Source organism: Caretta caretta, chromosome 12 (assembly GCF_965140235.1).
Source record: "Caretta caretta isolate rCarCar2 chromosome 12, rCarCar1.hap1, whole genome shotgun sequence".
NCBI classification, from domain to species: domain Eukaryota; kingdom Metazoa; phylum Chordata; order Testudines; family Cheloniidae; genus Caretta; species Caretta caretta.
The window spans coordinates 38066758-38281259 of record NC_134217.1 but is presented as its reverse complement, the minus strand read 5'-3'; the positions used below and the strand labels follow the sequence as shown (position 1 = coordinate 38281259).

The window sequence follows — 214502 nt, the reverse complement described above, 5'->3', positions numbered from 1 at the left end:
TCAAAAAATCTGAATGATCCTGCAGTTTCTAGGGTATGGGCTTAAAGTATTTAGCTTATTAGCTGTGTCAGCATTTAGATGTAACAGTGACAGGTACTATGGAAAAACACTGGCAGACAGATTAGGCATTGGTGGAAGACAGCCCGGCCTCACGTTCTTGGAGGGTTTTTTATTTATTTTCAGTGAAAATATAATAATTCTACTTTTTTTCTGGAAGTGGAAAAACAATTACACAAGCATATTTTACAGTGGAACCTAATGAAAAGAATCATGCCTCCTTGGATTTAAACTCAGACTGATTTTTACAGTGTTCAAAACTGGTTTAATTTAAAAAAATATACTCTCAAAGTCAAAATGATCACTTTTTCCAATTACAGTTTGACGAGATTCTAACGGGGGCTCAATATCAGTGTGAAACACGTAGTTAATAGCAATCCTAATAATTACTAGTTGGTCCTTAGCACCAAAGGGACGCTTATAGAGCATTGGAGTATCGCCAATCCCAAGTTTTCAAAAATCATAAGTCAGGTCCCCCAAAATCATGAGACTGGCTTAGAAAAAGTGAGTTTCTAGCCCTCATGGTTGTAGAGAACAGCTCAAAACCTGACCTGAGTTCCCCCTAAAGAAACAGGAAGGCAAATGAAAAGAACCCCACATTTCTTATTTTTATTAAATCTCATAATTTTTAAGCAAGTCTAATAATTTGTTGAGGCCTGGGTCATGATTCCTGAACGGCTGGGGTTGGCAAACCACACCTCCTAACATTTCAAGTAGCTAATGTGGGTCATGGTGCCATTCAGGTTTGGCCCGTTCCCTCCTCATCTATGGAGGGGCAAACGAGGGCAAACCTGAGTAGTGTTGTGACCCCCATGTGCCAGATCACAACGTCACTTGGTTTGGGGGCCCTCCCAACTGGAGTGCCTGGGGCAAACTGCCCTTCTTTCCAGACCAGTGGTTTTGGAGCTCAAAGCTAGGGCTTCCATTACAGGGGAGTTTTTTTGGGGGGCCCCTTATTACTTTTTGGGGCTACCTGCCTTTTGTCTTACATCACACGACTGTTCAAATTAAAGTAAGCCACTTGACAGTCAGGGCCCCCCTGACTTTTCCCCCGTAATTTGGGTACTGGTCAAAGCGGGCTCACAGTGAGCTAGTGGGTGGGTGAACCCCTGGGTGCATTCGGGTGTGCTCAAAGTGACCCTCCCTCCCCCTAGCATGGGGTGCTGTTCTTTGCACAAGCCTCGGGCTGGCCTTGTACCTCTCCCTTTGGGACAGGAAGCAAAGCCTGTTCCTAGCACAGCTGCACCATGGCTTTGCCCAGCAAGGCAGCAAGCTGGTGTGAGAAGCCATCCAGCCCAGCAGATGGCATTCACAACAGCACTTGGCGAGCTCCTTCCTGTCCACCCCAGGCAGGAAATCACCCCTGACTGCCTGGGAAGTGATTGTGCTCAGCTGGGTCGCTCCCCACATGAGCTCTGCAGGAGCCCCCTGCACAGTGCATCCTGGCAGTGACCCAGGCTGAAAGCATGGGTAAGAAAAGCAAGAAGGAGAAGAAGGTGAAAGGGGCAGAGAAGACAGCTGCTAAGATGGAGAAAAAAGTCTCCAAGAGAGCTAAGAAGGAGGAGGTGAGTGGTGGTGCTGGGGCAGGTCAGGTAGCAGGGGATTGCTTCTCCCACCCAGCAGAGTGTACAGGCGGCTAGTGCAGCAAACACACACACACTGTGCCATAGCTCCTGGTCGTGACTAACTAAAAGACTTCCCTCCCCCATGGTGTTTTATTAGAGCTGCCTTCCCCTGAAGAGCTCACTCCTGCCAATCTCCTCCCGCCCCGGGTGTGTGTGTGTGAGACGCTTAACCCTTTGGCTTGCAGATGCAATATGTATTCATCGTCCCCATGGATTTCTCTGAGGAGACAGCAAGCAACACACACACAAGTGAAATTCAACACAGAACCGTCGCATTTATCCTCATTCTGTCTGGGCTCTTTTTCCTATAAGGTGAGCTTCAAACAAGCCATGCCTAAGGGAAAAGTTTCTCTTGAAAGCTAAAGGCCTCTCTTGTTCATGTAATCGCAGATGTCCTAGCGTGCATTCCTCCACACAGTGTCCTGTGTTTGGGAAAGCAAGCTGTGGACATTAAGCTGTCAGTGCACTTCTTGAAAACTCTTCTTGGAAGCTGTGGCTGCCACAGACTTGACAAATTTTGCTAATCTAGCCCTTAAAGTTAAATCTCAGTGGTAGCAATGCTGCAAAAAAGGGATGTTTTAAAAGACATTGCCAGGTTTAAAAAATGTATTGAGAAATGATGCGTTTTACTTAGTGATGTCACAAAAAGCAATGTGCATTCCTAAAGTCTGAAAGAATCCTGCAAATCTGAGGTCCCTAGTCCTGCAATTCACTGCACACAGACGGACAGCTGTGCCTATACTCTGCCTCACTGTTTTCTTGTGCCTGTGTGCAGGGTCAGCAGGCTGCAGGCATACAGTGAATTGCAGGATCTGGGCCGCCCGCTATGCTGTTTGTTTGCTATCTGCACTGCTCTCAGTCTAGACAATAAAAGAAGTTTAGTACATGCAGGTCCTCGTGGAGTGCTGCAAGGATTGAGCTGCAAATGCCATGGGGAGGTTTTTTTTTTTTTTTTTTTTTAATGTTTCAATTTGAATTGACTAACTGGAGGGAACTCAAAGAAGAGCAATAAATAAAAATAGTTGGGGTCAGAAAGGCTGAGTTACAGGGTCAGATAAAAAAACCCTAGATTTTATTTAGATTCTATTTATGAAAGAGCTTATCCAAGACCTAAATAAGTAAAACTTGGCTAAATCACAAGTAAGTAAGTGGCGTAACCCTCTACAAATATTTGCAGGGTGTAAACCCCAACCAGGGAGAGGAGCTATGGGCTCAGTCTTGCAAAGTACGGTGCACTCTCATCTGATCCAGTGAAAGATGTAAGCCTGTGTTTAAGGCTAAGCAAGTAGACACTCCTAATGAAGCCTGCTTAAAGTTAAACATGTGTTTAAGTGTTTCACTAGAGAGCTCTCCTTTTTCAAACAATGCAATTGGCTTATTTGGAAGAGAGAGATGCTGGTATTGAGAGGTACAGATGGTTTTGCCCATGTGGGTCTGGCCAGACTAAAGATTGGCCAGGTTGAAGATTTGACACGTTACCTGGTTTTTTATAATTTGTATAATTTCTCAAATGGCAATCTCAAATCTTGACCCAAAAGTCTTTTGCCTCATAGGCTCAAAACTTAGAATATTTATTCTGTAGTGGTAATGTTTCACTTGTATGAGCAATTGTCTTATTTGCCTGGTTGGTGGCAAAAACAAGAAAGGGATTGTATGAAATCTATTTTATTTATGGTTAAACATTTCTATTGCTCTTTGAATTTGTCAAATTGATTTTTTTATTTAAAAAAAAATTAAATTTGACCTGAGACAAATTTGACTCCCAGCCACCCTGCTGCTGCAGAATGAGAAAGTTTAAACTAATTGATTCCAGTGTCTTACCAAGGGATCGCAAGTATAGCAAAAAAAGAAAGCTGGACCAAGAAAGAATGAACAGTCCTAGTACTGTTAGGGCACATGGATGGTTATAACTTTCCAACTCTTATCTAAAGAGGAAGGGGGAGTGGGGAAGAGATTTTCTTTGACTCTTGCATAATTCGGGGACTTTGGTGTTGCATGCTCTGTTTTTTACTTTACAGAAACTGAAGGAGAATAAAAGATAACACATGAAGTTGTCTCTTCAGATGAAGTATAAATTTGAAATAGCAAACACATTTATCTTTCTACTTGCACAGGAGTCAGGCCTAGAAAGAACAACAGTGGATTTTAACATCTGTCCGATTATATCCGCACATCAGTTTCACAAATGCTGAAACAGCTGCCCTGTGCTAAGACTTGTGTTTCAACTACCAGTTGTGCTACAGAACTGCTTACCAGTAAAGGTGAAACACCTCTGTAGGGGTAGGAACTGTGCACTAGCCATGGCATTGTGGTACAACCTGCTTACAAATTCAGCAATATACAGCAGGGAAGACCAGCCTTTAGTGTAGGAGGAAAAAATATATAACCTTCATACCTCATAGTTTAATGAGGTGACTCTAATCAAATGTAAGGAAAATAGGAAAATCGAACTAGTGGCTAGGGTAGGTTTTCATGGTATGTGGATGACAGTATGTGCCAAAAAAATCATGCCCAACTGGCTGTTTACTTTCAGGAGGATCTTGAAGCCCTGATAGCAGAATTCCAGACATTAGATGCTAAAAAGACCCAGATAATTGAGACAGCCTGTCCCCCACCCTCACCAAGGTAAGAGATCACCGGGAACCTTGACTGTTGTTCTTCAGCAAGTGGTGGCATCAATGAAACTTAAGTTTAAGTTATATCCTGAGAGTGGAGGATGTAGTATCAGGCAAAAACACTTTTATGGAGGGATAAAAATGTATAGGGTATTCAGTCCTCAGAGCATCAAAGGGACCAGTAACACCTCTCTGCTAACAGCTGCTTTTTATCTTCCCTTCAGCCTGCTAAAAAGAGCCAAAGTGGGGAATCTTATCAAAGCTGGTGGTTAGATCTGAGGGCTTTGGGCGGTATAACATAGATTAATGAAGGGGAACCTTATGACTTGGGCTGGAAAGCTGAGGGCACGCTACCCTAAAATTGTTGGTAAAATTGTTATGAGAATGCCTTGTGAGATACAAGACACAGTGGGCTAATGGCCGGAGCACAGGACCGGTATCCTGGCACTGCAAGGTTCTAGACCTGTAGCTGCCACTGATTCAGTGCCTTGAACGACACTTGACCTTTCTGTATCTGTACCCCCTCTGTAAGGAGGAGGTAATGATACTTGCCTACCTCAGAAAGCAGTTGGGCGGATCAGTTAACAAGGAGCTTCTTTGAGGTCTGATCCCGTGAACTGCTAGATGCTGTCAACTCCTGTTACATACAGGTGTGGGAACCTGAAGCGAACAGCGGTATCTATGGAAGAATGGTGCAGATAACTTAAAATGAGACAGCCCAATTAGAGCCGTAGCTGCGTGTCATGACAAAGCTAATCTTTGCTCCTTATCCATCAGCATTAAAATTAAAATCATGTCAAAGGCCGTGGTAAATGACAATGTAATGTGAGTTCCTAAAATAGGAGAGGATTTCAGATTAGCCTTTCTGGAAGTTTCCAAAAAGTTAATTTCTTCAGAAAGTTTTTGGCTTGGAAATAAAAAAAAAAGATCAGGAACTTGTAGCTGTGTGGGTGATGGAGAGGCACTTTGGCCTAGAGGGGAGACGTGCTAGGGCTTGTTAAATTATGCATCCAGAACTGTAGCGAGTAGCCTCTGAGCTGAGTTACAAATGGTTCTGTTATGTGCTGATGTCTGCCCATCTCTCTTTCTGACACAGGCTGAACGCCTCCTTGTCTGCTCATCCCGAGAGAGACGAATTGATCCTTTTTGGAGGTGAATATTTCAATGGCCAAAAAGTAAAGTATTCTTCCGTTTATCTATCCTTCCCCTCCCTCCCCCATTGCCTTGACTGTAATTTGTACGGGTTTCATCTGGAGCAAAAATTCCAAGCGGAGGTCATCAAATATACATTTTTCTCAGAATAAGAGCAAAATAGCCTTTAATTCCATGCTAATACTGTCTCACACCTGAGCTGAGCTGTGTCGGCAGGATCAAGGAGCACTGGGGTCCATTAAGGGGTCAGAGTGATTGCATAAGCAACAATATAATATTGCAGGGCGTCATAATTTCTCTAGGCTTGATATGGACCATATTTACCCCTCATCTTTGGTTCCTGTTGTACTGTGTGTTCGCCCCGCTTGCCCCACCATGAAAGTGAGATGCTTCTGTTAGCCCAGAAGGGGTAAGCACTGGTGGTCCCTCAACAGTTCCTGCCTCCAAATCTTGAACTTACTTACCATATTCCTGGAGGTGGGAAGCTCCTTGTGCTTCCTGGAAGCTCAAGTCTGTTTATAGTCATCGGGCTTTGATTCAGTGCTACCCTAGCCTGCGTTGGCTGTTAACAAGCTCCACTCATGTCAGTCATTTCCCCTTGCTTTCAATCTGTCATAGCTGAGCACCACCTTTATAGTACTCATCAGAACGGCCAGACTGGGTGAGACCAATGGTCCATCTAGCCCAGTATCCTGTCGTCTGACAGTGGCTAGATGCTTCAGAGGGAATGAACAGAACAAGGCAATTATCGAATGATCCATCTCCTGTCATCAACTCCCAGCTTCTGGTAATCAGAGGTCCAGGGACACCCAGAGCATGGTTCTCTATCCCTGCCCATCCTGGCTAATAGCTATTGATGGACCTATCCTCTAGGAACTTATCTAGTTCTTTTTTGAACCCTCTTAAGTTTTGGGCTTCACAACATCCTCCAGCAATGAGTTCCACAGGTTGACTGTGTGTTATGTGAAGAAATACTTCCTTATCTTTGTTTTAAACCCGCTGCCTATTAATTTCATTGGATGACCCCTAGTTCTTGTGTTATGTGAAGGAGTAAATGACACTTTCTTATTTACTTTCTCGACACCAGTAAAGATTTTATAGATTCTATCATATCCCCTCTTAGTCTTCTCTTTTCCAAGCTGAAAAGTACCAGTCTTTTTAATCTCTCCTCATATGGAAGCTGTTCCAGACCCCTAATAATTTTTGTTGCCCTTCTCTGTACCTTTTCCAATTCTAATACATCTTTTCAGAGAGGGAGCGACCACATCTCCACACAGTATTCAAAGTGTGGGCATACCCGGGATTTATATAAAGGCATTAGGATATTTTTTGTCTTATTAGATATCCCTTTCCTAATGGTTCCTAACATTTGGTGAGCTTTTTTGACTGCTGCTGCACATTGAACGGATGTTTTCAGAGAATTATTCACAGTGACTCCAAGATCTCTTTTGTGAGCAGTAACAGCTAATTTAGATCCCATCATTTTGTATGGATAGTCGGGATTACGTTTTCCAGAGTGCATTACCATGCATTTATCAACATTGAATTTCATCTGTCGTTTTGTTGCCTCGTCACCCAGTTCTGTGAGATCCCTATGTAACTCTTCGCAGTCTGCTTTGGACTTAACTATTTTGAGTAATTCTGTATTGTCTGCAAATTTTGACACCTCACTGTTTACCCCTTTTTTCAGATCATTTATGAATATGTTGAACAGCAGTGGTCCCAGTATAGACCTCTGGGGGACCCCACTATTTACCTCTCTTCATTCTGAAAACTGACCATTTATTCCTCCCCTTTGTTTTCTATCTTTTAACTGGTTACAGATCCATGGGAGAACCTTCCCTCTTATTGCTGGACTGCTTACTTTGCATAAGAGCCTTTGCTGAGGCACCTTGTCAAAGGCTTGCTGAAAGTCCAAGTGGATATATCCACTGGATCACCCTTGTCCCCATGTTTGTTGACCCCCTTATCATGGGCAGCCTTAGGCTGTGCAGCTGTGTTGGGCTCCATCTTTCAGGAGCTTCACATCTCAAACATGCACCCAATCCACCAGCCAGGGAGCCATCCCTGATTTTCCCCACAGTGGTACCATTTTGCCCAGGCACCAGCAGGTTGTGCTGCAGACTGACTTCCCTAAATAGTATCCTTGACATAGAAAGCTGTTCCTCAGCCACATCTCCTGGCTTCTTGGCCCATGTAAGCTGTGTGTGGAGGCTTTTTGCTGTCTGAGGTGACTGCCAGCAGGGAAATGGTGGTTGGACCTTCTCACAAATGGGGTGGGAACAGGATGGTTCCGTCCGCGTATTTGCATAGGGCCCGGCAAGCCGCAAACCCAATCCTGCCTATGGCACTCTGATCCCCTAGCATGAGAGCAGAGTGATGCCATGGACCCAGCAGGCTGGCCTTGTCTTGTTCTTGCTTAGTAGAAAAGGACTGTTGCATTCTTTCAGCCTCTGGTAGAGGCAGGTTGAGAATTTGACATGCTTCTGTTGGGTAAAGTTAAATGGTGAGTTCTGGTGATACCATTTTCCTTTTCCCTCCCACAGACGTTCCTGTATAATGAGCTGTACATTTACAACATCCGGAAGAACAGCTGGAGTAAAGTAGATATCCCAAATCCTCCTCCCAGGCGCTGTGCACATCAGGTAAAGCACTTGGAACAGCACTTAGATGTTGTTTCAGAGGAACAGCCGTGTTAGTCTGTATTCGCAAAAAGAAAAGGAGGACTTGTGGCACCTTAGAGACTAACCAATTTATTTGAGCATGAGCTTTTGTGAGCTACAGCTCACTTCTGTAGCTCACGAAAGCTCATGCTCAAATAAATTGGTTAGTCTCTAAGGTGCCACAAGTCCTCCTTTTCTTGATGTTGTATTTCAAGATGCTATGGTAATAGACAGCTGTGTTTCCAAGGGGTTAGGACTTCTTAGTATCCTAGTCACAATGCGATGCCAACATTGTGATCAAGCTGTGGCTCATTGTGCTGAGAAATTAGAGGGATGATCCTTCACTGTGACTTAAATGAGTCAAAGTGTACCATAGAATCTCTATGATAATAAGAGTATAGCAGTAGAAATATGCTACTGACCACCTGACCGGCATGGTGATGGTGATTGTCACCTCTCTGGGGTGGAGACGCATGTCTCTCTCCCTCCTGACCAGGGGGTTTTAAGGCTGTACAGCTCCCTGCCTTTCACTGTGATATTCCCAGCAAGCCAGACTGCTGAAAATGGCCAGTATCTGCTCCTTGCTTTGTCTCCGAGGGCTAGGACCAGTGTATTGTTTGCAGTTTACAAGTTACCACACAGCTCCTTCTAATGCTACAGTAACAGCATTAGGAGGCCAAAGTCTTTCTAACCTTCCGCAAGAGTTGGGGCCCGCTTGGGCAGATAGTCCTGTGCATTCGCTGGATCAGGAAGAAGAGCCCCAAGTCAGTTTAAGATGAGGCTGTTTATTCAAAAATCCTTTTGGTCCCTTGGTCTCTGGAGAATCCAGTTGGAATGAGTACATGCATGCCTTCCCAGGACATGGTACTTCTCTGGGGGTTGCAATCTGGGTGATTTGCCTTCAGCACCACCCATGGTTTTGGTTCCTGGAGGAGCTGTGGCAGCCCTCCCCCATGGAGCAGGACACAGTCGAACATAAACCATGCAATTAATACAGTGGACCCCAAAGATACTTCAACTTAATTCAATAAAGTCTCCCAAGGATGTGGCAGGAAGCTGCCATATCTGTCCCAAACAATTTCCCCACATTCTGCAGAGGCAGCTGATGCCTGTGCAAAGGAAATTATTTTGCAGTTTCCGAGGTACTTCGACCAGCAGGCTTCTGTTGTTCCTTCGAGGATGTGCAGCCCTTCACCTCTGAGTTACCAGCTCAAGTTAGGTGAGGGAGCAGTTCGGTCTTTCTCTCCTCTGGCACATTTGCCAGTATGGTTGCTTGTCAGTGCCAGTTGTGGAGATGGTTTTTATTACGCAAACAGCGGTGCCCTGCGAATTAGGCTGAGTCCTCTCCCAACTCATTTCACACAGGCCAGCTGTATTAGCTGCCTTCTGTAGAGGGTGGATCTTGGTGCAGGAGGTAATCTGGCCCTGTAGGTTTAAAAAGTTGCCTTAGGAACACGGTATTTGTCAAACAGGATCAGAACATTGGTTCCTCAACCTGCAGTAACATACAGAGACAGTTGTCCAGTGACATGCATGCTCTGGGGTGGGGATCCAACTTTCATTTACCCTCGTGACAGCTAACCTAAACTCCAGACTTGCTCCACGTTGTCCATGTCTCTCCTCTGGTACTTTTACATTCTCCCAGTTAAGCGTGATGAGGCAGACTAAAGCCCCAATCCTCTGCTTGTGCTGCGTGAGTCACCCCTTCACAGACCCCCACTGATTTCAGTCGGGGGCTGCCGGTGTGGTGCACAGTGTGGAACTGGGGGCATAGCTGTGGGATGATTAGCATGGGTTAGGTTTTTTTTGTAGCGATTAGAAAAGTAATATCTTTTTTCTCTTCTAACGCAGCCTCCTCTGATGTTCTCTTCCCCCTATTGGCAAAGACAGAATCACCCTGACGCTCTGATACACCACGAGGGATCTTAGGGGAGGGGCTTTTCAATGAGTACTACTTGGTTTAAAGAACCCAAAGTTGCTTAATAAAACCTTGCACTTCTGTAGCGCCCTTCAGCTGGATCTCAAAGTGATTTTCAAGCTAGGTAAAGGGCCTGCAGTGTCACTGAAATGCATCCACTGTGATGGCGGGGCAGTTTTTTACATGCGCAGAGCAGTGTAGGACAGGAAATGAAAACAATATGGAATTCAGAGAGGAGCAGTGTTACTGCTCTGTGTGAAATGTGGCAGGACACCAGGTAAAATACCTGATTTTACCAAAACAAACAAACCCAAACAAACAAGGGATCTCTGATTGCCACAAGAGGTCAGGATCTTGGCTGTGTCTCATCTGAAAGACAGCAGCACAGTACCGCTGGCATCATGTTGGATCAGGTATTCTTATTTGTAGTATAGAATCACCTAGGAGCTCCAGTCATGGACCAGAGGCCTTTCGTGCTCGGTGCTATGCAAACACAGAAGAAAGATAATCCCTCTCCCAAAATGCTTAGAATCTGGGCATAAGAGAAGAGACAACAGATGGAGGCACACAGACCTAGGGGAGAGTACAAGGAAACCATGAGGCAATATTGGTCAGCATGACAGGCTGTGGTCTCAGCAGGCCAGCAGCTTGAACGATTGTCACATTTCTGTTAGGTTTCACAGCAGACTCAGCTACTGATTCGGAAGGAACAGCGCCACTTGCTGAATCAGCAACTCCATTTCCCGCAGTGCCTGGGTTCCTTATTCAAGTCTTCACCTCGTCCAACTTTGCAAAGCTTGTGAAATTCTTATTATTTAATATTTATATGACTGTAGGGCCCAAAGGCTCCAATCAGGATCAGGCCTCTTTGTGCTGGTTGTGGTACGAATATAGAGGTAGACTTGATCCTTGCGTCAAGAGTTTGTGATGAAATTACACCACCAGGTGAAAGAGCTGCAGGGAAACAGGATTCTAAAACATGGATTCATTTCCCATTTTGCACTGTGATGAGTACCTGAGCATTTTCTGCAGGCAGAAGTATCAAGGATGGGTGACCCTAGAAGGAAGATTCATATCAGTCTTCAGGTTTCTTGGAAGTTTCCTTTCACATATAATGGTCCTATCTGTAAATGCTCACTCCTAAGTGTGGCAATACTTACTACGGTGAGTTGTCCCAGCAACTTCAAATGGACTACTCATGATAGTAAGTACTACACCCAGGAGTAAGTGCTTGCAGGATTGGGCCCTTTGTTTTCCCAGAATCTTTGCACTGGACAGACAGCTTTTCGTAGCGAATTATATTTACACAACTTTAAAATCTCCTAAGAAAAATCTTAAAATAGATGATGTTGTTGTGAAACCTACAGGTACGGTATTGGAGCATTTAAGATTGTATATTCCAGATGGTAGATGTGACAAGTATTAACTCGGGAGTACATAAAATTGTTAATCAAACACAGGCAGGCAAAGCATTTACTTTTCCAAATGGGCTAGGATCTAAATTAATGCATCGTTCATGTGCGTGGTATTAATCCTAGTTACCAGCTGGTGCATTTTTGATAAACCACGAGATAACTCTGGGAAAGTAACTTCAAATAATACTTTTAAATAGGCATGGAATATGATGTCGTAGAACAAATGCATTAAATTGCCAGAAGCTAGGGTTTTCTTTTGTTGAAAGGAGATCCTTTTTGCTTATACAAGCACTGCTAATCCTGGCTGTTTGAAGTGACAGTGTCCAGCAGGTGGCTCTCTCAGAATTAAATCTTACTACCAGGCTGACTACCAGGGAATTGCAAGAGACAACTAACTGCTCATGTCATTTTTTGTTTTTTTTAATTACTTTTACATGGGAGAAAATTCAGCCCAGTTAACTGACTAATCTCTTGCCTTCCCTGCAACTTTGTTTGTAAAGCTGGTCCCTCATTAGCTAGCAGTTAAACAGAAGTGCGTCTCTGGATCGTCTGTGCATACCTGCAGCCTCGTTTGTTAGCTCTAGCCTCTGACACAGAATCTCCCCTTGGCATGACATCCTGCTGTTCCACCTTACAGCCAATAGGCTTTGGGTGAGAATGGCCACAAACAAATGCTACCAAGTATTTGTGAATCTGGGATCTTGGCTTTGCAATTGATTTGGAGCCATATCTTCAAAGTGGTGCACACAGTGACATACATGCTTTTGTACTTGCCCAACTTCTGTTTGCAAATACCAGATCCCCCGTGGAAATCATGTGTTTGCACAAGCACGGAGCCAGGTAGGTATCTACATTACAACATACTTGCCTGCAAATCCATGATGTTCATATGCATTATCTCTCAGCGAGTATAAATTAGGCTTATGCCCAAATCTTGGGAGACCCAGGGCAAGGAGTTGAGCCTGAGTCTCCCAAGTCATAGGCTGGTGCTCAGGCTGCTGGACCATCTTTCCTGTCATGGTGGTTCCTCTCATGAGGTCGCCTGCCCTTTTGTGGCACATTATCTACAAGTAAGAAGGCAGGAACTTCCCCTTTCTGTATGCCACTGTGTCTTCCCCAGCCAACCTGTGTGTTGCCTATGGGATGCATGGCGAGAGCTGAACGATTGGAGAGCTGCTACCAAACCCCAGTCTCTGGCACGATAGTCTAGAGAGCTTCCAATGTGAGCCAGATTAACAGACCTGGCAGCATGATGCTGCAGCGAAGGGTGCACCAGAAATCTACTGTAGACAATAAGCGATTTTTGAATTTCATCTCCAGATTTCTTGTCCTTCCATCCCTTAAGACCTACCGTAGCTAAGCGATGCCGCAACAGTTGCTGCTATTTGTCTGCAATGTCATGTTCCAGAAGCGGCTGCATGTTTGACTGACGAAATTCCTGAGCCCCTGATGTTTTAAAGGCAATATGACGTGTTCTTTCTCTTCTGGCAGGCTGCAGTGGTGCCCCAGGGGGGTGGACAGCTATGGGTATTCGGTGGAGAGTTTGCTTCTCCTGACGGAGAGCAGTTTTACCACTACAAGGATCTCTGGGTTCTGCATTTGGCCACCAAGACTTGGGAGCACATCAAGTAAGTGAGATGTTCTGAAATTAACCCTGTTGACTTCAGTGGGAGCTGCATTTGCTCAGGCCCCTGTGTGGCTGCATGATTTTCCAGCTGTCTTCAGGTCTACCTTTGTGGGCTCTGATTATTTCTCATGGTGCATGTGCTAGAAAAGGTGGAGATGCTCTGTGACTCCCATGGGGCCTGCATCCAGGAATCAACAGAAAATGAGAGACACGCTCTCAGTGGGCAAAACTGTAGCCCTTTGTTATCAAACAAGTTCTGCAGCACAGCTGGTTTTCTGCATTGTCGTTCTCTGCCATGACCAGCACTGTTGTGTGGCTTATTCTCCCCTCCCACTCTGGACAGAGACATCTATCCTATTTTAATGCAATTCCCTTTTATTGCTCCATCCATCTAGGCTCTTGGAGAGGCTTCGCCTTGGTTTTGAGTTTGCTTGGAGGGATGGTACAGCCCTGGGGGGAGCAGGCCTCCTTGCTTAGCCACATGACTACGCCAGAGGGGAACTGAAGGGAATCCACCCTACCTCTCTATTTTGAGTTTAAAAACATGTTTAAATACCTGGCCACAGAGCAAAGTTCTTGCATACAGTTAGCAATCACTGCCCCAGAGAGGCCCAGTGGTGGAATAGCTGAGGTCTTATGCATATGAGCACCTCCCTGCACTTTGGCTGCTAGCTTTTATTATTTATAAAATTAATATATATATATAAAGATGCGTTTACAAGAGAGGGTGAGGGTGGCTTTGAGGATAAGGTTATGGACTGAGGTAGAGCAGCTCTGGGTTCAGTCCTTGGCTCTACTACTGACCCTCTCTGTGACCCTGAGCAAGTCACTTAAATTTCTCTTTGTCTCAGTTCCCCATCTATAAAATGGGGATGATAGCCCTTACTGTGTCTGTCTTGTCTGCTTTGAGTGTGAGATCCTCAGGGCAAGGATTGTCTCTTACAATATCTTTGCACGTATAGTAGGACAGTGGTCAGGGAGTTAAGCCACAGGACTGGGAATCAGGAGACTGTTTATCTCCTGATTTTGCAGCTGACTTGCTGGGTGACCGTCCCTGTTTTACCTATCTGTAAAATGGGAGTAAGAATACTTCCCTGCTTCTCAAGAGGATGTCAGAGGCCTAAGTTGCTAGTATTAATGTCGCCCTTAGAAACCCTGGGATGGAAGGTGCGTGACATGCAGAGGCTGTCAATGACAATGCAAAGAAACAGTTATGGGGGATTCCCGGCATGGGCTTCGGACATTTGACCACTCGATCAGAATCCAAGTGATTCTCATTTTCAACAGCCCACTGGAGGCTGAGAGGGAGTTAGTCCTTGATCTACCTATCTTGCTCTTATGAGTTTGGAAAAATCTATGCACGTGTATTGCCCTGCAGGTGACACAGACACACACACACACACCCAAATCCACACACACACACCCACACACACACACACACCCCAAATCCAGGTGCTTCTGTGCGTTACTGTTCTGGTAGGATGAAATCAGTGGCAGCAGCCTGGGGTTCCTAAGTAACTTGTGTGGGCAGCCCCAGGACAACCCTGCAGTACCCAACAAGTGTATCTGACTCTGCCACAGGAGGTACCCAGCATGAGCTTCTGCACACTGCTGAGATGAATTTAAAGTTTGCATTTCATTAGGGGCCCAGTCCTGCCAGATGTACATGCCCTCAATTCTCATTGACTTCAGGAGGTCCTCAGCACCTTGCCGGGTCAGACCCTACTCTTGTATTTACTTTACCTTTGATGTTTAGCTTCACAATGATAAACCCACGTGCACTGCACATAGAATAGAATTTAGAATATCAGGGTTGGAAGGGACCTCAGGAGGTCATCTAGTCCAACCCCCTGCTCAAAGCAGGACCAATCCCCAACTAAATCATCCAATGGAAAGAGATCTTACTTTCAAACTTCCAGTGCATGGTTATCATCAACAAACATGGCAAGGGGGGAAATATAGTTTTTGCATAACGATAAATACATTTCCCTTGAAGTCAATGGAAGTTGAGGGCACTCAGCACTGTGTAGGATTGGGCCTGCATTGAAATACCAGCTTTCAGGGTTAATGAGCAGAAGTACTACGTACCTCTTCTTGCTGGGAGAGCGTAATACCTCCCCCATGAAAAACTGTCACATAAGAACAGAACAGCTGGTCAGACCATGGTCTGTCTTGCCCAGTTTCCTGTCTCTGTGGCCTGTACTCATGCTTCAGGGGGAGTGTACAGATCAGGGACATTAAGAGTGATCACCCCAAATGACCCCAAGTATGGGCTTGCATCCCTGACCATCATGGCTAATAGCCATTGATGGACCTGTCCTCCATGAACTTGCCCAGTTCTCTTTTGAACCCAGTTGTACTTTGGGCCATCGCACCATCCTATGGCAATGAGTTCCACAGGGTTAGCTGTGCGTTGTGTGAAAAAGTACTTCCTCTTGGTTGTTGCTTGTGGTGATGCCATGCTGCAGTTCACTTGATTGTGATTATGTTTTGTTGCCCTCAAATATATGATTATAATTAGAGATGTAACTATTTCATAATTAAACCAATGTTCCTGTTTCTATGCATGGGGCTAATCATTGCATCCTATTAACATTTAACAACCCTGAAACTTTTAACATTCAGGATACCTTTTCCCTGGGATCTTATGTCGTCATGGCCACATGGCTTGCAACCCTGTGTCCATTTGTTCCCTTGTTTTGCAGGCAATTTGCTTGCTGGAAGCCTGTCTTTCAGTTTGGTCTGCATTTCATGATAGCACATGTGCTATGCTCCTGATGTTAAAATAAAAACAAAGTGCATCTCTGCCTCCTCTTTGGGAAGAGGTCCAAGATCTGTGTTAATGAGAAATTTCGCAGAGGAGGCTGGGATGGGGGGGAAGATGTCTTTGTTTTAATGCTAACCTGACCAAGTGTGAAAATCAAGTTTCTGCTGTCTTTGTGTTGTTTCATGTGGCATCTTGATTACAGTCTGCAAGGGAAGTGGGGAAGCACGGACAAAGCAGATCAAATTTGCTGTATTACGTTTTTGTCGGAGGTGTGAAACATGTTGCACTTGCTTTCTTTGGAACTTTTGTCTGCTCTCTCAGGCCCCGATCCTGCATGTGTGTAGCTTTATTCATGAGAGTATTTCCGCTGACGTTTATGGGAAAGCTGCTGTGAATAAAGTTATACACCTGCTTAAGCGGTTGCCAGACGGAGGCCTAGATGCTGGCTACCTGTTGGGATTATTGTTCCCATGGGGATGGGTGATGCTGGGCATAACCAATCCATTGCTACTAGAAGCCGGTACCTGAATACCTGCTGGAGTGGCATGTCAAAAACCAGAATGAGTGTAGTGGTTGTGGAGTTGCTGGACCAGTGCGGCTACATTGGAGTCATGTTGCATTATCAACTCTCGTATTATGAGGCTTCAGTTAGCAGGTGCAACATCAGCTTAACACACCCACTGTATAGCCTGCATGGAGATGAATACATGCGGTGGGCAAATTTATCCAGTGAAACAGCAGAGCCCAGCGTATGGGAGATTACAAGTTCGCCTTCTGCCAGCACCTTGACACTGTTGATTTGATTAATCCGTGCCACTGGGATAGCAGGTGGCATTGCGAGAGCACTGCTGTGAAAAAGCATTGAGCAACAAACCACCCCTGTTCTGAACAGCTGTTTCTCCAGCCTTTCTGTGTATTCCTCTTAAAACAAAAACAAAGAAATGGCTGGAAAAATGGAAGACAATTTCCAAATGGTGCCAGAAATTGATTTATTGAGATTACCCTGCTGTGGGCTCTGAAATGTGGAGTGGTTTCAGGTGTCGCAAGTGCACACTGACGGTTCAGTCCATTGTGCGTGAGGTGCGTTCAGTATGTGTTGGACTGCATGGCTTCCTGGAACCATCTTGGAGCACCTGATTTCTACCCTTTCCATCCTTCTCAATAATAGTCTTTTATATAATGCCCCTGGGGCTCAAATATCCTGAGTTCAATTCCTGGCTATGTCACAAACTTCCTGTCTGACCCTGGGTGTCACTCAGTCTCCTTGTACTTCAGTTCCCCATCTGTAAAATGCAGATAATGCTGCTCTTTTTCTTTCACTTTCCCCTGTCCTGGCTTTGGGGCAGGGACTGTCTTTAGCACAATGGGGCCCTGAATTTGATTTAGGTCTTGCGAATAATAATAAGAGCTTGTGTGGGATTTGTGTTTAGAGTCCTAATAATTTCTTACATATATTTATTTCAAAGCTTCCTTGAAATTCCAAACTGGAATATTTACTTCTGAGTGAATAAAGTGTAATGATTACACAGACTTCATCTGTGACCATAGGCATGTCTCTCAATCTGTGAGTCGGTTTCCCATGTGGAAAATGTGGATAATATTACCTGTCTCCTGCTCTTTTTCTGTGTTGTCTATTTAGATTGCAAGCTTTTTGAGGTTCTCTCACTATGTGTAGGTACAGCACCTAGCACCGTGGGGCTCCAGTCTCTGCTCTTGGATTCTAGGTGCGACTGTAATACAAATCGTAACAAATAATCCCAAAGCCCTTCACTTACTACAATATACATGCCGCACTATTGAATGCAGCCACCTCTGGGGTGGAGAGTGATGCATGGTAAATTAGCCACCAGTGGCGAGGGAGATGAAATTTTAGCCAAGGTTACATGGTAACACCATTACCCTCTCTTCGGTGCCTCAGATTCCCCATCAGTAAGATGGGGATAATGATACTGATGTCATCTGCAATGCACTTTGAGATCTCTGGATGAAATGCGCTAGATAAGAGTCAGATGTTATAAGACTGTGACCCAGGTCCCGGGGGAGCCATACTGAGGTTACTTAATTTGGGCAAACGGCAAAGAATGGGGCAGACAATCGCCAAAGCTGGTGTCATTCCAGTATTTAGATCCACCAAGTTAGCCTCATAATAGCTTCTATAATACCTTACTGGTTGGTTACCCAGAAGCCAAAACACAGGTCCCTTGAAGTAACCCAGCCTTTGATCTCCACTCAAGTCATATATGATGAGGGTTACTGAAAATCTTATTAATCATATAAGAAAGTTCTACCAATCCCAAAGGATCGGACACATTACCTTCCAGGTTAATGAATATTCCAGATCTTACCCAAATACGCATTTACAGCCAATTCTTATTAACTAAACTAAAATTTATTAAAATAGAAAAGAGAGAGAGTATTGGTTAGAGATCACTATACATACCGTCTGTAAGCGAGGACTGGCCTGTCTCCCAAGATCTGTGAGAGTGAAGGATCATTCTTCAGGATAGGTTGTAGATCCTTGATGGTGCGTTGGAGAGGTTTTAGTTGGGGGCTGAAGGGCTGTGATGGCTAGTGGCGTTCTGTTACTTTCTTTGTTGGGCCTGTCCTATTGTAGGTGACTTCTGGGTACTCTTCTGGCTCTGTCAATCTGTTTCTTCACTTCAGCAGGTGGGTATTGTAGTTGTAAAAATGCTTGATAGAGATCTTGTAGGTGTTTGTCTCTGTCTGAGGGGTTGGAGCAAATGCGGTTGTATCTTAGAGCTTGGCTGTAGACAATGGATTGTGTGATGTGGTCTGGATGAAAGCTGGAGGCATGTAGGTAGGAATAGCAGTCAGTAGGTTTCCGGTATAGGGTGGTGTTTATGTGGCCATCGCTTATTAGCACTGTAGTGTCCAGGAAGTGGATCTCTTGTGTGGACTGTCCAGGCTGAGGTTGATGATGGGATGGAAATTGTTGAAATCATGGTGGAATTCCTCAAGGGCTTCTTTTCCATGGGTCCAGATGATGAAGATGTCATCAATGTAGCGTAAGTAGAGTAGGGGCATTAGGGGACGAGTGCTGAGGAAGCGTTGTTCTAAGTCAGCCATAAAAATGTTGGCATACTGTGGGGCCATGTGAGATGGTGAGCTTTGTAGTTGCAAAGAGTTCTTTTGGAATTAGTCCATAGTCCAAAATTGATATTCAGGGTGATCCAGGTGGGACTGGAGATCTCAGTCTTATGACTCAAGCTTCCCTTGCATAAAGCATCAAGCAGATCTGACATGAAAATGGATCAGGACCCAAGCCACCTTCATACAGTTCCAGGCCTTCTTTTGACAGCTTGGAGGCCTTAGGCGAACAATAGGCAATCATCAAGACTTTGAAGTAGACCTGTTTCCTAAACATCACCAGTAATTAGCTACGTGGATTAACAAAAGGCAATTGCCTGTTTTCCACCTTTCGCGGGTGATTTGCAATATGCTTCAAAGAGAGCTCAATACAGTGATATCCCTATATTTCCAGTTCATTAACTGAATACAGCACAGACAGGAACTGTTTGATTACATTGTTAACTTCTAACAATATATATGTAAACACACAAAAACACAAACATCTGCCAGTATGTCTCTAAAATTTGAATTTGGGTCATTTATCCTGCAGGATGTTTAACCTTTCTGGCATGTGTCACAAAGACATATCTGGGCATCTGGTACAGAGGCAGTGTAGGCAAGACTGTAGTCTTTTAAGTCCCCACTGAAAGAACCACTAGGTTTTGAATGTGTGAACCTGTGTAGGGTGAACAGTTGACATCATCCTGCTGGGATTTGAACTTATGCTTCTAGGAAATCTAGTTATTTCAGTCCTGGAGCTTAGGCCAGAAAGGATGGCTTAGTGATTTAAAACCTAACAGTTCGTGCTACTGGACCTTTAGCAACGTCACAGGAAGGTTGAGACGTGTGGTCTAATCTACACTCTGATCGTTTTGAAATAAGCAAAGACAGAGCCCCACTGCTTTGCGAAGGCTGAGGGATAAATGGAGCCCATGATCCTAATGCCATTGCTGTGTGTGTCACCACACAGATCAAAGCAGCAATATTCACTACCGGACACGTGACTAAGTATAATTATTGCAGCCATTTTTACTTGTTTGCATTTTGCACACACATTTTAAAATTCCAGCAGCTATTTTGAAACCACCTTGTTTGTTTGTTTGTGTTACAGCAGTGCCCAGAGGCCCCAATCCAGATATTATTTGTTGCCCACTCTACAGCAGAACAAAGTTTTAATCAGTTTGCACCTTTCCTTCCTGGAGAGAGCATTCATTTCTTGGCAGACAGCTCTCTATGTGTGGCCCAGTTCACACCCCAAAGTGAGCCAACGAACCCCCAAAAGCCGGGCTGGTATTTCCCTGTATGGCAATCTGTCTAAGCTGTGGCCCCCTTCACTAGAGCACCTGAGCGCTAACAAGCACTGTGATATGTCTCGGTCAGTTTTGTGAAATATGATGCTTTAAATATTTCAGGACAGCATTTTAGGAGCGATTGCTTAACACCCTTTACAAAGCAACCTGGAGCAGTCCCTAGTGGTGCAGCTGCTGCTGGAACGTGGTGTTTAGTTCAGGTGCCTGCAATCCAAGGATGTTGATACATTGGCAAAGGTTTAGAGAAGAGCCATGAGAATGATTAAAGGATTAGAGAAATGCCGTATAGTGGTAGACTCCAAGAGCTCCATTGTTTTAGCTTAACAAACAGCCTAATCAAGGGTTCACTTGATTAGTCTGTAAGTATATATGCAGGGAACAAATATTTAATAATGGGCTCTTCAATCTAGCAGAGAAAGGCCTAACATGATCCAATGGCTGGAAGTTTGAAGCTAGACAAATTCAGACTGGAAATAAGGTGTGCATTTTTAACAGTGAGAGTAATTAATCATTGGAACAATTTCCTAAGGGTCGTGGTGGATTCTCCATCACTGACCATTTTAAAATCAAGACTGGATGTTTTTTTTCTAAAAGATCTGCTCTAGGAATTTTTTGGGGGAAATTCTATGGCCTGTGTTATACAGCCGGTCAGACCAGATGATCACGATTCTGGCCTTGAGATCTATGAATCAGTCATTGTGGTTTAGGATGCATTTCAGTGTGGCATTGTCTGAATGACAGCTCTCCTTGCTTATGCGCCCCTCTGCGGGATTGCAGCCAGAAGGCCCAGTTCCCACAAGGATAGGTGGAAGGATGGTTTTGTGGTGAAAGTGCAGACTGGAAGCCAGGCTGTCTCTATCTCTCCACAGATGTCTTTTGTGAGCACAAGCAAGTCACTTGAGGGGCTGATTTTCAATAGAGTAAGCGCACAAATATGCACCTAATTTGTGTGTGCAAATGTTGTGATTTTGTGCATCAGTGTGGTAATTGCATGTGCAAATTATAAATTAGATACTTAACGGATTACTTGTGCATTCAATAGCTATGGATGTGAACACAGTTATGGTATTTGTGTGTGAAAATGAACAGGCCTTTTGTGCACATATTTGCAATATAAACCTTTGAAAATCAGGCCCTGAATGGCTGTGTCTCAATTTTCCCCTTATGTAAATTGAGGTAAATATCTCCTACCGCATAGGGTAGTTGTGAAACTAGGTTCATTAGTGTTTAAAATCTCTCTGAGATCTTCTGGATGGGAGGTATATAGACCTCCCAAGAAGTCATCGTCATTCGTCTAATAGAAACATGTTGTTCAAGATTTATCTGTCAGTTTCTGAGGGAAGGAGTAAGATTAGCCAGTGGTGTTCCTCTGAATTTGCGCTGGTGTAACTCAGTTAGAATCATATTCTCCTTGTCTAGATTAGGTCCTGTTCTGATAAAAGCATTGAGAATTTACAGCATTCTGATATCAGCGCCCATGAAACAAAGCATTAATCATAGACTTGCTCAGCCTGTCTCTGAAATGCGTTTCTGGGCCACGAATAGGGTACAATATTTTACATTATTGCCAGGGTTGCTTGACCAGATGATGAAGTTTCCTGTTTGGTGATGTGGGTCGTGTTAAACTTTCTGTCTCTACAGACAGGTACATTTTTAGGTGATTCTGAGCTTTTTCTTTTTAATCTTTCCAGGGTTTTATCTGAAAATAATGATTAAAATGGATAAAAACTGAAAGTTAATCATGAGCTAAGAGCTGAGTGGGATTTTCCTGCTCTTTATTTGTGTGTTGCCTTATTTAGATTATAAACTCTTCAGACAAGAGCCTTTTCTTACTATGATGCACTACGTTTTCTAGCAAAAAATTCCCAGTATGGGCTGTAGTTGTACCAGTGTCGACAAGACTTCCATAGCAACTGATGGTTTTAACGTTGCCCTGTCCAGACCTTCTCTGGGCAGGGCTAGATGACACAGTGGTTAAAACACCAGTGGCTCATCTACACAAGTGCTCTCACTTGGGAGGTGCTCTGGTGTTAGCAATGGTGGGAAACTTAGGTTAAAAAAAACCCATAGACTAGAGAGATCCCATATGTCAGTGAAGTTTATAGAACATTACTGGGCTTTATATAAATATGACTGGTCTAGGGCTTAGGGGGGTGTTTGTGCTTATTCAAAGTGCTATTTAACCCTGACAAAATATAAAAGATGGGTGAAATTTTCAATTTAAACCAATATATTTTGCTCCACTGGGGTTACATCTTGTTAAATAAAACTGAATCTTGCTGAGCATGGGAGAGATCTTAGCTCGGAGAGATCTCGACTCCTAAATGCAGAAATCCATGTGGGGACCAATTTATTTGAAAATCTCTCTGCAGTGCTGTTCTCCCTTGGGATCTACCTCTGATTTTACAGATTCCCTTTGCAATTTAAATGGAAGAGAATGGTTTGTTTTGTTTTTATTTCATCCCTCACTTTCTCCAGTGCCATGTTTTGAGGTTGAGGAGGTGGTATTTGGACCCACACATGAAGTTTCAGGATAAAAGTATTTTTTAAAATAAGGATTATATCTTGGGAGTATTTCTGTTTTAAATTAAATGTTATAGAGTAGACATTCATTTAAGGCTCATTCCAACAAGGTGTCTGCTAATTCCAGTAACCACATTTTAGCATCTGTTTTGCATTCTAAATTGCAACTTTTAGGGAGGGGATGAAAAATCTTCTGATCCAAAGCACAGTGAAGGTCAATGGGAGTCTTTCAGTTGACTTCACTGGGTTTTGGGTCAGGCCCCCAGCTGGTATATTAATTGTTTGGAAAACATGGAGTTGATCGCACAGTTGCGTGTGCTTGTTTATTAAGAACAGTCATGAAAATCAGTGAATAAGCTTTTTATCATTCAGAAATGGCAATCGGCTTCAGAGAGAACACTGACAGTAGAAACGTAGAATATCTATGGGACCAAAATTGCCTTGAAAGCAGGGTTTTATTTTATTGTAAACATTGATTTAAAACCCTCCTTTAAAAATAAATAAATAAATTGCACCATGCTCTGGGGAAATCTACTGGCAATTTCGTTATAAGAGAGAAAGAAAATAGTGATTTTTAATGCATGATCAAATGGAAGATGCCTTTAAGAACAAAAGCCTAGAAAACTGCACCTCCTCCTGCTAGAATAAAATACATGAGAGCAATTTTAATTCATTTCTTACCTACATGCTACTCCTCTGGTTGGGTTTTTTATTATGACTAGTGTGAGATTGTCATTGTGAGGGGAATTTGAGGCTAATTTGCTCTTGTCTGTGGAAATCTACCTTGGCTCTTTATAGCTATATAATGCCAATTAAAGGATAGCAATGGTAAATTGAGGCAGAGAGGATAAGTGACTTGCCCAAGGCCTCAGAGAGGAGTTAGTGTCAGAACCAGGACTAACATTCAGGAGTTTCTGGCTCCCAGTCCTTCACTCAGATCATTAGACCATGTTGTTTTCTCTGTCTTTATCTCAATCGTGGGAGTTAGCTGCTATTCATTAAACTCTCCTGGAAAATTAGCTGCTTGAGTCATAACTGAGAAGGCTTCTAGATCTTGGGTAGCACAGAGACTAGATGACTTAATCATGAGGAATGAAACGATTACTGCAAAATACCTATTATGCAAACACTGAACAGTGCAAGAACACACATTTTTGCAAGAAAATGTACATTTTATTAAGGTAGCGAAATTCTCCGTGCTCTCCTTGCCGTTAGAAGCTGAACGAGCTGAGCCAATTGTTGCCAATATCTTTAAATAAGAACGAACTCTGAAATCAGTAAAAGGAACCCTCACTGATCAGTGCAATCACTTGCTTTTCAGGGTAACAGGGGGGCCCTCGGGAAGAAGTGGACACCGAATGGTAGCCTGCAAGAGACAGTTAATCGTCTTTGGAGGATTCCACGAGAGTGCCAGGTTGGTTGCTCCAGGATTCATAGATTTTTTTTTTTTTAAGGTCAGATGCATCATGACTGGATGATCTCCTGAGGTCCCTTCCAACCCTGATATTCTCTGATTCGATGACAATCACCTAGTCTGACCTCCAGCATGACACAGGCCAGAGAATTTCCCCTATTCATTCCTGTATCAAGCCCAACGGTTTGTCATTGAGCTAGAACATATCTTTTAGATATCCAGTCCTGTTTTGAAGATACCATGTGATCGAGAGTCCATCGCATTCCGCGGTCAATTATTTGGTTGGTTAATTACCGTCACAGTTCAAGATTAAGACCGTATTTCCATTTGCCAAGCCTCAGCTCTCAGCTGCTGGATCTTGTTATGCCTTTGCCTGCTAGATTACAGAGCCCTTTACCGTCGGAAATCTTCTGCCCAAGCAGGTACTTATAGACCATGATCAACCTCCTCTTTGATCAGCTAGATAAATTAAATGAAGAATAGGGTGTTTTGAGTGTTGCACTCTTTTTTGTTGGTTCAGGTGATCTCAAAAAATAGTTAGATCTTTTGTTGCCCACCTTCTTTCTGGTTTAAATAGTTGGGATTCTACTATGTGCCTGGAGCTGCTGGGACTAGTTTGGAAGTAATGATTAATACAGAACAGAGAATCTGGAAGAAGTTTTTGCCACCTGCTAAAGTAGCTTTGTCAGCTGTACATTGATGCTGTGCACTTGTAATTTTTGCCCTTGCAAATTCAAATTTTACACTGTACGTCATGTCATAAATTCATCGGCTACAGAGGAAATGAACCTGCCTTGTGTGGCCCACAAGGGGCTAAATCTTCAGAGCATCCCCATTGTGTCCCTGAAGTAACATTTTACCCTGTACTAACTGGCAGTCTTTGTGTGCCCTAACTAGAGATTACGTGTATTACAACGATGTGTATGCCTTCAACCTGGATACTTTCACATGGACCAAGCTGTCTCCATCAGGGACTGGCCCTGTTCCAAGGTCTGGCTGCCAAATGGCTACCACTCCAGAGGGCAATATAATCGTCTATGGTGGCTACTCCAAACAGGTAAGAGGCTCCTCTTGGTGAACTGGGGCAGTCAGAGGAAGGATAGCCCACTGGCTAGGGCCCTAGCCTAGAACTTGGGAGACCTGGGTTAATTCCCTGCTCTGCCTGTGTAGCCTTGGGCGAGTCACTTAAACTCTGTGTGCGTGAGTTCCCCATCTGTAAAGTGGGGGTCATAGCGCTGCCCTGGGGTGTTCAGTCGAAATACATTAGAAATTGTGAGGTACTCAGATATTACACTAATGATGCTCAGATAAGGACCTACAATAGGTAGATAAAATATTGGAGATAAAATCTCCGAGCATATGCCAACCACTCACAGGCCTGAGTTCAGAAGAGACCTCCCCCACAGGCAGGTTATCCCATAATTGTCTACTGTAGGGTTTTTTCCACCTCCCTCTGAAGGGTGTGGTACTGGCCACTGTTGGAGACAGGACACTGGAGTGGCTGGGGTCTGACGGTCTGGCAGCTCCTGTGGTGTTTTCTGTAAATAAATGATGTGTTTTTCTGAGTCCAGGTTTGCTGGGCCTGGAGCCATAGGATTCCAGAACCAAAGTTTGCTGGCGGTGTCTAATAAATTCCAGTGTATTATCATTAAATAGAGTATCATCAGTGGCTGTTGGCCAGCTGGCCAGTGTCTGATAAATGGCCTTTTCCTACCTTGTACCGGTAACAACCAGCATCTGGGAGTTCACTGGCCCTCAACAGGTCATGTCTCAATCACACTGAAGGCCCCAGCTGCCAAAATTGGAGTTGGGGGAGTTAGTAGCAGGCCACAGGGCAGAACATAGGAGGCATCAATACCAATATTTCCCATGATTTTTCAGCTTGTGGCAGATGGGCTGTCCTTTCTTGATAATACCCTCCTGCCCCGTCATGCCACCCCAAAGCGAATATAAATGCTTAGTCTGTGCCCAAGAATGTCTTGCCCTCCTGAACCCAGATAGGAAAGTGTTTCTGCTCGGCCCCATTGCCACTAAGGCAGCTACATTCCAACACTCATGGCAATAAGGCAGTAGCTGCCAGCATGCATGTACTTTCTCACAATACTGAAGGGGTTAAGGGAGCACAGCTAGTCTGCAAACTCAGTCAGCCAAAAGGAGACCTTTGATCAGCACCAGGCTTCCTTTGCACGGCTTCTTGCCTTGTTAATCAAGGTAATTTATACAAGCCAGCCCTTTTGACCATATGTTCTCATTGACCAAGTGTCCCTGTCTCCATGCTGGGAGGCAGGAAGTAAACATTTCATTGGCAGCAGTAGCAAAAGGCTCCTGCAAACGCTTTTAATGTTTATAATGCAGACCGTAGCAGCAGGGTTTGGGTTTTATATCTCAGCAGAAAGGCATCTCTTCCAGCAGTGCAGTGTCGGGGGAGGAGGATGCACTGTTCTTCCGATCTGAATAAATGAACGAAGAAGAGAGGAAAAATATTCCATCTTTATATTTAGAAACATTTGTGCCTCCTCACGGCCCTGCGCTCATGGCTGTGTCTTCTTGGACACACATTTGTTTAAGTGGTAATAGCAATATGGCAGATTTTCCATCTGAATAGGCTTTGTCCTGCTCCTTGCTTTTCTTCCCCAATTGCTCTGAAGACTGGAGAGCAGAAAAACCTGCTTGTCAGATGTGGTTCTGCAGGCCACCGAAGGCAGCTGGGATTGGGTTGTGTGCTGCAGCCCATGGAAATTAAAGCTTGTGCGTTTTGTTTTGTTATCATTGGCTGCTGTACCAATCTGAGCTGCATTGCAATGTTCTCGGGATACTTTTCTTTTAGGAATTTGGGAAATGAATAGTGTTAGGAGCTGAGAGAGAATGTCTGGCTGAAATTCAACCTTCCTGGTTAAAGCCCAAACAGCTGGCCTTTGTGCAGGGCGCTAAGAGGGATTAGATTAGAGTGCAGTTCATCATGGACCCAAAGGACAGCTTTTAGACTAAAACAGTGGCAACTGCTGCTCTGTGAACTATCTGTGAGGTACTGGGCTGGTAAATCCAGAGGCCTCTCACGGCACACACGGCCCTGTTCATGACTGTCATGTCCCTTTCTGTATAGTCCAGATGGGAGCAGAGACTATCCCTCCACATTAAGTGATACCTGGGGCCTTGCATGTGTCCCCCACAGCGTGGGTAAACCCAAAGACCTGTTGTATCTTATCCGCAAAATGTGACCCAATGCACTGAACAGAATTAATTTGTGTGGCCTGTAGCTGCCAGCAGATGTCACAGTGACAATTCTCAGAGCTGTCCTGATCGTTTCATTTGCTAAGATGAGGTAAAATAACAGCGAATGGTTGTTTAGTACTTGATGTCTCTGCTGACAGCTGATTATGGAGTTGAGTCTCTCTAGATGTAGTGTGAAGTCAATCAGCAAACTGTGTATTGTTTAGAATAATTTGAGTACAGGCTCCCAGAGACAATGAGAGGGGTGCAGTTTTGGGCGGGGAAATGCTGTACTGAGAACCAGTGGCTTACTTGAAGCTGGACAAGCACTGAGCAAGACACGGTTCCTGCCTCAGCCACTGAGCAAGAGAGACTGCAGTGAAAAGAGCTATGAAAAAACTTAAGCTAGACAGAATGAGGCTCTGCAGCCTGCATGTGTGACAAGCCAGGTGACCAAATGAAGCTCCATTCACAAAGTCAGCAGGAGATTTTTCTTGGGGCCAAGGTCAGAGCTGGTGTAAATGGGTGCAATTTGCATGGAGTTCTCTGGGTCCAGTTCCAATGTGGAGGTTACATATCATGTTTAAAGAAAGCAAGTATCAATTGTAACAGCTTCTCCTTATTAGTGCTGTCTCCGAACAGCTCAGCCATGCGGCTTAGTCGGCATTGCTGGGGGGAAAATGATCTGACTCAAAACCAGGATGTTCACTGTTAAGGTTGGAGCTCCAGCCTTCCAGCGAAGTCACCTCATCTTTCATTTCCCCACGTTGATCAGGAACATTTCTCTCCCCAGAAGATCCTTTTCTCCCCTCAGCCCGTCCACTTGTCCCACCCAGCCTGCCACGTGAGCTGGAAGGGCAGGCATTGGAGGCAGGCAGCAAGGGAGGGGAGGGAATTTGGTCTATGCCGTGTGTTGCTGGTGTTAGCATTAGATGGCATTTGGGTTGGAGGGCCAGTAGTGTATATTCTGCAGGGCCCTGGGATAGTATAGGGCCTGTGGGTTTAAAGCTGCCCCTACTGTGCAGGGAGCTGACCACATAGCTTTAGCCTTGATGATGAATCCTGTTGCTGTTTTGATTCTAGCTGCAGCTTAAATGTTGTTTGCTGTGGTGTGTATATGATGCACAGCATCTGAAATGCACCTGTTGATTCACACGACCAGTCTGTCAGGTAGCTAACCAGTAAGTATTATGGGGACACTGAGATAAAGAGGATGAAGTGACTTGTCCGAGGCCACGTAGGAGGTCAGTGGCAGAGTCAGGACTCGAACCCAAGGCTCTTGACTCTTAGCCCGCTGCTCCAACCCTTTGGCTCCTTCACTCCTGTTCCAAGACGAGTGAAGTGCAGATTGCAAATGGCCAGCAGGTAAAAAGTGAAAACTAAATATGAATCTCAAAATTCTTTGAGCCTTACTAATCTACGATGTTCCCAGTGTTATTGATAACAATATACCTACTATCTTGCATATGTACTATAGATCTTCATGGTGTCCCTCTATTCAGGTGTATTCTAGCAAATGTTCTCTTTCATTTTCATGCAGGCTGAAAATAGCAGGGGCTACTTCTTTGGCTGCTGTCATCCTCATGCCTCGAAAAGTAACTTAAGGGGATCTTATCAGCTATTTCTGGTTATACAAAAAAAATCCCGTTGGATAATTTATATTCATTCTTCACCCACTGATATTAGTTTTAAGACATTCCCATTTTTTGGGCTTTCTTTTTTTTGTGTGTCAGAGAACGAGAGCTCTGCAGCTCCCGCATCTTGGGCTGTTTAAAGTAATGAGAGTGTGCTATTGCTAGGCAACCTTAGCAGAGTGTGCCTGACTAGAACTCTGAATGCAGCTGGGGGACATCAGGAAGCTATATTGCTACACCTCGCCTGTGAAAATTGGCTAGAAACCGCATTAGGGCACCTTGTGGGGGAGATTTTTTGAATGCACCAAAGTGTGCCATAGGGCATTTTAAGGGGTAGCTTTCTAATGCCTCTTTTTAAAAAGCAGATTTGGTTAGGCTCTTACTTGCTGAAATGCTTACAGGGATGAAATGTGATTGTCATCAGTTGCTGAGTCTCATGAATATCAAAAGGTTCTGTCCCACATCCTGGCCAAGACTCCTGTGGGTTGAACTTTCAACAATGGTCTTTGATTTTCCCCTTGAAATCAATTAAGACAGAGTTGAGTTTCAGTGAGTTCACTGTAGAGTGCCCTGAATTCTTATCCCGGCTGTAAACACTGTGACGAAGCCACTTAATCACTCTGTGCCTCAGTTTCCCCTTCTGTCAAAGGGAGATGAAACTCTTACATTAGGGCTGAGGTGACTATTCATTAGTGAAAGCTTGCAAAGAACTTAGAATTTGGAAAGGGCTCATATTTATGAATTGTAGATGCAAACAAGATAAGGTAGAGATCTAACACTCTGAGTTGTGCTTGCAAAACAAGGAATTGGATGTCAACATTATCTAATGGTGTGGGTGGGAAATTAGAGTGAGTGTGGAAGCCCCTTTAAAAATGTTGACCTCTGTGTGATAAGGAAGGTGCTTAATATTGCCAGGTCAGAGGGTAACTGTATGTTTCTCTTGAATGATAGTGCTTTGGAATCTTGCTTGGTCTCTGTGCATTTAAACAGCGATTTGAAATTGTGTATGTGTGAGAGAGAGGCATCTCTTTGAAAGCAAGGAATTGTAACTCCCACTCCACCTCATCGATTTTTTTTCAGTCCATGAAGCATTATCATGTTTCATACACAGTGTGTTTACTACAGGGAGCCACATGGTTTTCAGATGAGAAATAATGCAATTCTTCCTCATGGCCCTTATGATATTGGAGCAGACAGCACTCGGAACACGTAATTTCCCTCCGCCCCCCTCCCCCCGCACTGTTCAGATTGTTGTGCTTAACAGCTGTGCTGTTAGCAGATCTACACCCCTCATCGTTATGCGCCCCCTACACACACGCGCACACACTCTTGTGCTCCTATGTGAAAAAAACAGCCAGAATATAGCTTGGATTGTAGGGAAAACAACAACATGAATGCTTTATTGTAATTAGATGCTGATGTGGACACATACAGTGTTAATTGAATTGGTATTTGCAGGGTGTTTCCTTGAAGGGAACATTTTCTCTCTCTTTTTTTGGGGGGGTTTGTTTTTCCACTGGAAGCTCCTCCCAGGGAGATGGTTACTAGACTGTCCAAAGCAGGACGCTCCCAGCTTTCTGCATGCTGATACCTGCAGCACAGAGATCCTCTAATTGCACCCAAGAAATATACACCAAGTCAGAAATGTGCTATGTTGCTTGTTTTTGTTTTGTTTTTTCTGTCTTAATAAGAGCCGATGTGGACATAAAGAGCTCGTGCTGTTTCCCTCTTTCTCCCACGATACAAATGTCATCGATGTTTGTTCTTACAGAGTTTCTGCCCTAAGCATCCCAAAGCTCCTACCTGGCTCAGCTCAAGTTCTGCAGCAGGATTAATGACTACTGTGTTTGGGGCTGGATGCTTGTTGTATATAGAGCACTGCAGCCAACAGGGCACCACCCTGAAGGAGGAGAATACTTCCAGGGCAGTGTTTCCATTCAGTGCACCAACAAAATGCGGCACTTCTGGCAAATGATACAATTTCTGGTGTGCTGTCCGAGCACCAGGGCATGTGGTAGGCAAGAAGAGGTTTGGATGCCAAGTGTACACCTGTATTTCTTGGGAGACTTCTACTGTTGTGCTGAAATTCAAGGTAGGGGACACTAAGGCCTTCTGAATCCAGAGCATAGTGCATTTCTTGGACAGGAATTCTGAAACACCTGGGAGCGACCAATTTCTTTATTCTCATGCAGTTATTCAGGCACAGGGGATGTAGTAGCAGACAAAATACTTGCTGTTCAGCACCTGGAATCAAGGCTCAAATCTGTCTTGAGGATCTGCATGAGTTTGCGGACAGGAGCTTATGCCCCATAACCACCCTGGGTGGGATTTTTCAAATCACTAATTCTGCTCCCATTGACATCAGTGGTAAAACTCTCACCACAGAGTTCAGCCTGTGTTGAGTGCTTTGAAAATCCCAGCCCATGTGTAAATTGACACTGGCTGCTCTGAAAGAGGCCAGGGGCTAAGTTGGGGCTGGAGACTGATCTACTCCTCGCTGTTGGAGGGAGTGCCTCCTCTGGCCTTTGGGCCGAGGTTCAGCTGGCCACTGCTGTGAGACTGTAATGTGTGTGTAACAAAGCCGGATTGCAGTGCGCATTGCTGTCTTTCCGTTCACCCTTAGGGACACAAATACTCACCCATAGTTTAAAAAAATACAGACCCTGTTCAGAAATCAAGGCAGCAGTGCTGTTCCCACTGGAGTCAGTGGGAGCCGAATCATGATCAAAGGCGGTTAGCACTCTTCTGCATCCCAGGGACTCCTCTGAGCCTCTTCGGTGGGGTGGGATGGGATGCCATTTCCAACAAAAGTGCTCTTGGGAGTCTCTTGCGGTAGAGGGATAGGTGGCGAAATCCCAATATCCCAACAGTGGTGAGAATTCTGAGGACAGGAGCTAAAACAATGATTCTCTCACCCACATGCAAAATGCTTTTCTCTAATACTTCAGGGGAAGAACAGGGATGCATTGGGCTAAGATACCACAGTTCAAGCTGTCCTCTTGGTCTAGAGCCGATTGATGTCAATGGAAAGACTTTCATTCGTTTCAGTGGCATTCGCATCGGCCCCTTAGAGTCAAATTCCGCCTACGGGTACGTGTGAGGCTTCCACTGAATTCAGGGGGAGCTGGTGTGGATAGACCTGAGGGCAGAATTTGGCATTTTGGTTTTTAAAAACTGTCCTCCATCTTCCTTCAAACAACCTGCCAGAGCTCATCCCACTTCTCCCACCAGCTGCCCTGAATCTCTCCACACCATCCTTGCAGCCTCCCTGTGCACTCCATCTCCCATTTCAAACCTCATCTGGAAACATGTCCTGCCTCCCTTTCCTCTGTCTCTTCCTTTCTCTTTCCTCTCTCCCATTGGTTTAACATTTGACCCTATAACAATAATCATACTATAATATACTATTATGAATGTATTATTGTTGTTGTAACTGTCTCATTGAACTCACGTACGTACCTGTGTGAGGAACAAATATTTGATACTGGGCTTTTCAGTAGAAAGGGGTAGCATAATCCAATGGCTGGAAATTGAAGCTGGACAAATTCAGACTGGAAATAAGGTGTACTTTTTACAGTGAGGGTAATTAACCATTAGAACAATTTACCAAGGGTCGTGGTGGATTTTCCATCGCTGACAATTTTTAAATCAAGATTGGATGTTTTTCTAAAAGATCTGCTGTAAGAGTTATTTGGGGGAAGTTCTCTTTCCCATGTTCTACACAAAGTCAGACTACGATCACAGTGGTCCCTCCTGTCCTTGGGATTCTATGAATCTGAGTATGTTTTGTATGCAAGATGCAGTATGAGATGGAGTTGTGTTGTGCTCTCTGAGACGGGCCTGAGTCAACATCCTGTATCTGAACACTCCTGAATTTTAGACCAGATCATCCTGGCGTGGGCCCACTTCCCATTGCGCTCCATGGATCCAGTTTGCAGAATTAATCTGTTGCGTGCAGAATGTTGAATGCCACCACTGCTGGGGGGACGAGAAGTGGGAGCTCAAACTGAGGGATGGGTGGCTAATGACATTATTAAGAGACCTCCCACGGTGGCATTGCATACTGCTACCTTCAAATAACACATGGTGCTATGAGCACTGAAGTACAGGAATTCATAGGATAAGAAACAAAAGTGGGGGAGTAGAATGGCATTTAAAACCTTGCATCTAATTACATCTGCTGAGGCCTGGTCCTGCTCCCACTGTAGTTGGTGGGAGTTTTGCTGCTGTCTTCAGTGAGACCGGGATTGGGCCCCTTGTTTTATTCTGTTTAACAGAGAAAGCCAAAGGCTCCCAGGACCTCTGAACGCTTACAGTGACAAACGTAGTCAAGGTGCAGCACGCAGAAGGCTGTCCTCACATCAGGTCCTGTTATAACTGGCCGTGGCCATGTAGGGGATCTGAGTGATCATGTGGCAGCTGTAATTAAGCATGACCCGGGAGAGCAATAATGGAAGTTCAGGGGAACTTGAACCATAAAGTGATAATACTTTCAGCTTCTGCTGAGTCTTCTGACTCAGAATCCCAAAACACCTTACAAACGCTGGTGAATTTAGGGTCATGACACCCCTGTGCAATAGGTGTCATTGTCCCAATTTCACAGATGGGGACACTGAGGCACGGAGCTTGTAACTTGCCTGAGAGTCTCTCAGGAAGTCTGTGGAAATATTAGGGAATAGATCTTGGGTTTCTTGATGCCACAGTAATGCCCTTCCTTCTCTCTTTATAAAATTTGTCACTACCACTTAAAGCTACTTCCTTCTTGTTGTCTCTGTCTTGCATGACAAGTGCCTCCCTGGGAAGGAAGTCATTGAAGTCATTGAGCAAGTTAGTTAAAGGCTGGGATGCACGGATACTGGGCCTGATTGGCTACTGCCTTGGCCCTTGTGTTGTCAGTTGCAGCTGTGCAAACTGGGTGTAAAGTGCTACTGGTCTGGTGCAGATGACTGCCAGGTGCAAGGCCACGGAGAATCAGGTTTGCTGGGCCATTGCAGTGTGTTTCATTTTGTTTTTTATCCTTCTCCTCTTTGCAGAGAATTAAGAAAGATGTTGACAAAGGCACCCTGCACACTGACATGTTCCTGCTGAAGGCTGAAGGCGTGGGCAAGGAGGAAGGTGGATTGCCACACAGTGACTGTAAGAGGGAACAGGGCTGGGTTGTGGTTGATGCTGAGACACTTTAATACGCCAATCCTCTTTCCTTCTGCATGATAATTTAAAGAAAAAAAGAAAATTACCCAGAATGAAATTTCACCAATTATGAAAACCACCACGTCGCTAGATCTGCCTTGATGCTAAGCGGACCAGATGGACCGCTTCCCCGGGACAAGTTGATTTGAATTTCTCTTCTTTCCAGGAGCAGCTAGAGGATTTGTATCAGGATTCTTGCTTAAAAATGGAAAATACAAGTTGAATGGGAAGATGAGATGAATTGCTCCCCTTCCTTGGGTGATACGTGGGGCTTTTAGGGACAAACCTTTCCCCCACCCGTGCATGCAGGTAGCCTTGTAGAGGACAATGGAAAAGGAATTCTTATGCTGAATAGCCATGGGTGCCTCTGTTCCTGGAGCCCCAAAGCTGCAGTAGATTCCAAAACTGATGTGCCCCCTCTGTGTAAGGGATTGATCCTATGGCAGGCTTGCCCTCCCCTATGCCTGTTACCCCACATGCCAGTGGCATGGCAGTCCTTGCAGGGATGGGATCTCTGGCACAGAGAGGACGTGTGATCTTTGTGCAGGTTCCTCCAATGCTGCCCATCTCCAAGCAGTGGAACCAGACTGGGTCACTAATGTTCACAGACTTGCAGGACCGTAGGAGCAGTACAGGATTTACTCCTTTAAAGCACGTTGTTGACATACAGGACGGAAACAGAGTAACTTAGTCAGTGAAATAGCAAAGCTGGGATTGGAGCAGAGAAAGGGTCGAATGATGCTAGGGCTGCTGGTTTCCAGTTCAGCTGAGGAAGGGGAATGCAGTAGGGTGTGTCATTGCTACTCCTTGCTGCGGTGCCTCTGCGCACAACCCAAGCCAAATACTAATAAAGGTTTTGGAGCTGTGATTAGTACTAGCTGTGAAGTGTATGTAGGAAGTGTGAGATAGCCGGCCCAGTGGGTTTGGGTTAGGACGAGGGCTGAGTTTGAGATCTGGCTCAGATCTGAGTTTAGGACTGAATCCAAAGTTCTCCAGTGTTCTGTGACATACAGATTTGGTTCTGACTCAGCTCCAGGTAGCAATGTTTGCCTTCAGATCTGGCTCTGGATCCAGCCTCCATCACAATGGGGCAGGGAGGTCCATTGCTATGGTTCAAGCCTGCCTCTGGTTAGGCCACACTTTCAAGTTCTGGAGACCAAAATGTAAATGCTAGCTCTTGTCCTCATGCTGTTGGGTTTGGTGATTGCTCATCTGAGTTTTCATTTGTGCACGCAGTAAAACCCCTGTGCAGTTTTTCCCAGTTGTCATTCTCTGCCGACAGGGAGGCTTAGGCCTAGACTAGTTGAGGGGAAGGGAAGGGCTGTGTTCGAGTTAGAACTGGCATGCATGTGCTCCCAGGCTGCCCACCTCACAGGCTGCTGGGGTTCGGGGCAGCTCTGAGCCTCTGAAAAGTTTCGTTCAGGTCAAACCAAAATGTTGTTGGGATTTTTTTTCTGAAAACAAAATTTTGGAATGTCCGTTCCCCAGAACAGTATATGTACAGCTCTGAAAACCTGGCCCTCGCTTGTTTTCTTGTTGATACAGGATCTGTGTCCTGTGCATACAGGGTGAATGACTCATGTATCTAGTAGGTGTTTCCCATCTCTACCTACTATGATCTTTCCTGTTTAATATCCACTAGCCACTGTGTTTATAACCAAATGAGTAAGCTGGATAGCGTTGTCAGTTTGACAAGTCAAGGCTTAATTCTTCCTCTGCGCATCTTTCAGCAATTGTCAGCTTGCCGGTCCCAGTATGAACCCTGTTCTCTCCCCAAACACACAGATTAGGCATGTTACTCTTCAGTGACCCACGGCTGTATTCTGTTTTGCATGGCTACCAATGCCCACTCAATCCTATATAGGCTATGGCATTTGCGTCTTGCATTTCAGAGCTGGAATGGAGCTGCTAAAAATTTGGGTTAGAAAGGTTTGGAGGGGGAGGACTTGGAATGCAGGCTATTTTCCACCCTGGGGTACTGCTTTTAAGTGTGACCTGAAGTCTCTGTTGAGTGAGCCTGGTATTCTTTCCTGGAGGACTAGAGCACTTAAAAGGCAACATAGACTCTGGCAACATAGGCCCTGTCTGCTGGGAGAAGAGACCCGGGAAAGGTACCAGAATGAGGCATGCTTCCCAATCATCCCTAGAGACAGCTTTTTTTGTATTCCATGGCTAATCCCCTACTTGCTATGCACTCTGTGGGGTAAAGTTTGCATTGTGGCCGCTTATGGCATTCTAGGCCTGCAAATAAACAGAGGAATTAAGTCCGACCTTGCCAATGTATTACCTGTGCTATGAACAGAAATATGAGCTCCTCCCTTCGTTAAACACACACGTGCTTTTCATGATTTCCGTCTTCCTCCCGCCCCTCTCTGAAAAGCATATCTCAAAGATGGCTTTTTGTATTAAAGAGCAGATGTACAATTTTTATTTGCACACACAATTGCTTTCTAAGGGTAAAGAGTGGAAAATGGAACATATGGATTAGCTGGGTGATTAAACTGGCAAATGCAAATCGTTATGATTAACATTATTTAAAGAAATTGTTGAAGACGCTGTGAAATATCTAGGGAAACCAAAATAGGTCAATGAGATTCTTGCTGATATTGCTATAGAATGAAGGGCCTTTGACGTTTTGAAGCAGCTGGAATTTTCAGCCACCCACTGTGTGAATTGACTTTCTTTGTTTCCTTCTCTTTTTCCATTACCAGACAAGTGGGTATGGAATCGGCTTAGCCCATCAGGTGTGAAACCCACTCCCAGGTCTGGCTTCTCTGTGGCAATCGGCCCCAATAACCGCTCCCTTATCTTCGGAGGTGTGCATGATGAAGAAGAGGAAGAGTGCATTGAAGGAGACTTCTTCAGTGATATTTATTTCTATGATATGGGAAAGAACCGCTGGTTTCCTGGACAACTAAAGGTATTGGAAAAATATATACAATAAATCCTCCCTTTTTATCTTAGGCCATGGAATCTGAAGCTTCTCTGATTTATGACTTTGTTATGGTTTTAAATCTAATTCTGTTCAGAGTATAGCTACACATCACAACTTCTTTGCATATTTGTTACACTGAGAGAGCTATCTCATTATAGCATCCTTGTGGAAACAAAGCACTGTGGCTTTTATCTCAATGTAGCTAGTCAAGGTGAACTCCAGGATATAGAGAGATACGGTTGAGCTGGACTAGTTACATTGAGGTAAAAACCACAATGGTGGATTTCACAGTGAGATAGCTAACCTGATATAAAAACATGCCTCTTTTTGCAGTGAAAACATAGTGTTTAGCTGGCTGATGAAGGGGGAGATTGAATGTCAAACCTTCAGAGTTGTCGCCCCAGATTTTTGGCATTACTCCAACTGTTTTCAAGGAGTAAACGAGGCCAGATGACCTGACTCAACTTCCTTCCCCTGACCCCAGTGCTTCTTAGTCTGTTCTGAAAGAGGGAAAATCAGTCACTTAACAGGCAAAGCTTCATGAGAAAGTTTGCTTCTGATTTCCTGGCAAACTGTTTTCCAGCCCTTTGGTACAGCACTCTGAAAGACCTGGAGTTCTTCCCACTAATGTGCTGTAATTTAGCACTCAGTAACTGTGTTTTGATTTCTCACAGTGGTGGGTCAATGCCATTTTGCGCCAACCACAAACTAGTGAGGTCTCTGTGTGTATGTGTGAGTGAGTGTGCTATGTTTTTCCTGCCCCAGCATACACTTCTGTATTAATAGAAGCAACAATTGCACACCACAGATATTCCTGTTGGTCATTTCACAGCTAATAGAGCAGTCACTGTTTGGTTGAAGCATGTGCCCATCTTCTGAGAATTATGGCACCAACAAACCTTAACTGAATCCCCAAATTGCATTTAAGTGCATTGTGTTCACCACTGTATGGCATGTTAGCCATGCTGTACATCAGTGTTGTTCAGATTCACAGTTGTGTACAGTATTCTCTGACTGCTTTTCTAATGTGCTTCCTATCAATAGGGACCTAAATCTGAAAAGAAGAAACGTAGGCGAGGCAAAAAGGCTGAGGCAGAGGATGCTGGGGATGGAGAGGCAGAGGGCCAGTACTCTCAGGGTCCCGTGGAGATCGTCAAAGAAGTGGTGGCAGAGGATGGGACCGTCATGACGATCAAGCAGGTGGTCTCTGCCCCTGAAGTGGAGCTGGAGAGGTCCGAATCGGAAGACGAAGAGGAGGCCGGTGATGAAGCCTCCGGCCAGCAGGTGGAGCCATGCCCACGTTCAAACGCTATGCTGGCAGTGAAGCACGGAGTTCTCTACGTCTACGGGGGGATGTTCGAGGTGGGGGACCGCCAGTTCACCCTCAACGACCTCTATAGCATCGACCTCCACAAGATGGAGGAATGGAAGGTGCTGGTGGAGATGGATCCAAGTAAGTTACGGCCGCGGGTTAATCCTTTCCTTTGCATTTCAGGCAGTTAGAATACTCAGCGCGGGCATCCACTCGGCGTGCCCAGCCCTATAAGCACCATCTCCAGCAGGTACGGCACCTGCACCTCCCAAGAGGGCGACTGGGCAGGTGGGGTTTTCAGCAGCACCATGAAAAAATGGAATGGCTTTCTCCATAGCTGAAATTAACCCTTCGAATGCTGGCATTTTCCAGAGAGACAGTAGCTTGGGAGGGTACAAATCCATGGGCACCAAGGTACTTCACAGTTATTGCCATGCTGCATGCTTGGGCTGCTCAGGACTTTGTGGTGAGGGTAGGGAGAGAACTCAGATCCTCCTGCTTTGAAAACGCATGCCCATAATATTTAAACTGAAGGAGAATCCCTGTTAGCTGATATCAATATAAGTCCTTTGGTGCATGGGTATGTAGTTCTGATTCTATCCAGCAGAGGGCAGTGGTTTGCAAACACATACGTAATTGTGCGCACACACCAGTTAATTACAATATTTATACCACAGACAGTAGGTAGTGGTGATAGCCAGATGACTAACTGCATTTATCTTGCTCCTTTAATCCCACCTGCACTCTTGCCCCTTACTTCATCTCCAAAAAGACACATTCTAAAGTTCTAAACCTCTGAGCGGTTCTCAGATCGCTGCCATCTGCCGCCCACAGAACATTTCTTTCTCAGCCTCCCTCCCAAATATGTGCTGTTTAAGGGTGCCGGACGGACAAAACTCATTCCTGGACTAGCTGCTAGTTTAAGATCCAATATCCCATGAAGCATCAGAGCAAAAAAAGAAGGGGAATTGTGAATAATCTCACTGTCCAACATGATATACTTCACTTTAGTAGACAGCAGGATATCGCACCTTAAAATCACAGCATTATCATGTGCAAATAATGCTATTTTAGATCATGTTGTAGAGGTTTCTAAACTGTTTTATTGAAAGTTTTTTCTCTCCTCTCGTGGGCTGTACAGCTGGACTTCTGAAACTAGGGAGCTGATCTTTGGAGGGCTACAAACAATATCAGTTAAAAAGAAGTGTTCAAATTCTTGAAACCACTGTAGAAATAGTTCTTAAGTCAGATATTGTGGCATGAACAGAACGCATGGTGCTGTGTGCTATATGGATTCCATTGGCGTGGGTGTGGAATGGCTGTATTGCTCATGAGTGGAGAAGCCAGGAGTAAAACCTTTACCCCATAGCTCATCGTTCTGTCTAGGGTACTTATACCAGCCCATTGTATTAATGTAGATGGAATAAGTGGTCCTACGGTGTTAACGGAACCTAATCACTGTCCAACATTAAATGGCCTTAAACAAAGTTCAGGGTTTGCTATACAGAGACTTCAGCCTCCTTAGGACCATGGCAAACAAATCCTTTTAACCTCTTATTAAAGATACAGAAAAGACAGAAAAAGAGTTAAAGCTTTTAAAATGTAAAGTGTTCACTAAGGCTTTCATTTTAATAACATCCCTTGTTCCTTTTGCCTTTAGCTGGAGAGAGTTTTAAAAGGAAAAAAAAAACCCTTGTCTGACAGTCTCTTAGATGGGATCAAAGATAGTAATAACTGTCCGATGGGGGAAAAAGGGAAGTTAGTTGAGTGGAGCTGGAGCTGTTGCTGCTGTTAAAGTCTGATCCCGTTTCATCCCAGGTGGTGTTTGGGATTCAGCTATAGCCAGGAAAGGTGGTGTCACCTCGGTTTTTCTCTCTGGCCTGGTCTGGCGAGGCAGAAGGATTAGGAGAAGGAAGGTCCGGGGTCCTAGGAGACAGTGGGGGTAGCAGCCATAATAGTGAAGCTCCCTCCAGTAGTCAGTTTTTCTCCCAAAGTCTCCTTCTTCAAGGACCCCCAAAAGGAGTGGTGGGTGAAATAGCCCATACCCCTCATCATTTTGTCCACCAGTTAGGCCTCGTTTCCAAAATACCAATTTTGGTTCACTGATTTCCAGTCTTTCACTTCCCTTGTTCACCAGGCATGATCTTAACACAGCCCTTGTGGTCTTTTTGTTTGGACTAGTGCAGTTCTTCTGTCTCCCATTCATGCCTTTTCCCATCAACATCTCTCGTTAGAGGTGGTCGTGACATCTTACTGACTTTCACATACCATTTACGGTTGAACTCACAATTAGGGTCAATTTTTAGGCCCAGTTATCACAACAGGCTCCCAAGGCCATAATATGTGAGCGCTTCACGGTCTTTTAATATGTTGGTCCGCACAGCACCCGGGAGGCAGAGCAGGGCTACCATCTCCATTTTATAGGTGGGGTACCAAGGCACAGAGGGTACACCTCCACAGCGAAAAACCCCCATGGCAGCGAGTCTCCGAGCCCAGGTCTACAGAGTCAGGCCTCCGAGGCTTGCACTACGGTGCTAAAAATAGCTATTAGATGTTCTGCTTCACGGTTTGAAACCCACCCCTCTCCCCAGGCTTCAGAGCCCAGAGGTCCAGCCTGAACCAGAATGTTCACAAGTGTATTTTTAGCGCTGTAGCATGATCCCCGTGAGCCCGAGTCTGTAGACCCAGGCTATGGGACTCACTGCTATGGGGGTTTTTTGGCTGTGAAGATGTACCCTGAGGGTATGTCTACACTGCAATTACACATCCACTGCTGGCCCATGCCAGCTGACTCAGGCTAAGAGGCTCAGGCTAACAGGCTGTTTAATTGTGGTATAGAGGCTGCGACCCTCCCATCTCGCAGGGCCCTAGAGCCCAGATTCTAGCCTGAGCCTGGACATCTACACTGCAGTTAAACAGCCTGAGCCTGCGAGCCTGAGGTCAGCTGACACAGGCCAGCAGAGGGTTTTTAATTGCAGCGTGGACATACCCTGAGAGGCTAAGTGACTTGCCCAAGGTCACACAGGAAGACTGTGGTGGATCATGGACTGGAACCAAGTTTTCCCAAGTCCTAACTACTACATTATCCTTCCTCTCACTCATTGTGTATTCACATGCAGTCTTCAAACTAGCCATTTGTCATTCCTGTCTTTGGAGGGAAGTGAGTGGGGCGAGAGAGGAAACGGCATCCTCACTTCACAAATGAAGAAATTAAGTCAGTTCAGGTTAAGTGATTTGCCTAAGTCCACCGTGAAAGTCAGTGGCACACATAGGGTTTAGAATTCAAGGGTTCCTGACTCCCTCTCCTGTGCTCCGGCCACTATGCTGTGCACCAATCATGATGATGATAGAGCAGGTGTGTTTTTTCTCCCAGACAGGCAGACTGGAACAGCTCTGACATAAAATCCTGTTCTCAGCCACAGTCTGAGTTCATGCACATGGCATGGGTCTCGGCATCCAGTGTCCTGCCTGCTTTCAATCTCAACCTAGAGTTCACCTGCACAGCACCTGATACTTTAAGGACAGTCAGAGTTAGCCTTTTTCCAGCACTAATGGTAACTGGGGACAAATCTCACCTAAGCCTACAGTCTTTCAGTAATGGTCTATTTCGGGCCACACGGAAACAGGTGAATCATTGCAGAGCAGATTTCAGGCAGGGCCATATTCTTTAGATTGCTGGCAGCAGGCTCCCTTTACACGCAGCAGAACTAAATTTGGCATAGATTAATCCATACAAGAACCTTCCCTGGCCTCATGACCTCCAGTCGACTGGCCTTATTTATTGTGGGATCACAAATTCTTCCCTTAATCCCCTCTAAAGGAATCAGGTGACCCCCTGGCCCGGGAAAGGGACAAAGCCCAGAGGAGGAGGGGCTGGAGGGAGTTTCAGTTTGGGGCTGGCTGGGACATGGAGTGAAGTGCAGACGTGGTTGTCTGGCTCACTGGCCCCAAAATGGACCAGCTGAGGGGTCCGGTTCTCTGCACCTACAAGCTCTGTGTTAGACCATGTTCCTGTCGTCTAATAAACTTCTGTTTTATTGGCTGGCTGAGAGTCACGTCTGACTGTGGAGTTGGGGGGGCAGGACCCTCTGGCTTCCCCAGGAGCCCCGCCTGAGCGGACTCGCTGTGGGAAGCGCACGGAGGGGCAGAGGATGCTGAATGGTCCGAGGTCAGACCCAGGAAGGTGGAAGCTGTGTGAGCTGTGTGTCCTGCAGACAGTCTGCTCACAGAAAGGAGACTTCCCCAGAGTCCTGACTGGCTTCATGGGGAGCAGCTCCAGAGCATCGCCCAGGGACTCCCTGACAACTGGTTTACTGCCTCTCCTAATGGTACTGCATTGTGCCCTGAGTGTTTTTTGTGTAAAAGCAGATTTTGCCTGGGGTGAATGCAGGGAGGATAAAGAATTTGGGAAATCTTATGACCCAAGTGTGCTCGCTTCCTATTGGAAGTGGTACCCCACAGCCAGAAATAAAGGGGCTTCCACTTCAAGTGAGCTGTGAGGAGGTGATAAAATCATCAGTGGGGTCACTTTGAAGTCAGTAGAAAGGACAAGAATTGAGCACATTTCAGTATACAGATGTGGTGTAGAGGCTGTGACCCTCCCACCTCACAGGGAGTATACCTTTCAGATGTGTCACAATGACCAGCGTGAGCAGGGTATTCCACACCTGATTGTCTGACACCCTAGCCTAGACACCCCCCTCTCTTTCAGAGCTCATTGCTGCTTGCTTTCCCTGCCACTAACCATGGCATCTCCTGCGCACCACCAAAGGGATCTGGAAGTCCAGATTTTCAGGGTAGCTTTGCAAGCATGTTGTCTGTCGGTTATTCTCTAGGAGTGGGGCAGTGTCTGGCAGGCGATACTGACTGAGGCTTCTCTGCATGGTGTCTGGAAAGTCAATCCAGGTCTTTCCCCTAATGAATCCACCTACAGCATGTTCACTCCGAGCTTTCACTTAAATCCACCTCAGTACCCACGGCCCTCAGAGAGGCCAGAACCACTGATGATGCTTCCCTGTGCTCCCAGTCAAATGGATTCAGAAATGCTCCCGAGGGTAAAGCTTTAAAAGCCAGGTCCTTGGTTCTCACTGAATATCTTTGGCATGTGATTTTGAGGTGAGTTTAGAGAACAGGTTCTCTGGTAATGCTGTCTCTTCACCCCCCTCCCATTTTCACATCTGTATAACGAGATAATCTTCCCCCACCCCTCTCTCTCTCCTCTCCCTCAGTGGCCTTGTTGTGCAGCTCCATAGCTTCCTATGTTCGCTCAGTGCCTCTTTGTGCTGCTCTTGTGTGGACGAGGACGGGAAATAGGCTGTAGGAGGGAAACTGGGAGCATGGAAGCTGAGCCCTTGTATTCCCATCCCACGTGGCATTGCACAGTATTGTCAGCATTCTCATTTATTCATATGCATTTATTATTGGTGGAGCAGCCAGCATTGTTTGAGGTGCATTTGTGAAGGCAAGCCTCATGCCCTGAGGAGCTAAATGAGACTGTGGGGCAGGTGCCTATCATATTTCTTCTTATTATTTTTTATTACTTGTACTGTGGTAGCACTTAGAACTTCCAACCAGGATTGAGGCCCCATTATACTAGGTGCTGTACAGGCATAGCGGAAGACTGTCCATACTCTGAAGAAGTCATGGTTTAAATAGACAAGACGAACAAAGGGTGAGAGGGGAAACTGAGGCACAAATGGAAGAAATGACTCGCCCAAGGTCACACGACAGATGGCAGAGTGGGAATTGAACGTAGGTGTCCTCATTCTTGGTCAACCCAGGCTCTGAACCATGCTGTCTTCCATAGCTGTTATCTGTCATTTTTTTTCCCCTTTAGTGTTTATAAGCATGCATGCTTATAAACACTAAACAATAGTTCAGAACTTGGTCTCTCATGGTGGCTGAGCTGCAGAGTGGCTATGTGACGACTGCTCGGTTCAGAAAGATGGGGCACCTGTCTGACTATCTCATTTTCCCCGTAACAATTCCCGCCACCTTAAGAGGGCTTATTGTGTTTTGTTTTTTCATTGTATATGTTTGTTTTACTGTTGAAGAAACTCAAGAGTGGCTGGAAGAGTCTGACTCCGATGAGGAGGGGGATGATGTGGAAGGTGCAGAGGGAGGTGAAGAGGAGGAGGAGGACTCTGATGAAGAAAGTGAAGATGATGAAGGTAATTATGCTAAAAGGAGTGAGAAGAACACATGGATTGGTAGTTGTTTGGGGTGCTTTTAGCCCCACATCTGCAATTTTGGCTGCCTTGCTCCAGTTTGTGATGTTTTCTAGAGGTTTCAGCCTTGTATCTGATTTTATAAAGTGGCTTTAGAATTTGAAACTGTTGTGCTTTATTAGTAACCCAAGCCAGCTTTTAATGACAGCTTGAGCCCACTGGGATTTTCCAGCAATAAAAAGCTACAGGGAATTTAGGAACAGATAGTGGCTCAGTGCTTTTCACCTTCAGGGTACGTTTACAAGTGTCAGTCCTCACTAAACCCTCAGGGAGTGAGGTGGTGTCAGGGGTCAGAAATCCGCCGGCTTTGTTGTCCTGTGCTCAGACCACTAATTCCCACCTCTATCTCAGAAAAAGATGCAGGGAGTTTTGCAGGTCAGGGCTGAGGTTCATTGACACAGCTACGCGTGGGCTCAGGGTGGGGAGAGGGCATGTTTCAGATCTGAACGGAGGTATTGGAGATAGCATGTTTGCACTCCACATAAGTCTGTTTGCCTTTCCAACCAGCGCTATTAGTCTTTTAATTTAAAAAGGTAAAAATCCAGTGGCAAGTTGAGCTTTCCAAAAGAAGTCATATTTCCATAGGTACATTCTGTTCCATGTTTGCCTGTGTCCTGAGGAGAAAAACCATTTTCCCTAGCTATCGATAGTCTTTAAACTATTGCATTAAAATATGTTCGCTGCAGCATCGTCTCAACCGGCCTGGCACATGGGCAAGCAGATTGCTTTCATCAGCTGTTTGTGACCTCTCTCTTCCTTTCTGTTTCCCTCCCGTCATGCGCTAGAAGAGGAGCGGCACCCATCTGTTCAGCTTGATGAGAAATACACAGACTATCTGCCCAGGACTGAGCAATACTGGATTAAACTAGCCCGCCACAATATGGGCCCTGATGCAAAGGAGAAGAAGGTGGCGAAATTGGCACATGCGATGGCAAAGACTTTTTATGAAGATTCGGTCTAGATACGCGTGCTGCTGAGAATGAGCAGTGTGGGTGCAAACACCTCACTGGGACAATAGCCAGTTGAACCAGCCATCTAAACCTGATGTACCTCTTACCTGGTATGTACTGTAGGTTCCAAAGGCCCTTGGCTGCTACACACTAAAGTTGGCGTGCCTATCTGCTCACAGTATATTTCTGCCATTATCACCCTGTAAACGGGCCTTAGTAAACAGGATTGCTGGCCGGGAATGTGTTCTGCTGAGATTGGAATATACATTGTAATTTTGTTGACAGCTGTTTAAGTTGGCTGCAGACAGACTGCTTAATAGAATCAGAACATCACTTGAGGTTCCTAATGTCCTTCATCTGGCCAGGGGCTGGATATGATTTTTTCTCAGTGCTTTCATAATAAAGTTGTTTGGTTGAGTTATTTTGTGTTTTCCTTAATTAACCCTCCTAAAATTTAATTCCTTTGCTCTTCCCTTGCAAAAGAAATTTTGGGAGGCCCTCTTGGGATCCACCAGAATCCCCTTAATCACCCCACTGATATCATTGGTTTTTCTTACTGGGAAAACTGTCTATAGATCCAATTAAGGCTCAAAAGCAAAGCAGTTCCATTTAGGACCCCCGCAAGTTCACTCCTCTTCAGTTTTAACTAAGATCTCTTTCCTGGTGTGAGTCTCTTGTCCCCAAGTGCTCGGACAGTGTGAAGTGGAAAGCCTCCTGATGGCTAGACTGCTTAGTCACTAATAGTCCTGTTTCTGTACTGGGTTGGCAGTTCTCTTGGTGTCGACAAGAGCTGACCAGGTGGATTGAGGACAGAGGTGGGGCAGTTTTACAAGCCTACAGTTTCTTGGAGGGATCCTCTCTGGAAGGCACCCTCCCTTTCTTTCCTCCTGTTTCTGAGTACTGTTTTTATGGAGTCCTGCTGTGACCTGCAGCTCTTTATTGTGCAGCCTGTTTTCCTGCTGGGCTGCAGACTCACCTAGCCACGTTTAACTTTTTCTCAGCATCTATTTCCGGAAGAGATTTGAATCTCGAGGGACACTGGGTTATAAATAAAACATAGTATAGAACAGGGAGCTGTATTTTCCAGGGTCTCTCTCTTGCATATGCTCATTTCTAAGGACCTTTCTCCAGCTCTTGCATTTGCATCCATCTCTGAAGGTTTTATTTTAATTCAGAAATATCAACATAAAAATGCCCAGCATCCCTGGGAGGTTTTTTGAAGGGGGATCCTTCATCTACCTCTTGATGGGTGCCCTGTGTCATTCACACCACCACGACTTTGTAGCAAGGGGGCATTCTATCCAGGAAAGACCTGATGAGAGTAACTATGGAGATGATGCCATCCCTTAATTATCAGCAGTGTCTACCTCCCCGCAGAGGATTGAATACACAAGCAAATTCACATCTAGCATAAGCCTTTGGCTCCCCTGAATCTGGCCCTGCTGCCTCGGAAAACTGCCAGCTCTAGTAGCTCCACCCACATTTCGTCATGGGAGGGTAAAGGAAGCGGGGTTGAGCTATACGTCTTGGTGTAGTCCGCTCCTCAATACCCTAAAGCACAATCCAGGCCAGCTCAGCAGAAGGGGCATGTTGTATGCAGGCCCTCGTCAGTGGCTTGTCAGCTTGGAATGACATTAGCTCTTTGATATGTAATCGGTTGCTTGGTGGCATTACGACTTTATCTGCGAAAGCAACGTGTACCAGTGGTAGCTGCCTTGCAGGGTCACTTTTTTGGCTTAATGGTAGCCCTCCCCGTGGCGTGAGTGGAGGAGGCCTTGTTTGAAAACCAAAGGAGAGTTAGCCTGGCTCTTGCTTATGGTGCCAGAGGTACAGGCCCAAATCTTGAGGTAGCATGTGGGGTGGAAGCCAAAATTATACACTGGCGGAGATTATATGGCCTATGTTATGCAGGTGGGCAGGCTAGATATTCATAATTGTCCCTTCTAGTCTTAATGTCTATGAGTGAACCAAATGTGTCCCCAGAAGCTGTCCAACATACAGTTCCCATCACAGGAATGCCCCATGGAGGGAACAGTGGCTGGGCTCTAGGGTCCTGTTTGGAAGAGCTGCTCAAGCTTGGGTGAGAAACATCAACCACTGAGTGGAGGTGCGGAGTTCTCTGCTGACTCTCACAAGCAGCGGGACTTAGGTGGGTCTCATTCGGTTGCTCACCTTCAGCAGCACTGCACAGCTTAGACCCAGGTCCTCCACGGTATTTAGGCTCCTAACTTCCATTGATTTCACCTTTTGAGATGAAATACCTCTGAGAAGCTGAGCCTTAGAGCTGATCTGAAGTGAAAGCTCTGGACGTAGCCAGCTAAGGTGGGAATTAGGGCCAAGTTTAGGTCGACCTGTTTTCAAGCATGATGAAGTACGGCAATGAGAGTGGCTGACTGGCTTATGAGATGGGAGATGTGGGAGTAAATGCTAAGCCCAGAAGGGGAGAGTACTCAGCGGGCTGAGCCAGCTGTCAGTGGGAGGCTGATAGAGAGAGCCAGTGTTTTGATGCTGGGGCCTATCCACGACCCAAAATCCCCCAGCCTGCTGAGTAGTTAAGACAGAAGCATTTTACAGTGGCTACCATCTGCCAGTGGTGGCATCATGCCAGCCATCCCCATGTCTCTCCAGCTGGGAGGCCAAACGGAACGAGTGGTTGCCGGGAGTTCCAAGAAGGCCTCTGCTACTCTTCTGAGGGGAGAGAGCTACAAATGTCAGTGGCGGCCTGGGTACTGGTGGCTGCAGGGCCCATTGCCAAGGGTCTGCTCCCCCGCATCTTCTGAGCAGGCGTAAAAGCTGCACTTGGCACTGGGGAGAGGACCTTTGTACGCAGTGCTGTCGTCACATTAACCCCTTGCTCCTGCCTCCATGTTAGACACCACCCACTGCCGACGTCCTTGGTGTGGAAGCAGATCTGTAACTAGACATTTTAGTGGCCGGGGTGAGCATACATATTTTTGCCCCCTGCCATTTTGGGGGGGGGGGGGCATTTCTCCACCCCATTTTTCTGCCTTTGTGGCTTTGCACCCTGAGTGGCTGCCCTGCCCTGGTTATGGCCCCATGTGGAAGGATTAGTTCTGAGATGATAATCAGCCTCAAGCCGTACTTGTGACCTGGTTTGTATTGTTTTGTTTTATTTCTGAGCAACTTGCGAGATGGCCTGAATTTGTGGCTTTCAGTCGGGAATCGCATGTATTCCACAGCAATCCTCTTATTTATTCCTTTAAAAGCTTTTATGAAATCGATACCCAAGACACAGACAGACTCGCCGCTAGAAGGATAATGGAAAACATGATTACCCACTTAGCAGCATGTTGGGGCCAGGAACTGAAACGAGAATGTTGCAAAGTATTTCTAGCAAGGATTGGCTGATGGCAGCAGGAGCGATAGGCACAAGCTATGATCCCTTGACGCAGAATTGCTCCTTTTTCCAACAGGAGGAGGATGGGTGTAAAACAGGGTGCTCGAATTTTGCCCAACTAAAGGATACATTGGCAACTTTTCAGGTGCTACATCTAATTTGAAAAAAGTATAGAGCAGATTTTGCCCATCTTTAATTAGGTGCAACCTGTAGAGACTACAAAGGGCAGTGCTTCATTTACCCAGAGCAAGCGGAGCATTGTAAGCTATGGTGTGTAGACTCTGTGGGCTTCAGCTGCATGTTGCAATTGATAGTGGCTTGGCTTAAAACATCAGGTTACTTAATGTGCTGGGGGAATTGTGGTTGCTGTTGTCCTAACGGTTCCTGACTTGGCTGCTGTGGATGTTGGGGTGTGAAGTGCTCAAAACTCCCAAGACCCTCAGGCCAAAAATTCTTTGCTCTTCATCCATAGACTGTGAAGGAAGGTCATCATCACTGCCCCTGTTGGACACAGCAAGGGGAAGTGAGGCGCTTACAGTCAGTAGAAGTGCTGGAACTCGAACTCAGCTTGCCCGGCTGCCCAGCTGAACTGTGTTGCCTCCTGCTTTCTTGAAAGGGAAAATGTCTAACTGCACCCTCTGTGGGAGCCCTCCAGGGCAGCGACCATATTACAGCTGGCTTGGGCCAGCATATACCCCCCCATCAGGAGTGCGGGGCGGCACTGTGCTATCAGCCCAGAGGCAACCAGACTGCCTATGATGGTGGTGGGGGGCGGCAGTAAAAAAGGGAAGCACATTGGCAGCTGTATCAGGGAGGGTTCTTTCTCTCCTACATCATGCACTCCTTCCAGCCATATCCCTTTAAAAGGGAAGGGCCATGGTGATACCGCTGCCAGCAGGAGGGTGAGGGCCACCACCCCTGTGAGGTGTCTAGTAACTAACAGTGCTGTACACCCAGAGCCCTGGGAGCCTGGCTGTTCCAAGGGCAGGGGTGTGGGGAAAGTGATCCCTCTGCATCTCTTGTGCTCATCCACGTGAGAGTAACCAGGCCTGTTTTGCATGTCAAAATGTTGTACCCTGGGAAACTGTTACCTCTTGGGTTTGGGGAGGGGGACAGGGGCATGAGCATTTTGAATTACTCGCCTACGCCCTTGCTCCCCGAGACAGCCACTGTGCCCAGAGCGTTGCTGTCACCCACAGGGATAACAGAGGGCGTGCGGGCGTCTCAGTTACAGCAAAAAGCAATGACTCGACTCAACACTGTAAGGAGCCAGTGCCCCTGGTGCGGAGAAACCCTAGACTGTTTTGTGTATCGCTTCTGCGGGGATGTCACCAGGGAATGTGGCTCTCAGGAGAGTGGCATTAGGTTCCTTGAGGCTAATTAGAACAAAATGGAGATTAAATAAACAAGGTTCCATAAAACAAGCTGCCCATAGTATTTAATTGTTAAGATAAAAACATAGCTGATAAGGAAGCACCTTGCATGCAAAATTGCAGGGGAGAGGTGAAAACACAATGTTCGTGGATACCCAGGGAAGGAATCTACAAGCACTCGCTCCATTAAAAGTATCAGGCGGTGTGTTGTCTTGTCAGTGGGGTTATTAGTTCACAAGGCTTCATCTCACTACCATTTGGTCCGTTTTGTGTCCCATCCGTGGTCGTGCATAAAGATTCATAGAACCTGCAGTTTTGCAATGTTGCTGATTTTATTGTCAGAAAGTAGCAATTAAAAAATGGCAGGGTCTGGAAGCAGGGCTCCATTTCAGTGTTCCCTTCCGGATTTCGAAACAGATTGGATAGCATGCTTTTTTTTTTTTTTTTCTCCAAGTTTATTTTATTATTTTTGCATCTTTCTGTAGCCTTTGGTTCCTTAGCTGATGAGCAAAAAAATCAGATAAAAAAGGGAAGCCCATTAGCAGCTGTATCAGGGAGGGTTCTTTCTCTCTTTCTCATACTGCCTGGGTAAGACTGCTGAGAGAGCCTTATGCAGCAGAGTGTGCGACAGTGGTTTGAATTTTTCCTTTTTCCCCTTTATTCTTCTTCAAAGGATGAATCTGAAATGTAGTTGTGTGTGTTTGTGCCAAGCTAGCTTTTCACTGGAATGGAGGGGGTGGGGGTGTGAGATGGGAATGGCTCCCTCTTTATGCCTTTACGTTTTTTCTTATGGGAATAAATATATTGAGCAATTCTGTCCTGGGAGAGAAATATTCTGTAAAGGAGAGTTTGCTGAGATTCACTTAAAACAAAACCCACAATGAAGCTCAAATTAGAACCTGTGTGTGTGTGTGCGCACGTGTGTGCCAGCCAGCCGGAAGGAAAATCTAACCGTGTTGACGCATTTGGAATACTTGTGGGGAGCCCCTGGACCATGAGAATACCTTGCTGCTGCTGGTGTTAAAAGGGTGCTAACAAGTAGTTTAGGCCCCAAAATTTAGGCTTTGGGTTGTTTTTTTTTAAAAAAAAAAAAACCAAGCAGCTTTTGCAAAACTGGGCCTTAATCCTGCTATTGGTACCCCATGGCTAGAGCCTTAAACCACATGGAATCCCATGAAAAGGTCTGCTTCAACCACAGCTATTGGAGCAAGTATCTGTCCATATGGGCCTAACTGTGGGATCAGGACCCTGAAATGGACTGAAAAGCTTTAATGTGTTTTTATTATTTAAATGAAAGCTTTTAAAAAAAAATATAAACAGTCTCCTGCCAAGTTGGAATCCCAACCTCAGCTGCACAGATAATGAGCAACATATAGAAGGGTTGTGCCTTTTTTAGTGTGTATATGTTTTATGTGATTTTTATCTTGGCAGTGTCCCTTTAAATGTATTATGTTGCTCATTTTGCAAAAAGGCTAGAATTTAAACATTTACATTCAGGAAAGAATTTTTTTATTTTTATTTTTTGTAAATAATAAAGCTGCTTTCACCCCCCTCTCCAAAATAAAATAAAGAGAAAAGGCCAAGGCAATTCTTTTTCGCCACTGCATGTATGAGAAAGATAAGAATATATTCAGCATTCCCTTTCCTTTTTAGTCCACACACACAATAATTGCACTGTAACCAGAAAACAGTTGGCATGCACCAGGCGGGGGAAAATGGAGAATAAATGAAGATGCTGACTGAAAACTCACATTTACTTCAGGATTCAGACAAAAGGCAACAATGTAAAGATTAGTGGTTTCATGTCTAGTTGAAGGTTCACATGGGTTGTAGCCCACAACAACATAAGAGATTGTTCATCCTTATTAATTGAGATGCGAATCTCTTTGTGGGTGGGTGGTTAATCGGTAGAAATGAACAAGACTTGACATAAGAGCTTATTGGATACCAGCTGGGATAATGAAGTGCACTGGCTAATCCAGAAACAAACCAGCTCCGTGTGTACTGGCAGAAAGCTATGTTGTTCTGTGACTGGGTCCCTTCTGCAGCTTTGAACAACTGCCCAGTCATTTCTGATTCTCGCGGGTGTTCTTGGGAAAGGTCAGGTGCCAGCTTGAGAAACCTGGAGGCTGAAGTTTACCCCCAGGACAAGTATGGGTAACATGTGGCTCTCTCACACGCGTGCCGCCCAACCAACATGCCTCAGCCCTTCCTCAGGGGACCTCCTCTAACTATGAAGACCTCATTTGATCTTTATGGCACTGTGATGATGGTGTTTACAGACCCCGCACAGAGCCTAAGGAAGGGAAGGAGCTGTACTGGGCAGAAGGGCCCCACCCCTCAGCAGCTGCAGAGCATGTGTCAAATGGAGGACCTGCTCCAAGATGGACTTAACAGTCAGGCCCGAGGTGAGTGAAGGAGAGGCTGTCCAAAGAGAGGAAGCCAATTCGCAGCCTCTGGAGGCAAGGCAATCCAGAGGAGAAGTGTCTGGACTTTGGGTCAGACCCCAACCAGGAGGGTTCCCCATTCCCTGCTGAGGGAAAACAGCGGTCTTCCGAGCATCCAGTTAAAGCGAGAGCTGCTGGGACTGATTGGGATCTCTGTGCTAGGGGTGAGGGGGCTGCCACCACACCTCCAAGCCAAAGAGAGCAGGGAGGTGGGAAGCAGCCCACAGGAGGCCTGCCAGGTGCACCACAAAGAGGTGACCAAGAAACTCTCTCTCTGCCTTGGGCCCTGGGCTGGGACCTGTTGGAGAGGGAGGATCTGGGTCCCCCTACAGCCCTGCCCAGGACTTTGTGGGGGCAGAAGAACTATCGAGCCACAGCTTGCCCACTAATCCTGCTGACCCCTGAGTGAAACACACTACAGGCATGCCGGGTCCTTGGTCTCTCTGGTGCAGCTGCCAGTAGTGGTGGTTTACTGGGCCCGGTTGGAACTGGACTGAGATCCACCAATCTGTGTTGCATAGGCCCTCCAGCTGCCATCAGATAACCGCTTTCAGTCACAAATGGCCTGACCTGGATTTGAACTAGTGACCTAGCACTAAACACCTCACATCCCAGTACTCGCAGGTGCTATCCACTCCTCATTTTAAACTAGCAAAGGCACTGCCTGTATCTGCCTTGTCATCAGGCGCTCTTGGCACTGGAGAAATTAAGTGTGGTGAAAGTTTGATCGGATGACCATCTAAAGCCCTTCCTCATAAAACAGGGTCCATTTTAGATACCTGGTTTCCCCAAGTGGCTTTAGGTTCCAGAGGTCAGATAGTAGAGGTGTCAGCAGCAGGGCAGATATCAGTGTGAGGGAGTGGCAGTTAAACTAATCAAGCCATTAAGTCCAGCAGGGATGACAGAAGTATTTGATTTCTGTTCATGGATGAGCAGCAAGAGGTCTGCATGTCTCCAGCCGTGTGTGTCCCAGCTCGCCACCCATGTACTCTCCCTGCTGCTTGGCCGTGCCATGCACGATGACAGCAGAAGAGACGTGTATCTCATAGCACTAGCTGGGCAGGACCTGGTTTTCCTGTCCCACCCAAATTTAGAGAGAGTGAGAGTTTTTTTTTTTCGTTCCAGGATCATGAAAAAAAATTAATCTAGAAAATTTTCACAAAGCCCTAATCTGAACAAAAGTTTGGATAAGGTCAGTTGACATGTTTTGCTTCAGTCATTTCAAAAGTTTTCACTTTGAAAATGTCAAAATACGCCATTTTGACCACTCTGAAACCAAAATTTCTTCCAGTTGGAAGACTTTTCTGGCAAACAGTTTCAGTTTTGACAAATCGGCATTTTCTTATGGACAAAACAAAGTCTCAGTGGAGAATTCCCAACTAGCTCAATTCAACAGGTGTTTCCTTCCCTCTGTGTGGTGTTTCCTGCAGAGGGACATTGTTGGCATTTCCTGGCGCCAGGGGCTGGATTGCTCTGGTTCTCACCCACCTCATCTGGGCTGAATCTGGACATATTTTCCACGTGCAGGCTTTTGAGAAGTGACCTCCGTCCTGCCCGCACTGAGTACCATTGATGGGCCCTGCTAGTATGTGTCAAATGGAGAAAACCTTGAGCTGCCAGGCCTCTCAGCAAGAAGGGAAGGACAAGAACACAAAGGTTTTCACAAATGCAGGCCTCGGGCTGCAGAAGCTCATCAACTATTTTAGTTCATGTCAAGAAGCTCTGCTTATTATCAACCTGTTAGGTGGAGATGGGCCCAGTGGCTGCCCTGACCCCCATCTCTAGAGCAGAATGCCTCAGCGTTACAGCTAACCAAGAGAATTGCATTCTGAGATGCTGTCAGGATGCGGAGAGGCGGGGAGGCTGGCGTGCAACAGTGGAATTACTGGTGCCATCAATTCTGATTCGCTGGTGCCTTTCCAAAGCCTCAAACTGCTTTTCCCTATAGTCTCAGCAGGATCACTTTACCTGGCACCAACATGCAGCCACTTCTGGGGCAAGACACCGCTTCCTGTCTCTATCCTGCTGCATAATGGCTGCTAAGAAGAAAACCAGATCCGGTTAAAACAAGTCAATCTAGGGGGATCAGTGCTTTGATAAGCCACTGGTGCTTACACACCTGAAAATGGGGCCAAAGGATTTTTAATGACAAGTGATCGGGACCTTGGCTCTGTGTTTCATCCAAATTGGGAGATAAAAGTAATCAGGTAGATGCATCTGTATTGTGGATGCACTGTATAGAAATGTATTGATGGAGCTTATACACCCACGCTCTCTCTTGGATGTATGGAAGATGTGTAAGTGAGTGAGGCACACAGCATCATCCTCGCAGTCAGAGGCGTGTGTGTGTGTGAGAGACAGACAGATCGACAATCTTCATGGCAATGTAAACCACCCAGACCAGAACCTCTCAGAGTGATGGGTCCCCAACAGCTTCTGCCACATTGTAGGTGTCAGATTACACATCATGGCGAAGTCCTGCGGATCATTTCTCCTCGCAGTCCTTCCTTCCTTCCTGATCTCTCTCCGTCATCACCTTCCTACAAACCCTGCATGCTAAGGAAGGGCCTGATTTTTCATGCGGCACCATTTGACTTCATGCTGACAATCAGCCCCCGATAATGCCTTGGCAAGTGGCATCCTGGGGTCACGGGTGCTGGAGCGAGCGCTCAGTGCGTGATCAGGCATGCGCCTCCTGCCACCGAGGCTGCACTGCTGGAGCGCGCTTAGCTTCCCTGTAACTTAGGTCATTGACAGCAAGGCTTGCCCCCGCGGTCCCACATGTACCTCCATGATGCTCAGTACTCTTTCTGAATGTCTCAAGCACCACGTAAAGTTTATCTCCTCAGCTTGTCTGGATACCTTGCTGACTCACCTGTGCTTCCTTTCTCAGATCTGGATGAGATCTCTTCTTCCACCTGTGCTGTTAGCACTTCCTTTTCACAAGTGTTTATTGGCTGCAAACCAAATGCTGCTTTCTGGCCCCCTGACTTATCCTTGTGTCTGCTCTTTTTGGGCCACGCTGTGCATTCCAGTCCCGCTCCAACTCTGATATGTGCCTTCATTGCATGTCACATGGCTGTGGCGCAGGGATTTCACGCATCTGCTTTTGCGGCTGCGCTTAGGGATGGTACCTTTCTTGCAGTAAACCAGCATTAGCTGCGCGTCTCAGCATCTCTGTCCTTATGCCAAGTAATCTACTCCTTGTGTTTGATTTCAAGTGTCTCCAGACAGCATCCCCTCGACAACAACACAAGGCAAGAAACCAGAGCTAAAGGATAACACTGCAATGTCCGCTTCCTTGGAAGGCCAAACCTTCTGACTTCAGTGCTATGGAGCTCCTTAACTCAATGTCAGCTTGTCCTCGAGAAAGTGTAGCGTAGTCCTGCATTCCATACTATCTGCACAGCAGAAGTCCATTCAATACAGATCGAGGGTAGGACCTGGAAAAGAGTGAGTGTGTGCATGTGTATATTTGACATTGACAAAGAAGATCCTGTTCAGAGACTTGCAGGCCGGAAGGGACCATTGCGATCTCTCGTCTGGGTTATGCAGGAGGTCAGACCAGATGAACGTCCCCCAGAGCTTTTAACAAAACATCCAATCGTGATTTAAAAATTGCCCGTGGTGTTAAAACACTTGACAGATACAGGAAGTAACCAAGTATCCTCTAACACGGGTTCTCAAACTGGGGGTTGTGACCACTGAGGGGATCATGAGGTTATTACATGGGGGGTCATGAGCTGTCAGCCTCCACCCCAAACCCTGCTTCACCTCCAGCATTTAAATATGTTAAATATACTGTTAAATATAAAAAAAGGGTTTTAATTTATAAGGGTGGGTGGGGGCTGTCGCACCAGAGGCTTGCTGTGTGAAAGGGGGTCACCAGTACAACACACATGGAACCAGCCCTCAGGACATGAGGTTGGATTGGTTATAAATAGCTGCAACTTTCTCCTTAGGAAAATGAGAAGATCCCTAAGACTGAAAAGCAAAGTCAATTGTCTTCAGAATCGCACAGCTGCTTGCATGCATCTGTCTAGCTACACATTTGAGTATACATGTAAAACAGCGTGGAGAGAGAGTATATGTGGATGTGGTGTCTAGATACTATGGTGCTGCATGTCTTAGACATGCCGAAGAGAGAGAGAGGGCCGTGAACACAGTACTTATGAGGTACAATGAGTACAATGGGCTACTTGTCAATAATATTTTTGGCTCTGGGTGGATGTGAAAGCACAGAGCTAAGACAAATTGCTCAACTCACTTTGATTAATCAAGGGATCATTATTTTTAATCACATTGTTTGGGAACCAATTAATATTACTCTTCAGATGTCTTTCAGACCCACTGAATCTTAGTCCCATGGAAACTAGAACATAAGAACAGCCATAGTGGGTAAGACCAATGGTCCATCTAACTCAGCATCCTGTCTTCTGACAGTGGCCGAGGCCGGGTGCTTCAAAGGGAGAAACCAAGAGATGAAAGACAAATGGAGTTAGGTTGAATTTGGGGTAGCCGTATATCGATTCCTTGGAAGTCTGCAAGAAAAGCAGTAATAACTAGTCAGTCACCAGTGTGAGAAACCTAGTCATGAAACCACTAGTACTTTTATTTGATAATGATATGCATTTTTGTGCTGTTTTATACATATCTAAATATTGTACTGTGTTTGCATTTAAATATGTAACCTACTTCTGTAGGTATCTGTGTGTCATGCACTTACTGGAATGTACAAAAAAAGTTCTCTAGAATCTTTACAAAGAGTTGCAAACAGAATTACAAAACACATATCGCAGCATGTATGATTTCCTAGGGCTGCAATTACATTATGTCGTTATTTGGTTCACTTAAGGTCTGCAGCAACCGTTCAATATTAAAAAAGATGAATGGGGAAAAAAATGAAGATGGACCAAAAAGATGGACTGTTCCCCTGGAAACAAAATTATCAGAAAGGTTACTAGGCTTGCATTATCTGCCTTTCATTCCTTCCATCCCACACCCTCAACCCAGAAAGGAAAACAAACAAAAAAAGGAAAGAAAATGGTAAGAGAGAATGAGCGTGGCAGTTTAAGGAAAAGAACTGAATTTAACTGGCACATGCACTAATCTTTAGTTTATTTCTGGTTAAAAATATAGCAATCCAGTGCAGTGTAATAAAGAAATCTGCTAAAAAGGTAGCAGAGAAACAGATAAAATGTAAGCAAAGCAAAGCCAAGTCCACAAGTCAGGGTTGTGCCCAACACTCTGTATGTAAAATGATGAGACGGATTTGGTCACAGATAAAATCTAGAGGATTGTATACGGGCCATATCTGACCCTCAAGACCCCCTTCCCCCCTTTATCCAATGGATTTGCAGTGGGTGTAATTGTGGGTCAGATAGGGTTCCAATATGTACTGTATCAGAGAGAGGCAGTTAACTTTTTTGAAGTGCACAGCTGACTTATCCGGCAAGGACAGACTGCATGTGGTCTTGGGGATGGAGGTGGGCAGGGAAAACAGTTAAATTGTTTTTGGAATGTAACAGGACTTCAGGAATTTCCAAGCAACTGAGCTAAAACCATGCTCTTGTCATTGCGACCATAACAGCTCAGGACTGGGGTACTGCATCTTTAATGAATGTGTATTATCGGGGAGGAAAGGGTGGGGAAAAAATCAAGGCAGGCATAGACTCATAGAAGGGTAGGACAGGAAGGCACCTCAGTAGGCCACTTCCATTACGAAGATGTTAAAACAAACAAAATTAAGTGACTTATAGAAAAGAATACATCCTTAGAGGCTGCTGTTGCCAATGACATTTTTTTACAGGGACATGTCGGAAGCTGGAATATATATCCTGCATACAAAGTGCAAAAATACGACATGCTCAGAGCCCAAGCATGATGTCTGAAGCGGTCCATGGCAAGATGTAACAAGCATATCCAGCTGCTCTCCTCCGCTCCTGCAGCTGTTCCAGTGCTCCTCCCCAGATGTCCTTTGCTAGATCAGAATCAAATCTCCCACCGGACAGCTTCCTTGCATTCTCTGTAAGCGCTGGTGTGTTTGTGTAGGGGTGTTGCAGTTCAGGATGGGATAGCTGGTGATTGTTTTAGTATCACCACTCCTGGGGGTGTGTGTGGGTGTTTGGGGGGCGGAATTTGGGCTGTAATAAGCTACCAGGCAATTTATGGGGTGAGGAGGGGTGGAGGGAGGGCAGATTTGTAGCTAGGAGAAATCAGCTTTGAACGGAAAGAGGGTGGCTTTGGGCGGTTTTGCTCTGGCCGAGTGAGGACGGGAGGGTGCCAGCAGGTATGATATTTACACCTTGTAATTCCCACCACCACCACACCAGAACTGAGCAAAATGCTGATTGCTTCAGAATTTTTTTAAACTGTAACAAAAATGGGCCACTTTCCTTTCATCCTCTGTACTCAGGGGGGGTCTCTTCCCCTTCCCCAAGCACCTCTTTTTCTCCTCCTCATTCCTGCTTTTTTTTTTTTTTCTGGTAGCAGAGAAGGGAAGAAAAATGTGAGGGTTTTTTTTTTTGTGGCAGGGGGGTTAGAAGAGGATGGGTGAAAGGGGATTCCCCCCCCCATCAACTTCACAACAATGGGGTTGAGTGTTTACACCAGAGACTCATTCAACCCCCTTTGTGTCCCTGTTCCATCTGCCCACCCTCTTACCTCCATTTTGCCAGTTTTGTTCTTTATTTACTTTGGAGGGGAAAAAATAACTGACTCTTATTTTGCTGGGATCCTGTCTCATCCTTTCTGGTGCTGGGAGGGTCATAGAGTTGTTAGCATTCTGCCATGCCACACAGCATAGTGTTGTACAAGCAAAGAATTTTGGCTAAAATCCAAAAAACATTACCCAGGAAAAAAAGGCAAACTGTGAGTGAGACTCAATCATTTGTTGTTCTTCTGTGAAAAGACTTGGAAGTTGTCACAGGATGGTTCAAGTCATGATCTTTCCCTTTTTTTGATTTGTTTTTGTTTGGTTTTTTTCCCCCGTTCGTACACGTAACTCTTATTTTTTCAAACAAGACAGTCTCAATTAGATGAAAAAGTTAATAAACAAAATGGCGACGCCAATGTTCAGTAAGATCACCATGACTACCAGAATGGGAGCCGAGCCCTGGAACAGAGAAAGAGAAGGAAAGGAGTTACAAACCATCTCGAAATTTGGTGGTTAGCCAACTGTTGGTAGGAAGGGTCAGAATCTGTAATTATACCATAACCCGGCAAGGCATGGTTTGTTGAGGTGCAGAGCACCAGTAACTTCCACTGAAGCTATGGGCACCTCTATGCATGAGACAAAACAGGTTGAGGGAGGGGTAAGTAGTACTTAAGTAGCACCTTCCATCCAAGAATTTCAAAGCACTTTGCAACTGTTAGTGAATTTTGCTTCACTGTCACCTTTTTGAGGCCGGTACGGATTCTACACTGAGGAAACAGAGACACACAGCAGGTTTTGTGGCAGAGCCAGGAAATGACCCCAGATGTCCTGACTCCTAGGACTTTGTTTTAACCATAGGATCTCTACCTCACCTGGCTTTTGTCCGTGTACAATTCAGTGCAAAAGCAGCTTCTGAGACCTCAGAGGAGCTCGTTGTCATTGTCTTCGTGAAATAAACCAATTATGTTCAGTTAGGGGCAAGCGCTGTGCACCCCACGGGCCAAATGCAGCCCCCGGCAGTCCTATCCTTGTTACGGTGGAGTGAGGACAAAGCTGATGGACTAAAGATAGAGCACGACACACCTCATTCGGTTCTCAAAGGGGGGCATTGGAGCAATCCAGTGCATTGGTGCCAAGTTGTGACCATGATGGGAGGTTGACCGAGAAAGCGTATACCTGGTGGATCAATAAGTGAGGATAGCACCTGAGCTTGGATTCCCTCCTGTCATGTACACAGTGAGTCTTGCCTTAAGGGACCAGCTAAAACCAGGTGCCTATCTGAGGTGACGATGGGGAAAAAAGGGAAAAAAGATGGTGCAGAATGGTACTCACTACGCTTTGGGGCACTTTGGGGTGGTCTCTTCAGAGAGTCGGTTGTCTAATAAGTGTGAGCTCCCGTGCAGCGTGCAACACACCCTGGAGGTGGGCCAGCGCTGGGACATCAGTCTTCTGTGCTTGGCACGCTAGGCTGCTGCTCCCTCTTTGAATGCTAAGCCTCTGAGTGGGACTGCTGCTTGCCTCGACCAACATGGTTCGGAAGAATCCAAGTACTGGGGCAGGCTAGAATGCAAAACTGAATGGGAGGTGGCGGGCACTGGATGGAATAGCCGGCACCTTTGTCTCAGCTGCTGCAGTTGGGTAGCACAGGGAATGGGATACACAGTAGGACAGCCGGAGGCCCTGAATGGCCCCCACTCATAGTCATTTTTAATTATACAGATTTGTTTATTTCATGAAATGGCGCAATTAGTTCCCTGCTTCTCCCTCCTTCCCTCCCTTCTTCATTATAACAAGGCTCATCTGCCCATTCCGGTTGGAACAAGGCAGGGGTGGATGCCCTCATTAAGCCAGTCTTCATACCACAGTGTAGATCTATTTAAAAACCTCCTTGCGAGACAGAGATCATTTCTCCTCTGGAGCTGCTTGATTCATTTCACATCTGGGGAGGCGGGGGCCCAGGGGAAGGAGGACAGGGAGGATGGGGCTCTGCCTTTGAAAAGCTCAAGCTTGCTGGAAAGGCATATGCTGTTGCGTAGCAACGAGGTCAAAGGAAGCCAACCAAATGGAAGGATTTCTGAGGGAGCCTCCTGGCAGCCAGGTAGCTGCTCTGGACTGGTTTGTGCAAATCTCTTTGCCTGTAGCCAACCCTTTTGGGTGCCAAATTCCTTCTCTGCCTGCTGCCAAGTTGGAGCGAGGCTAAATACTGTGATGCAGATTGTTATTCACAGTACTAGCTCCATTTCAAAAGATTATTGGGTTTCACATGCTTTCCCCTTGGATCAATAGGATAATAGGTTGCTGATGGTTATCAGTTTGGTTGTTTCTGCTGGCAGGGTAGCACAGTGATGCAAAAACCCACTGGGTCTCAGCCACTCATCAGCCAGTGCAGGATGGCTCCCTAGTGCACGTTCTTTAGCCTTTGGTCCAGTCACCGTTTAAATGTCCCAAGTGACAGTGTTTCTGCCCCTTTTCCTATTCGTGTGCTCGATCTAGTAGATCAAATTAACCACATACAAGAGGCAAACTTACATGCCAGCCAGCCTGAATGCTGCTCAGGCAGATGGCATGTGGTACCCTCTCTGTGCTTCTGTCTCATTGCTGAACAGAGTTGTAGAACAGGACCAGATGTGGCTAGCCTAAGCATTTCTTAATTCTCTGGTCACTACAACTTTCCCCTCTTAAATGCGAGAAAATGTAACCCTGCAATCCTTCCTGAGAGCAAACTCCCATGGCAATCATGGAGTTCAATGGAAAGTCGACTGGAATTTTACCCGAGTAGAGGCTGCAGGATTAGGCCCTTAACGTGTGTGCTGGGATACCAAAGTCATGCCCGTGAGAGGTCTGTGAGCTTGTGGAACAGGTGAGCTGAGTTTAAAAATTACCTCTGCGTGTGCAGTTGTCTCTGGGGATTCCTTGCAAAGGGGGCAGCTGATGTCTGACATTCTTTCAGCCTACAGCTTCTCTTTGCTTTTCACATTTGCCCTTTCTCTACCCCTCCTGAGCTAACTCCAAAGAGGATTATGCATGTAGTGATCTCTCCGCTGGGAATGGCCCACCCATTGTAAAGGCGTTGGAATGTCTTAGCAGAGGGGCCAGATTTCTGATAATATGCTAGCTAGTCTAATAAAAAGTTTTGTGACCTTTCAGAGCTTTTGCTTCAACTCCAATTGTAAACTTTTAAATGCTGCTTATGCCTGGGCTTCTGATTCGACAGCATTGTGCTTGAACTTCCACTAAAGGTCTACGTATCCCCTTCCTGTCCCCTGCAGTCACAGGAAGCTGACTATCCTGGGATATGTGTCATCTTTTCCTGATTCCTCTTTGGTGCCCTGGAGGAAGATGAAACACTCTGAGGCAAGTGAGCCCTGGAGGAAATTCAGGCCTGTCCTCAAGCTGGCAACAGGTTGGTAAACTCCCGTGAACGTTTTAGAACCAGCAGATAAAGTGACTTCACTGTACTGTAGACCATGCTGGACCTTTAACAAGGGAAACCCATATTGAAACAAAAGAAAAAATCCCTTTTACTTTGAGGCCCTGTGATTTGAGATGCCACACACAGTTCTAGCCGTTCAGTGGCATTTTATTTAATTCTTGCCCCACTTTAGCTATCTGGTAACTGATCATTCGATTCAGAGAAAAGCCCAAATCAAAACCTGGGACTGACACGCCTGCAGACTTCGGGGGGGATGGGCCTTCAGAGCCTGAGCTGTTTTGCAGCTAGGGCTCACATGTCATTTGAGGGCAGAGTACTTTATCCCAGCGCCTACAAAGAGCCACTGCGAAGAACAGTAGAGAGAGATGTGCTGGTTCTAGGCAGTGACACCAGGAGCTGCAAGGGGTTGTTTATAATTTCCAGTCCCAATCCCTTGTAAAGTCAGGGCATAGTTTCAAAATTTCACTCCGCAGCCCAGCATCAATGCACAGATTTCCAGACTCTGCTCTACCACGAAGCAGCAGTGTAACTACATGCAGGGTGAATAGCTGGCTGACCACATCCTCAGAAGGGAATTATTATATGGATCCTCCTTTCACTCACTCGCCTTTCCACACTGGGGATGGTAAATTTCAGCAAGAAGATGAAGCAGCTGAGCAGCTCAGGGGCTGATTCGCTCTTATACGAAGGCCTCTTTACTTCTCCCTGGCAGTGTAAAGGGGCATGGAAGGAGGGGTAAATTATATTATTGCCAGAGAGGTGTAAATGGGCTTTAGTGACAATCAGGTCCTTAGCTTTTAAATTCATGACTTCCTGGGCACTGGGGATGTGGATCAAGAGTGATGCTCTGTAAGAAATAAAATGGACCCCTGCAATGAAATAATAATTAATCATAAATATTTTGGGAAGCTTTATGTTTTGAATGTAGTTTCCAATCTGTCTCTAGCATCAATGTAGTAATAATCTCGTCACTGTAGTATCTAAGCACCATAATTTCTGTCTCATTATCCTGTTTGTGTCTAACTGTTATACAGCAACCCAAGTGTCTTACTGGGAATATGGGGGGCCAGGGAGGTGTACCTCACAAATAAAACCACAGCATTGTTAATTAAAATATGAACAATCCATTGTTGTTTGTTATCACAGAGTCCGACCTTTGTTATCTCTGCCATGGAAACTGTAGTGTGGTTACCTAGGAATCCTTCTGGGATCTCTTTAGTGTAATTATCAAGGATGCTGCTCAGCAGAAAGCCTCAGCACTGGGAAAATGCTGAAAAATCAGCAGCTGGATGTCGTTGTTGCTGAATAGTAGCCCCCATGCAATCTATAGGAACATGTCACTGCTAAATAGTTAAAGAGCATTTACCAAGTAAAACATGGGGGTAAATTCTCATTGACACCTGTGCAAAGAGGGACCCCAGTAAGTGAGCACAGGAGTAACCAAGAAGAGAATCTGGCCCCCAATGTAGTTACATAAAAGAAGCAGTCACTTGGTGCCAGTGCACAATAAAATAGGGCATTACTGAAAAGCCATATAATACTGCAGCAGGGCGTAGTTAGATGGCAAGTGGATCCATTGTGGTTTATGGTCTCGGTAAGAAACACTGTCTGCCGTTCTATGGGATCTGTACTGATGCCCATCACCTTAGTGTCTGAGCACCTCCCAGACTAATAGCTTGGCATAGCAAGATCTCTTGCGTATTTCTTGGAGCCTCTGCATCATCTCTCTTGCCTGGTTACAGGAAGGGCTGTATGTGAAGGCTGGGGTATGGTGAATCGGTGTGCTTCTCCAGAAGTAATGGATGCCGTGTAAGTAGTAGACGCTGATAGTCAGAATGTAGAGATAATAGAAATTTGATCCTCAGTCCTCACTCAGAAAAAATTCCCGTGGACTTTCATCAGCCCTTAGGGATTAAGCCCTGGAGCCATGACCGCTATTTATTTGTGTGTGTGTGTGGGGGGGGGGACGGGACCCATCCTGCAAGGTGCTGAGTACCCTCAAGTCCCAATGAAGTCAGCACATCACAGGACAAGGGCCTTACATAATATGCATTTGTGTGTGTGTGTGAGAATACATTTTATTTACATAGTGCCTAGCTAAAGAAAACCAGCTTGGAGATTTTACAATAAAACAAGAACCGATTAAGGGGCTACATTTTCAAACACGCATTCCTAAATTGTACCTGTGAATTTTGTGTGTCTGTGTGTTTGCAGACGCAATGTAATTCCATCCTACTTATGAGGGTTATATGTATTAGTGCACCTGCACATTCTGCCAGCGTGACTTATGGGCCCACGTTATGAAGAGCTGTAGAGCTGGGTGTGAGTTGCAGGTTCTAGATCCAAATGCCAATGTTTCCGAAGTTTGGGGGTGATCCAGGATTTTAGTTGGCTGAATTATCAGGAGAGGGAGCCAGCCACAAAGCTGAGATCCAGATTTTGATCCTAATTATTGCGTAGTTGCAGTGGTGGTGGGGAGTATTCATAGTTCGGGGGTTGGGTGAGGCCCATCTTTAAATATTCACTTCAAAAAGACTAAAACACATACAGGATGACAATAAAAATGAGGCTAAATCCTTCAGCTACATCAAAGGCCTCCTGATATCAAAAGGGTTTTGAAAGGACAATGTCAAGTTGAACATAACACTTCTGTCTGAAAACTATTTACCTAGAGTTGTTAAAGTAATCCCTGAGATGGCTGTACATGAAAGAGATTAGAGGAAAAAATAGTATTTCCTTGCCACCCACCCACCCCCAAATGTGTTTGCTCTGTGCATTTGACATCACTTTATGCAGAGGCAGTTTATGGATAATTTTATGGACAATTCTCCATGCCCACTGACGAGAGAACAAGAAGTAATGAGCTTAATTTGCAGCAAGGAAGACTTAAGTTCGGTATTAGGAAAAACTTTCTAACTCTAAGGACAGTTAAGCAGTGAAAGAAGTTAAGTGTGGACTCCCCATCAATGGAGGTTTTTAAGAACAAGTTAGGCAGATGCGTCAGGGATGTCTAAATACCCTTAGTCCTACCTCAACATATGGGGATGGACTAGATGACCTCTTGAGGTCCCTCCCTACGTTTCTGTGATTTTATAATTTTACAGTTTGTTGTGTATAGTCACTGTGACATAGTTATCCACTGGCTTTAAAGGGAGGTGATAGGCAAGCATGGACCAGTCCTGGCTTAGCCCTAAACCAGGGCATTCTGGGGGATGTCATCTAACGGGACTAATACGTGGTCATCTCAGGAACAGATGACAGGAATCAAGTGGCTGCCGGACTATATATATATGGTCAGTAAAGAGAGTGCTTAGGGAGACATTGGACCTGTTGTGAGTGTCTCTAGGGAGGGAGACCTCAGACATGAAGTGTGGTGCTGTGGAAGTCACCTTGAGAGAGGGCTGTGGCAAAAGGCTGTGGTGAGACAGGAGGTCTGGGAAGGCTAAGATCAAGGCCTGAATATGGAAAGACCCCAGGAACCCCATTGCCCAGATATGCAGATAAGCCCCATTCACACCAGTGTAAAGCAGAAAAGGGGCCTAAGCCAATGGCCTGGAAGACAGTGGAAGTCTTTCCCTAGACTTCAAAGGGCATTGGATCAGGCCCAGGCAGAGATACAAATGTGGGTGAACTGAACAGCCATTCAGAGTCCAAACAATGTTCGCGTTGACCAGCCCAACCTGCCAAATGACAGCGGGAGCTGGGGGTGGGAAGAGCCCTTTACAAGCAGCCGCTAGGAGAGATTCGCTCTCAGTCGCCCGTCTTCCTAAACGTCAGGTGGAAAGAGTCTCTGTTGGCGCAGGGAGTGGGTGTTAGTTCATTACGGAGGCAGCAACCGGTCGCTATTTTTATCACTTGTTTTGTATTCTTTGGGACTCAAGGTGACTACATTTTCTCCATCCTGAGGTGCAATCCCTTTAAAATGCTTTGAAAGCCCCTGAAAGAGCTGAGAAAGGAACATCTGTCACCTACGTAGGCCGGGAGGTTCTATTTCTGGGGAGAGCTGCTGGATTTCATCCGCCCTGCTTCCTTCCCCCTTTAAGCATTGACTTATATCACCTTCTTCTCTCAGGTATCCTCCCCCTGGCTCAATACCTGGCCAAGCAGCCTTCGCTGACACCCTCATCACTTCTACTGTGATACCTCAGCAGAGGCGTGCTAATTACAGGCTGGCTGGCTCCCTTTCACTTTCCCTGATGACAGTGAAACATGCTTAGGATATCTCAATAGAGAATGAGTCTCTTAAAAAAACAAAACCCGGCGGCCACTGGAATTTTTCTCTTTCTGTTTATAATGCCTTGCTGGTCGTTGAAATTGAACAGGGACATTTCTGTGGTCTAATCAAACAAAGCTCCCATAACAAGAGTTGTCCTTGAGTTGTCTGAAATAAGACAGGATTTTAGCGAATAACTGAGAAAACCAAAGCTGCATCTGACAACATCTGGGGGTGAGGGGAAATGTGTTAGAGGTGAACACAGATTTTTGGTAGCATGGATTGTACCCAAAAGTGGACAGGGCTTTTCTAATGAACATCTGTGAAAGGAGAACGTCAAAGGACCAACTGTTCGTCCTGCTGAAATCAACAGGTGGTTTGTCATAGACTTCATTGAGACCGGAATTTGTCCCTGTAATCGCTTCATCTAAATAAATGTGATCATAAAATATCAGCTTTGGAAGGGACCTCAGGAGGTCATCTTAATCCAACCCCCTGCTCAAAGTAGGACCAATCCCCATTTTTGGCCCCAGATCCCTAAATGGCCCCCTCAAGGCTTGAACTCACAACCCTGGGTTTAAGCAGGCCAATGCTCAAAGCCCTGAGCTATCCCCTCCCTCTGCTAGCACTCCTGCTAAATTACGATAATCTAATGAAACTGTCTGGTATCAGTTCATGTCTGAATTCTGGCCTGACTGAGGTCCCACAACACTCATTAGCTTGCCTGGGAGATGCAGCTGTTCAGCCCCTTTGCAACTCAAGTCATGTATTTATTCTCCCCTCCCTAAAAACATGATGAATTTTGTGCTGATGAGTAAAAGGGCTGCTGGCATTTTAAAGACTCTGTTCCTCCATACCTCCCCAAAGATTAGTTCTCTTTTTCAAAGACTGGTCCAGAGGCTACAGAAAGCGATGGACCACTCAAACGTAGGACAGATTTCTGCATCATACAGTCCCCGCAACCTGACAATACAGGAGCCAGTACACGCCCATCCATGTCCATAGTCCTGTGCCCAAATGGAGACAAGTCGCTGCATGTTGATGTGAGTTTGTTCTGGGTGTGCAGGTCCACACACACACAGAAACATCAAGGTTTGGGTTTTTTTTACTTTTTCTTTTAAATTTTTCATATGAACTGAGTACTGGCTTGAGAGCCCTGAAGACTGAAATCCCCTGACTACTCACAGAAAGCACATGCCAAAGCAGCGCATGCTGCCCAACCTCTTCCTCCCCTCGCCGGTTGTTCAGCCCTGGCCTGGAGGGATCACATCTAGAGGGAAGGCACCGCCTCCACAGCATTTCAACGCCTTGGGCGCTCCTATAATGCTAATAACAAGGGGTGGGACTAATGCCAGCTGTGATAATGGCTTCGCTGGGAACTGACCTGAACCCACCCTGTTCACTTCACATAGGGCACATAATAACTATTGGATGGTCATTACTTGTGGTCGTTACTGCGCTGGGGCTGGATTTGGACTGATCACCCAGAGGAGAGACGCTACTGCAACTAGGAGCCAGTATTCTGGTTTCAATAGTGGCTCCTGTTGAGCTGGTTTATGGTCGATTATTTTTAAAACCGCTTGTCCTGCAAGAGTGATGCTCAAGGATGTTCCAGGTAGGTCAAAAACAGACCTGCCCAGCTAACAGCCTCCCTTTCTTCCACTTTCGGAAGCAACCCAGTTGTCTTTGAGATGAGAAATGTCTTTTTCAGCAAACAGCTTCACAAACGACAACGCTGGGCATGGCAGAAAAGCAGGGCCGCTGTGCAAGCTGTCCGCTGTGTGGGAGCGCACAGACTTTTGCAGGAGCTGTGGTTTGCGTTCTGCAAAACCTCTCTGCCAGGAGGCTCTGCATCAGGACTGCCCACGTGCTGGAGGCAGCCTGCTGGAAATAGGAAGGCTTGTCTAAAACTGGCATTCTAAGTTGTGCTCTGGGGAGGCTGGATGGACTTAAACCTGCTTTGAAAAACTTAATGCCTGTCTGGGAAGTCCAGAGCGGCAATGCTTTGCACAGGTTTGGGGTTCCCACTCATGAACCCTGTGGCTCTGACGGCACAGAGCTAAAAGGTGCTATGTCCTTTTCCTGGTTCTGATACTGCTTCACTGTGTGATCTTGGACAAGGGGCTTAACTGCTCTGTGCCTCAGTTTTCCCATCTGTAAAATGGAGCTAATCACACACGGCTACCTTTGGGTATAGTGAGGCTAAATTCACTAATGTTGGTGAAGTGTTTGGAGATCCTTGAAGGTGCAACATGCTATATGTATGCAACATTGTCTTGTTGTTATGCTGTGGATGGGTGATGCTTTGTGTCCTAGATATACTCGCTCAACAAGCTCTTTCTGATTACTCCCTCCCTGTCCATGCCACTGGAACCAAACCCTGTTAATGCAGAAAACTCTTTCTAGAACAAAGAGTCACCAGCAACATGGGTTATTTAAATCCACATATCATCTATCACTCTGTATTTCATTAACTTCAACTCAAACCTTCGCCATCTGTTCCACCCTTGGTTATGAATGTGAGAAAACCAAACATGCTGCTTCACAGTTATAGCACTTAGAAATATGATGTGCATTCTAATGGCTTGTCTGTGCATCTTTACATGCAGGCTGTGCCTGCTAGTTAGTCAGTAATAACTGTCCTGTATTAATGTTTGCTTAGATCTGAAGCCAGGGTTTGAGCGCCAGTTCCCTGTGTGTGTGATCTATATCGTAACTATGTCTCCAGCACATAGGTTGGGTTCAACTCCTGTGAACTGCAGAAGCTTGTCTAACTCTGGGGGAGTATATGATGTACTGAGTTTCTGTGCATAAGTAACGTCACCTGCTAGATCCTAGCCCACAACAAGGGCTGGATTTCACCTTTAGCTCCTGTGACAGAGCCCTGTGCATTGGTGCTAACAGATCAGTTGTTTAGGCCCTGCTCCCTGCAGATATTTAGGGCCAGACAAAGCACCTACACGCTCCCAGTGGCTTCTATTGTGTTTAGTGCTATGCAGCTCACTCCCAGGAGTTAAACTAGAATCTGGATCATCCCTTATCCAGAAATTCAGAGAACAGTCCTAATTTTCTTGGGCCTCTTCCATGACTGTCGTATAGCACAATTAAAGGATCCCATTCGTTTCAGGCTTTGCAATGCAACATCACTATGGCACAAGAACATTGCATCACACTTGGTGATACACTGTGCTGCAGTGACATAACATCACGGTACACTGTTGCAGTGGCATGAGGTAAAGATTCAAATACAGAGATGTTGCAACTGGGTTATTTCATATTGTTGGACCAAAACAAGGCTTTGCCAGGCCTAGTGATAAAATGGTATCAACAAGAGCTGCATGGACCTGCACTTTTTTGCTGGGTGAATTTTCATATGGGCAGGAACCTGATAATTATTTTGTCCTTTCTGAGGGTGCTGGGTTTTTATTGGGTGGAGGGAGGGTGGTTTGCAACGATTCATACATTTGATCAAGTCTGAGTCCTGCTGGGATTTAATTGTCACAAAATTTTATCTTGTAATAAATCACATTTCCCTGCTTATACCCTCCCACACCTAATGTGGAAAACTTGCCATTTCCCCAGAGACATTTTGCCAGTAAAGCAAGCTGCAAAAACCACCTTTCAATGTACTTGATACCTTGTGTAGAATGGGAGGTGGGGGGAATTTAAGGTACTAAAGGTGGTTGGTTGTGGGGGGGGGCAGTTTTTCTCATGGTGTAAATTTTCTTCCACACCTTTCTAACATTGCAACGGTTCTGAACCAGCTCAGGTTTGCCTTGGCATCTGCTTCCTGAGTCAGGTTCAATGACACAAGTTTGTCTACTTACCGTACTGGACTTGAGCTCATCCCCATTTTCCTCCTCGGATTCTAGTGCAACAGGTAAGGATTTCTGTGGCGGGGAGAAGGTTAAGTCCCACCTTAATAGCCGGGGTTCCGCTTTGTCCCCGAACCTCAGATTTTCCAGTTTCTGCACTGTGGGCTCAGCAGAGGAAGCTGGCCTGAAATTCTCTTTGTTCTGGGACTTAGACCTCAGTCTCTGAACCCGAAAGCCCCGGTCTTCCCCACGGTGGTCCTCAGCCAGGCTCCTGCAGGCGCCTGCTTTACTATAGTGTCTTTTTTGGGTGTGAAACTCTTGCATGTAAGAATCCATCCTCATGAGGGGTTTCATTTCCATCTCGTAATTGCTCAGTTTCTCCTCATCCAGCTCAAGCAGCTTGGCACTCCCTGAGCTTTGGTTGTGGGACCTGTGGTGGGAAGTCCAAGAAACTGCAGCTGGGGAATCTGTCCACCTCTCTCTTTGCTTGTGGTTGGAGGCCTTATGTTTGTGCCCTCCACTCCGGCCTCCGTAATCTTCAGGGATGGAGGCAGACCCCAAATGACTGCTGCGCAGGGTCCCGCTTCTAACGCCACGCGTCCCGCCTGCTTGGTCTTCGCTCCAGCTGTTGGGTCTCAAGTAGTCTCCGCCTCGTCCCTCCAGCAACATCTGGATCTCCCCACCCCTCTCTTCGTCCACCGACACCTGCCTGGAGAAATGGGCGCTCTTGGTCCTGCAGGTGGGGCCCAACGGCGGAGTGGAGGAGGGGCTGGCGGGGAAGCTTTGCAGGGGGCTGTCGTCGGGAGTGAGGTCAGAAGGGGTGGTGCCTTTCCTGTACAGCTCTGGGCTTTCTTGCTGGAGCGGGGTCCCTGTGGAGAGGACCTCGATGTCGTCGCTTGAGTTCTGACGCTTTGGCCTCTGGCACTCGAGCCCTTTTAAATGAGGAGAGAGAGAGAAAGAGAGAGAGAGAGAGAGACAGGGTTACTGCTATTCTGTGAGAGCATCACAGGGCCTTTCAGGGTAAAGAACAGGACTGACCGTATCGGACACCAGAGGTCAGGCCCATGACAACAACCTTCTCCCTGCTCCGAGACCGACAGAATAGACTTGGCTGGTTTCAGACTGTGCCTGATACTGCCCACAGCATCCGAAGTGCTGTACGTTATGACGAGCTGGAGCCTGGCAGGGCAGGGATCATGCAGACAGGCCCAGCAGGCTCCACACATGTTCTGCAGTGGCTCACATCATAGCCTGGTGTGGGGCGAGGGAGTGCTGGCTGGGGCGCTCGGGTGATCTGCCAGGCATTTCAAAATACCTTCTTCTGCCTGGCCAACTCACCTGTGATGTGGGGATGGGCCCTCGAACAACACTGATGCTTTGTCCTTGTTCTCTTCCCTTTGAGGTCCTTAAGGCACAGAGAGGCCAACGGTGTTCATAAGGCCCCCAGGGAAAAGCTGTGGCTGGATCCCCGATCCTAGTCCTGGGCACTAGCCACGTGGCCATTCTCTGCCCATACCACTGAGCATCTCATTCACAGTATGTACGTGAACACCCCTTTCTCTTCCCTACTACCGCACGTCCAGCAGTGGGACTGAAGTCCACTAGACAAGTGGGCTACCCATCTGAATTGGTTTGACAATGCAAAGGTCATTTTGTCTGGAACTGGCAGGACTAGAGATGAGCTTGAATCAAACCCCCAGATTGAAACAGCAAGGAACTTAGGGAAAGTTCAGAGCCAGATCTGAACTTGACAGTTGTCCCCTGTCTCTACAATGGGTCCAAACATCCCTGCACTTTGAGAGCATTAGGGTCAGGATTCTGAGCTGAACTTTACTCTGAAGATAATCTAAAGTTGCAGGCTTCTGGAGCCAAATGTAATAAATTTGTTAGTCTCTAAGGTGCCACAAGTACTCCTTTTCTTTTGACTGAGGCAAGACTCTGATTGAGAACTGGCCCCTCGGAACTGGCCCCAGTTTTTTTGAAGGGCTGGATGATGTTATAGGCTTATAGGCAGGGCAGTAGTTCATGACTAGCATACTGTGCTTTCAAAGCAATGCACCATGGTGGCCCAGAGTGCCTAGGAGACTTGAGACTCACTAGGATGAAATGCCTGTTCATGTTCCATGAGAATCCCTCTGAGTCTCCATTATTGCTGAATCTAGTTTATGAGGAAGTAAGCAGAATGCACCCTGATGCCACCCCACACAGCGTACCCTGCAGAGTGCATTTCTGCATGGCATCTGCATCCTACACACATCCTCATCAGCCAATCAGCATTCAGATTCCCTCACCATTCCAAATTTTCAAACCCTACTATTTGCTGTTGGAAGGATGTGGTGTCTTCGATTTAAGCTGTTTGGATGAACCAGTACTCTGGCCAGTTATATTAAAAATAATACTTTGTAGTCACATGTAAGGATCTCAAAGCCCCTCAGAAATTAGTTAACTCAGCTTCATAACTCCTCTGAAGTGCCCAGTTTTATTATACCAATTCTGCAGTAGCAGAAACTGAGACAAAGAGATTAAGTGACTTGGCCAAGGTCATGCTGTGAGTCAGTGTCAGAACTAAGATTAGAACCCAGGCATCCTGCCTCCCCATCTCCTGCTCTACCAATGTCACTTTGCTGCCTCCATTGTTTACAGACACATTTGCACTCTGCTTGCTCTCACAGTGGGCTTCTCAGAAAAACCAACTCCATCGCACAGTACAGCAAGAGGGAAAATGTGACTTTGCCATGCTTGGGCTATGCTGGTGACTGCATTTTCCAGTAGGACCTAGTCAAGTGTGATGGGACAGCAAGATAAATTTCACATGTCAGCCTGATTACTCGGCTATGAAAGCAGCATTTTATTAATCCCTTAACAAACACCAGTGAGTCCAAGGAAGCAGTGAAAGCCAAAGGTTCTTAATGCTCGTTTAACACACCAAAAGCATATTTGTTCCCAGCTAAAGCCATGCTAAGTTACATGAAAGACTTGATATCTGTATTAACTGCCTGACACCCCTCAAATACACCTAATTGCAATTGCTATGGCTAGATGAGAAATGAGTCTCAAAAAGGAAGAACTCAATTTTCTTGCCATGGTTTAAAAATAAACGCTATGAAATGCCTGCTTTAATTTCTGCCTGATCCTGCTGGATAATTTGCTTTGTGTCATCTTGTTCCTCCTCAAGCACACAAGAGAGACTCTAGCTCAAGAAGGCAAGCCAGGAAAGAAATTATGGTCAGGAAATAGCAGAAGTCTGTTTGCTGTCTCTGAAGTAGTACTGGACTAGACTCAAGCCATACCTCAGATTCAAGTTATCTCCCTGAAAGATGTCTCCAAGCAGAGGTTACTTCCAGAGCAGAACCTTTAGCCAGGTTCTTGGGAATATTAACCTGAGCCTAGATAAGTGATGTAGTATGTTAACATTTTTTTGTAACCTTGTCTTAATGAAAAGTTTAAAAAAAACAAAAAAAGTGCAGTGTGAGTTCACCCGAACAAAAGGAAGGCACTCTTATTTCGTAGCTTAGACTTGGCGGAAGAATCAAGTGGTCTCTAGCTCAACTCAAAGCAAACAATCTGTGAGCCCATGGTTCCCCTTTTAGCACAGACCTGGATCCACAACGTACCCAGATCCAAATCATGATGATGCTTAGATCTTATTTTTATTATTATTATTATTGCAATAGCACCTAGAGGCCTCAACTGCAACTAGGGCTCGATTGTGCGAGGCGCTGTACGGACACAAAGTCAGAGACAGTCCCTACCTCAAAGAGCTTGCAATCTAAACAGACAAGACAAAGGAAGGCTCATTATGAGAGCTAGTCAAAAATTTTCTGTTGAAATCGGTTTGCAATGGAAACCTGGGTTTTCAATTCAATGATGCCTTTGTGAAAAGTGTCCACTTTCCACAGAAAATTGTTTTTTGTTGAAAAATGGCTGAAAACTGAAATATTTCAGCTGAAAATGGGAGCTGTAATGTCTTATGGGGGTTGCAGTTTGCTCCTCTTGCCCCCGTTCTCCTCTAGGAGCTGGGATCCCCAGTTGGACTACATCTCCCATAATGCACCATGAACAGGGACTCCTATGCACTGCTTCCCCCAGTGAAGAGGGGGGAACCATGATGCATTATGGGAGATATAGTCAAGCTGGGGATCTCAGCCCTCAGAAGGGAACTGGGACAAGAGGAGTGAACGACAATTCCCATGTTCTCTGAAATAATTTGATTTAAGAGTTTTCATTGAAAGTTGCCAGCTCAAATTATTACTCCTGTTTGCCATATGGGGAACTGAGGCACCGACAGATTTAAGTGACCCCACAAGAAGGCCGTGCCAGAATCAGGAATTGGATCCAGTTCTCCTAAATTCTAGTCCAGGGCATTAACCTCCCTTTGATATCCTTCCTTCTTACTCTGTCTCATGAGAATTCAGTGAGAATTTGCTTGAGTTAAAACTAAGTGGGGAGCTCAGGGTTGGCCCCATATGCAGTGAGAGTGAGGATGTACATCTCACATAGGAGTCCCTTCAGATTGCTGTTAGGAATTGTCAGACTGGATGAGACCGAAGGTCCATCTAATCCAGGATCCTGTTGCTGAAATGCACCAGCACCAGATGCTTCAGAAGAAGGTGTAAGAACCCTGCAGTAGCAGGTAGGTCTCATCCTGGTCTCTAATAGTTAGACATTGGCTTAAGCCCTGAAGCAGGAGATTTACTATTCCTCCCAGAATTTTTGTTTATTAATTATTCCAGCTCTGGATATTCTTGTTGTCTGTATAAATATCCAGCCCCTTTTTGAATCGTGCTCAAAATCGTGAGTTCTCGGCCTCAACAATTTGCTGTGGCGGTGAGTTCCAGACTAGTAATGTGTTAAGTGAAAAAGTATTTCCTTTTATCGGTTTTGCATTTGCTACTTTTTAATTTTGTAGAATCTCCCCTTGTTGGCCTCCAAAGGGTACAGCTCCTGAGAATAGTCTGGGCATCTCCCTCACCAAACTGAACTTACCATGGGTGCATCTACAGCATAGAAATGGGGTTCCTCCACTTCAGGGACAGAGGCCAGTCTGTGTGTGTGGAATGAACTTTTACCCTAACCTCTTTGTTCTTCCTGACTAAACTCTAAAGCACCCCTTACCTCCCCCACCCCCGCAGGGTGCTTCTTGAACATCCTTTCCTAGAGAAAGCTTAAAACCAGGGGCAACATTTCTAGAATCCAGCAGCTCCCATTGCGCTCAGTGGAGGAGTGGGGGATGGGAATTTCCCAGTGTTCTCCAGGAGAGTCAAGGGTGGGAATTCCCCAATGTTCTCAAAGGGGGGCAAGGAGGGGGCAGGAATTCCTCATTGTTTCTCAAGGGGGGGAGTCGGGGATGGGAATTCCCCATTGTTCTCAATGAGAGCTGCTGAGTGCTAAGCACTTTTTAAATATTTGTCCCAAATAAGTTTCCTTTGAGAGCCTTACTGCTTCTTTGCATCTTTTAAGGACAGGTGATCAGTGTGGCAGAAAGACGTAATCTTGGGCCTTCTTAGACCTTGAGCTTGTACCCACCTCAGTCTGCCAAGCCACTGAGCCAGCTCTTCCCCCCGCCCCCCCAAGTGTCCAGATTAATTTGTTTAGATGAGGTTGGGGGTTATCTGGCCAAGCCTAAACAATGTTCTCCATATTGCACATCCAGGCTGCCTGGTTATTGCCGCCCCTTGCGGGAGGTTTAGGTGGACTTGAAACTTCCTTGTAAAGTTGGAGGTCCATTTGGGAAATCCATGCCTGCTGCATTGGGGTAAATAGTGGCTTTCACCCTGTGATGGAGGGTTTCACCCTACTGGAGGCCTCACGGCTCTGCATCACCCTGCCCCAGAATAGAGTAGCGGAGAAGTCCTCCAGGCAGCCTAGAATGGCTGCAGAGAACCAACCAATTGGAGGGGCTACTGGAGCGACCAGTCAAGGGCCAGAAGGGCCATATAAAAGTCAAACAGGTGTGGCGACAGTGTAGTTTCTGTCTGGAGCTTGAAGAGGGAGGACCAGGTGCACTGTTGGCTGGTTGACAGGATTGTGGACAAGTCAGTGTGGACAGGCTGAGCCCAGAACTTGGCCTGACCAGCTGAGGGCAGTAAGACTGAGCCCATGGAGGGCTGCTGAAAGCACACCAGCTGTGGATACCAAGATGTGTCCCAGCTGGATTGTTGAAGAAGGCAGGGACTCTGGGAAGAACCCTTAGAGCTATGGCCCCTTACCAGGGCTGGGGAAAAAACCTGAGACTATACCCTGGAAGGGGGGGACAATGAATGCACCCATGAAAAACTATGCAAGGGATGCTTAATAAGCAATCTCCTGTTCTAGGAGACCTCCTTAATATATCTTTTCCTGTACTGAGTATAATTCTGCTGCCCTTTTATCAGCTCAGTTAAGCCACTGCTCTTTCTCAGTCCCTTGATTAGTGGTTTAAGACAGGTCTCTTTTCTTAATGTGATATTCTCATCTTTAGCCCTTATGTAATATACAGCATGCCAGACGGCTGCACTTTGTGTCCATATTAACCCACTACCCTGGGTAAAAGCATTCAGTTGTTCTCTGAAACATGGGTGTTGCCTTTAAAAGAAACTTGACAGCAGCGCTGTACAATCTTGCCGGTTTGCAGCATCCAAGAATGTTCAACAATTATTATAAGCTAAAATTAGCATTGGAGCATGTGGTATTCCTAGAAGAACCACTGTGAAATTGCAAAAGAGAACACACAACATTCATGTCTGGATTTCAATGTGCTAGCGGACTTGAAGCATCCTTAGCTGGCATTGATCTCTAAAGCCAATGAGCAAAGCACTGAAACGTGCTATGGCCATCTCCTGTCGGGTGACGTTTAACCCTTTGGTTGTTGCAGTTTCAGCAGAGACGTTATGGGTCCTGGAGAGGCCAGGCCTTGATGAAGGGAGGTTGGCAAGGGGGCAGCATGGCAAAATCTTGTGCTGCCATTGCCTGTGCTGTACCCATTCTGGGAATACAGTGGGATCAGACGGAAACTCAGAATCCCTGGTTCAATTCCTGGCTCTGCCACAGACTTCCTGTGTGACCTTGGGCAAGTCACTTAGGCCCAGATCCTCCAAGGTATTTAGGCTCCTGATTTCAATGGAAGTTAGGAGCCTACATACCTTTGGAGGATCTGAGCCTTGATCTCTGTGTCTCAAGGCTTGACTATACCAGCATAGCTGTGCCAGGATAACCCATGCAGTGGAGATGCAGCTGCTACCAATGGCAGGGGTTTTTCTGTCCATATAGGAACACCACCTTTCTGAACAACAGGAGCTAGGTTGACAGAAGCATTCCTCCATGGATCTAGCTGCGTCTGCGCTGAGGGTTAAGTCGGCAGAGGTATGTCATCCAGTGGGGTGGATTTTTCATACTCCTGAGCCACATTGCGACGTTGACCTAAATTTTAAGGGTAGACCTGGCCTGAGTTCTCCATGGGTAAAAAGGGGTTAATAGCATTTCCCTGCCTGACAGGAGGACTGGGAGGATACATGTAGGAGGTGTTTAGGTACTATCAAGATTCCTTCCGCACTCTCAACTCTAGGGTACAGATGTGGGGGCCTGCATGAAAGACCCCCTAAGCTTATTCTTACCAGCTTAGGTTAAAAACTTCCCCAAACTTTGCCTTCTCCTTGAACCCTATGCTGCCACCACCAAGCGTGTTAAACAAAGAACAGGGAAAGAGACCACTTGGAGATGTCTTCCCCCAAGCCCATTACCTCCTTTTTTGGGAAAGGCTTGATAAAAATCCTCATCAATTTGTTCAGGTGAACACAGACCCAACCCTTGGATTTTAAGAACAATGAAAAATTAATCAAGTTCTTAAAAGAAGAATTTTAATTAAAGAAAAGGTAAAAGAATCCCCTCTGTAAAATCAGGATAGTAAATATCCTTACAGGGTAATCAGATTCAAAACACAGAGAATCCCTCTCGGCAAAACCTTAAGTTACAAAAAGACACAAAACCAGGAATATACATCCCATTCAGCACAGCTATTTTACCAACCATTAAACAAAAGGAAATCTAACGCATTTCTAGCTAGATTACTTACTAACTAACAGAAGTTCTGAGACTGCATTCCTGATCTGTTCCTAGCAAAAGCATCACACAGACAGACAGACCCTTTGTCGTCCACCTCCACACACATTCCCCCCCCCCCCTCCAGCTTTGAAAGTATCTTGTCGTCTCATTGGTCATTTTGATCAGGTGCCAATGAGGTTATCTTAGCTTCTTAACCCTTTACAGGTGAAAGGGTTTTGCCTCTGGCCAGGAAGGATTTTATAGCACTGTATGCAGAAAAGTGGTTACTCTTTCCTTTATATTTATGACAGGTACCATTGTGATGGGACATGCATACAAAGCTGTCCACCTGGCACCTTTGACCAGCACTGCTTTCACTTTTTAATAAAATGATGCCCTCCACAGTTCCTAATGGTTGCTGATCAAGTATCCTGAGGGATGCTAACTACACTGAAAGGAATTCCACCATGGGGACTGAATGCTGGCCTACAAGAACAAAAGGGCATTTCACCTCAAGTTCACTAGCTCAATCCCAGCTGGCCTAGATCAGGGAGGTATAATAAAGCCCTGCGTAGTTTGGGTCTTAGCACTAGCCAGGTCACTCACAACTTCCAGTAACAGCAGAGAGAGAGCGCCATGGGGCAATGGAAGAGACTACCAAACGGACGGGGAGGGGAGCATGCTGTTGGGTGGAGACAGGGCATCCCCTCCTGTGCAGGCTGCAGGGATGTATTTGTTTAACATTCTGTGATACTTTACAGAGCTTTAACTAGACAGGAGCCTGCGGCCTCCTCTCTCAAGGAAGCACCACGGCACGTTCTAGGCTGCTGTAGCAGACTATGTGCCCGTCTGTCAAGCGCCTGTGTCTGACTGGAAGACGCTGCAGTTAAGTTGCATTACATCAAGTCACATGCTGGGACTTCACAGTCCTGAGAGGTGGCCAGGTGTCCTGCCGCACCAGCAATGCAGTGCGTAGCAGCTGGGCTTTGAGGGAGGGGCAAGCGAGGGACCCGGGTCCCACACCAATGCTTGGAGGCATAAGTGAGAAGTTGGTACCATTCCACAGCCTTGTCTCTGGAGGTTTCACAGCCCAGGAATGTCCCCTTCACTTCCATGTCTCTTTATATCAGTAGATCTAGTGAGAGGCTAACCTTGGGTGGCTCTCAAGGGTGGGAACTTCCTTCCCCCCATCCCCAAGTTCAATCTTAATCCCAAATTCTAGGGCTTCCTCCAGCCCCAGTTGTGTCCTCTTTGTTGCCTAAACCTAAACCAAACCCCTCATCCATGCCCACATCATCCCCTGTCTTGGCTCTTGCCCCATCCTTGGCTCTGGCAACCCCATAGCCTCCTCCAGTTCATTCAAAACCCAGCTGTTGAGATCATCACTTCGTTACCCCCCTGCCCTGAATCCCTCCACTGGCTCCCCCTTTTCCCACCGTATCTAGCTCAAGTTTCTTGCCCTTACCCTGGGCCCCTCTCTGTGTATCTGCTCTTGTGGCTCATTGAGTTGTCCCTGCCCAGCCTCCCCGACCCTCTCATCTGCTTCACCCACAAGCGTCTTGGCACCTTCTTTCCCACCACCGCTGAAATGTTGAATATCCTCACCCAGCTGCTCTGTCCTTTAAATCCCTTCCCAGAGCCACCGCTCCTGTGGCGTCTGCAGCTTCCTATGGACCCGTATGACATTTTCATCATCACCCTTATCTCCCTTTCCTCCATCCCTTCTCCTGCTTGTCACACTCGCTTGTCCCACAGTGGACTGTAAGCTCTCCCATTCTCGTATGTGCAGGTGCAGAACCCTTCACTTCAAGGTCCTGATTGGTTCATTTGATGCTACCACAATACAGATTCCTGACCTCCTCGCTAAATCCAACCTACCCAGATAACAATTGCCATGATCTGCTTTCCCATAGAAACTCTTATTCCATGCCAGCTCTCCTCCCCAGCCCTATATAGCACCCCCATGAGACAACTGCAGCCTGCCAGTCTCCCATCCACTCACCTGCTAGGGACCTTTGCTGCAATTCCCCCTCTCCCCAAGCCAACTGCTTCATTCTGCCCCCATGGCTGGTTCCTACATCACACCCCAATGCTGTGACCCCACATTTCCATGGGTGCCTGAAAACAGCAAGGCAGGGCTCTAGTGTTGGGTTAAGTGACAGTGATTTTGGACTTTTAAGGGAAAGAAGAGGGGAAATGTAAGAAGAGGCAATCAGGCTAGCTGTAGAAAGGGGAGGGAAGCCTTTTACAGATATTTTGTTTTGTATTTAAAAAGTTCAGTTCAGACAATAACAAATAATATCACACATTTCTGTAGCACATTTCACCTTAAAGAATCCCAAAGCCCTAGGTAAATAGAGGGATCACCTCATCACTGGAATGCAGCCACCTCTGAGGTAGAATGTGGCCACTGTTTCACAGTGGCTTTGTTACACAACACGTTACACAACCAACTGAGAACACAAAGTGGAGTAGAATGCCAGCTCCCTCTGTAAGTGCAGGGGGACTTCTCGGGAGAATGTAATGTAAGTTAGAAGTAGGCCAGGGCACTGCCTGCCTGCCCTTTCGAAAAGGGCAGAAGGCTCTTCAATGAGCACTCCTGTAAGGGACCTTCCATTTTACGTTTTTTCCAATATTACAGGGCCAAGAAACCCTACCAACATCCCCTCCTGCATCACCTTGCTTTCTCTTGAGGATTCCCATCCAACGCCTGACCCCGCTCAGCTTGTGAATGCTGACCAGTTCACACCCTGAGGTTACAGAGCTGCAGGTAGGACAAGTAGCCAGACTGAGATGCACACTCCTGGCTTTTATCTGCCTGAATTGTTCAGCAGACACTTCCAGGTTTCATACCATATAGTTCATGGCATGAACTTGGCTGGGGTGTGTGGTTTTTTAATGCGTTCTAAGTGGAAACTAACACACACACACCCACCAATAGCAGACACACAAACCCCAGCACAAATCAAACAGCAGATCCCTGCTAAGAAACTAATAAAAAAATCTATTACCTAAAAAGTCTTTTTTCAAGAGGCAATGTTAAAAAGGAAATGTCTCTTAGCAATAGGAGATGTAGATACTGAATATCTCAGGGTTGAAAAAGCCCCTGGGAGTGGGAAGACCTGTTAAAAAGCTCAGCTCTCTGATAGACGAATTGCAACTCTGAAAGGAAGTGATAACCCGGCGGGATATTTCAGTCAGATCCGCATTTCTCACAAAACAGACATGGTCCCTTTATTGAGTTTTCTTGCTTACTTTCTAAGTGGTTCTGTCCACAATGCAAGCCCCTCTCTGGCTAGCAAAGGGAAATACACCACAGTAAATATTCAGGGTGCAGGCATGCGTGTGTTTGTGTCAGGGTGGGTCTGGCCCATAACCCCAGCACACAGAACTGGAAGGGACCTCTTAGGTCCTCCAATCAAGGCCCTGCTATCCCAGGCAACCCTCTCCTATAATCCCACTCATAAATGTATCAAGCTCCATCTTAAAACGAGTTTGGTTGTTTGCCTCCACTCCTGTTGGAAGGATGTTCCAGAACCTCACTCCTCTGATGGATAGCAAGGGACACAGATCCAGAACCCATCTTACTGATGGATTAAAACTAAACACATTCTGATTTTGGGACCAGTCAGATTTATATCCAGATTTCAAACCCCACCTCCCACATTCAGGGGCATTCATATGAGCTCATTACAGACACTCAGATTGGCATCCATAATTAAGGTCTAGGAGGTTATTTCATGCTCCTTGCCATTTGGAAGTGCATGGAATGTACAGAATGGATACATGGAGAGGGGTACAGATGTCAAGGATGCTGGCTTGACATCGTGTAAACCTGGGGTAGTGGGGGAGGTTCCTGGAAAGACAGAGAGGAAAATGGTCAGAAATGTTTCAGGGCAAAGACAGACAGATGCATACAGTAAGAACAAAGGAACGACAGTGAGGAGTGAATAATCAAACGCCTGCTGTACTTAAGTGAGGAGCAGATGCTGAATGCCAGCCCCATCCTACAAACGTGTCTGAGCCAAACCCACTGCTCAGTAAATCTGACAGATGAACCAATTGGGGGGGGGGGGCAGGAGGAGGGGTGTTTTTTAATAGCACGAAAATAAAGCATTTGAACTTGAAAAGCAGGGACAGTGAGGAGACCATGAGTAGCGTCTCAGAGCAGCCAGTCACTTGGAGGGGAAAAAATTCTTATACCTCTAGGGTCAGGTTCTCGAAACAGCTCTATCCCCTCTGTGCCATTCTGGTGGCACAAAGGACTCGGAACCTGTCTGCATCTCTCCAACCATGGATCCCCTCCCTTCTCCTCCCTAGAGTATCTGGGTCCCATGCCAGCCTTTCTGTGGTGCCTAGTGTAGGGGGCATGCTGGGCTTGAGAAGGGGGCAGGAGAAGGCTGTGGCTGGAGCACATCGTGCTTCAGCAATTCCCAGCTAGCAGATGGCTCCCAGGGGTTCACGCCAGCCAGCATATATTACAGGAGCCCCTCTGGGCCATGGCTGGCATAGAACAGCCCCAGGTTTAGGGAGCCACAACTGGCCCCCTTATGGTCTCCTTTCCCCTTTGCTGCTCTCAGTGGAAACCAGGCAAAGCAGACAGCCATCCTTAGACCTACAGCACCAGCTGAATACTCCATGCTGCATGAGAGTACAGGAGATGTGGCTCCGGGGGCACTGAACAGGTCCTTTTCTTCCCCTCCTTTTCCAGTTCCAGACTAACCTACTCCGAAGGGACACTCCAATATCCACCCTGCTGGTATCACCACGCCAAACAAAGAATCTCACTGGAATATGGGAGTCTCATACAGGGGCAGGGTAAGGCCAGAGACTCTTTTTTAATCATACTGCATAGGTTTGTGAAGCTTTAAATCTGTATAGTTATTTTATAACCAATGGGGTCTGGAAACAACCTGAGACTTAACCTTGACATGTGATGGAAGGAAGACAGAGCATAATGTGGGAATGTTTAACGGGGAGGAGGGAACGGGGGGCTGTAGGTCTCTCTGTGTATTTCTCCTGATCCCTTACGGGGAACTCTGAAAATGACAATCGGGTTTTTAAATCCTCTATTCGAATTTGGTAGAGAACTATATCCCTATCTAACAGATGGCCTACCCCTTTAAGGTCTGTTAGTCCTGCCCTGCTACACCTGTGCAGGGTGGGACTTAAAAGGAAGCCCAGCAGTGGCCAGCTGGCTAAAAAGAGGAGCAGATGGTGGTGAGAGGGTCAGAGGCAAACACAAGCCAGGCAGAGAGAGGCATGTGGAGGACTCTAGGCAGGAAAACCTGGGAGGGGTTGCTTGTGAGAGAGAGCAACCCCAAGGGGTTGAGGGGAGGATGAAAAGGACAGGATGTAAACTGAGTCCAAAGTGTGCTCAGGGGAGTGCTTGAATTAGAGAAGAGAAGACAGCCCCCTTGGGGAAGAGGAGCTGGGCCTTGCTGGAGATGGGCAAAAAGTTTGTGTTTTGTTTTTGGAACTGGATACCCTGGAAGGGGTGGAATTTTGTTAATACCTTAGCTGAACGGCCAAGTCATTGTGGGGAAACTGAGGCAGAGATGCTGTAGGGCCACCCCAGGCCATGGGGGGGGGGACTCTGGAGGTGGTAACCCTGTTGTACCCTGCCATATGGGTTGGCTATGGTTATTCTCTCTATAAAAGCGACACAGTCAACCTGAAATATATCTATTAAGAAAAGTAGTACAAATCGCTATCAGAGACCCCTGACAACTTTTGTGGGTTTACAACCCCATTTGCCTGCTTTTAAAAATGTCTCCATCTCCCTTGTTGCTGTGTGAAACAACAGAGTGACTAAAGAAATGGACTATGTACAAATGCCCAGTGTGACCACATTAAAAATACAGAAAATATTTTCTTGCTCTAATTTCTTTTGGTTATGGTCATTTGAGAGGTTAGCAGGCAGAAACGTTTTCAGGCCAGCACTGTGATTTTAAGTTGATGGTGCCCCTTTAAATTCAGTTGGGGTTCTATAGAAATTTCTCTAGAGGCCTAAAGTTCCATCTTAATTTCTATAGAATTTTCCACATAACGAGTGCATTAAGCTAATGCTTAGCCCCAAAGCAATGGAGAAATCTCAGATCTGGGCACCTTAATGTTTATGTCTATATAACCCTTGGGTTATGTAACATTTCCATTGTCACCTTGCCCTCAACCAGCAAGCATCATGCCTGTGAATATATTTCTATCCTCAGCTGGAAAAGTCCTCCTGGGGTCATTCCTAGACCATCTTCCTGCCATACAAGGATTTTCCAATACACAAATCTTTGAAATGTTTTATGTAATGTCCTTCTAACAGACTGATGCATGATAGCACTGGGAAGGGCTTCCTGGGGCCATCTAAGGTAGCCAAACATGTGATCTCAAGGAGCGCTCATCAGGGCGGTTTCCCTGCAGAAAGGGACTGTGGCTGTTGATTGTTACTAGTATAATAACGAGGATAATATCGTACATTTATATGGTGTAGCTCATGCTTAAGCATGCCAAAGAAGTCACAAATTTTACCTAGTGTGGGCAAAAGACACTCCCAGTGTAACTCTGTGGAATCACACGAGGGATGAATTCAGCTTTCTCTCTCTAGATGAGAATCATGTCAGGCACCAGTGAAATGCAGCCACCTCTTGAGTGGCACAGGTAAGTGGTTCTACCGCTCGCAGCAACAATGGAAAGTGAAGATGAATTTCACATCCAGCTGAAACAATGTGAGAACATAGGAAAATATATGTACTCAAATTTGAATTTGGCCAGGCCGCAACAGCTAGCCGTCCCAACACTTATGAAAAGCACCATGGATCCTTGATGACTCCAACAAGTGGATGGAACATGTTGTCCTAAAGATGGCACAGCCCCTTAATGCCACACTGGGGCACAGACTCAGGGAGACTAGCACCAACGTAATGAGTCACCAACATCAGACACTGAAGCAATTAGGATGCATGAGTAACCTCCGATTGAAGAGCTTGAGAAAAACTGGTGGTAGCAGCCTTCTCATGAGAGTGTAGTCTGCTAAAATGTTTGAATAATACCATTCACCTATGTTAATCAATGCAGTTTAGTCTTAGATCTTCCCAACTACCCCCACTTATACCTGTCCCCCTCCTACTCTCTGATGCGCATGCACACACTTGAAGGGAATGATCTGCCTCTGGAACTTTTGTGGCCTAATATGGCCCTGCCTGGCTTTATTTTTATTTGGGGCTTGGCTTTGCTTTCTCATGAGCCTTACATGAGATCAACCCTGTTGTCCATAAATACCCTGCAGTTTCACAGCCCTGACAAATTTCATACTACGATGGGTAAAACTTTGGACAAAACATCAAGCAGCAAAGTAGTGCCCAGAGGAAAACAAGCTGCTTTCAAGCCTGGTTTTACAGTAAGCTGAGCTGATGCTCCCTCATCATGCTGGCTGCTGAACTGCCTCTGACAGAACTTCTGCTCCTAGCATCAGACCAGGCACCAAATGAGAAACCACATTCCATGCACATACAGACCTATATGCACAAACCCTCTCTTTGCTGTGTCTGATACACAAACCCCCTTTCACAGATTCAAACACACAATTACACATAGTCACCAATGGACACACACATGCAATACTACTATCTAATCCTTTTATAATGCTTCTCATCAGTAAATATCAAAGCACTTTTCAAACGAGGTCAGTATCCTTATTCCCATTTTATGGATGGGAAAACTGAGGCACAGAGCAGTGAGTTGCCTAAGCTCACCCAGCTGGTCAGGGACAGAGCCAGGAATATAATCCAGGTTTCCTAGTCCCACTCCAATGCCTCTATCCACTAGACTACACTACTTATGATGCACATGATCATTCACCTGTGAACCCAACCATCCTCCAACCCATATATTTATAGGGAAAGGAGGAAGAAGTTAAACAAAACAGCAACGTTCCCAACCCCTCATGAGTCAGGTTCAAGAAACATGAGCTTGGCTTAAAAATCAGAAGATTTAAAAAAAATAAAATAAAAAATAAATGTTGAGCTAGAAACTTACTTTTTTTTAAATGAAAGTTGAGATTTTCATATGACTCCAAAAGCTGGAGTTTTAAGTAAAATTATTGCAAGACTCATGATAAAATTGTGAGTTGGTAACACAAAAGTGGCACCCCACTGAATGCAGGTGGAGAACAGCTGCATCCTCACAAGAGCATTGAAATTCACGCATCAATGATGGGGTGGGGGTGAAGTCTAAGGCCATGGGTGGGTCTTCCTAGCTGATCTGTTTCTCTACGGCTTTATCATTTTAGAGCCTGCTTTGACTGGGTGACTCTCAAAGGGCTGGGAGGGGCAGACAGCCCCAGAGCCAGGTGCTGCACAAGTCTAATGTCTTTGAAAAAGCTGTATCTGTTCTTGGCTGTCCTCACATTGGATCACAATCTGAGCTGAGCAGGGTTGGGTGGAACAATATTTTGGAAAGCCTAAAGAGGCAGGTCAGGTTCAAGGAGTTGAAAGGAGAAAGCATGTAAGGATTGGCTCAGTGATGAAACAGGAGCATGGGAGTAAGATCAATAATTGACATAGACCCAGGTGCAGGGCTGGTTCTAGAATCCCAGTCTGTGGGGGCAAGTGGGTATTTTGGGGGCCCAGGATGTTGCAATTTAAAAAACAACCAACGTTCCAGGAGTCGGTGGGACTAGTTAGACCCCTGAAAAATCTTGCATTATAAGAGTTTTAAAAAGTAAAATTTGGCTACTGTGTCAGTATTTTGTCACTGTCACTTCTACTACTTAATGCTGACTAACTTTGTACAAATTTTGGCTAGTTTGGGGGCCCTTGAAGATTATTGGGGTGGGGGCAAACTTCCTCTTTGTCCCCCTGTAGCTCCAGGCCGCCCTGTCCCCGAGAACCCCCAAAATGCCCCTATGCATTGTACCATTCAACACATGCACGCACACACACAATGAAGTCATCTAGGGAGACTGGCCGGCTCTGCAGTGCAGACTGACCGTTTTCCCTGTGTTGGAAGGAAGGCGAAAACTCTTTGGCAGTGATCCTGGCAATCCGAGCTTCCTCCTGAGCTTTCTGCGCTGCTGTCACAGCTGCGTCTGCTTTAGCCCTGGAGTGGGAAGTCCTGCAAGAGAATGAGCGACAAAGACTAATTAGGTACCTCAGTTATTCAAGTGGGAAAGAGGTGTCATTCAAAGAGCTGCAGCAGTAGCAATGATCATTGCCATCCTAGCTCAGAGCCCCCTTCCTCCCTACCCCGACTAGTTACCTAGCTAAACACAGAGCTTTTCTTCTGGTCTAGGCACCAGCCCTGGGACTGTTCGGTGCCCTGCGGGTGTCCAATGTTCTTGAACCTGTTTCTTCAAGAGAGACCTCACACGGCAAACAGATCAGCCCCGTTTGGAGCTTCAAAAGCCACGCTTTAATGGGAACCTCTCCCCCTTAGACAGCCCCTACTGTAACCTTTTGTCAGGGTTTTGCTGTGGCAGTTGTTTGCAGCAAAGGAATTAGTCTGTTTGAAAATATTGGGTATTAAATGTGCACTAAGAACTCGGTCCTTTGAAGTGCTGAGGAACTCCAGGCCATGCAAAGAGCCTTCAGCTTGCCCGGAAAAGACGGGCATGCTCAGCCTCTCCAGGAGGCACTCAGTGCTTGCCACCCCTAAAACAGATGGGCTGATGCTGAGTTGGGAAACAGACAATCAACTGGCTAATGAGCATTCTGAGCAGTAACACTGATGCACAAACCTGACCAAAACTCCTTCATCTCCGAATCAAAACCCGTGGGTCACCTCAGCCTGAGCAGAATTATCCCCTGAAGTCACTAGTTAGAAAACAGGTGCTTTCTGTGGGAAACTTTGACTTTGGGGCAAAAGGTTGTCAGCTGAAAACTTTTAGTGGAAAAGCCAAAGTTTCAGTTGGCGATACCACCATGGTGCTTCGTGGGAGCTGTAGCTGGAGGGTGGGGGCACGACAACAGCTAGGTGAAGTTTTTTGGACAAATATATTTCACCAAAAAATTCAGTTTAGGTCACAGGTAGTTTTGCTCGAATTTGGGTTGAATTTGCCAAATAGTTTCAGCTGGGGGAGAAAAAAAGAAAGTTGTTTTGGGTCAAACAAAAGACAACACCGACCCAAAATGAACTTTTTCCCAATTTTCATTTTGTTTCATTTAGGGTTGTTGGTTTTTTGTTTTTGTTTTTGGTTTTTTTTGCAGTGGGGGCAGGAAAGCGTTAAGCCTCTTTAAAAAATAATTATTATTCATTCACTCTACTCAGGATCCCATTCTCTACAGGCTGAGCTCTCTAGCTGGAGTACATCTCCCATGGTCTCTTCTCTTGAGCCAATATGGAGTCCTTGGCCATGGTGCACCATGGGAGATGTAGTCTGGCTGGGGAATCTCACCCATAAAAAAGATTAGGGGCAGCAGGCACACAAACTACAGCTCCCATGAGGCACCAAGGCAGCACTTCTGAATCAATTTTTTTTTTTTTTTTTGGTTTTTGGCCAAAAAGATCAAAAAGTTCACTTTTGATTGAAAAATTGAAATTTTCCATGAAAAGCAGTTTTCACAAAATCTTGTATTTCATCAAACACAAATCTCCACTGAAAGGCAGTTGGCAATGAGTTTTCAACCAGCCCTACCTACTGTACCTTTTTATAGGTCATTATCAATCCATGTTTTTAAAGTCTCAAGTCCTGGACATAACACTCCTTCCCTTGGGGGACTTTTCTACTGACTAATTGTTCTTGCAGTGTTCCCGGTAGCCTACATTTTTCTTAATTTCATCCCATTGCTTGGAGTTGCTTGCCCTTCTACAATCCCTCCTTGTCCTTGCTGTATGCATCCTTTGACTAATGGTAAACCATTATCCTACCACGCCCCACTCAGCCAAGCTATAGATGTACCCTTAAAAAATGTTAGTGCCTAGACACTCGGGTAAAGGGAGCACTGCCAATAGACTGACTCTTCTCCACACCCCAGTCAGTCCCTCCAGCTCCTTCAATCATTTTTGTTGCTGATCTCTGATTTCCCTCTAAGTTTTCCAAATCTGTCACTGCAAGTGCCCAGAACTGAGTGCAGTGCTCTGACAAACTCATTTACATAGAAAATAAGAATATAGAATCATAGAATATCAGGGTTGGAAGGGACCTCAGGAGGTCATCTAGTCCAACCCCCTGCTCAAAGCAGGACCAATCCCCAACTAAATGGCAATAGGATACATTCTACACAATATAGTTTAAAAAAACAAGTACTAAGTGTACTCAAAATAAATGTCTGGGTTTTTTTGTGTGTGGTCAGTTATTTGAGTCCAGGCTAGAAGGTACTATTGCTATGCACCTACATCTGCAATCATTCTGTCACAGCAGGGTACTGTGTAATAATATCAGCATGATGCATAACTGCAGAAAGCAGCGCAGACCTGTCGCTTGTTGACACATTCTGTTTCTTTCACAGGTGCCAGGTTTAGATAAATTGGCTCCACTGGAGTAGCTGATGGCATTGATATGACTAGTTCCTAAAGTGTTATTTAAGGTGGCAGTGCGAGAGTAGTGGAGATGACACTGATATAGGGAGACCAGATGTCCCGATTATTATCAGGACCAGCCCGATAGCAGGGGCTTTGTCTTCTATACACACTATAGCCCCCCCCCCCAAAAGCCCTGGTGCATGGAGGGCATCACTATGGCCAGTTCCTTAAGGGCTATTTTCCACAGATTCATAAATTAAAAGGCAAGAAGGGACCACCGTTGTCTGGTCTGACACAGGCATAGGACTTCCCTGAGCTAATTCCTGTTTGAACTAGTGCATAGATTGTTTAAAAAAAAAAGAAAATCCAATCTTGATTTAAAAACTCTCTGTAATGGAGAATCCACCATAACCCTTGGTAAACAGTGAGGGTAATTAACCATTGGAACAATCTTGTGGTTTATTTCCAGCCTGAATTTGTCTAGCTTCAACTTCCACCCACTGGATCTTCTTGGACCTTTTGTCTGCTATATGGAAGAGCCCATTACCACAATTTTGTACCCTGTGTAGGCGCTTATAGATTGTGATCAAGGCACCCAATATAAGGCGTGTATTTGAATCCTTAGGTCATTCTTGTGGTTCTTCTCTGACCCCTCTCCAATTTAAGGTGCTGCAGCGGCAGTAGTTCTGATAATATGTATATGGCCAATTCCCATACAGTTTCTCAAATATATAAACTCCTTTTAAAAAGTGCTGTAGAAGAAAACAAACGTTCTTGGCCTTTGGTCTCTGGAAGAGCGATTAAAATACTTGCTTTGACGAGTGCAGCATTTTACACTCTGCCTCCTACAACATTCTTCAGAGAGCAAGCAAGACACCCAAAGAATGACTCTGTTCTTGGTGCCTGTTAGTGATGGTGCATGAAACAGACAGGGGACAGTTTGACTTCATCAGCTAGTTTGACCTCAGGGTGCAAGGAGGCAAAACCAATGCAATCAACTGAGTAAAGATGACACAGACAGAATGTGTGCAAAGATCACCAACGTTCTGCTTTCCCTTCCAAAGGGATTGCGCCAGAGGAGCTCAGAATGCAGAGCTCAGCAGATGCTGGGCTCCTGTCTGTCTCAGAGCTCAACATTGGCAAGATTACCATTTTTAACTCCACACACAGCCTAATTCAGCAGGGCACTGCCAGCCGAGGTCTTGCTCCAGAAACTGCAGGGCACAATGAGCAAGCTTTCTCCTTCACTGGTGCCAGGCCTTAGAAGGAAGCCGGCTCCAGGCTGTGCCCAGCCACCTGCTGGAAAACTAGAACTCAGCAGGAATCCAGTTCAGCACACTGGAGAAATTTAGAGTCCAAAAACATGCAAACTGTAATCACACGCTATTTGGATGGGTCCCTTTGGGGTTTCATACATGCCTATAGCTAGGCTTGGAAGGATTAGCTTTTTCTCAGTAAATGTTGCTAAATGGTGATTTTGCTGTACACACACAAACTGAGAAAAAACATTTCCATCTATACTAATAGACATTGACAGGAAAATTAAGAAAAATGCTACTTGAGAACTTATCCTTAAATCAGACTCAATATTTACTTTGTATATTTTTGACATGTGATGTTGACAAGTAGTGTTTTAATCATTAAAAGGCGTTAACTGTTTGAATCGCAATATCTACTGTTACTAAAGATTGTCTGACCCCCCCTCATAATTTCCTGCAACTGTGAAATTTAAATTTAAAAAAGCGAAAATATAACCCTCAATATTAGCTGCTAGATTCACCAGAAATAAAAATTCTAGATCTAGCTTACAGTCAGGATACTGGTCAGCTCTGGGTAGCTGCCTGGGTAGGGAAACTCCCAGGTGCCATTGCCTGATATACGTGGTGGTGGTGTTTCATTTGGGTGCTTTTCCATCTGTGTCAGTATTGAACCAGTACTCCATAATGTCCTGGTCCAAAAGTGTGGACTGAGCTTCTGGAGGACCACCACAGACACCTCCACTTTGCATTCCAAGTGTAAAGTGCACATCTTGAATAAAAACACACAGCGCATCATCCCCAAAAGTATCCACACAGGCTCTCCCTGGAGGAAGGACTACATGTGACAGAGGCTTGTGTTTACCAAACCCCTGAGATGAAGAGTGCATCTACATTGTGATAAAAACCCCACGGCACCAAGCCACAGAGCCCAGGTCAGCTGACTTTGGCTTAGGCTGCAGGGTTAAAAATTGCAGTGTAGATGTTCAGACTGAAGCCTGGGCTCTGAGAGTCTCCTCCCCAAAGGGGTCTCAGAGCCCAGGTGCCAGGCCAAGCCTGGATGTCTACACTGCAATTTAATAGCCTTGCAGCCTGAGTCCCACAGCTAACTTGGGCTCTGAGACTCAGTGCCATGGATTTTTTTTTAATCAGTGTATATGTACCTCAAGAGTCTCCTAGAATTGTAGGACTGGAAGGGAACTCGAGAGGTCATCTGGTCCAGTCCCCTGCACTCCTGGCAGTGGTAGATGAAGGGTATAATGTGCATATTGGGTGGTTTACATTTGGGATTCCTTTGGAGTGAGATATAAATATATCAACTTACACTATTATGTTAGAAAATAAGGACTAGAGACCAGTCTTTGATAGTAAGTAAAGTTCATCATTTTAACTTTTATTATTACAGTACTGACTAGAGTCCATGATCAGGACCCTGTTGTGCTAGGCACTGTACTTATAACCTATGTACATATTGGTCCCAGCCCAAAAGAGCTACCATATAAGTAACAGACCTATAGCATACAAAGGGTTGGATCCTCAGCTGATCCAAATTCATATACCTCCACAAAGGATCTGTTTGAATTCACGCTGGGTGAGGATCAGCCCTGTAGTCGATTGTCATATCACACTGAGGGCAGATGGTGTCTGGCTAGCCTTGGGATAAAATGCCTGTAGTTGCACTGACAACTGGAGGCTGATTTTCAGTCCAAGGTGCAGTCGTTTTCCTTATGCCCTAAAACCTTGGCTGCTATTTATTAATCATATTTATTTATTAAATCATTATTAGTTCTATAGCACCAGCTGTGAGCCAACCACTGTTGAGACAAGTCTGAAGACATGGCTATTCCCTCAAAGATCTCGTAGTGCAGATGTGATGCTACCAAAGAAAGATGATTCAGCCAGGAAGTTTAACAAGGCACTTGTTAGTTCCATTATATTTGTCCAGAGTGTTGATGTTCTTTAAATATATATACTCGCCTCTCTTCTAACTCTTCTTAGAGGCGAGGATTAAGGTTTGTAGAATTTATGCCTGCCTGCCACACACAATTGTCAATATACAGTTTGCGGCTCTATTGCATCTCTTGAGAGAACTGTTGCACTTTACTTGCAGATGTTTTCAGAGCACATGCTGTTTTATTGTTTGCCCCCTGAATCTTTTGAGACTAAAAACCCCCCAAAAGGCCTCTCCTCTTGTCCTGCTGTTGTGTCCTTCATAATTGTCTAAATTAGGAGAGGGTAGTTTTACAGAGCAGTAAGTTAAAGGCGGGATCGAGAGCCCATGAGAATCTATTCTGGGCCCTGATCTTGCTTCCATTCATTCTTTGCAATCACACCTATATTATGGTCAAGCAAACACCCAGGCACAACAATGGGTTTAAGTAACATTACATTGTGTCTGCAATTAGCTACTGCCAGGGAATGCAGGGTCTTGGACCAGTGCTGCGTGATGTCCATTGACATCAGAGCACTCGGGAACTCCCATTCACTCCAAGGGGACCCCACAGAATGGAAGGGGAGACTCATGGAGGACTGCAGACTTGGGGCTCTGCTTGGTGCACCTGGGGTGGGGTTCAGAGGTCGCAATATGGTAAATTTCTGCTCCCCTGACCCTACAGGCCAAACCAATGCCAGTCAAAGTGGACACTGAGGGCATGTCTACACTGCAATTAAAAACCTGCAACTGGCCCATGCCAGCTGACTTGGGCTCGGGCTGTGGGCCTGTTTAATTGCGGTGTAAACACTCAGGGTGGAGCCAGGGCTCTAGGACCCTGCAAGGTGGGAGGGCTGCAGCCTGAGCCTGAACGTCTACACTGCAACTAACCAGCCCCTTAGCCCAAGTCTCAGGAGCTTGAGTCAGCTGACACGGGCCAGCCACAGGTGTCTAACTGCAGCGTAGATATACGTTGGGATGCTCTAATGTCAGGTGGAAAGCCCTCAAGGCTGCCACCAGCCAGAATCCCAAGTGCACAATGTGGTCCAGCTATTCCCCTGACATGCCCCACAACACATCCTTCATAGAAGAGAGGATGGAGAATGGGTGGCATAGAACCAGCTACACCAGCTTTATGTCACTGTGGGATTCCCCTCCATCAGGGAAATCACAGGTCCAGGGCCTCAGTCTGGGCTGAGGACCTGGCCCCTCTGTCTGTGGTAACCTGTACTGCTTTGACCTGAGGGTTTGGGTGGGAGAATGCAGCACAGCCTGGTTCCCCCTTACATCCCTCTCAACCCACAGAGCTGGACTACTGCAGAACCCCCTATGGGAAGAAGGGCAGCACTTCCCTGTTCTATACATTACTCCCCCCTCAAAGATCCACATGCTCAGGCTTCCCTCTGTTCACGGAAGCGGATGGGAATGTCTGGCCATGAGGGTTGAATACAAGACCCACCAAAGTCAACAGGAGTTTGCCCATTGAGTACAATGAGCTTTGGATGATAACTTGACTGTGGGCATCCGGGGTGGGCCTGAGGCAGCTGTGGTTGCTTAGCCGCTTTTGGGATTTGCCCCAGGTATAGTAAAAATAAATGATATTAATTAAGTGATCTCCATTATAAAATATACCCAATTCCCGCAAAACGGATACAATGCACACCGCTGCACAAAGGCGTGGGTGGGCTTAATTGTTTGTAATGCGCTCTAAGATGCTTGGAAGGAAGGCGGCATTGAAGTGAAAAGTAGAATTATGGTGATCCATACGTTATATAATAAAATACATAAGTATTCCCAAATAAGTGCAAGTAATCCAGTTAGTGTTAGCCTGAGTATCTCAGGCACTATATTTAACAGCTGTCTCCTTTTTATATGCATGCTGTCTATAGCGTGCACTAGATCTTAATTCCCCAGTTAATTGCTTGATTTTTATTTCCTTGTAAAGCAAGTCCGCCTACATGACACACACATTTTAATTGCTCTTCTCCTGCCTCACGTGGCTGAGTCTAACTTTAAGTAACCTGGGGCTAGCTGCGTGTAAAAAGATGAACTCTGGATATATTACAAAGAACACATGGTCCCCAGCTGAACAGCAAAGCAGCAGTTTCAGCATCGCGTTCTGCTTTTTTGTGAATGGGACTCGCTGAGTTACAAGACTGCAGTGACTTTGGAATGTGCTCGGGAATAGCCGTACTGCCACCCTGTAACTTCCTAGAAACCACTATAAAACTAAGGTTTAAGCTTTCCCTTTGGTATAACCATAACTCTGAGAGCAGCTGCTGTGTTGGGCTGGAGCTGCTGGCATCAGGTATTCAGGGAATTGTTTTTAAAAATAAAGGACTGGGGACAGATCTAAATGTGGGATGTGGTAGCTGAGTGAGAAAGACAGGGGGCAGCAGGGGAGGAATGGTCATATAAATGGACAGAGATGAAAATATAGAAATTCCTAACCATGAATAGTTCCTGTTTATTTATATCTTTAACTCCGATCAAAAAGCTGCTGATCACGCATATAGCTAGGTTACGTGACCCTGTGTTCCGATGAGCATTGGCTACCATTGCTCTTCCTCCTCCATTTGTTATCCCCACTTGTGGCCTCTTCTTTCTACTTGGTCCCTAAGTTCTTCTGGACAGGTTTTCAGACAGTGCCTTAGTAGGTTTTCAGACAGTGCCAAGCACCACGGGACCCTGACTTCTGTTGGGCCTCCAAGGTGCTACCATAATATTAACATGACAAATAAAAAATAAGATAACACTATAGTAATGACAGGTTTCAGAGTAACAGCCGTGTTAGTCTGTATTCGCAAAAAGAAAAGGAGTACTTGTGGCACCTTAGAGACTAACCAATTTATTTGAGCATGAGCTTTCGTGAGCTACAGCTCACTTCATCGGATAAATTGGTTAGTCTCTAAGGTGCCACAAGTACTCCTTTTCTTTTTACTATAGTAATGGCTCCAAATATTAAAGCTAATTGTAGAATATCAGGCCATTCATCTGTAGTAGGGATTTTGGCTGGGGCAGAGCTGGCAAGGGCAGCGGGGGTTGGAGGTCCAGGTCATCCTGCATCTGAATGCTCACAATTGGGTGGAGTGACAGCTCTGGTTTGGTTGAGGCGGACAGGGGAGCCAAATTTGGGGCTGGTTCTGATTCTTCTCCCCTCCCTCCCCTGAACCAATTCACTTATTTCTGATTACTGGGCAACTTGTCAAATTGGAAGGCAGAACTGGCAGTGGGAAAAATAACAACCAAACAGATTTCTGCAGATCTTTTCAGATCTGTTGTGATTTGGCTGACGCTAACAGCGGTGAAGGGATACTAACTAAGAATGGACTGTAATGCCAAGCTTATCTGTTCTGTCTAAGCTATAAGAAGATGGAATAAACTGATTTGAAAGGAAGAGTCTGGCTTTCAGGAATGCCAACAGGTCAGTCGGGGCTTTGTTTGGGGAAAGAGCCAGTCAAGATGTTCATTATATATCTGAAACTCTGCCCTGGCTTTGTGTGAAAGGATTAGGGTATCTGTCAGCCGAGGCTGATTTTATAGCAGCTCTGGAGTTTTGACTTGGTTTGAATTGAAGGGCAAAAGCAGAGTTTGGGGAGGGAGAATTGTAAGCATGCAAAAGACTTGTACTCTGGTTTCTTTGCATTTTGTTACCAAATGGAAAATAGATCTGTCTCCAAATTTTTTTTTGCAAAGGTAACACATTATCTGAGCAAAAATGGGTCTGTGTTCAAATGAGTTGGCTCTATGCTAAAAGTAGGAAGTAAGATGTATTTTTCCCACTTTTGATGTGAGGAAAAAGCCATTTGGTCAAATATTTTGCATTGGGTGAAACACTGTTTTGCAAAATCACATGACATTAAAGGACCACGCTTCTCATGTGATTCTGCACCTCCCAGGCAAACAAACATTTTTATTTTTTCCTTAACCCTAAGGTGAACCCATGCAAACCCAAAGCAAAAGTACATATGGGTGTTATCAGACAGACCCTCCATAAAGACACTGAGGCTTGCAAACAAGGTCCAAAACTCTGAGCTTTATTGGTCATGTATATCTGGAGTCAGTGCTGTGTGAATACTCCTGCAGTAAATACTCCCAACGTGTATTGAGATCAGTCTAGAACCTGCTAAAGAGTAAAGAGGGGATAGACTCTTTGGGGTCCCAAAACCTCACCTCTAACTTTCACACAATTCTCTGTACCTCGCTGAGTCCTGGGGTTCACCACAACTGCAGGACCAGGCCCTAATGACCAGATTCTCAAAGACATTTAGGTGCCTACAGCCCATTCCTGCTCCCTGTGGAGTCGATAGCTAAATTCCCATCGACTTCAATGAGGGTGTGATGCTTTCTCAGGGCATGTAGGACTGGAAATCACCTTGTTACCCTCCAGTGTGAGGGAGACTTTCTCAGGGTAGCTGGATGCCAGCTCTTTGACATTGCCAGCCTGTCAGCCACTCAAGCACTCTCCTCAGGGCTCTGCCAGTCCCTGCTTACTACCACAGCAGCGAGATGCATTTATAATAAAAACAAGAAGTTTATTAGTGAAGAATAGAGATGCAAATGGGTAGTGAGTAAGAATACTGGAAGTAGAACTGGTTACATACCCGAAACGCAATCCTAAGTCTAGAGGCCTTACTGGTTTTCAGTCCTAACCAGGTTCCTGGTTATTTCATGAACACCACACCCACTTTAAGAGGTTTCCTCAGTAAATGGCTGCTAAATTGTCTTCTTGCTTTTCATTGCTTTGTTCCCCAAAGACAGGATGTCCCTGGCGTCTGGTTGCCGGGTGTCTGGTTTTTGACTGGAATGCCCAGTCGAAAAGGGGCCCTAGCAGCTCCGGTCAGCACTGCTGACTGGGCCATTAAAAGTCCAGTCGGCAGCACAGCGGGGCTAAGGCAGGCTCCCTGTCTGCCCTGGCTCTGCGCAGCTCCCCGGGCGCAGCCGGCATATCTGACCCCTAGGCGCAGGGGCGGTCGTGGAAGCTCCGTGTGCTGCCCCCCGCGCCTAGGCACAGTGCCAAGACACCTGGCCACGCGTCCGCCTAGGGGCTAGACTAGCTGGCCGCTTCCGGGAGCAGCGTGGAGCCAGGGCAGGCAGGGAGTCCGCCTTAGCCCCACTGCACCACGGACCATGAACCGCCTGAGGTAAGCACTGCCCGGCCGGAGCCTGCACCCCGAACCTCCTGTCCGAAGTCAGAACTCCCTCCCACATCCTAACTCCCTCCCAGAGCCCACACCCCTCCCCCTCCCCCAGCCTAACTCCCTCCCAGAACCCACATCCCCACCCTCGCCCAAACTCCCTCCTGGAGTCTGCACCCTCTCCCACACTCCAACCCCCTGCCCCATCCCGGAGCCCCCTCCTGCACCCCAAAACCCTCATCCCCGGCCCTACCCCAGAGCCCACACCCCCAGCTGGAGCCTGCACCCCCTCCCGCACCTCAACCTCCTGCCACAGCCCTGAGCCCACTTCCGCACTCCAAACCCCTTGGCCCCAGGTCAGAGCCCCCTCATTCACCCGAAACCCCTCATCCCCAGAGCCTACACCCCAGCCGGAGCCTGCCCCCCCGCCCCCGCACCCTAACCCTCTTCCCCAGCATGGTGAAAGTGAGTGAGGGTGGGGGAGAATGAGGGATGGAGGAAGTGGGGGCTGGAGTGAGTGGGGGGGGCGGAGGCTCAGAGAAGGGGCGGGGCAGGAATGGGGCCTCGGGGAACGGGGCGGGGAAAAGGTGTTTGCTTTTGTGCAGTTAGACAGTTGGCTGCTGGCTCCACAAGCATCTCACCCTCTCCATCCAGATGTTTTTCTTGATGACTTTCACGTGTAAATGAGGCTTCCAATGCTTAATTCACCTTAGGTAGGGATAGGTGAATAAACACACTTTGTCTGGCAGAAAACCTGTATGTCAATGCTGCCTGGTTATGTGGTTTAAAACATATTTTTAATGGGTACACAACTCCTTCCACACCCACTATATATACACATCTTGCAATGCTTATGATGACTAGTATGATTTAATTTGATACCTTGCATGCCACCTTTGATAGATAAATACTATGACAGCAGTGTGTTAGGTGTAGTGAATCTGTCAGGACTGATAGACACAGCTGGTTCAGAACAGTGAATTCTTTGCCAGTTGTCACTGAGAGGTTCTTAGGAGCACAGAGAGCACGAGCTACTCTATCATCTTTATACTTCGCTTCCCCCATCTCCCGCCATCTTCCACTTGCTTAGGTCTGATTCAGAGTTGATCTCACTGTTCAGGGCTTAGAAAGCTGAGACCAAGCCCCTGCCTGGCAACAGGTATTTAAGATTAATTCCCCATAAGGGAGCACAAAGCACCTGCAGTGTTGGGGAGCTCCCTCATGGGTCTCTTGCTGTGTAGCATATTGAAGCATCAGATTCTGTAGCAAAGGCTTTGTGGCTCCATCCAACGATGCTGTGCTCAGTTGAATTAAACAATTAAATAAAGGAAAAGTACCTGAGTCATTACTTGCAATAGACAAAGTCACTTTTGCAGAAGAATCTTAACAGAGCCTCACCATGTATCAGATAATGTTTACAGAGAAGAAAGCTAGATTCCTTATGCAAACTTGGGTGCTTAAAGTTAGGCACCTAACTCTATATGTAAGTACATGAGAAAAGTGTCTGAACTTTTATAGGTGCCAAACACCCATGATTCTAATTTCTAGCATCTCTGAAATCAAACCACCTTTATTAGGGGCCTAAATGTGACTTTGGGTGCTTAAAGTTAAGCACCCCAAATTTAAAACTGTATCCATTATTTAAGAGTTGTGATGCCCCGCCAGGATCACTGTGCAAGGTGCTGTACAAAGACACGGTCCCGGCCATGAAAAGCTGCTGGTTTAATTAAACCTTGAGGCAAAGATGCAAGAAGTGACTGTGACCTACCAAGAACTCAGGCTGGTGCATTTAGCAGCACAGTGGGACTATTCACTGATACGGCAAGTGCATTCTGCCAGCATGTACGTGGGACATTAAGTAATATGACTGATGCATTCTGTCTGGCTTAGACTGTAACTGGCATTTTCAGCAGCATGCCCAAGTCTCCTGCTTGTTCAGACCTGCAACATTCACCAGCAATGAAGCAGTTACGGAATAAGTGGCTTCATCATGGCAGATGAGGAACTGTCTCAAGTTTTCCTAAGGGGCCAGGGCTGGCTCCGCTGGATTCATTTAATCTATTAGGTCAATATGTAATCAGGCCATTTTTTTTAAATGCATGTTTATCATCCTGGGGGAGGAGAATATCTTCTCTCTCCATTCCGTGGCTCTTCGTGTGCTTTTCTAATTAAAACAAAAAACAAAAACAAAAACAAAGCAGGAATATTCACTTAGATATGAACTGTAAGAAATGTTTTTAAGGAAATTTAAGAAGCAGCATTTTTCAGGGCTTTTAATATCTATACCTTTCCCCTGGAAATACCACAAAGTAATCCTAGCACATGGCTGGATTTCATATTTTAAGATCAGTGCTAGTTTTAGGTGTCCTAGCTACACAAAGGAGTAGAAACAGCCATAAACCCTTTGTGTATGGAATGCTTGGATAGAAGTTCTACCACATTTATCAACTCTCTGGGGGAACTGTGGGGGAAAAAATCCATATCCAAGAGGTTCTAGCTGAGTAAACCTGCGCTCCAAACCAGGAAAACTCTGCTAATGTGACAGTGAGGATGCCATTTTGTAGCAGCGTTTGGAAGTGGTGTATTCTCCTGCTATTGGTTCATTATTGGTAATTGATTATGCAGACTTTTCTATGGTGTAGCTCCTGAGTGACTGTCAGATACAAATAACACTTAGCTCTGATACAGAGCTTTTCCCCTAGAGATCTCAAAGTGCTTTCCAAAGGAGGATCACTATGATTATCCAAATTTTACAGATGGGGAAACTGAGTCACCAACAAGGATGTGACTTGCCCAAGGCTACATAAGAGACCAGTGGCAGAGCTGGGAATAGAAAGCAGATCTCCTGAATTCCTTAACTGCAGGAACATCAGGGGATCATCCCCATGTCTAACTCCTAGGGGCCAAACACTCCCAAACTTTGGGGAAGTTAAGATCTTGGCCCAGGTCTGAATTTTGCATCTATCTCTATTGGCTTGTCCATGAAAATAGTTTTGTTCCTTCAAGTTCATCTGATCCTGTTGCTTAAAACTTGACATTTATGTAGTGCTTTTCATCGTCAGTGTGATTTCAAATATTGACAAACTCTTGATGTCCGGTGAGGAAGGGGAATCCCATTTTACAGATGGGAAAATTGACCCAGAGCTGTGAAATGACTTGTCCAAGGCTACAGACAGGACTCATTGCAAGAGCCAGGGTTGTTAGTGTTATTTATTAAGCCCTGACTGTGTGCTTAGTGCTGTTCATAAAAGAAGATACAATCCCTTCTTTGAGAAACTGACAATCTTGAGACAATTTAGACAATATTCCTGATTCCCAGTCCTGTGTGCAGGCCACTATTCCATGCCTCAGTCAGTAGGCCACTCCCCTTTCACTAGACAACCCCCTTCCCTTTTGAAGTCATAATCATCTGTAGGATATCACAGTTTGTTGCCATGAGATAACAGCGATGCCTTCGGGAGGGAAGAAGCAAGAGGTTCAGAGAAGCTTGTAGGATCCAAACCCAAAGCCAGTTTTCCTGCAGTTATCTCTTGAAAATAAACAATGAGAGGGGGAAGACGGGGAGGAAATATCTAACTTCTGTGGCGTTAGTCCAGATTTATACTGGTGTACGCTGAGAGCAGAACCCAACTCCTACTCCCTTGACTTCAGTGGATTTCTCCAGATTTACATTAGTGTAACTGAGAGGACAATCTAACTATTAGGGCTCATCTATATGGAGAAGCTATTCTGGATTAAGGTAGAGTGTAAACCTAAAGTGCAATAGCTATTACGGAATAACTCTCCATGGGAACAATCTTATTCTGGAGTAAGAGTTTCCACATAGGGATCTGCTCTGAAATAGACATTCTGGTCAATCGTCCAATATAGACAAGTCCTTACCCCATTAACTTCAGAGGGGCTACTCTGTATTTACACCAGTGTACGTGAGAGCAGAATCTGGCCATAAATGCATCAAACCTACAAGCCCCAAAAAATGAAAAGCAAAAGTCTCTGCTCAGAGCTGGTAAATGAATCCCTCAGCAGAAGGGAGTAGGGTGAAGGCTGTGTACATGACGTAACCCTCTCCAAAGAGGGATTATCCAAGAAACCAGCTAATGAAGGAGAAACACTACAGCAGGTACCTGCTTAGAATCAATAGGTCCAGACAGCCATTGGGAAGGCTTTTGCCTGCCTACGGCAATGCTCAGTAGCAGCCCTTCTGTTCTCAGGTTCTGTCTGGAAGCGACTGAGGACTGATTGAGATGGCAGCTTTATCATCTCCGCACTCGCACTAGAGGGTGCAAACTGGAACTGAATTATTAATAGCCACTGCAGACTGCCTGGCTTCCATCTCCAGCCATCTGGATTCCTCCGGCTGCAGGAGCAGCTAATTCAAATACACCTTTGCGGGGAGGGGAAGGAGAAAGCAGGAAGCTCCCTAGCCTGGTCACACCACCCTGCCCTGCAGATACCTGCCAGGGCTATGCAATGTGCTTCTGTCCCCTAGTGCATGCCCAGTCCCTGCAGCCATCTCATGGGTACCTTCAAATGAGCAGGCCGTCATCAGCCAAATGCCCGTACCCCTCTTCAGCCCTTTTGATGAATAACTGTAGTTCATTCCTTCTATTTACAGCATCCCCTGCCTCTGGGGCTGGAAGGGAGATTCCATGAAGGGAAAAAGTACATGCTACCATTATAGACTGTGCTATAGATATAGGGTCAGATCTATCCCTGGTGTAACTCCATTGAAGTCAAGGCACTTGCCCCATTCAGCTCAGCACTGTTGACAATCTCCCTGCAGTGGCTTTAGGGTAGTGTGTGAACTCATCTGGGAGTCCACCCGCCCTTCTATGACTGAGGACACTGGATGCTTCTTCCTCTAGCACTGGCTTGCACTGTTCTTGGCTCAGCTGGAGGACGTTCTCCAGAGCAACATGAGCTACTCTCTCCACTTCAGAAGCAACCTAGGACTCAGCATGCCACCTTCCTAATACTCCCAGAGCCTACTGGCCCTGGGGAAGCGGTTGTGGGGTGGGGATACGAATTCAGACCCCTTGCACTGAGCTGCCAGTGGGCCCATCAGACCATCCAGCCTTCTTCCATTTTACTCCTGCCATCCCTCCCTGTTTCCTCCTGATCTTCTTCACAGCTGTTCTTCTCCCCCATGACTCCTGTGCTGTGAACATTTCCCAGCTGCTCCCAGAGGCTCACACCCTGCAAACCACCCAGAGATCGGCAAGCCTTTCAGGGAATAACTGTTAGAGGGAGGAGGAGCTAATGGGCATTAATTCACAGCACAGGCAGAGTCTATTCCAGAAAAGCTCGCAGCTTTACAGCCAGGGGAATGGGCAGAGTGGACACGGGGCGGGGGTGTGTGTGTGCTTCCTGGATAGAGCTGTTGGGTGACCGCAACCAGTTCTCAACCCTTTTCCTCCTCTGGTGCTACAGTACAGATCCAAGGGATGCTATCACCTCCTCCCCTGCCCTGAGGATCCTGTCTGCTCAGTCCAGTTCTAATGCCTTGGACAGAAAGATCATGCCTCTCTTTACAAAGGCTCATCATGAAAAATGCAATGGCTAACACCCTGGCCCAGCTGAGGGACATGCCTCATATGAAGTGTAAACTGCAAGTGGAGTACTTGTGGCACCTTAGAGACTAACCAATTTATTTGAGCATGAGCTTTCGTGAGCTACAGCTCACTTCATCAGCTGTAGCTCACGAAAGCTCATGCTCAAATAAATTGGTTAGTCTCTAAGGTGCCACAAGTACTCCTTTTCTTTTTGCGAATACAGACTAACACGGCTGTTCCTCTGAAACCTGCAAGTGGAGTGTAATTCTTACAGTAAGAATTGTTCCTAAAAATGCAGCTCAGGCTTGCAGTCCACTCTGACTGCACCTCAAAACCTCATCCACAGCTCAGTCTTTATCTCTGGCGGCAGGACCATAAGTGGGAGGAACGATGGCTTTGAGTTGAAGGCGTGGGACCAGGATTAGGAGTTAAAAGGTGTGGGTCTGCCCTGGCTCCCTGGGAGACCTAAAGCCAGTCACCTGATCTCCTGCTGTGACAGAGGCGAGGCATGGGGGAGCATCTGGAGTTACATGCCCCCCACCCCGATTTGCTGCTTAGCTTATACTGAGCATGCTCAGTAACACTACTGAAGCCAGCTGCCCTCACTCTGCACCCCGCCCCACCCTGCTATCAGCAGTCAAGGGTCATCTCTATCTCGCGCTGCCTCAGTTTTGCTGTCTGTCCAAAGGCCATTCGCTGACAGGGTCAGTGTGAGGTCAAGCAAGGAGGGGCCAAGGGAGGGAATGTGCTGGATGGTTTGACACTAAGGACCTGATTCTCTGTGGCCTTATTTCATTGCTTACAGGTGTGTAAAAGTAGGGTTGCCAGGTGGCCGGTTTTCGACCAGAACGTCCAGTTGAAAAAGGAACCTAGCAGCATCGACCGGATGCCAAAAGTCCAGTTGTCTGCAGTAACTGGCCTCCGGCCAGGGATAGGGGGAGGCGGGAAGATCAGCAGCTGTTGCTGGAGCCACATGGAGGAGCTGCTCTCTGCTCAGCTGCTGACGCCTGACAGAGAGCAGTGGCTGCCGAGAGGTAGGTGGTGCCACCCAGAGTGGGGAAATCCTGTCCGCCCCCGCTTTCTGCCACAGCCCCTGTCTGCGCCGGGAACCAGAGCCTCCTTGGGCCCGCTTGAACCCCGGCGACAGGAGGAGCCACAGAAGGTGACCGGCACAATAGACCACAGAGAATCCGAAGCCTTAGCGGAGACCTCAATGCAGAGACTGGTAGGAAAAGACTTAGGGAGGGTGATGGAGTGGTACCTCCCACCCGGGAAACCTCAGCGTGTTTCGGTAGGACCCCCCCGCTGAGTCAGTAGCAAATTGCTCCGCCACTGTTAGGGCCCTGGGTCGGGGCCTGGTGGAGTCGAGTGGGCCTGGGCCTCTCTACCGGGGTTGCCACACCCCTTGGTGGGCACCCCCTGCCCTTGAACTCTGGCCGCTAGGCCACGCTGCTGTGTGTCCCAAGGGTGGCTCTGTTGAATTCTGGCTGCTAGACCACGCTGCCCTGCGTCCCAAGGGTGGCTCTGTTGAACTCTGGCCGCTAAGCCACGCTGCTCTGCGTCCCAAGGGTGGCTCTGTTGAATTCCGGCGGCTAGGCCACGCTGCCCTGTGTCCCAAGGGCGGCTCTATTGAACTCTGGCTGCCAGGCCGCGTTGCAGTGATTTATGAAGGCAGTAATACAGTGCCTGTACTCAGGCGCGAACTGTTTACCACAGCAATTAACTAGATGTGGATAAATTCCAGGTTCCTGCTTGTCACATAAGTTTGACTCACCTGTTACCTCTGTGCTATTCCCTCCCCATCCCCAGATCAGGCACTTTTCCTAATTAAGAAGAAAAAGCAGCTACTGTGACCTGACATGATGTTATTCAAGAGGAAGACACTTGCTCTGGTTCTTTGCAGCGAGAGCAAAAACAGGTGCCATGAATAACAAAGAGGAAGCCTCACTTTCTGCTGCTGGTGATTTCCAAGCCCTAGCTCAGTTGACTTACTGGCCTAGTGGATGGGAGGAAGCAGTAGATGTGACAAGATGTGACAGATCTTTGTTTAGTATGGCTTTTGACCCGTCCCACGTGACATTCTCATAAGTAAATGCAGGAAATTTGGATCTAGATGAAATTACTATAAGGTGGGTGCACAACTGGTTGAAAGACTGTACTCAAAGAGTAATTATCAATGGTTCAGTCTCAAACTGGGAAGGCGTATCTAGTAGGATCCCACATGGGTCAGCCCTGGGCCTGGTACTATACAATGTTTTCATTAATGACTTGGATCCTGGAGTGGAGAGTATGCTTATAAAATTTGCAGATGACATCAAGCTGTGTGGGATTGCAAGCACTTTGGAGGACAGGATTAGCATTAAAAATGACCTTGACAAATTAGAAAATTGGTCTGATATCAACAAGATGAAAGTCAATAAAGATAAGTGCAAAGTGTTACACTTAGGAAGGAAAACTCAAGTGCACAGTTACAAAATGGGGAATAACCAGTACTGCTGAGATGGTTCTGGGGGTTATAGTGGATCCTAAATTGAATATGAGTCCACAATATGATACAACTGCGAAAAAGGCTAATACAGTATCCTGCTGGAAGGTGTTAACAGGAGTGCTGTTGGGAAGACAAGGGAGGTAATTGTCCCACTTTATTCAGCAGTGGTGTGGCCTCAGCTGGAGCACTGTGTCCAATTCTGGATGCCACACTTTAGGAAAGATGTGGACAAATTGAAGAGAGTCCAGAGGAGAGCAACTAATATGATAAAAGATTTAGAAAACCAGATCTATAAGGAAAGGTTAAAAAACTGGGCATGTTTAGTCTTGAGAAAAGAAAACTGAGGAGGAACCTAAGAACAGTCTTCCAATATGTTAATGGCAGTTATAAAGAGGACTGGCATCAGTTGTTCTCCATGTCCACTGAAGATAGGATAAGAAGTTATGGGCTTAATCTGCAGCAAGGGAGATTTAGGTTAGATATTAGAAAATGTTCTAACTATCCGAGTAGTTAACTTTGGAGTAGGCTTCCAAGGGAAGTTGTAGAATCCTCATCTTTGGAGGTTTTTAAGAACAAGCTGGACAAACAACTGTCAGGGATGGTCTAGGTTTACTTGGCCCTGCCTCAGCGTAAGAGGCTGGACTTGATGACTTCTCAAGGTCCCTTCCAGCCTGACATTTCTATGGTTCCATGATAAATTTCCTGTCTAAGTTCTGTCCACACCCGTCTGAAATAGTGGAACCCATTCCTCAACTCACAAGTCAGGATGGTGAGTGGGCCTGGGCAGACTCCCATCGGTAAGCATTTGATACGCTGGAACAAGTGATAACCAGTGCTGCTGTCCTGAAGCACTGCAGCCAGGAGAGCCACTTGCATCAGAGAAAGGACTGGCTGTAGTTCTTGCAGGATCAGCCAGCTACTTTTCAAATTCAAGTATTCAATTGAGTGTGCAGGATTGAGCTGTTGTTCCTGCCTCATTCCATAGGCATGCCATGCAAAAAAAGACATGCTTCACACCTGAACATTGACAGTTGTCTTAGACAGGCTCAAGAGGGTGTTGACTGGCCAGGAATGAATACACAGCTCCACTCCTAGATAGAAGGGTGGGACACCTGCTAGATGTGTGGTAACTGCCAGCAGAAAGAAACTGTTTTCCATGAGCTGCCCACCTGATCATGGGGAAAGGTGGGAGTGGACTTATTTACCTTCAATATAAAAAGCAGTACTTGATTACAGTGGATGACTCTTCAAATTTTGGGGAGGTTGATGCCGCGGCACAAAATGAGATCAAACAAGCTAGAGACATAAAGGATAACAATAAACATTCTACAAATACATTAGAAGCAAGAGGAAGACCAAGGACAGGGTAGGCCCATTACTCATTGAGGGGGGCGGGGAATAATAATGGAAAATGTGGAAATGGCAGAGGTGCTTAATGACTTCTTTGTTTCGGTTTTCACCAAGAAGGTTGGTGGTGATTGGATGTCTAACGTAGTGAATGCCAGTGAAAATGAGGTAGGATTAGAGACTAAAACAGGAAAAGAACAAGTTAAAAATTACTTAGACCAATCAGATGTCTTCAAGTCACCAGGGCCTGATGTAATGCATCCTAGAATACTCAAGGAGCTGACTGAGGAGATATCTGAGCCATTAGCAATTATCTTTGAGAAGTCATGGAAGATGGGAGAGATTCCAGAAGACTGGAAAAGGACAAATATAGTGTCCATCTATATAAAGGGAAATAAGAACAACCCAGGGAATTACAGACCAGTCAGTTTAACTTCTGTATCCGGAAAGATAATGGAGCAAATAATTAAGCAATCAATTTGCAAACATCTAGAAGGTAATAAGGTGATAACTAACAGTCAGCATGGATATGTCAAAAACAAATCATGTCAGACCAACCTGATAGCTTTCTCTGACAGGGTAACAAGCCTTGTGGATACGGGGGAAGCAGTAGACATCTTGAATTTAGTAAAGCTTTTGATACTGTCCCGCTTGACCTTCTCGTAAATAAACTATGGAAATGCAACCTAGATGGAGCTACTATAAGGTGGGTGCATAACTGGTTGGAAAACCATTCCCAGAGAGTAGTTATCAGTGGTTCATGGTCATGCTGGAAGGGCATAACAAGAGGGGTCCCAGAGGGATCAGTTCTGGGTCCGGTTCTGTTCAATATCTTCATCAATGATTTAGATAATGGCATAGAGAGTACATTTATAAAGTTTGAGGACGATACCAAGATGGGAGGGGTTACAAGTGCTTTGGAGGATAGGATTAAAATTCAAAATGATCTGGACAAACTGGAGAAATGGTCTGAAGTAAACAGGATGAAATTCAATAAGGACAAATGCAAAGTACTCCATTTAGGAAGAAACAATCAGTTGCATGCATACAAAATGGGAAATGACTGCCTCGGAAGGAGTCCTACAGAAAGGGATCTGGAGGTCATACTGGACCACAAGCTAAATATGCGTCAACAGTGTAACACTGTTGCAAAAAAAGCAAACATCATTCTGGGATGTATGAGCTGGAGTGTTGTAAGCAAGACCTGAGAAGTAATTCTTCCGCTCTACTCTGCTCTGATTAGGCCTCAACTGGAGTATCGTGTCCAGTTCTGGGCACCACATTTCAGGAAGGATGTGCACAAATTGAAGAGAGTCCATAGAAGAGCAACAAAAATGATTAAAGGTCTAGAAAACATCACCTTTGAGGGAAGATTGAAAAAATTGGGTTTGTTTAGTCTTGAAAAGAGAAGACGGAGAGGGGATATGATAACAGTTTTCAAGTATGTGAAAGGTTGTTACAAGGAGGTGGAAGAAAAATTGTTTTTCTTAACCTCTGAGGATAGGACAAGAAGCAGTGGACTTAAATTGCAGCAAGGGAGGTTTAGGTTGGACATTAGGAAAAACTTCCTAACTGTCAGGATGGTTAAGCATGGGAATAAATTGCCTAGGAAGGTTGTGGAATCTCCACCATTGGGGATTTTTAAGAGCAGGTTAGACAAACACCTGTCAGGGATGGTCTAGATAATTAGTCCTGCCACAAGTGCAGGGGATCAGATTAGATGACCTCTCGAGGTCCCTTCCAGTTTTTGATTCTATAATTAGATACCAGAAGAAGTGGACTAAAGGACTGCTGAGGGGTGCAGTGGCACCTAAATCATATGAGGTGACTACGCCAGAAGGATAGGTGATCCAAAGGAACAGGAGGGACTTACGAGCCAACAGACACAGCATCTGGAGAGTCTACAGAGATCACCGCGGATCAGAGAGACAGAACCATCTGGAGGCCAACCGCACAGGGAGGGAGCAGATTTCACAAGATTTCTAGACTAGGTGACAGGGAGACAGAGATCCTGACTTGTGCTGTGGTTGGCTGTTGAGGAGACCAATCTAGCTCAAAGACTATGTGACCAGCTGAGTCTGTGGTAAAGATGAGCCTCCAGCTCAGCTATCTAGCAACCTGAGGCCGAAGGAACTCGGGATGGGGGTCTGGCTGCCAATTCTTTGTTTTTAATGTTGGAAAAATAGGGGCAACATATCACGATCAGTGGAACTGGAATCAGAGGGCCCATGTTCCCTGGAAGGTCTGTTATTGAGGGGACAGCAGCAAAACAGGGAATGTGGAGAATTGGGCAGGAAGCAACTCTGGGATGTGGACGGAGCCGTCCACAGGATTTACTAAAGTTCCACTTGTTCAACTTAACCTGCATTCAGCTTCCCTCTTTGCTCATGAAACAATGCTGATCTCCTCTCCCAGGGGTTTCATTTCTTTGCCCCCTTAGTGCAAAGAGGATGGAGGTAAGCAGCACTGAAATGTTATTTACCAACTGCAACGTAATTAACGTCTGAAGAGGGAGACGTGTTTCCAGCCACCTGTCACTTCTAATGAAGCTATGGAGGGCACCAGGCAAGCAAGCAACTGATTAAGACGCCTTGTGTCACCCGCCTTGTCTCTCTAAGACAACGCAGACAGGAAATACTTGGCTACAGGAAATCAAGATGCTTAGCCTATATCCAAGTTCCTTCTGTCTCCTCCCCATCCCCCAGTCGACTTTCAGGAGCATTACAAGCCACAAAGAACTGCTGGCAGGGTGGGGGTGGCATGCATGACTAGAACATCCCCTTGCACACACTCTTCTCCTCCTCCTTCATCCCACAGACAGCACAATTAACAGCGCAACAGCTAGAGCTCTGAGGGGAAGAGAAAACCCTGTGCTTCCAGATGGGCTCTCGCAGGCAATGCAGTCTGCTGCAAGGTGCCTTCGCTAGCTGCTCTGTTGCTCACCCATGCACCCAGAGCCTCCCAGGCCAATAAGAGATGTGACCCCCCCCCACATGCACTGACCCCAGAGGTTACAGCAAATCCCAACAGCACATGACCGGATGGGCACCTGGGGGGCGGTGCCAGCAGCCAAAGGGTTACAGAGAGCTGGGCATTGGACTATGGAGTCCATGGCAGCTGCGCAGCCTCTGGATGGGCTCTGGTTTCACTCCCAGGAGGCTGTAATTGATTGGAAGGAGCCAGAGATGCCAACCCTGTCCCGCCACCCCCACAATTAGCAGCATAACAACTCCAGCAGGCTGCAGCCTCTATGTAGCAGAAGTGGCAGCTTGTTACAGGGAGGGGGAAGGGGAGATGCCTGTGCTCATGGCAGCAGCCCAGGATGCTGTGTAGTGTTAACAGAACACTTTAAGGAGAGGCTGTTGTATCTGGAAAGCAGCCTCCTCTATATGCTCCCCAAAGCCCTCACAGAATAAACAGGAGAGGAAGATGGGGAGAACCGTTGTTCTCAACAGCATGCCGCTCCCTTTCACCCCTAAACCCCTGCTCACCAAAATATCTGCCCTGCGAGCAGAGGTTAGACCCCGAAGAGGGAGAAGTGCCAGTGGTGTCATGAAATGCACCAGAGACTTTGCTGTTGATTTCACTGGAAAGGTGCTCAGATACCACAGTGATGGGTGGCAGGATAGAACCCTAAGGTAGATAGAGGGGTGTGTCTGGGGATATAAAGAGAAAAGGTTTAGCAGGAACCTTCCAGGCAGTGGAGGGGTGAAAATACCCAACTCACATGGGAGTGTGGTGAGTCTGTAAAGCAAGGGCTGGCAATGTACAGCCTTACCTGGAGCAGTAAGTATTATTATTCACAATGACACTGTGGGGACTGCATTGGAACAGGGCAACAAACACACCCTGCTGTGCTGCAGATTCAGTGCACCAGACAGCAATGCCCCGGTGCTTTGTTTGGAAGTCTGAACAGGAACTGGAAAGAGGTGGCCTGTGTCTTACTTTCTGACTCGCTCTTGTGGTTTGGAGAGAGCAGGTTTCCGTGACACTACTGGCTGTTCGTTGTGCACACAATGGTCGGCTCGGATACTTAAAGAGTAAATGTGAAATACAGGCATTCCACCTGCTTCCTACTCACAGCCTTTTGCAGAGGGGGTGTGGAGAGCCCTACACACGCATACCCTTGCATGCACACCCCTTTCAAATACACCCCTTCCATACGTGCTTCCACAACTACGTGCAAAGGCAGCATGTTACAAAGCGCCTGTAAGCAGGAGGCAAAACGTTGGCGAAGGAATCCCAAGCAATCCTAAAAAAGAGGAGCCTGAGCAGTGGAGAATGTGCCATCTGCTGAAGATCTACATCGTCTATATTAAATACACCCCACCTCTCTCCCCCCGCCCCACTTCAGTGCAGCATTACGGTAGAGATTTTAAATGCACAAAAAGACGGAGTTATAGTTCCCAGAGCAGTCATAACTCAGCCTGTTTGGACATGTGTAGCATTTAGTTTGGCTGCATATGCTGCCGACTTTAATGATTTAGGGTTGGATCCTGAATTCTTTTCACATTCCAAAACTCCCACTGGCTCCAAGCAAGCCTGGTGTAGGCTTTGAATGAGCCCATGGCCCTGCGTGTGCTTTCACATCAAAACCACACAAAGTGCATAGCTTCACCTTTACGATTTTGTAACAAAACCAGCTGAACTGTCACTCTTTTGACTGAAGGCCCCGTGCAGGGGATATTGACACCCATAGAGCTAAGCCAGCGTAGATACATTGCACCAGTGGAACATGCAGCATTCCCCAATTTGAAAGCAGAGGTACAAATAGCCCTAATATAGATAGGCCTTGACTTCGTGGTTTTTTGTTTTTTTTTAAATTCTTTCAAACCTGAACCTGGAAGGAGATCTCAATGGAAAACATCCAAAGAATCACAGCAACCCCAAGCAGCAACAGTCACTAAACAGCCTCTGTTTGTACAGCATTACATTCTAACGCAGGCACTGATGCACCTGCCACTTGTCTTTGCAGCTCCCGATGCAAGGAAGGCAGCTCCTTGCGAGAAGCGTGGATTGCTGTTCTCAGGTTTGCCTAACTTTCTGAGCCCCAATTGAAGGCTGAGCCAGCCCCAGGGGCAAACTGCCATATCATTGTCAGAGACACAAATATTCCCAGCTGGATTCAGCAGGAGGAAGAGGGAGCGGGGAACCAGCATGCTGTTCCCCCAAGCCCGAAGACAAAGGCTGGTATGTACCTTTTGGCTCCCATGCTGTGATCTCTCCTAGGCATGGAGACAGGGTTGGCCAGAGCCCCCTTGAGTTAAAGTGCTGGTCCATTGCCAGCCTCAGTGTGGAAGATCATCACTGTTGCCATGGCAACCAACAGGCTCATTGGCTGCTTAAAACTTCAGGCCCCCTCCAGAAGGAGTCAGTTTTCCCATATCTGTTTATCTGGGTCCTTCCCTTCCGGCTGTGTTTAAAACAGAGGCGGCAGGGGGCAGACCCCATCAGCCCAAACACAGCCCCAAACGCCCTCTTACAAAAACAATCCTGGCATTTTGACTGGTCAACCAGCGTGTAACTGGAAGGCAGCCCCTTCTGGCCTGGCAAACACTGTCTGTGTTGGTCTCTGATTGTACATGTGTAAAAGGTGAGAAGGGAGGAAAGGAAGAGGGAGGGAAAGACTGGGTCATTCTTTAAATCCAGGTGAAAGGAAATTGAAGAAGATTGGATCACCGCTGCTGTACTTCCCAGAGGCTCCAGGAACAGGTTCAGTGGATAGGATGTTGGTGCTGGGACTGGTTCTTTACACCCCAGAGACTTTCCCATGCTGTTTCCAGCATTCTTTCAGAACCCTGGTATGGAAGACAGGTGCAGAGAAGTGGGAAAGCAGCCCTCGATACCTAATCTCCAGTTAATGTTCTCGGTGACCCTCGTGCCAGAGTCCAGCATCTGTCACTTGTTCTCAACAGAATTAGGGCACTGTTTAAAGCCTTCAATGAACAAGGCTCTGGATTCCTAAGGGGTGGACCCTCCCTTCTAAACTGGCCCAGCAGCTGCTCTCTGACACTATGATCCCAGGAAAATGCAGTGTTGGGGGCACAGTGTTTTCAGCGGAAGGCCGCTTGGCTGCAGAACTGTCTGGCTGCAGGACAGCCAGAACTGACCAGGCTGAGCCCAAGTCTTCCCACTGGCCACTGATTTTTGGGTGCCACTTTTCCAATTCCACGCAAAACCTATCACCTTGCACAGTGACAAAGGCTGCAGTGTGGTGGAGGCTGCTCTGCCCGCTGAGGCAGAACCAAGGAAAACTTCCATGCAGAGAGCCAGCCCCGCAGCAAAGGAGAGGTGTGGAATCTGGTCCTTCCAGAGAAAATCTGTGCTTTTAATTAGGGATCCTTTCACCCCTGTGCTATGCTGATGAGAGAGAGATCAAAGAGCGGTGACTGACCGACAGACTGACAGATAATGGAAGAAGCGGCAAAATCATGGAGCAGGTCCTCAAAGAATCAATCCTGAAGCACTTACATGAGAGGAAAGTGATCAGGAACAGTCAGCATGGATTCACCAAGGGAAGGTCATGCCTGACTAATCTAATCGCCTTCTATGATGAGATTACTGGTTCTGTGGATGAAGGGAAAGCAGTGGATGTATTGTTTCTTGACTTTAGCAAAGCTTTTGACACGGTCTCCCACAGTATTCTTGTCAGCAAGTTAAAGAAGTATGGGCTGGATGAATGCACTATAAGGTGGGTAGAAAGTTGGCTAGATTGTTGGGCTCAACGGGTAGTGATCAATGGCTCCATGTCTAGTTGGCAGCCGGTGTCAAGTGGAGTGCCCCGGGGTCGGTCCTGGGGCCGGTTTTGTTCAATATCTTCATAAATGGTCTGGAGGATGGTGTGGATTGCACTCTCAGCAAATTTGCGGATGATACTAAACTGGGAGGAGTGGTAGATACGCTGGAGGGCAGGGATAGGATACAGAGGGACCTAGACAAATTGGAGGATTGGGCCAAAAGAAATCTGATGAGGTTCAACACGGACAAGTGCAGGGTCCTGCACTTAGGACGGAAGAACCCAATGCACAGCTACAGACTAGGGACCGAATGGCTAGGCAGCAGTTCTGCGGAAAAGGACCTAGGGGTGACAGTGGACGAGAAGCTGGATATGAGTCAACAGTATGCCCTTGTTGCCAAGAAGGCCAATGGCATTTTGGGATGTATAAGTAGGGGCATAGCGAGCAGATCGAGGGACGTGATCGTCCCCCTCTATTCGACATTGGTGAGGCCTCATCTGGAGTACTGTGTCCAGTTTTGGGCCCCACACTACAAGAAGGATGTGGATAAATTGGAGAGAGTCCAGCGAAGGGCAACAAAAATGATTAGGGGTCTGGAACACATGACTTATGAGGAGAGGCTGAGGGAACTGGGATTGTTTAGTCTGCAGAAGAGAAGAATGAGGGGGGATTTGATAGCTGCTTTCAACTACCTGAGAGGTGGTTCCAGAGAGGATGGTTCTAGACTATTCTCAGTGGTAGAAGAGGACAGGACAAGGAGTAATGGTCTCAAGTTGCAGTGGGGGAGGTTTAGGTTGGATATTAGGAAAAACTTTTTCACTAGGAGGGTGGTGAAACACTGGAATGCGTTACCTAGGGAGGTGGTAGAATCTCCTTCCTTAGAAGTTTTTAAGGTCAGGCTTGACAAAGCCCTGGCTGGGATGATTTAATTGGGGATTGGTACTGCTTTGAGCAGGGGGTGGGACTAGATGACCTCCTGAGGTCCCTTCCAAGCCTGATATTCTATGATTCTATGATTCTAAGCCTGCAGCCTGTCTCCCTAGGGCGGTCATTTATGCAACTCAGGCCACAGAGATACCGCCCCAGCATGTGTCCCATCAGATGGATCCTCCTTGCCAGGGCTCTCTGCTTTCTGTCCTTTGCCCAAACCTTCTTCTCGGTCACAGCTTTCCCCTCAGGTTCTTCCTGCTGCCACTCCCTGAGGCAGAAGCCTAGCGGGTGGAACTGCTGGGAAAAAGCCTTTCTGCACATTCAGATAAACAGTGTCGCCAGGGCAGGTGTCATTATCTTGGTTTCTGTCCTCTTTCCCCTGTTCTTAATACTAACAGGGTAACCCATCCATGGCTACCTAGCTTCCGCGCATGCCCCTATGTTACCAGCCACAGCCACTTGAACCCCACAGTGATTTTAGGGGTAACAACTCAGATTCCCCTGCTCTCCGGGCAAAGGCCCCTGCCACTGGCTGGGTCTACCACTGCCAAGGCAATCACACTATCACCTACTGCCCCCGACCAAAGTAGAGAGGGGCTTCCATATGCTCAGTGCTTCATCCAGCTTAGAAGAGAGGTTCTATTACCCCTCTATTTGGCACTGGTATGACGACTGCTGGAATGCTGTGTCTAGTTTTGGTCAAGAATTCAAGAAGGATCTTGAAAAACTGAGTCAGAGAAGTCAGGAGAATGATTAAAGGATTGGAAAATGTGCCTTATAGCGACAGATTGAAGGAGTGCAATCTATTGAGCTGAACAAAGAGATGATCGAGAGGTGACTTGATCACAGTCTATAAGTACCTATCTGGGAACGGAAATTTAACAACAGCGGGATCTTCAGTCTAGCAGACAATGGTATAACAAAATCCAATGGCAGGAAGTTGAAATTAGACAAATTCAGACTAGAAATAAGGCACAAATTTTTAAGAGTGAGGGTGAGTAACCACTGAAACAGTTTACCAAGGGTGGTGTCAGATTCTCCATCCCTGGAAATGTTTAATGTTCTTCTAAAAGATATGCTCTAGTTCAAACAGAAATTAATTCAAGGATGTCTTGTGGTTTGTGTTATGCAGGGGGTCAGGCTGGGTGGTCCCGTCTGGTCTTTTAATCTATGAATCTAAATCCAAACACCACACTGTCAAATTCCAGTTTTAGAACTTTTCATGTTGGCTCATTACTTCTTCTATTTGAAGCAACCTCTCAGGAGCTTGAAAATAACATTTCTTCCCTTACCAAACGTTCTTGCTCTCCCTATGGCAAATGTTAATTTCTTTGCCTATGTTTTTGATGGCACCTGGCTGCCTTCAGCTTTCTTACTTTCTTGTCTATGTAACAGCATCACTAATGATAGCAGCACAGCTCTGGGAAAGGAGACTGACGGTTCACGTGTGCTTCTTTTGCCAGCTGGCTCTGTAGGAGCAGAGCAGAAAACACTGAAACACTGTAGGGTCTATATAAACACACACATATATATTTCCAGTCTTGGCAACAAAATGGTAGATTAAAAGAATATGGATTTTAGAGAACATAACATAAGAACGGCCTGACTGGGTCAGACCAAAGGGCCATCTAGCCCAGTATCCTGTCTGCCAACAGTGGCCAGTGCCAGGTGCCCCAAAGGGAATGAACAGAACAGGTAATCATCAAGTGAGCCATCCCCTTTTGCTCATTCCCAGCTGCTGGCAAACAGAGGCTAGGGACACCATCCCTGCCCATCCTGGCTCGGAGCGATTGATGGACCTATCCTCCATGAATTTATCTAGTTCTTTTTTAAAACCTGTTATGGTCTTGGCCTTCACAACATCCTCTGGCAAGGAGTTCCACAGGTTGACTGTGTGTTCTGTGAAGAAATACTTCCTTTTGTTTCTTTTAAACCTGCTGCCTATTAGTTTCATTTGGTGACCCCTAGTTCTTGTGTTATGAGAAGTAGTAAATGACACTTCCTTATCTACTTTCTCTACACCAGGCATGATTTTATAGACCTCAATCATATCTCCCCTTAGCCATCTCTTTTCCAAGCTGAAAAGTCCCAGTCTTATTAATGTCTCCTCATATGGAAACTGTTCCATACCCCTAATAATTTTTGTTGCCCTTCTCTGAACCTTTTCCAATTCCAATATATCTTTTTTGAGATGGGGCGACCACATTTGCACACAGTATTCAAGATGTGGGTGTACCATGGATTTATATAGAGACAACATGATATTTTCTGTCCTATTATCTATCCCTTTCTTAAATTATTCCCAGGGTTCTGTTTGCTTTTTTGACTGCTGCTGCACATTGAGTGGATGTTTTCAGAGAACTACCCACAATGACTCCAAGATCTCTTGCTTGAGTGGTAACAGCGAATTTAAACCCCATCATTTTATATGTATAGTTGGGATTATGCTTTCCAATGTGCATTACTTTGCATTTATGAACATTAAATTTCATCTGCCATTTTGTTGCCCAGTCACCCTGTTTTGAGAGATCCTTTTGTAGGTCTTCACAGTCTGCCTGGGTCTTAACTATCTTTAGTAATTTTGTATCATCTGCAAATTTTGCCACCTCACTGTTTACCCCTTTTTCCAGATCGTTTATGAACATGTTGAATAAGACTGGTCCCAGAACAGACCCCTGGGGGACACCACTATTTACCTCTCTCCATTCTGAATACCTACCATTTTCCTATCTTTTAACCAGTTACCAATCCATGAGAGCGCCTTCCCTCTTATCCCATGGCAGCTTACTTTGTGTAAGAGCCTTTGGTGAGGGACCTTGTCAAAAGCTTTCTGAAAATCTAAGTACACTATATCCACTGGATCCCCTTGGTCCACACGCTTGTTAACCCCCTAGTAGATTGGTGAGACATGATTTCCCTTTACTAAAACCATGTTGACTCTTCCTCAGAGGGAATGCTTCCCTCCTGTACCAGATTCAAGCCAATTTAAAGGAGATCAGCTTTTGGATGCACACTGCATGACAGCACTATTTTGATTTTGATAGGGATTGAGGATATGATTAAATGATTAAAGGTCTAGAAAACATGACCTATGAGTTAGGCTAAGTTTTAGTCACGGGTATTTTTAGTAAAAATCACAGACAGATCAAGGGCAACAAACAAAAAGTCACGGCCCTGTGACCTTTCCAAGAGTTTTACTAAAAATAGCTGTGACTAAATCTTACCTGCTTGGAGGGGGGGTGCCCCTGAAGACTGCTGCTGGGGGCGGGAGGAGAGTGCAGGCGACACTTCTGCTGCGGGGGCAGCCCGGGGCCCCCTGCCACTGGAGCAGGGAACCGCTCATGGCTCTGCCACCACTGCCATTCTGGGTGTGGGGCGGCCCAGGGCCCCACCACCACTGGCCCCAGCTGCTGCTCCAGGACAGCGCCAGGGACTAGCTGCCTGGGGCTGCCAGAGCAGCGGTCAGTGCGGCTGGCCATGAGGCTTCCCCAGTTGCTAGGGTGGTCCTGGGATCAGCCGCACCAGGGCTGCAAAATTCATGGAGGTCATGGAAAGTCACGGAAGCTGTGACCTCTGTGAATGATTTGCAGGCTTACCTATGAGGGAAGATTGAAAAAATTTGGTTTGTTTAGGCTGGGAAAGAGAAGACTGAGGGGAGGAGGACACGATAACAGTGTTTAAGTACACAAAAGGTTGTTACAAGGAGGAGGCAGAAAAATTGTTCTCTTTAACCTCTGGGCAAGAAGCAATGGGCTTAAATTGCAGCAGTTTAGGTTGGACATCAGGAATAACTTCCTGACTGTCAGGGTAGTTAAGCACTGGAACAAATTGCCCAGGGAGGCTGTGGAATCTCCATCATTGGAGATTTTTAAGAGCAGGTTAGACAATCACCTGTCAGGGATGGTCTAGATAATATTTAGTCCTGCCTTGAGTGCAGGAGACTGGACTAGATGACCTCTTGCGATCCCTTTCAGTCCTACAGTTCTATGATTCTGTATGTTCACTAGTGAATACTGATCTGCAATTACTTGGTTCAGCCACTACGTGAGCATTCTGAATCTGCATACCTGCCCCACAAAGAACTTTATTCTGGCAGCTAAGAACTCCTTGGGGGAACCATGGCAATTAACTAATTTGCTAATCTAATAACCCACTTCAAAACAACCTGATTCAGGGGCAGACTCCAGCAAAATGAGGCATTCTGCTGCCAGTGCAAATACCTTCAGTGTCTCACTTGCGTAAATCATGCGTGCTCAGCCTGAGGGTTACGAATAGGTCCAAGGTGGATCATGACCACCCTCTCTTTTCTAATGGCTAGAAGGGAGGTTGGCATGTGACAGGATGTAGAAACCCCCAACCAGGAAAGGAAAGGTTAAAACAGCTTTGGGCTCTGGCAGCCCTGCCCTGCCACACTTACTAGGCATTCCAGTCTTGAAGGAGGAGACTTAAAAGAGAGAAGCTAAATCCAGAAGGGCCCAGCCTGGGAGGTGGACAGACCTCTCCCTGTTAGCTCCCAGACAGGAGTGCTGCGGGGGGCAGAGCTGCCTGGGGGTTCTGCACAATAGCCCTGAGACACTTGAGCTGGGCTATGGCTCGTCTCGTATCTCCCAACAGGAGAAGCTCAAGAAAGGACATGTTTGGACTATTTTGATATTGTGCTTTTCCTTTGGTGCCTTTCCTCCAAGGCCTGCAGGGGGCTGGGAAAGAAGGCCTGAGGTAGGCTGCAAAAGGACATAGGCCAGGGAAGAAGCAGAGGAAGAAACCGACCTTCATCACCTGCTACAGAGGCCCAGGGCTGGAACCCAGGGTAGAGGGAGGTGTTGGGTTCCCCTGCAGGCCACCAGGGAATGGTCTGAAGAAAGCCCCAGACAATGGTTATAAGGACTAGCCGGCCTAGGGTTAGGCTGGTGAACAGGCTGCTAGACTGTTACTGGGCTGGACTGGACTCTGACGTACCCCAAAAGGGGTGAGTATAAAATGTGAGCTGGCCGGAGAAATTGAAAGTTCACAGACTGTCACAAAAACCTATAACAATGGATGTAGGTGGGAAAAGGTGAAGTAGGGTGACCATATTTTCCCAAAGGGAAAATGGTACACTGCATGGGGCTGGCACAAGGCCTTGCCTCCCACCCCCCATGCAAGACCCCCAGCCCTCCCTGCCTCTTGTCCACCCAGGGCTGGCTAGAGGTTCCCCTCTTCCTCCCCATGTGCGGGATCGGCCCGAAGCCCTCCTCCCTCCCACCGCCTGCCTGCGCGGGGCTGCCCCAGACCAAGCTGCTCTCCTGAGCCCTTCCTCCGATGCAGGGCAGGCATTGCTGCTTGCCCCCCCACCACATGTTCCTCCATGCACCACTAGGGGTCGCACCCCCTTTTTTTTTTTTTTTTTTTGACAAAACTGCATTTGTCCAGTTTGTTTTTGCCAGCTGGGGATCAAATGCCCAGTTTGGTGGGGGGGGGGTCAGGTTGTCGGGGACAGGGCTTAAAAAAGAGACTGTCCCGGCCAAAACGGGATGTATGGTCACCCTGACTTCGTACAAACAAAAGGGTCTCCAGATATAATTCAAAGACTGTGTTAAGATCATGCCTGGTAAACAAGAGACGTGTGGAACCGGACAACAGTGAACCAAAATTGGTGTGCTGGAAATGAGGCCTAATCAGTGGACAAAATAACAAAGGGATGGGCTATTCTTCCCATTACTCTCTTTTGCGGCACTTAAAAAAACAGACTGTGGAGGGGAAAAGATGGATGGACAGCTGGATGTGAACGCAGCTGACAGGCAAGAGAAGGGGAAGGAGCAAGCATCATTCTCGTGGCTGCTACCCCCACCATCTCCTGGGACCTCAGACCTTCTTCATGCTAATCCTGAGAGATGTTCTGACCAGACTGGGCCAGTGAGTGGGAGCCAGATGACCTCACCACCAGCGCCAGCTAAATCCCAAATACCACGTGGGATGTGAGATCTATAGTCTCCCACCCTCTAATGTGTCCTTTTCCTTCCCTACCTTATTTCTTACTTTCCTAACTCTCTCCTTTTTCCTTCTGTTTAATAAGAGTCTGACTTAGCCAGCCAAGGCTGTATTTTGCAACACTGCTGTGAGCCTGTGGCCAGAAAGACCGCTAAAAGCAATGCTCTACATAGCCCGATGCTGGTACAAGTTTGCCAGGTCTCGGAGGGTACGTCTACACTGCAATTAGACACCTGCACTGCAGCTGGCCTGTGCCAGCTGACTTGGACTCCCAGGGCTCAGGCTGTGGGTCTGTTTAATTGCGGTGTAGACATTCTGGCTCCGGCTGCAGCCCGAACTCTATAACCCTCCCACCTTGCAGGGCCCTAGAGCCTGGGCTCCAGCCTGAGCCCAAACGTCTGCACTGCCATTGAACAGTCCCTTCGCCCGAGCCAGCTGGCACAGGCCAGCCGCATGTTTTTAATTGCAGTGTAGACATGCCCAGAGTAGCTAAATAAGACCCTGTGATGGGCCTGTGTTTTCTCCACCAGAGACAGAAGCTGCATTTTCTATCTTTGCTGTTCTTTTCCTTCCCCTTTTGTTTGTCTTGTTTTGCTTTCTAGGAAACAGGATCAAACTTTAACAATCGCAACAACAGCTCCAGCGCCTCTCAACTAACTTCTCTTTCTCCCAAAAGGGCAGTTATGACCAGCTAAGAGACTGTCAAACAAGTGAGATTTTCTTTCTAAAAACTCACCCGTTAAAGGGAAACAGAAAAGCCTTATTTGAAGGACAGCCTTATTTCATACTTTCGCTTTCAAATGCTTTAACTGCTTTTCCTATTTTTCTCCTGTATCTTTAATAAGAGTTTAAAAGGATTTATGTGTTTGCCATGGGCTGGGGTCTCTATAAACCAAATTCCAAAAAGCTGTTTGGTGTTGCACAAGATACAGCGTCATGTAAAGACCTTTGACTCTTTGAGCCCACATATTCCATAATCTAAATTAATACAACAGGTGACAGTACAAAAAATTTTAAGAACCACAGGTGTCAGTCAAAGGAGTTTATTCCCCCCATATGCTAGGGCTGAATTTGGTCTATTTTTGGCAAATTTGCACATCTGATTTGTATTCACTACCCCTAAAATCAAGCCTTTCAAACAACGCTTTTTTTTGAAGAATTCTGACATGGTTTCCACCAACTTCTCGTAAATAAATAGCCTCTCAACAGGACAATAATAACGAAGAAGAGAGAAAAAACATAATGATCATCCTGGTCTCACTAATCACCGAAGAAACTAATTTTCTAAAGATAAAAAGCATGAAACTATCTTTCAGAAGAAAGTGAGCAGCAGCCTGGATGCTAGGTTCTGACCTGACAATGTCAATGTTATTTCACATGCTGGAAAGAAAATCCCATCAGGTTAGACTCGGGATTGATAATGTTCTACAAAATCCATGGCCACCTGGACCTTCAACCAAGAGAGAACCGTGATCTTCCTGCTCCAATAGCACATCTATGGCTGGAACCAAAGAAGAAGCTGCAAGAGCAATTAGCAGTAAAGGGCTTATAACTCATAATTTAGCCGTTCTGATTCTACCCAGTAGAGGTTAGTAGTTTGCAGACACAAACAGGACAAGCAATATTTGTTTGTGCATCTGCAAACTAGGCATAACCTGTGAAAACAGACACCGGTGAAGTTCAGCTTCTCAAATTTGAGTGAGCTGGTGAGTGCAATAGGCTTGATTCTCCCCACCAGACAGTCACTGACGTGAGTGCAAAGTGGGTGTAAAACTACTGAGTGCATTAATAACATTCTAGCCCAAAACACAAACATGGATGTGGTGCCTGTGTGGAAACATTAACACTGAAGACAGAGGCTGCACATGAGAGTTGGCCATGAAATGACCTTTCCAGTCCAGAACTAGAAACTCCTAAAAGCCTGGGAGCTGTGGTCAGATCTGATCATTTGGATGGGGGGAGAGGCCAATTTATATTCAGGATGGAAAAGATTTTGACTTTTGTTACAATAAGAAGCTCACATCCTAACTGGCAGCAGGTGAGTACTTCTGGTTGCTGCATACCCCATGATAAGGATTAGGGGATGAGACCCATCTGTCCACATGCAAGGTTCTGAACACTGCTTCTCCCCTAACTTCAATGGGAATTGAGGGTGCTCAGCACCTTGGGACTTTTCTTAGTCACAACATTAGAGGGATAATCAGTCAGATCCATGGGTAAATCCCCGCGGGATTTTCTGGGGGATTTGTTGAGCTGGGTCTATAGACAAAACCTTTCATTTCCTGGATTATGAAGTCACAACGACTGGTCGTTTGTCCTTTAAGGAGGTGGCAGAAGCCTCATCACTCAAGCCATTTAAAATTAAACAAGACAAGGCACTGGAAAAATTGGAGCTGCTTAGATTCCACCTCCCTCCAAGCCCTACAAAAATCCACCTATAACAACGCAGGAGGCCAGACCAGGCTGTGAAAATGGTCCCTTCTGGCTTGAAGATCTAGAAATCTATGACTATGGGGATTCCTGGCAAGCAAAATATTTTTGCCCAGACACTGTGAAAACACCCCTGCATTTTCATCTATATTGTGCTTCTTATATTCTTTCTCCTCCTCTCTGGGTGTGAAATAAATCAAGCGGGTCCAGAGTCATCAGTGTATTTGGGTTGTTATTGTAGGAAAGAAGGTGGGTGGAGGATTTAGGGAGGGGAACAGTACTGCAGAGAGCAAAACATGGCAGGGAATAAGAAAGGAAGCAGGAAAAGAAAGAAGCATCTCTGGATCTCTTAGGATGGGAGGGCAGAGTAAATCATAATACCTTCTGTACCCTATCCCCGCCAAAGTTCTTCATCAACTGTCGGTGACTCCCTCCTCTCACCACCCAAATGCATCCCTTTCTGGGGTGTAGCGTGGCAGCTGTTTGACAGCACTCAGCAACACAGCTGAGAACAGGAATCCTGCATCTACTGGAAACTGCAGGGGGAATTTAGGGTGTCTGAATATGGTTGCTCCAATTGGAAATTGGCCAGGACACTGAGGTTAATATGCCTATGATCATGAAAAGTGTCCTGTCTGGGATTTTTAATGCACAAAAGAGATAAGGTCCTCAATGAGGCGAGCCTTCCCCCTCTCCCCCCCCGGTTTCTAGTACTTCACAGTAGGCTCTTTCCCTGACCCTGTTGTGAAGAGGAAGAATGGGGACAGTCGGACGTGGAGGCATATACACCATTGCCATGAGGCCTGAAAACCAGCCGCACTGGGTGTGGGAGGTTCTCTCTGTCTCTCCTCTAGATCACAAAGAAAAGCAGCTCCGCAGTCTCTGTTCTTTGCACAGGAAAACCTTTAGCAGTGGGAAGCTGGGGAGTCATGTGAGGAACTTCTGCTACAAGAAGCCACCTGAGAGATACGAGCAGTGTGCCAAGGAACTCAGCACAATGCAGCTGCGGTGCCTGATCTTGCTCCCACAGGAGGAGGAACTGGTCCTTCTGTCACATAAGGCCCATAGCTCAAAATGCTTTAGAGAGGTAGATAATAACGTGCAGAAACAACAGGCATTCCCAGCACTGAGGCATGGTCCAGAGAGAGAAAATCAGTGAGTCGATAAGGCAGAAAGAAAAAGAGGCTTTTCCAGGAGCTGTGGAAGAGAAGGTTCACACTCCAACAATGGCAGGTCTGTGGACCAATATGGCCCACAAGGAGGTCCTGGATCACCATGTCTATGCATCTTCCCCCTGAGGTGTGCCTAACTCCACAAGCCATTAGAGCCTCACTCATTGCCCCAGAAGGGTGTATATGAAACCTGCTCTGCAGAGACTGGGGGGAAGCCGGAGACCTCAGATGAGGTGAGCAGAGATGATCCCTGTCTCAAGGATGCCTGAGAAGTTGAAAACTTCCCAGGGGAGGCAGGGCGAGGTGGCTGCTATTTGCCCAGTGTGTTTTGGCCACGTTGGAAGTCAGTTGTGTGTTTGTGAGGCACAGCCTGGAGTCAGAGGAGACATGCTTGTATCACACACACCCTGCCTCCTTTTCCCTCCGCACCAGCAGGGGAGCCGCAAAGGCCACTGTAAAATGTCTCCAAGTAGCTGTCACATGATGACAGGGAGTGTTACTGCTTTAAAGGAACAAGGAGAGGACAGCTGGAGACATCTGTGGTCCCTTACTCATGGGAGTGACACTCACTCATACAGGTAGTCCCACTGACTGCACTTGGGGACTGAGGGTTGCAGGATGGGAACTTCTGAGCTATCACTGATCCGTGTTGTCTATATACTGAGTGGGCCAAATTCATCTCTGGTGTAAGCCCACTGATGTCAATGGAGTTACACTAGGGAGGTGTTTGTCCCAGTAGGCTGGAAGTTATTGTGTTCCTAATGCCGTCCCTGCACTCCTTGCCTTATCCTGCCAAGCCATGTAGCCACGCCACGGAGGTGATAACCTGTCAGGCTGCCCCACTGGGTGAGAGGAGGAGGCTACAGTGATTTTGCAAATTCCAATTGGAAGGGTCGATTCTGCAATGGAGCTGGTCCCCAGCAGAACAGCGGTGTTATTAGCTCAATACGTGCTGTAAGCCTGTCACGGGCTCGGATTAGAAATCAGACATAGCATCTGGTCTGGGATGGACTGCAGTGTCTCTGTCAGGCAAGAGCAGCAGGTGGTGATGAGGAGGAAGGACATGGTGAGGACGATACAGCTGGCTCCAGCAGCTTTTCATGCAGGATAAGGTATTATATTTCTCTCTAAAAGCTGGCAACTGAACCCCACATGCTGCCAATCTCCTCATGTTGTTTCCTAGTCCCTTGAAAGTGGTAAGTGCCAGGAATGAATCACCCTCAGATTCTTCCTGTCTCACTACCGTGCTGTGTCATTTCTGCCTGTTCCCAGTTGGCCCCAGTGTAAAGAAGACTGCCGCACAGGGACAGAACGTTCAGCTTCCGACTATTCCTTCTTCACCAACCAGGCCTTGCCCACACATCCACTCTGCGATCCCTGACTACATGCACCACTAACCAGTCTCCACCCTTGCATTAGCTTCACCCTCACAACACTCCTCTGGGGCTTTTAACGCCTTACTGTGCTTTCATTACACCTCTGCTGCTTGGCTGTAAGGTGAAAATGGCATTTCCAGTGTGTATCACTGTCAGGCATGCTGAGATATAACAGCACAGGGCCTCCTCAGAGCTCATGTACTCCAAACTGGTGCCTATGTTAGGAGATACTGGTACCAGATAACTGTGATAGGAGGTAATCAACCCACTTCCTTTATTTATATATCACTGGCACAGTTAAAAACATTGAAAGGATGACTGGAATGATGGTTCCACTGAATAACATAGGACAAGTCAGCTTGAAAAAGGAAAGGACGAGGCACACAGACACATCAATGTACAGGATACTGAATGGGACAGAGGCAGTGCCTGATTCAATAGGATAGTGATTTCTGACCTCACAATGTTATTTCAATGAGCAATGATCAGACAAACACCTGTTTATTATAAACCAATGCTACGTATCTTGAGTGTGTAAGTTCACGTTCTACTTAGTGGGTGCAAAACATTTCACAGGTGGAAAACGCCAAGTCAGAAGAAGAGGAGTTTAGCTGTAGAAAGACATGATAGCCATAAAAGAAAAAAAGAAAGATACCACTAGGTTGCCCTCTCAGGAACAAGATAACAGCTGTTTAAACAGCCAAGTTAAATAAGATATAGCCAAAGAGAACTGGAGGCATTTAGTTTCCTGTTGGAGGTTGTTTTTTTTTAACAATATCATTTGATGTAAAACTTCCTGAGGATTTTCCAGCAGATTCATTTCTGAGCATATACGCAAAGCAATTTTGTATTGTGCAGCCATCAAAATGTATTGCCCTGCACTCCATCCCCACCAAGAAGGTGGAATAAAACTCTGCCCTTATGCAGATTGCTAAGTGCGTGGAAGTCCGAGGGGCCATGACTCGAGATGGCTGGTCTGGACCTCACCATGCGACTGATGGGGGCATTCTGCAGCAGTAATTCTGTATTCTATGTAGATGGCTTGTAAACACAAGGGCTTAGGGTAGGAGGATGGCTGTATCTCTGCATAAGAGCAACAGCTAGTACAGTGCTGCTCTGTTTTGATGGGTCCTTGTACACAGAGCCCATCACCGCGGAATCTGAGCATTTCCACTAAGATCCCACACAGAATACAGTCTCTAAGACTGGTCTGAGCAGGAAGTTATCAGCCTTGCCGTGCAGAGGAACTCAAACAGATGCTGACCAGAGAGGGCAGACCTTGAGTGCCAACAATCTCTGATTATGTAATTGTTCCATCAGGGATCCCTTAAATGCTCATGGAATCCAGCTGGAGATCTTTGCCTTTCTGTGCCATTCATCCAACTTTCTGGCCCGGAGGTGGACATGCTGGCTGCACAATGAGTCAGAAGGCACCCATGTTATCCAGCCTGACAGCTGCACAGTTTGTTATAAGGACAAGAGAGGAATAACAGCTGATCCTAATCACATCCGACTGCGGTATCTTCTGACCCCCTGTCAGTAGGAGGTGGGCTGTGATGCAGGGAGGGAGGAGAGAAAGATAGCAGAGTATAGAAAGGAGACAGCACTGAATGACTTCCTGTGCTTGGCATTTGCCTGAACACAGCTCTTCCATTTGTAACCAAACACACAGTGACCCCCTCACCTGAAACTGACAAGCAGCATGGGGGCCGGGTCTGAAAGCAGGATAGGTATTGCTGTCTGCAGTAAATGCTCATTGTTCTGGATGGAGGGTGGCAGTTAAATGTAAAATAGTACGGTGCAGAGAACCACTCTTCCCTCCCCCAACTAAAATTAGCCTTCCTCTCCAAGCCACCTGCTTCCCACTCCCCTCCAAAGTGCTGCAACAAAAATTCCTGATTTCCCTGTCACTTGGGCCATGATGTCGCTTCTCTTGTCTGATCCTTCCCCTGGTGCCTCTGTCCTTCTGTGTTTAGTTTGAGCTTTTCAGGCTTGCCTGCAAGGCCTTACAGAATCCTGCATCTGCCTGCCATCTCCTCCAGCCCCCTCTGTGATCTTCTCCAGGGAGTCGACCATCAGGAAAGCCTCTTTAGCCTTCTCCCTACATGTCATCTTAAAAGGGGCGTGGGGCTGGAGGGAACTGGCGGGGAGGGGATGTTACTGTTTGGGTGCAGTGAGTGAGATTCACCAAGAGTAAGGGAACTGGAGCAGTGGTCCCCAAACTTTTTCCATCACGCTCCCCCTTACCTGTAATGGAACCAGCCCGTGTCTCCCCCTCCGCCCCCCAGGAGCCATGGTCAGGAGCTGTGGATGGGAGTGGCGCTGAAGCCGGGAGTAGGACTGAGGCGGGGCCCAAGAACCATGGCCGAGACCAGGAACGGAGCCACGGCCGGGAGTGGGGCCACAGCTGGGGCTGGGCCAAAGTGGAGCTGGGGGCTGGGTGGCACTCCCTCCCTGTCCCCCATGGGGACTGGCCTGGAGTCGGACCCCTCTTTGGGAAGGTGCCTGGTTGGTGGTTTTACTCTCTTTTCCCCCCTGCAGTAAGGGGCTGCAAAGGAAGGATTTAGCTGAGAAGCGGAGAATGCCACAGGAAGCATCAGACAAAAAACTCCACACAATGGTGCTATTTTGTTGGCTCTTTATTTCCTCTTGGAATCTCTCTGGAGACTCCTGCAGTATCTCAGACTTTGTGAGGGCTGGACAGAGGCTGCGGAGGGCTGGAAATCGGAGGTATTTGAGGAAATGAGAAGGAACTGGGATCACACATGCCCTCATGTTCTGGGCCTTTTGGGTGCTGACTGAAGAGAGGGGGAAATGGGTCTCCTATGAGGGTTTGGAACCCAAAGCCATTTCCCCTGAGCTTTTGGACTGGAGAGATCCTTGAGACAGAGAAGCAGCAGAGAAGTGGTTTTAGAACAACGGGGAAGACAAAGCTGCCCTTAAGATGAAAACCCCTGACTGATTCCCTAAGGCAAGTGAGTGGGTGGGCAGAAGGCCCAAACTGGAGCAAGGACCAGGCCCTTTCTGATATATTGGGGTCCAAGTGAGCTGTCACCACGGCAGGCTTGGGGGAGGAGGTTGTCCCCCACCATGGACATTTCCTTCCCCTCTAACTGAGCTGCCTTGAATCCTAGAGCCCCAGTCACAGTGGATAGAAGCATTACTGGCTGAGGAAAAAGCCAGGCTCTGCCTCAGAAACCTGCCCCCAAAATGGCCATTTCCAGGGCTGCTGCAGAGTGGGGGAAAGGGGGCATAATTCCCACTCTCCTGGCACAGGGCCCACCCCTATGATTACATGGCTCCCTTTGCTGGGGTGTCCACCCCTCACTTGCCCTGAAGGGGTTAACGTAGGCTAAGGAGAGGGCCAATTAACCAGGCCAAAGCTGAGGGGAATAGGTGGCTTACGTAATCCTCTGACTGAATAATGTGGGAGCCCAGCTGAGGAAGGAGCTAGATGGGCTGGGTTTATAAGGGCAGGAAGTTGGCAGCAGAGAAGGGGCTGCAGGGAAGGGGTCTGCAGTCACTTCCTGGGAAAAGAGAGGGGTGTTTGGGGGCTACAGAGCCCAAGTAGCCTGCTACTCCCTGGGAGGAGGGAGTTTTGGGGCTGGCAAACCCAGAGAAGGGGGAGAACCAGAAGGTGAGGAAAGGCTCAGGGAAAAGGCAGCAAGGTTTAAAATGATACAGACTTTGCCTGCTGATTAGAGGGTCCCTGAGCTGGAACCTGGAGTAGAGGGTGGGGCTGGCTTCTCCTACCTGGAGGGTTGGCAACCCTCCAGGTTTGGCCTGGCATCTCCAGGAATTAAAAATTAATCTTTAATTAAAGATTATGCCATGTGAAGAAACCTCCAGGAATACATCCAACCAAAAGTGGCATCCCTACCTGCCAGGGGGGAAGTGGCGCTGGCTGGGCAGTGAATGGGAAGAGTGCCTGAGCCTGTTCCTAAGAAGAGACTTGGATATGCCAGAAAGGGCGGACACATGTGACTTGATGAGAGGGCTAAGCTATGAACACAGCGCATCTTGCCTTGCTGACAGCCGGGAGAGAAGACAGGGCATGTGATGAGGGGCAGAAAGATGGCTTTGGACCTGGAATCAGCTAATCTCAAGAGCGACCAGCAGGAGGTGCACTAGTGGTGAGCAAACCCTGTGACACTCCCCCTTGCACAGGCCACATCCTTAGGAAAACCTGGCTCCCTGCGTGCTTTCCACAGGCATCCCTGTACAGCATCACACGGTTAGCCCCCCTCTCATGGTTCCCTCACGGCTCAGGCCCCATTCTCTAAGAACGCACCTCTCCCCTACTCACTCAGGCTCTGTCCCAGTGTCAGGTGGTTCCCAGTCCCTTTCCACAGGCTGTGTGCCATTAACATATGTCTGTCCACTCAGGTCATTTCCCAGGACAATGCCATGCCCTCTAGTTTGTGCCCCTCCCTCCACAATTCCCAAGCTCAGGAGACAATTACAGCATGAATTATGAATGGCTGCGTTTCTCGTGCTCACTGCTTTCGGTAATAGCTGCTCTCACTGTTTAAAATAGGTCAGCGCGGGACATGGCTCATTGCTGCTGCTCCTCAAAGTTGAACTTTCACGCTCAGTCAGCCTCCAACATCATATTTAACCATGACCCATTTCAGCGTAAATCTGTGAGCAACAAATTCCCCTTCACCCTGGCCCCAAATGGTTCCTCACCGAAGACAGGAAGCAGGAAACCCAGCTGTACGTGGACCATTGCTTCCTACCACCAGTTCAGATTCCTCACTGCTCTGCCATCATCTGTTACAAAGACACTTCTGATGACACACACACAAGGGAGTAGGAATAAACTCAAGAAAGAGCCCCATAGATAGCTCCCTGAGGCATCAAAAAAGCCAGCAGAAACCTTAAGTGCAAGTGTAACCACAGCTAAGTACAAATATAAGACGCTGTGCATAAGCTTTACAAAGAACTAGAGTAGCATTGTTATAACTCAGTGTACTGCCTGTAGTAACTTTATTGTAGCTTTAGAATGTTTTGGACCGTAAGTGTTCTGTTCCGTTGGTTTCATTCGGGCTGGATTTTTGAAGGAGACCTGTATGGCTCAAATAACCTTTTGCACCTTGCCATTTAACTACAGAGAGATTTTTCTTGCCTTCCGGCTTCCTTTTTTCTGTTGGAGCATGCAGGCCTTCTTTGGCTCTGTTATGGCACTCTGAAGTAGCAGTCATGCCGAATCTAAGGATTTTAATAGTCTCATCTTTGTCCGGTTCTTTTTGACTATTGTGTTCTTTTTAAAAAAAAAAAAAAAAAAAAGTCAAGTTCCCCTTTCTAAAGTTGAATGTCACTATTACAGATTTTGGCCCAATTCATCCGCTGTGGAGGGCAAACTTAATTATATTTTTCTCGTCATTTTCTTAGTGGCTCAACTGTAATACATCTTGAACCAATTCCTGTGCCGTACTTGGGACTAACCTGGGAGTAGCATCACCTATTGAGTGGTTTAGAAGCTGTTCTTCCGAGGAGCAGCTGGTTAAGGTATTGACAAAATTATTTCCGTAAGACATGTCCTGACATGTGACCAGTTTATATGCTGAATATCCCCAGTCTTTGAAGGGATTAGGACCTGTAGTGTAGTCAGTAGTCCCTTCCATGACTGCCTAGTCCATTCCAGGAATTAGGGAGACCCTGACTGGTGACAGTGGGCAGCAAAGGGTGTGTTGTTCATGCTACAAGATAGTCAAGGAGAACTACAGGGCCTGTGGGCATGCAGTAACCCCAGCAAAGAATTCCCAATCATTACAATCAAGTCCTGTATCTTTTCAGCAATGAGGGACACTACATGACCCAGCTCTAAATCTTATTTGCTTGGGCCACCTGTACACTTAACCTATTGGAGTCCATCCATCACTAGGTGACAGAGGGTCTGGTGTCTAGTTCTGCTTCCTTCTAGGCTATGGAACTGTGGAGTAAAGCTAAGTAGCGAAATGTGAATGAAACATCCCATAATACAAACAGAAGGTTCTTCTGGGCACCATGGAAATACATTCTAAGTAGGGTTGGAGGGATTCCATGTTTATTTTTTTAAAAATGAAATTCAATGGATAATGTCAGTGTTAATTTCCAAACACATAAGACCTGATCCCTTGCTCTGGTACCCCATTGACTTCACTGGAGCTACACCAGCATATAATAGATGTAAGAGAGTGGCGAATTAGAACCATATTCTTTCATTTTAATTGCATTAAAAGAAATCTGGAAAAACTCCATCCCTAATTCTTATTTATCCAAAGTTTAAGTTAAAAACATTTTAAACAAACTTCCTTTCTTATGTTACCACTAACTCCGGTTTGTTAAAACTGAAACAATGTTGAGAATCCAATTGACCTGTCACTAGTTATGCTGCATTTTTACCTTTTTTTTTTTTTTTTTTTTTAATTTCTCTCCATTTGGACAGTGAAATTCAGTGAAGAGATTTTCATTTTTGGTGACAGTTGGTTTCCCTTTCAGGTTCCACTCACTAACATTGCAGTGTCTGAGCTGCAGATGCTGCAGGGGAATGCTGATGATTTTAACAAAATTGTAATAAATAGAGACATTTAAATAGATAAAAACATGAAAACATTTCTAATTGCTCTTAGGTTTTGTAAACTGTTGTTTGCAGACTCTAAATTTTGGACCATCTTGGAGTTGAGTGGCCTTTTAAAGACTGTAGAAGCTGAGAATCATAACGTTCAGAAATGAAATCATACAGGGCTAGATTCTTAGCTGGTGAAAATTGGCATAGCTCCAGTGTACTTCAGTGGAATGACACTGATTTACATGGAGCTGAGAATTTAGCCCATAACATTTCAAAGGAAACTTACAAGTACTATCTGCTTACAAAGGCATGAATGTACGCTGGGCTAAATAAACTTCAAGGGTCTTTTCAATAGACAAGCCGTCTTCACACACTGGAAACAGTGTTTGCAAAATAAAAAGAACACAGCTTTCAGTTCTGCGTGAGGCCATGCTCTCTTTCTTTCTTAGGGGCCTACTGAAGAGAAGGCTAGATAACAGCTGACTGGGAAAGGTATAGGGAGCAGTCCTACAGAATGCAGAGATCAGACTACCCATGGCCTCCTGGTAGTGTTACTGTTTGCTGGCTCTAAAGGGAGTAGGGGGAGTAAGCGGTCATTAAAAGTACTCTGTCAACTGGAATCTCTTAAAAAATTGACTATACCAGTTTCTGATAGACCTTGGCGTGTCCTGGTTTGTTAAAATTCCTTTATAAATGCAAAGGCTTGTGTTTACTCCTTTTTGTGATGGTTGGAAGTGTCTTTTGGGGTGCACTCAAAAGCAACACTCCCAGAAATATTCTGGCTCCTTTCTCTCTGTCTGTGTGCATACTTGCTGGCTGCCAGTTCACTTTCAGTTTTGAGTTTGATGCTGCCACTGTTCCTTTTGCAGAGCATGGGAAAGGGCATGCACTGTCAAATAAATAGTGAAACTGACTGCATGCAAAGTGCTGTCAAAATGCACAAAGTAAACCAGAAATAGAGAAAACGGTGTTTTCCTTCATCTCTTTCAGTTATAGAAATCCTAGGCATTAAGTGCAACAATAATGGGTACAAGATTTTCAGATGGGAAAATGATTTTTAAGTTAATGGTGTCTCTTTAAACAGCTAAAAGATATATAGCCACTGTCCTCCAAAGATCTCAGTATGCATAACAAACTTTACAAGTGGAGTGTTTACACAAGCTATAGTATATACTGGGTTCCCTTGACCCATTACTGAAATGCAGCCACCTCTGGGATGGCATGCATCAGCCATTTAACAATACACAGCAACAACAGCACAGTTCTGCACAAAAAATAAGTACCATACCCAAGTTGGGAGCCAGAATGTGGTTACCGAAGTTGGGATTTGGCCAGGATGCTAGAGTTAACCCCCCTACTGTTGGGGAAAATACTATGGGATCTATTCATGACCAAGACAGGTCAGGTTTCAGAGTAGCAGCCGTGTTAGTCTGTATTCGCAAAAAGAAAAGCTTTCGTGAGCTTACATGCATCCGATTAAGTGAGCTGTAGCTCACAAAAGCTTATGCTCAAATAAATTGGTTAGTCTCTAAGGTGCCACAAGTTCTCCTTTTCTCTTTTCAAGACAGGTCAGGAACTCAGTTTTGCATCTCATCTGAAAGCAGGGGTGAAAGCAACTTAAAGGACTTACCAGTATTTCGTAATCCTGAGCAGGGGTGTGTGGCCTCAACCAGAAGAGGCATGGCCTTTAAATACCTGGGCCCTTTAAATCAAGATTTAAAGGCCCCGGGGCTCCAGCTGTGGCTGGGAGGCCCAGGGCCTTTAAATCACCCACAGAGCTACCAGCTGCAGAGGTGGCTGGGAGCCCTGGGGCAATTTAAAGGGCCCAGGGCTCTGGCCGCCGCTACCGCAGCAGAGCTCCAGGGTCTTTAAATCACCGCCAGAGCCCTGCTGACGCTAGCCCGGGGCTCTCTGCAGCGCCCAGAGCCCCTGGCCCTTTAAATCACCGCCGGAGCCCTGCCGCCACTACTCTGGGGCTCCGGCAGCCAGGCTTGGGCGGCGATTTAAAGGGCCACAGGCTCTGGCCACTGCAGGGAGTCCCAGGCCCTTTAAATCGCCAGCCTAGGGAAGCCAGTCCAGTCTGGCACAGCGTACTGGCTCTTGCCGGTATGTCATACCAGACCGTACCGACTTACTTTCACCTCTGTCTGAAAGATACAGGGCCCCATAGTGAAGGGCGTTGGTTCAGTACTAGGAGATGGGGTCACCTATGGAGTCACCAGCAGCCCTTCCTCCACTGCCCTGGGTTTCCCTTGCAAGCCTCCAAGCTAAGCACTGACCAGGGCTGATGCAACTCTTTTTGCAAGATCTGATGAGATAACCACCTGTGGCTACTACAGCTTCAGATCCCATGCACTCACAAGGAGCTTGTTCCCCAGAGGGGCGTGCTCCTCCGGGGGCAGAGCTCAGTGCAAGCTTCCTTCCATCCCCCATTTTCTTGGCCCTGGATTTCTGCTGCATTGAGTGTTTTGGGGTGGGGGAGAGCTAATTACAAACACAAGCACACTTGTCCAGTTTGATATTTTCCTTCCTTTAAAAAACAAACAAACAAATAGAAGCTATAACTTTAAATGCCACAAGCTAATTGAAGCATCGCCATTTCTGAATTATGTCTCCTCCAGCACTCCTGCATTATTGGTCTTTCAGGACAGATCAATCGCATGCCCCGCTCCTCTATTATGAGTGAGTTACCACCATGGGATGAAGAATTCACGGGTGCTCAGATAAGGCACCTCCTATCAGAACAAAAGGCACAGCTTTTGCACTGCAGCCAATACTCGTGGCAATAGTTCATGATATTGCAGGAGACCTGGGGGTGGATCAGATCAGCCAGGCCCCCAAAACCACGCAGCCTGATCTGGACTTGCTTGTGTTCTACCGTTATTTTCTCTTTTCTTTTCTAAACTTTGACAATAATTTGATACAACACCAGTTAGAAAGTATCATCAAATGCAAATATGCTCAAAAACTAAGCCCAGGAGGCTCATTCACACTCAGATAAGAGATCCAGCCCACTTTCTGATAAAGGTTTTTAAGTGTCACTTTGAATACGGGTGATTGAAACTTACAGTTTGTCTTATCCGGTTAGAGCTGGGTGGCACCAGACTTCTTTTCTTTTTCTCCCCCCTTTCCTTTCTAATTAATTTCATCTCACTCAGAAAACAGAGAGGAAATGCTATGCTGTAATAAACCATCTCTGCACTGCAGCCTTAAGGCACTGAGCAGTAATATTAAGGGACATTTAATCAACAGAGGAGCCTTTTCTCCCCAGCCCTCCTCTCTTTTGCCTGGAGTAGGTTCTGAGTCATTAGGCTCTCAGGTAGATTTTGGGAACCAGTGAGTTAGCTGTGTATATCTGTCATGCGCATTTGTATAAATCTAGCTAGCTGGCTACAGAGAGAGAATAGTTTAATCTGTCTCTGGATCACATTGTTCTGAACATATCATTAGCACATGTCCCTCCCTACTCCCCACCACCGCTCCACAACCAAGCTTCCATAAGTCTAAAGATTTCTATTAAGAATGGAATGGGAGAGGGGACACTGGCACAAGGAAAGGAATAAATGGAACTTGTGGGACAAACATAGGGTTGGAACAGTGCCTACTTAGCAAGGCTTTTCAAACAGTGAGGAGCCTGGGTAATGGGAGGTGTTGGATAACACTCCCCCATGCTTTTGCCTGGTCACTGGGCTGCTGAATGGGCTGGGAATCAATGCCATTATTACTTTATTTAAATTTGCAGTGTCCATTGAAAGGAAAGCTGGCACTAGAATATCAGAAGGGGTGGCAGGTCAGGATGCAGAAATATCAGCAGAGAAAATGGAGGGAGCCCAAAAGACTAGAATTGTATGGGGAGTGGCAGATCGGGACTGAGGGGCACAGGAGAGCTCAGGACTGGAACAGCAAGGGGGTGGAGTGGGTCAGGAATGAGGGACATTGGAGGATCTTTATGGGGATCCCACATCTGGAATAGCCAGGGGGCTGTAGGTCAGAACTAGGGTTCATTAGCACAGCTGTGTGTTGGAGCTGGAAGAGCACAGGTGTGACATAGGTCTGGATTGTGGGACATTAGCAGAGCTGGGTGGGCATGCTTGCACAATACCCCCACAGCAACTGCTCATCTCCAGCCAGCTCTACCACCCCTATGCTCACTGCCAAGAGCTCTAAAATTCACCCCTCTTTGATATACACAAGCATTAATGCCTTAATGAAAAAATGCAGGTCATGGTGGAGTAGCCAAGACCTGAAATCCAACCCACTGTCAAACTATTCTAACTTGTGAGGAAAGTGTGTCCACTGAATTTGAAGGGTCACAGCCTCCCCAGTGAATTCTCTAGGGTTGCACAGGGGACATGGGGCAGAAGGATGTTTTTTTGCAGAAGGCACGGGACTGGTACTGAGCAGCTCTGCGTTCGATTGTGACTTCTACCGCAGACTTCCTGTGTGACCTTGTCACTTCCTCTCTGTTTTTCAGTTCCCCAGCTGTAAAATGGGTATAATGATTCTTCCATTCCCCTGCCCTTTGACTGTGTTGTCTATTTAGACGGTAAACCCTTTGGTCGCGGGAACTGACTCTTCCTGTGTGTATGGACAGCACCTTGCACAATGGAGCCCAGATTTCAGCTGGGGCCTCTATGTGCTACTGTAATACAAGCAGTTTACAATAATAATAATAGAATTTGACTCTAAATATTTAAAGAAAGAGAAGGAAAGAGGGAGAGAGAGGACTCTTTTTTTCCCCCAACCCCAGCATTCCCAAGGCTTTTACAGAGATCTGAAAATAGGATCATTTTTTTCATATAAAGCTGAAGTGTTTTTTGTTTGGTTTGTTTTTTGGCAACACGTGTATTTCTTATTCTAGCCCTGGGATGGATATTTTCCAGGTGGGGGCTTTAGGGGAACATGGGGGAGGCACATAGGCCCAGATGAGATTTCCTCAGCCAAGTGACTGCAAGGCCATCGTCCCTGCATTCCAGCAGCTTCTCAGGTGGGCGACGCTGCATTTCCGCCTCACCCTGATGAATGGGTTTTCCCTTGACTGACAGGAATTCTCTGGATCTTGCTAAAAGTCTCGTGGGCGGCACAGAACAGGCACAGAGCATAGCAGCGCTACGAGAAGTGTGAGATAAGGCACACGCAGCTCCCATACCTGAGAGGCCAGCACTATGCCACCCAGGTGAGCCATGCAGAGGGAAATAGGATGAGAGTGGGAAGGAGGAAAGTGGGTCACAGTGAGGCCTTCCCCCTGCGCAGCCCACCTGCCCTAGCTTTGATGGAAATGTCCCTGCCGCTGAATCACGGAAAGCATTGTGACCATCAGTGAGTGGCATAGCGTGCTGGTCTTCCAGGGGCTCTGCATTTAATCACACAGCCTAGCAAGCATCTGCCAATATGTACCCAAGAGCAGGTCAGCACTGGGAAAGAGAGAGAGAACAGGAAAACAAAGTCCAAGAGAGAGAGAGACACACACACACACAAAGGCCCAGAGAGAAAGAGTGGAAAAGGATGGATGGATAGATAGATTAGACAGGCCCAAAGAGAGAAAAATTTCCAAGTGTAATTAAAAACTAAAACTGGGTCTTTTCCTCAGGTCCCTTGCGCTGCTCTGTGGTTAATAAGAAGAGCTTCAGGAAGACATCTCTAGGCTGAGTGCCTGGTTTCCTGGGACATGCAGGAATTCCTTGGGTACACGCAGTGATGAGCTGCCAAAATCTTAACAACCGGTTCCCACGAGGGGGTCGTGGCCCACCCCCGCCCCCTGGGGACTCCTGCCCCATCCACCCCCCTCCCCTGACTGCCCCCAGAACTGGGCAGGAGGGTCTTGTGGGCCACCGTAGTGGGTGCCCACCCCGCCCCGAAGAACCAGAGGGACCTGCCGGGGGGCGAAGTGGGGAGTCCCGGTGGTGCTTAGCTGGGGCAGCTCCCAGGAAGCATCCGGCAGGTCCCTCTGGCTCCTAGGGGCAGGAGAGCGTAGCTGGGGAGGAGCATGGGGAGCAGCCGCTCCCCCCACTGATCACATCAAAAGTGGCGCCTTAGGTGCCGACTCTGTGGGTGCTCCGGGGCTGGAGCACCCATGGGGAAAATTTGGTGGCTGCAGAACACCCACCGGCAGCTCCCCGCCCTGGCCTGCCCCGCGCCCGGCCCCAGCTCACCTCTGCTCTGCCTCCGCGCCTGAACGCTCCGCCCCGCTCTGCTTCTCCACCCCCCCAGCTTCCTGTGAATCAGCTGTTCGCACGGGAAGCCAGGGAGGGCGGAGAAGCAAATGGCAGCTTTGCGCTCAGGCCCAGGGAGGCGGAGGTGAGCTGGGGAGGGGAGCAGTTCCCCTGCGCACTTCCCGGGTTACCTGCAGCAGCGTGGGTGGCCCCCTCACACCCCCCCGCCCCAGCTCACCTCCGCCTCCCTGGGCCTGAGCGCGAAGCCGCTGCCTGCTTCTCACCCCCTCTCCCCCGCCGGCTTCCCATGCAAACAGCTGATTCGCGGGAAGTGGAGAGGAGCTGAGAAGCAGAGCGGGGCAGCGCATTCAGGGGAGGAGGTGGAGGCGGAGTGGAGGTGAGCTGGGGCCGGGCGGGGCAGGGAGCTGCTGGTGGGTGCTCTGCACCCATCAAATTTTCCCTGTGGGTGCTCCAGCCCCAGAACAACCAGTTCTAAAAGGGCTTCTAAATTTAACAACCAGTTCTAGAGAACCGGCTCCAGCTCACCACTGGGTACACGGAGCCCCTGCTCTCTAAGCAGAGAAGAATAAAAGAGCCTAGCAAAGGGCAAGCCCTTCCCGGAGCTGCAGCTGTAATTAGGGATCTGTCTCTTCTTCCCTTTGAAATCTTGTTTATTATTTATAAGCATCGGCTCGGACCCACGAAGTTTCTCTGAGCTATAGACCAGCAAGAAAATACTAGGGGAGTAACCTGTAGAGAACCCTTCTGTCTGGCATTAGAGATATGGTCCCCATTAATGCAGGGCTTCAAAACAGGATGCAGAGGGGTTAATGACACACAGCACCTCCTAAGTGACAGCTGTGTTGTCACTGTGTCCCATACAAGTGATGCCACCGGTAAAGAAATAGGGAGAGGAAATTAAACACCAAGGCCATGCCACAATATTGACAGTGAGGGGCATAGTTCACATGCAGTACCTGGAGACCGAGCTGCTTGTCTCCTGCTAAGCTTTAATGGTAGTTGCACAGCTAAATCTCTGCATACCAGGCTGAAAGAGTCACCGGCTAAGAGGGTGCTGAGCCAGGAAACCGTGAATCACAGCTAATGCCCAGTTCCTTGACAAACAGGGCTGCTGCAGCTTCTCAGCCTTTGTCCTGCAGCAGGCGATGCAATGCTGCAAAACAGGGTCATGAGCTTTGACCCCCTGTGTAGGTATTGCTATAGATATTGCTCATTGGGTATTGGCGTGAGGTCGCCACCAAATGAACCTGGGGTTCTGCCACTGTCCTGGCTGCCACAGGGGAAGATGGTGCCACCAGCGTCACATGGGACAACAGTAGCACATGCTGCCTGGGGCTCGCATATTAATTGAGATTTTGTTTTGCTTTCTTCACTTAATTCGACACCCAGCACCAGTTTTCTGGATCTGAGAACATCCTTTGAACGTGCCTCTGGTGTGGCTGAGCTGCTGTGACTTTGACCTTTCACCTCAGGGCAGAGTTGGCTTCAGATGAGAATCGTCTATCCCGTGAGTTCAACACAAACGATTGCCACCCTTAGCAAACAGAGGGCTGGTGAGATCTATGCAGAGCCGAATTCTAGGCTGATTTAATGCAACCAGCTTATCACATTTGTTCACCTTCATAGCTTTAGTGCCCTGAAAGTTCCTCTCCCTACACCTGACCAGGACTTTGGAACAAGTAATGTTGAGACAGCCCTTGAAGAATCCATCCCTGGTTTTATATGAGACCCAGTTTATGCAGGGACAGGATATCTGGGAACATATGTTAGGTTTCCAAGCTGGTTGCATGTGGCCAGTAAAACTATTACTTCTTTACCTTAATAATACTGGCCCAGATTTGCAGTCACATCCCAACCTGTCCACTTTGGCACAGACAGTTTTGTACAGGCTGCTAGAAACTGTCACCAATGCATGCAGCAAACTGCACACATCAGTGTGGTGGTGCAAAATTGCAGTGGGAAGCCAGGGACTGAAAATCAGGCACATTGAGCTTTGTGGCCTAACCCTGCAGCACCTAACCCCTGACATCCAGACGAGCGTTGCCTGCATTTGGATTGAAGAACTGAGCCCTTTTTGTGCAAATTAAAGGCTCCCAGTTACAAAGCACTGTGCTGGGGAATGGAGATCACGCGGCAAACATGCTGGTTCAGATGGGTGGGGGAGCCCTCATTTGTTGCTTAGAATAAGGTAGCGCAGTCAAACAATCAATTCCATTATTGCAAAGTCCAGCCCAGGATACAAGGAGCCCTGGGTGACACTGAGCAGCTCAGGTTGTGACTATCAGCCCATGAGAGCTGGAGAGCCAGAGAGAACCACAGGCTCTGTCTGTGTCCATCAGCCCCAATAAAGAATCCCTGTTCTATTCATTAAGGCCAAACCTTGTCTCTCCTCCACCATGAGGGACACCACAGGTCACACAGAATACCATAGAGATCAGAGTCACAGCAACGTGATGGGCTCTCGGCTACTCTGCCAGCCGACATCTCCCCTGACCTCCCCTCCTCTCTGTAATGACCAGACATAACAACGGGGCTGCCTTACCTGGAAGCCGCAATCTCCGCTTTCTGCTTGGCGATGGTGGCTGCCCTCTCTGCCGCCTCAGTGGCCCGATCCACCTTCTCGCGGATCTTGCTGGCCCTCAGCGGGATGAGGTTCTTCCGCTTGCCGCTCACCAGGACGTTCTGTTTGTACTTCCCCTCCTCCTTGGTGCCGTCCGGGAAGGTCATGCAGCCGTAGCCGTGGCGCTTGTTGTTGGCCCACTCTCCCTCGTACTTCAGGCCATCCGAGCGCTGGCTGACCCCGAAGCCTGAGCGCTTGTCGTTCTTCCACTCACCCACGTAGATCTCGGTGGTCGTGGCGTCGATGTCATCCTCGATGACGGACAGCTCGGCCTCCCCCTCACCCAAGCTGATGGTGGAGTTGATGTCGCTGGCGGTGGAGCTGACGGTGCTCATGCCCGCCTCGCTCCGGAAGGAGCTCTGCTTGCTGCGCTGGCTGGCGAGGGAGCTCTTGGACTCAGACTTGCGCAGCTTGAGCCCGCTCAGCAGGGACCGCCGGAAGAGCCCCTTCTTCTTGCTTTTGAGGATCTCGGCATCGCTGTGGGCCATGAGGACGAAGCCGCCCCTGGAGACAGCGGGGCTGCCGGCCACGGCGGGCGAGGAGTCAGGGTGCAGCGCCGTGCCATTGGTGTGCTCACTGCGCAGCGAGTTAATGGATGTCCTCAGGGGCGACCTGATAACAGCAGCCATGCCATAGGGGACGCTCTGCCGGACGCCATAGCCTTGGCGCATGCCACCAGCCCACTGGCCCTGGTACGTCCCTGTGAACAGAGATGCCGGAGGAAAAAACCAGAGAGAGCTTGATTTACGCACTGCACAGAGCCCTGCCTGGCGGGTTGTATACAGGAGCATAGCAATCTCTGAATGATTCATTACTGGGAGGATGGGAACCCAGCAAAGGGCAGATCCAGATCCAACCCCCCCTCCCAAGCCTGGAGGTGTTCTTAGTCCAGGCCTATCTCATTTCTGGGGGCAGCCAGTGTGCTGGTGGGGGAAGGAGGAAGAAATATCTTAGCAAGTTTTCAGGAATGCATTTCAGCTCCCTTGGGAGTCGGCTCGGAAATAATAGGAAACAGCCAAGGCACCACATCACATGGGCCTATCCTTCCAGGAATTGCCTATCACACCCACGCCCTAACCTGAAAGGAAAGAGAGCAGGGAGACAGAGCCCAGGAACTCTTATCCTAGAGCAGACTGAAATCCCATCTATTTTGGTCACTGGCCTCCGACAGTGATCAAAGCTGGCTGGTACATTACAAAAGATTTATTTCTATACATACCGCCTTCCATCCAAAGAGCAGTGGAAGGAAGCAGCAATAGAGAAATAAAGGCCACATGCCTAGAGACCCCTCTGTATATTACATTCAGAAACATGCACCCACCTGCACTCCTACGTTTGCATGGGCATTTACCTGGGTTACTTTACAGATATTTAGGAGTCTACATGTATACATGGGCGCTTGCAGTAATTGTGGGTGCAAAGGTATGTGCAGTTTTGAGGGCTATAAGTAACAGTCCATGGGAAGGCATAACATCCTTATTACATTTGTAAGTGTGCAGTACTCCGTGTGGGGGTGGGGGGGTAGGACTGTCTTCCCGCCCTGAGCTGATGTTCATTCGTATCCTGAACCACCGGGATCAATGTCCTTTGTAATTTTATCCCAGGCATTTTAACTGCAGATCTTAGTCTTAATAGTGGCTTAATCCTTTCTGGGCCCAGAGGGCCCAGAGTTTCCAAGTTGACTGAGTGCACAATGAGGTATTTATGAACACTAGTAAACACTCCTTGCTTTGCCAGCCATGAAGTGATAATGTGCATTGGGCAGGAGTTAAGTTTTTGCTAAGAAGCCATCTACCTTATTTCATAGAAATTTGAATTATGACTTGAAGGGACCTCAAGAGGTCTCATGTCCAGTCCCCTGCACTCATGGCAGGACTAAGTATTATCTAGACCATCCCTGACAGGTGTTTGTCTAACCTGCTCTTAAAAATCTCCAATGATGGAGATTCCACAACCTCCCTGGGCAAATCCCTTCTCTCAGGCCTGATCCATCAATGTGCTGACAGCCTCCTGCAAAGTGCTCTGCTCCCTGCACTCCCTCTAACACCAACGGGCTCTGCCTAGCACCACCCTGGGTACACTCAGCACCTTCCAAAACTGGGCCCTTCCTTTGTACCATACTGACTCCGACGCCGCAAGGGCTTCAGAAAATAGATTTGCTGGAACAGTGACCCCTCTCTGAACCAAAATGAAACTAAACCTTGATAAAAATGGCCCCGGTAAAGCCCAGATTATGACCTCGGACTTAGTCTGATAAAGTCTTTCTATCCTCTCCGCGTACAGCATGACACTTTCTTTGCCCTTGCTAATAATCATGCAGAAATTAGTGACCTGTTAGGTTTTTCCTAGCCCATCCCTGTGTCTGGTGGAAGGTTGTTCCCTGCAGTGTTTTCCAGTGCTAAGTGTCCTGAGCAATAGGGCTTCTACTGCTTCCTTTGCAAGACTCTTGTACAGCCTGATAGGTCATAGCTGTTAAGGTCAGAAGAGCTAATTAGGAGAATCTAATCTGACCTTCTGTATATCACAGGCCATAGAACTTCCCCCAGCTCACACCACTAGGACATATTTCCTAAAATGCAATCTAAATTTCCCTTTATTCCCTGTTATTGGAAATTCAGTACATAATCCTGCTCCCTCCTTGAAATCTATGCTGGTCAGACACTTCTGTGCAGTTATGGTTATCACCTTCTCTTGCTCATCTTTTGGCCAAGCCTTACAGTCCGAATATTGTTTGCCATCGGTTACATCAATTGTCTTTTAAATAGTCCTGTCCTACTGTATTTGTCCGCCTGAGTTGAAAAATGGAGTGGGGGAAGCCAGGTCTCTTATTTGCATTGCCTACTTGGTGTGTTTTAGATGAGAAAAACAAAAAGCCCAGCCTGCCTCAAACAGTTCAAACCGAAACCCTATCATTTTGGTCTTCTTGACGGTATTATTAATTTGTGGCACATTCAGATTGTGAAAAACTCTTGACCTGGGTCTAGGGGCCAGACTGTCCAAGGGATTCAGGCACCTAAGGATGCTGCTAGGCACCTACAGGGATTTTCAAAGCACCTCAGTGTGTTAAGTGTCTAACTCCCATTGGCATCAATGGGAGTTAGACACCTGACCTGCTTAGGCCTTGCCAGCTAATCAAAAATACAATCCAAATGAATAACAAAAAACAAAACAGGAGATCACAAAATAACAGCCAGTCACGTCCCCGCACCTGAGTCTCCCAAAGGAATACCCCCACGCTCTCACAAGCGCCTCAGTTCTCTTCAAACACATTTCGAAAGGCCGCAGATCCGGGGCTACTTGGGACTGAGAGGAAGTGAATTCCAAAATGGAGGGGCCCGCGTAAGAAACAACCTGCCAGCAGTCCCCTCCCTTACAGGGCTTGTCTACATGGGAACATCCAGGAATATTAATCTGAATTAAGTGAAGGTGTGAATTTGAAGTGAATTAGTTAACCACATTAACCACAGTGTGAACAACCTTCATTCAGAATTAAAGTGGCCTTAATTCACTTTATCTTAATTCACTTCCAAATTAAGTCCGCTTTAATTCTAAATAGCAGCATCCACACAGGGATTGAATGCAGTTTAATTAAGCCCCTTCAAATTCACACTTGTAGTTAATTCAGATTAATTTTCCTGCATGTCCCCATGTAGACAAGCCCATAAACCAAAGCGGGGCTCCAACATGAGCACCTCCGCGCTGGTCACAATTGAGGCAATGTGGCACAGGGAGAGAGGTGTCTCAGGTCGGACGGTCCCAGGCAATTTAGGGCTTGATAGGTCAAAATCAATACCTTAAACGGCAGCCAGCGACGATCACAGAGCACTGGTGCGGTGTGATTGGGATGAGCGATGGCATTTAACAAATGAGCTGATGTGTTCTGCACTAGCATTAGCCTGTGAGTGAATTTCGGGGTAGCCCCAATTAGAGCACATTGCAGTTGTCCAATCCAGAGGCAATGAGTGGATTTCAGCAATGAGATTCCCACATATGAAAGAAAAGGACACAGTGCTGTAACCAGATACAAACGGGAAACAGCCACCCTGGCTACTGAGGCTATTTGTTCATCTGGGAGCCACTGGGAATGTAACCAGCCCCCCAGACTGTGAACGTCAGTTACAAGCGAGGGACATAAACCTCCGCCAAATTCTCTGCTTGCTTCCTCCCAGCACATCATCATCACCTCCCTTTTATCTCGATTCTCAGAAGCACTCTGTGAGCTGGGCGAGACAGAGATATTAGACTGAATGTCATCAGCACACTAAAAGCATTGCAGCTGTACCATATCTCTTGCTAAAGCCCCAAGCCAGCAGAGCACTTAAGCATGTGTGTAACTTTAAACACCTAAGTCGTCCCAATGACTTGACTTAAAGCTGGATCAGGATCTTACTTTCCTTAAGAGCCCGTAAGGACACTGAGGAAGAGGGATGACAATAGTGCATCCTGTGGTATGTCTCAAAGTCACCAGAGAAGTTGGATACACTTTCTGCTTCTGCTTTCCTGAGCCAAAGGTAACAGGTTTGTGCTCTGAGCTTCCACAGGCTGATTTATCCGAAACAACTGGGACTTGGGAGATCTGGATTCTAGTCCCAGCTCTGTTGCTGGGCTGTTGGGTCACTACCCTGCTCTGTGCCTCAGTTTCCCCATCTGTACAATGGGGCTAATGATTCTGATGTGCTTTTTAAAGCGCTTTGAGATCGACTGTTGAAAAGTGTGAGAGAAGGGCTAGGTGGTATTATTACCCTGACGTGTGAGGATCAACAGTCCTTGTAATTTCACATTGCTCATCCTTTCTAAAAGACCTTACTAGGCTATTTGCCGCATAGAACTTCAAGATGGGAAAGTCTGGTCGGTTCTCTCTAGTCCTCCCCCTAGAGCCAGTGGTATCGGTTTTCTACAATAAGCTAAATAATATGTAATAATAATAATTGGTACCTTCTATCTAAGGATTTCAAAGCATTTGATCCCTGGACTAAGGCACAAATAGGTTTGTTGTAGAAAGAAAGAGCCTGAGACATGAGGCCTGGTATAAGGGGCCTGGTATGAGGCCAAAGGCCTGAACGGAAGTAGTCAGGCTCTGCTGATATAAAGGAAAGTTAGCGAGAGTCAAGCTATGAGCAAAAGTCAGGCCCTGTTACAACACAGACCTACTTGCAAGCTCACAGAACTTGGCAAGAACAGGGCTAGTATTGCAAAAATGCAAACCCTCCTAAGAAGTGCTAGGCACAGGACACTCATGTAAACCCATTGCAGAGCACCCCGATACAAGATTATGATATAAACACACTCTCCCAAGATGGTTCAGGGACACACTGACCCTTCTGAAAGGTAAGGTCAGGATGACAGGGTGCTGGCTAGAGATGTTTTGATCAAACCTACTTATACAAGATAAAGGGTGGTAACTAACCATGTCAGAGAGGCAATATATAACTTGTTTGTATCAGTATGTAAAAGAGTGGTCACAGGTGTCTTTGTCCACCCAAGGCGGGAAATGGAAAGTCCCGTCATTCACTGAACCACATCCATTGTCACAAGCATACATGTGCTAGTGTAACTGTAGATATTGATCCGGGGAGCTAGGACCGTGCTTCATGGTCAATAAACCTGGCCGAGTGTCCACTGTACAAACCGAGTCTGTGGTTTTCGGGAGAGTTCGATCGGAACCTGCTGTACGGGCTCTCTGGCCAGAGCCAGCGCAGCATGCAGAGAGAACACACACACAGCCAAAAACTGAATACAAGGTTAATGCTAATTTTTTTCCAACACTGACGAGCTGCTCCAACCATTTGTGCCTCCAGTTAGAGGTTTCAACTGGAGATGAGCCTGCAAGGGCTTTTCAAAGCTAGTAACTGGTTACACCCAAGTTGTCAGGGCACCAAGGCAGTGTGATGTGGGGGGATGTGCATCCAAATGGCATTTTCAGAAGGCCTCCACTGGGGCACATGGGCTGCTCCAGGGGCTCAAACATTAGTTGTTGCAGAGGCATGCCTGAGCCAGGACCAAAACTGAAGCAATGCAAGCAGCAGCCCCTCACCAGCTGCACTGGAGTCCGAGAGAGAGGATCCCGCCCAGACTTACTCCAAGAAGGAACAGGGAAAGAGCCAGCGGCAGACAGAGGATTTACTGAGGGTTTATTGGATTAGTATAGGACAGGAGGGAGGGGAGTCCGGATTATGGGTGCAGGGAGAGGTGGGAGGGAGAAAGTGGAAAGGTCAGGGACTCATGTTGGCATTTGGGGCTGGGGGGGGTTCAATGAACAGAGAGAGAGGCTGCATGTCAGGGCCATACACCATGGGTATGTCGACACTGCCATAAAAGACCTGTGACAAGTCAGCTGACTCGGGCTTCCAGGACCCGGGCTGCAGGGCTATAAAACTGCAGTGTAGACCTTTCCCCCCCTCACGGGAGTCTAGATCTGAACCCCCTCAGTTGGGCTCTGAGATGCACTGCCGCAGGCTTTTTATTGCAGTGTAGACATACCCCAGGAAACAGCTGAAGAAAAGAAGGCCAGTGCTCTGAGCAGGAGATTAGGAGCCTCAGGCCCCAGTTCATCTCTCTCACACTCTTCTTACCAAGGCTTCGCGTGGGCCCTGAGATGCAGAGAACAGCCAGTGCCCTCTGGCCATGTCTCCTCCTCAGTCCTGACGTGACCCTTACCACAGGGGCTGGCACAGGGCCATTTTGGCTGTTCACCACTGATGGGAAAGGTCCCTCATGCAGGGGGTATTCTTGGGGCCTGTCTGCCCTTTACAGGTGCCTTTATGGCACCAGTATTATGTAAAGGGGCCTTAGCACAACAGAGATTGGCCTCTTGGGGTCAGTAGCAGAGTCAGGAAAAGACCCTACCTCTTACTGCTAGCCCTTGGCCGCATCCACAGGACCACACTGCCTCCGGAACATCCTTGCTATCAAGGAATGCTCCTTACTTCAGTATCAGTGGTATATCCAAGAAGCCTAATGTCAATTCTGTTCATAGTTACAGCTGAACAGGTACCATGCAGTCGCTCTCTCTCCTGCATAGCTGTCTTGCCAGTGAATTCCTCCCTGGGGTTGTCCCTTTGAGAGAAAACTTTGGGGAACATGATCAGGGAACACCCTAAGGAAAAAGGATTCAACTCTCCCCAAGCCCTCTTCCCCAAGCCTCAAACTCCCTTCTTTCAACCCTAAGGACCATAACCCAGCCACATAGCCTCTGGTCCCTGCTTCCTCCTAGAAGCAGGATTGAGAGCAAAATGAGATCCTAATTTTTCCGCATTCCAGGCTGCCTGCTCCCGGGTGCCGGTCTAGACCCATCTTTGCTTCCTTCCTACATTCTCAACTGCAGGAGCAGGTGCAGAGGAGGGGATACACACTGTCAGTGCAGAGAGGGGGGACGGAGGAATAAGGCACTGCCTAGCACAGCTACACAAGCTGTAGGCTTCTCTGCTCAAGTTCTGAACTCTCCCCCTCCCATCTGAGTCACTTGACTCAGTTTCCAACCCCACACAAGTCACTTGACCTCTCTGTATCTCAGTCAATCCCCAGCTGAAAAATTGGATTAAGCCAGATAATAATAAAAAAAATCCAGGTCTTTCCTGAAAACCAGAGACTGCACAGAAGAGCAGAATGAAAAACTATCAGGGAGAGACAGAGCAAATCTCTGAGGGCCCTCAGGGAGCAAATTGGTTGCCCCAAGTTATAGCAGAAGCAATTGTCTGTGTATTTCTTTATCAACGTGAAGGACACAGTGAGACTGCAGCCTCTTTGGCTAGGTCATCTCTGGCAAATGTGTGGCCTTAAAACCCATTTCCAGAACTGCATGTGGCCAGGAACAATTGTTCTCTGCTCCTTAGCAGGTTTGGTTCGGCTTTTTTAACCAAACCCCGAGACCAGTGTGTCCCAAACTAGGGCCACTGCTTGTGCAGGGAAAGCCTCTGGTGGGCCGGGCTGGTTTGTTTACCTGCCGCGTCCGCAGGTTCGGCTGATTACAGCTCCCACTGGCCGCGGTTCGCTGTGCCCGGCCAATGGGGGCTGCGGGAAGCGGTGCGAGCTGAGGGACGTGCTGGCTCCCTTCCTGCAGCCCCCATTGGCCTGGAACAGCGAACCGCGGCCAGTGGGAGCCGCGATCGGCCGAACCTGTGGACGCGGCAGGTAAACAAACTGGCCTGGCCCACCAGGGGCTTTCCCTGAACAAGCGGCGGCCATAGTTTGGGAAACACTGCCGAAGAGAATGGGAAGACACAAGGCCAGGTTTCCCACCCGGCGGTTTCCTTCTGTCACGCCATTCCTGGTGCAACAGAGAGTAAAACACAAGCCGTATCACCCTTCCCCCGGAGGGTAGCTTAAATGTATATTGTTCCATGGTTGTTTCCTTTCCCGTCCGACATAGACACGCTGGATTTTGCTACTGGGGATTGGCTAGAAAGCACAGCTGCCAGCATCTCAATCAGCCTGGTGAGTGGGAACGCGTAATGGCACTAATGAAAAAGAGCAAAGAAATCAACTGAGGCCTGGAGTGTGTTTTGGGGGAGCTGAGCTGCCCCTCTAAATGAACATTCATTTCTTTGTTCAGATTCTAAGCCTTTTAGAACAGCTAAACATTCCAACATCTGGGCACGAACAGAGGAAAAAACTGCTATGCCACGCCCAGCACTGAGCGAGAGCGTCATCAGTGAGTCAGGGCTTCTACACCCTATGTATAAGATGCCAGATCATTCCTGCTGCCATGCAGTCCCCTCTAGGGTGGAACATGCCCTCCATCTGACAGCGCACAACAATGCTGCCCAACAGATTAGGGCAGGAAGTGGAGAAGAAGCCAGCGGGATTTGGGCCGGGGCTGGACCCAGTCTCTCAATAATGCAAGATGCTCCGGCCCTCTAGAGAATTTGGGTCCATGCTGCCCACCCAACGTGCCTGCCTTCTGGGGCAGAAAGGCCAATTGGAGCTGCTGTAGGCAGAGCTCTCTCTCCTTCTCCCTCCCCATAGCCACCAGGAGGGGAGGGGGAAGTAAAGAGCCCAACAGCTTAGCATGGGTCTGCCCCCTCCTCCCCTCTGCCCTCCTGTGGGCAAGGGGGTCAGGACAGTCCCTCTGCTCCTCCCCTCTCCCTCCCTGCAGCACCTGGCCTGGGAAGGGGCAGAGGGAGATGAAGAGCCCTTGGAGCTGCCCCCCTGAGCCTGGAGGGGGTGGGGGGACCCTGCCTGGAAAGGGGGGTGGAGAGCCCCAGGAGGAGCAGAGGGGAGGTAGGGGGCTGAACTGATGGGGGCAGAATTAATGGGGTGGGGATTGGGGGAGCTGAACTGGTGGGGGGGTTGAACTGATGGACGTGGGGGCAAAGGAGGAGCGAAATTAATAGTTGGGCAGGGGACTGGCAGACATGAGGGTGAGAGCTCCATCCGCTGGGGCCAGAATCACCTTATTCAATAAATCTGGGAGAGTGGGAAACACGGATTGTTTCATACACTTGTCTCTTGCGCTGGGGATGGGCAGGGACCAAAAAACACAACATGGTCTTTTAAAAAAAAAAACCCTTATGATTTTGGGGGGTCCAGCTCCTCATTTTTGATATCTTGAAGTCAGCAGGACTGAGGATCCTATATCCAAATGAAACTGCATAGGGAATTTTAGGTATGCTGAATGTGCTGTCGTTACCCAAGACTGGAATAAAGGCAGGACACCTGGGATGATCCCTTTACCCCACTATTGCAAAATGTGCCATGGGATTATTTCAGGGCCCTGTAGGGCCCCCTATTGCCATGCTGAGATAATGGCTCAATATTGATAAAGGATAAACCACCACCCACTGAATTACTGGCAACTCTTCCTGCAGCTCCCAGGTTATTTGTGATGGTCTTTCATTGACCTAGCTTAATCCCGCTCATATTTCATGAGAACTGACATGATTGCAACCCAGGGCAGTAAGGGAAACAGTTCCGAACCAACACTGCTAGCAGGCTATCGGACATGCCAATGGCACAGAATAACCGGAGAGTAAGAATGCTCCAGCTGCCCTCCCTTGCACGGGGGTCTCCTGCTAGAAGGGTGCAGGGGTTGCTCTGCCAGCACTGTGGTTCCCACAGACATGCTCTTGTGCCAGGAATTATTCATTTGCAGGTGGCTGCTTTGTGGTCTCTTTGCACTGGCATATCCAATGCAAAAGAGCAATGGAGCAACTATGAGCCAGCCCTGTGGGCTAGAATGCTGAAAGGAAATGCTTTCTTGCTATATTTTTTGTCAAAAGTCCAGCACTTACTTTGATAATACAACTAGAGCAACAGCCATTTGCTGTGTAGCACTTTCTGCGTAATCAATCAACGCAAAGTGCTACCCGAAGCATGAACGGCATGAGAGTAATGGTGTGAGTGCATTTAGGAAAATGCAGCGTCCATTATGCGGTCAGCAGCATCCCACAGGCTGCCGTGGACATGGACACCAGGGCCATGTGGTTGGGGCTAATGCTTGATGGCAGTTGCTGAAAGAACAAATGCAAGGAAAGAAGGTGAAAGTTGGGAATCCAAGCCTTGGAATCCCAACCACCGCCCTTGTGAAAAGAGCCATGGGAGTCAATGGGACTTTTGCCATTCACTTCAGGGGGAGCAGACGCAGGGCCAGAATGAATAACTAAGCGGGCCTGATTCTAATTTCACACATGCTGGTTTTCCAGGAGAGAGAGAGAGAGAGAGTGTGTGTGTGTGTAAAAGCTTTTGCATTCCACTTCTTGGTTGCTGCCCCTCCCAGTACTCTGCTTCTTGACATGACTGGAGTGTCAGAAAGTTGGTGCGGGGTCTCTGCACCGGGGTGAACATCACCCTGGCTAACAGCATCAAAATGGAGGAAGGGGTCATTTTTTCCCCACTAGACCATCATAACCTTATATCCCTTTTCTGCAGTCCCCTCTAACTCTTTCCCTCTGACATCTGAGTAATCCTGGCTTGTGCAATCTCTGTTCCTGTGTCAACAAGCGACAGGCTTCTGAGAATCACAAACTAGCCAACAAGGAGATCTCACATGCGCGCACACACATACATGAACCAAAATAATTTGGAAAGATAATTGGAGGTGGGGGAAAAAATTGACATGCTGAAAGATGGATTGCTGAGAATATTCCTCTTGACGATAGCAAAATCTTCAGCTGCATCCGTACCAGATGGAGTGCAAGAGAGGAAACTGACTCACCAGAAGTAAAAAAAGAAGAGATTGTGGGCCAACAGGGTGGGGGGAGAGAAGAAAATGGCTGATTCTTTTGCTTTTCTTTTTATCAAGGAGGGGAAGGATGGTGAACTGCCCGCAGCAGAGATCCTAATTCCTGCTCTGGGAAGGAAAGAATTAGACGGTGTGCATCGAAGATACAGGAAATAACAGAGATTAGCTGCTCCCAAGGCAAAGGCCAGATAACAGCCTTTGCCAAAGGTTAAAGAGGCACTGTCACCTTGGGATCTGCTCCAGAGTCAGGCAAAAAATTTTAATCGAGTGAAACCTGGGAGCAAACCCTTAGTAGTCACACACTGTGAACAAACGCTCTTCCCAAATTATTAACAAAAACAGCAATGGGGAGAATCGTAAAAAGTCAAATGACTTCCCTCCATTTGTGCTCTATTCTCTCAGCTTCGGCTGTTACAGTCGATGAGGTCAGTTTCATTGTTGTTTATAGTCTTTGGTTGTTTGGGTTGCCAAACCCTTAGGGGAAGGTTTTATTTATTTCACAACTGGTTCCAGAGTTGTTGGGTTTGTTTGTTTTTTTAACTCTAGAAACATTTCTATTGGCCTTTAGGTTTTGTAAAATCTTTTCACACAAATCCAAATTTGAATGGACAGTGTCTCTTTGCAGGCAGCTAAGAGGGAAGAAATGAGTGGAGTCTGACAGGTGATTTTTAGTTGAAGTTCTAGGATAAAAGGTTACACATGCCTGAGAATTGGAAAGTAGCAAAGGTAACATCGCTGGGCCTCATTATTCAGCTCTTTCCTGGCACCTCACCTGACCTGCTAATCGGGAACTCACCCCTGGAAGAGATATTTGTGAGGCCACAACTCCCACACTAGAGCTAGATGGAAAAAGGACAAAAACTATTGTCATAAAAAATTCCATTCACTATTTTCCCCACCTTTCATCAAAATTTTGAAAGATTTCAATGCACTTGGCCCATCACCTTCCAAGCAAAATGCAAAACCCTCTTCCCTGAGCTGGCCTACCTGTCAGAACAGCAAACACTAAATAAATAACATGCCAAACTGCAGGCCCTGCTCGTTGGGGTGTGTGTGGGGGAAGCAAGAGAGAAGCTATCGCTTTGTACCCACTTCATACTTTTCAGAGAACCTTACATAGTAGGGTGATGGATGTCATATAAGATTTGTAACAGAGTGGCTTGTCTCCTATGAGCTTGAGCTAGCCAACCCTGATTACAGAATGCACCACACCTGAAAGGGCTCAGGTGATCCTCCTATGAAAAGCTGCCGTGCGGTAGGAGGAGAAGCTCTGGAATCCATAGCAGAGTTTGGAAAGGCTTCTGTAAGGAAGACCCTGAGACCAGGCGAGGATGCCTGGGAAAGACCCTGTCCAGCCAAAAGAGGGATTGCAGAGACCCTGGGCAGGAAGGTCTGAGAGGAGGAAGAGAAATCTTGTGTTGTGTGGACTTGTTTTGGGATGTTGAGTTTCATTTGCTGTTCATTTTATATTAATAACCCTAGTCCTCAAAGAGGGGTATTGTTGACCAAGAAAAGGTCTGAAGGGACATTTTATTTGAACAGTCCAAGTGGGGAGACTGAGGCAGACAGCCTGTAGCATGACCCTAGGCTGGGAGGGGTTGCATGGGAGGCAGTTGACCCCAGTTACACGATTATTCAAAATGGCCAAGAGAGGGAGAGCAACAAGTGTTTCCGGGGGGGTGAGCCCCACATCCTTGATGGGGAAGATACTGGTGATGTATTCTGCATACTGCCATAGTGGCCACAGAATGGCTTCATACTGCCTGCTGGTGAAGGGGGAGGATTCTTTTACCTCCAGCACCACCGGACACTCCTGAATGCAGGCCCAGAGCTGGGCAGGGGCAGAGGATTTACCCCTGACATAGCTGTTGATGGCAGTAATAAATCAGTTGGGTGCTGGTGGGGGTCTAGCAGCAAGTTCAGCCCAGCTGATGGGTTTGACCCTGGGTGAAGCTGGAAGTTAAGTGCTAGCTGTATCGAGTGCGATAACATGGTGGGGCTCATTGTGACACTAATGGGCAGAGGTGTCTGGTGGGCTGAAGGCTGGTGAATAGTTTTTGTCTCATTCCTCTGCCACAGCATCTTATGTGTTTGCTGCTACAAACACTCCCAGCACCCCCTTGTGAGGAGCAGGGAACAAGTGTATGAAAGGCAGAGTTGGCTGCTTTGGAACTGAGCCACCCAAGGGAACAGCTGGGGTCCAATCTGACCCCCGAAGTGTCACGTCCATTGAGCACGGTTCTGAAAGCAGGGATCAGAATGGATCTCTAGGTGATGATCCTGCCAGCAGATCCCCAAGGGTGCAGGGGTCACCTTGCACAGAGCTGGTTACAGAAGTGAGCGTAAACCGGGGCTCTAGAGCACTAATCCTTGGGGAGGCAGTGTGACCTAGTGAACAGAGCACTAGATTGCAACACTAGAGATCTGGGTTCCATTCCCAGTTCTGCCACTGGCCAGCTGGGTGACCTTGGACAAGTCACTTACCCCCATTTTACAGCTAGGGAAACTGAGGCACCGGAAAGGGACCAATACTGACCTCCTTTTTAAAGTGATGAGATCTCCTGATGAAGAGTTAGGCATTATTATAATTATTCTGCTGCCTTGTGCCAGTCATGGGTGAACAATCTCTCTGTGCCCCAACTTTCCCATCTGAAAAGCAGGGATAATATTGTGAATACCTGAACAATTCATACAGGTGTTAGGAGCTAATCAATCTTCCTGTTTCCAAAGTGCTTGAAAGATCTGGAGTGTTACGGACTTAATAAGAATTATGATGTTCTATTCGTTTTGTTTTACTTAGTGCTCAAGTGAAGGTGCTCTTGTGTCGATGGGAGAGCTTCTTTCATCGGCATAGTTAATCCACATTCCGGAGAGGCTGTAGCTGTGTTGACGGGAGACGCTGTCCCATGGACATAGCGCTGTCTGCGCTACGGGGTTAGGTCAGTATAACTGTGTCACTTAGGGGTGTGAATTTTTCACACTCACGAGCGACATTGTTATACTGATATAAATCTGTAGGGTAGATCTGGCTTTAGGAAAGGTATTTTTACAGCTTATCCCAGGGCAGTGTGACAGCAGGGAAATAAAGGGCACCTGCTTTCTGTCCTCGTGCCTCTCATTTCAGAAACAATCCCTGCCCTTCCGTCCCACTTATCCGAACCATACATTCCTCCTTCCACTTGAGTGGATGGGAGAAGCAACCTTCTCAAATGCCCCTCCTTCAGCCCTGCTACCTAGAGATTGTACTCCTTTGACCTCCAAAGACTCCAAACTATGGGAAGTGGTAATGGTGACTTAGTGGTGGTGTGTTTCTCCCAGAACCAGTCTTGCACCAGTGCCCCAGCTTGGTGCTAAGAGGTGCTGTACTACCTTTCAGGTGAGACTTAAAACCTGAGGTCTAGACTACATGTAGTTATGGAAGATCCCATCACAACTTAGTAAGTGAAGGGAAGTTAAAAGCCCTGGCCAGGTTCCAAATGGGGCACTAATTATTGGTATAATGCCCACTATGCACTAAGCAGTTTACAGGCAGATATGAAGACAAGGGGCCAGATTTTCAAAGGTATTTAGGTACCTAAAGATGCAGTTAGGTGCCTAGTGGGATTTTTGAAAGCACCTAAATGCCCATACCTTTAAAATTGTGGCCTAAGGTGCCTACCCCAAGAGCTTAGCATATAAGTAGACAACATACAGGGAAGGTGCAGGGGAAGTTGAATAGCTAACTAGCCAAAAGCATTCCCATGGCTGTGCACACATCGATAGGAACTACATGTGTAAATGACAAGCTCCATATCACCTGTACAATTTCAAAAATCTGAGGCACAGTTTAAAAAGTTATTCAATTGATTTAATTCCTGTAAATGAGTGTAAAGAGATGTACTCTAGGCTCATTTTATCAACTGGAAAACAAGAGACGGAGAACATTTTGGAAAAGAGGTTCAACTATTCAAAAAAAAATGCATATCCCTCCCCTCCCCCCGCTGAAGAGACGTGTCAGATTTATTTATAATCACCGATACCATACTCGGCACATGAAAGAAACTATAGCCATGTGACATGCAATGCTGCGATGACTGTTCAGTGTGCTGTCTGCTACTTCAGGTTGAGTGGCCTGCTTTCTATTGTTTGTTTTTGTACTGGAGTAAGATGGTATGAATGGCATCCCCTGGGAAACTTGCAAAAACAAGTTCTTGCTCCCTGGAGGATATCCCAGTGAGCCTGAGTTTCAAATAAATAAACAGCGCCCAGAAGGTTCTGTCTCATAGAGAGTATAAGAGCAAAATGCCAGGTCTGGCACATTAAATTGATACACTAGCATTGCTCATCTATTGTACCCAATCAAAAGTTTAGAACCAGCCTTTCTATCCCTCAGCATACACAATTCTTGTGGATTTCGTTCACCAAATGCAGTGTCATTTATTTGACTATAAAATCTGGCACTTCCTGTCTACACCATCAGACGGACAAAAGAGATCAGGGGTTTTTTGAATGGCTGAACCGTTCTTCCATCAAATTTTTCCTTCTATGGAACGGGCTCATCAAACATCTCTAAAAGCTTGCAAGTTGCTGAGCTCTTTGGCCTTGATCCAGTGAGTAGAGCACTTAAGTGCATGATGTACTTTAAGCACATGGGACTACTTACATGCATGCTTAACTTTAAGCATATAAGTGCTTGTCCTGGTTTGAGGCCAGCATGTTTCAGACACGATCCCTAGAATGTGTGGAACACTCAGATAGGAATAAAACACACTGATTGGTTTGTGGACCTAGCACTTGCCCTCAAAGGTCCTTAGCCTAGCTCTGCCAGTCTCCAGATCTCTAAAATGGAGATAGATACCTTCATAAAGTGCTTTGAAGTGTATGGCTGCAGAGTGGCACCCGAGTGCTAAGTGTTGTTATTCTGACACTGTCAGGTCAAAAGAATCATGCATTTAGAAAAATATTCCTTCCCTATGTTACAAAAATTGAGTTGAAGAAATAAATAAAAATAGCCCCCAGTTAAGTGCCAGTTGTTTTTTAGTGCATGTAATAGAGTGGCCTGCGCCTTTAAGGGCCTGGGGCCAGCCAGCCCTGTTCACTCTTTAGATAAAGCTGAGAAGGGGGCCAGGTGTTCCCTCATAAAGAGCTCCAGGAAAGAAGGGACAGCTAGGAACTGGTGCAGTGAGAGAGCAGGCCTGGCTTGTTCCCCAGTTATCTGAGAGCAGGAAGAGATAGTTAGTTAGGGAGGAGAGGTTGGGCCCAGCCTGAGAATGGGGTGAAAGTTCCCCTTCTAGGGGAAGGGTGTTACGGGGATTTGTACAGCCCAGGGGAGAAGAACTGTGGTGTTTCTTGGAAAGGAGAACTGATGGAGAAGAACAGATCCTGAGGTAGGAGGAACTGGGTCCGACTGAAAGCGGGTTGGGGGGGAAGATTTTTAAGGGTTTTTTTTGGGGGGGGGGGGATGTATTAGAGTAGAACCCCCAGCTTGGGAATTTTGTCACATAGCTTTTGGACTGTGTGGAATTCTTAAGTGGCTCTGAGACAAGGGGAAACTGAGGCAGGGTGCTGTAGTGCCACCCCAGGCCATGGTGGGGTGCAGGGAAGGCCTACACTGTAACCGTGCATGCCAGGTTAGCAAGGCTATGTCTGTGCAAGGTACTACAATTCTGGCTGTTTTTCAGGTTGCCTAAAGACAGATAGATATAGGTACGTGGCCCTTTGCAGAGGTTGTGAGTGGCAGGCTTCAAAAACTCAGTTTCTTTGTTGTTCCATGTGCTATTTGAAGCATGTCCAGATCTGCATGGTATGAGGACAATATCAGACCAAGACAGCAATCCAAAATGTGGATACCTCACTATAGCACTCAGTGGGGCTTTGCAATTAGGTCTGAAGGGCCCAAACTGCCTGTCCACATTGCAAAACCAGATGGAATGAATTGTACCTCGCAAATTGTTAGTTTATTTCATTATTAATCCTGCTGGTGAGTTCACCTTCTCTCTTATCTGTAGAGTCTGTAGTATACTAATTAAAGGAGTCTAACGACAATAATTAGGCAGATCTCTCTGCCATATCTTCTTCTAAGAGATCTTCTGAAGTATGACACAAGAAAGCGTGTTGTACAGATATCACTTGCCAGCAATTCAGTATCAGAGAGGCCTGGGGAGCTGTATCTATGGTAATATTCATGCAGTTGTTTAAAAAGCATATTTAGCATCTCAGAAAATATGTCCCAAGGAAACTGAAGTGTGAGAGGCAAAAGGAGACTGCATGGCCCAGTTTCAGGACCCAGAGCCTTTTCCCCCTCATTCATTAGTTCAAATTCAGCTCAGGCTGACAGTAAACAGAAAACATTACTTGCTGATGGTTGGGTGACTTATGTGAGATGGGGGCGGGGGCGGGGGGGGGTCTCAGCTCAGGTGCTGGTGTCCTTGTCACAGAACCCACCTCACCATAACTGGCATTAATTGGTCTCCATATTGGCAGTCTCAGCAGAGGGGCCAAGGAGTGACTGAGCCATGGAGATTGCATTCCCCTCGCCCTTGAAAGTGGCTCTTCTAGAGCAGCTGGCAGTGGGGCTGAGGTTGCATGGATGCTACCCAGGCTGTGGCTACATACAGGCCCCTGCTCTCCCGTGCTGCCAGCCCAACAGCTTTCATGAGCATCATCTCCATTTTAATATACAATTCAAACATTCCAAGAGATGCCTCTGTTCATCACTCGGGGGAAACGCTTGGGCTGATTCTTCTCATGGAGGTATGAATCAGGAAGGTGATAGAACTTCTCCAGGCCAAAAGCAGTGCCAGGGAGAGGGAAATCAGGCCCTGAGATTCCCAATGTGCTTGCAAGCAGGTGGTGAGACCTTCTTTTTAAAAAGGAGCTTGTGACAGGGTGTGTAATGAAAAAGTTAACTGGAGATAGAGGAATGAGTGCTCCTGGTTGCACCTGGAGGGTGGGCCAGGCCCAAATGAAGATGAAGCTCAGGCCAGGGAGGTGCTGGGTGGTGACCATAAAGGGAGGAAGCTCAGAGGAAAAGTCAACTGGGAAAGGGAAAAACTCTTGTAGTTCTCTCAGGAGACTAGAGCGGGGAAAAAAAGCTTAGAGGGGGCAGAGGTACCGGAAGCTCAGGGAGGGGTTGTTGGTAAAGGCCTGAAGGAAGGCCAAGCTAGGAAGAAGTCCAGGGAAGCAGCAAAGCATATGAGGAAGCAGACCTTAGCTGCCTGCCACAGGGTCCCTGGACTGGAGCCCAGAGAAGGAGGGCCTGGGTCCCCTCATGTGGTGTGGAACCATGCTGACACAAGGGGAGAGAGAACTGTTGAGTTTGGTGCTGGGCTGCCAGAAAGAAAGCCCTGGGAGGCATCCCTCTGCACAACAGCAGAACAACCACCCTGCAGAGCCCAGGAGGAGTGAGTCAGAGTAGGGGGGAAGAGTTAAGTTTGCTTGAATTTACTTTATTGGGCTCTTTGTTTGCTCCAGAAGTGGCGGGAACTGAATGTGACCTGGCTAGAAAGGCAAGTCACAAGCAGAGAATTGCAGGGCAGGAGCCAGTCAGCTGAGGATGCTAGCAAGGGAAAGCTGGCCATTTCCAGCCCTGAGGGGGTGCATCAGCAGTGAGTCAACTCCCAGACAGCCCTAGAGAACAAGGACATCACAAGCAGTGACAGAATGATGGTTCCTTGCTCCACGTCCTCGGCACCATGTCTCGGCGCTGACTCAGTGATCACCCTACAGGCAAAAGGGGTAGTTCAATCACCACATCCACCCATCGGGTCCGGTCTCTGCTAATGCTGCTGACCAAGGTGCCAGCTGATGCGGGCGTTGGGCACTGCACTAAGATGACGGGGCTTGATTGTCAAGGTGCTGGACTGGGAGCTGTGGGTGCCTGGCCCTTCTGAAGTTTAGACCCATTTTCTTTGGAAAAAGTAAATGCCGACTTTTCCCAAGATTGCAAGGGGCACCCCAAACTGGGGTGGTCATGTAGCAGCCTCCCCCATGGCTGGGCAGAGGTATTCTGTTTTTAGACAGAGTACCAGTGTTTATTAAATACAAAAATGGGAACGGGATTCTGAGTTGCAGGACCAGTGTTGATGGACAGGTGAACAGAGATGGGAAGCATTTTGAAATGTTGTCTATTTTGGATAGTTTTTAATTGTCTTCATAGTCATACACACATACGTGTAATTACTCATCCATGGATGGATGTGCACATATACACGTGTGTGTGTGTGCCAGAAGCAGAAAGCATCAAGTGGCCACCTTATTTGGACAGTGGCTCAAATAGTGTGATGCCCCATTCATCTTTGTGTGTGTGTGTGTGTGTGTGTGGGGGTATTTGGCTTGTGTGTTTAAGCTGCTGTTTGCCCCCAGGGGCACCCTTCCCCTTGTGGTCCCACCACTGTCACTTTAACCCAAGAAGAGTTTCCCTGTGTCAGGGCACAGGGAGCTTTGCTCCACTCTAAAAAGTGAGAAAATGACACCAGTCAATTGCTTGTACCTTCCGCCCAATATCTGCACCAATGACAACTGCTGATTTGACACAAAGATCTTTGATCTTTCTGCTCATAGATCCACTTGCAGTCACTCCAGTGCCTGAAGCTGCACTAGAAATTCTACCAGTGGAGAACCTGACCTGCAATAAACAGCCCAGTAGCTGCAACAGAGGACTAATGGGATGCTTCTGAACTGCCCATGGCTAACAACACACGGGCAGCTAAGGAGGGCTGCAGAGCTCCACCTAAAATGGTGATCTAAACCTATCACTGGAGTCACATAGAGGTCTAGGAAGAGCCGCAAGTGATGCTTGAGGCACTGGATGAGGTTCAGTGACAGTACAGTGTATGCAATGCCAAGTAGACATGGAGCCAGCTGCAGACTAACCTCCTCCCAGCCCTTCCTTTGATTATATATGTTCAGACCATGACTAGATTTTACTAAATATGGCCACAGTTGGGAAGAGATTTCCCAACACATCATGGTATTAAGCCACTATCCATGTGGGCTAACCAGGTTGGGTATATTCCCCCCCAGGAATATTTGGCAGAAGTCACACCAGAAAATGACACACACATTTAGCTAGGCTCACATCTGTAATGGAGGAATCCCTGCAAACTAATGTATACATTTTAGAGCATGCCTGACAATGGCTTCTAAGGCATTTAGGCTACATGCTTTGAGAGGCAAAAACTCAATTTGCTCCCCACCATGTACTGTAAAATACAAATACATTCTTAGCCTTTCTGCCCACCCCACTAACCCTGTATCTATATCCCATCCTCCCCCATGAATCTTGTGTGTGTTTCATTCGTAACTTCCTTTTCCAGCCAGTGTTTAGAGGAAAATAACTTTAAAAAAAAAATTGTGGTTGCTAGCTCTAGTGAGTTGCTGCGTTTCTTAAAGTCTCAGTTCCTGGAGTTGTGAGAATCTCAGCTTTCATTTTGTAAAAGGAAATCTCTAGCCCTCTATTTGCAGAGCAAAGGTGGAGGAAAATGATCCCCCTAAAGGCAAATCAAGCCTATTTATGGGGAGAGGGGAACTATCATGATTTTAAAGCCAATCTCACAATTCTGGGGGCCTGACCGGGGTTTGCAATGATTGTTGAATGCTTAGGGTTGACAGCACTGGACTGCTCAGTTGTGCTAACTCCATGTGAAGCTAGTGGGAATTGAGCGAGTTAGGCAGCTTGCAGAAATAAGACCCATAACTGTCCCCAGGAACAGACTGACTGCTCTGGAGGGAGCTCACATGCATGCTTCAATCCAGGCTTCCTAACAAAGCAAAGCAACAGCCCTACAATCAGAGCTATGCGGGTGAACCCTCATGGACCTGTCTGCATGATGCGGGGGGAGGAACATACTGGGCTTTAGCATGTAAGATGCTAACTGCATTAAAATACATTCAGCCTCCTTAATATTTCTAATATGCTTCTCTCACAAAATACAGTCGAATCTGGCTAATTCTCACTCTGCTAATCCTCCAACCCTATAATCTTCCTCAAAACTCTGTGATCTCGCCACACTTTGCAGCAAAGCTTTCACAGCAGCTCATTGTAGTAAAGTCTCGTGTTGCTAAGGGCTTGTCTAAATGCAAAAGTGGTACTGCTTTAACTATACGGGCACACTCCTCCTTAGTACGGATGCAGATATATCAAAATAAAGGTGCTTTACACCAGTATAGCAGAGGTCCCCAAACGGTGGGGCATGCCTCCCCCTAGGGGGTGAGGAGGACCATTTGGAGGGGTGCAGCTTGGACCTGGGCCAACCCCCACAGGGATGGAGAGGGGGTGCCACCTAGCTTGGCTTCTGGCCCTGGCCATGGCCTCAGCCCCCTTACCCCTGTCTCCCCTTCCTCCAAGCTGCAGCCCTGTACCTGGCCCCAGTTCGGGGAGGGGGTGGCATGAATAGGGCAAGGGTGGGGGTCCAACCCTGAAAAGTTTGGGGACCACTGCATTAGGGCCAGAAGTGCCAGTCCTCCCACTAATTTCAGCATTGCTTGGGGGTAGGGGGAACAATTGGCTGCCATCCCCACCTGCTCACCTCCTGGGAAAGAGCAGCCAATCAGGAGACAGGCAGAGCTCTTCCCTCTCCCCTCAGGAGCTGCGAGGATTTTTGGGGGGCAAGGAAGGAGGGAGCAGAAAGAACGCAGCAGCTCTACTTCCCTTTGCCCTGCTGTGAACAATGGGTCCGTCTGCTTCCTGCCCTTACCAGGCCTGGGAAGGGGGAGTGGGGTTAAGAATTCTGGGAACTGCAGCGGGGCACCTGAGGGAAGGGCTAGAACAGATGTAGAGGCTGAATAATGAATGGCTGGGGCTGGAGAAAGGGCAGGGATGTGTGGTGATGGGGGCGGCAATTAATTAATGAGACGTTTGGGGAGAAGCTGGGAGCTCTGCACCCTCAGGCAGCCACGAGATTCTGCAGCGAGGGCCAGACTCACTCAGTGCAATTGGGGGAGCTGGCGACACCAATTGGCACACCACTCCATGTGGGGGTGGGGCAGGGGAGTTCAATCAAAAGACAGACCAAACCCCACAATCCCCCTTTTTTTAAACTCCTTATTTTGGGGCCAATCCCATGACGTTTTGGAGGAGGAATTTGTTGTTTTTAACTTGGGGGATGGCAATCCTGAAGACTTAAGAACATGCTTAACTGACTGGGGCTACTCCTGTTTTAAAGCTAAGCACATCCTTATGCCTTTGCAGGATCTGGGCCTTCTACCTCCTGATTTATGCCTACTGCCCAGGGCTGAAAAAGAAAGTAGCTGGGAAGAGAAAGCACAGTAATAAAATTCTAGACTCTGGGGATGAAAATAACCCCCTTGGTCCATCTCCTTGCCAGTGCCCAGGGCCGTTGTCTGTGTCCACATTTGCTAGGGCTTAGTTTGGTCCAGCTTTAAATAAACCAAGAGACAGGAGCTTCCACCACTTCCAGCCTCAAAACTTCCTGCTTATCCTTGCTGGATCCAGTGGCTGGAAGTTGAAACTAGACATTTTCAGACAGGAAATGACACACAATTTTTTTAGCAGGCAGTGAGTAAATGAACACTGGAACAATTTATGAAGGGTCTTGATGGATTTTCCATCGCTGGCAATTCTTAAATCAAGAGTGGATGTTTTTCATAAAGCTCTGCTCTGGGAATGATTTGGGGGGCCAGTCTCTGGCCTGTGCTATGCAGGAGGTTGGAGTTGATGATCACAGTGGTCCCTTCTGGCCTTGGGATCTATGAATCCCTCTCCATCATCGTAATCTCTTTTACGATGTCCTGCAGGCATGGACTGACTTTCTCATTCCAGTGCATCAAACCCCTCACTCCCCATTCAATTCCACCTACAGAGACCCCCAGTTCTTGTACACACTAGCCCACCTCAGTGTAATACCCTCTCCAGCACAGCATGGACACTATAAATACATAATGTCTGTGTCTCATGTTATCTACATCTCATTGTTACGCTGTAAGCTCTTCCAGACTGAGCCAGACCCTTAGCTGGTGTAAATTTGCATGACACCATTGGAGTCAGCTGCGGAGCAGGCTCCATCTCCTTATTTTTGTGGTTTGTACAATTCCAAGCATGTCAACATTCAGTTAACTAATAATAATTCTACACATTAATATATCTCAGTATCAGAAAGTATTATTTTCCCCCAGTAGTCAGTTACCATTTCCTCTTTCTTAGTTTCCTCCCATTATTCCATTGTCCAATCCTGAATAATTCCTCTGCCTCCCTGGTGTTTACACCATTCTGATATTTTTCTTCAGTCATGTCAAGGGTAAAGCAGAACATAAATGTTTATCATGAATGCTAATCCCAAACATTCAAAAATCATGAGATGGGTTCCTGCTTGCTTTCTTCCTCCCCACCCCTGCCAAATCATGAGATTTGAATTAAAAACCATACCATTTTTAAAAATAATACACATTGGGTTCTTTTTAGTTGGTTTCTGAGCCTTTAATGGCCACCTTTTCAAGCATTTCTCTACAAACTTACTTTAGAAAAAAAAACAAATGAAGCTGAGAATCTCACAGAATCACCTGATTCCAGAAGTTGGGGCTTTGAGGAAAAACACCAAAGATCACAAGAGTCACAATAAACAAGTGATGGCAAGGCTGTTTTATAAGGATGTTCCAATCTTCCCATTTCAGTTGTTCCTATGATAGATTATTTTTTGCGTGAGTTTTGGTGCTGGCAGGAGGTGCCAGATGACAGCCCTGGACGCTGAAGGTCTCTCTGGGTACAGCGCTGGGTGTGGTAGCTTAAGCAACATCCTGCTTCTGCAGAACACCCTGTGCTCATGTGCTTTGACCCTGGTTTGAAGGGATAACCTCTAGGAGTAAGAGGTGAGTTCCGTTTCCAGATCTCTTCTATCCTTGTGAAAAGCCTCCCCTAAAAAAGGAGCCACGAAGCCCCACTAATGATATATATTTACAATTGGAGCAGGGCTGGGCCCTTAGAGGACAATGGCAAAGCTCCCACTGACTTAAATGAGGCAGGATCAGGCCTGACATTCTGCGGGAAAATGTGCCCTAAGGTAAACATATCTGGTTCTTTTAGACGAAGCTCAGCTGAGCTGCTCAGTTAATAATGGACTTTAGGGTTTAAAATCTAAACCCCCTGAATGAAATTGGCAAGAAATACTTGGAAGCAGCATGGAAAGGAGAGTACCAGCTTCTCTAAAATGCCTGTAATCTCCTCCTTGCTTCTTCTGAGTTTTGGCGGAGAGCAAGTGCAGCATCAATTTAACATCTGATACAGTCTGTGTCAGGGGACTGTCTCCTGCCCTTGCAAGAGCAGACTCAATGATCTAATAGGTCTTTTTCTGTCTCTAATAGCTGTGATGCTGTATGAGATGGCAGCACTCCTTGGCCCTGATATTGCAGACAGGGAGGTGGTCTGGCTAGTACTTTTAGCACAAGAAACCTGCCTTCTAGTTTTATGCTACAGTCTTGACTCTGACACTAGCTCATTATGGCTCCAATCCTGGACCACTGAAACGTGACTAGTCCCGCTATAGTCTGGGGTCTCTGTGACCTTAGGCAATTCACTCCTCATCTATTTGTGACTTTGTTTCCACCACCCCTTGTAAAATGGAAATAATATTTCCCAACCTTGGTAAAGCACTTTGTCTTGTGTTTCTAAATGGTCATGCTGCAGGGTTCCAGCCGAGCTCCTGAAGGGGTCAGCAAGGGTTTCCTCCACCCCACATGTCTTGCGGTGTTGCCATAATTTTTTTTAATCTCCTTCCACTGAAGCATCAGGGATGGCCATGGCCAGAGACAGGTCATTGGATTGTGAGGTGGCACTGTGCATTCTTTCTCTCGGGTGCTTGGCTGGTTGGTTCTTGCTCACATACAGAGTCTAACCAATCACCACATGTGGGGTCGGAAAGGAATTTCCCCCACGTCAGATTGGCAGTGAGCATGAGTTTGATTGTTGCCTTCCTCTGCAGCATGTGGTGCAGGTTACTTGCCAGGATTATCTAGGTATATCTCACTTCATCATTTCCCTGCTGTTGTAGGGGTCTCGCGTGCCTCTGTCCTGCCCATTCTCTGCCTATGGCATACAATAGTCTAGTTTCCTTTGGGCTGTAATACTTGGGTCTAGTTTCAGATGCTGGGTTTAGTGTGTGGGTGCTGGCCTGTGCTATACAGGAGATCAGACCAGATGATCTGCTGGTTCCTTCCAGCCTTGAACTCTGACTCTCTGACTTTGAGATCTTCTGAATAAAAGCTTCAGTCTCTGCTATAATAATAATCATTAATAATAAATATTCAAAAAGGGATTGGATACTTCTGTGGATATCTACAATACCCAGAGTTAAACAATTAACAATGACAGATTTTGGAAGCAATATTAAACAGTGTGCTTCAGGCCCCAAGTTTGTCTCTGACTGTTAGGTCTCATTCTGGTCTCTGTGTGGGGCAAATTATCCCATGTCTGCCTAATGCAGGATTCTTAAACCTTCCTCTGAAGCATCTGGGGTTACTCCTTGTCAGAGACAGGACACTGGACTAGTCTGATCCTGTCTGCAAATTCCTGTGTTTGTTTGTTATTACCTGGGCCAGACTCCTATTACTTGAGTACCTCTCTGTGCTTTGAATGAAGTAACATGTTATGTGTGTCATTTAGTATTTTGATCATTTTTCTGTTCTGTTTTAATTATTGTTCACTTCTTATCATTCTTGTATTTTAAGCATGAACCATACCCAGTAAACTTCTAGGCAGCTGGGTGCTTTATAAATAAAGCTATTATTGTAATGAAATTAACAATAATTATTTTAAAATCAGCTTATTAGCAGCAATTAAGTCTTCGCCTTTGGATTCTGTAGGAACCTGAATATTTAAAGAACACTCAGTATTTGTGTTTGTTTCCCACTGACTTTTTAAAATGCTACAACAAGCCATTTATGGGAACAAAATAACTTGAGAGCTGACACTTCCATGGCATTTCTGCCATCCAGGATATGAACAGCTCTCGTGTAAATTTGTCCTTGTGGGTGGTTGGCTCCTTGCAGCATTAAGAAAACCTGTGGAAAAACATCAATGCAAATAGCAATACAACACAGACACTAGATTCTGCAAGCACCCTTAATGGCAATATGCAGCGTTAGTTTAAAACAGATTGCCTCTACATTAAGGAAAATGGGTCACATCCTCTTCTCTGTTGCATTAACTTCAGGAGGGTTTGAATGGACGTAACTGAGAGCAGAAATTGGCCCTAAATTTGTAGACATACAAGGTAAATGTGGGCCCTCCACCCAACATTCCTGTTCCATCTCTACTGCACCCACCCATTTACACCTTTAGTTCATAGGATTTACAGGGCAAGGACTTAATTTCATTCTCTGGCTTTTGGGGGTGGGGGGTAGGTATTTTGTATTTTCTTATAACAACACTTAAAACGTTTTGTTTGTAGATCTCCGAGCATTCGACAAAAGCAGCATTATAAGTATCACTATCTCCATTTCATAGATGAGGAAACTGAGTCATGGAGATGTTAAGGGTCTTAAGCCAGGCTAAACATGGCAGAGTCAAGTATTGAATCCAAGCCTCCTGACTCCAAGCCTCATCTCCCATCCACTGAACCAATCTGCCCCTTGGGTGGTGATGAGTCACTCCTGTGCTAGGCTCCAGCCAATCCAAAAGCCAGGAACTGGTCTTGTGACTCCCAGACCAGGTATTGAAGGTACAGGAGGAACAGCTGCTCAGTCTGCTCAACACCACTCTGGGGCTTGGAACTCATTCCTGCCTGATAGTGGCAACAGACTCCCCAAACCTTAGTCCTGCTCCAGCCTTGCACCAACCCCACCCTCGCCTCCTAGGCCTGAGCATACCCAGGACAGTTTCCGACACCTCCATCTTTTTTCTTACTGGTTGCAAAGCACTCTAGACCTCTATGGCAGTCTTCCAAAATAGTCATGAAAATTTGCTAGCCCAGGCACAAAATCAAATTGCTCACCCGTGCTTAGTGAAAATACAAATGATATTGCACTTACCCATCAAATAAATTATTCACCCCAGGCATGTGGACAAGGAGAACTTTGGAAGACTGATATTGATGATAATCCTTTTGGTTTGGGATGGCTGTGTGGATGTAAGTGGTTTATAAGACATACAAATTATTGGGGCCCAAACAACCTCAGATGTTTGCCCCGAGACTTCAAATACCAGACTCCCATATAAATCCTGGTAAAATCACCTATGTATGGCACATAAGCATTCTTGCAGTTAGCCTTTGGTCTTCTTTTGGTCATTTATCCTGCCCTAGTGTTTGTGGTATGATAACAAATGGAGAGAGAATACACTGAGAAACATTTCTTATTGCATGAAGCATCCTACACAGAGTTTATGATGGAGCACGTTCTCTGGAGTTAAAAGAATGTTCACTTGATTTATGCAAACTATTCACCCCCAGGTTGTTGGCTTGTATGGGGTTTGTTAAAGAGAGACCTGGAAGAGCTACATGGACCCTTTTGTAAGTGTCCTGCTAAGAATGGAGGAGTAGATATTCTCAGCATGGGCTTGGTGAGACGTGCCCATTCAGCACAGTGCTACTATCTCTCTCCAAGGTCCTGAAGAGAGACAAGCCAGTCTTCAGAGACTAGATTGATTGAGCTGTGGGTTTTTTCCCCTTGAGGTTTGGCGAGGGTAATTCAAATTGTGAACGTCAGTCAGGCCTAATCACTACTGTATCACTTAGCTATTTTAAGAGGGTGCTGGTTCTTGGTATTCTTTACCCAACGCTGCCTCAATTTCCAAATATAAAGTAGCTAAAATCGAGATGGGTAGGAAAGAAAATAGCTTTTAAGGCTATTTTTTTAGCAGCCATTTTTAGGCCTGAGATTAGCAACATTAAATTTGATATTTGCTTAATTTCCCTAACCCCACCTCTTAGTAACCATTGTTTTAGCAACTAAGAAAGAATCTGCTTCAAAATACAAAGCTTTTCCTGCTAGTTGGTGTTTGTTTGTTTTTAAAGGATTTCTGTACTTTATTTTCTACTTGATTTGTGGTTTGGTTCTTTTTTATAATTTCTCTTCCTCCCCCCTGCCCCCTCCCCCCCCAGTTCAACTTGCGGGAAATTGTTTCACATTTTAACCAAGCTGTACTGAGGTTTCAATTCAGTAAAGAACTCAATGGAACAATTCACTTGCTTCAAGTTATGCCTACAGTAATGTTCCTTGATGAATCGGGGCCTATGCCTTCAAAAGATTTCTGATCGGTAGCTCCGTAAACAGCAGATCTGATTCACATCTCCATTAATCCAGTTGTATGGTAGTATAACTCCAGTGAAGTGACACTGGTGCAAAACTGGAGTAACCCAGTGGTAAATCAGGCCCAGTATCAGAATTCAACATAAAGCAAACAGTAAATCATTCATTTGAAGCCTGTTTATGAATGGGCATAAGTAGGAGTCTGGGCTAGAGGGCAGGAAGGGTTTAGAGTCAGAGGAGTTGGGGTGTGATATCTTTGCAAAATATGGTTTGTGTGGGAGTTATATCTATGGGACTGTACATGGAAGTGAGTGTATCTGTATGCAGCAGGGGTGTGTGTGTGTGTGTGTGTAAATGTCAGTGTGATATGGGGAAGGGTGTGTTTGCAATGCTCATGGTGGGTGCATGTTACATGCATGTGGTTCTTTGTTTGTGGGACATAATTATGTGGTCTGAGTGGATGTGTCAGGGAGACTGTGAGCATCTGTATGGGGCTGAGGGACTATGTGGGTATGTATGGCAAGACTGAGCATGTGCCTGGTGATGAGTGTGTCTGTGGGAGGTGTGAGAGTCTGCGATCTGCATACGGGGGATGTGTGTGAGAGACAGGTGTGAGAACAATGTGTGTGTTGGGCAGGGGGAAGACACACATGTCTGTGAGCAGGACAGGAAGAGTGACTGGTGGAAACAAAACTGAATTCTTTGTATGCCATATCCTAAATCCAAGCAAAATGCACAATACATTTGTGCATTATTCCATGCAAAATACGGCTTCCCAAAGTCAGCATTGGCAGGGATCGCTGTAGCTGTGAGACTTTTGCTGATTCTTTGCTGCTTTTCTATCTACTGTTGAAGAAGTAAAATTTTGAGTCAAAACCCCTCATTCACTAGCATCCTGTTTTCCAATCCCTGCTACCCATTTGGTGATCCCTCATTTAGCACCAGTTGATTTACCATACAATGCAAGGGACTGAAGTTTAGTATTGGTGGCAAGCAACAGATGATGGGACAATGATTGCAATGCACAAGAAAGTGACTAAACTAATAATTTGGCTAGATTAATGAGATGCACATAATTTCCAATAGCTGCCTCTTTCTTATGATAGCCAGACAATTATTCTTTCAATATAATGACTGCACACATCTGGACCCAATTATCCAAATGCATGGTGATCATTTAGATTTAGCGCCAGGAAGCCGGGAGATGCCAGATCTGGCCTTTTTGCCCAGACAAAGTGGCGACATCCATTCAGGAAGGGACCATGGCTTCTTGGTACCCAGGGATGCTGGAGCAGAGTTCACCTAAGTGCGATTTCTATTGGGTTCAGTTGTCCCAAGGTGAGCATCAGAATGAGATGTTATGAGGAGCTGTGCTTTGAAAAGAGTACAACCAGTTCACTGGAGTATACATTTTGTGCTTTGTAGTTTTTCTTGGTAATTGCAGGCCTAACCATAGGTACCACTTTATGTAGTTATCTATCACATCCTTTTCCCTACCCTTATAATTGAAATAATTTTGCTACAGATGCCATCCTTCTTTTTTACCTAGCAATTTTCTTAACCCTTCCTAAAATAAGACACTTTTTTTTTAAATCCCAAGCACAGACTAGATGGGGATGAAAGCTTTGTTTCCGGCAGGTTCTTGAGAACTAAGAATTGCTCCTAGTCTGCCCCCAATTTGGCTCTGGTGCCCTTACTTCTCAAAGAACTGTTCCGCTGCAACTAGTCACGGGCATGCATTGCTGGTGACTGCGTATTCTGCATGCATGCACGCTCGGCCAGTCTGGTGACATGCAGTTCGCAGAGCCATGTAGTTTGAGACTTTTACAGCCTGACTTCAGTCTGTCTCTACTGAAAATGTTGTTTATCAGGGCCTAGATGTCACGAGGGGCATAGAAAGGCAGTACTGTGGTCAGGTGCATACCGAAGCTGTCCAGATCCTGTCCTAGCATTTCAAGTGCATAAGAAAAAAATCATTTCCAAACCTAGATTACCTCTGCACAGAAGATTATCAGTATTTAAAGATTGCTTCACAACACAAACCAAACAGATTTAAAATGGGCTCCTGATTCTTTCCCAGCTATGTGAAGCAGAAGGCTGCAATTGTATTTTCTTTTGGGGAAAACCCTAGCAGTGAAAAATTATTACTTTTAAATAGATCATTCTGTTTCTTTTTGGAAAAACTAAAAGCTGTTTCAGGTAACATTTAATGTTGCCTTCTTATCTTATCACAAAGCAGTGAGCTGTGTTTTCCAGAGACATGTCTTGCAAGAAGAGCTTTTTCCCAGCTTCCAGGAAGACACAAAATTGCAATGTTTATGAGACCTATCTCAGTCTGAGAGTTCTGGAAAAGAACACCATTGGAAAGCCCAGTTTTGATAGACACACACCCAACAAAAACAACAGGCCAGCCTTGTTAATTCCATTGGCTTCTAGCAGATAGGCCTGATTATTCTTATGGTGGCAGTTTAGATTAGATGGAATGATACAGCCACTTGCAGCAGAAATACAGCTGTTCGGCCTTAAAGCCTGTAAGTCTGACAATTTTTGATCACCCTCACTGAGTTTTCTTGTTTTTATTTAATCCACATTTCCCCTCAACATTTTATTAAGCCATGCTGAGAGAAGAGCTCTTTCTATCCCTCTGAGCCCCTACAAAATGCATTAAGCTGTAGTGAAATAGGAGCATAAGAACCCTGTTTGAATGAAATTATCTTGCCCAGTATTATCAAGTGTAGGTTTGCATTTGGAGGGGACAGGAAGGCGATACATGGATGTAAAGATCTGACCCTTGCTGAGAGCATTTGCCATCTGTTTCTTATAGCTAGAGTTTCAAATATCTGTACAAGATCTCGCAGCAGTGCAATGACCATTCTATCCATGGCTGCTTTGCAGGCTTGGTGGAGATCCTACAGGTTATGGTGGTGCAGTAATGACTCTGAATCCAACTTGGCCTATCTCCTTTCAACTTGGCTACGCTGCCTCCTGCTTTCCCGTATTAGATCTTTCTCCCTCTTGCTCCCATACCCTCCTCTGAAAAGCTCTGGTCATCTAAGTAGGGAGAAAAAGCTTAGAGCCCCATTGAACATATGAGGCAGCTTGTGGCAAACGCTGGGATAATGCCATGCTGGGTTGGTTTTCCTGTACCCTGTAGGAAACTGGTATGATCATCACTTGCTCCCAACTAGCAGGCTGCAAACTCTGAGAGTTCAGCCCAGGCAAAGGGTCCCTCTTATGGGGGAGGCAGGAGAGATTTCTTCTAACCTCTTATTTCCTTTTATCACGGCTTGAGCCAGCTCAGAAGATACTAACACATCACCTACCTCCATCCGAGTAGGTCTCTGTCCCGTAGCCGTCCTGTAATCCATTGCTCCAGGTGCCTTCATATTTGGCCCCATTGCCAGTGCATTCACGGACCCCGTACCGTCCCTTAAATCCATGAGTCCACTCTCCTTTGTACACCCACTTCCCCTTGCTCTCCACACCGATGCCATGGCGCTTGCCCTGTGCCCAGGTGCCCTGGTAAGTGTTGCCACTGGGCCAGGTGTAGACCCCCAGCACCTCAAAGCCGTGACTCCAGGAGCCGGTATACTCGCCTTGACCCTTCGGGCCGGTACAGATTCCGTGGCCGTGAGCCTTTCCGTCCTCCCAGCCTCCACAGTAGGAGCCTCCATCGTCAAAATTAAACCTTCCCCCACTGGACATGCATGTAATTCGGTTTGCAAAGCCCCCAGAAGGTGAAAAAAGAAAATGGCAAAAAAACCTGAATTATTATTTAATCAAATCTGAATGGTGCACCAGGTCCAGCGTGCTGCTTCAGTCAATTTCTTGGGGTTATTCATCCTCTAGGAGGATCCTCAGGATCAGTCCCTTCTTCTCCTGCTGTGGAAACAGTATCACACCAAAAAAAAAAGGGGGGGGGGAGAGGGCGTGGGGGGAAATAGCAGCAAGAGCAGCAGCAGCTGAAGGGTTTTGGTGCAAACGACTCCACCTAAAAATCATCCAAGGCAGAGCCCAGGAAAGGGAAATAAAGGGGGAGGGGGAGAAGAAAGTGTGGGGGGGGGGGATGGGGGGGAGACTAACTGCCAACAATTTTTTTTTTTTAAAGAATCCTTCTCAAATCAGAAGACACCCAGGGTCTCAGCCCCACGCCTGTGACCTCCACCGGGGGCTGCCCGCTGCTGATGCTGACTCGCGCGCCCCAGCCCCGGCAGAAGCGGCGGCAGCATATTGGGAGGCTCGTGGCTCAGCAGCAATGCAGTGTCTGTGTCTCCCCGCCTCGCGCTCGCGCTCACACACACACACACACACACACACACGCTTCACACACACACGCTCTCTCGCCTCACCCTAGGAAACAACGGGAGCTGCTCTGATTCCTTCCCCCTGCAAACCTCACTCCGCTCGGCCTCCGCTCGGCCTTTGCAATAAGTCCCGCATCTTGGTGCAAAGATGCTTTCAGCAATGGGAAGGATGGGGAGGGGGGAGAAGGATCTGGAGGGAGGGGGGGTGTCTCTTTTTTTTTTTTGTATCTCCAGTCTGGAGGGGGCGGGGGGGGAAGAGGGGTCGTCTTGCTTCCCCCGCTCTCCCTTCGGTCCCCTTCTTCCCGTCTTCCCAGTGGTTATAAATCTTGCTTATTAAGGAGAACAGCTCCTAGGCGGGCTGCTCTCGATTCCATGCTCAGCCCGGATTTAAAGAGACAGGAACTGCGTAATGTGGAGACTCCCAGAAGAGAGCTCTCCCACCAGATGCTTAACCCACTACCTCCTTGGGCACAGCGGGCTTATCTCAGACAAAACAGGCTGCGGGGTTAGCCTGCGGCGGGGTGATGATTAATGGCAGGCTGGAATCTGTCAGCCCAGTACCTAGAAGAAAAACAAACCCTCTGCCTTGTCTCCTTTATTTATTGCTGCCTCTCCATTCCTCACCTACCCCTCTCCCCATATTTAATTGCTGGCTAGTCTGTGCTTCTGGACCCTGCTTAAAAGAAAGGAGTGTCGATTTATCTTAATGTTATGGGGCCAAACATATTGTTAACCCCCCCTCCCCGCCAAGCCTTGGGGCAAAAACTGCCTTTGGTACAGGGCCAAGCACACTGATGGTGCAAAAAGACATTATTAATTAACTATAGGTGGTGGTGGTTGTTTAATGCATATACCAGAGTCTGAGCTGTGTTCATAAACCATCTGCCATTCTGTCCAATTCCTATTAAAGTTGTCTCACTTCTAAACCCCATTTTACTTCACGACCATCCTTCCCCCACAAAGACAGGCAAGAGAGCAAAGAGCCAGCAACAAACATGCACCAGGATGCTACAGGCACTCCTGGAATGATTTTACAGGCTAGAAAATGATAAACATACTGAAGCTACTCAAGAGGATGCTGCTGTGGAGCTGTAGTCACAGCAGCAGTGAATTCCAACCGCATAAGGCTCCAATCCTGAAAAAGCATGTGCTTAATTTAAGCACCTGAGTATTCCCACTGGAGATATGTGTTGAAGTGTTGGCAGGATCAAGGTTTATGTTTTCATGGATTAAAAGCGGGGCTTTGAAAAAATATTTTTTTAATATCGTTCACATGAGCTGGACCCTGGAATCCTGGGGTGGGAGGGAGGGGATCAGCCTCCTTCAGAAAATGTTTGAGATTTTGACTCCTAGCCACCTGTTTGGGTAACTGCATAGTCTTTCCACTTTATTTTATTTATTTATTTATTGTTAATTAGTGATGGACTCGAGGCAAGATTATGTTTGGATCTGGACTCAGATCTGAGGCCCCAGTTCAGCAAAAAAAATAAGCAATCTGCTTAACTTTAAGCAAGTGCTTAAGTTCCATTCAAATCCATAGGACTAAGGGGCACATGGTCAAAGACAAATAAATGCTTAAGTGCTCTGCTGAACAGAGATGTGTTACTGAACTGAGACCTGAGTCTGTATTTGCCCAGGGGGAGGATTCAGATGTAGGATTCCCATTTGGGTCCATCTCTATTAGTAATTTTGCACCCTATCCAGTAGAGTAATATATTTTAATGTTTATTACATTCCAGTCTGTAAGAATATATTTGCTTGGTAACCTTTAGCCTCTCATTCCTAATTATTCTAAGTTACTCCTTTGTATTAGAGTAGCATTTAGAGGTCCCAACTAAGATCAAGGGCCCATTGTGTTGGGCACTGTACAGTCACACAGCAAGCGACGGTCCCTGGGGCAAAGAACTTGGAACCTAAATAGACATCAGAAACACAGAACCTGGAAAATTTTTCAGTTTTTTGGCAACCAAAAGATCACTTTTTGTTTTATTTCCAACAAAAACCCCAAAACAATTCCAAGACAATTTTTGAGGAAAATAGAAATTGGTTTAGACTTTGTCACAAATTTTCAAGGGGAAAAAGGAATTTCCTTGCCAGCTCCAGATACAATATAAAAGCAGAGAGATGAGAGTGATGCCCGGCATGCATCACGTCACTTCCATTTTTCCCTCAGCCACTTTAAAGTATCCTCTGTGTATTTTCACGTTAGCCATCTTCTTTTTAAATGTGAGCAGCCACCATTCTACTCCACCAGCTGATTCTAATGAGTTCCATACTCTGTAGAAATCACCTACCAGTGCGTATGCTCATCTGCACCAAAAGCCATGCGTAGCACAACCACTGGCTAAATTCACTCCAAACAACATGTACATAAGAACGGCTATACTGGGTCGGTCCATCGAGCCCAGTATCCTGTCTTCCAACAGTGGCCAGTGCAAGGTGCCCCAGAGGGAATGAACAGAACAGGTAATCATCAAGTGGTCCGTCCCCTGTCATCCATTCCCAGCTTCTGGCAAACAGAGGCTAGGGACCCCATCCCTGCCCATCCTGGCTAATAGCCATTGGTGGACCTATCCTCCGTTAACTTATCTAGTTCATTTTTTTTTTTAAACCTTGTTGTAGTCTTGGCCTTCACAACATGTGGGGAGGGATAGCTCAGTGGTTTGAGCTTTGGCCTGCTTAAACCCAGAGTTGCGAGTTCAATTTTTGAGGGGACCATTTAGGGATCTGGGGCAAAAATTGGGGATTGGTCCTGCTTTGAGCAGGGGGTTGGACTAGATGACCTCCTGAGGTCCCTTCCAACTCTGATATTCTATGATCCTCTGGCAAGGAGTTCCACAGGTTGACTACATTGTGTGGAAAAAATACTTCCTTTTGTTTGTTTTTAAACCTGCTGCCTATTAATTTCATTTGGTGACCCCAGTTCTTGTGTTACAAGAAGGAGTAAATAACACTTCCTTATTTACTTCCTCTACACCAATCATGATTTTATAGACCTCTATCATATCCCCCCTTAGCTGTTTATTTTCTAAGCTGAAAAGTCCCAGTCTTATTAAGCTCTCGTTATATGGCAGCCGTTCCATACCCCTAATCATTTTTGTTGCCCTTTTCTGAACCTTTTCCAATTCAAACAGATCTTTTTTGGAGATGGGACGACCACATCTGCACGCAGTATTCAAGATGTGGCTGCGCCATGGATTTATATAGGGGCAATATATTTTGTCTTTTTATCTGTCCCTTTCTTAATGATTCTCAACACTGTTTGCTTTTTTGACTGTTGCTGCACATTGAATCGATGTTTTCAGAGAACTCTCTACAATGACTCCAAGATCTCTTTCTTGAATGGTAACAGCTAATTTAGACCCCATCATTTTATATGTATAGTTGGGATTAAAAAACATTTAATGAAACCTTGTTTAAAAAAATCAAGATGGAATTGCATTTCAAAAGCAATCAGTAATCTATTAATACTGCACTCAGACAAATTTAGGCCAAATAGATATTGCAGGGAGTTTATAGGTGTGAGGTTTAGTGATGGGGTAGTTCCTGTAGCTAGGCCATTCGGCATGCTTTCTGATTTTAAAACTGAAGATTATTTTAGGTGCAGCACCCCAGTGGCCTCAGTGCTAGGGGCAATTTCTACCTTCGTTTATTTCCCTGTCATTCTCAGTCTATAGTTGCAGAAGATGAGGCCAATGGGAAGGGCATTGGGTAAATGTTTTATTTCCATATTTTGACATCGCTGGTCGTTGTTTTTACTTAGAATCATAGAAGGTTAGGGTTGGAAGGGACCTCAGGAGGTCATCTAGTCCAACCCCCTGCTTGAAGCAGGACCAATCCCCAATTTTTGGCCCAGATCCCTAAATGGCCCCCTCAAGGATTGAACTCACAACCCTGGGTTTAGCAGGCCAATGCTCAAACCACTGAGCTATCCCTCCCCCCCATTGTTGGTGCTATCCCTCTCCAGCTTGTTGTTGGTGCCCTTGGATGAGCAGCACATAGTGCACCGTAGTTGCTTTTGGGGCGAGGCATCATTAAAGAATGACGAATGCTCACTTCATGGCTATTTCTGCCCCTCATCTGTTAGCACATCACTCTGTAGCTGGTGAAGATCAGTTACACATCTACACAACAAAACTTCTCTTGCTCATTAACCCCGTGAGGGATTTAGACTAAATGAAGTCCAGATCCAGTCCAAGGAAAGCTCGCCCCCTTGCAACCAATGCCCCTTGCTAAATTGCTTGCAACACTCCTGACTCCCTATCCTGTGCATGCTGCCTCTGGCTCCCCCTCCTTTGACTCTGTGGGTCTCAATGCCCCATCCCAGTCCCAGGTCCTGATCTGTGGAGACTTCCTTAATCCATCCCCAGCCTTATCCTGAAGCTGGCAGAAGAGCAGCAGAAAGCCTGGAAGGCAGTGTAACCATGGGGGCGGGGGCCGCTGGTTGGAAGGCAAGGGTTCCACCAATGGGGAGATGGCCTCTTTGCAAATTTGTTGTGGAGCAGTGCTCTCTGGTGACTTTCTTCACAGCTCTGCCCGAGGAGCTGGGGAGACATGGCTGGTGTGGGAGCATTACTGCATGGGTCCGTTGGCCAAAAACACATGAGGGCAGGGCACAGATGCTGTTTGTGGCCCTGAGTCTCTGTGACCTGGGAGGAGTCATTGAAGCCTCTTTCTGTTAGATCACTTCCCACTCCCAGCAATCCACAGGCCATGTAAGATGATGATTGATCCGGCCATCTTGCCGGGGGTGGGGGTAGCAAAACTACCGATTAAGTTAATTAGAGAGACAAGGTGAGTGAGATACAACTTCTGCTGGTGAGAGAGAGAAGCTTTCAAGCCATAGCTCTGTGTAAGCTCAAAAACTGTCTCTCTCACCAACAGAAGTTGGTCCAATAAAATATATTACTTCACCCACCTTGTCTCTCTAATATCCTGGGACCGACACAACTGTAACTACACTGCAGGCTGAAGTCAACATCCGTTTCACCTGCCTAAATGCTGCAATATCAGCCCCAGAGTGGGTATATTTCTTGAATACCGGGAATTATTTATTGGATCAACTTCTGTTTGTGAGAGAGAGATGCTTTTGAACTCCACAGAGCTTTTCTTCAGGTCTGGGAAAGGTACTCAGAGTGTAACTTGAAAGCTCGTCTCTTTCACCAACAGAAGTTGGTCCAATAAAAAATATTTACCTCACTCACCTTGTGTCTCTGAGACCAACAGAGCTGCAGCAACACTGCAAACAGGAATTATTTTGGCATTCATTTGGTCAAATCTTGACACATTTCCCCAGTATTTTAAAGGGGACAGTTATTAACTCAAGGTAGTGGGTTTCCACTTACACTAATCATCTTATCTTGGATTAATTACATAGTAAATAGATAAATTAAAAAAATGAAATAGAATAATACAATACAACAAAAAGCCAACAAGCATGTGATAACCAGCTTCCAATGGATCAACCAGCTGAGCAGGTGTAAGGGGAGACTACCCAATGCTCAGGCAGGATATAAAATGCAAAAAGCAAAACCCACAGTGGTAAAGGATCACCTGCTTCTGTTGTGCCATGCTTACAAATGACCAGGGGCTCCTGTTGTGCTGGGAGGAGACATGTTTCACATCATTTCAGTGCTGTTCTTTGTGTGTCTGGAGCCAGCATGGCCTCTGTCAATAACAACATGTGAACAGAGGAGAAGTCACTCTGCAGTTTGCTCTTGCTTTTGGCAAACAGGTTTTGTGGGATGGGGGTTGGGGCTCACCTGTCATTACTAGCTTTCTGGTACAAATCAGTTCAAGGTAATGCAGTTATACCTCTGCAAATGGGAAAATACCTTTAATTTAATTTAATTTCATGTGAGCAACAGCCAGTGTGATGTCGTATTGACTGAATACTGGGGTTTTTTTTTTTTAGCAGTTTTAGTATTTTATTCAGACTCTCAAATTCTAAATCCAGAAGGGACCACTGAGAAAATCTATTCTGACTCCTGCATAACACTAACTGTAGAACTTCCTCAAATTTAAGTAGAGCAGATCTTTCAGAAGGACGTCTAATCTAGATTTTCAGATCGCCAATGCCAGAGAAACTTTCTAATATCTGTTTCTTCCCTGGTATCTTCAAACCATTAGCATCATTTATGCCTTGTGGAAAATATTAGAAGACATGTTTTAGAAACAGATCCTCAGATGTATTATATTTTCTGTGTTTTCTTGTGTCCCCGACAACTGGGAAATCTTTAGTGTGTGGTCCTATACTTAAAAGTGACTCTGTAAAGACAGAATTGTGAGGATCCATGTTGGTTGTGTCTCAAATGCTTTAGATCAGATAAGCTGCCCTTAAAAGTGAAAGTGTTTTTTCTAACTTCAGGCTCCTGCTGGGATCTGAAAGTCAAGCTGCGGTCTTTCCTTCTCACTCCCTGAAATAAAGATTCTGTGAGCCAAACAGTTATCCCTGTGGAACTCCATTGTCTTCAGATTGCACCCTCTGCTATGTGTGTGCAACACTAGTATATTTAGTGGGGTTACACAGTTGTAACTAATTGTAAACAAGGTCCTCATTCACTTTCAGGGTATGTTTATGTGGGAACAATGGGGTGTGCTTGCAGCTCAAGTAGTCATACCTGAGCTAGCTTTCATCCAACTAGCTCAGGTACTGGAGCAGAGAAGCTGTTGCAATGCATACTCCAGCATGGGCTGTACAAGCCCACCTGGAACCCTAGGTGATGATTTGTGGGACAGGCCCACACTGAAGCTCGCTGCTGCAGCTTTGCTGTTCAGGTAGCTGTGCTAGCTAAATTAAAGCTAGCATGGGTATGGCTACTCGAGCTGCAGCCACACCCTATCACTGCAGTATAGACTGACTCTGATTTGGTAACCCTTCACACTTACTGCTTTTTAAGCCACAGTGTGCAGATCTCTATAGTATATTAAGCCTTTGCTCTGCATGTGAAGTTCCCACTAATGTCTACGACCCAAGTGCATGGAATGGGCATTAGATATACACACTGTGGATCAGAGCTATCCATGGGGGAAAAAGGCAGATAATTTTGCTCTTTACATTCAAGGCAAAGTTCTGTCCGTGGGCACTCTCTGTTTAAAAACAAAAAACCCAAACCCAACCTTCCCCAGCAGCAGGGACACCGAGTAGAAGTTAGTTGCCCCTCTTCTGCTCACCCCAGATCTTCAGGGAGGTTGTTCTGTTGACCTTCAGCCATAGGAGCTATGGGGAAGCATTCTGGAATGAGATCAGGCAGGACATGTGTGTTTATGCACTTGCACACAATCGCAGACAGATTGTGAATACCCCTGTCTGCATGGGGGGGTCCATGCGTGGACTGCTGCCACTCACAAGACAGGTGTCTATTAAAGTTACTTAGCAGCATACAGGCCTGATTCCTTTCATTTACGCCATAATCAGGAGTAACACTAGTGAAGCCAATGAAGCTACACCAGTGTCAAACAGATGTCAGTGGGGCCTCTGGCCCCTGTGTGCATCCTTTTGAGGACTGCTCAGGCTACATATCCCACCCTGGCTTGAATGTGTTGATCAATCTGAATTGCCTACGTTTTACCAGTTCTAATAACATCAGAATGAAAAATACCTCTCTGGAGACTTGATTGCTTTTCATTTTAACCTTCTCCCCTCTTTTCCTGTCCCCAGTTGATCATGTTTCATTAGAATAAAGTCAGCTGCAGTAGTCCCCAAGCTTTCCCTTATCTCTCTAGTCTCTAACTAATCTACCCAAAAGACAACAGGCCGATATTGTAACAAGAAGGATTGTTGCTAATCTCCCAGTAGATTACAGGTTAGGAAAGCGATTTGAAATGGCTGGACATTTTATTACTTGAAGGAGGTCCACCTGTGAGTCACAAGTAGCATGTGTCTGTCTTAATGTGTAACCACTTCAGTGCTAGTAATCTCTCAAGACCTGGGTTAACCAGAAAGAGAAACTCTTGCATGTATTTGGGTTTAATACTGCTTTTCTATGAGCTTTACAGAAAATGGGGGAATGTTTTACACTCCTTGTCTCTCCCCCACCCCCCAAGGAAATATGTTTGGGGATAGAGGGTTAATGGCCATGATACATGTGTACAATAAATTAGCTTGATTGTTTTCTTTGTGCTGGGCCTGAGCTAAATGCATTTGCTGGTCACTGAATGTATCCCATTAACTTGCTGTGTACAGTGTGTGTCTGTTTATCCAGCCAATTACTTCAAATCTGATCTGCTTTATCCGGGTAAAAATAGAGCCAGTTTCTGTGTAGAAATCAAGAGGCACAAAAACAGCCGCAAAGAAGCTGATCCTGATCAGCTGAGTGCAGAGAGGGCAGGAAGCTTTCTGCTGCTAATTGGAAGTATTTTATAAGGTTGTTTTTTGTTTTTTTTAACATATGGCAGAATGAATTGGTTTTTTCTTAGGTCTTTGCTCAATCCAGCACCCTTCAGGCACACTTTGATAAATTGAGTAGGAGAGAGTTGGGAATGGAATGCGGAGCAGTAGAGACCTCATCTGGGCGCTGATGTTTCATGCACTTTCAGAAGTGCCTCGTTTCATTGCAAGCGCTTGCCCTGGGTGAATGCCAGGCCAGTATAAAAAGCTAGTGGCTGTATTAGTTGTAAGAGGAAGCATAGCCTTGAGGTTAAGGCACTGGACCGGGACTCCAGAGATCTCTATTCAATTCCTGGCTCTTCCACAAACTCACTGTGTGACCTTGGGCAAATTACTTAATCTCTCTGTGACTCAGTTCCTTACTCTGTATACTGGGAATAATAGCAATTTTCTGCCTCATAGGGGTGGGGTGAGGATAAATTCATTGTAGACTAGGAGGTGCCCGTATGCTCTGTTGATGTGCTCCCTATAAATACCAAGATGGGCAGCGGTGTCTTGTAAGGAAAGTAGGAGGTAGGATGGGTGCATTTGCATAGTTATACCCAGAATGCCCTTTCAGCTCCTAGCTATTGCATTGAACTGTATGAACCAGCCAAAAGGTTTGAGGGGCAGCATATGCAATGACTCTTTATTTTGTGTGGCCAACAATTTACTAAGCAACAGGTTTCAGAGTAGCAGCCCTGTTAGTCTGTATCTGCAAAAAGAACAGGAGGACTTGTGGCACCTTAGAGACTAACACATTTATTTGAGCATAAGCTTTCATGGGCTACAGCCCACTTCATCAGATGCACAGAACGGAACATATAGTAAGAAGATAGATATACATACAGAGAACATGAAAAGGTGGAAGTTGCCATACCAACTCTAAGAGGCTAATTAATTAAGATGAGCTATTATCATCAGGAGAAAAAAAAAACAGAGACTGGGAGTGGCTGGGTCATCAAACATATTGAATCTATTTTCCCCATGTTAAGTATCCTCACACCTTCTTGTCAGCTGTCTGAAATGGGCCATCTTGATTATCACTACAAAAGTTTTTTTCCCTCCTGCTGATAATAGCTCATCTTAATTAATTAGCCTCTTAGAGTTAGTATGGCAGCTTCCACCTTTTCATATTCTCTGTATGTGTATATATATATCTTCTTACTGTATGTTCCATTCTATGCATCTGATGAAGTGGGCTGTAGCCCACAAAAGCTTATGCTCAAATAAATTTGTTAGTCTTTGCCACAAGTCCTTCTGTTCAATTTACCAAGCAGCTCCTGAATGTGAAGTGATTCATATGAATTGTATGCCACCATCACTGGAGAGAGACTTAAAGGACGATAGTCAAGTTGTTTAAGGCAAAAATTCACGTCTTCTTTCACAAAACTCGTCTAAAGAGCGATTGGAATGACTTTAAAGAGAGAGGATTTTAAAGGACAGTTTTTCATAGGCGTCGTTTGATTTCTATCTACGTGGGGAGGTGCTCCAGTCAGGCTAATAGGCCAAGTGTGTGTGTGGGGGGGGGGCAAATTTCACACCTGTCTGAGGCTTGTAGTTTGTGGGGGCCACACCCTCTTCCCCGCCCCACCCCCAAAGTATGTCCATATTTTCCATTTAAATGCTCTCTTGTGGCATTGATCTTCAACCCATCAGAACAGTGCTGGTGCAAGACACCAAGTGCCCGGGTGTCCAGATTTAGGTTCCCCCTGCTCTAACCATTAGACCAAACCACTTCTCTGTCTTGGCTGCCAGCAGGGAATAATGGGGACTGAGGTTCCCGTCCTCTGTGGAGGGAGAGCAGCATTGCTTTTACAGCAGTTTCTGATCAATGCATTGATCCCAGACAGCGAAGCCTTTCCACCATTCAGGAGTAAAGCATCCGATACCGACAGCATCTAGTAGGGGAGGGGATAGAACACAAGGACTGCATCGGCAGGAGAGAACTGGAGGAAAGCTTAGTGCCTGATTATGTGAGCCAGATCTATGATTTTTTGCAGGTAACAGGTGGATTTTTTTTTTTTTTAAGGAGGCCACCCCTCCCTCAAACCTTCCCTGATCAAAGCATTCACAGAAAACCCTATACTCCCATATTAAGTGACTGATTCTGCAGTCTTTGCATGGGAAATGTTCCCCGTGAATGTAGGATGGAGACGCGCATTTAGGACTGGCTCCCAAAGTGGCCGCTGATGCCTGCATGCTGGACATGGGTGTCATGCCTCCAAAGCTGATCAGGGTATTACTGAACTGCTTTGCATCTTGGGGAGGGAAAACTGAAAAGGTGTGTGGGTTGGTTACATTCAAGTCACCATCTGAAATATTAACCTACTGCAGCCACCGTCTTTCTCCAGTACCCTTGAGCTGGTTTAGTTTATGTGGTTATCAGACTCCCAGCACTAAATGGGAGCACATGCCCCCTCTCTTTCCCCTCAAGCCAGGCATCACCACCCCTTGGGATATAGGGCATCATTTCTCTCCCTTTCGCTTCCCCTCTCCTGTCTGTGATGTAGAAATGTTACTTCTGCTGATCCTACAATGCTGGGTCTATTTCTCTCCTGATCCAGGCCACCATCCCTGGCCTGGCCCACCACGTGGGCAGAACAGGGAGAGGAGCCCAAGATGGGATTCAGGTGCAGTACAACAGGGCATGGCCTGGGAATGAGCTCCAAGGTGTAGAATGTCTTGGGAGTTGTGGATATGGCTGGTCAGGGGGAGATCTGTTACAGTACCTGTCTCTCTTCCACCCCTTATGACCTTTGCTAGGAATTGTCCCTTCAGGGCCCATCTGGACAGACTTAGGGCCCAGAGTGCATGCCACAGGTTGCAGGGGGGCCCTGAAAGCCTGCAGCAAAGGGCTGTTACCAGCTTTATATCCCTGCTTCCCTCTTTTGTGACCCTTCCTTGGGGCATCCAGAACCATAAGTCAAGCCTTAGCATAAGAGGGGTGTCTTGGTGCTATATTGTGTGGCAGCTCCCTGCCAGCCAAAGAAACCCCTTAGAATTCTTTCAGTCTTGACTTTGCCTTGCAGATTAACCCTTGGTGTATGTGATGGACTGTCCACCCCACTCTCGCCCTGAAGGGGTTAACAGAGGCCAGATGGGCCAAATAACCTATTAGGCTGAAGGCTGAGAGGAAAGCCGTAATTAGGGGAAGCTCACCTATACAGGAACAGGTGGGGCTTCTGTAAAGCCAGGGAGCTGCTAGCAGAAAGGAGGGAGGTGTGTTTGGGACTATGGAGGGTAGTCCACAGTTACTCCCTGAGAGGAAGGAGTTGGGAGGCTGGCAAACCCAGAGAGTGGGAGAGAGTCAGAAAGGTAGGAAGAAAGAAAAGGAGTACTTGTGGCACCTTAGAGACTAACCAATTTATTTGAGCATAAGCTTTCGTGAGCTACGTAGCTCACGAAAGCTTATGCTCAAATAAATTGGTTAGTCTCTAAGGTGCTACAAGTACTCCTTTTCTTTTTGCGAATACAGACTAACACGGCTGCTACTCTGAGAAAGGTAGGAAAGGCTCAGGGGAACAGCAGCAAGGTAGGACAGTGCAGGCCTTGGCTGATGATTAGAGGGCCCGTGAGCTGGAACCTGGAGTAGAGGGTGGGCCTGGGTTCCCCTGCCAGCCATTGAGGACATGGCATAGACCACACAGAGGACTGCTTGGGACGATTTGTTCCAGAAAATCTTTATTTCCCCCCCCGCCAGCCCCCCAAAGGGGGAACAATATAGAGACCCAGCCAGAGGGCCAAGTCACAAAGAGGAGGCTGCAGTTCCTGGGGAGAGAGGGGCCCGTGGGTGAGAAAGGACAATGGTTAGGGACACTGCCAGAGGAGGGCAGCACCTCGCAGAGCTAATCCCCAGGATGGCCAGGAGGAGGCACCACTAACTGTTTCATATATCTGCATGGAGATGAATTGATAATAAAACAAGAAGATGTTTACTAATAAAGAACAGAGATTTAAATGATACCAAGCAGAGACAGCAGAAGGCAAAAATGGTTACAAATAAAACAAAAGAATAACAATCCCAAGAGTCCACACAGAAACTTAGCAGGCTCCCAGTTTTGTCTAAAGCAGTTTTCTCACCTACAGCTGCTTCTTAGCGTCACCAACCCACATGGCTGGGGATCTACCATTCATAGATGCAAAGAGCGCTGACTTCTCTGTTCCCCTTAGGGATGGATAACCAAAACATCTCTTGCTTCTCCTTATATTCCCCAAAGTTTATTGTCTGTCACCAGAGTCAGGATGACTCCCTCACATTCACGCTCCTGTTTCTTCCCATGCTGATTTCACATCCTCATGCTAATTTGCTGCTCCTGTTTACTGCCTGTGCAAATGAACTGGCCCTTGTCCCTGGGATCACCAGGCTCAATTTACATTAGAGACTAGGGGAATAACTGTCTGCCCTCTTGTCTGGAAGAAAACTTTGTTTCTTCTTTTGTTTGGTTACAGTCTTTAAAGAGTAATATTAGTGAATATCCATAATTCTTCAGATTCTGTTAATACATCCATTCTGTGACAATATTAATGACCAGTTTGTCACCAGCTTTCATGTGATATCTCGCACAACATTCCTTACAGATAAACACTATTACAGCAATGTGTTAGGTGTAGTGAGTTTGTCAGGCCTGACAAGAGTGGCTGACACAGGGAGATGAACCACAACCCAGCTTCTGTGTCACAGCTTTATCTTCCAAACACTCTCTCTGGCTCTCCAGGTCAGAAAGCAAACAAGCAGCATCTGTTTCACATGACTCCAGGCTTCAGCAGGCTGAAGAGATGCATCAGCCTCCTGAAATCTTGTGGCCTGAAATGTTTTTATCTCTGCTCCTAGGCTTTCCCCTGATTTTGGGCTTTGAGGCCGGTTTCTAAAATAGAAGTGATTAAAAAGCATAGAGCTGCCACAAGCATTTAATGAGTTATTACCTGGTTTTGGTAGGTCACTAAGTCAGCAGGAAAAGAGGGGAAGAGTTGAAAAACTTACTCAGGGTAGAATATCACAGCCCCTTCAAGTGGCAAAGAACATCATATTATTTAGGGCAGTTGAAAGATGTGTGAGGGGAAAAGACTGGGATTTGCAAAATCCTTCACAGTATTAGCTGCAGCGATTGTAATGCCAAAGGAAAATATGTTTGCACAGATAAGAGGTTTCTTTGCAGCTGGTGAAACTTTCTGCTATTCTCCTTATGCCATTGTTCTCCTCCTCCTCCACCTTAATAAGTTGTGGGGTGAAAACACAGTTGTAGACTCCTATCTATATCTGCCTATCCACCCACCCACCCACGTCACTACAGAATCTGAGTGCCTTAATTGGTGCTGAATGTACCTGCTAAAGTGCACCCAGGATGCACCCTCCGTGCCGATGAATATAGCAAGTACACATTTAAAAAATAAAAATGACTGACTGAATTCCATACTGGTGAAAGGTGTCAGCTTAACAGGCCTGGAAACTGCAACAGGTCCGAAATGAGTAATGGACATGCAAATTCCCCTCCCCTGTTCCCTCTCGTTGTCCCGTTAGTGGGCTGCAACCCTTCCTGAACATGTTTTCTGGAGGGGTGAAGGAGTTAGGTGTCAGATTGTAGGGGAAGTGGTGTTTCTCTACTCAAGTTTGGTAAAATAAGCGTCATTATCCCCATAATCCCAGAGGAGCTGGTCATTTCTGCTAAAATGATCAGGGGTTAAAGTTGCCAATTGCAGCACCATTAGGCTTCAGAGTTAATGCCCAATGAAGAGAAATGGGGGCAGTTTACACCCCTCACAAGCAACTGGTGATGCCCACTCCCTCCTTCCATCCTTCTCCATGCAAAGCCCAGCTGCTGAAGGGAGAGGGCAGCCCCTGCCCATACTGCTCTCAGACCTCTGATCTTGTAAGCCCTACAAATAAAGACAGGGCAAAGGAGTATAGCGTCTTGGGAAAGTACTACCATTTCCCCCCAAGACACTCTACCTGCTGCTCTTTCCTGTTCTCAGCTCGTGAAGGTTTTACTGGTATCCTGATGCTACAAAAAGCAAGAGTAATATTTCTCTGAAGATGAGAGATTCCAGGAAATAATACCCAGGTATCCAGTCTTAGCCAAATGGAACGTGGCCTGCATGTCAAGCTTTAACATTCTCCTTTGAGTTTGTCTGAGACCCAGGAGAGGGAATGCTGGGATAATTAAGGGTGACATCTGTCACTTGTATGTGAGGCTATGTGGCTGACCAAGTGTGAAGAGAAGAATCTTTCTCTGGAAAATGTACTTGGACTTCATCGGTTACGTGTTCAAAACCTGTTCACAACCAGAGCTACTCAGGGCTTGGCTACGCTTGCGAGTTACAGTGCATTAAAGTAGCCCCGGGCACCCCTAGCTCACTACCCATCCACACTGGCACGGCACTTAGAGCACTCTGACTCTGCGGCTACAGCACGGCTGGTACTCCACCTCGACGAGAAGATTAACGCTTGCTGCCTCTTGGATGAAACGCCCAGGCGTCAGTGTGAACGAGGTGTTGCATGACTGCGCTCTGATCAGCCTCCAGAAATGTCCCATAATTCCCTTAAGTCAAGTGGCCACTCTTGTCATTGTTTTTTGAATCACTGTAGGAATGCAGATATGCCCTTTGAAAGCTCCATTTCTGACACCTGGCTGCTTATCTGCTCAGAGACAAAGCGACCATTACTGTGGAATGCTGTGTGTGAGAGAGGGAGGCGAGGAGGGGGGTCTGCTGCTGTCTGAACTTACAAGACAGCATGCTGACCTGCTCTCAGCCCCCCAAAACCCACTCTCTCTCTCCCCACATACACACAACACACTCCCTGTCACACTCCACCTCCCCCCCATTTGAAAAGCATGTTGCAGTCACTTTTATGCTGAGATAGCTGCCCATAATGCACTGCTCCCAATGCCGCTGCAAGTGCCACAAATGTGGCCATGCCAGTGTGCTTGAAGCTGTCAGTGTGGACAGACTGCAGCGCTTTCCCTACTGCACTCTCCGAAGGCTGGTTTAACTCAAAGCGCCCTACATCTGCAAGCGTAGCCATGCCCTCAGTCCTGACTTGAGTGCAGGGGACTGAACTAGAAGACCTCTTGAGGTCCCTTCCAATCCTATGATTCTATGGTAGAAAGTACCAACAAACGGTAAACCCAGCATAAGCAACTTTATTGTATTATAATATTTAGCATTTTACCACCTTGTCAGTCCCAAGTGATCAAAAATCATGTGTCAGGCCCCTAAAATCATGAAGTGTTTTGTTTTTCTTTTTTAATAAATTAACACATTTTGAGTTCTCTTTCTTTACTTTTGGGGTTTTTTTAGCCTTTAGTGGTCAAGTTTGCAAGAAACTTACTTTTTTTTTTTTTTTTTTTTCATATATCAAAAGCTGAAATTCTCTCATAACCCCATTAATCCCAGAGCTGGGGCTTTAGGAAAAACAGCAGAAATCGGGACACTCAATAAAATTGTGAGAATTGGCAATGCTGTTTTTTTTTTTTTTTAATATCCTTCCCCTGGGAAGACGCCATGGGGGGCAAGTATGAGTATTCCATTTTACATCATAGTAAAACACATTTTGTTTGAATGGGCCCAGCTTACCAAGTGATCCGGATTGCTCTGTATAACTGCCCTGTCCTCCTCCTCATTGACCACTCTGCCAATCTTTGAGTCACCTGCAAATTTTATCAGCCGTGATTGTATATTTATCTCCAGATCATTGATTAAAATGTTGAATAGTGACTTGATAGTACTGATCCCTGTGGAAACCCACTAGAAACACCCTGTTCGGGCATCGTGGCAAAGGACAGTCTGAAGGAGGGATCTGCAGGTGGATAATGAGGTAGCTTCTCAGATGTTTACAGGGAGCTCTGCTGAAGTGTGAGGGGCAGGTCAGGAGAGAACACAAAGGTGATTGTTTGAAAATGTAACACAGTTAAATCCATTTAACATGTGCTCTATGATTAGAATCTCAGGACTGGAAGAGACCTCGAGAGGTCTTCTAGTCCAGTCCCCTGCACTCATGTCCGGACTAAGTATTCGCTAGACCATCCCTGACAGGAGTTTCTCTAACCTGCTCTTAAAACGATGGAGATTGGTATCGAGTTGTACTGTATAGAGCTTTTTTTTTTTTTTAAATCAGACTGTTGTGCGGTACTAAGCCAAACACCTTGTAAAAGTCTATATTACCTCTAGGCAGTCACCTTTATCAGCCGAACTTGTCATCTCCTCAAAGAATGAACTCAGGTTCATTGACAAGACCTGTTTTCCGTAAAACCATGCTTCTGGCATTTAATTATATCCCCATCCTTTAATTCCACATTGGTTGAATCCCGTATCAGTTATTTTTGCCCAGGACTGATGTCCGGCTAACCAGCCTCTAATTACCTGAATCATCCCACTTGTCCATTGGGAATATTAGCAGAATATTAGCACTCTTCCAGTCTTCTGGAATTCTCCAATATGCCAAGATTTATTAAAAATAACAAAACACTGTGCCAAGCAGGACCAAGCATTTTCAGCCATCCGTGTTGTCTATTTGGTCCAGATAATGTACCTTGACTGCGCTAACTTCTCATGATGCCCTCCAACTAACGTCATGGTTAAAAATAAAAAAGGAAGGCCATTTATAAGTGTTATGTCTCCCCATATGGCAACCTTTATAACAGTGTTTCCCAGAGGGTGGTTTTAGATTGATCGCCATATTCAGGGCCAGATTAACCCATCACGGAGCCCTGGCGTAGGCAAACATACACTTCTCCTGGGTTGATGCTTCCATTCCTGACTGGGCCGGGCCTAACTCAATTGGCACAGCAACCTTGTGCACCAGGTTGCAATGCCTGGAGCAGGGTGCTGGACCCAGTCCCATGGGACAGAAGCTGCCACTTTGGGGTGAGTGTGTGGTGGGCTCACTCTCCAACCCCCTCCCTCGCACACTGGAGCCTCCTCACCATACCAGGCTGGGATTATGGTTGTGGGGTCAGGGTGGAGGGTACATACATGTAATGGTGGGTTACCAAAAAAGATAAAAAGCAATTGGTGGGTCACACCAGGAAAAAGTTTGGGGACTGCTGCTTTATAATGATTCACATGGCCTCTCTTGGAGGGAGGGCAGTAGAATGTTAAAAGCTATATTTTTGTCACATTCTGGAAAAGAACCTTTGCACAATCTCAGGCCTAGAAAGCTGACCCCAGGACCGAACTGCAAGGCCAATTAGCAGCGTAAGGATTTGAACTGTGGCCTTTGGGAGGAACAGGTCTGAAACTGCAGCTTTAACCTTTAACAATTCACTGATCCATCAGCCAGCTGGAAGATTGCTGAGCAGATGTAAAGCATAGCAGTCTACACCAGCATCCCACAGTAACAGGATGTGCTGCAGTGAAATCTTCCAGCAGGTTGCATACCCGGCATTGTGATGTTATTACAAGTCTTTAGTATGAGTCTTGCACTCCCTCTGGTGCTTTCCATAGGAGGATCTCAAAGTGCTTTGCAATCATTAAGTAACTATGAGGTGGGTCACTATTATTATCCCCATGTTACGTATGGGGAAACCGAGGCACAGAGAACTGGAGTAACTTGCCCCAGTGCTGCCTTTGACCTTGAACAAGAAGCCACATCTGCTTCCCAACACTGTGCTTTAACCACCAGCCAGCCTGCCTCTAGATGAACTTCCAAGAGGTCTTTTTATACATTGGAGTGGCATCAATCTATTTTATGTGCTGCTACCTGTAGTTACTCTGCATGTCAAGTTGTAGTTCTCTATCACAGTGTCCAGACTGTTACAGAGTGTTTGTGTGTTTAGCTGCTTGTACCTTTTCACCTCCTTGGAAACGATATAAGGGCTGTTATTCTCAGTACACAATAATTATGGGAAAATCGAAGTCTGCCTGTTTCCATCAAGTGAAGAAAATACAACAAATGAATTGACTGTAAATTCTATTTGTTAAACACCATTTGTCTCCATGTATGGTTTTGCTAAGGACCCTGGCGTTTGTGACTTTGACTGAGGCATGGCACATCCAGGCTGGCTAACCAGGAAGATAGTTGTTTTGATGGACAGACTGGTGCATGAGCAGCATGTTAGGTCTCTGCAGCAATTAAAATCTGCATATTTACCGATGCACTGTATCTGTTCAAAGGGTTTTAAATCAATTTTGCTACTTGCTTTCATAATGCCTGCTAATTATAGGGTGCTTTTCATGTTCAAGGTGCTATACAGACACTATCTAATTAATCCTCAGAACAGCACAGCAATGTAGGTATTAACCTCTCTGCTTCAGTTTCCCCATCTATAGCACAACCAGGCCCATGGAGACCTATGTGTGGAGGCAGCTTTTCAGTGCTGGGATCAGAACTCAGGCATTGCTGATTCCCGCTCCCATGTCCAAACTGATAGACCATGCCTCTCGTTCAGTTCTCACTGCGTCTCAATGTTTTGTTTAGTTCTCTTAACAGGAGCCTGAGGAAATAGGCTCCCTTCGTTAGAAAAAACTCCTGCAGTATTGCTTGCAATAGAGGAACTACGTTTTGTCACTGCAGCATACTGTAATATTTGTAATAAGTGCTCCAACCCAAACTGGAATCTCCTAGATTGAAGGGATGTCTCTCGCTTATTGCAAAGTGTGTGGTGTTCGGGAACCATCCTGGGCCCAACGTACTTGCAAGAGATTCTCTTTAGTCAATGAGTAGTTCGAACTGCTTCTGCATAACTCATGAAAAAAGAGCTACTGCAGCACCTCTTCCTGTCTCTGAAGCTAAACCACTTAAAGGTCCAATTCCCAAAACCACACACAGGCAACACTACGGGTGCTCAGAAAATCAGGAACATGGATGACCAGGTGTCAATAGACCAACAAGGCATGCTGACACTCGGTTAGAAAGAGAGGACTGCAGGTTCAGTTAATTGGGATCCTAGTGTAACGATCTCTGTCCAGTCAATCGATCGATTTTTGGAAAGTGTTTTGAGGATGGAAAGTGCCGAGTGCTGTTGTTGTAACATTTTACAGAGTTCGTAAAACCAACGCCAGGAGTTTCCCAGAAGCGTTTGGACAGTGGCAAAGTGACTGGATAACTCAGGACTGTCTTTTTACTTATTTGTTTGAGCAACTGGAAAACTGAAAAAGTATATTAACTTGTTATTACTAATATGATTGGGTTTATTATTTAAGTGCACAACAGTGAACCCATAATCTGGATTCTGATCGCAAGATGTCATTGAATAAACACATTTATTACGATAAATGACATTTACACTAGGTTTACTAGCTATTTTTATGAAATTATATCAAGCAAGAACAATCAAGAATCTTTTTTTCTAAACAGATCGATGGCTATATGGAGATTTCTTCCATACCTTGATGTACTTTCCCAAACAAAGTTTTCTTTTTTAAGGCCTCAGTTCAGAAGGAATTTAAGCATGTGCTTAATATTAAGCATATGAGTAATCCCACTGAGGTCAATGTGACTATTCAAATGCTTAAATTTAGGCATTTGCATAAATGCCTTACAGAATCAGAGCATTTGATAACTAAGATAAATTTGACTGACCCTTAGTCTATATGAAATCTGTTTAAGATATCTTACATTTAAAAAAATTGGAGCAGAGAACAGCCTTAGCTGCAAGAAACCCAATACTTTGCTGGTTTCCCTTAATCTATCAAAAATGTTTCTTCAAAGTTTACCACAAATTCAGTATCAAATCATCATCATGATCACTTGCTGTTCAATAGAATAAACAGCAACCAGAGAGAGATGAGCTCTGGTAAGATTTGGAAATCTACACATCAGATGTGTTTGGGGAACAAGGTTTGAGGGAACAGCAAAAATCGCTCTTGGCTAGATTTTGTCACCCTTAGGTAGTAGCCCCAATGGGACTACCCTCAGAGTGAAGGACGACTCACATAAATAATAGTGGCCCGAATACTGATTTGTTAGGCAAATAAATCCTGAAGCTTATGCCTTATGTCACAATTCAGGGCAACTACACCTATATTCCCCTTCTATGTCTAGCAAGGGCACCTACTCTCAGCTTCTGGCTCCCCACCCATCACCTCTCTTAAGCAGAGACGTGTGTCTTTCTCCCTCCTGAGCAGGGTATTTCCAGTCTACGCAGCTCCCTGCCTGTACTGTAAATTCCCTACATAAGACAGACTGTCTAAGCAGGCCTGCTTTCATTTTCTTCTCAGAGATGGTGCACTGTGTAATTGCCCACAGCTGGCTTACCACGTAGCTCCTTCTCAGCGACCACATTCATTTTTAAGGTAAAAGCATTACAGAGAAATCATATTAGAAACACCAACAACAACCAAAACAAACCCTACGCTTAGGCTGATAAGTTTACCAGAGATCATCGCAACTCCAGCACTGACTCAGTGACCCAATGAACAGTCCTAGCCTCACCAAGAGGGTTTTCTGTGGTCAGAAATTTGTAACAGCTATTAGCTCAGAACAAGCACCCCCATGAATCTGTGAGTGCCTTCCTTTTGTTTTTTTGATCTGTCCTCATGAAACAGATGATCAGCAGATAAAAGGTCGTCTCCACACCCGTCAGGGCAAAGCTTCAAAAGACTGTATTCTCATAGATTCATAGACTTTAAGGCCAGAAGGAACCATCGTGATCATCTAGTCTGACCTCTTGAACATTGCAGGTCACAAACCTTACCCACCCACTCCTGTAATAGACCCCTAACCTCTGGCTGAATTACTGAAGTCCTCAAATCATGGTTTAGTGCAAGTTACAGAGAATTCACCATTTACACTAGTTTAAACCTGCAAGTGACCCGTATCCCATGCTGCAGAGGAAGATGAAAACCCCCCAGGGTCTCTGCCAATCTGACCCAGGGGAAAATTCCTTCCTGATCCCAAATTCCATACCTCTCCTCCTAGAGATTTCCTAGGAAACCTTCTTTACTTTAAAAGTTCATTCATGCCTTGACTGTTTCAAATAGCCCTTTAAAGCTCATAACACTTCCCAATGTTAGACTTACATACGATCCCACAACAATACAGAAACATTTGCATTTTTAAAGCAATGAACTCCTAAAATACTTAATCTTAATTCATCTAAATTTGTCCAGGAAATTGCTATTTCTGTCACACCTTTTGCCAAGAGGCAGTATGGTGTGGTGGATACTGAACAAGTCTGAGTTGTAAGCCCAGCTCTGCCCTTGTCCTGCTGTGTGATCTTGGGCACACTTGGCTTCTACACGCCCCTGTTTTCCTTCCCACCCGTTCTCTCTCTTGTCTGGTTAGATCGTAAACCCTTTGGGGCAGGGACTTCTTACTCCATGTTTGTACAGTGCCACAATGGGGGCCCCATTTCAGTTGGGGCATCTGGGCTGGACTATAAGATGAATTTAATATAATCTCTTTAAATAATTTTGACTGGTGTGTGACAATGATCTGCGTAGAATAACTGTGCACATTCGCAGAGGAGATGCCATGTGGACTAGAATCTCCATTTCAGAAAACAAACATACCTCTACAGAAACAAAGAAAGCAAAATAGTATCAAATTTACTCTGCAGACACGGAATGGCAGTCCCAGGACCCAATACTACAAACAGGGCTTGCCACGTATGAGGATATTGCCGTACACGATGCAATACGGCCTGACTCTGCAAACTGAAAATAATCCAATGGCTGCCAGTAGTGTTTGTGCTTAGCTAAAGGAGGCACTGAAAACCCTAGGCCAAGAGCGCTTTCTATTTGATTCACTTTTGCAAAGAGATTGGTCAGTTTTTTTGCATTTTTCCCATCTGCCCTGTTTCAGGATTGTTGCTGGATGCAAGCAAAACCGTTCTCAAGCCCTGCTCTCTGTACTGCTGATACCTTTTGTCTCAGGCATTGCTGCTTCAGGTATGTTGTGTGAGATGATATGCACCATAAAGCACGTTTCCCTGACCTGGTGTGGCTAATTTATTAGCTCCTATTTCCCCTCCCCCACCTCCACCCCCTTTTTTAGGTTTGGATACTACAGCTAATGCTGGACCTACTCATGCGGGGATGGAGGAGAACGGACATCCCTCCGCTCCTCTCCTCCAGTCCGACATTGGGGTCAGGTATGAAATTAAACTGTTCTGCAAACATATTCTCCGGGCTTCCGTGCTGTCTCTGCAACACGTGAACAAGGCTTTACCCACGGAAAACCATGACACATAATTCCTCACCACTGTCGCCCCACTGGCATTAACTGGGGGCAGGTTTCATTCCTTTGGGGTTAATGAACCAGAGGGGAAAATTCGGAGCATCAGGGCACTTGGATTTGGGGAGACTCAGGACTGGAAGGGCCGTTGAGGTCACCCAACAAGGAGTCACTAGGTTGGTGGAAGCCAGGGTGAGACCTTGATGCTTGTAGGCAGGTTAGTAGACTGGGAAGGTTAACCCATTAGTGCTAGGAAAGAACTTTTAAGATCCTTAGATGAACATGCTTAGTAGTAAATACTCTGCTTTTCTAAAAGTCTAGTTAATTTTTTTTAATAACTCATACCGCCCCCCCCCCGAAACGGTTTTGTTTAAGTTGCTGTACTCTTCCAGTTTTAGAAAGAGACTTTGTACAATAGGGGCACGGGAGGCTAGTCATCCCTTCAGCACATCCTAAGAGATCTTTGCCTGTGCCTCCGTGCTGACAACTCCTTTACAAGGGATTTATTGTGTTATATCCACTCTCATTACTTTCTGCACTGGTCTTCCTTTTAAAGGGGGCATCATCAAGTTAAGTCAAACACTGGAAATAAAATCCTTACCTCTGCTAATGATACCTAAGATATGAAAATGTAATTTTAAAAAACCCCAAAACTGTATTTTTCACTGTTTATGCTGCTTTGTTTACTATTTTGCACTTCCATCAGCTCAGAGTATGAAACTGGACTGGTCAGTTTCACTTTTGTTTATATTCAGTTTTGCTTCCTGTTTTGCAAACCCTATCACATACACCTAAATATAGAGATATATAAGTTGTTTCACTGAAAATATTAATTCTCTTTGTATTAGATTTGATCAACCAAGCTCTTTTTTGTTTTGTTTTTCAAACAAAACCTAAATGTTAGATGTAAACTATTCAGCAGAGTCCCCTTATTTATTTATTTTCTGGGTGGGGAGGGGAGAGCCATGAATGAGGGCCAGATTGTGCGATGTTATTCACTTGGGTAATACTTACACAAGTAGTCCCGTGAAGTCAGAAACTGGCCCTGAATTCATTACTTTCAGCTAGATAAAATAAGAAGGCTGCTTCCCATAACTGTGTCTCCTCTGTACATGTTTGTGTTTTCAAGAGTTGGCATAAGTCTTTGGACCACTGGAAGGCATTCTTCAGCTGTCTATACATGCAGTATGAATACTCTGTACTATCACAACACAGGAGTTGTCTAGACTGTATGGACACATTAAAACCCTTTGCTTCCAAAACATTTTAGTGGAAGAACTGTAGTGCACATTCTAGAGTTTGCATTCGAAACAAGTTCAGAATCAGCAAGCCGGAAGAGGCTCGCAAAACATGGTATTGCACAGGCTCTTATACAAGTATTAGCCTTGTATAAGTGCCAACACAATACCACGTTTTGCTCACCTGTGGAAGTAAGAGGGCACAATCACAGAACAGCACGCTATCTAGAAATCAAAGTAGGGGAATCCTAAATCATCAGCTTCTATTAGCTACTACAGTCACCTGAAACCACGCGTATGGAGCATATTAGATATTGGGGATGAGGAAGAGTGGTGGTTTGGAGAGGATTAAGCTTGGGGGGTATTTGTGTGCCTAAGCCCAGACCTCTCTGTTTCCCAATGCTGCAGTGGGACGCTGACCCTGGAAATGTTGGACAGTATTAGAGTTGGATCCAAACTAAAACCTTGATCTGAACACCCCTGAACTTTGGGGAAAATTTGGATCTGGGCCTGAGTAACAAAGTTTGGATCCATCCCTGGGCGTGATGGGACACAGACATCATTTCTCCCTTCTCTGTTCCTTGTCTCTTCCTCCTCCCTGTTCTTTTCTTATCCCTCCTTCATTTCCAGCCTGGTGTACAGGAGCTAGGCTCTCATTCACCCATCTGCAAGTGCTATTAGCAAATTTCTCCAGTGACCAGACATGGGATACTAGATGGGAGGGCTCTGAATTACAACAGAGAATTCTTTCCCAGGTGTCTGGCTGGTGGGTCTTGCCCACATGCTCAGGGTCTAACAGATCACCATATTTGAGGTAGAGAAGGAATTTTCCCCGGGTCAGATTGGCAGAGACTCTGGGGGGTTTTCATGCCACATGCTGCAGAGGGAGGCGGGTCACTTACTGGTTTGAACTAGTGTAAATGGTGGATTCTCCGACCCTTGAAACCAAGATTTGAGGACTTCAGTAACTCAGCCAGAGATTATGGGCCTATTACAGGAGTGGGTGGGTGAGGTCCTGTGGCCTGCGAGGTGCAGGAGAGCAGACTAGATGATTATGATGGTCCCTTTTGGCCTTAGTCTATGAGTCTATTGGTCTCCCACACTCTTTGGAGAAATGCTCCTCTCCAGATCTGCACAAATCTCTGACTACTCTTAACCCCCACTGTAGAGAGAACGTTTTCTTTATTGGCTGTTGTTTGTAGTGTAGCTAACATAGTCTGCGACTAAGCATAGTGACTAAGGCCAAAAAATTTGTAAGTGCCCCCCCCAATTATTTGGGGGAGCCCAACTTGAGACACCAGGCATCTCAGATTGTGTGCCCCCAAATCAGAGACATTCAGAATGAATGGCCAGTGGAATCTTTTGGCTATAGTGTAATATTAATGATATGTCATCACAGGCTTATAATTACAGGAACAGCACGCTTGGCTCAAGATTTTTAAAATAAAATAGAGGAGCCTAAAGTTAATCCCTGAAGCTCTGTTTCGGCACCTGACTGATTTTCAAAATTGCTGAGCACCCAGATGCTCCCATGCAGGCCCATAGCTCTGAGCCCAACAATTGTCCATGCTTCTGAGCGCCTCCTCCAATGTGCAGAGCATCCTTAACGCTCGCTGGAGGCACTCAGCACCTCTCAGGATCTGGCCCTAAGTCTATAACTCAAGCTCCAAAGCACAGCTGCAATAGGCTGTCCTTCGTCATAGGGAGGGAGGAACAAGGAGTGTGCCCCATAAAGGGTTAATCTAGTGAGGTGGAAAAACAAAATATCTGGGATGAAATCCTGGGCTTACTGAAGTCCATGAGAGTTTTATCATTGATTTCACTGAGGTCAGGATTTCACCCCCTAGACTGTCAGTGACAAGATGCTTGTTTCATTGTCCTAAGCAGAACAGGCTGTTGCACGTTGGCCATAGCTTTCATCAGTCTCGAGTATTTAAGTTTTTTTAGTTTCCTGGGAAAGTCCCAGATTTGTTAATTATTGTACAGTGTACTCTGCTGACCTAAATTCCCCCAGCAGTTTCAGTTGGACGAACTGTAACATTCTTTTTAATTTCCTGTCCTAAATGGTGGCGCTGTGCTCTTGTGTACCATTGACCAGCTGTCACGTTCCACCCCTCCCGTGGGCAAAATGACCCCAGTTTATATATAGTTCATAACACGCTTTGGGATCCTTTGGGATGAGAGGGCAATTCAGAATGGTAAGATGACACCATCAGTCATGTCAGTGGCAGTTTGCGTAAGGAGAGGACGACAACCTGGCAATTTTCTATTCCTGTCATATGAAATCAGAGAGCTCAGAAGATATGATGTGAATGGGAGACTCAGATTAGAGCATGGCTTCTTCTTGTCCCCAAAGTAGGGCAACGAGATAACACCAAGAGACGTTATGGTGTCAGTGGAACTGCTCCATCTGGATCAGATGCAAACTGAACAGAAGTAACATTTCATCAATACAGAGTGTTCTCGCTATGCAAAAACCACAGCAGAAGGTCTGGAGCAGTTAGATCCCAGTGAAAGTGCCAGAGAGAGGAAGGATGGTGTTGTGCTTAACGTACAGCCCCAGGAGTCAGGGGAGCTGGATTTTATTGTTGGCTTGGTTGCAGAATTGTGGTGTGACCTTGGGCAACTCACTTGCCCCTCTGTTCTTCAGTTTCCTCGCCTGTAAAATAGGGATAATTCTCACTACCCAGAATCTAATCCTCAATGTCAATAAAAAACAACAGTCTCTCCAGGCACTGAGGGGGCGGGGAAAACTTTAGGCTTTTGGGCTTCACAGCCTTTCCAATCTGAGGCTGTGAGCTGCTGCTGTTCCTTCTCACTAACACATTGTAGACAGCTGGCTTGTAGCTTGCCTGCCTCTTGCACGCCGTCTGATCCCTCTCACTTGCTTTTGGCACACAGCGTTCTGTTATTTCTGCTCTGGGCTAGGGCCGTTTCCTGCCTGACTCCACAGTAGCACAAAACAAGGATGAATTACAATTCAGACTGTACGGAGACTGCAAGTTGTAACACGCACCGCAATTTGTTGTTGTTGCCGCAAATTTGAATGGCATTGTGACCCCATGCGCCAGGTCACAACACCTCTCTCTCAACTTTGTCCCAGCTGCCACTCCATCATGGTGGAGGGGATTTGGTGTACAGGGAGCATGGAGGGCTCTGGGTGGTGAAAGAAATAAGACGGAGGTAGGCCATGGTGGTATTCAGAGAGCTGGAAAATTGTGTGTGGCCCTCAGGTCACACCTTGGCCGTGTCTGACAATAGATCTGAAGAAGTAATGTTAAAATAATTCTTTGCACTTATATGAGAAGTCTTTCCATCCATGGGCCTCGGGGTCTTTTATAAACATGAATTTAACACTTTGTGAGGCAGGGAAGCATTATTAGACTCATTTTGCACAAGGGGTAATCTAAGGTATACTGTGGTTAAGAGATTTCCCCAAGATCTCACAGCGAGTCATTGGCAGAGCCATGGATAGAACACACGAGTCCTGCTTTCACATCATCTGCTCTAAGCTCTCTAGTTTAGTCCAAACTCTTAGAGAAGTAGTTACCTTGTGAACTCCAATGCCCAGAATGCACTGCATGCAGTAGTTACTAGCCCATTATTTACTGTTGTTGTGAACAGTAGTATTTTATTATTATTTCAGATTTATGTTAAAACAGTGTCCAGAGGCCCAGTCAGGATGAGGGACCCATTCCACTAGGCACGGTACATATCGAAAACACAGTCCAGGCCCTAAAGAGATTATAGGCTAAGACCAAAAGGTGAAGCGAGATACTGGCAATGGAGTTGTACTTAGCAGCAAGTTGGGCCTGGTAGGGGTGTGTGTGTGTGTGTGTGTGTGAGAGAGAGACGGGGGGTGTACATGAAATGAAGCAGTCCCAGTCAGCCCCTGGAATACACCTGGCTGGTCTACAGTAGGAGCGCTACAGCGACGCAGCTGCACCCATGCCGTAGACTGCTGTAGCACAGTCTGGTGAAGACGCTCAATGCCGACGGGAGAGAGCTCTCCCGATGGCATAATAAAACCACCTCTCTGAGCAGTGGTGTCAGTATCGGCACTTAAGTCTGTGTACCTTACATCACTCAGGGGGTGGCTTATTCACACCCCGGAGCGACATGAGTTGTACTGACATAACCTGCAGTGTAGACAAGCCCTTATTAAAGTTCTTGTGAACTCTGGGCTCTGTAGCAACTTCTCTGCAACAGCAGCTTCCTGGCACCCTCTAATGGAAAAAAAGAGTCACTGAACCCCCCCACTTCACGGACGACTTTTCATTTCTGCACTTCTATTTTTAATCGACTATCACAGTAATAACTTCCAGGTAGATGAGGGATGCCCGGTGCCAACACACGCCCAAAAGAATGTGCTGAACCAATGTCAAGGCCTCACTGGAGAACTGAGGATGTCTGGCCAGAATAGCTCAGCTCTGGAAATTAGCACATAAACAGATTGCTGCCTTGAGTTATTTAAATGAAAAAAAACTAAATCAGCTCTGCCTTTTGAGTCTTTATCATGAATTAAATACATACGCAAGGGACTAACTGTGTAACGTTTGTCTTTAATGCAGCCCTTTTCTTTCCTTACTCTTTGCACAAATGAATACGACAGTATTCTGTGGATGTGGCCCAAACGCTGTACTTGTAACCAACGGTTTCAAACACAAGTGCTAAAAGCTATGCTCTGAAGCTCATATTTAGGCTCCTTAAAAAAGAAGGCTTTTTTTTCAAAAGTGCAGGGTACCAAGCAGCTCCTAATGAATTCGTTGTTGAAAAAATAGGTCACTTATTTAGGAGCCCAAATTTAGTCTCCTGTTTTAAAAAATCTCAGCCTTTGTTGGTGATTCTGCTGTAGTTTGGATTGTTTCTGTAGATACAGCAGTTTGTTTTAAGAAGAGATGCCACTTTAATTATGAAATGCTTTGTGCAGCTGATTTAGCTCATTGCTCATAGGAAACTAATGCTATCAGCAAAGAAGTTCTGCACACAGACCTTTGCAACATATAGTTGTCTAAGATTTGTTACCAGGGATTATACAGGGCATGCAGAGAGAGACAGAAAAACTGGGCTGGTGGCATATACAATAATCATGTGATGACCGAGCTGTCTAATATAATGTATTAGATGTATGATCTAATAAGTGATATTAGACAGTCTCTTCATTGCTGCACTGCACCCAGAGATAGCACAATAAGCACTTGGCATTGTAGAAAACATTGTCAAAGCAGAGAATGACTAGGGCTATTCTAGTAGCTGACTGCAGTTTGGTGCTATCTTCCATTACATCTTGCTGTGAGTAACTCTGGTTTGATACAGGGGAACATAAAAAGGTACTGAAGTATTTCAATGAGTCCTCTAAGGCATTTAACAATTCAATATTGTAATGAACTGGCTTGTGAGTGTGTGTGAACACTACTTTTCTCTGATGGACAGAATTTTTGAATGTATGTGTCATAGGCTCTATATTGCCAACAGCAAAGAGAGATTCTCCTTCAGCTCAGGTGGTAGAATTATGTGCATTTAGAGGAGAAGGTTCAGAGTCATAGCCTTCTGATCACCGTGAAGTTCCAGGGGCTACAAATGCGTTATCATGATAATTACAAAATTCTAGGTGCCTGTGGATTTGCCGCAGTATCCAGGAGTTTGCAGTCTGAATTGCAACGAATACTGAATTGCAACGAATACGGATATTTCACTTGACAAAAAATAAGTAAATAAAAACGTCAATTTGGCAAATGTATTGTGTTGAAACTGGGAGTTCAATAACTCCAACTTAATCCAGGAATTTGCAGGCAAATATTTGTCATACTAGTTCTGTCAGTGCAGTTCAGCCTTGTTCTTCTCCAAGCCTCTCCTCAGAGTCCACCCCTTCCGTAATGTATGGAGTATGGTTGTACTGATCACTGTTTCAATGTTCAGTGTTGAACATTAAAACAGTGATACTTAGGTTTGGAATTTTTTTTTACAGAGGGCCTGGCGTTTTGGCAAACACTCCAAAGCATTCATTCTAAAGTTGAAAGGTTATTGATCAAACACAAGCAAGAACCAAAAAATTAAAACAAGCATTTATACTGCAATTGAGTGATGATACAAAACAAAGTTAATTAAAACTTATTAAAGTCTCTCTCATTTTGGAGGCAATATATCAAAGTGTCTTATTTTTATTAACCACCTTTCTTTGAATCAAAGGCAAGGGTTAATTTTACTGCCTGTCCTGATGCATGAAGGGTATTCACTTCTCCTGTTTTTAACAAACAGACACAAAGTGGTGGAGAGACAGGATAGAAAATGTGGGGAAAATATGGCTTTTGTTGAGGTTTTAGGAACACTGGGCGGCTGATGCTTTGGCAGCAGCTGTGGCCGATGCTTTGGCAGCAGCTGTTTCATGGCTGTTCAAAGCATTTACCCATTGCTGTGATTGCTGCTGCTTCCACCTTGTTACAGTCTGCTCCTGCCTTGGTCCCAGCCTTGCCCCTGACTTGCCTCACCGCAGGTAAACCTAGTTCTGACCCTTGGCTCTGATTCCTGACTCCAGCTCTGGCCCCTGACGCTGGCTCTGATCATGAGCTCCTATTGCTGGCTACCGACTCCTGCTCCAACCACTAAGCCGGACAGCCCACATCCTGGTCCCTGACAGCGCCCCTCAATCTCACCAGCCTGTTACATCTTCTCTTTTAGACTGGAAGTTCTTTGGGGCAAGGAGTGCCAGTTATTGTGTGTTTGTACAGTGCCAAGCACAACGAGGCCCAGCTTGGCCTATCGGTGGTGCCACAATATAAATATTCAATAGTAATGAGAAGAACCAACCATGGGTCTCACTATCCCCTTGGGCTTCTGTACTTCATCCAATAGCAAAATCATGAAAGCGGGGACGGTGTTAGTCACCATCGTGATTCCTGCTCCTTACCACTGACTGTCTGTTTCTTTTGTTGTCCCCATTCCATCCTGAATGTGGCTTTTGCTCTGCTTTTGTTTTCAGGCCAGTGTTCCAGTTTCAAGCTGTGTTGAGATTTCTATTCTAGCCCCTTCCCGAGTCCAAAGGCAGCTACTGATCCAAAGCAAACACTGCAAGATAGAGATTTGGTGTGTCAGCCTCTTCCCCTCCTCCACTCCACACACATTTGGCATCTCAGTTAGCATCCATTTCCCCCTCCTCCACGTCAAGATTAGCCAGCAACTACCCCTGCTATTCCAGTCTCAGAGCACAGAGTGACAACCATGCTGAAATCAATGTGCCAGAATGCATGAAGTGGTTTTGGGTTGTAGACCAGTGTCCCCTAGGGACTTGGTTGAGACCACCAGCCTCATTTCACGGGAAACCTTAAGGCACAGTTGCACGCAGCTCTCTGGAAGTGGAAGACTAGTGCATTAATCCAGCATGTCCCTTTAAAACTCTGATTGGAAACCTTTTACTTTTAGAATCCCCGTTTCCACAGCAACAACAGACCCAGTGCTCTCTGCAGAATTTGGGGTCTATAAATACATTCTAGATCTATAGTTGTGATATTAGCTATGACGACTACAAAATTGCATGTGGTAATGAAGTAAAAAGATCAGTACTTTTAGATGAAACAAATTAGATGAGGTTCACAACTTGGTTCAGATTGTAACCTGAAAAAAGAACAACTGAAAAATAATGCACAATACCTAATAAGATCCTGCATCTTAATTAGGATCGTTTTATATTTATTTTAATTATAATTTTTGGAAATTATGAACTGGAGTCTAAATCTCTCTCTCCCTCTCTATGTATTTTAACTAGTTATTTATTTAGGAAGTTTTAACAGGTTTACAGATGTCTGGCCATGCAACTATATGACAAAATAATAATCATTACAACAGTGAGCTTTTATTTAGCTATACGTTATACAGTCTTATAGTCATCAGATCTCTCTATTTAACAGGGTGTTACTATATTACACAATGAGTGGCTTTACACTACCCACGAAAAGTTTTGGTTATTTTATTAATTTGAGTGAAATCTCTGATTAGGCTTTGTATATTTTAAACACATTACTCTGTGGTTGTTTATGTAAATGGTTTTCTTTTTTAAAAATAGCCATTTTTGTGGAACCCACTTAAAAACACTGTGTGAACACTTGCTGCTTGTGGAAAAGCAGCTAACTAGCTAACAATGAGCTAGATTTCAATACACTTACTCCTATTGCTTCATGAGTGGTCCCTCTGGGTCTGATTCAGCACAGTATCCCTATCCCTTAAGTGCATGCTAACTTTAAGTGAATTTAAGTTCCAACTGCTTTTCTGAATTGGGATCACTAACTTCAATGGGCCCACTTGTGTAGGAAGATTCTATTCAGTGTGTCAGGATACCAAAATTTGGCCCATGGTATCTAGAGATGTGTTGATGTTGTTCATGACACCAGAACACAAAGAAGGATGCAATTGAAACAGGGCAGATTAATATTAACTGCATTAAAAACAAAGGGGAAATAAATGACTGCCATATGGAAAAAGATCAGACTTGGCAGGAAAGAAATAAATGTTATTTTCAAGGTTCTGACACAGATTTGTAATACAGTGGTGAGAGAGGAAAGAAAAGAAACAGAAACACATATCAACAAGTTTCAGAGTAGCAGCTGTGTTAGTCTGTATTCGCAAAAAGAAAAGGAGGACTTGTGGCACCTTAGAGACTAACCAATTTATTTGAGCATGAGCTTTCGTGAGCTACAGCTCACTTCATCAGATGTGATCACATACATCTGATGAAGTGAGCTATAGCTCACGAAAGCTTATGCTCAAATAAATTGGCTAGTCTCTAAGGTGCCACAAGTCCTCCTTTTCTGTTTACATATCAACAAGTTATTTGCCGTTTCCACCTTTAAAAAGAGAAGCTCTATGTTATTCAAAGTACACTTTGTCATGCAATCAGTTTTCGTTTGTTTGTTAATGATGGTCTTAGAATGAAAATAAATTCCATCCTGTGGCTCCTCTGGGGGCCTGATCCTAGTGGCTAGGGGGTCCATGTTACAAAAGCAGCACCACAGTTGTTGATACTAGTTATTGGCAGCCTGCACAGAGATGTCCAGGAATGAATGGGCCATGGGCCATGAATTCATTCCATAGCAGTGATTCCTCCTGCTCAGGATTGAGGGCACAGCTCCCACTGGATCTTCTTGTCAAGGTAGATGGGCCCCCACTGTCCACACACAACTGCCTGAATCTAGAGTGGTGAGGTATTTGTGTAAGTTAATGTGGGGATTTGGACTCAGTACCTGAATAAAAGACTCTGGTACCTCTGCCTAAGTGCGCACACACACCTATTACAGCTGTCAGCTAACCAGACACATGTGGCATAGAATTTGCAACTTTTGGCTCCAAAAATACCTGGCATCTCTACTCGGAGAACAGCTGCACTAGCTCAACAAGAGGAGAAGGGTGTTACGAACACTTACAAAACAAACACATATCATATAGTGTCACCTAAAATATTTCCCAGAGTTAGATTGATAAAGGGCACTGAAGTAGAGAGAAATTCAGAGCTGAAACCCTAAGAAAATTTGCAGCACACAGGATGGGACAATGAGATAGAGGAAGACTTTTTCCAGCAGCAGTAACTGCAGAGGAGAAGTTTTTTGCACTAATACTGATGACACTGTGTTAAAGGACAGAGGCCAGAGCAGGGTATAGATGAGGTCCATAGGTAGGCTGGAGCAAGGCCATGAACATTATGGAGGACCTTTTGGATTGGATCCTGAGAAAATTGTATTGGGAAAGGAAGCTCGTGGAAGTGTTTGAAGTTGGTGTTGATGTGGCTGTTTCTTTACACTAAGGCAAGACAAAAGTGACATTTTGCACAGGACAAAGAGAAAGGAAGAGTATAGTCAAGGCAAGAAGCAATAGATGATTTCAGCAGAAGCGGGGCAGAGTTGTGAAAGTGGGGATGAGGAGCTTTGTTGACATAGGAAATCTGGGAGGGGGAGAGTTTAGGGTTAACACTCAATCAGGAAGGGAGATGGATGAGATGGAGCTGTGTGTTGAGGCTGCTTCTGCCAGTGAGAAGCACTTCTGTGCGTGACATTTACCTAAAGCAAATTAAAAGGAATCCAAAAGTTTAAAGACATGAGCAGGTCTGACATTGTCCATCCACTGGAGGGCAGCAGCACACATGCACTCAAACCCCAACACATAAAAGTACTGTTAATTAGCCTTTTTCAGCTTCAGCCTGGTGTTTTATATTGCAAAACTGCACACACTGTAACTGCTCCTTCTGCCACATCAACTCTGGCTCACATGGAGTTTTTTAAATCTTAAAGGGACATTGTCACAACTGGAGGCCCGATATTTGGCCTAACTTTCTTTGTAAAATCCTTTAGTTTTTTTGCATGTGCTTCAAAAGCTTTTTTTTTTTTTTTTTTAAAACAGCCAGCAACCACGAGCAGTCCTATAATAAATAACCAGTGTATGTATGAATAATGAGGCAAACATAGTATAACATTAATTTCCTCTCTACAGCGATTTTAACAGCTTAGATTGTACAGTGATGCCTATTTTAATTATTATTAAACATACCTGAATAGAAAACAAAAGGGAATTTGTGGGAGGGAAAATGCTAGGATCAAAGGATTTCATAGCAGTCAGGATTGGGCAGTTGGGAATGGCTGCTGGAACTGGGTAGCTGGGAATCAGGACAGGTTGGAATTGGGGGTCTGGGGTAATGCAGTGTTAGCTGGCCAATTGGCGGTGCCTGATTTACACCGTACGTGCCCCTAGGCACTGCATCTTCAGCGGCCCCCTCCCTACAGCTGACCTTTGTGTTGCACACAGTTTTAAAGAGGTATGGCGCCCCAGGCACATGCCTTCAGTGCCTAATTGGAAATCCAGCCCTGCCAACTGGGAGTGGTATTTGGAATTGGGTGACTGGAACTAGGCATCAAGTCTTAGCAAACATTTTTATAGGTACAGAGCATACATTTAGACATTACCTTATAACACAGGATACAGATATTTTAAGTAGGATTAATACATTCAGCATCCTACAAGCATCTCATAAAGTGTAAACACATTCTTCAGGTATGTTGGCAACAAGAAGAAAGCCAAGGAAAGTGTGGGCCCCTTACTGAATGAGGGAGGCAACCTAGTGACAGAGGATGTGGAAAAAGCTAATGTACTCAATGCTTTTTTTGCCTCTGTCTTCACGAACAAGGTCAGCTCCCAGACTACTGCGCTGGGCATCACCAAATGGGGAAGAGATGGCCAGCCCTCTGTGGAGATAGAGGTGGTTAGGGACTATTTAGAAAAGCTGGACGTGCACAAGTCCATGGGGCCGGACGAGTTGCATCCGGGAGTGCTGAAGGAATTGGCGGCTGTGATTGCAGAGCCATTAGCCATTATCTTTGAAAACTCGTGGCGAACGGGGGAAGTCCCGGATGACTGGAAAAAGGCTAATGTAGTGCCAATCTTTAAAAAAGAGAAGAAGGAGGATCCAGGGAACTACAGGCCAGTCAGCCTCACCTCAGTCCCTGGAAAAATCATGGAGCAGGTCCTCAAAGAATCAATCCTGAAGCACTTGCATTAGAGGAAAGTGATCAGGAACAGCCAGCATGGATTCACCAAGGGAAGGTCATGCCTGACTAATCTAATTGCCTTTTATGATGAGATTACTGGTTCTGTGGATGAAGGGAAAGCAGTGGATGTATTGTATCTTGACTTTAGCAAAGCTTTTGACACGGTCTCCCACAGTATTCTTGTCAGCAAGTTAAGGAAGTATGGGCTGGATGAATGCACTATAAGGTGGGTAGAAAGCTGGCTAGATTGTCGGGCTCAACGGGTAGTGATCAATGGCTCCATGTCTAGTTGGCAGCCGGTATCAAGTGGAGTGCCCCAAGGGTTGGTCCTGGGGCCGGTTTTGTTCAATATCTTCATAAATGATCTGGAGGATGGTGTGGATTGCACTCTCAGCAAATTTGCGGATGATACTAAACTAGGAGGAGTGGTAGATACGCTGGAGGGGAGGGATAGGATACAGAAGGACCTAGACAAATTGGAGGATTGGGCCAAAAGAAATCTGATGAGGTTCAATAAGGATAAGTGCAGGGTCCTGCACTTAGGATGGAAGAATCCAATGCACCGCTACAGACTAGGGACCGAATGGCTAGGCAGCAGTTCTGCGGAAAAGGACCTAGGGGTGACAGTGGACAAGAAGCTGGATATGAGTCAGCAGTGTGCCCTTGTTGCCAAGAAGGCCAATGGCATTTTGGGATGTATAAGTAGGGGCATAGCGAGCAGATCGAGGGACGTGATCGTCCCCCTCTATTCGACATTGGTGAGGCCTCATCTGGAGTACTGTGTCCAGTTTTGGGCCCCACACTACAAGAAGGATGTGGAAAAATTGGAAAGAGTCCAGCGAAGGGCAACAAAAATGATTAGGGGTCTGGAACACATGACTTATGAGGAGAGGCTGAGGGAACTGGGATTCTTTAGTCTGCAGAAGAGAAGAATGAGAGGGGATTTGATAGCTGCTTTCAACTACCTGAAAGGGGGTTCCAAAGAGGATGGCTCTGGACTGTTCTCAATGGTAGCAGATGACAGAACGAGGAGTAATGGTCTCAAGCTGCAGTGGGGGAGGTTTAGATTGGATATTAGGAAAAACTTTTTCACTAAGAGGGTGGTGAAACACTGGAATGCGTTACCTAGGGAGGTGGTAGAATCTCCTTCCTTAGAGGTTTTTAAGGTCAGGCTTGACAAAGCCCTGGCTGGGATGATTTAACTGGGAATTGGTCCTGCTTCGAGCAGGGGGTTGGACTAGATGACCTTCAGGGGTCCCTTCCAACCCTGATATTCTATGATTCTATGATTCTTATAACTCTAATATCTATTTTAACAATACTAACACACAGGTGAGCCAAACTGGTTTCCAGCTATGTGTTTGTCAGTACAGAGTCAGGACTGGGGCCTTGGCAGGAACTGGTACCAGGTCATAGGGACCATGTTTTCATATGTTTCATAGCACCACGCACCATGGGGCCCCAATCCTGTTTGTGAGCTCTGGGTACTATTTTAATATAAATATAGTCACAGATTATGAGTATGTTGACAACAAGATGAGAGAGAACTATCTTTTAGTTTAGTTACTGTTTATTGACTACTCCAATAAAAAGAAAAGGAGGACTTGTGGCACCTTAGAGACTAACCAATTTATTTGAGCATAAGCTTTCGTGAGCTATAGCTCACTTCATCGGTTGTATCTGATGAAGAGAGAAACCGATGAAGTGAGCTGTAGCTCACGAAAGCTTATGCTCAAATAAATTGGTTAGTGTCTAAGGTGCCACAAGTCCTCCTTTTCTTTTTGTGGATACAGACTAACACGGCTGCTACTCTGAAACCTATTGCAATAAAACCATCCAAGCTGTGCCTTCCAAACATGCACACTCATCATCCAGATAATTAACATTGGGCAAGAGAGAGAATGCAGGAAATAGGACAGTCTGGAAAAATATGGTTTTGGCATCTAGAGAACTCAGCTTTCACAAAGAAACCCCCTCCCCCTCATACATACACAGACCATTTGCTCCTCTGAATGACCTTTAGCCTGCCGCCTGTTCTCTTGTGCAAGTTGTAATATGAATTGTTATAACTATGATTTCTCTCTCTCGGTGTGGTTCTTTGCATTTTCTCATAGGCCAGCCATGGATTCTTGGTACCATGTTTCTGCTACAACAGAATTCCTTTTAGTTTTTTAGGGCCTCATCCAAAGCCCTAAAGTCAAAGAAGAAAAGGAGTCCTTGTGGCACCTTAGAGACTAACAAATTTATTTATTTGAGCATAAGCTTTCGGTTGCATCTGATGAAGTGAGCTGTAGCTCATGAAAGCTTATGCTCAAATAAATTTGTTAGTCTAAGGTGCCACAAGTCCTCCTTTTCTTTTTGCGGATACAGACTAACACGGCTGCTACTCTAAAAGTCAAAGAAGACTCTCATTGACTTTAGATCAGGCGAGAGGCTTTTCTCCATCATCTATTAGGTGCTTAAAAGGCTTAAGTGTGTCGGTCCAAGGGCAAGTATTCCTCTCATTGTTCTAGGGATTGGGAATGCTACAGAAGCAGCACACACCTTCCTCGGGGAAGACAGCACTTCATCTCTTTTCTACTGAGCTCCCCACCAGTATAGCAGTTCTTACTCTTCCATTTAGCCCTGGTCTACACTAGGACTTTAGGTCGAATTTAGCAGCGTTAAATCGATGTAAACCTGCATCCGTCCACACAATGAAGCCCTTTATTTCGACTTAAAGGGCTCTTAAAATCGATTTCCTTACTCCACCCCTGACAAGTGGATTAGCGCTTAAATCGATGTTGCCGGCTCAAATTTGGGGTACTGTGGAGACAATTCGATGGTATTGGCCTCCGGGAGCTATCCCAGAGTGCTCTATTGTGACCGCTCTGGACAGCACTCTCAACTCAGATGCACTGGCCAGGTAGACAGGAAAAGAACCGCGAACTTTTGAATCTCATTTCCTGTTTGGCCAGCGTGGCAAGCTGCAGGTGACCATGCAGAGCTCATCAGCACAGGTGACCATGATGGAGTCCCAGAATCACAAAAGAGCTCCAGCATGGACCGAACGGGAGGTACGGGATCTGATCGCTGTTTGGGGAGAGGAATCCGTGCTATCAGAACTCCGTTCCAGTTTTCGAAATGCCAAAACCTTTGTGAAAATCTCCCAGGGCATGAAGGACAGAGGCCATAACAGGGACCCGAAGCAGTGCCGCGTGAAACTGAAGGAGCTGAGGCAAGCCTACCAGAAAACCAGAGAGGCGAACAGCCGCTCTGGGTCAGAGCCCCAAACATGTCGCTTCTATGATGAGCTGCATGCCATTTTAGGGGGTTCAGCCACCACTACCCCAGCCATGTTGTTTGACTCCTTCAATGGAGATGGAGGCAATACGGAAGCAGGTTTTGGGGACGAAGAAGATGATGATGATGAGGAGGTTGTAGATAGCTCACAGCAAGCAAGCGGAGAAACCGGTTTTCCCGACAGCCAGGAACTGTTTCTCACCCTAGACCTGGAGCCAGTACCCCCCGAACCCACCCAAGGCTGCCTCCTGGACCCAGCAGGCGGAGAAGGGACCTCTGGTGAGTGTACCTTTTAAAATACTATACATGGTTTAAAAGGAAGCATGTGAAAGGATTACTTTGCCCTGGCATTTGCGGTTCTCCTAGATGTAGTCCTAAAGCCTTTGCAAAAGGTTTCTGGGGAGGGCAGCCTTATTGCGTCCTTCATGGTAGGACACTTTACCACTCCAGGCCAGTAACACGTACTCAGGAATCATTGTAGAACACAGCATTGCAGTGTATGTTTGCTGGCATTCAAACAACATCCGTTCTTTATCTCTCTGTGTTATCCTCAGGAGAGTGAGATATAATTCATGGTCACCTGGTTGAAATAGAGTGCTTTTCTTCAGGAGACACTCAGAGGAGCCCATTCCTGCTGGGCTGTTTGCCTGTGGCTAAACAGAAATGTTCCCCGCTGTTAGCCACAGGGAGGGGGGAAGGTTGAGGGGGTAGTCACGCGGTGGGAGGAGGCAAAATGCGACCTTGTAACGAAAGCACATGTGCTATGTATGTAATGTTAACAGCAAGGTTTACCCTGAAAGAGTGTAGCCACTGTTTTGTAAAATGTGTCTTTTTAAATACCGCTGTCCCTTTTTTTTTCTCCACCAGCTGCATGTGTTTCAATGATCACAGGATCTTCTCCTTCCCAGAGGCTAGTGAAGCTTAGAAAGAAAAAAAAACGCACTCGCGATGAAATGTTCTCCGAGCTCATGCTGTCCTCCCACACTGACAGAGCACAGACGAATGCGTGGAGGCAAATAATGTCAGAGTGCAGGAAAGCACAAAATGACCGGGAGGAGAGGTGGCGGGCTGAAGAGAGTAAGTGGCGGGCTGAAGACAGGGCTGAAGCTCAAATGTGGCGGCAGCGTGATGAGAGGAGGCAGGATTCAATGCTGAGGCTGCTGCAGGACCAAACCAGTATGCTCCAGTGTATGGTTGAGCTGCAGCAAAGGCAGCTGGAGCACAGACTGCCACTGCTGCCCCTCT

At 46.3% G+C, this 214502-nt stretch overlaps 2 protein-coding genes across 4 annotated transcripts; one reads left to right on the top strand and one right to left on the bottom strand.

Moving 5' to 3' along the window:
• The first annotated feature begins 1420 nt into the window (after positions 1-1420).
• KLHDC4 (kelch domain containing 4) lies at positions 1421-46055 on the top strand. The gene is made up of 12 exons (XM_048870874.2): positions 1421-1622; positions 4216-4307; positions 5394-5472; positions 7996-8094; positions 12937-13073; positions 24084-24176; positions 25074-25233; positions 34054-34156; positions 36922-37130; positions 38190-38598; positions 44511-44627; positions 45470-46055. The coding sequence occupies exons 1-12, from the start codon at positions 1524-1526 to the stop codon at positions 45643-45645; spliced, it is 1773 nt and encodes a 590-aa protein (XP_048726831.2). The 5' UTR covers positions 1421-1523; the 3' UTR covers positions 45646-46055.
• On the bottom strand, positions 24588-175114 carry JPH3 (junctophilin 3). 3 transcript variants are annotated; one of them, XM_075118459.1, is made up of 6 exons: positions 173748-175114; positions 141990-142767; positions 87928-88052; positions 70941-71860; positions 60800-61027; positions 51452-59926 (listed from the first exon to the last, which is right to left on the bottom strand). In XM_075118459.1, the coding sequence occupies exons 1-5, from the start codon at positions 174127-174129 to the stop codon at positions 60830-60832; spliced, it is 2403 nt and encodes an 800-aa protein (XP_074974560.1). In that variant the 5' UTR covers positions 174130-175114; the 3' UTR covers positions 51452-59926; positions 60800-60829. The 3 variants fall into 3 exon arrangements, with proteins under 3 accessions (XP_048726830.1, XP_074974560.1, XP_048726829.1); XM_048870873.2 differs by lacking the exons at positions 51452-59926; positions 60800-61027 and adding an exon at positions 24588-24635; XM_048870872.2 differs by lacking the exon at positions 60800-61027 and having other exon boundaries at positions 173748-175113.
• Between the last annotated feature and the right edge of the window lie 39388 nt (positions 175115-214502).

Excerpts from the sequence above, each read along its gene's own strand:
- KLHDC4 (XM_048870874.2), top strand. The coding sequence starts at position 1,524 with ATGGGTAAGAAAAGCAAGAAGGAGAAGAAGGTGAAAGGGGCAGAGAAG. Across the intron at positions 5,473-7,995 it reads AATATTTCAATGGCCAAAAA|ACGTTCCTGTATAATGAGCT; the intron begins GTAAAGTATTCT and ends TCCCTCCCACAG. Across the intron at positions 8,095-12,936 it reads CCAGGCGCTGTGCACATCAG|GCTGCAGTGGTGCCCCAGGG; the intron begins GTAAAGCACTTG and ends CTCTTCTGGCAG.
- JPH3 (XM_075118459.1), bottom strand. The coding sequence starts at position 174,129 with ATGTCCAGTGGGGGAAGGTTTAATTTTGACGATGGAGGCTCCTACTGT. Across the intron at positions 142,768-173,747 it reads AGAGACCTACTCGGATGGAG|GGACGTACCAGGGCCAGTGG; the intron begins GTAGGTGATGTG and ends CTCTGTTCACAG. Across the intron at positions 61,028-70,940 it reads ATGAGCTCAAGTCCAGTACG|CCTGCCCCAGTACTTGGATT; the intron begins GTAAGTAGACAA and ends TTTGCATTCTAG.